General features: G+C 40.6%; 2 protein-coding genes across 7 annotated transcripts; both read right to left on the reverse strand.

Annotated features, from left to right (window-relative positions):
• Positions 1–20: 20 nt before the first annotated feature.
• Positions 21–29,445, reverse strand: col16a1 (collagen, type XVI, alpha 1). The gene is made up of 39 exons (XM_041233891.1): positions 29,111–29,445; positions 26,596–26,715; positions 22,463–22,537; positions 21,926–22,043; positions 18,765–18,888; positions 18,053–18,328; positions 17,527–17,607; positions 17,112–17,249; positions 13,956–13,970; positions 12,061–12,096; positions 9,181–9,207; positions 9,014–9,076; positions 8,570–8,611; positions 8,110–8,154; positions 7,820–7,861; positions 7,660–7,722; positions 7,320–7,364; positions 6,883–6,978; positions 6,439–6,477; positions 6,299–6,343; positions 5,802–5,837; positions 5,247–5,369; positions 4,857–4,892; positions 4,678–4,713; positions 4,412–4,531; positions 4,226–4,270; positions 4,086–4,121; positions 3,797–3,850; positions 3,614–3,667; positions 3,158–3,289; positions 2,970–3,005; positions 2,682–2,789; positions 2,256–2,378; positions 1,834–1,887; positions 1,041–1,082; positions 914–949; positions 563–616; positions 247–315; positions 21–113 (listed from the first exon to the last, which is right to left on the reverse strand). The coding sequence occupies exons 2-39, from the start codon at positions 26,675–26,677 to the stop codon at positions 21–23; spliced, it is 2,739 nt and encodes a 912-aa protein (XP_041089825.1). The 5' UTR covers positions 26,678–26,715; positions 29,111–29,445.
• Positions 29,446–59,111: 29,666 nt separating this feature from the next.
• adgrb2 (adhesion G protein-coupled receptor B2) lies at positions 59,112–177,400 on the reverse strand. 6 transcript variants are annotated; one of them, XM_041233842.1, is made up of 33 exons: positions 176,971–177,400; positions 176,698–176,834; positions 145,488–146,250; positions 122,410–122,493; positions 121,440–121,604; positions 117,981–118,145; positions 112,462–112,626; positions 110,567–110,731; positions 109,815–109,916; positions 109,388–109,494; positions 108,602–108,796; positions 107,744–107,812; positions 106,328–106,436; positions 105,693–105,839; positions 103,872–103,947; positions 101,108–101,210; positions 98,604–98,647; positions 85,554–85,680; positions 80,167–80,270; positions 79,611–79,713; positions 77,930–78,080; positions 76,854–76,923; positions 76,374–76,440; positions 74,906–74,991; positions 72,275–72,373; positions 69,259–69,430; positions 68,974–69,069; positions 67,897–67,936; positions 66,623–67,269; positions 65,066–65,101; positions 64,134–64,238; positions 60,493–60,546; positions 59,112–59,375 (listed from the first exon to the last, which is right to left on the reverse strand). In XM_041233842.1, exons 3-33 carry the CDS (start codon positions 146,233–146,235, stop codon positions 59,205–59,207), a joined length of 4,572 nt encoding a protein of 1,523 aa, XP_041089776.1. In that variant the 5' UTR covers positions 146,236–146,250; positions 176,698–176,834; positions 176,971–177,400; the 3' UTR covers positions 59,112–59,204. The 6 variants fall into 6 exon arrangements, with proteins under 6 accessions (XP_041089776.1, XP_041089780.1, XP_041089778.1 ...); XM_041233845.1 differs by lacking the exon at positions 176,971–177,400 and adding an exon at positions 62,184–62,232 and having other exon boundaries at positions 59,288–59,375; positions 176,698–176,910; XM_041233846.1 differs by lacking the exons at positions 117,981–118,145; positions 176,971–177,400 and having other exon boundaries at positions 176,698–176,910.
• Positions 177,401–202,500: the final 25,100 nt, after the last annotated feature.

Below are 202,500 nucleotides of genomic sequence, written 5' to 3' on the forward strand. Positions count from 1 at the left end.
CCTAGGAAGCTGTATGAGGTTTAGCGCGTGGATAGCCAATAGAAAGAGAGAACACTTACAGGTGTGCCGTCGCCTCCTGGAACACCATGCTCTCCAGGGATCCCTGCTTTGCCCTGGAATCAAACACACACACACACACACACACACACACACACACACACACACACACACACAGCTCAGTCAGTTAGCTTGCATGGCTCTGGCAATGACAGAAGACATCTAACAGGAACCAGCGGTCAAACTTACCGGGGGACCAGCGACTCCAACTCCTGTAGGCCCCTGAGGGCCCGGTGGTCCTTGTGGCCCCTCAAACCCCTGCATTAAAAAAAAAAAATACAGCATGTTATATACAGTGTTACAATACTACTACTCAATGATAATCATAATAAATAAAGAAGAAACCACCCTCATCCAATCACAGCGCCGGCACTGCACTTAATCAGATCTTTCCATCTTGAACGCTTTACTATCCACCAAGGAAAGTGAACAGAGATCAAAACTCTTTGTGCTGCCCACCCAAAACTGTGTAAACAGACAACATTTACTATACAGCACTACTGACCTTCTCTCCCTTTGATCCCTGAGGCCCTGGCACGCCAGCTACACCCTGGAGCCCCTGCAACAATCAAGACTCTCATTTAGCTGACACTGCAAAGAACCCTGGGATGCAGGAAGGACACTGAAAACATGAAATTGAAATGGTGCACTAATATTGATTAGGAGTGACAGACGCCCGAGTTTCCTGTATGACAGCAAACCGTTACTCTTCATTATGCATTCTGTTGTATTAAAAGCAAATGAAGAACCCGTTGTATTTTTTGCCCCTGAAAAGGGGACATCGAGCTCTTAAACAAGCAGATAAAAAGACACACGTGGTTGTTTTGTTTGTAAAACACACAGGCAGAGCACTTACTGGTATTCCAGGAAGCCCTCTTTCTCCAGTGTCTCCCTGGAGAATGAAGAGAAGCTCTCTTGTTAGTGGAAAAGGATTCAGTAAAAGCACGCTGGTATCTGACTGGTCTGAGTGGACTGGCACTTACCGTTGGTCCAAGCAATCCAACTCCAGGAGACCCTGGCTTGCCCTGAAACAACAACATAAAGTGTTCAACTCATCCGTTGGTTCATGCAGTGTCGGGATCATGACTACTTGTCTGTGATTATTTGGCCGCTGTCCTGTGGATGGCATCGGCAACAGCCAGGCGAGTTTACGTGAGGTTTAAATAACATTGAGGGGAGTGATCGAAGGAGGGAGCATGCATCATAATCCCTCACCTGATTCAAACAGACGCATTCACCTGTGGATACGACTCTGCTACAGACACACGATTCTGAAGAGCATTCCCCTCATCTGCTACAGACACACGATTCTGAAGAGCATTCCCCTCATCTGCTACAGACACACGATTCTGAAGAGCATTCCCCTCATCTGCTACAGACACACGATTCTGAAGAGCATTCCCCTCATCTGCTACAGACACACGATTCTGAAGAGCATTCCCCTCATCTGCTACAGACACACGATTCTGAAGAGCATTCCCCTCATCTGCTACAGACACACGATTCTGAAGAGCATTCCCCTCATCTGCTACAGACACACGATTCTGAAGAGCATTCCCCTCATCTGCTACAGACACACGATTCTGAAGAGCATTCCCCTCATCTGCTACAGACACACGATTCTGAAGAGCATTCCCCTCATCTGCTACAGACACACGATTCTGAAGAGCATTCCCCTCATCTGCTACAGACACACGATTCTGAAGAGCATTCCCCTCATCTGCTACAGACACACGATTCTGAAGAGCATTTTAGCAGATTCAGAACGGAACTTACCTGACTGCCCTTTGGTCCGGCCGGGCCCTGAACGCCAGGAAGTCCTGGCTTGCCCTGAGGGTAAAAAAAAAAACAACAAACTGTTAAAGCAGAGATGAAAATACAGTACAGTAAGACTCCGATTGCAGAGCACTTTCAACCATTCCAGGTTTTAATATGAGCTTGATTAGCCAAAGAGTACAGCTATAATAAGACAAGCTCAGGTGTGTCTTATTAAACCCATAGTAAAACCAGGAATGGATCAAACTGCTATAGTAGGATTTCCCTCCCTGTTGAGTCATTTTTTTAAAAAAAGCGGATATAGAAAGGACAGCAGCACTTTCAGATTTAATCACGGAGATATCTCTTTGGAAATTGATGTGTGAATGCGTGTTTAAAAAGACCAGTTCAAGTGTGACCCCGAATAGAAGGAGGGGACTCACGTGTTTGCCAGGAATGCCCTCTCCTGGGGGTCCCGGCTCCCCTCTCTCTCCCTTCTTTCCCGGGATCCCGATCGTGTCCGTCAATCCTTCAGGAAGGGAAGGGCACATCTCACAGGCATCTCCCTGACAACAAGAACAATGAGCAATGTTAACATCCCCTGGTCAGAGTCACTCACAGCGTCCACCTGTCAACACCTCTTTCTACTCTCCAGCAGTACTGTTGAGCTCCTGAAACAGGTTCCCGTGATAAACAATCACGCAACGCTTGTGCACTTTGACTTGCTTCTACTATAAAATACAGACTGCCCAGCTCTCACCTCAAATCAAGAACCACATTGTGAAGCTCTTAATAAGCTGGATAGCCATGCTGTCTTAGACACACTAATAGCAGGGCAGCAACTAGCTGTTCAAAGCCCTCAAACTCACCTTCTCCCCCTTCGGCCCGAGGAAGCCCTGTGTCCCTGGCTCGCCAGACAGGCCTGGCATGCCTGTCTGTCCCGGCGTCCCTGGGTCTCCTTGGAAACCCTGCTCACCCTGAGGGGGGCACACAGGAGAGAACACTGAAGTAATATCCTTTCTGATAATGGGACAAGACTGGGGGTGGGGGAGTCTTTGAGACAAACAGCGACAAACAGGGAGAAGTTCATCAATGTTTACTTTTAAGTTGCAAGGCTTTTTAAAAAAAAATATACAAATATATTCAATTGGACTTACCTTGTCTCCCTTTAACCCAGGAGTACCAGGTTTACCCTGCAGAACAGAAAACAGAGCATTGTCTTTGGTTTGTCTGGAGATCGAGAAGTAAGCATGACAAATGCATCATTGGAAAACAGCCAAAAACTCCAAAACTGGTAAAAAATTTAAAAAGCAACTCATAATTTCCGCTGGCCCAGTGCACTCACCGGTTTGCCCGGCTCACCCACGCCTGGCACCCCCTGGTCCCCCCTCTCTCCTGGGAGTCCTGGCAGCTTGATTACCGTCTGAGCGCCGCCCACCTCCGCGGGAAGAGTGGGGCACAGACCACACCCCTCTCCCTGCCACAGACACAAAGAGGCGGTGAGGTAACCGCCAGCACACTGGAGACGGCACGAGCCGCAATGCCTGCTTGGCAGTTTGGAAGATGACAAGCCTACTAACCCTTTCATGCTCGACAATCTCACATGTCTTTATATGGGGACATACAGAAGACGCAGATGCACAACAGCCTCATATGATGCCATTATTCCCCCTTTATAAAGCAACAAACTTTTTGTCCAGGTATTTTCAATATTTCATGCATGAAAAGGGTTAGTAGATGTGTCTTATCTAACAGACACTGGATTAAAACACATAGAAATACATGAATCAATATAAATGACCTTTTCACCCTTTAATCCCGTCCAGCCTTGAAGTCCTTGGTCCCCAGTGTTGCCCTGAAACAAAGGCAGCACGTCTATGAATGTAACCCACATTATATCAACCCCAGGGATAGTGTTTGAGAAAATCATAACAGTAAAAAGCATATTGAGTAACGCAATGTGGCCAGTCATCGTTTTACTCACCTTTTCTCCTTTAAGACCCTCAAGGCCAGGTAACCCTCGCTGTCCGGACTTGCCCTGGAAATGAACCAGCAGAAGAACAATCTTAGTCTTTTTACAAGAAGGTAATCAATTATGTGTGTTCTAACTGTTTTAAAAACATTCACAATGGTACTCGTTAACGACGAATCATTCTGCGTTTTCTTTCTTTATTGCAATTTCATATTGTTCGCAAAGCGTTGAAAAAACAAACCAAGAGAGTCCACAGGGATCGATGCTTACAGTGGAATATTAAAGCTCTAGTTCCACTCACCTCTTTCCCGTCTCTTCCCTTCTCCCCTGCGCTTCCCTAAAAGAAAAGAAAACAGGAATCGCTTTAGTCGTCACGGGTTGAATCCAAACCGTCACTCTGCCCCTAAATAAATATAAAGTAGATATGTCTTTTATTATCACCTTCTCCCCTCTCTGTCCTGACAGACCGATAGCTCCTGGTTCGCCCTGGAGAAAAAAACCCAAAAGAATCAAGAAAAAACCCAGAAACACCAAATCAATACAAACTAAATGGGTTTGTCGCTCCAATTCCACAATATCAGTTGCAGTAACTACTTCTAACCACTAGAAGGAACCCTAGACACTCACCGGCAGTCCTCTCTCTCCCTGCCCCGCCTCTCCCTTCTCTCCTTTGGGTCCTGGTTTCCCTAACGACAGCAGATTGGCAGGTAGCACGTCGATGGTGGGACACACCTCGCAGGCATCTCCCTACAGAAGCCAAAACAAATAACAAAAAACTTTACTTGACATTTAAAACCGAATCAGGAAAGGCACATCACAGCTTAAAGAATCAGCTTGAAAATACAACACAGGGACCCATCTTAGAAGTTTCATCTAAGAAACATTGTTTTTACCTTTTCGCCTTTAAGACCTGCTGTTCCTGAATCCCCCTAGAAAGAGAAGAAACAATCAGCTTTAGTGCTGGAGCTGAAGACCCCCCCCCCCCCCCCCCATTTCAGTATGGTTCTGGTTTCATTTTCCAGCTTCGTGCACACACACACCTATACTAGGAATTAAACATATGCAGATGTACCTTATCACCCTTTCCTCCACTAAGGCCAGCCGGTCCCTAAAAGACAAAAGAAACGTACATATACATAATATATATTTTTATTTATTTATTTATATTTCATTTTGATAAATTAAAATTGACCATTTACCAAAAACAGAAGTTAATTTTGACTTTTCAAACCCCTGTCTACCCTAAGAGAATGTTTCTAAACAATTCATAAAAAAAAACCCAGAAGTTCTTTCAATTTTAATGAAGTGGAACCCTGGTCAACAGGTTTAGAGACCAACACAATATCCGTGTGCTGTGCCGAAGAGCCAGGCTCCATTAGCGAAGCAGGCAGACACACACTGCTCTTACCCAGCCCAGTCAGTGCAGAGAGTTCACTACCAGAACATTGCTGTGAAAGCTCACCGGTAAACCAGGCTCTCCTCTCCCTGGAGCTCCAGGTTCCCCTTTGGACCCACTCTTCCCCTGCAGAGTGATCATGTCCTGGAACCCTTTGGGAATGCTGGGGCACACCTCACACGGCTCCCCCTGGTGGAATGGAGAAGTAAGATCCGTCAGGAGAGGGAGAGAAGATCTATGGCAACCAGGGATGTAATAAGGGGTTGATCGCATCATACAAATACTTGTGTTTATACTTGTTTAAACTTGAATAAATAAAACAATTAGATGAATATGACTAACAATAAGAAGTATGTTTATTTGTGTGACTATAGTAATATAAAATAAATAGCTACCATTGCATAGCGGTTTGGGTCATTCTAGGTTTCTTGCAAGTTTAAAAACACTCTTGTTATCTGTACACTAAGGCTAAACAGCGGGGCGGATCACACAGCTATGTGGGGTCTTATCCATCCATTTGAGAGCTTTTTTACATTACACCGGAAGTTACTAACGAAAAGACCAATCATAATATCACTGCATGGTGTTAGAATCATCTGAACCACACTTTCAACAGCTCACCTTGACTCCTTTCGAACCCCCTGGACCACGAGGTCCCTGCATTAAAAAAAATACAACAGCAGATAGATACAGTGATGAGATCGGACACAGCCCACTGGAAATGCAAAGTGCAACATGAAACAGCCCCATCCAAACACTGCCATCCTCAATCCGTCTCAAAGACAGCTGGAACCAGTTTTCAGTTCAGCTCTTTTGACTGAATTCAATAATGTACGGTATAATGTGACATATACACACAGACCAGGCAAGTAGAGTACACAAACCAGGACCAGAGGACACAGTTGGAAATTAAGTGGAGATGGACAGAGAGGAGGAGACACTTCTTCACACAGAGAGAGGTGGAGGGGATGGAATGGGCTACCCAACTTGGCAAAAGTTCCGAGATCAATCGGCTACTAGGAACCGAACGAGATTCGATGGGCCGAGTGGCCTGCTCTCTGACATTCTAAGCGATATGATGAGAGATAATAATGTCTGTTTGTATGTGCCCTACTCACAGGATCTCCATGGTTACCATCCCGGCCTGGTACTCCAGGATCACCCTGCAATGAGACTCCAGGTCAGCTTCCAGACAGGATAACAGAGAGGGAGAGACACCATCTTACAAAATAACTAACGATCTTGAAATATAACTCACCTTGTTTCCTTTCAGCCCTGGCAGACCCCCTGGACTCCCCTAAATAAACAGATCAATAAATAAAAATAAATTCACTGCTTAACTGATAGATTATATTTTTCCAGGTCTAAGTAATTGGGATCCCGTGATTTTTAACACACAATAAAAGTTAGCCTAGTGTGGCGTTTAACAAGAGCTAATTTTAAACAGTGCTTTGAATGACCTGAAATGTCTTTAAAGCTACTTGAATTAACATTTGTTGTTTTAAGTAACCGACATTAAATTAATATATATAAAAAAAAACCTTGCTTTTATAATATAAAAAAAGAACATTTCTGCCGTCATTAAACAAGACACTGTCGTCTTCTTTCTTCCTAGCATTCAACTGGAAGGATAGCTTACGAGGAATGCAGAACTCTATACAGGGGGGCTGGAAGTACATTTCACCCAGTAAGCACTACTCACCGGAGGTCCAGGCTCTCCCACTCCTGGGGGTCCTGGGGGCCCAGGGGGCCCCGACTCTCCTGCTAACCCCTCTGGTCCAACCAGCCCCGGCTGACCCTGCAGAATCAAGAGCAGTGTTCAGAGGGGCCCAGCAGGGCCGTGCTATGTGCTTGTATGCTGTCAGCTTGCACGGGGTGTATCGCCACCTAGTGAGATTTTCCCTCAATTGCAAAGTTTGTTTGTGGTACACAAGAAACTGAGCAGCTGTTCAAATGGTTTCTTCTTAAAACACATTTGAGAGCGACTCGAGTATCATGAGAAGGAAACTGACCGTTTGGATGATCAGATCCTGTCAGTAAACTTTAAAGAAACTTTTTTATGTGTGTGGGGCACCTTGTATCTAAAAGGATTACATTTTAAGGCTCTGTAGCCATGTAGAGTAGTCACAGTGGTCTTACCTTCTGACCTTTGGGGCCGACAACACAGATCTCTCCTGGACGACCCTACTCAGAGAAAAGACAGCACTGTTAAATCTAGCCAATAAAATTGGCTAGATATTTGCAGAGATAGGAAAAAAAAAAAAAAAAAAAAAAAAAAAGGGGAACCAACACATCACCTCTATCGGAAGCACAGGCACATCAATACATTGTAAAGTGATACATACCTGCAGTGCCATCTTAACACATTCACAGTATGTGTGCTTTGTACGGCTGGACAGTTCTCAATTTTTGTTTCAATTCATTTTTTTAGCCAGGCTTACTAACCAGCTTACTTCTGAAAAGACTCCTAGACACTTACGTCGTTCCCCGATGGTCCTGCTGGTCCCTCTTTACCAGGGTCCCCCTTGTCCCCTTTATCACCCTGAATATGAGAGAGAGCAAGAGAGAGCCAGGGTTAAATATCATGCTGCTACATTGTTACATGGTGCACAGAACTACCCCTTTAATTTTGTAATTACCGTTGATCCCTTTGATCTAGCAGACCCCAGTCCCATTGGGCCCTGCAATTACCAAAACAGTATCACTGCATTGCACTTGAAAGGAGGTGTCTGCAGGTTTTACAATCCGCATCGATTTAACAATGGGTCAGTAACGGTGTCGTCACACCCAACGCTACTTTCAAGGGCATCCATTATTATTAGTAGTATTTTTTCTTTTTTAAAACAGAAACTTATTTTATATTCGAGAGGTGTTGACCCTTCTGAAAGCGCCCCCTGCAGAAAAACCCAACGATGAATGTTGAACATACCACTTCCCCCTTGGCTCCTTTTTCACCCTTCGGTCCTGCAGAACACTGAAACAGAGGCACAGTTACTGTATCACATTTCACTAGCTTACACTGCATCTGTATTATTTACTGCTTCCAAAGCAAACCAGGCAGCTTAGCATGCAAAGACTCCTGTTTTAATTAAACCTCCGGGAAATGGGCGGCCGAGGTACCTCAACGTAGGAAATGGCGATTTATTTGCAACAATAAAACGTTCTGTTACAGGGAGGTATCGGTGTGTGCGCGATCAGTCTCGCCCTTTGAAATCATCATCAACCTGAACGCTTCCATCTCCAGTGAGAAGAGAAAGCGTTTCCACTAAAATGTCATGTGATTTTACTGCAATCAAGGGACAGGATCATACAGCTCCACCAACACACACTATCAGAAGAGAACTGACCACAGCACAAACTGCTTTCTTCATGGTAATTGTATTACTTACAGAGCCCGTGCTCCTATCAGAGGTGCCTACACAGTCAGAGCCCTAATGAAACAAACACAAGAAAATACGATGAGACATTCAGATAGAAACAAGCTATATTAATCTCAATGCTCATGAGATATGTTTGAGCTTACTGATGTAGCTTCCATGTTTTTATAGATATGTATGCAAAGGGACAATATTAGAATCATACATAATTCAATGGCCCTGCCAAGCTCAATGCAAATGACCCTATACAGAAGATGCACTTTGGCACTTCAGCTAAATGTGCCGACACTAAATAATGAATTGAAAGAGACGAGAAGGATGTCTAAAGCCATCAATATAAACAGACTGATGGATTTTTAGGACCCGTATTCTACTGCAAGAGGGGTTCAGTCAGTATTCACAATCAGCCACAGTGCAGGAATGTGTCTGAAGACTTTTTATTTTCATTGTCCATACCTGGTCTCCTTTCTCCCCTTTCAGTCCATGCATCCCAGGTACCCCACGATCCCCCTTCTCAGCCTGGAACAAGACACACACCTGTGTTACTACAGCCTGCCCCAGTCTCAATCACTGAAACACTGGACAGTGCCTGTAAAAACTGTGCCTGCGGATAATGGGCTCACCTTCACAATGTGCTGGGCATTTTCATCCTGAAATAGAGCAAAACAACATCTTACATTCAGTACAGCCAAGTAGATAGATACGTACACACACTGCAAGTGAAATCATTTCAAACTGGTACCAAATGCAACTGAAAAAAATGAATGCTGACCATTCCACACTGTCTTTAACAGTTAAAGCAAGGACTATTGAACGACGATAGAAGGATAAGGAAGGATTTCATGCAGAATGCTAAAAGGGGTTCTGCGTGAGATACGTGAATCACACAAGGAATTTGCAAGAAAGGTTTGTGCCCGAGATTCTTCCTTAACTTTACGCATTTCTTGCTTTAAATTGCATGTCATGAGCCTGCATGTCTTGCTTACAGTACATGCATATCTTCAATTACTTCTTTTTTTGATTCTCTCATTTAAATTTGCTCTTATTTATCACTGACTTTATTGCATTTCATAACTGCTCTTATCTGTAATGTGATATTTTGTAACAACTGTAAGTCACCCTGGCGTCTGCTAAGAAATAAATGAATAAATAATAATAATAATAATAATAATAATCTTCAGTATTGCAAGAGGACTAGTTAGAACACTGCCAATGCTAAAGGGAGTTAAATACGATTAAAAAAGCCTTGGTTTGCCTTGGTCTTTTAATTAGCACTATAAAACTGTGAAAGGTTACACAAAACATTAAGCAGGAAATTTAAAGTCTGTTTTGGCAAAGCATTTTGTGTTGTTCTTTTATCTATTTGCTTACTTTGTTTAGTAGAGAAGCAGATAATTAACTCCGCTGGGATGCCCAGAACTTTTAAAAACAGTTTAATTAATTAACAGATATTTAGTTAAAAGCTTCTCTCCTCTCTCCTCCTCTTGCTACATTTCTATACATTTGCTCAGCCCTGACATTTATTGTGACACTATAATTGCTAGTTGGTCTGCTTTAATGATCCAGCCAAATTATATCTGACTGTGCCCCCAAACATCTCCTACTGGATAGGACTCCACTGCTGCAGCTATCCAGATTCTTTATCTAACTTGAAAGCACTACATCTTCAGCCTTGCATGCGGGCTCTTTAATTAGGAAAGCAATGCTCATGAGTCTATCTTTTACCATACAATGCGTGTTCAGTAACCTAGTGCTTTAACTGCCTGTACACACCACTAAAGTTTAGGTGCGTTTGACTGTATCAATGTTTTGTTTTTTTCCAGCCAAGTATAACAACACTATTTCGGCATTCCGTTAACAGCCAATCCTGGCTTTTAAAAATGTCATTTTTATTATATTTGCAATCGTTCTCAGTGGTGTTGATGCACAGTCCTGGAGTTTTACAGTTTTTACTCGTATAACCTTGGAAAGTGCTTTCAACTTGACTTCTAAATTATTTTGCATGTCTTCAATCTGCTAACTCTTTCCATGGCAACCCGTAGCCTTTAGTTTGATCTCTCCAATCAAACACAAAGCCCCCCTGCATTTAAGCAATCTAAAATTTACCACCCACTCTGCCTTGAACTTGCAGGGTCAGATATAGGAATAACTTAACAGAATCTAAAAATCAAAACCTTCAAAATATATATGATCTAAAGAAATCACCTGCGATGTGAACAATGCCGTTCTGTTACATTTCATCACAGTGATAAAAACGATGTATGATAATGTGTAGGGTTACCATATGAGTCCGTGCACACTAGGACAGTTTGGGGTACTTATTTACCTGTCTCAGGTACCTTACACAGCAGGACTACACTTACCAGAATGCATTGGGATGCGAGTTGAAAAGCCTGAACTGTCCTGGACCGTACACAGAGTCCTATAGTAACCCTAACAATGTGCAATTATTCCATTACTTGGCAAGAACGGCACCCCTCTGTGGTAAAGCAGGAAACTGGAGCACTGGTCACCTCTTCTGCCCTGAGTATCCAGTTCTGAGCACTGTTTCTCAATCAAGTTCAATTGCCCATCAACAACCCGATTAGCAGCATCTCAAATATTACTGCCCAACAGAGCAAGAACAACCACCACATTGCACAGCCAGACCCACAAAGAATAAATGCATTAGTAATGTCAAGTGTCAAATGACTATCAAATGGTCTAGTAATTTGGTTTGAAATTACTATTTCCTATCCTTAGCTTCCACGACCTCACTGGACTTTTTTTTTTTTTTTTTTTTTAATCTAATCTACAATTCTCTGGCATGTCTGTGAAGGTAGTGCAGTACAAACATGTTCTAATGCATGACAAGAGCCTTTTATTTCAGGGAAGCTGAAAAGAAATGCATGTGTTGTGCAGAATTCTGACTGGGCAGGAACTCTCTCTGTGCAGCAGTGAAAGTGTTGGAATTTAATAGGTGCAGACCAACATTGGTCTTTGAGAGAGAGGGGGCAATTATTCACGTGGCACCAGTGTATCGCTCTGACTAAACACACATTTGAGTAAAAATTGGATACAGAAATGGAAACACAGGATAAAAAAAGCTTTATTAGGAGTGTATAATTTAACAGCACTCTATTCACGCCTCAAGCTTATCTGAGGTCCGATGTCGCTGCTAACCGTTATCAGCGTGAAAGATGAGCCCGCAGGTCAGGCATTCTGCCAGCATCAGCTCACAGGCTGATTAGTGCGAGTGCAGCGAGGTGGGCAGGGTCCTTAACCTGGGGGTCAGTCATTGCGGTGTCAAAGAGACAGCCCCCCACTGTAAATCACACAGGTGGGAGGGCAAGCACTGAACATCAAGGCAGGAAGAGAGAGTCGGAATACACCATTTAAAAAAAAAAGGGGGGGGACCACATCATAAGGCGACAATAATAAACGGTACCAAAACTTCAACCAAAACCAGACCCAATTAAACTTGAAGTAACAGAGACAGACAGACAGACAGTTCTCATACTCACATTTTGTGCTTTTATTTCTTGAGCACAGCCGGCACACTGCAAACAAACAATAACGTTTCACTTCACTCAATGTGGTGCACAATACTGTTACACAATTTATCAAGCATTTCTCTAAAAGTTCTCATCTGGTGCACAGATTCAGATGTTCTGTTTAACTCATTCATTTAGGCAACCTCGTATGGGGATGGATATAAAAACTCTCTTCTAGCCTTTATATGGGGACAGAAGAAAGATGCAAATGCATGACAGCCTCGTATGAGTCGAATGCCCCCCCTCCCCACATAACAATGGAAAAATAAAATTAAAGGAAAAATATATTTTTTGTCCAAAGCTACTTCATTTTATTTTTTTTTCTATTTTCAATATTTAAATGAACAAAAAGGTTATAAAAAAAAAAAAACGCCATTTAGGTCACAATCCAAATTGCACCCCCACAGCCTAATCTAAACGTTTACACAGCTCCTCTCCAAAACTGGCGAGCTCAGCCCAGTGCAGACAGCTTCAAACTTCTTGCACAACACCTAACACCTCACCTTCCCTTCCCGGTACGAGGTTTCCGTTACTAACGTTGGACAGCTTTGAGGTGGGCAGCATAGGTCAACCAGGTATCATTTGTATATGGCAGGCAGCTGCAGCTACAATATAATTGTACCACATCCCGACTGGAGAGGCTCAACATGTAAAGACACGTCCCCTCAGTAACACGCAAACACTGAGGAATACCAGAGACACGGCATATGCAGACACGCCACACAGTTAAGAAAATACCTGCATCGTGAAACAGAAACACACCAACCTCTTTCAAAAGAATCGAGCTTTCACATGCCAGCGCCAGCCAACTTTAGCCAAACAGCAGTTAACAGAAGACTTAATGGAAAACTAGTCGTGTATTTTCAACCATTTCAACTGTTCTTTAGTCAAAGAACTGGCAGGCTTGCTGCTTGGGACCAGTTTCAAATAGAATTTTCCTTAAAGAAGCCTATAATTAGAAATATCTGAGTAATACCATTCCCCCGCTCCCAAGAATATCAGCTGTGTTTCATTGCATATCATTTCTTTCAATTGAAAGCTTGCAAAAGACAGTTTTCAAAGGCTTTGTGCTTTAGAAACACACAAGCTCCAGATTTCACTTCCATTCTCTCCGATTGCCCAGCAGTTGAGGGATATATTTTATGCTCGATTATAAATTTTGCCCTTCAAGACCATGGAACGTTTTCTTTTTTTTTGGTGATAAGGTCTAATTTAGTTATTCTTAGATTTTGAAAAGGCATTCAAAAGGATCTTTCAATAATGATTAGATATTTTGCCCGGCTCCAGCTAAGTCATTCATACTTGGCTGAGGGAGAGTTCAGTCTCCATGCATCAATCCTGCCCTGGAGGGTCCACATTTCAACCATTTTGGACTTTGCCATTCCAGTTACAAAGATTCTGTTTCAGTGCTGAACGCCTCTCTCTGTCTCTCTCTCTCGCTCTCTCTATCTGTGTGTGTCTCTCTCTCTCTCACTCTCTCCGTGTCTCTGTCTTTCTCTCTCTCTGTGTCTCCGTGTCTCTATCTCTGTCTCTGTTTCTCTCTCTCTCTGCGCTTCCTTGGCCCTCTCCCAACCAGATGAAAGTACTGTCTCCATAGCAACGTGCTCCATTAAAACACTAGATAGATACTGTATCAGAGGTTCATTTCAGCTAAGCTCCTTAATAATCTCCACTGATAAGTCAGAAATACATCTATGTAATTTCACATGGGAAATAAGTATGCCAGCTTCAGAGAGATGGAGATTTCAAGCTTCAGGGTGGCTGTGTACTTAACTTTCACAGCAGGTCCAAATCTCTTTTCGAGCAGTGTAGAAAATGCTAATGCAGAAACACTTTGAAAAGACTGAACAAGGTTTGTCACTTACCTTATCTGGCAGGCCCTGTGTCCCCGGACGCCCCAAAAAACAAACACAAAAAAACACAGAAGTGGTTATTTCAATTGATTTAAAACCATGTGTTAAAAGTGACCAGTAGTGGGCAACAGAGGAATCAAAATCTGAGAAGCTATCAGCTGTGGGATTTACTAAAAGTATTATAGTATTATAGAAGGAATATATTGTGACAACGTGACATGTGATGATGCTGGATCTTTTATTATGATCTGGCCTACATTTCAGATATTTATAGCAGGCAACTGGAACTGAAGAGCAGCTCCTGAACACAGATGAAAACTACTCTGATTAAGCATTGAGTAGGGGCATGGTAGAAATCCCAACTTGGAAACAATCAAAATCTACAAAACATGCCTCTGCTGTGTTTGAAAGGCACACAGCTCTGCTCAGACTGTAGCTGAGATCAGTCTCTCAGAACAGCCAGGTGTGCTGACATCACAAAGGCAGGCGGGATCAGTCTCTCATAACAGCCAGGTGTGCTGACATCACAAACACAGGCGTGGTCGGGGGAGGCAGGAAGGCTCCACCTTATCTCCATCCTCTCCTTGCACACCAGCCTCCCCCCATCACTGTGCTTCCTCCAGGGAACAGCCACAGCGACACGCATGAACACATGGCGTGCTTTCACACTGCCAGCGAGAAACAGTGAACTGTATGCAAACACTACCCTGATTTCATTAAACAATTCTTCATTCCAAAAGCATATCTCAATACATCAATTAAACACAACAAAAGCAGTTTTAAAAATCACCAGGATTGCAATATTTACATAAGTGTAATATGCATAAATAATAAATCTATATGCATTATGAAGTGTTCATACAGTACATCAATTTGATTGGCTTTTAAATCTATATGCGTTATGAAGTGTTCATTCAGTACATCAATTTGATTGGCTTTTAAATCTATATGCGTTATGAAGTGTTCATACAGTACATCAATTTGATTGGCTTTTAAATCTATATGCGTTATGAAGTGTTCATACAGTACATCAATTTGATTGGCTTTTAAATCTATATGCGTTATGAAGTGTTCATACAGTACATCAATTTGATTGGCTTTTAAATCTATATGCGTTATGAAGTGTTCATACAGTACATCAATTTGATTGGCTTTTATGTGTTTAAATCTGTATTTGTCGGCAGTTGTTTGGGGGTATTATCTTGTCAGATCTCAAACGCTCAGCAGGTTCTGATCAGTATTTGCATTGGAGACCTTGAATGAGCAGTAGCCGAGCTGCAGTGTTTGAACAGTCTCATTAGGGGGTGCTGTTTCTCTTTTAGGCTGTAATTCACTAGAGCAACTGTACCCAAGAACTTGACAGTGATGGTAAAACTATAAAAGGAACTAATTATTATAGAATAAAACATTTTATTTGACAAAATCCGTTCTTTTAACTACAGAGGAATTAAAAGAAATTGTGTTCCGTGCTTACTAACTAGCCCACCAACGCTAATATGCTTTCAGAAGATTTTATAATGTATTTATTTTTTAAAGAAAGCATACCAGTATCTTTAACCAAAAAAGGGGGGATGAATTATAATAATAATAATAATAATAAATAATAATAATAATAATAATAATAAACACACACACACGGTAAGCAGATCAGTCATTTGAAGCAAAGCTATTTTTAACATTTACTGCTGACATGTACTAATGCCTCCTTGGGTTTATCTTAATTATCAGATTTTGGCAGGGATCCAAAACTTGCTCTGCATCATCTATGAGAACATGAAGACTGAATCTGGCATTCGCTTTGAATTTTAACGAGGTGGAACGCTACATGAAAAACCTTGCTCTTCAAAATGCTATGGAAACTTTGCCCCTGTATATTCAGGGCTGGATGACAAATTACATAAAGGGTAGTTTAAAGAAGGACAATGCATGTCACGGCAGCTTATTTTATTTTAGATTAAATCCCTCTCAAAAGGCAAGATGTCTTTCTAAAGCAAGTATGAGCAATTACTGTTGGCAGCTGTATCCAGCTTGCCAGAATGGCCAGTTCTGCATGCACAAGTCCATGTGCTTGCTTCAGCTGCAATGAATAACCCCCTACAGCTGCAAGCATGTTTCCATAGGACTGGAGGAAGCTGGGTTCTGTGCAGACTGACCGAAAAAGGGTCTGTTGTTTTTCATAAAGAATACTTTATGAAAGAATGCACTAAACATGCACAAAGGAAATAGATATATAAACATTCATTAAAATGTTTCACTTTTTTTTTATGGAAGAAAATTTGTTTGTAGGTTATGTACCTTGAACCCGTGTATTGTCCATTTAAAAAAAAAAAAAAAAAAAAAAAAAAGTAATAATCCCTTTTTTAGTTCCTTGTCTGCAGATTTGAGAGGCTTGACAAAAAAGATACTGAAGGGCATCTCTTCATGTACTCCAGTACTATCATTCAAGGTCTCTCAAGTTGTTTGTTTCTCATGTCATCAAAATTAAGGTAGAGTTTTATCCTTTGAAAAACTAGGAGTTAAAAGACGAACCGCAAAATAATAATTATAATTTATATAAGGAATGCTGCTACTACTATTGGTACTACTACTAATAGCCCAGCTGAGCATGAAATGAAACAGCAGGAGTCTGCGACCCCACTGCCAAGTCTCTCTCTCTCGCTCTCGCTCTCCCTCTCAGTATTTTCATCAGCATGGTCCCTGGCAGTCAGCCAGTCACCCAGGTCACGGTGGCAGTGCTAATGAAGCTGTAGTTCCCTTACTGGCTAAAGCTGATATTTTGTGACGCTTCTCATCTGCTGAATCACTCACACACTCGGCAGCACACACTGCAGCCTCTTTACTGGACTGTTAGATTCTCAATCTGCAAGTCTCGCTCATGCATTCGCGCATGAAATAAAAAACAAAAATCGCTCACACGGTTGTCTGAATGGGTCGCTGCTCCCTTCAAGCAGTAATTCTTTTTTTTTTTCTTACCCAGTAAGGAAAGAATTGAGAATCGACTTTGATCATGTACAACCCAGTCTGTCTGTCTGCCTGTCTTTCACATGTTCACTAATTCGTGTTCCCTGAACATTAGAATATTAGCTAGGTTAAAAGGTCAAGTCTGCTGTTGTGTATAGCATTGAATTGACCTCCTGATCATCCCAATAATACCCCCTTCTCCCTCACCTGGCTCCTGATTTCGCTCTCCTCCAGACAGAAGCAGCGGGTGTACACTTTGCCCTCTGGCTGGGGGACGATCTCGATCAGGTTAGATTTGGGGCTCACCTCAGCTTCCCGACGGCTTTTTGAGACATTAGGGGGGCACTGCCGGAGAAGAGAACACATTAGCAGATCATCACTGTGCTCAAACTAGGTATATAAACTGAACTGTACTGCGATTGCTATACACGCTGCAAAAAGTTCAATCCAGCGAGACATGCCGTACAGCAAGGTTGGCATTGCATTTTTCAACAGTCACAAGCAGTCGACCACACCTCAGCTGAACTACATACCCCTGAAGCCTCAGGCTCCGAGCTCTGGGATGGGAGTCTGATCTGCCTCTGATCTGTTTTGCTCTCTGCAATGAGAGCAGTGTGCTTACCGTTGCCCCGGGGATCTCACAGCACGCCTCCTGAATGGCCAGGGCAGGGTCACAGTAGATGGTGATCTGCTGAATATCAAACTGAGCAGGGGGAGAAGACATGAGAGAGCGATTAACAAACAACCCTTGACAATCGCTGCAGCACTCCAGTGAGAAACAAAGAGGAGTTACAAACAAAACACATCCGAAGTGATTATTCACTGACTAATAAAGTACTCTAATAACCTTGGACAACTTTAATCTAAGGTAGTCCAAGATTAGCATTAAAATCGGGCTCTGTGGAATCTAATGTACACTGCCTGAGTAAACAGATTTTGCATGCAGGGAGATATTAATATTAATTAATGAAGTTTAAAATGCTATAATTAGCAAATAAAACTTGCATAGGGGCTGATTTGAGCAACTGACTGTATACCCTGTTGGATAGGTCAGCTATGATCAAAACATCCCTTATCAGATACTAAGAAAATGTTAAAATAAATGTAGTACAAAGCCGTGATTAAAAAAAACCTGGCGCTGCACCTACTTCCACGGGTGTGCCATCCTCCGCGCGTAGCCCAATCAGGGTGTGTCCCTCAGGCTCCACCCCCTGCCTCTCGCCCAATGGCTTGGTCTCGATGGAGCTGCAGTCCACGTGCACTGCTGCCATGCCCTTGTGCACGCTCAGCGCGATCTTGTGCCACTTGAGGTCAAAGAGGGAGGCCACGCCATCGCCACTGAACAGACAACTCACATATTCCTCGTGCGCGCCGCGGGCTCGCAGCTCCACACTACGCTCAGGACCATTGATACCAAGCGAGATCTGGAGAGAGAGAGAGAGACTGTAAAACTTGCACAACATAGTACTGTTCCTTTTTGACAATTTGAGAATTTTCTTCAATACAATGAACAACCCTTATTTGTACAACTTGTGACCCACTCTGTATGCACTATATATAGTGGTACATTAGATTCGCTCATTGCTCTCAGTTTTCTTATACTACTGTAGTGGTCTGCAGTTCTGAGCTCTCTCTCTCCTAGACCTGATTTGCACTGGCCTTATTGCATTTTTAATTACTACAAGACAAACCCTGTAAGATCTCCTGCTCTCATCCAGTTGTTACGGAAGATTTCAGAAACCCGGATTAGCACTAATCATGGACTATCTATCTTTAGCTTGGGTACAGCAGTCAAAGAGTAGTGCTAATCAGGGTCTATGAAAGCAAACGCGTGCGTGCAAACGGGAAGAAGAAGAATACCTGCGGGTATCCCTGCGCATCGGAGATCTGGAAGACGTACAGGTTCTCCTTCACTGTCGTCTTCTTCAGCAGCAGCGTGGTGACCAGGGTGAACTCAGCAGGCAGGCCGCGGGGGAACACCTGGCTGAGAGAGGCACGGAGAGAGAAACCGGTGAAGGGTCTCACCGAGATACAGGCTGGGCATGCCAGCCTTGTAAATGGCTCCCATAGTAAAAGCATAGCAAAGTGTAATAAAGCATAGGGCAAGCATGGCAAAGAGAGATATGCATGGTAAAGAAGTATAGCCAAGCATATCATTAATAAACATGGCAAGCCAGGATAAACTATGATAAATGCATAGTATAACCATGGGACAACTGCAACAATACCATGCAAAAATAGCATGCAACAATACCATGCAAAAATAGCATGCAACAATACCATGCAAAAATAGCATGCAACAATACCATGCAAAAATAGCATGCAACACTACCATGCAACAATACCATGGTGAGCACTTCTAAGAGCAGCACCTTTTAGACAAGGTAAATGGTTTGTAAAATCTAAAAACATCAATGCAAAATTACTGCAGCTTCCAAGAATTTTATTTTTGTTTGTCTTTTAAAAGGCTGAACCTTTTATGGCCTTAATTATCAGTAAAAGGAACTAATAAATTCAATGACAGACGAAGATGTCCATCGGTACACTAGTCATTGAATCTGTGTCGTTTATTTTAGCAAATGTTACGCATTCGGCATTATTGAGTGCTTAATAGTTATGGATGACAGCAATAAATTAGACAGAGCTAACAGCCTTAGGCTCAGAACCCAACAGGCTCCAGTGTTTGGATAAAGGGTTACTCATAATGAGGACGTACAGGACTCTGTCTCTACATGTCTTTTAACAAAAGTGAGTTTTCAGATTCAACAGCAAAATGACTTGAAAGATGCCCAGTAGGAAGTTCTTTGCCACAGTGCAACTCAGTTTAAATTGGTCTTGTTTTACAGAACACCTTTTTGAATTCTTTCCATTGCAAGCTCCAACAAGCTCCTGTTTAACTTCAGGTAGAAAGCTGACTAAGATTTGAATGTGATAACCCAGTTCTCCTAGGCTGTCATGTTTAATTTTCTCCCTCTGATTCACTGTAATAAATCTGCAAGACGTGTTACAACACAATGAAGGACGGTGCCAGCGCAGCCCCGTTCTACAGGGGCAGGAACCTGGGTTAGGATAGTGGTCTCAGCCAAGATTGTTGCAGATTTACTAACCCAGGTTCTTAATAAACAGATAAACCCTTCAAGATAAAATGAATGTTTGTTCCAATCAGAACCACCCCCTCCCCCACTCTCAGCCCCTCAGGTGGGATTGACCCAGATGCAAAGGTTCAGTGAGCACCTGGCTTCACTTCCTGGCATTTCTCTGAATGGCTCAGACACATATCCCACAGTAGAGGTCAATAGGGCAGCCCTTTATTATCCAGAGATCTACTGGAAGAACAGAAGCATAGTGTTCTAGAACTCTCCAGCTGAGAGACAAAGGGTTCAAATCCCGGAGGCTAAGTGAGGCGGGGCTCATGCTCCACCCAAGGAAAATAACTTGTGTAGAAAAGTTACATTTCTGGAGAGAGGAATCTCTTAAAAACAAAATAGCAAATACAGTATGCTAGTGTTAAACTGAATTGACCTGTAACCCACACCCTGCTGTCCCAATGAAATGCATGCTGACAACAGCTTCAGAAACTTCCATATCGTTACTCTGTGAAAAGTATATCTATAAAAAAGTATGCTTTGTTTTATTTTGCTTTTGTTTCCTTTCAGTGTACTCGGAGATGCTGCCATTTTGCCTTGGTTGTTCATTTCGTTTATGCCTAGCTTTGCATTCTCAATTCACAGCTCTTCCGTAACCCCATCTAAACCCTGTCCTCAAGACTTGACCCAGGAAGTGGTTTAGTGCCTGTTACTGTGGTCGTTTCTCAGCTAGAAGACCCGCCTTCCAGGGCCTAAACGAATGCAGCCTGTCACGTCACGGTTTTGCCACAGGAAATGGCTTTCCTACTTCATTTGGCAGGTAAAGGTGGCCAGTGGAAACAAACATTTTCGTTTGCTTGGTTGATTTTGGAACGGCCTTTCCTACTCACTTACAGAAGTAGAAAAAAAACACTCTACTAAAAAAAAAAAAAGGACTGCTGGGGAAAAAAAAAGGGATTTGCATTTGTGAAATCTACAGCCCTGAGCTTCCAAACAGTCTCCTGCAATGCCACGGCTCGGCGGCTCAAACATCCCAGCGGTTTTGGTACAGTCTAGGAATCTCCAGGCAGGCTCAAAGCCAGGTAAAGGCAGATTTAGAGAACAATTACTACCCTGATGCAGAACCCAGAACCACTCAGAATGACTGCAAACACCAGCAAATTGTAAAGGAGAAAAAAACTAAAGTTTTCAACCTCTTTGATTTTTATAACTCAATCATTCAATCAATATATCAATACTTTAATTCAGAAGCAGTGACTGGGATGTACAGCTAGCAGGCAAGCACCCAGCCACCAAGTACAGCTAGCAGGCAAGTCCAAGCCAAGCAGCTAGCACACACAGTGGTCGTCGTGTGTGTCACAGTCTTCACAGGCTGTCACCAGGAAGTCGTGTCACCCACACACAGTCAGTTGGTCCATATTAGCACAGTGAGGAATGCAGTCACACACACGCTGGCATGGTCCTTCAGCACAGGTGGGAATCGCTCTTCTTAAACTGTGCTTTACAGGGCATTATAACACGCTATTGTTGTCAAGTAGTTGTGCTGTAGAAAACTAAACGTGTTTAAGCCATTGTAAGAGTTTCTCTGATTTGAAGATTAGGTGAGTATTGTATTTGAAATCCTTGAAAGTGGCTGGCTGTTTAATTGAATGCTGATTTGTTGGGAAATCTTACGGCTATTAAAATAAAACTGTCAGTATTGCATTTGGCTAGCTGCTACCCAGTAGAGAACCATGTAAAATGTCTTATATATTAAATACTGTCATTAAAAAAAAAAAAAAACACATTTAATGTAAAACAATTTCAATAGCTTTTTTCCTGGCAAATCTCTTCAAATAATCGAACAAAGCAGCGTTTCATGTTTAACGTCTGCGGAGCGCAGTGCTTTCACCTCTCTCCCCCCCGAACCCTGACGCCCCTCCCACGCAGACTCACGCAGTGGGCTTGATGAGCGGCAGTCTCCCAAGCCGTAAGATCAGCGGCCCTCCAGGGTTGCGGATCTTCTTTATATCTGGGGTCTTCAACAGAGAAAATCTTCTGACGATGTTAAATCCTGCAGGAGGGAGCGAAAAACAAAACAAACAAACAATGAAATCCTTTTATTTACAAAATACTGCGGAATACTAAAAAGAACATTGAATATGGGGACAGGGCACTAGTAAGTTAGCTGGAAAAACAAAATTAGAGCACCAGTAACCCTAACCACCATGATCCACCTTGAATGCACATTTGAAAGTGATCTACAGACTCCTGGACAGATTCCTCCATAGACCACAAGAATACGCAGCAAGCTGCTCTAATGACGGTCTGTAATTGGTTCTTTAGATCTATGTAATACTCTGTAGTATGATGTATGGAGATACAGCTGCTTCCTCTCTTTCCCTGTCACTGGTGACATGTTTTCCTAGTGGGAGATGATATATCTGCTACAGAGGCATTTAAACTTTCCAGTCAAATGCAGAAGTCTTTTACCTGTGGTATTTATATGCGGTTCACTGGTTCGTGAGAACTTCCATCCTTCTACTTGCAAGCTGGGACACTGAACACCTGCAAAGGAACAGAAGAGACTGTCTATACAGCTGGACCAAGAGAGATTTCAAAACGTTGGTCTCCAACCTGCTACCGTACTATAGATTAACTTGCTTGCATTTATTTTTAAGTTATAAAAAAAAAAAAGAGTATACTTACACTATTCTTTCAGAAATGGGAACTAGATATTACGTGGCAATGGGTACACTTCAGGGAAATCGTGAAATCCATGAAAAAAAAAATACAGCCCTAACCGTAAAACATCTGTTTGCTAATACCAATCTGTCAAAAACATTTTATTTTAACCTAGGTTCTTTTTTGTTCTGCTGTAAAGCTGTGTGTGTGTGTGTGTGTGTGTGTGTGTGTGTGTGTGTATATCTCATCTCGGTTGTGCTGCACCATTATTATGAGTAACGGGTGGAAAGTAGTAGCATTGCTGTGCAGTTTTGTGAACAGTAATGGTTAAACAGGAAAACGTATCCACTTTAGAGACAGAAAACAAATTGTCTATAAAAAGAAAGCAAGAAAAATCACATAGCTCAGGCATGCAACAGATTGCTGCCTTGCTGTTTTTATCTCTCGCAGCTGGCAAGGCAGGCAGTCTCTTTTAGTAGTGTTGATAGCCGTGTTTTTCTGAAGACAGCGAGTGAAAACCGAAAGCTCTTTGCTGTTCCTATAAACAGACCAGAACATGCTGAACTTTTAGTTCTTCTAAAAAGTAATCTTTACGTCCACAGGAGCCAGAACATTTAGCTGTTTTGCTTCTCGTTTGTGAAGCTCTATTCCAGTTGACACTGAAACATTGCATTCTTTTAAAGTCTAAATTGAAAACACACTTTTTTTTTAAAACGCTTTTTTATATGAATCGGTTGTAGCTGGAGTGTACTGTACGTTAAGAGCTCTCTCGTTTTGTTTTTAACTTTGTACAGCGCTCTGGGATGCCATGGCATGAAGGGGGCTATATAAAAATGCATTTGCATTGTATTGTACTGTATACGGTGTGCCATCAGAAAGGTGCTTTCGCCCTTCACTTTCCTCTTTTGGTTTCTTTCTTGCACAGCACCACTTCCTAAAGGTACTGTAACTGTACTGTAAACACAATGCTTGTTTTTATTTTCACCAATAAAAAAAAAGAATGCCACTGCGCCAAGTCATCACTGGCACAGTGGCAAATTAGTCGCTGCAGCAATTACCAGATTCATTAAGCACAGCGGTTGAAAGAGGATACACCGTTAATTACTGTAAAAGTGAAAGCTGTTGTAGTAAGGTCCGCTTTATTAAATTATTAATTTCCTTTCTGAAATGGACGGCACCTTTGCAGCTAGATATAAAAGAGATTACCACTTCCTATCCGGCAGAGTTCTGGTGCACAGAGACAGTAATATTCTAGTTTCTACGGCTGGCAAATGGAATGTCATTTTTATGGTAGCTTCCTGGAGCAAAGGGCACCGGTGCCAAACCTCTTAATTTGATTTAACGAGATTTAAAGAGTATTGCTTGAATTCTGCAGCACTGGCTAGATGCTTGACCATGAAATACAGCTGAACTAGTTAATCATTGCTAACGGCATTTGTGAAAGAGGATACAAAACAGGGCAGTTTGCGATGTTCCTTGTATGACTCAGTCTCTTAAAAAGTACCCTTAAAGTGGAGATAAACAAAGCCACAAATCCAGGAAGCAGCCTGTGCTACAAATCACTGTTGTTATTCTGCAAGGCTTAAAAAGAAACCAGAATTAGGCCAAGATGTTTTATATCCCCAAGCTTCGCCTTATAGGTGTGTGTTCATGCTTTCCACAAACGGGTGACGAGGCTGTTATCGGACATCAGTCCCCATTTGTTTGTCAAATCGTTTGCAGACTTGGCCCCCCCACTTTTAGTGGTACTCCAGATTCCAGTTGACAAGCATCATCCCAACCAAACCAGTTGAAATTAATGATGTTAAATGGCCCGCATCCCAGGACTCTGGATGTTTGCCTCATCAACCTTGGCAGCAGGACTAAGTGTTTTTTTGTTTTATTTTCAGCAAGATTTTTCCAATTCTTTTTCCCCTTCAAATAACTCCTGAAACACAGAGGGGGAGGATTTTTTGTTCTTTTCGTTTTCATCCATATTCCTAATTGGTGATTCCATAATCCCATTTACATGGTCTCATTAGTCTAGATACATGTATGACAGTCTAGTCTTATGCAAGTTTCCACAACCTCCTATCTTTTCAGTACAAAATGATGACTCAAGCCAATATTATACCTGTAGTTTTCAGTTATGTTAAGAACTGTTGTGCCTGGCTCCCCATCACAGTTTTATTTCATCTGCTCCCTCCCTTTCTGAGGCTCTGTTTACCTAACCTCAGGGTGAACCTTGTAATCTATATACAGCTACTGGGAAGCAATGCCGAGCGGAGAACCGAATCAAGATCTGCATCTAGTTATAGTATTCAAGTGCAGGTATGAACAGGAGAGAACACCCACCACCAACAACACGAGGGATAGGAACACAAACAGGTCACAGGCGAACAAAACCACTCGCCCTGAGCCCAGTCCTTCTGTTCAGAACCACCTTGTTGAGACCTGCTAAAATGTTCAGGTGCCTGCAGCAAGCGTCCCAAAACCCTCCAACACCACGACCTACCAAGACTCAACAGCAAGGTCAGCCACCTGCATGCTGAGAGCCCCGTCTTATGATCATGTAAAGAGTCTAATGATCAACCAGCTACAGAATACTTGCAAACCCAACGTGAAGAACACCCAAACTACCCCAGACCTACCCTGCCAGGAACCCTTTTACTCTGAAATCTCTTCAAGCATCCAGACTCCGATGAGACACTGCTGCTATTGCTGCACTGTTCTGCCAGCTCGTTTCTCTTGCTTTTCCCACCCCGGTTTGGGTCCATGAGACAGTGAGATTGTATCACCTGGGTGTTTCAAAGCTCTTCCAATTGGGCAATGACATTTACTGTCCAGAAAGAGGAGCGCATTCTTTCTGCTCAGTAGGCAATCTGACCAGTTATCGTACAGGACGCTTTTTTGGAATCAGAAACAAATGACTTCATATCTGTATACAGTTTCCTGGCACAGGGTTTAATGGGTATGTACAATCCTTTCAATTGTGTCAGGATACAGTAACATTTATTACAGATCAGCTGGATGCCCATTTATCATGTTGGTATTGTATTTGCTGGAAATAAAGAAATCCCTCCTAGAAAGTATTCTGATCACTGAACTCCCATATGTAGTGTTATTATGATTTAATTCAGTAGGCAACGTTTTGCTCAGTCTGGCTGCAGACCAAACTCTGGGTAAGAAATCCTACCAATGTGCCAGGTCGTATTACCTCACTTCCTGTCATGGAAACCTCAGAGCACAGCCTCAGTCCTTCCCTGCAGATGCAACAGACCTCAAACACCCACTGCTGTCAAAAGAACAAACCATTGCCTATTGCTTAACCTCGGCACCTGGTACAATTCATTAAAAACCAAAACTACTAATTATAAGGAAATGCATTTTACACTTCTATTAACTTTTTGGATGGAGGTAAAGGAACGATGACAATGATCTATTAATATTTATCTTTATGTTTCTTTCTGCTTTTCCTTGCTTTAAATTGTACAGAATTCTCAGATCCTAAAATGACCAAAATTCACAGGGCTGAGCATGCAAGCTATACCACAGTAATAATTGCCCTTACTGAAGTCAAAATTCTTCATAATAAAAAATAATTCATTTTTGTAAGGGATTCAAAATGCATGTCAGCAAAATATGCAAACGAGCTCGGATAAATGCATTAATCCAAAAGCATGCTTGCAGAAAATAATCCAGAAGGAATCTACTTTGAATCCAAACGTATTTTGCTCAATAAAGGCTCCCCGCAAAGTAATTCATTTTTGGATTCTAAAACAATACAGAAATGACAAAGAACTCAAAGACGCTGCAGAGCTAAAATGAATGCAACATAAATGCAGGATTCATAATGAATGCAAGTCTGTGAAAAGTATGCAAGTGTCTCCAGAATGTGACATTTTGCTCATTTACTGCAGTCATAGTAGATGATGGATCCACACCGAGATGGATTAATATACCTGTTCTGGTTGCCAGCAAACCTCCCTTGCAGGTGTGTATAGTGCCAGCTATCCATAGTACTGACAGCCAGGAAATCCACATGGTCTAGCGCATCTGTCCTCTCAGAGACAAACCTCCACCTGGAAAAGCAACAGGAAATGAAATATTTAGACTAAAACGCAATAAACCTGGTCAAAGAAAAGGAGCTGCCAAGAAGATGGGCCTTTTCAGCAGACATTGGGTTGTGGTTCAGGGTAAAATCACAGGCCTGTAATCAAGTATGTGAGGTTGTTAAAGGGGTTTTATATTGCTTATTGACCGCAGTATGTACAAACTGGCTACCTGGGTATTGATCTGCTGTGAACAAAAGACAGACAGACAGACAGACAGACAGACAGACAGACAGATAGATAGATAGATAGACAGATAGATAGATAGATAAACTGACAAAATATTAAAAATAGAAAGAGCAAAACCATTCTTAATAATAAGAATGATCTTTTTAAATCAAGGCGCTAATGTTCCTATTTCAAATAAAACTGCTGTAAAAACCACATAACAAGACCGCACATGACCTATTATAAAAGCAGAACAGACGTTTAGAGACAAATTACGATGAGAGAGAGAGAGAGAGAGAGAGAGAGAGAGAGAGAGAGAGAGAGAGAGAGAGAGAGAGAGAGAGAGAGTTCTTTAGGTAGCCGTTCAGTTTTCCCATCGCCTCTGAATTTGGATACACCACAGCAAGCTGACACCAGGAAGCCATGACCATGCCACACACGCGCTGCCTACCAGACCACGTCCTGAACGCTGTCTCTGCACAACCATGCTGTGTGCTTAAGATCCCGGGGTCTGATACTAAATCCATTCAAACTGCCTCTCCTGCCTATTTTCTGCACTTTGGGTGTATTGCTTTCACCTTTCGCAGCTCTTCAGATGCTCAGAACTGCTGGGTGAGGAAGCTGATAGAAGGGCTGGTGGAGATGGTGTCAGTAGGTCTACAGAAAGAGCACAGGCTAGAATTAGAGATTCCTGCAAAGCTACCGTGTAGTTAATCTCATCGGTGTAGTGTACCACAATCATGCTCCATTTTACACTGAAATATCCAATCCCTGGTGTGAAAGTTTACTGCACACTTCTGGTTTAGTCTTCTGTGAGCGCATTTGAAATCAGACTTTGTTTTCCTATCTTATGTCACCCTGTTAACTAAAAGGGGGCGCTGCACCTTTAAGGGGACCAGTCTCTTAATACCTGGGCATATACAGTACTTGAGTTTTTTTTTTTCCTTCTAGAAACTGCTTGACATGGCGTGGCTATTATCCAGTTCAGTTTCCTTAAACCTGAATTGTTCTTTCCAAACCCACCCCCCACCCACACCGCCAACAGCTGTGCAAACGTGACCACGTACAAGGAGCTCTTAACACTGAAAGGATGTACAGATGTTTACTACAGCTTCGGACGTGTTGTTTTTAACTTCAAGGGAGTCTCTCCATTGAGTGGATCGCAGAACTGTATGCAAAAAAACCTAACATGCACGCCATACCTTAAATAACCACAAGAGGGCGATGAAGTAAACTAAAAGAAACGTCTAAGTGTAGGGGGTGAACTCAGAACACGCACACGTTTCTAACTAAAATGCGTTCCTCTGGAATACACACACACAATTCCTAGTTAAGGGTAATAATTAAATACCCTTCTAGAGTTGGTAATATGCGCCTGCAATGTAAGCTAATAAGTGTTACCAAACAGCAGTTCTTTTTTTTTTTTGTCTGTCCTTTGTATTAGTTTGTAGGTTAATAAACATTACAGAGTTTATAATTATAATATGTTAAACAGTGCTGCTGTATCATTGGCATCTATTTATGCACTATAGGGTTTTAATATCAATGTATTCAACAGTGCAAACAATTAAACACACAAAGTAAATATGCGTAATTCAACTAATTAACTGCATACAACGGGTTATCAAAAAAACTGCTGACATATTTCATATAATGTATTTTCAAATAGCCTATTATTTATATATAATATATATATATATAATATATATATATATATATATATATATATATATATATATATATTAAATTCAGCAATATGCTAAAATGCACACACATCTACTGCTCGCTGTTCTGACTGCAGCTGTTCAAATAGTTAAACGCATCCACATATTAAAAAGAAAAGAGAAGAAAAAATATATATAACAAAAAAAACCCCATCTTTATAACGGTTCAGCCTGGCATCCCTTTATGACTGAATTATTTTAGCGTTAGGAAATGCATCGGTTACCACCTTAATTAGTTAGGGTTTGTTAAACTGAGGAATGTGTTTACCGCTTACTAGATAGACGTTAATTAGCTAACTGTTCACCTCAAAACAGTTTACAACACGGGCATGTGTCTTTCTTTTATTAGTATTATTGTTTTTAAATCAAACTTTAATTGCTTGGAGGTACAGTGTTAGTTTGAGGATTGTGAACATAGTTAGGGTTCTCATTCAACTGAAAAAACACTTTTTTTAAAGAGATAAAATACATACCGATAAGCAATTAACAGATCAATCCAAATGCAAGTACGTCCACATTGATGCCAAGTTAGTAAACAAACTGCACGGAGTTAAATTCGCTGCTTGTGGAAGTTCCTCCAGTGGAATAGAGATCGGTGCTGAGCCGCTGCCTTGCCCAACTTTGTTCCAGCCCTGTTTTTCTAAACTTTTTTTCCCCGTCTCTTTGCAGCGCAGATTTCCTTAAAGGCGTAGTGACATCACCTGCCTCGGGGTTGGAAAACGCATTGCGGCGCTTTCTAAACAAAACTTCAAAGCGCTGTATGTTTAGGACTTGTGTTTCACTGCTTCAGGGTGCCACTCACAGACATGTCAGGTGCGCTTCTCTTACAGAATCTCAAGCCTCTGGTATTGTTTAGGCACGCTTTTTTGCTGGTGGTTGAAGTCCATAAAAAAGTTGGTTCAACTATGCAGTTGCCTTTGTATAGTAAGCGGTATATAAAAGGACATAATGCAAATGAATACTCTAAAATCGTATGATAGTGACCACACTTTGCACAGTTGTTATACTAAAGAAAATCAGTGTATTTGTTACATTTTATTTTTTGACATTCAATGATGTTTTGCTTATATTAAGCATTATAAATCCCCAAATCTGATCTGAAAACATCTGCTTATTGCAGTAATTGTTCAGAGCAGTGTGGATACACTAGATCAGGTTTCAAGGCAGATGTAGCTGCACATCAGCTTCAGGTAACGGGAAGTGAATCCCAAGACTTCACAGTGGCTGTGTGGATTGGATGAGTTCCCTTCCACTACAGCTAAGAAAGTGAATTGAATTGGACCCCCAGCCATTTCCCTTTCTTCATCTTCAAATCAACAGTGCCTCTTTCGTTAGATGGATATTGGACGAACATTGGAGCCCTCTTCACAAAATTGTTTGAAAGGACATTATGTTAAACAGTGCTTGAAAAAAATAATCTTCTAACATGTTTGAATACTAAAAATGGGCTTCTGATTCTTCAGCTGGATACCACAGTGCCCTGTTTACAAAATGAAGGATTGTTGTAAAGGGCTGTTTCTTTTTTATAGCCTGTTTTGATTAATTATACCAAGTTTTAGTTCATGAAACCCTTTACAGCTACTTCAGATCGGCTCTGTTAGGAATTTTTTTTCTTCTTACTGTTCAGTCTCAGGCAACTATCTTAGCTGTGTAAATTAAATACGTTTAACAGTTCCAAGAAGTATTTATTTATTTTTTTTAATTCCTGATCTACTTTTTCTTTCCAGGCTTGCAGCACAAGGCAGCATCACCCCACTCTTATCAGTCCGAAACACCTGATGATCTTGCGCTGTGCAGCAGCAGCAGCTATACACTGCGCAAGTGCACTCCAACAGCAAATCGAAGAGGGATTGAAAAAAAAGAAAGAAAAAATGAAATCAGACAGGCCTCCAGGACGAAGTCTGAGGATCTGAAGCAGCTTTTCTGTTGGGAGTTCTGCCAGACTTGGCTTTGAAGGCGTTTTACTCGTTCGGTTTGGCAGAAAAGACATTTACAATGCATTAAGGCTGTGGAGTGGAAAGTCAAACGCTCAGATTGGCTGTGCATTATTTTCCATTAGTTGAAATGTATGTATGAATGATAAACAGGGCTTACTCATGTAATCTATATGCTGAGCGAGCGTGATGCACATACTGTGTGAGAGGAATCCACACAGAACTGAAAGCCTGAATTACATTCGGATTTAATTTCAGGAGATCAAAACAAACATTCTACTACATATTTAGTAGAACGGGATGTAATGAACAGACCTTTAAATGCAATGAACAATGGCATACATAGAAATGATACTTGATGGATATTTTAGGCTGATCGGAGACCCCTACACTAACCCTAGGGGCAGCTGTAGAGGCGAGGAAGGGAGAGGCGGAGGGATGTTGATGCTTGCAGAAACAATGTTAGCTGGCTGAGAATTTATACCCCAAGGGAAATGATGTAGCTCCGAGAAAGTAACGTTGCACCTGGGTTGCCTCTCCCCCTGATCCCTGCTTAGCCGTATTTTATCAGGGTCACAGCATACTTACTAATGAACCCTATCCATCTGTATTTTATAGTACTGGTATAAACACTTAGAAACTGCTATCAGATAAACTAGACCTTACCTATTTGTATTGATGTATGATCATAGGATAAAATGTACTTCCCAAATCACACTATTATTCTAATAAACTACCAGAATTACTCTCTGGTTATTACAGTTTAACTGTACAGAAAAAAATATAATTGTCTATATGTACATAACCCTTATAAAATGTTCCCACAGTGAAAGCATAGCAAAGCATAGGTGACCAGCATTGTAAAGATTAACGAGATATGTTAAGCATATTGATAAACATTGCAGACCAGGGTAAACTATGGAACATGCATAATATTACCAGGGGAGAAGCATGGGGGGGGGGGACTGCAAAAACATCATGCAAAAATACCGTGATACACCTTTATAAGGGAATGGATATTGAGAAAGTTCTTCAGTGCTCCTAGAGTACTGGTGACTTAAGCAGAGGGAACACAAAGCTGTATTTTCAGGAACAGTAGCTTGAAACCTGGTTCCAGGAGAACGGGAGGCCTAGCTTGAGGCAACGTTGCTGTATCAAACCCCAAGCCTCCCCTGGTGTGCCGTGCAGTGGGCTGAAACCTAGTCTCCAGAAACCAGGTTCCAAGCCACAGAGTGGTTTCCCGTTCCCTCAGCTGTAGACAGCTTTGCTGCAGCAGGAAAGACCTTTCCAAATGGGACTCTTGCTTCCTGGGGCTTCTTGTTCTAGTCTAAGATTGTTGGAAGACTCTTCCCCAGCCAGCAGATTTGCTTTATCAAGACTAGGAGTGTGTGTGGTGCAGCAAGCACACAAGTCACACAGGAGGATTTCTTTACCCCCACGGCTTGAAAACAACAGGATCTGAATGGCTTGGGGTTTAGCCCTGCGAGTAAAACACAGGCTGTGCCAGAAGAAAATACTGACTCCACGACACAAAGACACAATAATACAATGGAAAGCGCTAGAAATACAGTCGGTAAATCGGCAAATATACCAAAACCATAAATTCCCAATTAGATTTTCCAGAAAAAAACCCAGAGGCTTTGCAGAATGAAGGTTGTTTACAAAGTTTGCACCAAAAAAAAAAAGCATATTTTGATCGTTGTGTTAATCAAAGAAATATGCTTACAGATCCCCAGTGAAATGAGATTATTAAAGTGACTACAGTTAATAATTACCACAATGTGACACACTGGCATTAATATTCAGTCTCTGGCTGGCTGAGATGTGACTCACAGCAGTTGTTATGGATTGGAAAGAGCAACACAAACATCTGTTACAGTCTGAACAAACATATCCAAACACCTTCACATTCAAATACACAATTACCTTCCAGCATTGGTGAATCAGTGACCATCACAAATGATGCCAGGGAGTTTGTTTGTTTGATGGATATAACAAATGGGCAGTCAACAAAGCCCGCTGCTTCTTTCCTAACGTTAAGCATGTGGCACAGAATTATGCAACTGAGTACAGTGCTGTACGAATGAAAGAGGATCGCGGGACACAGTGCGTTACTCATGGATTCCAGCAGTACTAGTTCACCGGCATGCAGGCTGTTTCATTGGACTTGTGCTGATTCGGCAGTAATCCTCATTCAGGAGGCGGTCCTCACCCCTGTGGCTGCAGTTTCCATTGCTGTGTGGAGACACTGGCTCAGAGATGCTGAATCACTCACTGAGGAGAAACTGGAGTACAAACACCAGCCTGGTGCCAGGGGACTGAGGCTGTAAACGGAGACCGCAGAATCAAAAAGATCGCTGAAATACTGAGTAATTATTTAAGTGGCTGATACAGTGGAGACGTGCTCTTTGTTACACAGAGAGCAGTGAGGGGATGGAATGGGTTACCTAGCCGTGTTGTTGATGCCGAATCACTGGGATCCTTTAAGACCCAACTTGACAAAATTTTAAGATCAATCCGCAACTAGGAACCAGGCGAGCATATGTGGGCTGCATTGTTACAGCTCTAACTATAACCATTGCTTGCTATGCTAGCACACTGACTGATGCCTTTATCAGTTTAACAGGGAAGGCAATAGCCACACATTTTGTCAACTTAATTCTGCTATAATTTTACATAGGAACGATTAGCCGCCTCTAAAGATAGAGTCGAGAAAACCATACTGACAGGTATTGCATTATTAAAGGACAGGGCTAATATTACACTGTCTATCAGCAGGTACTCCACACCAACTAATGACTGGGTTTGGGCTACAGGGAATGAAATCAAATGGAAATAAATGCTGGTTATAGGAGCAAGACAACACCCCAGAACAATTCTACCTCCATCTGCACTCATTGCAGCTCTTATACAAATGCATATATCAGAGATCTCTATCCATGCTTCTGAACAGATTTGCATTGAAACACCAAACATGCTAAAACTACACACTGTGCCTTCCATGAACGGGATGACATCTACACACAGGATAAGACGCTTTGGAATTTTAACCAATCCTTAACAGCGATTGGTTGATTCCTCATATGTAATTTATAGAGTTTCTGGACCGATTCAGAAAATTCAGTTTTTATGAGTAAAATAGAATTTGATATTCATTAACCTTTCAGGACTACTGTCTGCTAACTACATTTTTGGGAAAGTTTAAATGAAAACCGTATCTTTGCATATGGAGTTAACTGAAGAAGTGCCAAATTGAGCCGACAGTGTGTGTGGGTTCTTTCCAAAGCGATTGCTCTTGGCTGTGGTATCCTAGCCAGTTTGGAATTGATAACAGATGTTTCTGCCATATACAATACAGCCACAGAGCATTTCTGTTTCCACTGCACAAGGGACAAGAGATGACTGCCAGCTGACTCCAGTCTCAGATTTCTACTTCCAGCTTGTCCTTTTTTTTTTTTTCCCCCAGAAACTTTTAAAACCCATGCACTGTAAAAAGGTTAAATGAAAACGGACTTCAAAGTGATTCCCCAGTTTGTTGATGTAGGCTTCCTGTCAACGAGTGCCTCGGCTTTCAAAGCAGTAAAAGCCGTCAGTTTCCAGTGGAATGCTATTTCTTACCTTTCTCATATCCTTCTTGTCTGTGTTTTATAATTCTCCAGTCGCTGTTTCTGCTTCCTCATTTGACTGGCTTACTAACTGGCTTTTACGAACAGAGGGGACTGCTTCTGAAAAGACTCCCAAAAGCAGATTTCTTTTTTATAAACTTAGAAAGAAACAGGCTATAAACCAGTCTTTAAATAAGGCAGACAAGGGTCCCCATCCCTTTCACAAACACAGGGTCTTTTTGGGAAAGAGAAAGCATTTGCTTTTAAAAATAGATTACAGAATTTCAAAGAGGGACGCCAGGAGAGAAGAAAAGAAAAATGCTAAATACTGTACAACTAATATGGCTTCTGGTAGACTTTTGCGATATTGTTTTATACACGCATACTCTGAAGGAGGAGAGCTCACTGAAGCTTCAGTGTTCTAGCGTGTATACACAGAGTACAGCAGATATAAAATAAAATACAGCTGCACACATACTGCTTTTCAAATGGTCTCTATTAGCTTTTGCGAGATTTACGAATTTAAAAAAAAACTTGGGAACCCTACTTTAAAAGAGGCCTCCTTGCTCCAGTACATTCCTGAAGCTGATGAATACAAAAACAGAGATAAGACACATAAACACATCTGTTAATGAATTCAGTGTGGGTGAAATAGCCCAAGAACCTGCTTTAAAGAACATGCTCTGTGCAGATGACGAGATGACTGTCTGTTGGGTTATACACATCCACACACCCATGCTGAAGGAGATGCTGTCTTATATGGGTGTGCGTAGGCAGCTCATTGAATTAGCCTGGGGACCAGGACGGATAAAATTAGTGTCTTTGAAAAATACAGCTGTGGCCAAAAGTTTTGCATCATCCTATAGAATGAATTAATTTAATTTCATAAAGTCAAATGAAACCTGATGAATAATGTTAGGCTAACATATTGAATTACATACCACTGTGTAGTTTCCAATATCCCTAACGAAAAACTGACTGACAGAACATTTAAAAAATGTGACATTTTCTAAATTTAACATGAAATACTCTACTTCTATTATTGATAGTATACTTCTGGTAGGCTTTTGTGATGTCATTTTGTAGTTTCTTTGATTACATGATGTTAAATAAAAGAACACAATTATGTTTGTGTAGTTTTTTTTTTTTTTTTTTTTAAATGATAGTCTGAAATCAGAAAATTCTAGGTGATGCAAAACTTTTGTCCATAGCTGCACAATAACACAGAGGTGAATCAATCTATTATTTTGTATTAAGTTGAGATAACATCCAGTAACACAGCTCACACAAGGCAAGCGATTATTGTCCTGGGAGTGGAAACAAACTACAGAAAAAGGAACAGCAAAATAGACATGCGATTACCCTCAGGTGATCCAGTACAGCTCCTTGCTGAAATGACAAACAAGCTGTAATCAGGCTAATAGAGCAATATACGGGCTCCAGTATTGATTTGCTAAATGATGGTGAATTTAAATACAGCCACGGTTTACATTTCTGTAATGGTGCCTTCCCTGGCAATTCATACAAACACATTATATATTGTCACATGTATTGTTAGAAATGGCTCGATGCTGGTCCTCATAACTTTAAAATACAACAAGTATCCTGCTTCATCTATCTTCCATGTAATAATAGAACCGCCACACCGCTGCACAATGAACCAGAGGCAGTCACATTAAAAACTGTCCCTGGGCTAATTAGATTTATCAAGAGAAAGTCTTTCTCAGTGTCAATTCAACCAGCCCATTAAAGTTATTTTGTGTTATTGCTGTAACACCAGTGTTGTAAAATAAGACGTTAAACATTACTGAATCTTTACACACACACACACATTCAGAGAGAGAGAGAGAGAGAGAGAGAGAGAGAGAGAGAGAGAGAGAGAGAGAGAGAGAGAGAGATGGATGGAGCAGATAACTCCCTGCTGCCTAAATCATTTTGTTTGTGGAGAATCAATTTTTGCTGCACAGGGTACTCCAGCAGGTAAAGATGTTAGTCTCATCGGCTCACATGTGTACAGTCAGGAACTCATAGATGTTGCCAAATTAGCAAAGTGACTTTAATGGATTGTCAATAAAAAAACTAAAAAAGTCAATTAATAAATCAAATTAAAATGAAAAGCTGGTAAGGCATCATATAGCTGGATTGGATGTGTTCGCGTAGGTCACTGTAAACAACAGAAGCAAAACAGTATACAGTAGCCATAGAAATGGCTCTGCAATCTGTATACCTGCTTTTAAACTGAAAGAAAAAGGGAAAGTGGCAAACTTGGGAAGTCGCCGCCTGGACATTTTGGGCAGTTGACCAGCAGGGGTCACTGAAGTGCGATTAGGTGTGCCACCCCCAGACTATCCACTTCTGCAAAGGGGGTGGAAAATATGGCACTGCAGTCATGTCGTACCCTTTCTGCTGAGAAATAGATGCCATCTGTTGCTGTGCATCTTTCACAAGCACTAAATAAAAACTATCTAATTAAATAACTGCAGGATTTAAAGGCACCAAACAAGCAAAGGAAAGTGCAGCACTGAATTCAGAGACAGGCCAGCAGACAAAGTATAGTGCCTTGGAGACTGCAGTGGCATTTCCACTAGACGAAAGAGTCGAGGAGCAGAGATAACTCAACACAGCTGTTATGCAGTGTCTTTAATTAAAAGAGTTTTATTGCATAAAAGCCGAGCAGCGCTGCAAACAAACAGCAAGCACACGCTGTTATCTGAAACTGATTTATTTTTCTCAAGGAGAAATAATTGCTATTACACATTCCGAAGACATTCTTGTGGGAAAGCTGCTCAGCAGACCCCCATTGGAAATCAGAGCGGCTATAACAGTGTATTCATTTTCCACGCAGACACAGACTGAACGCAGTAATCAACCTGCACAAATGTGCCGTTCACATCAAGAAAAGGGGAAAGAGAGCCCTGTGTGCTGACAGCTGGGTGCTCAGCGTGTAGAAATGACCCACTGATCCTGGTGAGAACAGCCTTCCTAACCCACAAAATAGCTGCCAAGCTGTCCGAAGCTATCATTTTGTGCTCTGTTAATCTACATTAAAAAAAGTTGCATTTTCTTTACCATCATTATTTTAAAAGATCAGAATTTGCTTGCTATAGAAGTGTACCATGGCATATTTGCGCAATATTTTTGCATTTTCCCTTGCATTTACATGACACTGTAACTCTGATTTACCATGAGAAGCACAATGCTGCTGCTCTACCTTGCTTTCAGTTTGTCTTTACTGTTCTTTATTGCAGGTTACTAGAGTTGTACTATGGTATGCTGCACTAAACTTTAAGGGAGCCTGGGAAGCTGTCTGGCGCACCAAGGCCAATGCACTGTGCCCTGAGGGTCCTCAGGCAGGATTGTATAGTTGCTCTCTAAAACGGCAGTGCTTTTCCTAGGCAAGCCTCCAGGCACCCACGTGACTGCATCTCCTATGAAAATGACCCTACCGAAGGAGAATCAATCACGCAGCAGGCTCATTAAGCTGGCAGAGAGGAATCCCAGCTGCTGTTCTTACCTTATTGTCTCATTTCTTGAAAATCAGTCAGACAATGCATCACTATGGGCTTCTGTTTCCTCCTGTAGGTACCAGGTATCTTATTCATAATTGATTTAGGTTAAGCTGATTTTTCCATCCACAACACTATAAATTCACTTCCTGTGTTACAGGTAATGCAACCCCACCTGACTGCTTAACTGTACCATGCTGCCCATAAACAGCTAAGAGGTGTCACGGGGGAGTTGCTGCAGTCAGGTGACAAACGTGAAAATGGTGGTCTAACAATGTGGCACTCCAAATATATATATAAGAGAAAACAAGAACAAGGAATGCAAATACTGCATATGTTTGGGAAAAGCAGGGATATCTGTATATGTGAAATAAATTGAACAAATATATCAGTTTGTGAGAATTCAGGAAAATTCAGGAATTCAGAAGTCAGGAAAATGTTTACAGCTTGAACTGCAATCCCATGGTATTGCATCTACACTAGATGGCGATCTTTGCACATCGATGGCGTAGTTCTAGAGCTGCATGTATCTTTGGGATGTTCATTGTGCTTCCTGGCTCCTCCACCTATATAAAATGTCTCTATTGTTAAGCACAGGACTCATTCTCAGGAAACATTCTCAGTGCCCTAACCTTTAAAACACATTAACAGCTGATCTTTAAACCCAATTAGCTGAAGGGATGCCAAGAAGTGATTGATTAAACAAACCAGTACAACCCTTTCATAAGTCATTTTAGAGACACATTTTGGACTCCTCTTCAGACAAACTTCTCCAAAATGTCTTTTCAGCATTTTTCAGATGTCATGGCGTTTCAGAGCTGAATAAAAGATGAGGGGAATTAATGAGGCCCCTTCGCATGTGCTCGAGTCATCTCTAATGACAAGACATTAGGTGGGAGCCAGCTCAGGGGAAATTGGACAGCTTTACCTTGCACAAAAAAACACCAGGGTTCTGGAGATTTAAAGTGACAATGACTGTCCATGCGTTATACAGGAGGACTGTTTTTCTGCTTGGTTTGATGAACCTATAATATGGGAGTAGAGTATTTTACAGCACTGGGGAAAACATGTTGACCCCCAGGGCTGTCAAATGCTCTAATACTGTTTATTTCATACTTTCATGATATATATATATATATATATATATATATATATATATATATATATATATATATATATATATATATATATATATATATATTTTTTTTTTTTTAAAGGAAAGTCTTGATAAATGTGATCACTTTAACAGCTGGAATAATGAACCTGCCAAAAAACTAATTTATTGCGAGCACTGATTTGAAGAAGAAACTTTCTCATAAAGACATACAAAAGCGCTGTCAGTGCGTAGACAGACAGATGATGCTGGTAAAAGTGTTTTTGTGCACTGGCCAATCTCAACACAGCGCAGTGACTGTGCACTTCCTCATCTCACTGTGGTCAGGCCAGCCCAGAGCGGTGATGTCATCTGAATAGTGTAGCATTAATGAAGAGACGGGACATGAGATTACTGGGCAGAGAGAATGCTTTATATTAACTGGACCTGTACCTAACACAATGTCCAGCATCCAAGTCGAAACTACAGCGAGCTGGTCAGTGAAGCCTTTACACCAGTTAAGTCTGTAAAGATCACTAGGATTTTTGGTGGAGGCGTCCATATGTCTGAAAGTCACACTTATATTTCTACCTGCGTCTTGAGAACACATACTGCAAACCAGTTAGTTTAATATGCTTTACCATAACATTAACAAGTCATCATTTTCATACTGAATGACACCTGTGACATAAATGCCATTTATCACATTTTCTTTATTCATTGCCACTTCTATTTCTATACTCTCCTGTCATCTTTGTCATGTAGGTAACTCTAATCTTTAATTACAGTATGCATGTTTGTTTCTGATATACTTGTTTGAATTAGAAACTAATGCATGACGCATTCATGACATTTTTTGTAAAGGCTGTACAATCCCTATGCAACTGTGTGAATAATCCTTGGGAATCCAGTACATAATCAATGCTACATTCACATAAAAGGGAATGCAAGTTCACAAGGTTACGATACACTGAAAATATGCTTTGCAAGCAGCAGACAGGTATGTCTCATACACTGTGCTTGTATTATAAACACATTGCATGAGTGCAAAAGAATGACATCATTCCTTCCACGAATCCACATAATAGTGGCGGACAGACAGACCAATCAGAACAATGTGAGCGAGGCAGGAAGTAAGCTAGACTTTGGGAAGTACAGGACCGCCTTCTGTTGGAGAGGGTGGTCTGGGGGAGGTCCCCCAGATATCCTTGCATTCTCCCCAGAGGTCCAGCTGTCTAATCGTTGCCAGAAGGAGCAGCCTGTTGTGCAGACGTAGAACCTACAGGACTCCTGGGACAGTATGGAGGGCAGGCACAGCCCGGAGGGAGACTTTAACACTGAAGGACAGGCGAGAGTTCACAACGAGCCTCACGGACTGGCTCTGTCAGGGTCCTGGTGTAGAGGCTGTTAACATTCTAAGACAATGCACTGTCAGCTTTGGAAGAGTGACTCTGGCTGCAGAACAAAAAAAGGCATTTATACGCAAGAAAAGGCCTTTATAAGCACTCTCGAGTTGATTGTAGATTGTTCTCTTTTTAAGCAATGTGCAGAGCATAGAGTCCAACAAATCACACTATATAAACCTGTATTGTTCCCTGGTGTCTGTTTTCTGCATCCTTTTATAGGTTTCTGTTTTTCACTGCACTCGCTGCCGGCTATATATAGCGGGGATATATATTTTATATTAGCAGTACTAGCACAGTTGCTCAGCTGTTGCTTTTCAAACAAAAGCCTTCCAGGTTACTGTGCTGAATCTGTAGCAAATGTTAGACTGGCCATAACGATTTCACTGCAGATGGAAGTTGTTAAGAAGACATGTCTGGAGTGGCTCAGTTTGCAAAGTGTACACTGGCTCCCCCTGCTGGCTGCATAGCAGTAAAACAGAGCAGGAATGCCTGCAGTAACCCAGGAAGGATAGGACTCTTTCATAGAATGGGAGAATACACAGATTGTTGTTAAAAAAAAAAAAAAAACCTGATTGGCGCCCTGTGCACCAGAAGTGTAAGAACAGGCGTTATTGTTTTTACTGCCTAATATTACATTCTATCTAAAGGGGGGCTTCCATCAAAATACCATAAAGAAGCAGCATCCAGGTCCACACAGCTTGCTCGCTGCCTGTACCAAGTGCTGGGTTATTATTGTGCATGCTGACTGGCACAGTCCTCTGCAGCCACTGTCTTCCCCTATCTGTCACCTGACGCTTCTGACCTTGAGCAGATCATACACAGCTGCATTTGTTAAAGGCCACGGGGTCTTTGCAACAGACCTTTAAAGGACAGCACTTCTAACACAGTGGCCCCATGGTGAGGCATTGATTAAGTTCTGCCTTGGAGAGGAGAGACAGAGATTGGCCAGCTCCACTCCATTCACTACCCAGCCCCAGCTTCCATTCTGAGATATATGGAGATCAGAAAAAAAAAAAACATCCCATCCCAGCGAAGAACAGAACAAGGAGATCGGGAAGCTACTGTACTTTTCTTTAATCTTACCCACTGTATGCTAATAAGACAAACTGTAGGTGTAAAACCCAAGAGATCAGGCTCACAGCTGCTCATAAATTGCTTCGATCCCCCGCCAAGAAGCAAATTGCAGGTGACAAACGAAATAATGGCACAGGCTGTCTTCGAGGAGCCCGAGGCAGCTGCTACGCAATTAGCATACGGCTACTTCCATTTCCTTTTGTCTCCACTTCGACAGAAACACATCTGAGATATTGACAACGATGCCACCTGCCCAACAAAGAAAGTACATCAAAAAAGAGAAAAGCTTAATTACAAAATAGTAAATACTACAACATTGTAATACTAACAACAACAACAACAACAACAACAACAACAACAACAACAACAACAACAACAAATAATAATAATAATAATAATAATAATAATAATAAATCTATTAGACAGCAGTCAGCAATACTCAAATGAACTGACTATTAGCAGTCCAGGGTAGGTCTAATTTTAGCTGCTCTTTTGTTCTACCAGAATTGGAAAGTAAAGCAGTCATGTATATGTTTCATGTTTTAAGCTTGGAAATATAACTTGAGCTGTGAAACAGCACAAGCCTCATGTTGCAGAGGGGTGTTATTGTACTCGATAATGAGCACCTCACAAGATGTTGCTTCACTATTTCACTTAGTTTTTTTCTTCTTTTCAATTGCACTTGAAGAACTAAGGGCTGTCAGCGTGCTGCACACAATGCTACTCATTTGTACTGTTAAGAGACGTCACACAGACAGTCAAGCACGGTTCAGCTGACCCACACCGGGAGTCTGAGAGCGTTGGTCTCAGCAGAGCTGCCGTCGAAACTCAAGCCGTGACAGGAGGTCACCTCAGAGAAGAACTAGCTTTGACACCTGCTTTGGAAACACGCTGTCCCCGGGCCTAGCCCAGACGATGTACAGACGTTAGATTCTGTGTCATCAGGCAGAGCCGGTCATAATACTGCGGAGCAGTGCCAAGGAAGGTTAAAAAAATAAACATCTATAAGAGTGGAAAACAACAGTAATGTGGCAAGAGGTATCTCGCTGATGGGTGGAGGTCACAGCAGTGAGGTGACAATCTCTTACATAGGAGGTAATCCCCTCCATTTGTTTCACCATGTGGATCAGGGTTACACAGCAGATCTTTTTTTTCAAATCCTGTTGACCCGTTTGAATGTTGTAATTAGCTGAATGAAAAGGGACCCATGGTGCCGTGAGGTCCATTTGCAACAGATAGTTGGGAATCTGATTCCTGATTTTGTATTACTTGTTTTAAAAATAATTTTAGGGCCGTGCCTCACGTTAACAAATTGAAAGTTCAGTGAAAGGTGAAGCAGATAATTAGAAACAAAAAGCAGGGCATTTGTTACGTTGTTACTTTTTCATAGCAATGTATTGCTTACGAGTGTGGATGGCAGGCATCCCTATTGTATTGTTCCAGATGTTTTTTTAATTACATACAGTATGAAAGCCTGCGGCTTTAGTGAGCTTGGATAAAGGTTCTTCTGACACTTCTGCAATAAGAATATAGTGTATTCTTAAAGTGGGTGTTTACTGTGGTACTGGCTATTGGATAATAAATAAATAAACATGCATAATTCACACTGAAGAAAGCTTTGTAAATCACTATGCTTGTATGTACTGCAGTCCCTCTCTCTCTCTCTCTCTCTTCATAAGGTAGTTATGAAAAGGTTGGCTCAGTTAGTAATGGGATGTGACTTCTTGCAAGAGAAATGTTTGCGTTGGTGGAATGTGTGTGACCAGTGGGTTAATGAGCAGGTTTTTTTTTTTTTTTTTTTTTTTAAATGTCAGGGAATCAAATTATATTATCAGTTACACTGCATCCAATTATCTTGTAAAATTCACTTTCATTTAGGAGCTCCCATGGAATACTGATATATTCCCGGCTCCAAATGCCATGTCACAGCTTCTAACCTGCACTCCATAAAATAAGCTGTAGAGACAAAACCAAGGAGAGCAAACAAACAAGCAACAAGTTATTTATTCAAGCGTCTAAACCTTCTATGAACCCCACGGAAATATTATCAACTTTCAGAAGCACAAAGGCTGTTAACAAAACTTTATGTTACTGCTTGGATAGTAAACTACAGATTATATTGTTGCAGTCCAAAAATAGCACGCAATGTTTAAGAATCACATACACAACAATGAAACAGATTATAAACCCAAATGCTTTAGACGCACAAAAAAGGTTTTGCCAAAATGCACACACAGTGAAGAGTATTTTTATGTTAAAATGTGTCCCTGTTCTGTTGCATAAGATGTTTTACACTTACAAAGCTTGTATAGAAGAAATACAGACACGCTCTACTTGCATCAAATGTGCAACATTTACAGAAGCAAATGACTGACCATGTGAAATACCCATACCAAAATAAAGGATCAATCAATTCATTCATAAATTCACTGAGGGTGTGCAGAATTGTATTTATTTTGACAACTTTTTTTTATTTTGAGATTTTTCTGTTTGGATATTGCATTCCATTTCAGAAGGCACCTCCTCATATATTAAAGACAATCCTCTCTGTAAATACCCACTATACGCAAACTGTGATATACAGCAAGGCCCTCTTCACATCGTTTAAAACATCAGCTCATGAAGCTGCCCTAGCCTGCTCCCTAGGTATTCATTTCAACTCACCTAAACTGTTGTTTAAATTAATCAAAGGCAGACTTTAAAGACTTCCTGAGCTGTGGTGAACGGGCCCATAGATCTGTTTGCCAGTTACAAAAACCAATGGAGCTTTGCAGAATGAGTGAGTGTACAGCCTGGAGGCCGTTGCTCAATATCCATTCATTGCTGGAGCTCTTTGACCCCAGCGGTCTGTCAGACAGCTTGACGGCAATCTGCAATCAGTTCCAATTGCTCTGTGAGACCTGTGGACCCGGCAGGGAAACTGATAATTGAATCCGATTTCGCAGAGCTTCATGCATGACCCTGTTTGCTAAGCCTTTATGATTGCAAAAGCAACGGAAGCCTGTCCACAGTACCTTATGAATTAGTTAACCATCTATTTATCACAAAGCCCACTACATTAGAATGAAATCTAGAACTTTCCAAGCAGTCTGCTGATCCTTTTGTCCGAAACACTGGGTGCAACGAATCCTCAGAAGAGGTTGAGAGACAACAAGGTTTTGAGAGAGCACTGGTAGCTCAGTCGGGAGATTCAATGCTGAATCCTTCATGGTGCATCGACCATTCTTATGACTGTAGTCACAGTGCAGGACCGCGAAGGTACAAACCATGCTCTTAGACATTTCAGTGTTAACATCCTCCATTCCTGATGCGTTTGTAACCTTGGGACTTTAGGGGATCAACTGAGAGTGAGAGAGGAGAGAGGGAGGGAGAGAAGGAGATATGAAGCGAGGTGAGAGAGAGAGGAGAGAGATGAAGCAAGTTGAGAGAGAAGGACAGATGAAGAGAGAAGGTGAGAGAGAGAGGAGCGATAAAAAGACGTCTTTGGGTTTTTTTTCAAATTATTAATGATAATTTTATCAGCTTTCACGTCGTGTGCTATATTATAGCGATTATCACATTTCCAAGCTGCATGCTTTCTTACCAGAGGCATTTAGAACCAATTACTATCAGCTGCTAAAGAAGGAATGCTAATGAGCTGCAAAGTATTTTGTGTTATTTAATGTGACATTTTCTTCTTCTTCTTCTTCTTGAAATACTCTAGATTCCACTTCGGGCTAAGTTAAATCATTTTAATACTTTGATTGGTTTTAAATGCTTTAATACATCAGAAGACCCTTGATTTCACCCCGGAATCAGATGTGAGAGACATCAAAATTAGCATTTTACAGCTTGGGCAATATGGTCGGTGTGTAACATACATGCTAAAACTCAAAGGTCAGGGGGTCATGGTGTCCAGATGACAAGCAAGATCCGTTCAGAGCACATTTAGCAGAGGCTTGCTTGCTCCCTGGCACCTGAAAATCAACATAAAATCATCTTTGTTTTTTTGGAATTGGGACCCAAAGTGGAGGCTTCTAGTGCTTGGTTCCTACACCCCCCCAAAAAAAGTGTCTGATCCCAAATTAAATGAAATATCCAAAATGTAGCTCATCACATCATACATGTCAATAGCGAACCTTTAAGAGAAACACCTATCCCCTAATTGTAAATGGGCTATTTTTACCCAAATACTGATGAAGAGGTTAGGTTGGTTCTCCTTAAACATGTGTGTAAGTGACACACTCTATACATCATTCACATCACTAGAAAAACTGCTTATTCCACCCTTTGATGAGTTGAGAAAATAAACCAAGTGTCACACTGGGGAGGCTGTTGTTCAGGACTAAGATTAACTTGAAATCTTTTTATATAAGGATGCCCCTGGGGGGGTGTTCCGGAGGAGATGTTTTGCAGTACTTGTTTGTTAAAAGCGTAGATTTAAATGCAATGCACACTCGATACAGGATGTTATTCAATGGGGGGGGTCTATAAATAATTCCATCCTTGTGCTTGATTCATGGTTCAGGGAGCAGTGAAGCAGAGATGAAGTAGGGCTGTGTGGCACTTTGGAGCTGAACATTTCCCTGACATCCCTGCTCAAAATAAAGCGGCGCTGAACAAGTAGCCCCGCAAGTTCTCTTCACACACTGACTGGGAGCGTTTCTGTGGGAGGATGCAGTCTGACAAGGACCCGAGGTCTGGTACGGCTCATCGTATTTATTATCAGAGACCACCGTCTGGAAGCCCTTTGAGACAGTGCAGCAAGATAGACTAGTCAATCTGTAAAGAGGTTTCAGTTAAATCCAATAATTTAATAAACAAGGGTGTGCTGATACACAGACTCCTAATTGCCTTTAAGAAGTATTTAAAATTGGCAGGTATTAAATAAAATATTACCGTGTTGATTTCAAAACAAGAAAAGCTGTGCTTTCTCGCCTTTGCAACAGAGTACCACTCAACAGAAATTAACTTCCACATGGAGTGTTTTTATTATTTATTTATTTTACATTTAGTAGTTTCCAATCAATTTTACCTAGTTTTTCTCCCAATTTGAAATGTCCAATTGTATTTAGGCTCAGCTCGCCGCTACCAACCCTGCGCTGACTTGGGAGTGGCAAAGACGAACACACGCTGGACTCTGAATCATGTGCCGTCAGCTGACTGCTTCTTTTCACTCTGCAGGCTCGCCATCCAGCCAACCCAGAGCTACAGCTTCGGAGGACAATGCTGCTCTGGGAAGCTTACAGGCAAGCCCGCAGGCTCCCGGCCATTCTACAGCAGCCCCGAGCAGGCCGACCTAAGCCCTCACCCCCAGGGTGGCGCTCGGCCAATTGTGCGCCGCCCCCTGGGAGCTCCCATCCACGGTCAGCAGTGGAATAGCCTGGACTCGAACCAGCGATGTCCAGGCTATAGTGCGCATCCTGCACTCCACGCGGAGTGCCTTTACTGGAAGCGCCACTCAGGAGCCCCCTCGCATGGAGTGTTTTAAAAGTGAATTTTCCTCTCACCTGGAATGTTGACATTCTTACTGCCAAACAGGCTGTAAACTGACAATGAAAATGATAGGACGGCTGTCCTTGTTTTGAAATCAACACATTAAATTAATGGAATTATTTACTAAATATCTTACCCATCGCGCTCTTTCAAGGTTCAGATTAGGGTTATGTGTAGATGCTCTTTGAAATGTGGCTGGTCCTGTAGCATTTGGCTCTGACTGAATCAGCGACGTGCAATTGAGAACCCCTGGACAGCAAAAGTTCCTCAAATGGAGTAATATAATCAGAGAGCTAAAACTGTAGCTACCAAGTAAAACAAACCAGGTGTGTTCGTTCAAAAGAGCCTTTCTGCAGGCTTATGTCCTTCAGCTTATACTCAAATAGCTCGTCAAAGATAATCAAACCCACTGGCCCTCTAGCTTTGGAAGCTGGGGAGAGACCGAGATGGAGAATCATGTTTAGGAGGGTCGTGAAGCCAGGGTACACAAACAGCTGGCTCCCCTCCAACCCTGTGCCAACATGAATTATTCATGCCAGCTTCCTTCTTTAACACTCCTCCGGCTACAACAAGAGAGTAGGAGTAGGAGTCAATGAAATTAGGGCTCGTTTTATTAATTGCATGGAATTAGAGACAGAGAAGGTGGTTTTGTTTCATTACGGTTCTGTTTCCCTGATCTCTACTCAAGGTAACGAACAGGTTGGTTCTAAATGTGCAGCATGAGACCCTAAACAATACATGCACGTATTAACCATTTCATGCATGGCGACTTCATAAGGGGATGGATTTTAAAAAAAAAGTCTTTTTATGAGGACATATGGAAGACACAGATGCATGCTAGCCTCATATGAGGATGCTCCCAACCCCATATAAAACAATGAAAGACAAAATTCAATTAAAACCATCTTTATTATGTGTTCAAAACACATTTTTTTCAGCTATGAAAGTGTTTAACGGGTCACTGTCTCCTTGCTCTAGAATGACAGTAAGAGAGGAATAGCATTCTATTCTGCTACAGTGCTTCCCAAAAATTCTAGCACATTTTAAAAAGCACTTCTCTACACTCATGACCACAGAACAATCACAGTCCTAATGAATGGAGCACTAGACAGGACGAGGATGACAGAGTCGGTTCCCCTGGTTATGAACCCGGTACAGTCCTGGGTTCATCATGCTTGTTTCTACCTCTAGAACTTCTACTGCTTGTAAATTGTTATTCAGTTATGATGTCATTCCCAAAACCAGGGGACTAACCATAGACAGGCCATCATACACCAAGTGTACAATGACCTTTCCTCACTCTTCCGTGCTTTTCCCATTTAGCTGAAACTAGCTTGTGTGTGGTGTGGACAACATGATGGGTATTTGAAAGCAGAGTAGAGCAGATTCCAGCTTTCAGCATTCACCTCAAGCATCTTGTGTGTTTCCTACCATGTGCAAGCAGTGGGATTGCTTGAAAAAACTGTTCAGATAGAACAGGGATTCCTTGAATATCTATACAGGACTGTATTAGAAGGCCAAGGTAGTTTGCGCATGTTATGAGGAGGAAACACCCTTTGCGCTTGCGTTAGACGCTTGGCCCATTAGCACATTCGAGCCCTAAGCAAGTGTCTCTAAAAACTGTTTTTAATCGATAATTGCCACAAATCCATCCAAGCGCCTTTCAGAATGTTGTATTAATTATTCAATACCTTGTACAATATCCATTTAAAATTCGCTGGAGGATTTCTCCCTGAAGGAACATTTTATCAACATTCAATCATCTGAATCATTTATCTGCTGGCAGAAGGTTAAAATTAGACAGTTTATGGCGTGCAAGTGCCCTGACAAACCTGTCACTAGACTGGTACTTAGTCAGCAATTGCTAGATTTCCTTTCGACGTTATTTTACAACTGATAACATCCAAAAGGGTACAGAGGTGGCTGGGATCTTTTACAGCCCTTTATCGTATCTTCCTCCAGCAGAGAAAATCGTTTTTGTTGCCTGTCCCACATTTTGACTGGCAAATCGAACTTGATCTTTCATGAGGTGACTGCAATCCCGTCAGCTGAATGATGTGTTAACCTGTGAAAAGCCTCCCTGTCTGGTTTATCTGGAGACATGTTCTCTACAGAGAGCTGGACACCTGTTGCCGAGATGTCTTACAAGATGACTGCTTGTCGGAAAGCCTAAAGGATCGTCCGGGGTTTGACGGAGATGGAGACGTCAAACGGCAGCCCATGAAGCAGGGTAATCTTGCGTTTGCTGCAGACAGCCAAGCCGGCATCATAGTGTCTCAGTTCACATAGAGTCTCAGTTTACTTAGCTCTCGAGGCACAATAACACAATGGAAAGGCCACCCTGTTATTGTTAGCTGTCAGCTCAGATCTTGTTTGAACTGAAACGTTTTCTCACACGACAGCCGCAGAATACAGATTGCTGAGACACCAGCTCGGCCTGCTGCTCGTCTAATTGGGGTTGAAAGCGCTGTCCAGGACTGCAATCAGGAGCCTCTGTTTTGCTAGAAAAAGCAGAATTCTATCAGAACAGCTGCCAAAGCATTTGTCATTGGAACTCTCTCCACTCTTACTTCCCTTTATCAAATATCCTCAATTTAGCTGAAACTAGCTAATAATTGCTAATATTGGTTGTCTCTCCCATTCTTTCTGGTGTGGAATGTCTTTAAGCAAATAGGAATGGAATCATATCATTTTGATGTGGGGTACGTGTGTGATATTACCTGACAAATGGGACACCCTGTACTGTACACTAGGCGCATGTGTTATTTTAAGAGTTAGAATTACAGACGCATTGCAAATGTGAAAAAAGTATTTTACACCATGGGGGTGGGATATGGCAGTCAGGTTTAAAAATCATCCATAACTGCTCCATTAGGAACTGACTAAGAGGCTGCTCTTTCACCTTCGCCTGTCTGTGGTCCGCACGCTCGCTGCTCATACTGTTTGGGTGAGCTCGGGTCTGTATGAGAAGCTGGTCTCTAATGCAACTTCACTACCTCTTCTCCTCCGTCATTAGTTAGTGGGCACTTTGTGTTGCTATCTTTGTCCTCCTATCCCCTAGGGCTATTCTCTCTCTTGCTCTGTGTGTATCACCACTGCATTTGCAACCCAGAGCTGCGAATACACATGTCAGGTCTGATCGTGTTCACAAAACAGCGAGCGGCTGCATTGGAACATTTTCCACTGGGCAGAGAATAAGTACTTTATAGAGGATCCAGCTAGACACAACTCCAAGCAACCCTTTATCACATGGATTCAAATGCAGATGGAGGGTAGGTGTCTAGGTCATCGGATTAAATGCACTTGCTTGTAACTTCTGTACCCAAGTATGGTGTGCAAGGGCATCATTTTAAACTAGCAGCTACTGCTATTTCTGTTGCATAGCACCCTTTAAAAAAAAGTGTAGCAAACAAACTGGGAACTGATCACCAGTATTGCTTTAGACAGATGGCTGCTTGTCAGAATTCCGATCACTAGGAGTGCCGAACCGACAATAACCAAAGGGTGGTGATACGTACTGTAGCATGAATTCAATCAGGATACTGCAACCCACAAGTTTAAATCTGACTTGAGGAACTATTGAATTTGCTTAATAGCTTTTTAATTTCCCAATAAAATCAGTAAGACATTGATGTTTTTTCCTGGCTTACTGCACTGTACTTGCCTGCATTTAGCTTTTGATTGGACTTGGATGGATGTGCAGAAAGACTGCTGAGTTGCAGGGGTAGAACGTCATTAATTAACTGTAGTGAGATGATTACACACAGCACTTAAGATAAGCTGCATGCATTATTCTTCTCTTCTTTGCACTGCTGGAAACACAGGCAGGCGGTACACAATATACATCCCTTAAAAATAAAACTGATGAGAGGCTTAAAAAATGCATTCCAGTAATCCACAAAATGGCATTTACAGCAACTGTTCACAATGCACCCAACCTTCTTCATGACGTTGAACCAGCTGGACATGCAACTTGACCTGCAACTCATCTTGTGCAGTGCCTTCTAGTAGAGAATAAGCCTTCTCTATTGCCTGTGATGCAATAGCACTTACAGAACATTGGTTAAGCTATTGCATTATGAAATATGTAATTTGAGCTACTAATAATACGATTATGCGCACTTGCCTCAAGATTGTACACCATATTTGCCACTTCTTTTATAAATCACATCTCTTTGGCTTCTGTCAAAATGCAAACTGCGCAGACTGTGCACTGGGACTAAATCTTAATAAGGTTGCATAACCCCTGAAATCAAAGAACAAACTGTTCATTTCTTTTTCTCCCTCAGCATTTTCAGATGCTCCTTAAGCACCCTGATCAGCCCAGCGTGTCACAGCGGGCAGTGGAGTGGAATGCAGAGAGGGCCGTCGGAATCCCACTTGAGATTCCACTGTGGCAGTGCTGGCATTAAAGGCATTTGAAAAGGAATATATTTGCCTCCGAGGACTGAATGAATTGTTTTTATTAATTAAAGCGAATACAATGAAAATTTATGAGCCTTAACCAATGTATTCAGTGGCTTGGCTCACTCTTACAGAACGAATCAGCATTCTTTTTCTATCCAGTTTTATAATCTTTTGCAGCTTCACCCTCACAAATCTCATTTCACCCCTAAGGAAAGTAATCTTTGAAGAGCCCCAAGTATAAGAGGCAGTGCCAGCACCCAATGAACGGCATTGTGATTGTTCAGTAGGTGGTTAGACAATGAGGGCAGCTGTAATGTGTTAAGTGACCAGCAGGTGGCTCAAGCTAGAACACGTGTCTACAAGTTTTTTTTTTTAAACCACTGCCCTGAAATGAACAGATCTGATTTTTCACTGATCTCATTTTGCTGTATTTATTAACATGGCCAAGATTAATATATAGATCAAAAGGGATGGTATTTAGATCCTCCGTCGTTTAGATCAGCTGTTTTCAACCCCGGTCATCGGGACCCTCTGTGTCTTCTGGTTTTCATTCCAACTGAGCTCTCAATGACTTCACGAAACCCTTCACCGAACAAATCATTAGCTTAATTAAGCCTTTTTAATTGCTTTCAGCTCTTAAACAGTTGGAGATTTCAACTGAACTATAACTTGTTATAAATAACTTGAAATCTGCAACTTCACAAATGAGAACAATTAAAACAGCCTTTTTAAGCTACTTATTAGTTCAATGAAGGATTTTGTTAAGTGATTGAGAGCTCAGTTGGAATGAATAGTAGAAGACACAGGGGGTCCTCGATGACCGGGGTTGAAAACCACCACTTTAGATCACTGAAATTGATTTCCTGAATGCCTTGCTGCACAGATGCAAGACAGAATGTGAACAAAACATGTTTCTATAATTTTTTTTAAGAGTTCAAAATCCGTTCAACAAGTTCTTTAGACACATTTTTGCCTGCAGTCACTCCCTCTTAGAATATCGTACTGTACATGACTCCACTTGAGCACATTTCATGAATGAATGTGTGTCAGCGTGAATGAGCTTGACAGCCATTCACACCGCAGTTATCTCACTAGTAAAGTAAAATCAATTCATTATTTAGAATCATGTAAAGGTTCTCTCATTATAATTCCATCTACTCTATTTCCAGCTCCTCTTTTATTTTATACAATGTAAAATGATCTTTATTAGGAAGCAACACAATGTAAAGACCGAGTTCAATTAGGGCTTCTGAACAAACATCTTTTCATTGTGAAAACGCTGTACTCTACTATGGAGAGAAATGTGGGGACTCGCAACCTGAGAACAAAACTCAGTTTCGGCTCCATTTGCTGTACAAACCCAGTCCTGCAAGGTCTACCTAATAACATCAAGGGACTGCTTCATCTCTGCATCCCAAAGCCATGACAGATCTGTTGCTATGAGCCTGTAGTCCAAAAATCAGTTAAAACTCTCATCTTCTCTGTCTTTTACAAATGGAAAAATGCTTCTTGTTACTTTGTAGGGAGCTTCCAGCACAGACCCAGACGAGCTTGACTGCGTTTCTTGCTTTTTCTTTCTGCCAGATCAGTCTCCCTTAGACAGCGGCACGATGGTTTATTTGAATTGTGCAAAAAAAAAAAAAAAAAAAGGAAGAAAATAAAAAGCAAGGATGGAACCCGGTGTTCATTTTTCAGCTCCTGCTCGTCTTAAAAGCTGCAGGGTGAACATTGCATACAATTTAATGAGTGCTTATTAATTAAATATTAAAAAAACAAACAAATAAATAAATAATAAAATGATGAGCATGAAAGAGGATAGTCGGGAACGATGTAGGTGATCACAAAAGCGAAATGATTGACTACATTAGGTGTAATTCCCATTCTCCATGCTGAGTGGAGCTTTAAAACACTGGCAGTGATCGCTCAGGGCTTCAGACTCGTTCAAGTGGAACACAGTCCTCTTTGACAGTAGAATGTGGTGAATGTCATGCTTTTTTCCATTAAGACCCTTAGTCTTACCCTTAGTTCTTCTCTACAGGGTTACATCATGTATATCAGTGGTGTTTTCCTCCCATTTGTTTTATGGGAGTGGGGCTGTGATTATTCAATGTATCATTTAAATTTACTTTTAACATCTGCCGTGCATTAGAATTATTACCAGAAGCACAGGGCCCGAATGTACTGTATATCACCTAACAGCCTGTGCTTTACAATATATTTTATTGAAGATCTTGTATTTCAGATAATAATCTATGCAATGCATTGCCCAGTATAGCCAAGGGCATGTATATTAACAATCTAAACAGTGTTGGAGCTAAAGCCGTCATAGAACATATAAACTAGTTCAGACACATGCTTGTTCACGTCAGATTGTTATTGTACGCCGCCTGGCAACTTTATTAGGATCTGCAGCTAAGAATGTGCTGAGCCACATGCTATCTGGGTACAGAAAGCACAGGATAGCAATGCTCTTGACTCAGCTCTGGAGGTTCAGCTTCTTCACTCGGATGAATTAGGTGTTCTCAGCTTGACCATCATAAACACACAACAGTTTTGCTTTATTACAGTTTTTTTTCTACACTTCACTTGAATACGTTACCCTTTTGCCACGGTACAGTGCGTGTCTCTCTCTCTCTCTCTCTCTCTCTCTCTCTCTCTCTCTCTCTCTCTCTCTCTCTCTCTCTCTCTCTCTCTCTATATATATATATATATATATATATATATATATATATATATATATATATACACACATTGCAGTACAGTGTTTCACACCTGCTAACAGTGGTTATTTGTTTTCAAGATTTCATTACGCGGTCAGTGTGACGTTCACACAGGGCTACTATCAAAATTAAAGGCTTAAAGTCATCCCTCAGCATGAATCATTCCAGTTTATTAAATTAACTGATGCAGTTATGGATATCTCTGTCTCTGAAACCGGTAGGACACTTTCCATATTGGTCAGTAAAAGGGATCATAATCAACGTTGTTTTCTGTATTACATCTAGGTGAGTTACAGAAATCCGTGGCACAAACACGGCATTCACAAACCCCTAAACTAATCATCGCTTGGTCTTTTTTTAAGTAATTCAGGTTGTAAATACGTTGTTGACAGTAACACAAAAAGCAATGGCAGGTTGTACGCCAGGCATATCTACAGCATTGATAAACCACACATCTGCAGTTAAGTGTCTGTGTGCTTAGTCATTTGAAAAGAGCAAGCGAACAGAGGCAGTAGCTTTTAAATCCAAAGATAGCCTACATTTTCTCTAAGGCCGTTGCTGCACAGCGCTTCTGTTTTGGCCATCTGTGTGTCCCAGTCCCAGCCCATAAAAAATGAAGCAGCAAAATGTGCTTTCCACAAACACTTAAATAGTCAAAATTGAAAAACGGGGTCAAGTCTCCGAGGCATGAAAATGGAAACTGTTTCTATTAAAGATATTGCTTTTGTACTGAAAGCAGCTGTGAAAGCAGAAAGCAAGGTAGAGGTGAATCAAGTGCTGGGTTACTATGGGTTATGTGGAGTGGCAATCACCTGGGTGTGTTCTAGGGTAAAGTTATATTTTATTAAAGTGCGGACCACGCCGTATACATTGGTTTCAAACTATTCAAACTTTAATCAGGCACATCTCCGATAGTGAATCCCTGGAACTTAAAAAGCTAATTACATGTTTGTGGATTTACTGAAACAAAAACTTAAGAAAACATAACATTACATTTAAGTTACAAAAACATAGTTAAGACTTCTGAACCTGCTAGTGAGCAAACTTACTGTGCCAAGCTTTGAAAAGCAGCCCCGTGGTCTTGCTTCTTAACTTCCTGCTGCAGTGTTCACAATGCCATGCCTGAAACCTGATTATAATTAACTAGGCTCACTATTATTACATTGACACTAACTGTTTTGGTGCCGCAGAACTGTACTCTACACCAGAGAACTTTGGCACGCCCTCCAGGTCTCAATCTTATTAAGTTTCACCGAATGAACCTCCCATCTAGTCCTAAAGAACTTCTGCAATTCATTCCACCAGATAAACAAGTGAAGCACAGCTCTGGCCCTTCAGATCCATTCCAGTCTGAGGTTTGTTCCAGTCAGGTCTTAAATTAGCTAATTGACCCCCAACATGTTCCCATTAACAACTTCAGGGCCTGCTGGGAAAGAACACAGCTGTGATAAACCTAGAGAGGAACAGCGCACTAGTGCTCTACAGCTGGAGAAGGTAGTGATGACCCTCAGTCTAATTCAAAGCTGCTTACTCTTTCATGTGCACAGAGAAACCAGGAGCTGGATTTAATGCTCGCCCAGCTGTTCCTGCAGCAAAGGGGGTTTGGTCCTAGAGCTAGAAGAGGACAACAAAGCAAGGGCCTCCAGGCTGAGTGATGAAACCCCGGCCTTGCCATCAGAAGCTAAGTGTTAGTTTTCAGGGCGTGTGAATCTGAAGTTGTGGAAAACATAACAAGGCATTCTTTTCATCTGCCACTTTTTGTGCTCTGTTCCTATTTTTATTTTTTAATGCCTTTCAATTTTGCTTCTGCTTGAAATATTGAAAAACGGAAGTGGCTTCTCCGGGCACATAGTGCACTTTAGCCAAGACCATTTGGATTTTCCACACGGTTCCACCCCCCGTGGGTCGCTCAGAAGGGTATTAAAGATGAATGAAAACGACTGGTTTTGTTTGCTTTTGGTTACAAGGGTCACTACCTTTCCTAATGAGCTGACCTCAAGCTCCATTACACTCTGCCATTACTTTACAGAGCCGCATGTGCTTGGGTGCTCCAACATGCAGCTTTAATGGGGTCTCCTCAAGACTGTTTTCTCTGTTCGGTTTGAATACAGCAGGAGCCTTTTAGGTGACCCATATGCAACAGCTACAAGACATTTTGATGTACAGCGTGTATTTTTCCCTTTGTATTTAAAATGCTGTTTGCTTATTGGTGTATCGGTTATCAGAAGCCACCTAACATCACCAATTCCCCAAAGAAGCAACCACTATCCAGACCTTGAGTTATAATATGACTGCTGTCTGGCCAGTTTCATTAATAACCTCATTAAAGAACACAATCAAGAACGCAGAATATACAGAAGTAGGCAAAGTTTTATTTACAAGTGCACAACCATTTAAAATGTCAGTCATATTTTGTACAGTTCCAAAATGTCATAATAAAACAATTAAAAAAAAAAAAAAATCCATTTGAAATTAACAAATGTCTCCAATGATTAAACTTCAATGTAATCCAAACCCTTGGCGGCAGTCCTTAAACTGCAGAAGTTGCATACAGCAGGTTTACAAGCCTTTGACAATGCAGCCTCTTGATTTGTTTGTGACAAAGAGAAGTTATACCAGAAACAGTAGACTCGCTAGCAAACTTGGTGCCATATGGCTTGAGGCTCGATGCTGCCATCTGGTGAGAACCGAGGGAGGTTTATTTGACACCTTTTAATACAATGGGGAACCAATTGTGTTATAATTGATTAAAAAAAAACACAATAAAAATCCCAATTGTGTAGTAATAATAAACAACAGACACTGCCATTTGCCCCTCAATAACGTCTTCACTGCTGGGCTAGCCAGACTCGGGCAATGCTCCTCTAAATCAGGGAGCGAGTATAAATCAGGGAGCTCGTCGTCCCGTGATTGCAGGGTCTCTGCACAGGGTTTGAGGATCTAAATTCACGCTCTGCCAGGGGTCTCCGGCTGCTGACGCATCCTCGCGGCTCACTGCACAGCTGGTGTCAGAGCCTGCTCTCAGCGATCTGGAGCTGAAATATCTACAGGCTGGAACACAGAGCCATTCAGAAAGGTGATGTTTAAGATGGGCTTGATGGGTGTTCAGAAAGTGATTGAGTAATGGTGATGTGATTGATCCCAGGAAACACACATTACCTTGCTTCCAAATGTAAAGTCAGCCATACATGTTTCCCAGGGTGTACAATGTGATTATTTTTCTTGTACTGGTCCTATTTATTAACATATGTAATGTATTTTTAAAAAAAATTACAATTCTATATGAATTCAAGTAAGAAAAGTGACTTATTCTCAGATTTTCCATTTATTTACGCATTTTTTTCCCCCTCTCATGTCACGTCATGCCCTGCTTTCTGTCATGTCCCTAATTAAAGGACCCAGAGCAGTTTGAGTGCTGCTGTCATTTTGTCTGAATGATTACCGTCAATCTATCAAATCTCCTCCCTTCATGCTTAGTGAGCCAAGGATAGGGATGGCTTTGTTGATTCCACAACAAGGTCACCTCAAGGTCATGCTTGGTTATGGTCAAAAATGCTGAGAGGCGCAAAGAACCAGAAGGCATTACTCCAAATCATCACTAGACATTTAATTTAGGGGCTTGTACGCAGTCTAACATAGTTTCTTAGTAGATTTATTCTTTTTTTTACTGTTAGTGTTTTTTTTATCCATTCAAAATGTGTTGTTAACAGTTTGGAGAGTTTTCATTTCGTAAACAGGCGTTATCACATCAGTGTTGTGTACTGTGCTCAAGTCTACAGCAAGATTTTTATCATTTCTTATAGTGTTGGTGGAAAGTACAAACAACAGCAACAACAACAATAAATGATATGTGGGAAAATTCCTCAAGTCAATGTGAGCACAGTTTCTCTCATAATCTGCTTTGCTAAAGAGTCAAATGAAAATTGCAAAATAAAGTTGTTTTTTCTAGTTTCACATCATGGGCCTTGGAGTCATACAGCTCGAAGCAACACTGTGCAGATTTTCTTGGGGGATACTATAAGTAACACCCTGATTTCCAGTATTGAATATGACAGTATACCTGTCCTGTTGCTGTCTACAGTGGATAAAAGCCCCCTCTATTCCGTTTTATTCATCTAGAAGACAGCTTATCGTGGTTGCTCAAGGAAAGACAAGGCCACTCTTCCAGGAATAAACTGCAACTGTACCTTCTACCACAAAGTCAAAGCACTGCAAGAACAGCACTGGACAATACCTGCGTTTTCCAAACTTCCTTGAGCCTCCACAACACTCCTGAGTACTAGAGTGGTCTGGGTTCACAGTGAGGTGTTTGTGGCTCATATGAAGCTTCAAAACCTTCAGGACACACACAGACAGGTTAGACAGTAATGCTTACAGCACGTGGCACAGCTGATAAACCAGCTGCCTCTGTTCTGTGGACCAAGGGAACTGTGAGCTCCACTTACAAAGTCAGACTTACCTGGGCTTCATCCCTGTCCCAAACAGGGGTACTGCTCGGCAAGCAGAAAAATACGAGGGTCTGATTAGAACTGAGCCTCATAACGAAACACTGCTGCTGTGGTAAACAGGAAGGCCTGCCCAGAGCTGGGCTGATTAGGAGGTCCTGATTGGCTAGGGGGTGTGACCAGGGAGCCTACACCTGCTCAACTGATTGGCTAGGGGGCGTGCCCAGGGAGCCCCCACCTGCTGAACTGATTGGCTGAGGGGCGTGCCCAGGGAGCCCACACTTGCTGAACTGATTGACTTAGGAGCGTGCCCAGTCATCACTACACTGCACTTGAAATTAAGAAGTAGGTCATTTTTTAATAGAAGAAATTGGTTAAAAAGTGTGTCTTAAAGTCAAAGGAATACGGTAAACAGTTTCAAACTACTTCCACGCCCCTAGATTAAATGGCCGAGCTGTTAATGGTTTGATAAGTTTACTGTGTGTGTTTTTAACTGTCAGGAAAAAAAAAAAACAACTTAATGAAAGTGAAACAGCTGGCACAGTGCTTCAAAAAGCCGTGGATTGGTTTTGTTTATTAATTTTTTTTTTTTTTTCCAAAGAGAAAGCCTATACCATCCGATAGGAAAAGGAACACCGAAAGGAAATCTAAATGGCTTAACATGTGTCACAAACAATAAATGGTGCTGAAATATTCCTTATTTTTGTCAAACTGGCTGTAGAAATCCCTCCAAAAATGAAAATGAAGACATTTCCAGATTTTTTTTTTTGTAAAGTTTTTTTTCTTTGTTGTAAAGTGTCAGTGTGAAAATATATACTGTTATGCAGCCTCTTCTTTACTTGTGTGTGTGTGTGATTGTTCTTTCTTCCATTCATTCATTCTTTTGTTATTAAAAGTTGTTATCAAACTTCAGTTTGAAAGTCTCCCTCGGATGTATCTACAGTTTCTGAGCTGGGTGTCTCCCAGTCTTTGCAGTGCAGTTCCAGCTTGTCTTTCTGCTTTGTCTGCATGGTGTTTAGAGTCATTACTCTGAAGCTGTTCCAGGATTGCTGGTCTTCTGGAGTTGACTTATCCTGTTAAAAAAATATATAAAGCAATAAATAAATAAAAAGCGAAGACGTCTTGGTTTAAACTTTAATTTAGAAATCTGTTTTCTAAACAGAATTTTTATTTATACCAGCAGAAGTTATAGATTATGATTATATATATATATATATATATATATATTTTTTTATTTTTATATATATATAGGATATATATATATAACACCACTTTTTTTTTTTTTTCCTAGACTAAATCGTTACCCAAAAACACTACTGTTACTGCACACTTTTTATATGGCTTTAAAAATTATATTACAATACTTTGCAAGTTCTCTCAGTAACATTGTCTCATACTGCAAGTGCTGTATAATATAATACCCTGCGTCCTCTTCAGTGATCTATCCAAATGCATTTTCTGCTGTTTCCCTTCACTAAACCGCAGTTATGCTGTTATTAACGTCTAATATCAATAACGGGATAATACTGATCATATTTCAGAGTCATACGGAGTTAATAAAAAACAAAAGATAAAAAACATGCAGTAACAAGTGCTGCCGCCAGGGGGCAGCAAAGGGTGGCTAAGATTACAGCAACAAAGTTTGTTGTTGTTTGCAACTGAATCGGCAAGGATCTGAAAGTCATGAAAGGATAATGTCATGGCTGTAGAGGTGGCTCTGAATTATAGACGTTTCTTTCGGTTTGTAGGTAGGTGGAAGGTTTATTCTGTGAGCAGATCACCCCGGCTTAATAATACAAAAGCACAGCGCCTCAGTTAACATACTATGACTCAGCATATTTATATACATTGGAGTATGATATACACGGTGAAATGCTTTGAGTGGAACTTGCATTGATGCTGCTCCAGTTAGCTTTCAGCTGTTGCTAACTAACACATCACAGCTATCTGCAGAACTGAATCATCGTCTGCCTTGCTTTAATATACTGTAGCTATGCGTTCTGTAAACAAGCTCATTCGCCCCCCAGACTAAACAGAAGCAACAGTTAGTGAAATGTCACATGGCCTGCTGGGTGAGCAGGCGAACCAGCCCTGCGAAGACTCAGTGTGAGCCGCAGGGCCGCGGAGCGTTCTCACTGGGGTCTCCTGGTCACCACACTGCTGTCACGTCTCAAAGCGTTTTCTACTCACACTCGAAGAGTTCTTTTCACCTCCTGCTGACGAAATGCTCCACCGCTTTTCTCTCTGTTTCATGAAGAAGAGGAGCTGGCGTCAGTGACACACCACATGCACCAATACCCGGGGCAGGACCCAGAGACAGCAACAGACAAACCACAAGAGTAACCCCAGTCATTCATTCCCAGAATTATTAAATGGCAACCGGTGAGCACGAATATGAAGCGATCACAGTAACGTCGCTCATCGTAACTGAGACATGCGGGCCCATGTGGCAGGGTTTTTTCAATCAAACCTGATTTTTGAGTGCAACCGGACAATGATTCAAGACGCCACTTCAGGTACACATTTCCTTCCGTTAAAGAGCGAGTCCCTTCAGATGTCATTGGGTTCACTTGTTTGCCCCCCCCCCCCCCCCCGTCTTTATATGGTGTTTCCAATCACTGTCAGTTGTTCTGCTTCTAATGCGGCAGTATTGATTTTTTTTTTTCAAATCAGCTTTTCTCTGTATCAGTCTTTACCTGGCTGTGAGCTTGTCTGGAGGATCCTAACTGCCGAGACTGACAAGACCATGTTTTGTCACATGAATTGAATGGAATGAGGCAGTGTGGTCAATCCTGGCAAGTTTTCCAGACAAGCTGACAGACCGCTATAGGTAGGCATATAGAAAATCTATAATATGAACACTGAACCAATAGAAAAAGAGAAGAACCCACTGAACATCAAAGACATACATGTCTACAAATGACATTTGAAGCCATCGATCTCCTTGCTTCGAAGTTATCTTGATTGTTTGAAAGTGTGTGCACTTGAAATAGGTTACAATCTCCCATTGACAACTGTGATGACATATTACATTTGGTCATCATGTATTTCAGGAAGGAACAGAATGTGTTACTGCGGTGCTTTGTCGTGGTGCAATTATACAGGCATTACTGGTTCTAGCAGACTTCTGTACAGTTGCTACAGGGAAGTGGTTTAGCAAAGGATCATGCTTAGAGGCAAGGAGCTTTAAGTTCACCTTACTAATCAAATAATAACTTCAGAAGCCATTCCTTCCTTAAGTCCCACATTCTGGGCTTTGAAACAAACACACTTGCTTTTTAATAGCCTCCTTTTTGGATGCAATATGAGGGCATCATTTTATTTATTTATTTTTTGAAAGGTGCGATTAACCCCAGGAAGGACGTTTTGCAAAAAACCAAAGGAATTACGATCTTAGAAAAAGTTATCCTTATGTTGCTTACTTTTTTTTTTTAAAAGCCAATGCCTGTTTGCAGGATGTCTGTTGCTTAGAAACCCTAGAATGTAGGAGGAGGAATGGTTTCATTAGCTACATGAACTTTAAAATAATAAATGCAGCTCCAAGTCATTTTCACGCTCCTTGCCTGTCCTGCAACATCCACAGCCACTAGGGACTACAGCCTAAGACTTAAGCACACTACATGCCAACTGGCATTTTAGAAGCACTACCAGGATTTGCATATTTAATAATAATAATTTTGAAAAAAAAACATGCAAACTTTTCCTGTATGTTTTTTTTTTCCCCCTTAAATGCCTACTAATTCTACAGGGCTGGTTAGAAAAATAAAGGATTGTTTTTTTTTCTTTCTTGCTTTTTTTGTGTTTTTTATTAACATGAATATAATATTTATGTTTTATTAATCATATACTATTTCTCTTTATTTATTTATTAATTTTTTTACCTTGTTCAGGATTGCTCCCTTTGGGTCGGCTGACTGCCTGGCTATCAAACTATGACAGAAAACATGCATTTTTCAAGGCAGGCATTTAAAAGCACACAGCAGTTACTCATAAAACATTCACACACAAACAAGCAGCAACAAATACAAGGGTGTATCCGAAAGATCCGGAGCTCCTACTATTGGAACTGCCAGACCCTTCAATCAGGCTGACGCAGCCCCCTATTCAGAAAGGCTGAATTCCCCATCCTCCCCCTGTTTGATAACCAGCCCCAGAGAAAGAGATCCTCCTTTAAAGAACAAGCATTGAATCGCGGCTGCCTCTTTCTATGCAGCTCAAGATGCCGGTCCGTTTTGTAACAGTTACTAAATGAATCAGAGCCAGGTCTTGGGTCCATGCTGAAGCTGCTCTGATCGGGTTAACTGTTTAACGGTTTACCTGGATCTTTTACAGCAATGGAGTCATTAGAGACTTGCTACAGCTCCCGAAATGCATCGATAATGATCAGTGATCTCCATTGAGTAAACCTGCACTGTCAATGCAATGGGTCTAAACACAGCAGACATTTAAACCAGTACGGATCAGTATATTCTGATGATTCCTGCTATTTCACATTCAGTGTTGGAGATGCTCATGTTCATGCAGCCCTGCTTTGAAAATGGTAAGACTGTGGTTGGTAAAAGCATGTTTCAAAGCATTTTTATTCAGCATACAGCACTGCTTTAAAAGAGATCTGGTATTTGTGTAAGGTAATTTCTAAGCCTAGCAGCTATTAAGTGTTCCACGGGGATGCAGTGCTAATCTGTAGTGTGGTCCAGTCTTACAAAGAAGACAAGCTTTCAGCTAGCTGCACTCAACATGTACAAACATGGGTGATTCATTCCACCGTAAAAGGATAGCAATTTCAGCACCTTGGTTACACGTCTAAAAACCCGAAAGGCTTGTATCTTGTTTTCTGTAGTATGCTTACTTTGACTTTCATGATGCACGAAGGTCATTGCTGTTTTTTTATTTATTTTTTATTCAGTGCTTCTCTGCTCCTTTGTGGAGTAAGCTGCATAGCAAATACTCATTAAATGGGTGTGCTCTTGGAAACTAAATGGGATTGTTAGCTTGGGTGCTATTTTTTCATCTTGCTTTCCATAGCATGAAACAGAGGTGTTTTCTCTCTGTTGTAGTGAGGGGTTGTGGGGTCCAATGACCCAACGGTACCGTGTTACAATGGGAACCAAAGCAAGCCGTTACAAATGCTAGAATGGCTACAGAGTTGATGGATTCTTGAAAATATATATGTATATTTTTTTTACTGGAATGCAACCAAGCAACCAATGGTTTATTTAATTGCTCTATACCACTGCTGTGGTTACAATTTGATTTAAATTCAGGACTAATGACTCAACCAGACTGGAGGGCAATACGAATGTGGAGACGTGATTATTTGCATTCAATAAACACATCATCAATGACAAGCTAATTCAATCTAGAAATATACAGCTCTCTGTTTTTTCAATGCTTCCCTCCAGCTAAAACAAATGCCTCAATACGGGTTCCATTCATCAACCTGTAAGTCTTGCTTTATTTAAAGTCTGTATTCATACAATGTTTCTCAGTTTACAGGGAGTTTATTGGTGTTCCTTCTTCAAAAAGCTTCAACTGAAGTGAGTTTGTTTTTCAAAGATAAGAGATGTATTCCTGAAACTGGTATTTTTTTTTTTTTTAACAACAGAAAGGGTCAGTCAAGTGAATATAAAATTGTATTTTCTATTTTCAAACTGACTTTGAATTAAAGCTCTCTGTACAGGACCCTAACCTTAGAGAACATTTATGACAGTCTTCAATAAAAGAACGAGTTCAGGTTTTGAGAACAAGGCTTCTCAATACTTGTTGCAAGGCGACCAGCAGAACCCCATGAGGTCCATAGTGGCTCACAGAACAACCCGGTTTCAGCCTACCTTGAAAGTCGCTGTGGACGGTTCTCTGCACCGATCGATCGTGTGAAATTTCTGGTTGAGTTCGTGGTAGAGCTCGGAGTGCCGTTTCCGAGTGTGCATCACCTTCTGAGGAGAGAACATTTCGACAGCAGGCTGTAAGCAGGGATGTCAATCTAGCATGTGCGCGTGTCGTAGACTGGGAGGTTGTTGTGTTGAGCTGTAAATCCCTGGATTCAATCAGCCATCACAGAGCTACAGAGACGTGTTACTTTGACAGTTTTAATTTCCATAGCTTCTAAAATGAGTATTGTTATCAGTTCTTACGTAAATGAAAAGGCAGCAATCTTTAGCAATCATAGGCTTTCAGCTAATGTGAACGCCTCTGCATTTTGAAACAGAGCTAGATTGGAAGTGCATATATTATCCACACTACCTAAATTACAGCTCTCCTCATTAAGGCGGTGCTTTGTACCGCAGAACCGGTTATATAAAAGGCATGGCCCCCATTTGCCACATAATGCCATTCCACTAGCACTTTCATTCCCATTGTTGGGAGGAAAACAAACAGCCTGGTCTTGTGACAAGGGCTCTGGACTGTAGAGCTATAATGGGAGAGCACTTTTAATGTGCAATGATCAGCACATGCTGAAACCTCAGGATTTCCATTCACTTCAATCGCAATCAAGTTTTAAACATGTGCTGATCGTACACATGCAGGTAGAGTGATGATGTGTATGCATCTTCAAAGAGTAATTAAATTTAATTAAATTAAAGTCCTATTGCAAAGTGTTTTAGTTTTTTTTTTTTTTAGCTTTACTAGGTAGATATGTTGGATTCAATAATAATAAAATAAAATAGAATCAGATCTTCACGGGGCTCTGGAAAACTTATCTATCACCCAACAACAAAAACTTTCTATCACACTTCATGAATCACTTTCAGTTTTATCTTACCTCAAAATCCAAGTCAGAATACCGTACTCTTTTTCTCTGGAGGAAAAGAAGAGATTATCAAAAACAGTAATTCCCATGGATATTAAAACAAAAAAAAACAAACAAAAAAACCTCTCCAATACACCCTATAAACCATATCAGGCCTTGACTCCATGCTCCAATACCATCCAATTATACTGATAGTGTGATGCTGGCAACTCAATAGTTATCACACTTACCTTCAACGATCAAACACCTCAGGCTGTAATCTTGCTGAGAGATTGGATAGAAACACATTGATTCCACCAACACCCTGCTCCCTCTCCGTGATGCGAGAAGGTATCTAGCTTTGTGATTCATGTTGGAGACGTGAGAGCAAGGAGGGCATTACTTTGGAGTTCTGTTCAGACTTGCAGCCTTCCAATTAAAGCGAGGATAAAGTGGAAAACTTATTACCGTCATGTTATTTCCGTGGCCGCTTGGGTTTTTTGTACATGTTTGGCTGCAGACTACTTCTGCAAATCACACGGATCTGCCACCTGACTTGTGCTGCTGTAAGTAAGCCTTGATGTGAAGAACCAGACATGGATAACAGTTCTAGGACAACTGCCTTGAGTTATAGGGGGGTCACAGTCAAACAGCTCATTAGATACTCATCATACGTACAGTACCTCATAACTTCTGCACTCCACTGATCAAACTAGGAGATAATGGATCTAAAATCACGTAAAAGTGCAGCTGCCTTTCAAGGTAATTTGAGGTCCATTCCCCATGCACATACATTTGTTCTGTGACCACACTAAAGTGCTGAATCACTGACGGTAGAAACCAGTAACAACTTTGCCCGCAGCTGATCCACGGTATAAATTGACCTCAGTTCTGTAATATAAAACACTTCAATTCTTTATCCTGCCCTTGACAACACCACAGCGCCTCACAGCCTTTATTACCCCTTTCGATTTGGGAAACGTCCGAAAGCAGAGATTTCTTTAGCCTGTTTCTGTTGTTGTTCTAATCGAGCAGCAGTGAAGTAAACCACCCTTTAAAAACAAGCAATGCTCTTTCCAGCCTCACCTTGGCGAGTGATGTGTAGCCGGAGGAGGACCTACCTTGCAGGCCAGCAGCTCATACTGCGGTGTACAGGCTGAGCCCAACCCCAGATTCTTACAATGCTCCTCTTCCCCTCCCTGCCTTAAAGAATTACTTCCAAGCGGTTATCACATGCTGTCATTTAGTTTCCTGAATCCCTGCTTGAAATTCCTCATGCACACACGTTTGTTCTTTAACCACACTAACTGCTGTGTTTTGATGGGTTGTCTTATTTTTACCCCAGTTTTCAAACCTAAGAAAGTAAGGTGTCTTCCATCATCATATTCTGAGACTATTGCACATGGAAGAAGTCAATGGTGTGAGCCAGATCTGACGTCTTTCCCATCATAACTGAAACTAAAACTAATTATTTGCATAAGAAACAGTAATGTTGGAACAGCAAACCAAAGTTCTACACAGCATAACGAAAGAGTGACATGAAATAACTCGCTGCTTAGGAAGCGATTCTTTAAGCCTCTTACTACTTACTTCCAAGGAGCCCCCGGTCAGGCTGGAGCCTCCCTTGCCCCGGGGCATGGTCCTGCTCTTGTCCCCAAGCTCTGAGGCCAGGATCTGCCGTACTGAGGGGTGCTGTTTGAACTGCAGCCCGTGGGGGTGCTTGAGAGTGCCATAGGACTGGTTCAGGTTCATGCTGATGTGGTCCACCGAGACGAAATTGGGGTACATGTCCGTCTCGGCCGGCCGTTGGCCCAGGGCCAGCTGGGTGGGGTGCTCCATCTTGATGTTGAGCGGTTTGCCCTCATTCTTGGAGAAGGGCTTGAGGCTGACTGTCCGCCTGGGCAGGACCATGTAGTCCCCTTCCGAGCTGGCCTCCTGAGGCCTGGCCCAATTGAGCTCCAATGAACGCAGATGGTTGTCAGTACATGAGTACATGGGCCCACGCGGGTCCAGGTTCACATCTTTCTTGAGGGTCTGTTCGTTGAGCTCGTTCAAGCCAGTCACCTGCGGGACCTGGACCAGGATGTTAGGAGGGGGGATGTTACCCGGCAGGCTGGAGAAGTGGAGGCCTTCCGTGTTGGTGTGGAGTTTGGGGTCTTCGTCATCGTCCAACGAGATTCGGGACAGCGTGCCCGTGATTGTCGAAGGGTTGCACGTGTTCACTTCTTTAAAAATGACTAGAAAGAATAAAAGCCATCGTCAAAGAAAGAAAAAGAAAGAACTTGGCTGAGTGGATGTTGTGTTGACTTTTTTTTTTTCCCTTAAGCTGTGAAGCTCAGATATGGCTTAAAAACCCTGGTCTAGTATAACAATGAAATCTCATGTTAGTAAAATGGGATTTACACTAGGTAATAAATACGCTTGGGAAATGAATAATGCTTTTGTTGATTAACTCTCATCTTTTGGTCCATTACAAACCAAGATCTTGTTCCAGCCAGATCCTTAACTACTTGAGTGAACAACTACAGTTCAACCAACCAAAACCTGGGGTCAACAAAGCTCTGGATTACTCAATTGAATAATCAGGAACATACAGTCTTTGGATCAAGATTCAATACCTGTAACTATGCATGCTGTCCACAACAAGGGCCATTCCAGCCCAGACATTTGTTACAACCATACCCTTATTAATTGAACCAACTACATATCTATTCAGGATTCAATCCACTAGCTAGTCAATTGATAACCTCTACAACCTGATGTGGAATGGCCTTGAGGACCGGAGTTGCGAACCCCTAAACTATGTTGAGAATGCCAAGTATTCAAATGGTTTTCGTAATAGATTTGTGGCTTTGTCATCTTACCTGTTTGACAAGCCAGGTCCACATCCTTTTCAAAATCTGTCTATAAAAAGGCAGCAGAGAGAGTTAAAAACAAAACAAAAGAGAACAGAACAATAAAAGACTCACGCCAGTGGCCTGCACTCACAGACAGCGCTCCTTTAAAACCCAAGGCAAGCTACAGTGTGACAGTCCAATGCTAGAGAATCATATTAATACGCAAGGCTTGAATAGAAACGTATTCTATTATCCTCTGGCATTATGCACAAATCATTTTAGAGGGTTGCTCAAGTGTGACATCTTTCTTCTTTAAATTTAACGCAAGCTTGGTTTCTGTTCTGCTCTTATTAAACCTGTTTCTCTTTTCCATCCCATCATGTCATAACACCTCAGACACTAAACCACCAAGTGAGATACAATGCCTTGAGTGTGTGTGGGGTGACAATTAGGAAGCCAGTTAGAAATAAGCTGGAGCGGAATCAATGGATTAATATGGAACACTGCCTCCAAGTGGGCTCTGTGTCTTGTAGGAAGCATAGATCTATATACACAGGGGGCCTATCAGGGGGGTTGTGAAGTGAAAACACCCTACAGTAATCCTTAAATACCCCATAGAATAACAAACATAGCAGTGACTTAATAAATAATAATACTATTAATAATAATCCATGGTTAGACAGATTATATATATATATATATATATATATATATATATATATATATATATATATATATATATATATATATATATATATATAGATAGATAGATAGATAGATAGATAGATAGATAGATAGATAGATAGATAGATAGATAGATAGATAGATAGATAGATAGATAGAAATTAACTCATACATTTTAGAAAAACAGTAATAACCCAAGGATAACAATACACGTTACAGTCGTGAATCCAAAACGCACCACAGCGCCACAGCTGAAGCCTGTTTCTTTTGAGTATACCTATTTATTTTTCTACAAATGGCAGTCCGTGGTTAGAGAACCCCTTTCCCAAAGCTGCAGCTCCCCCTGTGTGTGGGAGCCTCTCCCCAGGAGCTGTAGGTCTGGCCCTGCTTGTGAGGGTGCGTGGTAGGGAGGGGACTCACCATGATCTGGGCCTGGCCGTTCTTGCAGGAATCGGGAGAGTTCTCGCTCTCCTCACTCTTACAGACCCCCATGCGGCTCTTCACAGCATCCTGCACCTACCAAGTTTGCAACAATTTTTTTAGCCAAGCATTTACCAAGTTTGCAACAACTTTTTTTTTTTGTAAAGCGAAAAATCAAACTGCTAATGTTACAGAACTTGCAAGAAACTAAGACCATGGAAGAAGCTTTACAACAAACGTTCTTCCAGTTATTGGAATAAGGCAGTATAAAGAGCGCGCGTTTACCTCTCTGCGCAGGGCACAGTGCACAAGGATAATGACAAAGCCCTGCACCGAATCAAAGACAGCGAATAGAACCTGGAACAGGGTGGAACGCCGGTCTGTCATGGCGAGCACGGCTGACATCCAGGTGAGAGCCAGCAGGGGGAGCACTACACAAGAGCTCCAGAGAGACGCCCTGGGGAGAGGGGAGTGGGCAAAGAGGTACATCAGACACATTTACACACAGGCAACAAGAGGCTACTGCACTAGTGAGCCAACTGGGATTTTTACTTTAAAAAGTAAAGACAATCTTGTAATTGCACAAGAGGTTGAGTAAATGACACACAAGAAAGTTAAATACATGAAGACTGACAGGGACGGACACTGCGATCAGTGAGGGGGAGGGGTGGTTTTACAGAGCTGGAAAACACTGCTATTAGACTGGAGTCTTTAAGCATGTCTAAAAAGTTCAAATGAAGATACCAGGACTTGAAGCTCTGGATAATAAACCTTTACGGACACTAGTTCTTTAACTTAATTCTTACCTTCAAATCATTAACAGACACAGCATTTCTAGTCAGTTTCTATTTCTAGAATATCGAAATCGATAAGCTGCACTTTTTACCAGTTTGCCATATTGAAAAACATATAGTAGTGGCCAATACTACAGAATACTTTATGAAATACAATAGTATACTATAGTAAACTAGCTGTACTTTGTTTTTTGTTTTTTTAAGTGGTGAATTTAAAAACATGTACACTGAGATTTAATTGTAAATCCAATGTGTGATGTAACTGTAGGCACTGATTCCAATCAATTTCACTTTATCATTTTTTTTTAAATCATTAAAAAAGTGTTTTTATTTCAAACGGACACAGTGAGACGACCGAGTTTAAGACTGTTCTACAGCAATCTGAAATACCAACTACTTCCAGCTCTGTAAAGACAGCTCGTGCTCTTCGGGTTACACTCTTTCTATTTGTTGCGATTTTTTTTTTTTCCGGAATAAGCATGCAATTTTGGATAATGTGAATGGGATCCTGATCACTGGACTGTTCCCTTAACATGTGGCTTTCCTACAAACGGCTGCGGATGTAGTGCTAATGGTTTCATTGTATTCTTATATTGTTTTGCACTAGAATATTTAATATTGAGGTGTTCTATATATAGATATATATATATATATATAGATATATATATATATATATATATATATATATATATATATATATATATATAGATATTCTTGCTAATTGGTTATAAGTATATGCCTGCTTCACTGTGCTTTCGCATGGGGTGTAATAACTATTAACCTATCAAGCAAGTAACCACAAAAGGGTCGCCCAGGCTAGACAATCCATTCCACTCAAGGGACAGTGCACATGCACAGTGGTCTAAACTGCAACCTTTGCTCATGATACTAATGCAGCTGGGACTAAACAGTGGCTTCATCACTCTGGTGCATCCCGCGATTTCCTCTCGCAGTGGTGAGGGAGGGTGGAGCGCAGGATGCAGGATTTCACTTGACTTTGCTAAATTAAGCACAGCCATTATCAAGCTAAACATAGCGTCTTGAAGGAAAGCCTGCATTAAAAACCGCAGAGAGGTTCTCCACGGGGGTTCACACTAAGCTTCATCACCATTAAAACAATTACTTTGAAGACAGTTATCCGTGGATGTATTTTGTTTCAACGTGCAAAAGAACCAAAGGAACACCAAGTGGTTCTTTTCTCTTTAAAGAAAAACCTTGCTTTTCTTTCCACAGTGCTGGCCAGCTGAAAGCAATCTGCGAGGCACCATGAGTCCCAATTAATTAAGGGACTGTTAAACATTCTTCATTGAGATTCAGATTTTCTCATTTGTTTAACGCAGCAATACACGTGTGATGCAATAATCTCTAAAATAATAATATTAATAATAATAATAATAATAATAATAATAATATATAATATATATATATATATATATATATATATATATATATATATATATATATATATATATATATATTTTTTTTTTATTTGTTAATAATATATGAGCCATGGCAAACTAGAAAACAAAAAATACGTTATGAGGTCAGTTGATCTCTAGAGTAAAAGAGTTGTGCTAGTCCTATTAAAGCTTTTTATTCTAAATCAATATTAGCACATTTTCCCATAAAGGGATCCTAAAGCTATATGGATGCACCAACAGTACATACATAACAAAAATTATATTAAGATGCATCTGTTATAAATAGCCACCACTGTTTATTCTTTTGGTGGACAGTTAATTCAGTTTTTCTTTAAGTACAATGTGTGAATCCTGCTCACAACACTTTTAACAGTGATTTGCCAGGAATGCCTGTTTGAAGCACTGTTTTTTTGTTTGTTGCTGAAACACACTCTCTTAGGTTAAACGGGTCTTTAACAAATGAAAACAAACTTTTAAAAGCGTTTCACAAACTGCAAATCTGATTTATTTCACCAAAATTGTCTTTAAAATGATCTGTTAAATTTAGAGTGACCGATTATTATTTTTATTTATTTTCCCCCAATTTGGAAAGTCCAATGATGTTTTGGTTTTTTTTCTCCCCACAGCAGCGGGTCCCCACACAGATGTTCCGAGGGCGTGTGAGCGTCCTCCGATCTCCCTAAAGCCAGAATCGCTTTTACACCGAGCAATCCAGAGCAGAGGCAGACAGGGCTACCGATCCCGGAGAACACAGACCAGCCCGGCCTCTTATCCACTTTGAATGCGCTCGGTGTCTGACCAGTAAGGTTCGCTGTTGCGCGATGAGGAGAAGCAGTCCCTGCCGCTTTCCCACCCCACTACCCGGAAGCGTCAGAGCCAATGTGACGCCCCCTTCAGGGTTCCCAGCAATGTTAATTTCCCCGCTGCTTTAACCAGGTTGAACAAACAGATCAAGAGTAAGTGGCGTGGGCGATGCGCAATCAGCTTTAGGCTCTTTGCAGAAAGAGAACGCAGAGTTGGCTCTTTGAAGAGGTGCTCATTCTTACGGTACTGGCACTGGTATTGAGTACATGGGATGGGACTAACATGGCGTTGCTGGCGGTGGTGGAGGAGAGAGCTGTACTCGAGATAACCCCACACTTGGAGCATTTGAGACGCAGTCGGCTACAGGGTTCGATCGCCTGACTTGAAAACGGAACAAAATAAAAAAGCCCAAAATAAATACAATTGAAAAAAAAAATTATACAAAAGAAAAAAGAAAGAAAAACATGAGGCAAAAAAAAGAAGGAAAGAAGAAGAGAGAAAATAAAAAAAAAGAAATAAAGAGAAACCCAGGCAGGCAAGAAAACAGAAAGCAGCAAGAAAGAGAGCAGGAGTACAGTCAAGAAAATGTAACGAGTGCTATGGCTACAGATTCTGCTAGAATGCTTTGTTCTCATCAGCATGCATTTACAGTAGGCGTGGCACGGGAGCTGCAAGGATTAAGATCTTAATGCAAGTTCTTGGGTGAGGGATAGTCATAGGCTGCACTGCAATGCGAAGTGGCAGGGTATTAAAACTCAGGATCAGGGGCAGTCCAGTATGGTATCATTCAGGGATAAGAGAGGTCACAGTAAACTTCAGACACCTCGCTGTCTAACAATCAAGCACACCCTAATTGAGAAACATTTCTGTCGCAACTTTTACCACAACAGCTCCCCCCCCCCCCCCCAACAAGCTTTAGACTTCATTTTGAAATATTAATATTAACATTTACAAAAGGGTTATAATTACTTGCATAAGATAACTTCTCAAAGCTATTTACTATTCACACCAGAAAATGCACAAACCAGGAATTAACAACTCAGACATTTAATTAAATGGGCTTGTGAATAACCTGAAGCTAGTTTTTTTTTTTTCTAATTAATTTTAGAATTGCAATTGGCTTTTCTCTTCCTAAAGAAAATGTGCTAGTGAGAATTTGGAGCAAACGACTTTGAGAATCTAGCCTAATCTTTATTTGATTTGGGTCACGGGAGACGGAACTTATTGTTGGCTATCAGGGTCTTTGAGCCCACAGTTCCAAACCAAATACCAGAGATCTGTATTATTAATGAAATCCAGTTCCCCTGCACCATATACTGTGCCAACGAATAGCAGTCAGTTGTTTTGATGTTGATATTACTGTTTTTTTTTTATACCACCCTTAGGCGTTCTGAAACTGTCAGGCAGAAGCATCACCAATCCGCTGTTGTGAGAACCGCAGTTATCCAAAATTACAGCGCACTCAGTTCAGGGAATTACAGGTTGCATTGACATTTAATGGCTTACTGGGCTGTCTATCACCGGATCCCCTGGGTAAAGGCTTTGCTTTAATTGAAAACTTCCAGCAAATAAGACTGAACTTTGGAAAAATAATCAGGCATCTGATTCGAATGCTTTGAGGCTCGATGGAGAACCTAAATGGTTTGGAAGCGCAGACGGCCCTAGTAATTCAACAGATGTTTAACATCAGAAAGCCTGGAACCTGTTCAAGTCCTATTCAGAGAAAATCACAGAGAGACAACATTTTTAAAGAGCATGTTGTCAAACGTGTGCGTCATATATATATATATATATATATATATATATATATATATATATATCTATTATATATATATAAATAAAGTCACGTACTCTAACAATATATCAATCCTTACCAAATAAAGTCAAATGCAGCAGTGGCAATACAATGCCAATGCAATGCCTTGTACAACGGTAGCACAAAGGTAAGGTTTTATACTCTCGTGCAATATTTGCTAATGGCAGAGCGCATCAAGTTTAATACACTGGTGTTCTAAACAACAATGCGCCAAATAACACTGATCATTTCCACTTAACCCTGAGGCACACACTTTCCGAGCTCTTGAGAGCTAATGTTTGCGTATCGCAGTTAACGCAACACACAGAGTCAGCTCTTCATTATGATTTACAATCCCGCTGTCAGCCACGCCCGCCTTGATTATTATAATCAGCTGATTGCTCCATTTCAGACAGCTCTAGCTAATTTTATATCATAAAATTGCTGGATTTGTACAGCAAAATGTGAGATTAACCATTGCAGCTCCCGAACACACTGGTTACATTAGTCGTATTCAAAAACGAAACTTATAAGGTATTAACACATGGATTCTGCACAGGAGGGGTTTGAAATATCCAGGATCTGAAATCGTCATTTTCATTTTAGCAAACAAATCTTAGTAACCCTCATCAGATAGAAGAGAATCTTGTCCTGTCCACTTCAGAAAAAAGCGAGACTGCAGCTGTTTTAAAAAGGTTGAGGTTGAAAAAGCATTGAATCAAAAATTTAAAAAAAAACGCAGTAAAATGATATGGATGTATCTATAGATATGCAAAACTGACCAAAAGCACATGACCGTTACCAAGAATTATCAAAATAAAAAATAATAATCTCTTTTGTTAATTCAAGCTGTCATTAGGCAACTATTAATAACATCCACATTTCTTACCGCAAGTGCCAATTTCGAATTCCTTTCCTTAATTAAAAAGGGCCGTTTCAAAAGCTGCGGATGAATTACTGGTAATTGTTTTCTTTTGTACAAAAAAACAAACAAACCCACATGTTTGAGAGGGACACTGGATATTGGAAGCCCTCATTCACAATCTCGATTAGCTACAGTGCATCTACACAGTGCTGTTCAGACTATGAACCTGCTTTAATTCATGTTCTGGACCTACCCAGCACGCTGCTTTTTGGACTTATCTGAAATTCCATCCCTAGACATCAGCTTATTGAACACCACGATCCCAATCAGCATGTTAACCTAACAAAGGAACAAAGAGAACACAGTTTTTGAAAAATGCAATAGCCTAGTTTATCAGAGCATCAGAGTTTTTCTGAATAGCTCGTAGTGAACCTGTCCTGTTGTGTGCAGTGCCCAGTTCAGCCTACTTGTCAAGGAAGATGTGCTCTTCTGCCCTCAATCTGCTCTATGTTATGTCATGTTATGTCCTTTCTTGATTGGTAAAGTCATTTAAACAATTTCATAGTTTATTTCACAGTATATCATCTAACGCCCTCCCTACCTGGTCCCAATAAGTTAATAATAATAATAGAGGTTTTACTGTTGGGGTGTCCAATCACGGTCCATACTGTTCCACTCCAGGTTTAACAGGTACAAATATATAATTAACTACTTCAGGGTTTGGATGGAGGTTTAAATGGGTCAATTAAACATACAGGGCTAGAACAAAGACCAGGACTGGAAGGACCAACTTTGGCTGCCACTGTTTTACTGCAAATGTCAACCATTTAAAAATATTCTGCATATTCCTGCATTGCAAATTTGCAAAAATAAAATGCAGGTTATTCTGATGACCGGGGCAAGAGGTGATTCTTGGAAGTGATGTGGCCTAGGCTGTTGCCAACAGGAGCCTCCCTCAGACGAGATGTGATCCATCTCTGACAGCTGCCAGTCAAAGACCAGCCCGTTATTTAAGTAAACTTGGAAAGTCGCTGAGGAGAAAGCGAGAGGCTGTTGAAGCGCTGCTGGGATGCTTCCAATTCAATTACGCTGACAGGAGCACCTCCTCCACAGCCCCCTTGGGACCCATGCAATTGACTACGCTGTCTCGGGGTGACAACAGGAGTGTTGACAGAAAAAAAACGAAGAGTAATTGAAACACTATTAAAGCAAACACTGAATTAAAAAAAATAATCATTACATTGGAATGGCATCTTTACATGTGGTTGCACTGGGAGCTCATGCATTCGGGTATGCCTTGCTCTTTAGTCACTGCGCATGTTGATCTGGCTGTTTAAAGAAGGGTTGTTTGCAGGCTGCAGAGTTTGCTGGTTTGGGAGAAGGTGTGTCTACCATATTCACTTGTAAGCCTCTTACATTTGAGTTTTGTAGAATTTGTAAAAGATATATGAATAATTTATTAGAAGACACCTCTAGCAAATTTTAATGAAATGAGGCAGATTTAAGGCAAATTACTGTTACATTGTTATGCTAAATATTCCGAAACTGCACATTTGAGACCTATTGAGATAACGAAAGTGCACGGCAGGGCAAGATTAATAGGAATATTTTGTTAGCAGAAACCACTTTTAGTGAGTGTGAGAACCTCCCGCTGCTCCCTCAGCCAAGGAGAACAGTGGATATGGACCCCCATGGAAGACTCAGACCAGCTTTAAACCTACCAGAACAATGACTGCTGCAGGGCCAACAAACGCATAGAGCAAACCACCCTCCAGGGAGAGCCAGCAGCTGGAAAACAGCAGGAGAAACACAGCAAGGTCAGACTGCTTTTAATGATGCCATTCCCAAGAGCAGTTGTTCAAGCTGTAAGACAGTCATGCCAAGCTCTGATTTGAAAAGTGGCCGTGACTGGCTGTGCACGGGCAGGTTCTGACCTCACTGCAGCCGTGGCTTTATATACAGAGTTTCTGTTTACTAACACAAGGTTGCCATAGATGCAGAAATTATGCTCACGTCAGGAGTCTTTTCAGAAGACATTAGATTAGTTAGCCTGGTGAATATCTAAGCAGAAACAGCAATGGGGAACATGTACAAGGCAAACATGTTATAAAATATCCCTTTCATACTGGATTCGATGGCTCTTCGGTTACATAACTCATAGAGTCTCTTCATAATGTGCAACATGAACAAATGGGGCTTACTAGTTAGCTGTGCCGTATCCCCTGGCTCGGGTAAACCCCACAGACACAGCGACAATCAACGCAGGCAATCCTAAAGGACAGCGACGACAAAACAAGAGTCCTCTTATTACAGGCTAGATTCTACTGGATTTCATGGCAATTTAAGGCAATTTTTAAGCTGTTTCCCTGTATCGATTTGTTGGCTGTAAAAGAAAAAAAAAGTGTCAATATATCAAGGTATCGATTTTCTGGTCACACTTTCAATTAAGGATTTATACAAAACTGTATACACATGTGTTATAGAAGGGTTAGAAGATTATTAACAAGTAATAACAGTGTACTGCAATGATTTTAAACCACTGCGTCCTGTAATAATGTAATTATAATGTTCCTAATAGAAGCCTTAGTTACATGTTCTTATAATACTGTAGCTGTATTAGTATTTACAGTGTTACCACTTCTCTCAGGTTTCAATAGCCAACTTTCTGGTAATGCATGCCTTTACTTCTCAGTAGTTTCACATCCAAGTTCTAATTTACATTTCCTTCTGCATCAGAGAACTTCCTAATGCGTTCGCGCTGTCAGGTAAAGTTACTTCATTATATATTGATTGGCAGCATCAATTACATTTCATTTCAACAGCCAGATTTATACTCTGCTATAACTAATGAGGTTCCTCTGCAATGTTCGAGTAATTAACATTGTGCAGATCAAGCTCACAAATTAAATATCGCTAGGAAGCCAGCGTATCTTTTGCAAGATATGGAAGTCATGAGCTTTCAAAGAAAACATGCATACAAGAAAATAGTCCCACTATTGTTCAGATTCTTCACGTATGCTCAATGCTGTTTTTTTTGTAAGAGAACCATACCCAGTGATACCTGTTTGATTCCAATAATCTTGGCATATACAGTAAAAAAACATTTGGAAATTTCCATGCAGTGGCAGATTCAGATCCTCTGCTGTTGAGGTCAGTTGAGCAGACCCCAATAAGTCAAGATACCAGTTGACTCTGCACACTGTACAGTGGGTCCTTCACAAGCACCACAGTAAATAAATACATGAAAAACAAAAGCCAGGACGTGTCTTCCCCTCACCCCAGCCCAGGCAGAGGAAGCGCTTGCGGATGAGGCTTGTCCGGATCTTTCCAATCACGGCCAGGTAGGACTGCCACGCCTCCGTCAGCACCCAGCAGAACGAGGACAAGAAGAAGAAATGGAGGAAGGCGGCGGTCATCGTGCACAGCCCCTGCGGACAACACAAGCCAGGCAGACAGCTTGCGGTTTTACTCTCAGGACAAGTTCAAACCCAAAAGCTGCTCTTTTTACAACAGGTGAGCCAATGCCAAGTGGTGCAGTATTGAAAAGCTTTACCCACGGACCTCCACATGCCTGGGTACGGGACACAACATTCTGTGGCTGAATAAGAAAAAAGTGTACTGTTGGCAATTCTACAGCACCAACTTTACCCTTATAAACCTTTTGCATAATATTTATGCAGTTTTACCATGATTTCCCCATGGTTATAATCTGCATTTAACATAGTGTACCCTGGTTTGCCTTGTTTATTTATCAGCTTTACCATACCTTGCTGTTCTTTACAATGCTTACCTTTGCTTTACCATGCTTTCACAATGCTGTATTACACTTTGCTATGCTTTTACTTTGGTAAACGTTTGGGGGTTTTGGTCTGGATGCAAAGAAAAAAAAGCAACATAACAACAAACATCTCAGTGTCTTTAGTCAGACTCGACTCTGAAAGCCTTTTAATGCGTGACAGACAGAGCACTAAAGCATGAATAACTGAAAGATGTCCTTGCCCCCCTATTTTAAACAGCGATCTGGGGCTTTCTGATAGATGACCACCTCCAACTAACTGCTACAGAATTCAACTTAGGGTTTAGCCAGAAAGGGGTTTTAAGCTGGCTCCTCAAAGCATCTGGAAAAGCGAAAGCTGCCAAATGGATGTAATGTGCTGTACTGTGCACTTAACAGCCTGATGAAAATATGTTCCACTCCATCAACCAACATCTATCTGATCTGACGTTCACCTGGGATCATCTGAGGTGACATTTCTCCGGTACAGTGCTGGTCCCAGTGGCGCCTAGTGTTGGAGTAACATCTGCATGGTAAAGTGCTCTTAGGACAAGACGCTGTACAGGCAAACTAAGTTACTCGTGACAGACAGCGGTCAAGGCAGGTTGGTAAGCAGGTAGGGGTTAACACTCCATGAAAATATAAGTCTACGCGTGCACAAACGCGTAACGCAATGGACGCTGCGTCACGTGCATTATTGACTTTTAAAATGAAATGCCTTGGCTGGTAAAGAACTAGCCTTTCCCCTCTGGAGACCTGGGTTTCAAATCATGCGTTACACGATGAAAGAAGTTGGTGGTCTCAGGGCTATCACATGTGCCTTGCCCTGTGAAATTGTTCTTCTGAAATTGCTTAACAGTCTAGGAGATTCTTTTATTTCATTTTGATAGAAGTGGATTAAAAAAACCAGAGGGCTTGGAGGTGCAATGACTTTTCAGATCTGGAGACCTGGGCTAATAACTGAAGGTCATGAGTAAAGTGCAATAATTATTCTGCATCACAAAGCCATCACGCACTTTAGAACAGCTTAATGCAACTGGCAAGGCAGAGGGGGAGGGAAGGATGTTTAAGACATACCTGAGCAATGCCTGGCTGTAACCCGTGCTTCCAGTCACTCCCCACAATGACTACATCCACAAACACCGGCTCTCAACCACAACTAAGCAAAGGGGTTCCAACTCACCCTACTGAGAGTCTGCGACTGGCCCACGAGAATGAGGACATTTGACGCCAAGATGGACAGGCAGAAATTGAGCAAGATGATGGACCGCTCTGACTTTATATACCTGTATCAAAGACAACAGACCACAGACACTTTGGCACAATATGACTACCAGCAGGAGAAGTACTTCAGAAGATAAAGGGACGTGCTTTCCTATTGTGGCATGGGAGAATGCAATGCATACTCTACCATGCAATGCTATGATGTTACTGCCCGTTTTAATGCCAGGTCTCTGACCTCAGTAGGGCAGCCCACCCCTAATGGTCTAATAAGAAGGTTCTTGATTCAGGGAGCCCTTTTTAAACTTGGTTTCAAGCCAAGAACTGAGGACAAGGCAAATCGCAAACAAGAAAGGTAAGCTGGAGTAAAAGTAAACGCATCATAAGGTCTGCCTCTCACCCCAGCAGTGAAAGACCACTTTCATACATTAAACATATGTGTTGCATTAGAACATTTCAGTATATTCTGGGGGGATCCCCCAGCCACCTGTTTGAACTGGTCTAACAGTTTGACTCACCTCCAAAAAGCTACATAAACAGCCAACAAAATGAGCAGGGCCACGCATGAGATTGCACACCCAATCATTAGCGGGACTGAGGGCACTCCAGAAGGACCCATAGCCTGCAATGAAAGCCAACATCAGCACTGACCCTTTGCTGCACATCCCAAGTCAGATCACCTTTGTGTAAATCAATTCTAATTCGATTTCCAATTCCTTTTTAAAATCAATTCCCTATTCCAATTCCATCCAAGGAAATTTTAGAGACATAATAATTGCGATGGTTCATCTGCTCTGATTTGAAGCCAATTTAACGATTAATTTGTTGCCACTGTGAGAAGCTCAGTTTAACAGAATACTGCTAATTGCAATTTTGATCAATAATCTACTGGAATTGATTAAAAGGGAATTGGAAATTGATTTTAAAAAGGAATTGGAAATAGAATTGCAACTGAAAAACAGGAATTGACCCCGACCCCGTGTACACCATGTAACAAAGGCTGTGATATACACCCAATACGAGACGATCCACAACACAGATAACAAGCCTGCATATCTCAAAGATACTCAGCACCACAGCATGGAATACCCACATGCAATAACAGTGGAATCCCATTGTAATTTGCACACAGTATTTTACCACAATGCATTTTTTTAAAAGCTGTTACAATTTTTTTTATATAAAATGCATATAATATAATATAAAAACAGAGGCCCCATTTTGTAAAGTAAAAGAAACATCATACTAGCAGAGAATTGCATTTAACAAATTTCTAAAACCTACCTTACAGCAGAATATCTTGAAGCTTATGAACACAGACACCGATCACTCGTTTTCAGCTTTTAATGCTCATACTTATAAAATAATTTGGAGCAGAACAAAAAAAAGCCTTCTCCCACAGACCTAAAGGCCCATCTACATAACCTGGCACGCTATGTAAACCTAGCAGCCAATTGCATTTGACAGCCAGTAATAAAGTATCACTTTACTCCGCTTCTTCCCCATCAAAGGTTGTTATCCAAACCAGAGACGACCGTGACCACAGTAAGGATCCCAACATGAAATACGACTCCCTTTAAACATGGCTGGGGCCTCTCAGCGCAATTCTGTGCAATGAATGAACAAGCCGACTGGCAGAATTCAATCAAACTGTACAGGGAGGCGAATCAGATCCTCTCGTCTCAAGAGGGATTAGGAGGAGAATCTGGGGATTCCACTGCCTTGGTTCATTTATACATCTGTCACAGGTCCCACGTTAGGTTCCCATTTTAATAAACGCTCATGCTGTCATTCTATGAGGGATCAGAGCTCTCTCTCTAGTAAATATACCTGCACTTTCTATTCAATAAGTCATTCACCTTCAGCTACTGAAAAACGCATTGCTTTGTTCCATCTCCCTAGTACCTCTACGGAAGGTGATGTCTGCTTTACAAGGAGAGTGGTCACATTGATGAATGAACAAAATGGAACATTAATTCCTTGCAAGCATGCTGTTTGGTAACCTGTTCCTCCAAAAATGGTGTATGTTTGATCCCTAACAGCCTTGCTGCATTTGGTCTGATGGCATGTTTCAGTATTTTTCAGTACAAGTGTATTCCATGGTTACCTCAGCACCACACTTCTATTCCTACCTGAGCTGTGCCTGGCTTCACAGTTTATGATATTGTGAAACTGCAAGGCAGCATCGCAGTTTCAGTCTCTGATTGTCCCAGTAATGCTGTTCATTCTAATTCACTGTTTACAAGGAAAGCAAAGACTTGTATACTGCCTGAGCTCTTAAGAGTCAAGAAGCAAGCTGGAGCAGAATATTAATGATCATGACCAGCTATGGGACAAACACAGTGACAGGAAGAGAACATAGATTCACGCACACGGAGATGAGCAAACAAATCCAACTGTGAACTCGATTCTCTGTCTGTCTGTCTGTCTCTGTCACACTCTACAGTGAACAAGACTAATCAAATTGCATTGATCTATAATCTGATAAACTCTCAATTTCTTACAAATCCTTTTAGCCTTTCAGGTACCTTGCGATGCATACATGGATATGAAGGGTCAGCTGTATGTATCTGCACTGGTTTTCCATGTTGTAAAATACATTATATGTTAAAAGACATAAAACACATTACCTTTTTCTTAGCAGTGTATTAACCACAAAGAAGCCCTAGAAGACCATACCATAGCATCCAGTACTTCCATTTGGCTGCATTCAAGTGTTTGTATTTGTAGGCTAGCTCTAAGGTGACTGGACCTGACTAAATGACTTCTTGCACCCTTGCTAAAAACATCATATGCTGAGCTGTGCTGTACTTGCCAACGAACAAAAAGTAGGTTGAATCCAGAGCTAAAGATAGAACTATGAGCTGCAACAAAGGTCCCGCTTCACTGTGATTTCCAGGGGCGTTGCAGACAGTTACTTACATATACTGATTCACACAACTATACATGAAACCCGTCATTATACGAACAACCTATGTTCAACATGTCAAGTCCAGCTCTTCTAAAACTCCCCTCGCTGTCACTATCCATGGGTGTGCTGAGTGTGGATGTCAACCTTTGACTACCAATATAGTGGAACGTCAGTGGCAATACAAATGCACGAAATTAATCTACATATAAATACATTTTTTTTTGTAAAATACTAGGTTGTTAAGGATTTTCATTGTTGCTTACTTTTTAAACTTATACAGCTGTCGTGCTATGGTGCAATGGCAGCATAAAGGAGTCTCCAGTGGTGTCATGGCAGAATGGTACAACTGTGCTAACATTATATATGAGTTAGAGTACAGGGAATGCACAGCTGTGTAATAGCATGGTAGTAACTGGGTAACTGCCAATGTGTTCAGCTCTTGCAGAAATCAGCAGTCTCTGCTTGGAGGTGTGCTGGCTTGGATATTTGGAGGTGTACTCGCTGCAGAGCGATGGGCAGGTAAGCTCAGGGCATAAATAAGCCTTCCTCTGCATGCCAGGATGACGTGAATAAAGTAATCAGCAGGTGTTTAAAATCAAACCTGTGATGAGCATGGCAGGTTCTGGTAAGGATCAACCCCAACCTTACCATGCAAGATCTAAAGTGCCCAAATTGTTTTGGTAACACGCAATCTGGCACTATCTATACTCAAGACGGTCAAGGTTTGGCACTCAGTCTAGAAAGAGCAGAAATAAAAAATGTCAGCAAGCATAGTGTAAGTCCAGCTGCTGTACCAAAGATACTGGTGCTGTATCTGCCCTTTTCCATAGCACTGAAGCACTCAGCCCTCTGCCAACTGTACTTGCACAAGATACAACTAGCCTCTAGTGCTGTAATTGACAATTTGAAAAGGGATTATTAAGGGTTCACTGTAAATGTGTCATGAAAGCATACGGCTGAGACTAACTCTGCAGAACGCATGCTTCGCACACATTGATTGAAACTATGTGTGTGTGCTTTGCTTGGAGTGGCAGCTATGGCCTGGCCGAGCTCGTGACTGAAGTCCATCTGTTTTTCGATCCACTAAAGCTCATTCCTCAGGGCAATTTCCCATCTCCCAGCCTACCGCTCGCCCTCTCTGCATATCAATCACTGTGATGGAGTTCAGGGGGGCTTCCAAAAAACTGGGCCAAAAGCAGTGTGTGTGTGTGTGTGGGGGGGGGGGGGGGGGCAGGGCAGAGACTCGACTGTGAAAAAAACACACAAATACAAACCCAAGCTCTGCTCCCCTTTAGCACGCCAGCACCATTGAAGAGTCATCTACAGTAATGCAGTCTCTGCACCCACTGGTATACAGAGAGGGTATTGGGGACTAAAAAAGGTAGGATATACCTTGTAACTACAGGATGCAGGTGGTGTTCTCGGAGACTACAGTCTCCCTCGCTAGTATAAAGTCCTCACTTTTAAAGTCTCCGATTCTATCAACTCTGAAGACTCAGAGTATCTCCTTGCAGGCTCAATGTGTCCTGCAGTGATTGCTTGTGTGACACATGTGTTACAGAGGATGTACTAAACAATATTAACACACTTTTAATAACACCAATGTGTTATACAGGTGTATCTAATGCATAGTAACACATCTTGCAATTAGAAAAGTTCCCCAGCAGTAATTATCAGCAATACATTTAAAATCACTTTTTATAGACAGATTACACTATGTAACACAATTTTTGTTCCTGGGTAATAAGTGTTATTTCCTAATTGCTTATGCCTCAAAAGTATAGAAAATTCTATTATTCCCCACAGACTTTGCTTTTGTGACCAGGACAGTGATATTTCAAAATATCACTATTTCCAATGGGAAAATGGGCAAATGTGTGTCTTTTCGTTCACATAAAGTCAGAAAAAAACAACATATGAATCCAAATTAACATGTATTTATACTAAAGTAATACAAAGATGACTACAAAAGATTTAGAAGTGAGTTTTTTCTGACTTTATGTGAACGAAAAGACACACATGCCCATTTTCCCATTGGAAATAGTGATATTTTTAAATATCACTGTCCTGGTCACAAAAGCAAAGTTTGTGGGGAATAATAGCCATTTTCTATACTTTTGAGGCATAAGCAATTAGGAAATAACACTTACTACCCAGGAACAAAAAAAAAAAAAAAAAAAATTGTTACACAGTGTTATAACCCAGGTGCAACCCAGATTAATGTTAAATTCTATGTGTTTAATTTATTGTGAATGTGTTAATTAATTAATGTCATGACTAAGCTTAACTAAAGCTAAGTACCACATCTTAATTTCATTGAAGATTTATTTTAATAAAATGCACTGCAATCTTTTTCTCTGGTTTTATCTTGCTTGAAGAGTTTTACATTATTATGCATGTTATCTACCTACCTATCCATCTACCTATCTATAAAGACAAGGCTATTTTCAATGTCAAACTCAACCAACATCACACTTTTACTCACAAACAGCAAGGATAAGAGAATCAATCAGTGGAAACCCATGCCATGAAAGTGTCAGGATTGATTTGTAAAATCTAGAAACAAAAGGTTAAAACATTGTGACCTGGAATCTTAAATTAAGTCCTGAAGTGAAGTACATGCTCAGACTTCACACATCCAAGAAACTTTTTGTTAATTATTTAAACAGACAGCACATTCGTTTTGTTCTCTTGCTTGATGTCCTTGACAGATAAAAAACGGCAAAGCTGCCACTAATGCTTTTTTCCCCAACACATTGCACTGCTCATCCGGCATGTAGGGAAAGGATGTACCCCCGGAGAGCCCTGAAGTGCCAGTCCTTCCCTGGCAAATTAAATGTTAATAAAACTATCGCCAAGAACAAAACAAGACTAAGCAATCTCAACAAGAACAGCAGCAGCAAATCACCCACTCTACCCACTCCACTGCGGACAGAGCACACGTTTAAACAGATCCTGCAGCCAAAAAAAAGGATTTTGAATACGCAAACTTACCAGATCTTTAGGTTGCTGAGCTAGCACTGCGAAGGTGGAGATCTGATCGCAAAGACATTTGGTGTGGATGGAAGGAGATTGGAGGGTTTGGCAGCCTTGTGTGTCCCAGTTTTCAGTGCCAGCCTCCCTGAGTAACAGGAAAACACACACGCACACACACACACACACACACACACACACACACACACACACACACACAGAAAGAGAGAAAGAGAGAGGGATATTCAAACTACCCGACGCACACAGACACACAGATTATATACAGTGGCGGTTAGATCTTGTTTCACTTGTTAACCCCCCCAAGGACTGCAGCGGTTTTGTGCTGTGCCTACCAAACAGACACTGAGCACTGCTGTCACAACAATGGCAACACTGTTACCTTTCAAAACAATATAACACATTGTTGAATCAGAATACGCAGTTGAAACATACGGTCAAATAATTCTATAAAGACCTTCATTGGTTTTAGTCTTATTAGAGGGGTAATTCAACAGTGGCTTGAAACATGAAGAACATAAGAAAAGTTTGGGAACCAAAAAAAGTCATTCAGCCCATCAAGGCTTGTCCCTTGTTAGCACACTATTCTCCCCTACTGGGTGGATTGACTTGGGACTGCTGCTATTATTATTATTATTATTATTATTATTATTATTATTATTATAATTAAACTATTGATTGCTGAACCCAAAGATGAAGTATCTGTGTAGCTTTAGGTTTTACACAACAGTTTTCCTTCTAGTCTCTAACTCAGGAAACAGTGGGTGTTTAAATAAAGACTGGCACACCCCCCACCCACCCCCAGTGAATTAGGGTTATGATTTAAGTATATGGTTTAGACCCTTATCCAGTGTTAATTCAGCCGGACGGTACAGTAAGTTTAAATGAGAGATGCTGGGTGATGCCGAAAGGTTATTTGGAGGGAGGAAGACGCAGGCTAGGAAGAAAAATCACTTTGGGGACCGAGGACAGCTTCTCAATCCCATAGCTCTCCTCCCACTAGAGCGAGGATGCATGCACCGTCAGCAAAAACAACCCCGAAAAACACTGCTACACTGCCTGCTACACTGCTCAACCCTGAGAGGAGAGAGGGAAGGGGAAGAGAAGCAGACGGGGATAGGGGGAGACAAAGAGGGAGAGAGAGGGGGAAGTGAAACAGAGAGACAGAAACTCTAAAGTAAGCAATATTAATAACATGACATCCTACAGCAGACAGATTGAATAGGGTTGTGGTGTATCAGTAAGATGTTCTTCTTCCACCCACATGTTTTATTAACAGTCAGGGGTTAACCCACAACTTCAAAACAGAACCACATAGCACTCCTTTAAAAACTAAAAGACAAAATCTGTTTACCTAACATAGTTATGTGTGTTATTATTATTATTATTATTATTATTATTATTATTATTATTATTATTATTATTATTATTATTATTATTATTATTATAGGCAATAATAAGGAGGTGGAATAACTAATACATTACACAGTGGAGACAGAATTGTAGGTAATTTAACAGTGGCTTGAAACATCTGGGACTGCTGCTGCTGCTGCTGCTATTATTATTATTATTATTATTATTATTATTATTATTATTATTATTATTATTATTATAAACAAAGTGGACCACAAAATACAGAAAGACAGACAATGAAAGAAAGAAAGAATTTAAATATTTGCACAATGTATCCCGACAGACATTCAATGCAAGTCAAAAAGCTTCGAACAGCAGACCAAAGAATTCATCGAGATACAGAGTCACGTTCACTCAGAGAGCTCTGTTAGAAATGTCACCTTGAGCACGTGGACGGCATGTTTCTATCTTCATTACTGAAATCCCTCAGATTTTAACAGAGCAAGAAAAAAAAGCAGGTTTGCTATTTTTCTTAAAGTGTAAGAAGCTTGAAATGTCATTTGAATTAATTCTACTTTTGCATTCTAAGAGGATCTGAGTTCTTAAATATCCACTTATCTACTCTGCACACATATTCAATACGGGAGCATCAGAACACACAACTGATTATAATTTCATTTGTAGCTACTTCTTAAAAAAAAAAAAAAAAAAAAAAAATTCAAAGGAAACGCTACTGGTAATATTTATTGAAAAGTATAAAATCGGAAATGAAACTGAAGATTAGATTTGAATTTCAAACTCTTAAACGCAAGTTCAAGAAAACCTACATCAAGTCAATTTGATTTTTGTCAAAGATTGATCAATGGTACCATAAGCTTCAGGAATCTATACTAATTAAATCTGTATCTCTGAGTTCCACAACGCCAAGCTAAACCCTGCCTGGGGTTAAGATAGTTTTACTGGTACAAAAAAGTAGGTCAATTTTTTTCCCCCTCTATTATAATCCCAGTGTACTAGTACCATAAAGAAAGCATTGCGGAACAGAGACAGAAGGAATAACACAATCTGAAATACAATGATCAAATACACAGTAAAGCATAGCAATGTGCTGCAAAGTATGGTGAAATCACAGAAAGGAACATAAATGTGTCCTAAAACATTTTAAACTATGGGCGATACATTCATTTCATCCAGAACACGATAAAGCACTCAATGGTGTTATAGGAAATACAAAAAAATAAAATAAAAATGCATACATTTAAACGACCCCCAGGTAAAAATCTATAATTCTATGAGAACCCTTTCTACTAGAAAATGGAAACACCTGCCACAGAATTTCTTTTAACATAATCAATGCACTGCAAGAAGACGACAAAGCTACAAAACAGATCCAGCATTCATTATTAAACCTCTTGCACATAAGAGTATTGTTTACTGTATAATGGTTTCGACCAGTCTTTTTATTCTCTGGGGTGTTCTTTGCCTTAATTTTTCAAGCGCCACTAATATTTTATTATTTTATTAGACGGAAGATGCTACAGAAAACACACGATACGACAAACCCCAGTGCAGAGATTATAGCTAAACCTTAATACATAATTAAAATAAAATAAAATGCATGACACGCTTTATGGCTAATGCTGAGTCAATATAATGTATTATTTATCACACCAGTACAGTAGAACTACATTGCTTCCAAAGGCATTCATTCCACAGGGATCACAAGGGATCATTCTGAAAGACAGATTTTTTTTATAAGCCTCTCTGGAGTCGCTATTACAGTCCAAGGGAAGCTGTTCTTTAAGGAAGGTTTTAATAAAGCAGTGTGCCTCACATGGTTCATTAAGAGAATAAATAGCTCCCACTGGACAGATTGTTGTGTACTTGGAACAACCGGGCCATGCTGAGCTGAGCTTGACATGTAGCAAGGAATGCAAGTCTCAATATGCAGGTTTTAATGTGCTTGTATGCAAGTCTCAATATGCAGGTTTTAATGTGCTTGTATGCAAGTCTCAATATGCAGGTTTTAATGTGCTTGTATGCAAGTTTTTAATATGCAGGTTTTAATGTGCTTGTATGCAAGTTTTTAATATGCAGGTTTTAATGTGCTTGTATGCAAGTTTTTAATATGCAGGTTTTAATGTGCTTGTATGCAAGTTTTTAATATGCAGGTTTTAATGTGCTTGTATGCAAGTCTCAATATGCAGGTTTTAATGTGCTTGTATGCAAGTCTCAATATGCAGGTTTTAATGTGCTTGTATGCAAGTCTCAATATGCAGGTTTTAATGTGCTTGTATGCAAGTTTTTAATATGCAGGTTTTAATGTACACGTATGCAAGTTTTTAATATGCATGGATCCTGTCACAGGCGATACACTTTTCTTGTTAAGCTTTATAAATAGTTGCTTCAAATAATAAGCAGCACAATCCTCTGATTATTATCCTGCTCCGAGCATCCGAATTGTACCGAATTGGCTTTTGAAATGACCAGCCCAAGATAACCAAACAAACCACGTGTGTGCATTATATTTAACTTGATCTCTCTTTACTGTGTATTTAAAGGGCAGTCAGCTAAGCACATGGAACTCTGAACTTGGGATGGAGCACCAGGGCAGAACCACATGGATATATTATTTAACACAGATACCAATCAGTGGCAAATATAAACCCCTAATTTTGCGCGATGCTCTGAACATGTAATTACACTCAGTGTGTGAGCAGCAAAGCTTGTGTGCTGCCGACGGTTTTGCTTCTGTGTGCCAACTATGACACACTATCATAAGTCATCAGATTGGAGAAGTGATTTATTGGACTGGGTACCGTGGATAGGGAAATGGCTCATATCATTAACCTTTGTACATTAAAACCCACCTGATTCAAAAGTGGTAAAGGTGGACGGTGATCTTGCTGGTGAGTCACTCTTCTGTGATGCATTTAATAAGGGTCTCAAATGCTTAACAATTTGCAATGCTTTAACGTCATGCAGGAGTATGTATCATGGGTGCACAACATACATGCAATATGCTTTTACTAGCTCCACTATGGTAAAACCATTATATTATAAAGGGTAAAATTGAATGTGTACAACCATAACTACCAACTTTACTGCATAATACATCCTCTCTAATAAAATAATTATTACTGGAAAAACTATTTTTAAAAGAATAATCTTTTCACCCTGTATACGAGAGAGAGAGAGAGAGAGAGAGAGAGAGAGAGAGAGAGAGAGAGAGAGAGAGAGAGAGAGAGAGAGAGAGAGAGAGAGATAATGCTAGCCTAAGTCCTCGAGATAATATCATAGCAGAAAGCTGTAGGGATGGACTGTGCATAATGCCATTTCAACTCATTTTAGATGTAAGATGCTTAAGGCTTAATGTCTCCATTCATTAAAGCATGGGGGGGGGCTGCAATGACTGCCAAGGGGGACAAACAGAAAAACAAGACGGGTAGCAATAGACTGCGCAGGGACCTGAGTCAATGAAGGGAAATGGGCTGTGTGAGGGTTCAGAGTTACAACACACTACTGGAATTCCAGCTACAGCCCGTACAGAAAAGAAAGACTCATTCAGATCCCATTCAAACCCCAGGGTAGTAACCTCAAGGTATTAACCCCAGCTAGCAGAACCATTTGCAGACCCATATCTTTACCAGCAATGGCAATCACATGGATCTGGAGCTGGCATGATGGTCCAGTGGTTAAAGAAAAGATCCCAGGAGGTTTAAATAAGCGTGCTTTTATATAAAAAGCCCCTAGATGACTAGATTACTCCTGCTCTGAATAGGCAACCTAATACTGCTAACGAGCACCGGATAGCTTTGACAACTTGATAGGACATAATTACTGCATTGGTGGCCTCAGTGAGCGTGCCCTGTACTTAGCGGCTTAAACAATAATCTCTGACTGGTGGTGCGTCATGCTGCCACTGTTCTGTATCTATAATACTCTACAAGGGAAGCAATTAGAGAATCAAAGTAAGCTATGACTGTCTCCCAGCTAAAATGACAGCAGCGGAGAGCAGATCTCCAGGCATATGGTAGGAGAACATGGGACCTGCAATCACATGGTAGGCTGGCCGGTGGTTCAGTTTTACTCTACAGAGACACCCAGTCAGTGCTTTTGAATGTGAAGGAGCTATACTAATGGCGTTTAATGCAAGCAGGAACTATTCAAAAACACTTTTTAAAATTTACAATAAATAAATGAAAGCAAAAAACAGCATGGAAATGACATTTGAAGCTTTTAAAGTGTTTTTTGTGACGCTCCACAAACTGAAACACATACAGTGCTATTTCGTTTATTTCTTTAGCTTTTTCATTATTACCGGGATGTGCCTTACTTGATCCAGTGGCCAAGCCTCATGAAATAAACGAAGGCGTTAAACAGTAGACTGCAGTATGAAGCTTACAGTACCTACATGTGTGCAGTAATCTACTATGCTGTGCAGAGCTATATTCTGTAAACTCTTTAGTATCCCTCCCTTCTCTCTCTCTCTCTCTGCAGATCCATTGCGCTGGCAATGCAGGGCAGCAGGTCAGGCAGCTGCAGAAGCCAGGGGGGCACTTTGAAATCTGAAGGGCAGCACTGAGAAAATCTGCCCACTGCATCTGGGTTAGTGTCACAGACTGCAAGGACCGAAGCTCAGGGCCGTTCAGCGGCACAGCGAAGCAGGCAGGTCACAGCAACTCCAGGAGGAGGATGTGGTACAGCATGCAGCAGCTAACCATTCACCAGAAACGACTGTGATCATTATCAGCTACCTGCTTCCCTTAATTCACGGTGATTTGGAGATTTAAACCAAATGTATTGAGGCTGAGCTGATCTCACTATAAGATGTGAGCTGCTGCCATAATGTTTTGGGACTTTGAGTACACCTATTGAGGTCTTTAAAAATGTTTTTGATGGCTTCTGAATGTTGCTTTATTATGTACAGTATCTGGAAATATATCAATATCTGTCTGATACCTGCCGTGAAACACATTTCCTAGGAAAAGGAATATCTGTTCATGGTGATAACAGATACAACTGTTAGGTGAATGGGCTATGCAATTAACTTGTATCTACTCTGCTGTGCACTGTACAGTATGGTGCTATCAACGCCATGCATTGATCATCGTCAAAAGGTACAGTACTGGGACCTAACTGACAGGAACCCCCCTGAAACAGCTCCATTGCAGACTGGAAGCCATAAATCTTACCGAGTCTGGGATGGAAAAGTTTCCTTTCCCAAGACCTCACAACAATGAAGTTGTTGCTTTAAAATTTGAAAATAAGAGTGCATGGAAATTCACGCCGTTCGCCATCTAATAAATCATTCTCAGAAAGCTGTCAGGGCTTCAGATAATGGGTTTTATATAAATATATAAATAAACACCAACATTCTGGAGAAACAGGCAAGGCAGACTTGAACGTTTAATAGATGTGTATTTCAATAGAGAGAAATCGAAATCAGACAGTGAGTTTGGAGTATGGAACAGAAAAACCTTACGGACAGATTTACTACTTTAATAAATGTGTTTCACTCCATATCTATCTCTTCTGCGCTAAGAGAAAGAAAGATGGAGAGAGAGAGAGAGGGAGGGGGGAGAGGGTCGGTGTGTGGTGCAGGACTGTTATCATGCAGAACAGGTGGTAAAGCTTTGCCATACCCCCAAGTTTGTAAGAAATCGTCATGCGCGGGTATGAGAAGCATAAGGCAGATACCGTGAGGCTCCTTGTGATCTAAATTAGAGGACTAGCAGGAATTGCATCACGGTTTGTAGTCCAACCTGTCTGCTGGATGTATCCCATTGTCTGGTCATACTGGGTATTGCTCGGTACTGGTTCTCTTCTGCCAGTATAAGGCACATGTTCAAACTGAATCGATCCTCTGAGAAGCAATTTCTCTTTTCCAAAAGCATATTCCCATTTTTCAAATCAACCACACCAAGGTTTTTATTATTATTAGAATCTCACTTTCATTAACCTCTATAAAATAATAGCCTTGCACATATGCACAGATACCCTTCTCCATTAGTAGATTTTAACACATCTGAAAAATTAAACAAAGTTAACCTTTCAGTGATCTAAAACAGTCATCTGAACTACAAAACAGAACCACTGGACCCACCCGGCATCTGAGGCATCAAAGCAAGCCCCTGTCTTCTGTGTGTACGTTACAGGAACACGGCTGTTTTAACATGCTGTTCTGGCGCAATTAACCCAAAACTCTGGCCTGGCTATACTAACCCTCGCATTCAATTTTAATGATAGCTGTGCTACCCTTTTAGCATTTTTTATAAAATATCAAAATACCAAAAATATATCAAAGTGGTGTGCTATTTTTAATGCAAACGTTGCATAAAACATCAATGGTCTTCATCACGACTGTTGTTCAGTTTTGTACATTTTAAGAGTCACTGTAACGATACAATGCACTTCTGGGGTAAATTAATTCTACCCAATGGCACAGTTACACACGTATACCATCCAATGAGAGAGAAGGCAATCCCCCCTACTGATTTCTTACAGCAGTAACACTCCAAGCTCTGACTGCAAATAACACTGCTTGGCTGCAAGATAATTCGGCATGCCTATGGACTTATATACAGCTACGATATTTAATTAAAAGCATGGCTTCCACAGCTGGTGCTGGCACAATAGATAATTCAATTGTGAGGTCATGAATTTTATCACTGGCTGGCTGCCCAGAGAGCTGTGAATTTGTCAGTGCCCTGCTCCCACTCCTGAAAACCCTGGACTTTACTGTCTAACAAATCAGCATTCGATTCCTCCCCTGTTGGGCGGCAGGTTCCTGGCAGAGCACCAACTCTCAAAAGTTTTTTGAAGCTGAAGGAGAAGCTCCTCTATCCTTTCCCCAACTGGACTGATAAGGGTTGTCACTGCCGACAAAAAGTTTTGCTTCCAACAACCCACTGTAACTTTTTTTTTTTTTTAACAATTACCTCATTCCAATGAGTATTAAAATGAAAGTATCCTTTATAAAAATGACTTTAAACATTGATTGAAAACAGGTCTGAAATAAGCAAAGGCACTGATTCAAAAGGCAAATCTCAGTGTTTACAAGCTGAATCACATATCCCATTAAAGATGTATAAAATGTATGAATCCCTTCAGTGGAACGAATTAAATGAACACTTAAGCCTGAATAAGTATTAATCTTTACACAGACACAAGTTATACTCAAACAGTAGTGTTATTTAACAGGATGTGTTAGTCTTGACCCATAATCAAAAGCCTGAACGGTTTTCAACAGACATACTCTAATTCATTCTCAAAAGCCGTTTCCTAATGTAATACATTCAGATCATTGGTGATATTAAACTGGTGGCCAGGTTAATCCTTCTCACTCTGAGATATAAGTGAACAGTATGGGACTGCCTGATAATGCATACTCCAGATATGATCTCTTTAGAGGACAGAGATATTAGTGAACAGTATGGGACTGCCTGATAATGCATACTCCAGATATGATCTCTTTAGAGGACAGAGATATTAGTGAACAGTATGGGACTGCCTGATAATGCATACTCCAGATATGATCTCTTTAGAGGACAGAGATATTAGTGAACAGTATGGGACTGCCTGATAATGCATACTCCAGATATGATCTCTTTAGAGAACAGAGATATTAGTGAACAGTATGGGACTGCCTGATAATGCATACTCCAGATATGATCTCTTTAGAGGACAGAGATATTAGTGAACAGTATGGGACTGCCTGATAATGCATACTCTGCAGATATGATCTCTTTAGAGGACAGAGATATTAGTGAACAGTATGGGACTGCCTGATAATGCATACTCCAGATATGATCTCTTTAGAGGACAGAGATATTAGTGAACAGTATGGGACTGCCTGATAATGCATACTCCAGATATGATCTCTTTAGAGGACAGAGATATTAGTGAACAGTATGGGACTGCCTGATAATGCATACTCCAGATATGATCTCTTTAGAGGACAGAGATATTAGTGAACAGTATGGGACTGCCTGATAATGCATACTGCTCTTTAGAGGACAATTACTTGAACTGTGGGTATTCCACTACAGAATCACGTTTAGGATAAGGAAGTGTTTCCTAGCCAGAAATAAAGACATTCAAACAAAGGGCTTGAGAGTAGTCCAGAGATGATTCTTATTGGTTTAAAGTACTATAAAACCATAAATATTTGCAATATTTTTTGCGTATGAATAAAAAACCCACTAACCTTTTTGGCACAAATATCAAATTCCACTAAATATACACACTAAAAATAAAACTTCCACTGCAAACAGGATCTTACAGAATCACGTTTAGGATAAGGAAGTGTTTCCTAGCCAGAAATAAAGACATTCAAACAAAGGGCTTGAGAGTAGTCCAGAGATGATTCTTATTGGTTTAAAGTACTATAAAACCATATATATTTGCATATATGAATATAAAACCCATATATAAATATAAATATATATATATAAACAGGATCTTTTTTATATATATATATATATATATATATATATATATATATATATAATCTGTGCACTAGTGCACACAGAGAGAAAACAAATGGAAACTTGCCAGGCTGAAATTTGTGCAGATGTCAAGTAAATCATGCGCACATGAAAACAGAAACCAATTTGTTAGCTGACTGTAAAAAAATATGAATACTTCCTTTCAGCGAGATAATCAGCACTACAGATATAACACGCAATCTACGCATCTTCCCACTAGCTGCACATTTACAAAGCATCTGCCCCAAGCAGGGAGGCAGGCATATTCAACAAGCGTCTAGCAACATGCACACTGAAATCTCAGTCTGGCAAAGACTGCTGCTATAACACTGACTATGATGTACACTAACAGTACCCTCATTTTGTCATCAAAAGCATCTGTAAACAGTATGCTTTGTTCTACAACCTCAGACTCTCATTATATTTAGAAGAGGAGTAATATGCACTTTGGAGAGAGAGAGAAAAAAACTTTTAAAACCAGCCCCTAAGTTAAGGTATGTAAGTTTGTTTTTTTTTTTGGATAAAGTATATTATGCCTACCCATTAATAAATCATTAACCCTAAACCTAAATAACATTTACTCCTATTAGTTAGTACTGAAAGAAAACCATCATTTTATAAGGAAGGATACATGTGGAAGTATGCATTTAAAATGGGGAGCCCTTGTACAGTATATACCCATTCAAACCAACAGGGGGCAATCAATTGTAATTTAATTTGGTCACTTTTTTTAGCACAAGGATCAAGGACTGAGACCAGCAACTTTTGTATTTCTGAAACTGCTAATGTGTTACTCTGTACAATTCAGCACCACTTGGGAGCGGAGAGCTCCCACTGCACTGGCAAGGGCTGGGGAAAATAATGACTGCTAATGTGCCATTCTGTACAATTCAGCACCACTGGGGATAGGACAGCTCCTACTGCACTGGCAAGGGCTGGGGAAAATAATGACTGCTAATGTGCCATTCTGTACAATTCAGCACCACTTGGGAGCGGAGAGCTCCTACTGCACTGGCAAGGGCTGGGGAAAATAATGACTGCTAATGTGCCATTCTGTACCGTTCAGCACCACTGGGGATAGGACAGCTCCTACTGCACTGGCAAGGGCTGGGGAAAATAATGTTCTTGACAACTTTCAAAACAGAAAAATCATTGAAAAAAAATTGGAATACATTACAGTGGGTCTGAATTATTCATATTCACAAACACATGTTTGCCAGTCAAACTTTATTGATTTTGGACTTTCCATCTGAATGATCAGTGTTTCCAGATTAGCAATTCTGATCTGCACTTATAAACCAAAACAAGAAGAAAATGGACATACCACTAAATATAGGTATAATGCTATTCCACTCACCTTGTGCTCTAACTTTGTTTTGTTGTCTGCATCAATTTAACGAATTCCACCTGTCCTCTAATCCCTGATCTTGTACTCTATTTTATTTTAGGATGATCGACATTTTATTCACTTCTTGATTTCCAAGTGGGTTATCCATTTCACTAACTGGCTAATATAGTTTGGACTTGTCTTTTCTTTTTGAATAGTGTTGTGTGGAGCAGTCTGTATCCTAGGTCCATAAAGTGTATTCTACCTGTATAGGTGCAGTTGTTTGTTTTTCTACTGGGGTTAATAGACAGAAATAACCCACAACTCAAACACTCTATCAAAATGATAAGGTGAAACCTCCGAGTAGAATGCTAGTGCCTTCATCAGTGTGCTGATTATAACTGTATGTGGAGGTATTACAATATTAATTAGCAGGGTCACTATTAACTATATTATAGTATGAGAACCTCCCAGTTTGATGAGCAGCAGATAGAGTTGAAGATACAGGCAAAGTATATGTAAAAAATGAAGGCGTGTTTGTTCTATGCATGGATATGCAACACACAAATATACTCACATACTGTTCAACAGAAACTCATTCAGCTGGAGATTTGCCTCCCATTGATGCACTTTACCCAGCTTTTTCTGATCACTGACCCGGTAATGCACACACATTTCAAATCCAGGCAAACACCTGATTCCACTTTCTTCTGAAGCAAGCACAAGGAGGGCGCAGTAATGGAGTGCAGCAGGAACGATGCACGGATGTCAAGCCTCGGGCTGACCTTGTGACTTGATCAGCCATTGTAGTCTTTGCTTGGAAGCTAACACAATACAAAATCTGTGCAGAAACCGGGCTTGGGGAAACTCCATTCTAATCTAGGTGAAAGAAAACAAGCCCTTCGGAATCAATACTTCCATTTCTATTTTAGAGGTGCTGGTGTGGAGTCAAGGAGGAATGAGGAGGGGGGCTGTGGAGGTCAGTGGCTTCAATACGTTATCAATCTCCCTGCAGCATGGACACAGGCTGGAAACTAAGGAGAGGATTCGATTCAACTGGGTGAGCACACTATAATTCTATGGGTCAGATTTAGCAAGGTCTTTAAATTGAGTTCAATTTACACCATTTGCTTGTGAAGGGAAAACAAAACTACTAAAGCCACAAAATCAACCTTGGCCGAACAATGAATAGCTAGAACACTGTATGGGCGGTTCAATGAAGAGCAGCTAGATTAATCCCAGGGCTGAAAGGTTTGAGTTATGAGGCTGGGTAAAGGGGGACTTACCAAAATGTTTTACAATCCTAACATCTAAAGCAAACACCCACACTATTATAAATGATGGACTCCATAAAGCAGGAGGCACACCTTCACACACAGAGTGGTGGGTGTATAGGATGGCAGGAGGCACACCTTCACACACACAGAGTGGTGGGTGTACAGGATGGCAGGAGGCACACCTTCACACACAGAGTGGTGGGTGTATAGGATGGCAGGAGGCACACCTTCACACACAGAGCAGTGGGTGTATGGGGTGAGCTGCCCAGTGATGGTATTCACTGGGATCCTTCAAAAGTCTGGATGCTGTTTTGGGCACAATCACTAGGAACTGGACAAGCACTGATGTGCCGAATGGCCTCCTCTTGTAAAATTCCCTTACGTTTTTCTTTTTTTTTTTTTTTTTTTTAATGTTTTTCTACCTAAATACCCATCTATTTAATGCTGCTACATTTAAAAAAAAAGCAGACAGAGAAAGCGTTATATAAAGTGTACCAAGCCAATATGCACATTCTAATAGTTTTCCAGCCACGCGTTTTCCAGCACATTAGAAGGCCGTACAGCCCGACATCCTGTAGAACTACAAGCAGGTTCGGAGAAGACTTACGTTTTGGAGTAGTCCCAGATGACGCAGCGAGGGTCCGAGGTGCCCTGTGGGAACAGGAGAAAGTGTTTATCAGTAACTATCAAGAGAGTTTGGTGGCCGAATTCTAAACTGCACTGGCCAACAGAAGATCAAGTAAAGCAGAAAAAGAATGCGAGTCATCCAATCCACAACAGTAGTGAAATGGGTTGAATAATGAACCGCAGCAGCACCCTCGTAAGGTTTATTATTACTGTTGATGGTCAACAGGGCGGTTTCTCAAAATCACTGTGGTGAACACATATACACCAGGGACAGGGGACACCTGAACATGGCAGTGTATTGATTATTTAAGATAATGAAAAATATGAGGAATTCAAGATCTAGCAGCCACTGTACACATTAAAAAAAAAATCCCTACGGAGCCACCACGATTAGTAACGAGAAGAAAAAGAGGAAAACAATACAGCCAAAACCCATTTTGATGATAGAAAGTTTGCAAACAGACACTTAATCTGTGCTTTACGGTTCACTGTGCAGCATATTATCATTAGTCACCCTTGCCAAGTGGAAGGACACTGCAGCAAGAGATTCTGCAGTCTTTACAGTCTCTCTGTGAGCTGTCAGCCTCCTCACTGCATTATTCAAATAGAAGCCAGCCTGGCAAGGGGAGAAAACACAGAGGTGCCAATTGTCCCTCTTTGGAATTCATTCCTTTTGACCTGCTGTGCGATCCCTCATCTGCTCACACGGCTTAACAGGAGAGAGAGGACTGACCCGGGCTTGTATCGTTTGCAATTGGGATGCAGTGCTACAGCAGGAAGCTCTTTCCATCTCTGCATGCCCAGAAGACAGGCAGGTCTAACACTAGCAAAGGTACTGACACACTTCAACATCATTCGTCTCTGTTACATATACTGTCCCTACCCCTGTAACCCGCGTTCTCTGAAGGCTGTAGAGGTATAATCACATTGTCTAAGGTTAAAAAGGTAAATGGGTACCCTTTAAATTCAGGATACCACAGAACTGGCCAGGCTTAGGTGCGTCTGTGGTTGTAAATAAACCCTTTCGATTGGTGGGGTATCCACAGGGTGCTGTGTGCGAACTAAATTGGTTTGGAGGAAGACAAAAGGAGTTGCCACGGGGACCAGAGTTATCCTGGTGAGCTCCTAACCCCAGCTGGAGAGGAAGTGAAAGCAGCCAGATATGCAGCAGCCCATAGAAATCCCAGGAAGCAATGCTGTAGAGCTTAGGCTATGCCAGTTGGCAGGGAAACAAGAGATCTAACACAGCTTCAAACTTCTGCTCTTGGTGGCATGTTTCATTGCGTGGTGGCACTTTGGTGGCACTAGAGGGTGCTGTCCCTCACATGTATAAAGGCATTTTGGTTGATATGGCCTCATTACATATTTCTATAGCATGTAACTAGAACTGAAGAGCAGCTCCCAAGCTCAAGTGACAGTGCCTTAACCTACCTGAGTAACGGCACTAAGGGTTACTCTGAATGATAGCCAACAAAGGGAAATAACCAAGAAAACAGCATTTAAAGCTACTGTCACTGTCTATGCTAGCTAGCTTGCTAGTGCTAGCTATGCCAGATAGCTAGTGGTTTTGGGTTTGCTTGTTTGTTTTTTTTTAAATACTGGGATGTTTATTCAGACCCTGCCCCTGAAGGCTATTTCAGCCCTGTGCACAGTGCAGCCTGGGCCTGCTGTCTGTGTGGAGAACTCTAACTTTGCTCAGCCTCTCCGGAGCTGTCAAAAGGGCTCTCCCTCAACCACGGGGTTAGTGAGGTCACTGGGAGTCACTGTATGCACCTGGCAGTGTTTCTGGAAGGTAGCAGTGTGCACACCGCCAGGTCAGGCCATGCTGGGATACATTAGCTGAGCTGCACCATTACAAGAATCAGTCAGAACCACGCACACACACACACACACACACTGTATGTAGGAATTTATGAATCAGTTTACTTGAGGGCTGATTACATCCTATTAAAGTTTAACTGGGAAATGCAGCTGGGAAGGTTCATTTGAAGAACATGGATTGGTGGATTGGCTAAATATGTGACACTCACACTTTCAGACATCTTAGAAAAATACAACCCCCCCCACCCCCCGTAGGGACAGGAGTTTGGGTTGCAATGCTTGAGTTTAGCTTTGATAAGGACTGAAGCGTACAGCATGACTCCGAGTGGAGTTCTTACACTTAGGCCCTCGTGTTTCTGCAGTGCAGCCTCAGTTTCCATGGCTACAAGCTACCTTTCTGGTCCTAATTAACACCTCTATGCAGTTTCCACTTGTCTTGCTTTGAACAGGGGCAGATGCTACATTCTAAAGTGATTTATGGAACAGAACAGAAAGCTGATGTGTAATAGGCGAGCATGACAGCGCCCTGCTAACCTGTACCACCGGAAGAAAGTGAGTGCACAGTGTGAGCAGAGTGGAGTCAAAGGGAAAATAGTGGGAGACATGAACATGCTTTGATTGAACCACTGGTTTGAACACCTCGATCCCTCAATGAAGACTTACATTTAAAACTGGCGAGAGCTCCACGACCACCAGCGGCTCCTGTGGTTTGGGAAGCGGCCTGACCGTCACCGTGAGAACCTTGGAACTGACGACCAAGGGGCTCCTGAAAAAGAAACTGTAACAATGTAATCCAATGACATATACGAATGCCTCAATGTCACCATAGATGGATTAAGCTCCCCCACCTAAATGCCATAATTTGTTAGTCTGTCAGAGTCAACAGTGACTGAATGACCGGCATCTCTAACCCCCTACCCCCAAGCCTGAGTAAGTCACAAGCAGACAGAGGCTGCGGTACTGAATGCCCTTGCTATGAATGGAGCTGCACCCCCCTTGTGGGGCTCCGAGGTGCCGCTAGCAATCTGATTAACAGTCAGTCTGGGTGAATCCATCCCGCAGAGCTGATGACACTGCTGTCAGAGCCTACCGAACAGGAGCTATCAATACAGCGTCCCATCCACTCCTTTCACTTCGGATGAACCGCGCCATTAATCTTGCGTTTTGATTTGATTTTTAAGTAGGGCACAAACTTCATCTTCTCATTTTTTTTTTTTCTTCTTCTGGAAATTTATACTGGGCTTTGGAGATGAAAGATGACAGAATGACAGTGCAAACACAAGCTGAAATAATTTATTTATAGAGAGAGCAGGTACATCTGAAGAGCCTGCAGTTCTCCACGTATTTCACTGTCCACACTCCCACTGGTCTGATAATACAGAGGAATTCTACCCATGGGTGGTGGGATGGTGTTGGTGATATCTGGGTATGCTCTACCCCTGTACACGAAGATACCTGGATATAGGTTTAAATTAGGCTTAAAGCTTTAAAGGTGGGAGTGTGTGTGTCTATATATATATATTGTTCTCTAAAGCAGAGAGCCAAATCGGAAGAGCTCTCGCCATCAGTACCAGCACTCCATTAAAACCATTTGACTGTTCTCCTGTCTTGCACATGCATGTTTTGTTTCCTGAAAACTACATGGCCCATGGAGTTAATCATTGTTTTTTTTTTTATAACATTTTAGAAGGACAGCAAGCCACCAGTCTGCCTCTGATTAACACGGCCTCTCCTCTTCCACACACCCGTCGTTGCTCTGGGTAGCAGTCTAATACACTGCAGCCAACAGGGAAGAGCAGGGGGGGTCCGTGAAAACTGAACAACAACTCAGCCCTGCGGTGGAGTGGCTGACTGTTCAAAGCAGTGACAGCGGGTGCCATGACTAAACACGGCACACTGCACAGTGGCTGAACTCGGCAATACACAGCAACTGGAGCAGAACAGAAACAAGGAGACATTCAACCAGGCTTTTCTTTTACTCTTTCCAACATACTCCACGTTTTCGATTTTTTTTCTGCTCTATTATTTTTTTCCCCCTCTGGATTTGAAGGTATTCCAATCTTCGAATTTTTTAACCCTTCAATGAGTGTCCAAAGGCGTTTTTTTAAGATGCTGTGTCGTACAGCAATAATTACTAACATGGTTGGTTCATTGTACTGTATAACCAACGTTAAGAGATCTAGCTCTTTTTGTATCCTATCCTGTGTGGGGTTTTTTTTTCTTTTTTTTCTTTATCTGATCTCATTTTAGAATCTATCTTAATTAAAATCCAACAACTGAAATGTGCGGGGGCAGACTGCAACGTTCCAAATGATACTTTCTTTTCCATACACTTCTACTGCTGTTATATAAACAGAATACCTTATGAATGTTCATACACTAATATTTCTTTCTTAATTTCGAATGGTGATGTTGAAACTAAATGACCCCCTCCTGGGGTAATACTTGTACGCCAGTCTTGTGAGTCTGTCTTAGTTGAACAGCATTGTGATGAAGACAGCGAGAGTCCCCAATAGGTAAAGCTATAAAACTGTGGATCAACTCCCAAACTTCTGTTCCAAGCAGAACTGTGACTGCCTCACTGCTTGCACTAGCTAGACTGAACAGGAGGTAAAACAAATAAACAATGCTGTTGCACTGTTGTTACTTTATTTTTATGATCCCACACATGTGCCTCTTATTAAGTAGCACAGGCTGCACCTTTAGAGAAACACTACTGTACATTTCAGTCTTTTTAAGGGTCTCGTTTGCCAGCTGACTGATTAAAAGATACGACTCATTTAGAAGTATTTAAATCTCACAGCATTGATCACATAACATTAAGGGCTCTGAGAATGATACCTGAATTCATTAAAAAAGACATTTCTTTTGGCTCTCCGTCCTCCACACAGCTGGATACCTGCTTCCCCAGAAGCAGAAGCCTCAGCATCCTAATGGGCCAGAAATGACTGAGTCGTCTCTAATGCTCTACTCAGGCTCCCAGGAAGATGATCGCATGTGATTTTATTCAAGTACCTTTTAAGGCTCATCTGTGCTCTTGTTTTCAATGAAAGCATAAAATGTTAAAGAAAAATGTTAAAAGATTCAGTTACACTTTAGTTGAGGGATCCTTTGCAAGTGATTATTCAAGTTTACGTATGCTATTAACAGTAACAGATGATGCCTCGCTATAATCTATAACTGAAATTCTGTTGTGCTACAGCTTATAATGTTACAAAAGATTATATTACATGATTCATATATAATCACTTATAACGGGTCCCTAAACTAAAGTGCTGGCAGAGCTGCGCTGTATCATTAGTGGTTCATTCTGTTCCCTCCTGCCCCCTGTAGCTCCAATCTCGGTGCCCGTATCCCCCTCCCTTGGTGAAACCACAGTAAAATGTCTCAGGCTGACACAAGGCAGACTCTCCCCGCTGTTGCTTACTTGGGCGCCGGCAGGATCAGCCCCAGTGTTCGATACAGGATGGCTCCTATTACGAAGTACGAGGCGTCATCCGATTCTAAAAGGAGCAACCAAAAAAAAGATGTGCGTTACTGCCCTCTGCACACTGGACTGACCCCTTTAATCAAATTCACTTGGTAAGCTGCTTTTTTTCACTCGTGGAAAAACAGGCAGATAGACAGGCAGACAGATGGTGTGAAGAGAAGTAGGCAGATGGAGACAGACAGACAGACCACAAGGGCATACTGTGTGCAGCAGACAGATGACCAGACAGGCTATCAGACATACAGACAGATTATATATATATAATTTGAACTACTTTCTGAATATAGTTCTAAAAAGCAGCCTGTGACTCTTGGAATAAGAAAATGAAACAAACACACAAGCACTCAAAATAAAATAATAAAAAGCACATGAATTTTTAACCGCCTGGGCGAGAGAGGGCACTTTTCATTTCAAAGAGCGAAGAAGGCTTGCTTTGCTCTGCTTGCTGAGGAGCAGCGGCTGTCGGTCTCTTTGAGGTCTGTGCGGCAGGCTGTTTGCTGAGCAGACAGGATTCACAGGCAATGCTTTGAGTTTTTTCTAAATCTCAGAGACGACAGGGCATTGGGGAATGTTTGCTGAGAATTTCTTTTCATCGGTCGTCAATATTTAAGCTTGCAGGCTACAGACTGGGAGAGGCTCGCTGGTAAATATTTGCCACCGGAGCCATCTCGCTGTCGCCATGGCGCCCTTTGGGTTAGATTATTATGGGGTGGTGCACTGGATCCATAGCTAGTGTACCCTTTTTATGATCATCAAACATTACAAAGGAAAGAAATGAAAACAGCTGACTCTCGAGATCGAATTCATCTCTCAACGCAAGGCACAGAATCAGGACCCCTTGTGTAGGACAAATGGGCCTGCAAACACCACTGAATGAATGGGTGTGTGCACACAGTCAGAGCTGAACACAAACCACTTGGATTACAGAGCCTGCTTTCACTCCCCTTGTCCACAGAGCTCTGCTGTCAGTGCCTCTGTCAAACATGTCTGTATAACCAAACTGGAAAAAAAAAATCAATGCTGCTTCCAGACTCCTGAAAACACAAAACCTCAGTTTGACTTCAAATTGTAATTAAGCTCTGCAGAAGACGAGAGCACATTTCTTTCTCTCCTAGTTTTTTTCTCTTTGTTTTTTGGAAATGGAGTGGGGCTGACAAGCAGAGGGCTGTGCGTTCAAATTGGATTGATTCCCATTCTGATGTCGCCAGGTTCTTTTTTTTTATTCTAATGCTGTTCGATCCCAACAGAAACCAGACCTGAAGACTGCCACGTGAAACAGATTGCAAGATCTCTCTATTCTCGTCCCCTCCACTCCTGTTCAAATGTAAAGGGATTGCAAAAGCTTGCACACAAAAAACACAGAAATAATCCTAACAGTTATAATACAGCTAAACAAGGTCAGAGCATCTCTTTTGATTCAATCAATGCAATTTTTGTAGGTGCCGTTACCCAAAGTCATTCTGAATTTATTTCTTATTTTTCTAAATATTAAAAAAAATTCAAAATGAATGCCAGGCAGTTAATTTTTGATATCCCAAGGCCATGCCATGTAAGTTCAACTGCAGAATAAAATTAAGCTTGAATGATTTGAGAAATGAATACATTTGCTTCAAGAATCAACCTTGAAATGACAAATGATTCACAAAAACAAATGTATAAAAGAATGTGTTCCGAATGCAATACACAGAATTGCATACACAGGTGGAGCTGTTCAGGAAGCATGGCACAGAAAAGGGTTGCGACAGCTGCCCTGCCCACCTGATGATGCCAGGGTGAAGACCTCCTTGGGGATGAAGAGCTTGTCTTCCGAGCTCCTAGCCCAGTCCTTCATCCCTCTTCTGCCCTTCGTTGGGAAGTGGATGTCGCTGGAGACGGCCGTCACTGGCTCGCGCTGGATGCTGATCACTGTGGGCAGAGAGCCGCTCTGAGTCCTCGCATTAAACTGCACAGCAAAACTACACACACCACCTTGAGAAAGCATGGGTCCAATACTTGAATACACGTTCCCTTGGTTAACTGGCCAGATATATTTCAATAGGTGGTGCGTGGAACTAAGCGATGACACACTGCTGTGCAATGTAGCAAGGTATCAGTCTATCTGTATTAAATGAGGCTGCCTAATGTAACTGAAGAAAGTGAATACATTCGTCTGACCTCAGAACCATTCACATTTGTACCCCCAGAATAGGACCTCTTCTTTCCCATCTAAGATCACCCAATTAGCCCCCAAAGCCAGGGACTGAAATAAGTTTAGCTGCAGTTTGATCCAATCTGGGTTTAACATTGTTACCTGTAGACTGTGGCTAATCAAGCTCATAGTAAAACCTGGAATGGCTCAACCTGCCCTGCAATGTGATTTTTAATAAAAGTATGTGTGTGCGTCTCGGACTCACCAAGGTTGTCGGCGACAATGAGAGAGCTCTGGAATGCTTTGAGAGCATCCCCGATCAGGTGGATGAAATCCTCCACGACCCGCATCAGATGCACTGAGCCCGGGGAAACCTGCACACAGAGCACAGCACGACAATGCTGAGCACAGCCAGCAGAGGCACTGCAGCACCAACCCACTGGAATCACACGCAATACAATCCAACACAACGGGAGACTAAATGCAAAACAACGGCAGTGACCACTACTACCCCATTCTAGACGGTTCGTCTAACTCTCCTTATATCCCTAGACGTGGACAAATTCAAAAACTTGTCCTAAGAAATTATCATCACAACTGAATAAGCTGCACTGTAGATATGTTAAAAAATAATAATAATAAAAAATAATACGCTGTGACAAATGTACTTTCGGCAGCTCTGCGGTATTCCCTGCATCACCAGCAGATGATCTGAAGGAAAGCAGCTTTCTGAAAGTAATTCCATCTGCCTGACAGCTGATTACTGGCCACCGTCTCTATCTCTCTCTCTCTCCTACCCACTCGCCCCCGGCAGTCGGTGTGGTGTTGCGTGCTGTCTGCTCGTAACGAAGCGGCTAAACCTAGCGCTGTGGCTGGTGATTGATCATCCCCACTGTGATCAATACGTCTCAGGCCCTTTTTGTTATTAAAAAAAAAAAAAAGTTGCAATCATAAAGGCTTTAACAGAGTGATTATGGCCAGGGACAGCACTTGAGCGTGCCAGAAAGCAGAACGAGTCTCTTTAACACAGACTCCGGCTACCAACAGATGATTGCCTCGCTTCCTTGCTCTGGTCCTGAATGCAGCTTTTTTGCAGTGGAAAAATAAAGTAAAAAAAACAGCTTGTATTTTAATAAGCAGAAAACAATCCACACAATAAGACTATCAGAACAAGGGGACTGTAATGCTTAACTTGTAACTGGGACACCTGTAGTAAGCACTGTTTCAACCGATGTCAGGTGTTTAAATTGTTAGCTAAAAAGTGTTTGAATTCTTCTAGAGCAGGGGTGCCCAATCTCAGTCCTGGAGGGCCATTCCACTCCAGGTTTAAGAGGTAACATGATCGAATTAGCTACTTCAGGGTCTGGATGGAGGTTCGATTGCTTCAATTAAACAATTCAGAACAGGGTTGGAGTGGGAGGGCCAGCACTGGCCAACCCTGCTCTAGAGGGACACGTGACCTTTATTCTGTAATGCTTAGTTACTTCTTGGAATCTCCAGCAAAGGCAGTTCTTTACAATGATTAACGGAACAGACATCGCTTTTGATCCCTGTGTAGCTTGGATATGTAGATACACGTCAACCAAGCACCCACTGTGCTGCCTTAGTCAGATCTTCAGCTTTGACCGGAACTCAATTCTAACCGGAACTGACCAATCTTAGTTTTTCGACAGCAACGTACCTGCTGTGCATCGTCCCATTTCTCCCTGTTTACCACATCCAACATGAGGCTGACTACCTGGAAGAATCTCTATAGAGGAGAGAGGAGAGAGGAGAGCGGAAGGGTCAGACAGTCTCCCTGGACTAAAGAATGTTAGCATAGATTTGGTCGTTTGGGCTTAGCCTTTACTTTATTAATAACAACGTAATGACCACATTTATAACACATCCATGCACATTTTAATAAGCGTTAAACTTTAGATCACCCTTAGAAATGCATCCCAGTGGTTTTACTAGATGCATATCATTGAATGCGTCCCTTGTTGTGAAAAATGAATGACATAAAATATTATACTCCTGGTCTGGGGATTGAAGTCAGTTTACATTCACCATGATTCCAACCACAAATACAGTACATTATGGTTAAACTGCAATCTAAAATCCCTGCTGTACAGAGAACGACCCCAATGCATTTAAATAAAACTGGCACGCAAGGTTGATTTCCACTATGTGCTGGGAATGGCTGGAGCACTTGGAGGAATTCTTATTTCTGTGTACAGGAAATTGAGGCTGAAAAACATTGCTCGCCCTTCGCCCTGTACCACGCTGAGCATCATTTTAGCGGTGTGTGATTCACTGTGTGATCTCACCCATCCTGATTCTTAGATTATTTATTATTGCTAACATCAGTGCCATGCTCAGTAAAGCTGAACCATTAGGATCCTTTAAAAGCCAATTAGACAAGGCTGTGAGATCAATCAGCCTCTAGGAATAGCCTCTTCTCATTCTGAACTTTTCGGAACCATCATCATCATGATGTCCCTAGTTTTTAGGGGAGGGGGGTCCATGTGCCTGCTGCACAGGGAGTCTTTCTCCTCACCTGTATGTCGTCTGCTGCTGGGATGTAGGTTGCTCTCTTGAAGGTGTCGGTCACATTTCGGAGAATCTCCACTGAGAACAAGAGGTCTCCGCTGTAATAGCTCTTCCGGGACATTAACTCGAGGAGACTCCTCACGATCTGAGACATACCTTCCCCAGCCAGGGTCCTCTGACCCTTCGCAAGATGCTCTCGAAGCTGCAGAGAGTGAGGGGGGGAGGGGGGCGACAGGGAAACAAACCTGGGTTACAGGCGGACAATTTGCTTTCGAGTCTGACGGGGTCAACAGAATTTTGGTTTTGGAATAAAAATGCCCGATATTAACTTTCGCTTCTTCACTGCTCTTGTGCAATTTCTATATTTAGTTTGGGGACTTATTCAGTGAGAGATTACGAACAGATTAAACAGTGCTTTGACAATTGAGAATAAAACCCTGCGTGACCACCAGTCATTGATATACCAAGAGTGGCATGGAAAGGACCACAGCCAGCAATGGCACCATGGGCTACTCCATATCCTATTACAACAGACTATTGAAATCCTGTCGGTACATCAAATGCGATTACACTGCATGGTTGAACTAACAAATACGCTTCTACAGAATTCATAGTGAATTCATCTTACATGAAGAACACGTCCACTCAAGATTCAGGACACAACCCTCAACTCTTAATGCGTTCCTCATGAGCAGGCACTTTATTAAATAATGTGACAGAAAATAAAGGTCTGACTCTAATCCCTTGGATAGACCCCATTAGAGCAGATACTGAGAGTTGAATTTGCACCTACTGATAGATGTAAGTATCTGTACTCGTGTGAGATGCATCTGGCGAAGCTCGGAGGGCCCCAGTAAGCAACTCCATTAGTGTCCAGCAAACAACGACGACTGGCAGATCCTGTGGACACAAAGCAGGGGAGGAGCATCAGGGACATGTGCATACAGCAAAGGCAGTGAGCCAGACTCTCTCAGGTAACATAAAATAAGGGCTAGGGCTCGCGCTGAAGAATAAACTTCTTTATGGAGTATACATGAGAACTCAGCACCTACACTGTCTTCCTGCCTCTGGACCTCAGCACCCACACTGTCTTCCTGCCTCTGGACCTCAGCACCCACACTGTCTTCCTGCCTCTGGACCTCAGCACCCACACTGTCTTCCTGTCTCAGGACCTCAGCACCCACACTGTCTTCCTGTCTTATTAACAGCAGAGCAGTTACCTGTTGCGTTTGACGGACACTTGTTGTAAATAATCTCCCCAGCTGCTGCTCTCTTCCAGGTCATGGACACGATGTATTCATCCTGGCACATCTCATGGGGAGCTGGGGACACACAACAAGCCCCCTGGTAAAACCACAGACACAGGAAACCAACCGCAAGCACCGCACTCACAACGCGACTCACTCCAGCGGTGACCTGCTGAACCAGAGCTGTACAAAATCACTGCTCTTTACTTACAGCTCGGCATGGAATTAGTGTATGGCATATAATACACGGGTCAGCTCTGCATTCAGGAATTGCAATGGTATCTAGTCATCGTCAAACACAATACAACATTTTTACTTTGCAGAAGGAATGTCAGCAATGCCACCGATCCTGTATTAGTAACAGCGTCAATCATTCAATCAATCAATCAGTCATTCAATAAGCCCACGAATAATTAAAACAATTTTATGAGTTGAATTAAAATGATCTACATAAAACACACAAACTAAGTCCTTGACTAATTAATTAATTGATTGATTAATTCATGAGTTTACTTAAATCTGATTTAGGTCACTAAATTTAAATTTTAAAATTTAATTTTAGACTTGTTTGTGCACTTTAAAAATACATAAATAAATAAATATTAATGCAGGGATTTGTTGACCTAAATCTACTGAAAACAAAAAACAAACATGCATAGCCTACTACTTTCTTTGCTCATCTAGTTGTTTGTATGCCACCCCTGTTTACAGATGGACAGACTGACCTGGACACTTCTTGTCATTGCAGGTGCGTAGCTCCTCCCCTGACCCCTCACAGGGGTAGCCCTGCTCCCCCGTCCCCTGGCACATCCGGAACCGCTGCTGCCAGCCTGTGTCGCAGGTCTTCGAGCACAGGCTCCAGTGATTCCAGTTACCCCACTTCCCATCCGCTACAGGGGCAGAGAGAAAGTGAGAGAAAAGAGTGCTCAGTGCTGACACTGCACCCGCAGTGCCACTGTCCACAATACAACCGCGTCCAGTGCACAGGCACTGTCAGATTCATACTGCGGACTCCCTTGGTTATTGTGTGCAGTTAATTGCCCATCCACAGAGACACAAGAGGTCCTTATTCACAAAACTTTAATTCATTATAATAAAATAATCTTTATTTTTATATGGCACCTTTCATAGTGGACCACCATCACACAGCGCTTTACAAGATATGAGACTAGGGTGGGTGAGCTATGCACAGCTGCACAGTCACTTACAACAATGTCTCACCTGAAAGCCTGAGCACAAGGGGGTTCAGTGACTTGCTCAGAGACACAGTGAGTCAGTGGCTGAGCTGGGATTTGAACCGGGGACCTCCTAGATACAAGCCTGTTTCTTTAACCACTGGACCACACAGCCAACTATAATAATTGGGTTATTTACAAAATGTCTTAAATAATCCAGAAACTGACATGCTCACACCCTACTTTCCCTCAACCTGCCGTGAGGTGTTTTTTTTCAGAAGCATTGCTGTGCTGCGATAGTTAGTAAGCATGAGAAGATATTGATCTTTGTCGAATTAGCAATAATCATACAGAACACACACACACACACACTCATATATTAAGCAGGTTAAATATTAGGGAATTGTAGACAGCATCCCTTTGATGTCAAATGTTTGTATCTATCCTAACAAGTCTTTTTTGAGGTTTCTTTAAAAACAGTACAAAACAATCTAATGCATTCTAAACTGTATTCAATGCATCAAATTCGACTTTAAAAAAAATAACTCACTAAATGAAGCCTTGTGAATAGAGGACCCCATGCATGAACAATATCAATCACTGTCCAATCTCTACAGGAAAGCTGGGCTGCAGGGGACTGTTCCTGTATAGCTCAGGGAGACATTCACGACACCACTCCATGAAATCACGCTGTCAGCCTGGGTTGTGATAGGATTGATGAATAGCACGTCTATGCCAGCATTTGTGTATGCGTTTTTACATTTAACAGCGCTGCTGCAAATCATTATGTCACAGGCTATAATTGCCAGCGTGCAGCCTGGTTGTTATATATCTTCTCATTGCCAATTATATCATGTGTGAGGCACTTTAACTGGGAAACAAAGACGCGACTGGATAAACAAGCATGTGGGCCAAAGCCATTGGTGAAACCTAACTATACAATGAAAAATTAAACTCTGAATGTTTCTAGCCATTGTCAAATCTTTCCCAACTGCTTCTTAAAAAAGGAAAAGGTAAATGTTTGCAAGTACGAAATAACAGCTATGAAGGAAAAAAAGCCTTGGTACCACAAGATATATTATAATTTTTTTTACATAGCACATTTCATAGTGGTCCACCATCACAAAGCGCTTTACAGATGTAGGCTGGAAACTGTGTATTATATGCAGAGTCACTTGCAATAGGACATTTATTTCATATCCGCAGGATGGAGCACAAGGAGGTGAAGTGACTTGCTCAGGGTCACACACAGCAAGTCAGCCAGTAGCAGAGGTGGGATTTGAACCAGTGACCTTCTGCTTACAAGCCCTGGGCTTTAACCACCAGACCACACTGCCACAATCACTCCATATAACCCTAATAACACTAGAGTAAGAGCGTCATGCAAGGGAGCTGCTTTGCACTCCTCCCCTGCCCTCGTGAAACAAAGCAAGCCTGGTACTTACCTGGGCAGGCTGTGAGAACGCAGTTCCGGATGTCCGCATGGGGACCTTTGCACTCGGTCCAGCCGTGAACTGAGACACTGCACCGCCGCGTGCGCTGCTGAGTGCCATTGGAACACGTGACTGAACACCTGGTCCAGGGAGTCCACTCCAACCACTGCCCCTCCACTGCCAACACAAAACACACACACAGACGCCCCGCTGTTAGTGCCGGCAGCGCCCCTGTCAGGGAGCCAAGCACAGGCCTGAGGGCACCTCCTGGGTGATACATACAGGGTCGTCAGGCAAGATTTGTTTGTGACTTTAGAGGCCTGTTTTTGTTATATAAATCTGGAGCTTGTCTCTGAACGCAAGCACAGGTTTCTTAAAGCAGACTGAACTGTCTGGTTTTGGAACAAAGAGATGCTGTGGAGAAGGCAACAGGTGTAGGCTGTATGCTTTTCATTTTTAAGAAGCTTCACACCAGACACAAGACCGTTCTGTGTGAGTTTGAGGTTGGTTTTACGTTGTCACCCAAAATCAACAAAAACATTGAACAATGTTATTACCATAGATGGAAGGCCCCAATAGTGTATTATTGGAATGAATAAACTTGAAAACAAGGCAAAGATCAGCATTTATTTAGTTATGCTTTTATACTGGGGGGGGGGGGGGTAGCTTAAACATGTTCTTGCACTGATGCTAGCTTAAACATGCGAGGCTACGAAGGAGATCAAAAGCCAAATCTATGCTGAAATAGTGCCCTGAACAGTTCTTGCACAGCAGCGACACAACAAATCAAAACAGGAATTGTAAGCTGCATCGCAGCTCTGAAAATGTCATTTCTACCTATTAGGATACAAATGGAGACAGCACATCCCATTAGGTAGAATCACAGTGTAACCGCACGGATTCCAACAGCTCATTAGTATGTACTGGCACAGAAGGAGGCCGTCGCTACAGATATACAGCAGTGCAGTGGAGGAGTGAGCTGAGCGAATGGCAATTTTTTGATTTAGTAAATTAGGAGTTTAAGTCCCGTCGCGGATCATTTGCATGGGAGATTTACTGTGGCAGTCCCCAGAAATTAAGAGCTATGGGTCCATGGTTTTCAAGTCAGCCTAAATAAAAATAGAAGGGGCAGAACCACAGCTTTTCCACTCACTCAGCTGGCAAATAATGTACCAGTCTGAGCAGTCACTAAGACAGAGCCCCATAAAAAGAAGATAACGCTGACCCCAGGCACATTTTTTCCATGCGCATGCTGAAAGGATGGTTTACCTATTCATGGCCACCAAGAATAAGTAAGCAAGTGGTATTCGTGAGAAAAATAAGACAAGAAAACCCAACCCCCATTCATTGTGCATTTATTCACCAGCCCAATACCAGCTGGGGAGCAGTACAGTACAGGTGTACCCATGTTCTTTAGATCTATCTAAGCAGGTCCGTGTGCCTACAGCTGAAACAAGCTTTCTGGGAATATAAACTGGACATCGATCAAAACGGTACAGGAGAATCATCCGACTGCTGCTCCACTCTAAAGCAAATCTTTTCTTAGGATCGGAGAGGCTTCATTCTGTTGGTAACGAGAGATGCCAGCCATTCAAGGTTCCGAGGTTTGGGGTTAAAAAGGGGTACCACGTTGCTGAAACTCTCTCACCAATTCTCTGTCAGTATCACAAGCCTTACACACTGACGCCTACGTGCTCTGTGTAAGATTCGGACTGTGGGAAAGTTGGAAGAGATTTTAATCTCACTAGGGTCTGCACCTCATGCTCATAACCCCAACTCCACTGCTAACAAGACAATATTTTACATCAGAAATACTTAATTCACACTTCTTAATAGACTCTACAAACAAGGCATTATAGAGCAAGTACTAAAATGAACTATGAGCGTTTGGAAATCCTGTATACATTCTTTAAAGGGTTTTTTTTTTTTTGGGGTGGGATGAAATGTTACAGTGGTGCTTAAAACTTTACCATGGGGGGCTTTGGTCCCCTAAAACCAATATAAAGTGCTCTGGGTTGAAACGGACAGCTGAAACACAAAATGATGAACACATAAGAAATGGGAATGCTTTTTTTCCACGTCACCAAAACACTATAAAACACGTAATTCCTAGAAACTGTCACACTAATAAATGTAACACTGAAACAAACCGCCGCAATGTAAAATGTTTTTTTTTTTCACAAAGCAAATAGTTTCTCCAACACAAGCTCCTTGTATAAACGAATATCTCTGACAGATATTCCATTCCACTCCACTGCGTGCTGTAAGAATTCTCCAGGGCGACCTATAAGCCCTGCTTAAAGATGTTATTAGCAAGGTTCAGGTGTCAGGATCGCGTGGATTATGTGCAAAGCAGGAAGATTACAGATTAACGGCAAAAGCTTGTCTTCATTTTCCATTGTTAGCTACAAAACCGGAAAAAATTGTGTTTAATTACAGTAGATACTGTGAGCTATTCAGTCACTCTCTATTTTAAGGGGCAGCTCATTTTTGAACTCCTTCATTGACACATGAATAAATGTGTTCACGTTTTGTTACTAGTATAAATTGAAGCTGTTTCCTTCTCTTATACTGATTTGGGACACACTTCACAATACAGGTGCAGGTCCATACAAAGTAGCTGCAATGCACGCTGTTGTTACTTTTTCTTACAAATTATATGATGGGAAAACAACTGTTAAGTGCATGTATTAATAAATGGATCTACTGTGTAATTCAGTGTAGTGCTAGCAGATTATTTCTGCAGGTTATAGTATACTTAGTTTACCTTGGTTTTCCATGTTTATTAATATGCTTTACCATACGTTGTTATTCTTTACAATGCTTACCCATGCTGCAGCATGCTTCCCCTTTTACTATGGTAAAGTTTTAGAAGGGTCATGTCTGCATTGTACCAGAAGTCATTTATTCAATAACACTCAAAATGGAATAGAAAATACAAAACAACATCACACTAACACTTTGATAGCAAGACATCACAATTGTGAAACGATCATCTCCATAAGACCTACAATCGCAACAGATGATGTACACAGGCTGACGACTGAACGAGAGACATAAATCAACGGGCACAAATAGGAACGAAACACACTCACACATTCACAAACACAAACACTCATTTGAGAGCTTCTAAGTACTTCTGTTGTTCATTAGAGCATAATACAAAACACCTCGTCTGTGGAGATGCTTGCTTTACATTTATAAAGTACATGTGGATACACAGCAGCATGCTGAATCATCTCCATCACATCTTATAATTGAAGGCATCAGTGCAAGAACATGTACCATTTGTCTTTCAAATAGGACACAACTCATCTGTTTATCAACCCCCTCCAAAAAGCAGTTATGATACCTAGCAAAAACATGTTTACTTCAAACATGCTTTTCTCAGTTACAAAAAAAAATGTGACTCTTCAGGCACTTGCACTGATAGCTTTAATTATATGACTCACAACTTGTCTCTGTGTGCTAGATGCCTCTATTGTGTTCAGTATGGTTCATTGAGCATTTTTTGTTACAAGAGACCACTGGATGTGACACTTGAGATTTTGGAACTGGGACGACCTTATCTGTGTTTGCCCAGCTGCTAGATAAGGGCAGGTTTTCCACTGAATAAAGGAAAATGTATAAGCTTTAGTTTAATGATCCATTAATAAGCAACTTTAAATTTGCTATTAAAGGTGCTGATGGCTATAGCTGTTTAACATCATTATTTATGCACTCTGCATAGCCACAGTAATTTAAGCAGTAAAGGCTTTCAGAATTACAGGCACACAGAAAACATGATGGGTGGGGAAATGCAAAATGAAATATAATCAAGGAAAGCCACAAGTAGCTTGGCGGTCCTGTCTTTCGTTATTGACTGGCTAAGGTTGCACGTCATACACAAAGCAGTCATGCATGAGCTCCGCATGGTATTGCACAAGTGCTAATCCTGCAGGTAGCACAACTGCAACTCAAACAAGTGCAAAACTGTCCATTGATTTTTTGCATTGCTAAACAGAGGGCTTGATTTTCAAAGATTCGTACACATGCAACTCCCCACCTCACTCACAAAGTCCAACCAGTTTGAAATCAAGACAGACAGACACACAGACAGACAGTCTATTTCAATGACAGAATCATCAACAGATATTAATACTGGTACCATAAAAAGTTTTTTGCTATCGTCGATGTATTTTTATTATTTATCATGTATTTTTATATACTTGTGTTAATCAGCCTGATTGAAATAGAATTAATGTGAAGTATCATTAAAATAGATCCACAGATAGACAGATAGACAGTAAACCAAAATACATGAAGAAAGATATACAGACAGACAGACAGACAGGCACGCTAGGGAAATTAGCAGACAGGCAGACATACTGATGAGTGAGTAGTTAGGCAGGCAGGCAGACAGACAGACAGACAGGCAAGGAGGCAGGCAGGCAGTTAACAGAAAGTTTAAAGCTGTTTACACTATTTGCACGGTATTTTAAAATCCTCCGATCCCTGTCCTCCAGACAAGATTTAACTACGCTATTGATTACCAGAGGCACTCTGAATCTGCACGCTCCTGCAAGTTCTGGTTTAGAGTAACGTACCACGAACAGTATAGAACCAATGCACACAAGAAAAGTAAGTGTAGCTAAAATCATTTTCCCTTACGGTCTGATTAGCACCATCTGGTGGTCAAATGTTGTAACTGTAGTCTGTCCAAGTGCGGAAGAGCAGTGAACTTGAGCAGGCAGAAGAGAGGCAATGGTTAAAAATGCCTTCGGAATGATTTGTTAATTACTGTTTTGTGAACTGAAACCAATAAATTAAGGTAATTGTTTTAATTCCCATATCAGAATATTAATTAATAATAAATATTATTCATCAATATTTAAAATGTGTGTATTTAATTTATGCTGGGAGAACTGCAAAATAAAAGAAAAACATACCAATAATTAATACATGAATATAGTTACTTTGGTCATATTTAAGCGATCCATTATAATTGGTTATATATGAATAATTTAATAATACATATAAACGACAGTCTTACACTATCTTCCGGAAAAACTGCATAGTGTTTTTATAGCTAAACAAAATCTACAATAGCTTAATTAAAAACATGTTTCTAGATTAAATATCACCATGTTTAACACATCCCTAAAACAAGTGGCAATGAATATTTTTGTGCAGGTAAAACAGGTTTATTTTACCTATTGTAGAAGGCTGTATACTGTCCTATTTTCCTTGTTCTTTTTTTCATCCTATGTGTATGTGTGTTGTGTTTCTGGTTTATAGCTTAGCTATTTACTGTATTGTACTTAATTTACAACATCCATTTTCTTTGTCAAGCAGTATTACCGCAAATAAAACAAAACAAACAAAAAAAAACAACCAAAATGAAAACGTATGACTTCCAAAGAAAACAAATGAACGAACGAAAGAACGAACGAACAAAGGAACTACTGGGACAGGACAAACAGAGACAGAGAGAGGGAGGTAAGGGGTTAGAGGTCAGGGGTCAGGGGTCAGAGAGGCGTGGGTGTACTAACCGGGGCACACAGCGATATTGCAGAGTTTATTTTGCACCTCGGCCCCCTCGCAGGCCTTTCCTCCGTGCTGCGGAGCGCTGCAGGTCCGCGTTCTCATTCTGGACCCTCTCCCGCACGTTACCGAGCACAAACTCCACGGAGACCACTCCTCCCACAGCCCGTGCACTGCAACAAACACCAATAAACACCAGGGGGCGGTCACCAGCACGCACTCACACCCCCCTCCCGTGCACGCGCCCGTACAGGTGCGGCGAGGGTGTATCAGGGGTCAATAGCTACCTGCAATCAGATTCCTTTTGAGTAAATTATTACAGTGTTTGTTTGTTTTTTCTTTTACCTTACTAACATTAAAATTAACATACTGGCCAGTAGAAGTGTTGTGCTCTGTTAAGATACTGCGTATAATTATTGTTATTTGCAAAAGTAATATTAAAGGTAACAACTTTAATATGTTACTTCTATAAGGAATGAAATCAGTAATATTTGACAGATCACTTTCTGGAGCCAGTTATCAGTGCCTGCAATAACTTTTACCAACATTCTAACCTTTCTTTTTTTTAATTTATAGCTTAAAAAAGTACAGTTTATAAAACATGCCAATACTGATTACAACCCACATGCAATACATGTTTCCAACACCACAGGAGTGCCAAGGGTCTGGTAGAAAAGTCAGAGGGATAACCCGAGTTTGAGCAATAAGCATCAGTATTCATTTCAAGGTTGTACTGCTTTTTTATTATCGGGGGCTTTGCATGTTCATAAAGCATTCTGTTGTGAGATTCCCAGACTCGTAAAGCCCGATTTTCAAAACCTATGTTGTGGATTTCAGCTGCTGCATGTGTGTTTTTTTTTTTTTTTTTTTGGGGGGGGGGGGGGTGTGTGTGCACTTTTTCTAAATGTTTTGTATTAATTTAAAGGGCTAGCAGCTAAATCGTCTATAGCAGATTACTTCTTGTAGACAAAGAGGTGGTCCTTTTTATTATTTGTGTACTTCTTTTACTTGACACTATAACGTTTTTACTGGTCACTTTATTCGAGTTTAGTTAACTAATATACATTTACACTAAGCCTTATCAGCCCCATTGAAGATTGAGGAAAATACGCTCAACACAAGTTGCATGCTTTGAAAAGCAGGACTTTAAAGGGTAAATAAGGACCTTTTTTATTTTGTTGAGTTGCAAGTTCCCATGTGTTGCTATTACTGTTTACGGAAGGTGTGTATTTTGTTTTTTTTGCAGGAGTGAAATATCAGTAAATAGAGGAAGAGAAGCACAGAGAGAGGGGAGGAAAGATGGAGAAAGAAGGAAAGAAGGGAGGGGTAAAGTTTTAAAACAAAATAAATAAAATAATAACAGTTTGAATAAAAAAAATAATAATGCCAATAACAATAATGAAATAAAAAAAATTAAAAAAAAAACACGTTGGTTTTAGACCTGGATCTTGCTCAAAAAGAGCCACTCATTTGTGAATATATGCATTAGCGCAACTCACTGAACGCTAGAGAGGGGTAGGTGGATTAAAAGAAAATACAATAAACTTCAGCAAACGTACCTTACAGAAATCAAATAAGCTTGTTCAAAACTGTCACACAAGTGTCTCACACTGTAAAAAATAAGCCAATTCCACGACACTGTGTATGTATAAAGTCAGCCCTTAAACCACTTGCCTAATTAATACAGTCAGAACCATCTCACGTCTAATACTTGAGCTTGTTATCTGCGCTTTCTGTGGCGTTGCACAGAATCAAAAGGTGACTGCGAGTGCAGATGTTTCCAGGGTGTTTGCAATGATTGGTTTGTCTCTGTTAGTCAGTGCTCTTCTGACACAGCTTCTTTCATCTGTCCTGGCGCAGACAGTCTCATCACTACCCCTTTTCATACATGTTGCTTACATGCAGTACGGAAGCACCCCAGTCTCTTAAACGACAATCACAAACTCTGCATACAAAAATAGAAGCTAAATAATACAGCATGGAATTCAAGCTGACATCAGTGCTTCTTCGGAATTTTATTAGATAATAGACAATTTGGGACAAGGTCATTCAAGATTATTTTTCAAGGACACCGTTTCTTTAAGCAATATACCAATTTTAACAGTAAAAAACTAACAAGGAACTAACAGCAATAAACTAGCTGCTGCTTTACCTGTAACTAGGTTGATTCTTGCTAGTATTTTATCATCGAAATGGTTTAATTCCTTTACGAAAACCCCCCAGAACACAGCATCTCCATGAATATACCCTGACAAAATACTGATACATTTAGGGACTAATGAATCCACTGCTCATATGCTTAACCCATTGGTCAATATTATAAATGGGTAAAGGTTTCAGCTATGCACAGCTTCCCAGAATAGTGTGAAAATATCGTCCTGGCATTTATTTTACTTGGAAAGTGCTACATGCTTATTGGGAGATGGGGAAGCAATGGGATAGAGAACTGATAGGTCTGCAAGAAATAAGGAACGACCACAACTGTTAGAGACTCAATCTCTGAATTGCTAATCAAGTTTAAGCAATCAGCCAACTCTTTACAAAGCAAACTTAGCATAATCACGTTTGCGAATCAATGCTTGGGAAAGCAATTTGAGATGTAAAGAATAGAATGTGGAGAATGGCTCAGAGCATCACACTAAACATTTAGTTCATAAACGCAGTTTAAGGAATATTGTACACCCAACTGTACATAATAAGGCTGTAATGCAACTGAAAATCTACTATTTTATTTAATTTCCTCTTGATAAATCGCAGTTCCATTCATAATGAACTGGAGTCCGAGGACACTCAAAGATTTATTTTTTGTATAAACAAGCACCCAAACTAAACATTTGAAATGAATACACTGTGTGCTTGTACACAGAAATAAAATACATTTGTGAATAATTTAAAATAGCGTTTCTCCGGTGCATAAAAATAGATTCTATGAATACAATACTGAAAAAAAATAGCAATATTAATGATTCATATTATAAGGATTTGCAGGTTAGTTTTGAATTATAAATAACTTTGCTTTGCATCTCGCTCCTAGGTGTATTGTTAATGTTGAAATAATGAAGCTTTGTAAAATGCCACTGCCGTTTTTAAAATCCCCTTGATGTTGACCAATGCAAGTCTTTACAGTGTTGTTGTTGTTGTTGTTTTTTATAATATATATTTTGTCGTCACCAATGTTTTTTACCCTGGTTTTCGCCCCAATTTGGAATGCCCAATTATTATTTTTATCCTGGTTCACTGCTGCAACCACAATTACAATGTAATTACTATACATGTGTAATTACAGTGTAATAAAAGAGACCTAAACAGCTTTTTCCCTGTTCAATGAATCGATTCAATCACTCCGGAACATGCCCATGCACTAGAGCACAAAAACATCGAAGTACACTGAATGGAACAAGGCAATAGTAAAGGCGCTCTATTATGTGACTGACCCGTCCCCACAGCAATCGTGGTCCAGTCCTTACCTGGGCAGGTGGCCGTGTTGTTGCAGAGCCTTGTCTCTCTCAGGGGTCCGCTGCACAGAGTCCCGTACGGAGAGGAGACGCAGGAGCGTGTCCGGACCTGCCAGCCCTGTCCGCAGGTCAGGGAGCACACACTCCACTGGGACCACTCTTCCGCGGCGGGGTCTCCTGTCACACAAGAACACAGAACAGGAAGAACATTCGAATTACCCATGCATTGTACTGTTACTTGAAGTCTTTCAAACGGTTTGAAAAGCTCAGGAAGAAGCATGTTTAAAGGACAGGCTCTTGCTCTAACTTGGTAGCACTGAACTTTAGTTTGTTCTGTACCTACTGTTTAGGTGAAGATTGTTCAAGAGAACACAGGCTTACTGAAGGCTTCAGTTGTAGCTGTAAAATTGAGCTGTAGAGAGGTCAAGAGACACCAGACAGTTAATGATCAAAATAAAAATCAGGGCAAGGTTCGGCAAATGTTTTCACACCGGAGACTGACAAAACGATCATATATCCAGTGTCTGTGGCCTGGTGATAAATCACAGACGAGATGCAGATTTCATCATAACATGCAAGTCAATAAAGTTGATCATCTGACGGACTGACGTATTGATTTATTAACTTCAGCTGAAACTGTTTCATGTCATTCAGCTAAGTTAGCAGCGACCTGGAACCCAGCCCTGGGTTTCATTGTATTATTTAATACTAGGGGGTAAGAAGAATGAATTATAAAATAGTTTCTTCTGAACAAGTAAGCAATCAATGATGCAGAGACAGGCTAATGCCCTATTTACTCAGTTTCGATGCTTGTTGATTGCACACCATGTAGGTAGTGTGGATATTAATAATGTTACAGTCCTCTGAGTTTCAGTGCTCAAATCTGGTCATTTGAATGAAATAAGGGGGTGGGGTTCTCCAAGCCAGGATTGAGAGGTCGGCCACTGCAAATATCATTCACTGCTCTGACATTTCTACTCACCTGTCTGTGCCTGGAAGGTGCCTGGTTGATCAGCTGATCTGGGTCGTTGGGTCTTCACCTTCTGTTCCTCGTCTACCTCGTGATCTGTCAACAGGAAAGGGGAACCAATGAAGAGCAGGCACTTTCCAGAATCTAACCCTCCATTTACGTCTCCTGAACATTTCCCCTCTCTAAACTGGCTCCGGGGGGGGGGGGGGGGGGGTCCTTAATAAAACTGTTTCCTGAAAACCCTAAAATACCATGCGCTGCAAAAAGGGAGGGGTACAGAACAACCAGGTTACAATACAGAACTGAAGCTTTCTTCTTATCTTCTGGGTAATTTTGGGGCCATAAAGCCCTGAGCTGAAATCCTGAGATTTCCTGTTCAAGATTGCAGTAGTTGACCCCTTAATGTGGTGGCAGCAGTGGGATGCCTAACCTGATTGTGGAGAGGATGTCAGCAGAATAAATGTAGGATATTACTTTCCCTCTTGAGAACACTGTATAAGTTATGTGATGGGGAGCTGGAAAGGGGAGGCAAATATGTCAATGCGCGAGTCCTGGTTCAGTGTAATAAAGGGAAAAGGGACATTGTGAATCACTTTGCAGATCTGAAACACAGGCATGGGGAATGCAGGTCTCAGGGGTATGATTAGGAATGTTCCCCTGGGTCTGCAGTACTGCCTTTATGATAACTGAACTGCATATCAAAATGATTGCACAAATCCAGACTGTCATATCACTCAATAAGAATGAAAAGAAGCCTGCAATTTCCTTTTTTTTATTCCCTGCCGCGCTATTATCCTGTTCATTTCACCAGCGTTAAGAATCTGAAGGTACTGCACAACACAGATGTATGCTTGGCTTTACAATGCCCACAGGGCCACAGCACGAACGGAAATAACAACTAAATGTGCTGATCTAAAAACTGTGAGTGTAGTTTTATTGCATCGGTCTTAAATGTGGCCATTATTTAAATTTAGCCATACAGAAATTAAAATCTCACAGAAAAGAGGAGTGTTGCGTTTCGGTGATTATTATTATTACAGAAATGTATCATATGACTTCATATTACCCTGGGGTAGCTTACTGGTTTGTCATTTTTTTACCAGTGCCTCGTATGGAGTCTAGTTTTCCAGCAGTTATTCAATAATCAGCTATCAGTATTCTATATGGAATATGCAGCTCGTCTGAAGAATATAGGTCCTGTACAAAAAATAAATAAAGCCTTTGCAATCTACAGAACATATTATATAACTGATCTCTGGTAATGGATTCATTGGTGAAATGTTTAGGTTAAGCATGTACAAAACTGTCAGAAAGTAATAGTAAAGCAAAGGTCAACTTAAAGGAGCGACCTGAGTATGACTGCCTGAGGGACTATGAAGCTGCCGCTTCAATGTAATAAAACACATTGATTATTTTGCCTCTTGATACAAGGAAACAAAGTTTAGGTACACTACCTTACTAAAAGGCCCAGTTTTTCTTTCCAAACAGCTTTGTCAAATGAAATCGCTCGGCTGTGTAACATCTCCAAGCATGGGCGACACTGCCTCTGGAATCAACAGCGAAGATGGATTCATTCGCACAGCCAGGATACAAACCTGCGCTCCCCTGACTGTATGACTCACTCGGCACACCACTCGGCAGTGACCCCTCTTGCTCCTATTTAAAGCTGAAATAACTCAGGGTAATTTTGTTGGTGGTTCTTGCTCTTGAATTTGCGATCAAAGTTCAAAAGTGCACGTGAATATGCACCCAGGTAACGATAATTGACTTATCAACTGCCATGAAAATAACTAAATTATAAAGACATCAAGCTTTCCGTCTTCTGCTCTGAAGATACTAATGTGCATTCTTGGCGCACATTCCCTCTAGTTCTCTAATAACGCAGGTAGGGGAGCTCTCCCATAGCCAGACTGTGCAATCTCTGCAATGTGAACTCCAATTTGCAGTAAATTATCTCCAAGTGCATTCGCTTCGGGGATTGGCAATGAGGCAGAAGCAGTGGAGCGGAGGGGTCTGTGCGTGAGAATCCATTACAGGGGTCTCTCTCGGACAGAAAACAGGTATTTCGAAGCACTTCTTCATTGTTTTGTACGTGTCTTGGGCATACAGTAGATACTTCACTCAAGTGAAGCTGCGGCATGTTTTTAAAAAAGTTTTCCTGCAATTATAGATATTAAACAGGTTGCATCCTGTAAGAGTTCTATAAGTATATAAAAGAGTACACATATATTTTGATGCAGTAGGATGGGTCCTAATCAGACAGCTTTGAATACATAGCCCCCCGATTGTAAAAGGAATACAGAACTAGCAGCCTATCCCCAGTCCCTGTGGCTGTTATCCACATCAAGCTGGCTCTTGCATGTTCTGCGGGAATGACATGGAATTGAGGAAACTGGCAAGCAGCTGCATAAACCAAGGCCGATGGAGGCCTCTGCAGTGTCCCAGTTGGCATCTTACCAGCTTTAATTCAATGCAGACGCAGAGGCTGCATAAACTAAGAAGAAACTGCCAGGGATCAATGGGCTTGCAAAGACTAACATATCTGGAAGGACACATTCAAACTCAGCACAGAAAGCATAGTGTTGTTCTATAGGCAGTACAATTGCAGTAGAATGCTGGCATTATATCCCATTGTTCTCAAATCACTCTAAAGCACAGCTTTCTGATTCCACCGTGGCTTCCACCGAACATTTCTGGACTGTAAAAAAATATTATAAATATAATGTGTGTCTCTCTCTGTGTGTATATATGCAATTTCAGGCCTGCTGTTATAGAATGCTGCCTTAACTGGCAGATCAATCCATGTAATTTGAATCGTCCTCAGGAGAAACAGCTTTGCCCAAACAAACTTACAAAACACATAATAACAAGGTGCGGCAACAGAACTATCATCGCATCTACTTCTTCTGAAGTGTCCTTCCTACTGCATCTATCAGGCACAGTGTGGTTTGCTTTGGGGTCCCAATTTCACTTTGGAAAGGACCACTCCTTTTCCACAGAGGAGACTGTGAGTGATTAACGAGTCTGACACCTCGCCTGGTGACGGGCAGATAAACACAGCGCTCTGCAGCCTAACCTTCAAGACAATTAAGAGACAATCTAGTTGGTTATTGACAGAAACAGCATAAAAGAGATGACAAAATCCATTCATTAAATATGGGTAATAACAGCCTCTAATGATTCCAGAACAATCTGTTTAACAGCTAAGAAAAAGCACAACAAAGAGAACCCTGGCCGGAGGGTCTCGCAAGCCCAGGGAAAACGACATCCCCTTCTGTGTGAACAGCAAACACTTGCAGTGTTGACTTTTCAGCAAGAGCAGAAGTTTTCTTTCTTCATTGTTTTAAATACTTTTTAATTAGCATTCAGACAAAGTTGAGAAACACCAAAACAACCCCTTAAGGTTCTACATCCATGATCAGAAGCCCTGAGGGTTACCAGCTTGATTTGGCTTTCTGTAGCTCGAGGCCAAAATATTTACAAGTGGCAGGGAACTGAGATCCAAGCACTGGCACTGACAGGTTTGTATACTGATGAGAAAACGTTCTGTAGGTCTGGCTCGCTGTGGCCCCCAGCCAATCCCGGGACCCTAGAGAAAACTGTTTGCTTGGATTCTGACAGTATTGCAACACAACTACGGGTGATTTATAATCAGCACACAATACAAATACAGAACATATTATAACTACAAAGCACAGGGTCAGAATATATTCTATACCCTGCAAAACAAATACCTGACATGGTACTGCTACAATCCATGAAGCAAGTTATTATTTGAAAAGAAATCTCCATCAATATAGCAATTGAAATGACTGTAAAACAAACGGACGGACAACATTCTGCAACATTCGGACTTGCTCTAGAATTTCCCGAGACATGTTTTACCCACTCATATTGAAAGTACCTGATACTGATGCAATTAGCGTCCGTCAATACGCCTGTTCCCTGCTAATTAGTTAGGTAAATTACAAAAAGCACCTGTAGAAACAGAATTATTCGTCTGTACAATGACTTGGTGTCAATTAGTGAAACATGTTACAAATGGCATAAACAACTGATCAAAACGCACAGTGCTTGTGTGAAACAGCATCTGACCTCAGCATTGGAGTTTACCCTTGAACAATTCATTACAGTGTTTCCTGAACCTACTGTAGTTCACCAAAATGTGTAAAAACTACTACCAGCAATTAGTTTAAACAGCACGAATAATTTGTGTAAAAACACATGCAAAATATATACAGATAGAAGCAACAATGTACTTATCTGAACAAGGCTCTCTGATCAGGTCAGTCTTGAGATCTGCGAGTGTAGTCTTTTTGTTCCCTCAGGGGTGGAGTCATTACTGCGTCACTGGCTCAGAGAGCAGCTTTGGAATATCATATTCAAGATTCGGGTCTTTAGGAGGTAAACACCCATACGGTAATGTTTATATATCGTGCTTGAAAGTGAACTGTGGGATATCTCCAGTTTATACCACAAGCGTGGGCATATTCAGCATGGGATACATTTTTGTTATTCTTAAGTAACAAGCTTATTGGGACTAGTGTCAAATGTGTCTTTGCTTCCATACCAGCCCAGTGGCGTGCCGCTGAAATTCAAAACAGAGCTGCATATCAAACAATACTGACACCGATACATGTTTTACAACAACTTGGAAACGTCTGAAACAATTTCAGATTTCTATTGCTGTTTTGATTTTGACTCCGATTTCCTTGAGATCAAGCGTAGTCAAGAGATGCCAGCTTTCGATCTGCCTGCGTCTGGCTAATCTCAAAAGACGGTTGCGAAGAGGCCATAAACAGGGTTTGAAATGAATCTGCGTCGAAGCAGAGCATCCTCCTGTGGTGAATAAAAACCTATACCAGGAACGATCACTCAGTATCCTCCATTCATATACATGATATATTTCTATACCGTAACATGCAGACAAAGGCACACTGGAGTGTTATTTAGTAACTGAGTGCTTCCCCTTCTGGTGTGAGCATGTGTCTCCCAGGAATCTCTGGAAAATCAGATCTGACACCTCCTCACAGGATTTGCATTTGCTGTCTAAATAATCTGAATCAACACATAAGTAAATAATGACTTGGCTGTGAAAACACTGACTGCACCCAGAGATTCTCGTAATTCATCCTGAGATGGGTTAGTAAACATGCAGAATCAGTTTTGATGCCATTATAACTGCTCAGAGTCCACAGCAGTCAATCACATCATGTATTCTTTAATAGAACACATTTAGACATCGATCAGGGTACGATCAGGAGATCTGCAGGTGCAATCCTTCGCAGAAACAGCATGTAGTGCCTGCTGGTAAACACCAAATAATAAGCACACTGTTAATGCTAGTGCATCTATCACAGTATATAAAATAGGGTCTAGTAGTGCTGGACCCCTTTAAAAGTTACCCGTAAAATTCAACTAATTATTTTGAGCCCTCTGAGAATTGAGATTCTTAATTAAAAAGCCACCCACGTAATAAATAATGTGATAATTCTAACTGCAGGGACAGTCTAAGCTGAGGTTAAATGATCCAGTACAGTCACAGAACTCCCTTTAGCAATGAGGAAGGGTCTTTACTTTTCAAATACATATCCCAGCTGGCCGCCTCACTTACAAAAGGGTCACGCAGGTTTGAAATGTGAACTTTATTTACTAGTGATGATCACTGTATTGATTCTAACAATTCTCTAACAACATAGAGCATGTGCATCTTTCTCAATTATTCCTTATCAAATGCTTTCCTGGCATCTCCTAATCACTGCGTAATAAAAGGCTTTCATCCAGCGAGAACGACTGAATCCTACGGTTGCAGGCTTGATTCCTGTTTCAATTAATCGGTTTGGATCACTGACTGGAGCTTCGCTTTCCCAGCTGTCGGGAATGCGTTACATTTCAATCAGCCAGGTGATTTCACGGCTGTGGCTGTAATTAGACTGCGCCGCAGGGACCGCTTGGCAGGATCCCTGGGGACGGATGTGCAGGTTTCAGTGTTATTCTCCTCAGGAGTCTCGGGCTGACGTGAGGCCCCAGCTCATTACCCAACTGAAAATCCTTTAATATTCTCAGAGACCCTTTTATAATATGCAGTAGAGCCTGATAATGACGTGATACCACCATCTGGAACTTCTTTGATCAGCTATACTGTTTTCAAAGGATACAAGCTGATTTTCACCCACTCAAGGTCAAAGAGGACTGGTGGTAGCAGCTTGGACCTCTTATATATATGTATGTGTGTGTGTGTGTGTGTGTGTGTGTGTGTGTAATAAAGCACTGTATTGCATGATAAAGATCTCATTATCATGCAGATGAATGGTAAACTAGTTAAAGCATTGTACAGCATGGTAATGTGACAGAGACTCATTGACCTTTGAACTGTAAGCTTTCAGCATTCCAATTCCGTTGCTTTTTCTGGTTCAATAGACTTCCAAGATTCACACGGTATTAAAATGTATTACAATGTGTCTATTGTATGTTTTGCATCATTGCATTTAGTGATTACTTTAACCCAGGAAAGCTCACAGTAAACTGATAGATTAGGGTGGTACTGTTAGCATGCTGCTTAGAAATCAGGTTCATTTTTCACCTGCTGTTTCGGAGGGCAGTACTCAAAGGACAGGAAAACCCTCAGCCAATCGCGTCTAAAACTCGCTAATGCGTTTTTGATTAATAAACGTGTGCTGATGACAGGCTGGTTCACCAGATTAATGACTCCGTTCAGACTCTCAATCCTGGCTGCAGGAAAGCTGTGCCAGGCTGGATATATATATTATTATATGTTTAAAGGAGATGGGTTTGGCTGCTGCCCATTCTTAAAGTTTCCCATACATGTACCACACTACACATTGCTAGGCTTTTACTGTGGTATTCTGATATAGACCTGTTTCAACGTCCAGGAGTTATGAACAGAACTATTAACTACATGACCAGCTCTTCTTATGTGGCATGTCATAGCGTCCTCTTTACTTCAGTATTTAGCTGCAGTGTGCCACGGTTTTCAATGTCAGAATAAATTTGTTGCAATCAGGTTGTGAATGTCTTATTTTAAATGGTTCCTTTTGTGTGCCTGTGAGGGAACAACAATCTAATGGGCACTGAATCAGAATATAGAAGTTGTGCAAGTAAAGAAGAACCAGCTATTAAATTAACAGCATGTCATTATGCATGTGTGCAGACACTAATGAAAGCGCTCAGCAGCAAACGACTGAGGGACTAGTACTGAGTGTTGAGAACACAAACCGTTCAATAACACTTTCTATTACAAATACATACATACAAAAAGACAAGGTGCGTATTGCAGTACAGTATAGGCTATCACACTTCCAAAGCTCTGTCTGAACATAACAGATGTGTAGTCTGGGGGCTTGATTTTGTGAGCTAATGTATTTATCGATTACCTTTGGAAAAACAAACAAATGATTGTGGCATTCCCCTCTGGCTCCTAGCATCTCTCCCTGCTGCTTCTTATTAAAATGGATAATGTTCAGCCTCAATTTACAATGTACCAATTTTCTTTGTCTGCTGGCTGAAAATTATTTTGGTACAGGCTGGCTCAATGTTGCTCCTTGTTCTGATCAATGGAATCTGTAACCTGGAGCCCCAGGACCAGCTCAGGAGCCCCCTGGGCTGCCCTCGGGAGCTTGTGTGATTACAGAGGATCTGTGAGTTAAGACAGCGTGGACACAGCGAACGAGAGCTGCAGGGGGACCAGAATGCCTTGCAGTTCTGCCCTGAAACTGCACATGTACAGTCGCAGACAAAAGTATTTGGGCAGTTAAAAAAAAAATTAAAAAATGAGAAAAACTACAGAGAAAGCGATTTCTTATCATTTCTAATTGTTCTATTGCAAGATATGGATTCAAGTAGAGCTTATAATAAAACATGCATAAAATGAAAAATAACATGCAAAAACTAATTGCATACTTTGACAAAAGCATTTGGGAAATCACATTTCGTATAAAACCAATTTGTTGTTAATTATTGACAATTATCATTGTTGAAAACCAACACCTAATGATAATTATAGACTCCCATCGAGATGTAGCGGAATGACTTGAAGGCTGCTGATGCAAAAAGTAAACCAAAGTCAACTGCAGAACTGAAAACTATATGCCTTGAAGAATGGGCATAAATATCTCCGGAAGATGCCAGGAACTGGTTTCAAAATACAAAAAAAAAAAAAGACTGCAATCTGTAAAGGCAGCAAAGGGTGGGCACTCAAAATACTAATGCAAGGGTGCCCAAATACTTTTATCAAAGTATTTCCAATAATACCGCCAGTTAAACGAATCAGTGAGCAAATAAATTAGCTTGTTAAGAGTTAAACCATGCTTTTATCGATGACTTTAAAACACTCAGTTTAAAATATAACAGAATTCGATTTGGGATTTGAGTTGTGAATACAGAGTTGTGTGTATTCGTGGGATGCCAGTCCTTCAAAGAAGATAATACCACTGGCAGCCATCCTCAGGTGAAGCTCCCTACCTCTCCCCTTCCCTTCCTGCCTCAGTCTTGTGCACTGCAGTGCTATTGATTGTGAGTAGCACTGTGGAACCTCTTTAAATAGACTTCACTCGTGGGAGTGCTGTCTGCTCTCTGCCAGCTGACAATCAGAATTCACAAAGAGCTGCTAAAACAACTCCAACAGAGACGCCAGCTAACAAACCCTTATCAAATGATCTTCGATGGCAATGCAGAAACACAGTGGCACTACGATGACAACACAAAAGACCTAAAGAGCAACGGTAGCACGAGGGTAGCTACAGTATAATGATCTGAGGCTGCTACTGGTAGAATGACACCTCAGTGGGATCATTTCCAATACACACTGGTTTAATCAGACTTCTAGACAGACTGACGTTTGTATACTATAAACAAACAAACAAATAACATATCGATCGAAGTAACCCCCCCCCCCCCCCCCCCCCCCCCCCTCCCAGTGACTGTCCCAGACAGAAAACACTGGGAAATAAATACAATGCAGCGTAGCTGCAATTGAGATCTGCCCTTGAACTGGTTCAAAAAGCACTTTACGATGCGAACAACAAGGCTCGCACTGTGAGAGATCACTCAGCCATGACAGTCCAGCGATGACTGCCGGGACTCCATCAAATCTCATCCCAATTTATTTCATACAAGAATTACTCCAATAACTTTTTCTCCACAGTGAAGAAATTCTGAAGATTTATGTTTGGTGTGCATCAAAGTATTTCATGGCTTTAATACTTTGGAGTCCTGTGGTACAGGGAATGCCCTCAGTGCCAGGTTAGGAAAGCTTTCTGTCACTCTTGCCTTCTCAGAGTGGGTATTCTCAGCATGGAGGGAGTGTACCGGAGGCTCTCAGTGTGGTGCAGGACATATCTGGGATGCAGACAAAAAGCATGCATGAAAAACATGTTTTAAGTCCCCAGTGGCTGTACCAAGAAAAGCAACACTCTTATCTAACAAATATATATTGACAAAGCATTACTATTGTTTATAATTGAGCACGCATCCTCTCATCCATCTATAATTTATTAATATAGCATTTAGAAATTGCAGGCGTGATGGAGATGTGGATTCTGACAGTATGACCATACATGCAATGGCACTGAATGTCTTATCTTATCCAATCTGTACTGATACAAAACAACATCTATATACCCTTATAACAGTTTACTATAGTTCAAAAAAGAGTTAAATGCAATTACAAGCATTATGTGTATGACCATGGGAAAAGCATGGGAAAACAGCAACATTACAATGCAAATTTAACATGATAATCTTTGATAAGGGTCAGGCCAGCCACTTTCATTCATTCATTCATGCATGCACCATTTAAGAGGTATTATTATAAATGTTCAGCTTGTAGAAATTAGTTTACTAATTGTGATCAGAAGGGTATACTGGAGACCAGTCTCACTGACAAGTTTATTCCTGAGCTCGCAAATAAAGACAAAGAGGAAGAAAAAGACTTCTATGAGTTGGAAGCTGTCTCAAATCATTATGTGCAAACCTGACAGAAGGTATTTTGTGATCTGGGAAATTTTATGTAATTGTAGGGCTCTTTTGTTACTGAAATTGCTGTTCACTCACAGGAGCTGATCTCAAGCACGCTCGCCGCAGGTTGCTTTTAAATGTGCCGCCCCCACAGCCCACACATTTAAAAATGAAAATCCTTTTTGTTACCTGCACTTATTCAAATGTGCCGTAAATCCTTGCAATCCTGCGGCAATGTGTCAGACAGACAAAGAGAACCAGGCCAGAAGACAGTCTAACCACAGTGCCTTCACCGTCACCGTATTCCTAGATATCAACCTTAACCGTTACATTAACCCCATGCTGTCACCCCATGCTGTAACCCATTTTAAATGTCTGACTCCTGGACACATAGTTGCAGTGTTCTGGGTGCTATCACTTCCCTACTGAGTTATTTTTTCTCTGAATCTGCTTTTGCCTGCCTTTGAGCTTTCCTGGGGTATCCCAAGTGCTGAGAGTAACAGCCTTCCTCATGCAATTCTTTTTTTTTTTAATGCTGGTAGACCCACCTGTTTGTTCTCTCTCCCTCTCCCTCTCTCTCAAATTCAAATTTGCTTTATTATCATCACAATAGAAAGAATTGTGTTGCTAAAGCACATACATGGCATAGCCAACTTAAATATATAAAGACAAAGAAAACATATCTTTTAATACTAAACAGTATCCCCGCTCCCTCTATATTAAACAGAACCACCTCACTCTATATTAAACAGAACCACCTCACTCTATATTAAACAGAACCCCTCTCCCTCCCTCTATATTAAACAGAACCCCTCTCCCTCCCTCTATATTAAACAGAATCCCTCCCTCCCTCCCTCTATATTAAACAGAATCCCCCCTCCCTCCCTCTATATTAAACAGAATCCCCCCCTCCCTCCCTCTATATTAAACAGAATCCCCTCTATATTAAACAGAACCCTCCCTCTATATTAAACAGAACCCCCTCCCTCCCTCTATATTAAACAGAACCCCCTCCCTCTATATTAAACAGAACTCTCCCTCTATATTAAACAGAACCCCTCTCCCTCCCTCTATATTAAACAGAACCACCTCCCTCTATATTAAACAGAACCCCTCTCCCTCCCTCTATATTAAACAGAACCCCTCCCTCTATATTAAACAGAACCCCTCTCCCTCCCTCTATATATTAAACAGAACCCCTCTCCCTCCCTCTATATTAAACAGAATCCCCCTCCCTCCCTCTATATTAAACAGAACCCTTCCCTCCCTCTATATTAAACAGAACCCCTCCCTCCCTCTATATTAAACAGAACCCTTCCCTCCCTCTATATTAAACAGAATCCCCCTCCCTCCCTCTATATTAAACAGAACCCCCTCCCTCCCTCTATATTAAACAGAACCCCTTCCCTCCCTCTATATTAAACAGAACCCCTTCTCCCTCTATATTAAACAGAACCCTTCCCTCCCTCTATATTAAACAGAACCCCTCCCTCTATATTAAACAGAACCCCTTCCCTCCCTCTATATTAAACAGAACCCCTCTCCCTCCCTCTATATTAAACAGAACCCCTCTCCCTCCCTCTATATTAAACAGAACCCCTCTCCCTCTATATTAAACAGAACCCCCCTCCCTCCCTCTATATTAAACAGAACCCCTCTCCCTCCCTCTATATTAAACAGAACCCCTCTCCCTCCCTCTATATTAAACAGAACCCTGCTCCCTCTATATTAAACAGAATCTCTCTCTCTTAATACAGAGAGAGTACGTGGAGTTAAAAGGTTACATTTTTCCTGATTTGATTATATCTGCAAATCAGTTAAAATCAGCAGGTGTTTGATTAAATACAGACCGCTTCGCAGAAGCTCCCAGGGGGAGCATGTGAAATGTGGTCTCATGGGGATATCAATAGCTTCTTTTTGTTGTTAAACAAGAGAATCATCTGTTATTTCACTCTCCTGCTGCTTTGAAGTCCAGTCCTGTGTTATGACCCTGCCTGCAGTAAGCTGTACCTGCCCATCATGCTAGAGCTAGGCAGGAGCCTGTTCTGCTGGCCTGTACTGACTGGAAATCACACATTCCAGATGGGGTCCCCCGTCACTGCCAATACACTTCAACATTCATTTTCAGGTAAGTGCCACAAACTGCATTAGCGCGACAGGTAGCACAGAGCGCTGCTGTCAGCCGCACATTGGCACAGCACAGAAACAAATGGAAATAAAGCTGCTCTCCAATGGAGATATTGTTCTGCTTAATTATGAATATCCTCAATTATAAATAATTTAGTAATACTAAAAAATACATTTTGTAGTTAAGAGAATAGACAACCGTTTTTAGTGTCGTTTATCTGTCTGTTTTTGAGGTGGCAGAACCCGTCCCTCCCCCCTTACCCCCTCCCATACTGCGTCCTGTAAAAAGAGCACAGTACTAACAGCACCAATGGCTGCTAGCGCCAAGCTCCCCAGGGATCCTGAATGAATCAGATTTAATCACCCAGCAGGGGGGAAGGAAAACGAGGTGTATCCATTAATCTCTGGACCGCAAACTAGGACACACTGTTCCTCTGCACGATCAACAATGCTTTTGGCTGTGGTGTTTAATACACTTTAATGACAACATAGAGAGCCTGATTTTCAGCAAAACAGTATAATGATTTTACAGATCCTGTACGTTAGCAAATGATAGGCAATAGCGTGCAGCCTGTTACAACAGAAACCCAACCAATACCGTCACTGAATCCAGCCTCCACACTCTGAGGGTTATCTTCAAAGCAGATCCGCTGGAGGTTAGCGCTATACACCATTATTTTGACCGTCTTTTTCCCCCACTTCTGTTTTCCAGAGACCAAAGCGGTGGTTAATTTAAGCTTTCCTCCTGCTTCAGAAAGGTCAATACCTCTATCTATCTCTAAGAGTGACAGCACTTTAAGTCATAGGCTCAAAATTCAGGCTGTCTCCTTCTGAACAAACAATGCGTCTGGGAAAGCTTAATTAATATCACTTTTTTGTTTTTTATTCAACGATAGGAAGACGTAAACCTGTCTGTAGCCTATCTCTGCTTGTGACCGCACTATTCAGTAAGTGCTGTTAACACTGACTTTCACAAACACAGGTGTACATAAAGCAGTCATTTCTGATTTAAATATTGCACAGTTAACATCTTGTAAGCCCACGTTAGACAAATATTGCAATTCTACAGTAGCTATATCCCTCTACTTCCACCATGTTTGGACACCCCAGCATGTATATTCCCCATAACTGTACACACACACACACACACACACACACACACACACACACACACACACACACACACACACACACACACACACACACACACACACACACATATATGGCTATTTGTCGTGGATTGCTATATCAATAGCTATGTGTAATGATACATATTACAATGTACTGTAATTTATACTTCCCCCAGGCATTGGGAATGCTTTTTGTTATAATTATTAAAAGGATAATTAAGATGTGAATTAATGAACTGTGATGATATGAGATATCATATATTCCTTGTGTGTTTTACATATATGCAATGTCTATAGTTTTTCCACTTAAAGGTGAATGCACAGGCACACTGCTATTGAAGTAACCTGTGCTTTTTAATACACTAGCATTCAGGGAACTGTGCTGCGCTTTGCCTTCTGTTTCGTACTGCAAGCGGGCACTTCCTGACATTGAGAACATGCTTTGAATTATGATAAATGGTGCTGTCAATCAGGCAGAACTTTGGGTAGCAAACAGATTGAGGAAAATCCACTTAATGTCAGAATAAATGAACATAAATGAGCTGTTAAAAATGCATCACCTGGGTGCGCGGCAGGCAGATGTGTCTTCAGTGAAGGACATTGCCTGATCTGTTGAGTCTCGGAAGTGATGTGTGAAGCAGAATGAAAAAAAATGATAGATCACGAGAGACAGCATATAAAATAAGACTCAAATAGGCTGCAATGCAATAAACACGAATGAAGCCCCTGCTATCAGGGACGTTTAAGTAAAATGTAAAAATAATGAAGAATTTCATCATTTAAAAAACAAAACAAATGCTACAACAATATTTAATATTGATAACAGTTTATATTAAGTGTCAGTTAAATGTAATTCCTTTGTATGATAAAGTTTGAAATAAGTACATTCATGATACACTCAGACGCTTAAGAATGAATCATGCAGCATTAATAAGTCTAAAACGAATACTATACGACTACTACAAATCAATATCAAAGTTTTCAACAGTAAATTTGCACGGTAAAGCATATAAGACCAGTTAGAATTTACACCAATTTCCTTGTAATCATTTTAACAAAAAGCCTTCCCGTAGCCCAGGGGGTATGAACTATAAATAACAGATAGAAAAATAAAGGCAGAAATAATTGAACTCTGCATAGCAATACAAGCCTTACATACAGCTATTGATATACTCTTTACAAGACAAACAGTGACTTTCATCACTTCCCTGCCTCTCTGTTCTTCTTGTTTGTTTGTTTTACTGTGGGTCCCAAGCTCACAATAACAGTGTTATCCCTGCAGTTCTTGTCTCCTAGGCAGCCGGATGCATTCCTCCATTGCACAGTGTTGGCCTTTTCACTCTAGAATGCATCTTGCACACAAAGCCATTGATAGGTCCCTATAGTTTCCTACAGGGCCAATGTTACACTTTACAAAGCCGCTCAGCCTGCTTTTCAATGGCTGTTGTAACTGCTATCCCTGTTGTTTCTGCAGCTTGTACAGCTAAATCTATTCATGACCTTTTATTCCCTTCAGTACATCTCCTGAGAGGTGAATGACTGCCCTGACTGGAGCCTCGACCATGTGTAAGCTTTTGTATCTTAAGTCTTGGATATAAGTTAGTGGTAATAACAATACTTGTACAGGGTGAATTGCAATGAATTCCAGTGCATTGTGTTCATTTATGGTGCCTGCAATATGAAAAGGACATGGAGAAAATCCAGCAAAGATCAACCTAGGCATAAGTGTGAGTTTGGAGGATCAGTAGAGGGAACTGAATATTGGGGAAGACTTGACTGAAGTTTTTAAAATCTTAAAAAGGAGCTGACAAAGTCCTAGCCCACACTTTAAGCACATCACATCGGCCAGGACCAGAGGGCAGACAGAAATTAGGTGGAGACTCTTCTTTACACACAGAGTGGTTAGGGTACAGGTATGAGCATCAATCTGCTGTACTCTATACACAACTATTCCCCTTCTAGTGTCTTTAATGTCTGTAGTTATTAAGATACTGTATACTGTGTGAATGTTGTTTGGACTGTTAAGCTGTAAACAAATGACCTGCTTTTCCCTATGACCTTAGCAATAGCACAGCCTAGTTAATGAAAATGTCCACATCAGCACGAAACAGAGACATATTAAGGCAACACTGCAGACTTAAAGCTCAATGTCCTGCATAATGACCCAATAAACAAAGCTGTTCCCAGCTTCGGGGGGACCGTGTTAAAACAGAAATGCACATTCAGGCTGAGACGCTGAAGGATAGCTGTCAAAGCTGCCTAGTGAAGTCCTCCTCAGCCCAGTCTATGAATGCTCGAAAAAAAAAACAAACAAACACTGAAGTGGAACACTGTAAAAAAAGAAAACCTTGTAAAATGAAAGAACCACATAAAACCATTACTATTTAGCAGGGTAAGAAAGGGCCAGAGAGGGGGGCTGCTGTACATGGAATACTAATCCTGGTTGTCAGGAGCAATCACATGCAGCAGAATGTTTACTTGATCTCTTTGTCTAGAGCCTGGCGATTTTTTTATTTATTTATGTATTTCAGCTGCTGTTGTTGAAGCTGCAATTACACACTAGTCTTATTTGCATTTGGCAACGCAGGCTAAGCTTATTGACAGGCAAACGTGTGTGTGTGTGTGTGTGTGTGTGTGTGTGTGTGTGTGTGTGTGTGTGTGTGTGTGTTCGTTTAAAATACAAATGCATAAGCTGTAAGACATGCCGGGGTGTGAGCTGTTGTGTAGGAAAACAATATCTTAGCTAAAGAGATCCAATCAATGCACCACTGTCTAATAAAAGCCATGCTTGAGATCTTATTAAAAAGTGCTGTATTCATTAAGTGTTGCGTTCATTCCCTGTGCCAAGCTGCAGTAGCTGAACTGTTACTATGGTGGTAGCTGTGGGATATTTAATCTGACCTGATGAGTACATTTGGGAATGTCATTTCCCTTCTGTCCAAGTTATGGAAGACAGTCAACTTTCTAATGAACATTCTCAAGTTTCTCTGGTCTAATATTACTCTCCACAACACCAGAACACAGATGGTGGACGTGTTAAAAAGTTGTTATAAAAACTGCAAGGCTGGAAATGTTAAAATGTAGCACCTCTTTCTGTTCAAACCAAGGAAATGTGTTTGTTTTTTTAAAAGCCATGCTTTAATATAATATTTGTTTTCTGACTGATGTGAAATCAAAGCCCCAGCGTGGTACACTCAGAGCCTCGCAGGTTCATTTCTTTTCTGGAAACACATGCTGTAATATAATGCATATAGTTTTTAAAAGTGAAGTGGAATGAGAAGTAAAACCAGAGAGTGTGTAATTAAGAGAGCCAGCTCTGCTGGTTTCTCGGTATTGGGAACGAAGATTGATTTTTGTTGTTATTGTTCAGCAGCAATCACAGCTCTGTCAGTCTCTGCCCCACAGAGACAGATGCACTGCCAGGCTCCACCGAACGAACCAAGCCAAAAAAAAAAAAGAATTGCAAAGTGCACCCACCTAATCTTCCTAGCGGGAGTTTGCCATGTGTTTGTTTGCAGAAATTATGCTTTTGGACTATTTTCAATTAAAATGTGCAACATCCTGCTTTCATTGGTTGTTAAATGTTATCGGTATATTTGGGCAATCTACTATACAGTGTGGAAGAAAGTTGTACACATTCGCCTCAATCTGAGTGTAAAATTGAGCGTGAAATACTGTAACATTTTTTGTCCAGAATCATCAATTTCCAATTACAATGTTCTGTGCCTCTGCATCTGTAATCCTTACAATATTCCAATCCCTTTATAAATATTGTAGTTAAAGCAAACCACTAATTCAATGGTTTTGAAGCTTGATTGCTTGCAATGATTATTGTTATTTGTTTATTTAGCAGACACCTTTAAGTTGTGTGAACCATGCATCAGCTGCAGAGTCACTTACAACAACATCTCACCTGAAAGACAGAGCACAAGGAGGTTAAGTGACTTGCTCAGAGTCACACAGTGAGTCAGTGGCTGAGCTGGGATTTGAACCCGGGACCTCCTGGTTACAAGCCCTTTTCTTTAACCACTGGACCACACAGCATCCTGATATGCCAGTATAATGACTCAGACAGACAAACGATACAGAAAATGCCATCAGCATCTACACTTGAAGGTTTGTTAACTCAATTACATTTTTTAACTGTAAGTGTCACATACATAACTCCTAAGGGGGATAATTAAGGAAAATACATTATGCAAAAGTTTGTTATTTGTCTGAATGGCATCTATGTATTACATACTCACCCACACTGTGGAATGGCTCAGGTTAAAATGAAAGCATTCTGCAGGGCTCAGATCATTAGCTCACTGATTTTTTATTGATGTTTAACCCTCTTTTTATTTACGGTTCATGGACTCCAGTTGTGATTTATATCCGTTCCAGGCAAACCTCATTAAGCCCTTGCCTCTTTATTCCTCAACCCCTCGCCAGACCCAATTCCAAACAAGCACAAACCATAATACTTGTGGCTGTTTAGCCGACTGTACCTTGAGTTATTGAAACTTAAATTCTTGCATGCTTTTTCCAGGTTTGGAGAGAACGTTTTCTTTTTTTCCCTTGCCTGTTCTACTGCAGCTAAGTACACAATGGGCTGTATTTTTACCTTCTTCCTTTTCTTTCTTTGGCTCAGTTTTCCACCCCACAGATGAGCCATTAATCTTTCAGAGAGACTAGTTAGCTATAAATAAGGCGGCAGAGTTAGTGCGGTTCTTTGTAAGGCTGATTCATTATAAATCTCTAGCAGGCTTGAGAAAAATCCACCTGACAATCATCATACGGATGGCATTCCAGTTATAACTGGAATAAAAACGTATTTGACATGCCCGGCTTTACTTTCCAGAAGACGCTACTCATTGCAAGATTCTACTTCTCATTCTGTTTATCTCCTGTGTTTTGATTTGTGGAGTGTTCCAGTAAACCCGTTAGCTACTTATACGTACAATTAAGAGTGTCATCCCATAAACAAGGACACAAATAAACATTTTTATTTCAGCACTAAAATAGAAACAGCGAGCTCTGAGTAAAATGGATATCAAAAGCCTGTTTCAGTCGTGAGCAGTTAAAATCCTTTCAGAGAAATCCATTTGAATCATCATTCCCCTTGAGGTAGGAGACAGATTCAACTCCAATTGACCCTCTGCAACACAGTGACCCTGCGTTGTTGGGTTTCCTAACTGATAATAGAGACCCAGCTTTGACAGGCAAGCAGCATTGACTTTCCATAATGCTGATTAGTCTCTAGATGATGGAGATCCACAGTGACCTGGCACACCACTGCAGGACCAGGTTTTACATCGTGCGATTTGCCTAATTAATTTCAGCATTAATCCATGCAAACAAGCAATGCTACGCTTTGGAAGAGGATTTCTCTGCAACATGAGCTCAGCTGAAGGAGCGGTGGCTTGATTGGTAGGGGTTGAAACCCTGTTTAAGGACAGCTGGGGGTAATTCATATTATAAACACTGGGGTGAGCAAAACAGTTTTCTTAAAGAGTGGCGTGTGTAAATACCACCGGAAATTAATTATTAATTAAATCATTAGAAACTGTGTTCATATTTTTACATGCTGAAACAAGCTAACGTGTACTGCTTGATGTTTGAATATGTGTCCCACAAATAAAAAATAGCTAAACTTTCTTATTTCCACTGACAGGTTGGATCTGGTCATTCAAAGCGTCAGTTTCCTCGTGACACTTTCTCATGATTCATTCACAAATGTATTTTAATAAGAAGACGTTTGAATAACGGCTCAATTCCTTGTGTGCCTTAAGGGCTTAACCTTGGGGTATTAAGATCTTCCTCTGTTTAGATCAAATAAGTATACCTAAACCCGTTTTTTTTTTCAGAGCAATAAACATTTATTCATTGCTCCGTTCGGCACACTGAGGTCTCTCCTGGGTGTGTTTCAGACCTCCCATGTGCCTGAATTTAGGAAAGATTACTGCATCAACTTGCTTTTGTTTTATTTGATTGGCATTTCTGTGCATCCCACCGTTAATTAGCTTTAAAACCCAAAGGATTTCCCTGGAATTTTTCTGATTCCATGCTATTATTTTTTAACCTTGTAATGCCTGCTTCACACAATTATGCAAATCGATACCATTACTATTGTTTGAACTTGCATTGCAGCACAATAGAAGCCAATCGTGTCTTATGCATGATGACAGTTTTGCTGTGGAGTGTGTCTGCTCCTGATTACCTTGTTTTAAGATTCACAATCAGCAATAATTAGACTGCATTCAATCACATTACAATAAACCCTGCAATTAAACAAAACAAAAAGAAGCAATGGTGACTACAAAGCAAATCCAACAAAACAAAATTGAATATATTCCAAGTTTTTGTCTCAGAAAGCCAAAGTTATTAAATATAATCCTGTAAGGAGTGCTGTGTATTTGTCTTGGTGCATTAGGAGCACTTCTCATCAAATGAAATGTAAACTCTGATCAAAATTGGTGCGCAATTCGAACCTTTATGGAGGCTTTGTCGAGCAATGTTGTTAAATGTGTGCAAGGGAAAGAGATGAAGACGCATGATACATGACTAAAAACTCAATTTTCTTATGCCTTTGAAATTATTCCCTTTAATGTTTTGCAGGGCCACGGAAAGCTCTGCTGATTCCAGGTCTCAGCTCCTCTGGTAATGAGGACCGTGCATTAACCATCATGACCCCCCCGACTGAAATCCGCACAACAGCCATCCCTGAAAACATTTACAGCAAATCAAGCCAGCGCTGCTCCTAATCCTTCCTGAAACATGAATACACTTAATAAAAACAAATGACTAATCATAAACATCACAGAAGGCCACAGCCAATCTGCATGCAAGAAGTCATTACCCTAAGGAAGATGACTAGGCTTCGGAATCTTTAAAACTCTCACTGAGGCAGAAGATAAAAGCAGGTTTAATATAAATATATATATATATATATATATATATATATATATATATATATATATATATATATATATATATATATATATATATATATATATATATATATATATACACTTCCTTTCATACAGCTATTCTCTAACTTTCAGCTCAGACCCAATTATCTAGCAGGTAATGCCCATTGCCTCTGGGATTCAAAGCTAAAATCAAACCCCATTTCTAACCCTGTACGTGTTAACAATACTTTGTAAGAAATGACCCATGGTATGGAAATGCAATGGCAGAAGAATAAAATTTGAAATGAGTTATCCCTGTGTTTCAGAATAGCTGCTGGGTATCGATTAGCGTGGGGCAATTTATTTACATTCATGCAACACATTTCCAATGAAAAGGAGTTTATTAACACACAAATTAAAAGGTTTGCACAATACCTTTTCTTGTTTGTTGCTGGAAATTTGAAGCATTTACTGGCTGGATTCACAAACTCCTTGCACATCTTGGGCTGCCTTACTTAAACATGTTAGGTAGTGCAAGACCTGTGCTCTCTGTGACACCATACAGCTCTTACAAAAAGCAAGCTGATTGCTAAAGCGATAACCCACGTGATTTGTGAATCAGGCTAACCAAGCCAACTACCACGTCGCTATATCTTTATCAGTGTCTGTGGTGTAATTGCAGTAACGAAAACAAATTAATGAAACAAATTAAATCATTTAATGGTGGATGAATTAAGTAATGGTTGTGACATGAAACCAGGCTGTACATCTGCAATTAGGTTACAGCCGACCTTAATAAAGCAAACAGGCTTAACCAGTTCCTGGCCACTGTCATACAGGAATCACGAGAAGCTTACAGACAAACAGCAGACTGCTTTGAGCATGACCCCAGTACCAAAAGACTACCTAGTGAAACGTGGGAAAATAAAATACTATTTGATCTATGAAGATTATATGATTCCTTTACAATATGCCAATACCGATGCACCCCGCCCCCCCCATGCTGTCACTATGCTTTATTAACTACGGTAAGCAGCAGTGAACTTTCATAAAGGGAAGATAAGGAATATGAGTCAACAGCAAACAATGACCATCTTGGTCTAAAGGTAGAGCCCTACCAGTACTGTGTTTGTTGTGGCACTGACGACTGTAGTGTTTACTGTGTGCCTATGGGTGCCTTGTTTAAAAGGGTACCACAATCGCTTCCTTTCTAAATACCCTGGCTGCAGGTAAATAAGATACAGCCAAGAGGAGGAGGTACATCAATCAGCTCTGTTGGCGCCGGTGGCCGTGGCTAATTTCCCGCACCAAATTAAACAATAAAAAGGGCCAGTGCGGCTGTTGATTTCTTGCACTGAGGGTCTGTTCCAATCAGCTGCAGTCAATTCTGCTTGACTGGACGCATATTACGTCTTGGTCTTATTCATTAAAAGCGAGTTCCTGAAGGGTTCAGGCATTCAGGTCTCATTTTTCTATCTCTTATTGAGAACGCCAGGGAGCGAAGCCCATGCTTTTGTCCCCGACGATAGGATCAAGCGGCAGGATTTTCTCACATTCCCAGAGTCTCTGGCCTCTCTCTCTCTCTCACTCCAATTGTTGTCTGGGAGATATTTTAAACTGTAGGATCATCGACAAAAGCCTGCCAGGATCTGCAATCTGCAAACAACTGCCTTTCTTCTGAGATCGATAAATTCTCCATTTAGTGGAAAATTAATAGCCAAGGCAAAGAGTACTTTGAGTTAAAACATCCTACTGACAACTCCCCCCGCTCAAAGAAAAAAAAAAAAAAAAACTGTACGTTTCCTTTAATGGACATTGAAAATATTGCTTGTATTCATAGCTGAATTTGATTACAAAGGTAACCTTGAATGACTGGCATCAGGTTTACATTTCTCATTTACATTGCAGGCTCTCAGAAATGGGGAGAATACAAACTGTACGCACTGTACCTGGCATTTCAGCTGATTAAGGGCTTTTCAAGTTCTGAAGCATCCTGAGTAAATTCGTTGTACTTATTGATTTTATACTATGCACATTCCTACTTCATTTCTTTTCTTTCACCATCATGGATTCTGATCCATATTTATAAATATCTATAGATGCACTAGATATGTTTTTTTTTTTTTAGTGAAAAAGCAGCAAAGACACAGTTCAACCATGTAGGTTGGGACATGAGAAGAACAAAGAAGCAATCTAAATCTGATAGTTCAATTTGCACAGCCTGACTGCAAGAGAAATGAAAGCTGTCTATCTTCCTACTCATCTGTCTATCTACGAATCTAATCTGCTGATAATTTGCAGCTCAAGTGTGACAGGAGAAAAAAAAAAAGAAAGTTATCCATCTATCTACATCCTGCTATCCACTCAACCAAAACAAAATGGTGGTGAACCCATTTGACCCTAGTTAACAGCTGACATGAGTAATAGCTCATCACGATTCTCTAACACACGCGTTCCGAAAAATACCAGGCTTAGGAGAATTGCACAGAGCCGAGTGGTTCTGCAGGGTTCAGATAAGGTACACAACTCCCTCTCTCTCTTCCAGAAAGTTCTGAAACATTAATAAATTGATCTAACCTCCCAACTTCCTTTAGAACCAAACACAACCCCCACCTCTTCCTATCCATCTTTCCTGAGCGCTACCCAATAGGCTGCTTCCCCAAACAACTGATAAACAAACCCCTTCTGTTTTCTCTAGCCTGAATACACCCAGAACACAATGAGGAGGGAATTAACTGCAGGCAATACAAGCAGAACAGAGTTCCCGAATGTTAGGTTTGCGATTTTGTTCCTACATAGATTGATCAATTTAATAAAATCAAAAGCAGGCCTTGCAGGTCCCGCTGCTGAACCGCGGATGGGACTGAAGTAAAAAGAGTGTGCTTCATGTAAGATTTATGAAACTGTCTTGTTCTTTAACAGAACACCAAAAAAAACCAGAATTCAGAAAGAAATTTTGCCTTACCTTGCCTGGCGTCTCTGGGGGCCACATCGTAAGCATTCGTAGAATGGAATTCGGTGACGCAGCAATCACTGCTGGGTGGGGGGAGTATCACGTTGGAGACTGACTCGTTTTGCCTGGCCGCCGACAGAGGTGGGGGTGGGGGGAGGACCTCTGGGCAGATACATCCCGTCTGGGTAATTCCACACTGTTCACTCTTTCTGTTGGAGCGAAGGCACTCCTCAAACCAGCGGCACAGGATCCCGCATGTGAACTGGCTGGAGTTCTCATTGTTGATAAGCAGAATTTCCACAAGGTGGAACTCCAGAGTCTCCTCCGCTAGGAACGGCACATCCTCTGCTTCTCCGGTCAAGCAGAGCTGCACAAAGTTCTTGTCGAACTGGAGGAAGGTGACAGGAGCCCTGGATTCGCACAGCTGCACTCCTTCGTAGTCGATGTAGTCCAGCTGCGTGCAGGTGTGGTTGGAGAGGTAGTGGTCCAGGGGCAAAACCATAGGGGAGAGGTGGAGGCAGGCGTGCTCCTCCCAGTTGAATCTGAAGTACAGCGAGTACTTGGTGGGGTCTGGGTTCTCCAAGGTCCAGGAACAGCCCGTCACGATCTTGGGGAAGATGTCCTTGAGCGAGAAGGAGCCGTACAGCACCCCCGCGACCACTGTGGAGCACGCGTTGTCCTGACTCAGAAGCTGCAAGCCCACAGCCAGCACAAGAAGGGATGACAGCACAGACAGAAAGAGGTGACGAGCAGTGATCATCCTATGTCATTTGTCCTGCAATAAATAACAGAACAAAAAAGTTACATACGTGTGTTCATTTATTAATCATTTTTCAATTGTGTGACCCTGTAGTAGTAGTCCATCGGTGACAATCAAAGGTTCAAATGTACCCATTTATAAGGTTCAAATGAATGAAGAAGCCATCGCTGGTACTGTAATAAATGATCAGCACTAGCCATAAACCAGAAAGCAGAACATTTTAAAAGGTTGAGGCAGTCTAACTTTAGTGGTTGTAATAGCAGGATCTTAAAGCTATGTACTGTGCTGTGGGATATTATGACCTTTCCATACAACTAAACTAAGGACAGACTGCTTTGGTAAGCACTGTACAGACCAGAGAGGAATGGTAAAGCACAGGTAAGCACTGTAAAAAATAGAGAGGAATGGTAAAGCACAGGTAAGCACTGTAGAAAATAGAGAGGAATGGTAAAGCACAGGTAAGCACTGTATATTATGGCAAATGCCTGGTAGAATCATGGGAAATGCAGGGTAAAAGTGCTAAATTACTGTGCTTATGTACCGTGGTAAAGGGATTGTATCACGTCCAAAACACTACACACTGTAAAACGCAATGCATTTGCGGTTTGTTGTTGCTGACACCACAGAGTTTTGAAGGTCAGTCCATTTGGTAGAAGGACAGTTGCGAGGCAGACCTGTATTTCAAACCCCAGCACTGTTTATTTGCCGAGTTCCCTGGGGGAATGCGTGGAGAAGCCATTGCAGAAGCAGCTCTAAAGGATTGTGTTCCAGGGGTTTTAGAGAGCATTGTAAACACATTAGCATCACACTTGCAGCACACAGTTACTTTCTCCAGGCCTCTCAGGCACAGTCCAAAGTGACACAGTAAAGTTCTGCTTTGCTGGTATGTAAAAGGTAACAACAATCTTCCAGTTTTTTTTAGTTTTTTTTTTTATAAGGATTTTTTATGTTTTAGGAACATGTATGCCAACATCATAGATTTCTGGTTGTGGAGTTTCATTGCAATTGGATTCCAATTCTGTCAACGCCATTGCAATCCCATGCCATGAATTTGAGATTATGAAGTCCATGTACATGCTAATTTAAATGACACAGTGGTGTGTATTACACAAAACAACAGATTTTTATGGTTTGAACTTCATCATTAAAATCTATACCATCCAATTCTGAGTTTACCAGAAAGCACAATTAGAATTACAGGGTGTCCCATCAGCCAAAGCTTGTTATTATTGATTACAAATTCAGATCATTTTGTTGTGTGGTGCAGATAGTCAACAGCGATCAGCAAGCACGCACAGAGTTACAATCAGAGCATACCACACAATGCATTCCTGCATGATTGCCCGTATCTTGTGTGGCTCTTGTAAAGAGGGCATGGCAAGCAGTTATCTTGTTAGAGAATGCAAAGACACTGCCCTCCTGATTGGAGACAGCAGATAACAATGGGTCTGGGCAAGGCGGATCATTATTTTTGCAAATCGAAGAAAAGCAAGGTATACAGGAAATAACAAGTTCCACCTTTTAAGCATCTGTTTGCTCCTGGTACAAACAGCAAGCCCTGAGTCCGTTGACCATGCCCGTGGGCTGCAGAGTGCAGATCCTGATGCACAAGCAGGCCCTTCAGTTCACACTGACAGCCAGTCAGTCATTGACTGGCAATGCTTGTCCCACCCAGTCAGCTGTAACTACGGTGAACCCCTAGTGAATACTATCCCATTTAAATTGTTGTGCTTTGTTTTTTTTCTAAACTAGGGAACGTCTCATTTATTTGCACTGTTAATCTTGTTTTGAATGAAGCCTGGCATATTTTTTTAATACAACAGAGTTTCAATTCCCACAGTACTGCTCCACACTCTGGACAATGTACTGTGTTGCAATGGTTTTGGAGAGGCAATGTGGATATCTAGACAGAGATCACATTTAAATAAATTAATACATAAACAGACATATCCTACAACGGGGGGAAAAAAAATGTTTTTGCTACTCTTTGAGCACAGTCGCACTACACTGATAATGCAGTCCACCTGGGCTAAATAGGCTGACCTTCCCAGGTTTGTTGCTGAGAAGCAAACTCATCTATCACTCAGAGGGAATGCTCGGAGCTCTGCTGGCAGACTGGATGTTGTTTGTGTGTTTGACTACCTAATTGCCCGTATCTACAGCTGCCAAACTTCTCCAGCCCAATTTGCAGAGACTCTGGAGCAGGCAAAACAATCTCAATTAATGTATTGGAATAAATATTAAGAGGTGCTCTAAAGTAGCGACCCTCCCTTCAGTTTAAAAAAAAACACAACTGAAGCAAGAAATGAAAGAAAACAGTCTGTAATATATAAACAATTTGGTGAGAACTTTTGGACACTACTATAGATACTCCAATTGCTTCACTACACTGTATGCTTGTGGCACTTTTTCACCTGCTTATTACATTACACCAACAGGCTGATTACCCACTGGGATATAATCAGGCACAAGGCACTGAATAATATACAGGGAATGGCCACTTTGAAATGAAGGTGACATGCTGTAAGATGCAGTTACAGTATTTTAAGTTTTCTTTTTTTCTGATAGTGAGAGACAATGGCACTGGATACAGCCAGTCACCATAATTGGGGCCCTTTCTTTAGCAAAGACTATTCATCAGTGAATATTTTGTGAGATAGAGTTCCCTAATGAACACTGGGAGCAAGTTTGAGAGTTAGAGTTAGGATTAGAGTTAGTGTGTCTGTTTCCACACCAGATCTCCCTCAGAGGTGAAGGGCTGGTTACTGAGCACACAGCATAATCTGAATGCAGCATGTTGTTATGGCAATAGCCCAGAGGATATCAGGTATATCCAAGTAGCAGAATGCATACTATCAAGCTGGCAAATGTCACAAGCTGCTTATATGGCTGAGGCATCGTTACGAACCTGGAAAGACCTTCTATTGAAGCGCTGCAGGCCCTGACAAAACTATTGTTAGCGTGGCAACAAAGGTCCTTGTAGCCCTTTAGCACATGCTGAATATTTATTAAGGCAACTTGTTTTAGACACTTTACAGGGATATGTAAAAAATGTAGTTCAATTTAATAATTAAAGAAACTTCCATGTCCAGTGTTTTTTCCAAAAGTGTTTTTGACACTGTCTAAAACACAGTGCCAGATGGCAAGACTGAGTGTTTAAAATTCTGGATAATTGAAACATCCTGCCTGCTCGTCAATCTCTGTGGTGACTTAATTCCACCTACAAGGAAATTAAAATCTTCATACAAACCTTATTCAGACTGTTCCACCCCTCAGTTAAAATGGCTCTCAACTGTGTTATTAGAGAGAGAAAAACACTAGAGAAAATCCATCCTTAATGAATCTCTTTTGGCAGATCATTATATATAGGGCAGTTATACATACCTATGCAACAACTGACTCCTACAGCTAAAACAACATTTGGGGAACGTAATCAAACTGAACTGTCAACAGGACCTGCATTTTGACAAAGTATACATTTTGTTGTTAAAAGAATTTGCTTCAGCAATAGAACCCTAATTAGAGGCAGTCAAGGTCCAAGAATCAGGGTTCTGTCGCCATTAGGAACTGGAAAACAGTACCTTTATAGCTTTAACAACCATTACAAAATCTTCAACATGCAGGCTTATTTACCTTTCCAATGCATTGCTTTCCTTTAAGCTTGACATTCCATGTGATTGTTCTGCAGTCATCTATTGGGTGGTAGTGCCTGCAGAGGAGCTTCCTGATTGGTGGATGAAAGTTCTACTGATTAACAATGCGCAGGAGACTAACCTATTAAATAATCTACTGCAGTAAACAGGCTCAAAGGGATTCTATTTTCTTGCAAAATTAGACATGCTTGTGGGACACCACGCCTCTGAAAACACAGTAGTTTGTAACCTGGCATCTTAAATGTTCTTCTTTCTGCAGATTGCTCAGTAAGCTGAGCCTGAACCTTTCATCTTAAGAACAAAAGAGAAGGAGGAATGCAAAAGAAGTTCTGCTAGAAATTAAATCAAGTGAGATTTAAAGAGACGTTTTTATGAAATGTTTAAATGAGATCTACGTTCCGGGCACAGCCAGAACCAGAACCCCTCATTGAAATAACCCATCCGATTACACTTCACTTATCCCCGCGGGCTGTTTTACTGCTTTATTATTTTAAATGTATTTTTATCACAGTGAAACAGCACTCATCCTAAAGAGAACACCGGGGGTGATTTCCCTCCCTCCCAGTTTTCAAGCACAGCATCGCAGTGTACTGTCAGCTATCACATGAAACAGACCAAACTAGCATGCACGCAGTTTCAAAGCTGGCAGACGTTTGATTACCAGGTTTGTTACAATCAATAAGATGGGAATGTGGCATACCTTTTTTTGACAAGGAGTATGAATTGCTTTGAAGAGACAGTTCATGTATAATTTTTGTTCCATTTGGTTGTAGCTGGGTTGTATTGTACGCATGGACCCCTTGTTTCGTTTGTTAATTTGTACAGCACTCTGGGCTGCCATGGCATGAAGGGCACTATATTAAAAGTACATTTGTGTTGCTGCTGCCCACAGATGGCAAGTAGGTTCGGCCAGCAGAATTGAAAGGTCATTTCGTGACATGACTTGAATGGAATGAAGACGTCCGTTCAGTCCGAGAGTTAGAATTCTCCAGAGAAGCTCACAGACAGGTGATTACTAAAATGACAAGAACCCAGTAAGGGAGCGAAGGAACGCAGAACCACTGCGAATGACTGCAATCACCACAAATGTAAAGCAATTGAAATTACATAAGAAGCTACTTCCTCTTTAATGATTTCCACCCTCAGAAATCTGCATGAAAGCCTGCTCCCCAGAAGGGACAAATAAATAAATAAAAAGTGAGATTGAACTGCAAGTCATCCAGAGAGAATTCCACATCGACAGAAATGCAACAGGGAACGTAGCCACATGCAAATGAAAAGATCAGTGCTGATCCACAAAACAAGCATTGCTGTCTTGTACTGTTTTATATTAAACTACGATTCATAAGTGCGCTGCGCTGCAACGTAGACTTTATTGATTTTCCAGAACTTCCCTAATAAATGTTTACCAAATGTTTATAGCAAAGTGTAATAAAGCACGTTGAAACCATCAGTAGCGGTTTTAGGCACATGCAACCCATGCAATTGCATGGGGCCACATGGCTCAGTTACTATAAAAAAAAAAAAAGCTTTTATTCACCTTGTCTGCACCAGAATGAATGACTTATAAGCCTTTTTACTGTTCTTTTTATCCATGTGCCACAAGCCAGGAACAGCAATTTAAAAAAATGGTTTAAAGCTGTGTGCAAGCTTGTGTCAGTATACGCCTCGTGATCGCATAACCCAAGGTTGAAGCTAAAAAACGGTACGACGTTTAAAAATTAACTCATTTCGACAAACCAAAGTATCATCCTTGCTTCTTGCGATGCTCCACTACATCTACAAGGGGAATGTGCTGGACCTGCACCCGAACCTCAGTATGGCCTTGCGTCTGCTTTTGACTGCGTCTGTCACTGTAGCGTCAGGGGAGTGAAGCTTTTCTTGCCTGAACATGAAACCAATCAAAAAACTACTTTCTACAACATCTCAGGAAAGTTTGACTGGACAAGGGCAGGCATCGATCGTGCACCAGATTTCCAGAAAACTGGATTATTCAGGTATAATTGCAGACTTCGCCACTGCGAAAGCGTGAAAGGTTAAATTCTATCAGTCAGAGTGTGTTTTTTTGTGATTGCTGTAGTAACATGCAATACATAATAGTGTTGTTGTTGCCCTGTTTGAAAGTCATGGCATCGTAGCTGGAAAGCATGATGAAGCATAGGTGAACATTGTAAAGCACAGAGAGGTATGGTAAAGCATATTAATAAACATGGCAAACCAATAGTTAAAGTACGGTAAATGCACAGTATGACCACGGGGGGAAAAAAACAGGAAAAATATAGTGAAAAAAATATTGTGCTAAACATTTATTAAGGTTTAACCAAGAATAGTTTTGGCAAATGTGAATCTGGTTGAATTTTTGTATTGGTCTATCAGGTCGTGTGCTCTGTTGTTTGCAGTGGCCTGTTACATCTCTTACAGTGCTGAAGCAAAGCTTTGATCTGCTGCCAAGTAACCTTTTTATATTCAGCAATATCCAGTTCTTACAGTAAAGTAAGAAGTTCAGATCTATTGAGATAACATTGCAGTTCACTCCTTGGGAGCTTTCGAAGCAAAACAAAGCAAGTGTTCATGACTGCAGGGCACTCAGCTAGATTTAAAGGGCTTTAGAGGACTAATCCTAAGAGAAAAAACTAACTGTGGGATATTTGTAAGGTGCTATATTTTTATGCTGCACTGTAAACTGCCTAAATTCAGGTCAGGAGAAACATGCATTTAATAGTCTTCAACCCAACCCTTATAAAATAATAAAATTGCAATCCACACAGACTTTAAGTATTAATGAAAACCACTGCTAACTCATTACCTCTCAGATTCTAAAAACAAATTCCCTATCCCTAAGGTCTCCACTCGTTTTGAAATGTGCAAGCTCAGATTGACAGATGCCTGAAGGACTCTAATTCTATTCTGGCACACTATCAGCAGCTGCGATGGAGCTGTGTCTCCTGATAACTCTGAATTCAAACGAAAACAAATAAAAACACTGTTGTACATTTATTATCAACTCCAAGTCAATCATATTTCTGAAATGGAGGTCAAATTGTTCAAAGGCACTTTAAAAAATAAAGCAATGTTTAGCATATTAGAATTATTTTATTTGTTTATGTTAGTTAATGAAATAGTTTAATAAACAAAGTGCCCCTTTAAAATCATAAAGACGGCAGTGCTGTAATTTCATTGAATCCCAGGTTACTGTAGATCTCCACTGTAGATTTTAATAAGTAATAAATACAGATTATGAAAACCATGTCATCCTTGGGATGCTTTAATTGGAGAGTGCCATCAGTCTGATCTCAACCCTCATTCAACACAAACGTCAAGCGAGATGAACTTGCAATGTCAGCTTAAAGCCCCAGATCTCAACGTCACAGGTTTCCTGAAACCAGAAGAGATGTAGAGAAGCAGTTAATTAAACCTTTAAGTCTTTCTAAATTCTCTGTTTGAGAGCATGCTGTGATCACACTCCTCTGCTGGCTTTATGAAGGACAAGCAGACTTCCTATTCTGCATGCTTAGTATTTACACAGGTATGTGTTTATTTTTTCAAGCTGTAATCTGGATTTGTTTTACTTTTATTATTGCATTTTGAAAAATAAATGATTGCATAATACTCTGGAGTAAAAAGCCGTGCAAATCGAATCTGTGTTCCGATGGCTGTTCTTTAGGGCTAGTAGCGCAAACCATTTGAAATCGACGATTACAGAGGCTGAAGGTGTTAACAGCGTTTTCCCTTCCCGATGGACAGCACAGGGGGAATATTTTTAGCCAGCATGTGCAAATTTAGAACTTGGTAGCTAAAGTTTTACTGGCTACAACACTTAGATCCATGATTAATGCTGAAGAGATGTGTTCTTTCAAAGCGGCATTATTTTGCATGACTCACCCTGGCTGTCCTCCTTTCGACATCACATATATAATCCCATTCCCCGCTCCCACAAGAGAGCCCATTCCATTGTAATGGCAGAGATCAACAACAATATTACAGTAAATATCAACAGACAAAAGACATTCAGCTTAGAGACCTTTCCTTTTCATATTTGAAATATTGCCTCTTTTTCCTGACAGCATTTGAGATTGTAGCATAATTCAAAGCTCATTTGTAAAACATTACTCCCTGATCCCCTATACGTTTCAGCAGCGTGCAATTCAATACGAGCGAGAGATCAAACTAATACCACTCAGTCACTGCCACCAAGCTCCCTAATCACAGAAAAGAAAGACTGCTTTCTATGTTTCTGTAATTCCTTCTTAGTACTGAGCTTGCTTGTGTTTTTCAAGTATCTTTTGCCTAATGTCATTAGGGACCTTCTTGCAAACAAGAGATATGCATTTCATAGGTCTAACCAGAAAACAAGATTTTCAAATAAATGTTTAAAGTCATCTGCTCTGAATTCTGCATGCCACACAGCAGTGTTTCAATATTTCTGAAATCAAGAGAAACAAGCTTTGTAGAATGCTTCCCGATGGCTTTTGTTGGCCCTCGGTGTGAAATCATAAAAACAAAAACAAAAAAGAAAGGAAAGAATTTTTTTCTTTTTTAAAAGCACAGAGGGGATTTCAAGTTTTCTTTAAAGCCATACTCTTTCAAATACAGTCAGGTGCCTTACAGGATGGATTTGTGAACCGAAGCCTTTTTGAACAATCCTGACAGACAGGGCATAATGATTCCTAAGAATAATTTGCACACCCTGGGTTTAAAGGCACATTTTCTATTCTGGCTTTGATAAACATATTTGCAGGACTTAAAAAAATAAAATAAAATAAAATCAGCACAGCTTAGACGGCACAGATCTGGCCTCCCTTTATCCTATCGTTCTGCACAATCTGGCAGACTGCTGCAGAGGGGCCCTGGAGTCTATGGCAGGGAGGTCCAGGACTAGATTAAATAAAGGGAAACTCAAGTTCTCCAAAGAGCCTGCTGGCTCTGTGCCTATCTGTAGCTTGGTCCACAGTCCCTCACCTTTCACTCAGTGCTAAATTAACAAACCCCACAATTAAAGGAAAGCCACTACAGATACAGTTCTCAGTGCTGTCACTGTGCGCAGAATCAAGGAGGGTCCTCTAGGAGAAGGAACAGTGTGGACCTTTCGGCTATCCTGCCTCTGCAGGAACCAGACTGCAAGGCTATTGATCATGTACAGAATCGTCTTGTCAACTATGCAAAGGCAATCATCCAAAACTGAACTGAACTTTCTTCCTGACAAATTGACGGGACCGCTGCAGTATTAGCACACTACCCCTAGGATGATCTTAGAAGAGGGTTTTGTAGGACGAGGAAGATTTAGAAGAGTGTTTTGTCGGGAGATCTTAAAGTATCAAAATTCAAAAAAGGAATTGACAAGAGACATGGAGGGGATTACCTTAAAAGTAAGCTAGTCTTTATATGGAGTGCAATCTCTTACCCATGTGTTTGATCAGTCAGTCAAGAGATTTTTTCAGAGATCAACGCACATCTGCTCAATCTAACTAACTATCTTCTGATCAAACAATACGTCCCACCACAGACAGGACTGTTTCTGGTAAGGAGATTATTTTACTACTGATTTTTTTCTTCTGCTTCTTAGACTCTCAGGGTCTATTCCCCCCACACTCAAAGTGAGAAACCTTGCTTGCACTTTTTGATTTCCGGAGCTTGAAGTGCAGCCCAGTGCCAGGATATGCAAGCTCACTGCAGCAGTAAAGGGGTAAATAACAGCTCCTCTTTCTGCTGTTTTGCATGTTTATATCTGCTCTTCTGTATTTTTACATGTGGATCTACCTGGCCAACAGTATGATTACAAGCAGTTTTTTTTTTTTAAAGAAAATCATTTTTATATCCCTGTCCTGCAACCCCATGTACAAAGAAGCATTCACAATTTTCCTAGTTTTTGTTCACCTAGGGTTTCAGTTTGAGGTGACTATCAACGCAGATCAGGATCGGTCAGTTTGTACAGGTTGGTATCCACCCTCTACAAAACAATTACTGTGTTTACAGAGGTTGTAAAATGAGCCATCTATTGTGTGTTTGGCCATCACAGGTAGCCAGTAAGGATGCAGGACTATGATTTTTTTAATTTATTTATACAAAAGGCTCAATAACCATCACGATCTGTACTGAATGTACACTAAACAAACTGCAGGTACACTGCAAAGCTGGGATGATACTGAATACAGTGGGGACCGGGTTGGGTTTTTAAAGAAATTGAAAGCCTAGAGTCCTCATTCATTATGCATTATAACACTTCTGTAGATAAAAGGACTGTGGACTGACAGTTAAGCTTGACAGATCTCTCACGGCAATGCAAAGGTGCCTATCCTTGAAAAGAACGTGCATAAAGAAAGTGAAGAGGGAGAGAAGAATCTTTAAAAATGTGTGTCTTCATTGGCTGATGAATGGAATCTTTTTTTTTTTTTTTATAAATTGTATTTTATAATTGTATGTAATTGCATTTAATTTGATTATAATTTGTTTTTTGTTTCTTTTTTTACATTTTTTTGTGTCCTAGTCAGCTCTCTTGGGCTTCCTTTTAAATGGAAATCAGCACCTCTCTCTTTTTTCCAACAGATCATCAAGCAGAAGCACTTGGATCGGCTCTGCTGAGTACAAATCTGGTGAAGAAAGCCTTGTGGACCTCTGGTGAATGATTTTATTTATTTTTTGTACTGAAAATGTGAAGACAATTCCAATTTGACTTCATCTAAGCAAGTTTTTGTTTGGTACATGATTCTTCCCAATTAGAAATTTTTATCTATTCTTCTTCTTCTTCTTCTTCTTCTTCTTCTTCTTCTTCTTCTTGGGCTACCATCAAAGAGCTTGGATCCAAACCCAGTTTGAAAGTCCCTGAGCCAATTCTCATCTAACCCTGAATACCATCCATCACACTGGGCGTTGAGAGGATACTGGTCAAGCTGTTTCACAGCTCAAAAATGTGAAATGTGTTTCTTTTTTTTTTTTTTTTTACTGGCTGGCTTTGGAAAACTATTTCAGATGTAGCTACATCAACATTTAGAACAATAACAAAAATAAAGAACAATCTGTTAAACTGTAATAAAAAAAAAAAAATAAATAAAAAACAGCTGCCCAAGCTTCCCTGAAAGATGCAGCAAGCTTTCCTCGCTAGGAGAGCAGCAATAAGATCAATATCCATCAGGCAGGCCGGTTCTCCCAGCAAGTGTTTGATAAGTTGACGGAGGGATGCAGACTTGGTTGCACATGTAGGTCACGGTGACCTAGCCTTCTCTGTACAGCAGCAATACCAAGTAACCAAGGACTTCAAACGCACTTTGAGATTGGTTGCTATGGGGTTGGGGAGGTTGCCTGAGGGGAGAACTTGCTTGCATTTCAAAGGCCGTTTTCATAACTTTCATTGGCTTTAGTATGAATTTCACACACATACAATAGATGGAACAGTTTTTACTGGCGAGGCGAGTTTTGAAGCATTCCCTGCCCATTATTTGCACGGTAATTTCCCATGCGTTTCCCATGCTTGCATACTATATTATAATTTTTTTTTTTTTTTAAAACATGCTTCACCATTTACTATGTTTTACCGCAGTACATACACGTCAGTGCTCGAGGAAGGCTGTTTCTAAGCAGTGGTCACACCCACTGCACTGTGCAGGGAAGGCTCTTTCTTCAGCACAGAGAGAGAAAGGCTCTGTTACACACTCTGCAGTCTTTCCAAAGTCGAGCATGTTCTTCTGTTTAATTTGGTTCTCTTCACATTGAGACACTAAGAAATGCCAGCCAAGCATTTCCTAAATGTGGAACAGCAAAAATGCAAGTACGATAGTCTTTAACATAACAGAGGTTCCCCTTCAGGACCAATGCAAAACCTGAAAATAACACAAGATTCAGTACGGGTGCACCACAATACACTCAATTCACTGCCAATCTTTACCAAAGGCATTGAGCTGAACCAGTGATATATGGCGTGCCAGGCTCCCCAAGCAGAGTCGTGCCTCTAGCATTCTTGCAAGGGCTTCAGTATAGTTCTCAATTACTGTGAGTGCATGTGATTAATGGTTGCATCCAACTACTAACCCACAGCTGAATGATCTTTATATCCTATCACCGCTGGGTGCCTGAAATAACATGCCTTAACCTGGACTAGCTGAGTTATAACTTAGTGTCTGTTTGTGTTGCAGGTTGTTTGTTGTGCAAAACGACATGTTTTATCAATTACTTTGGTGAAGTGGATTAACAGGCCTACCAAAAAATGTACAGCAAAAGAACAAACCCACATGCTGTACTGCATGCAGGAAATGCCATGCGATTGTTGAACTCAAATGAATTTTTAAACAGAAATTAAGTTCTAGTTTCAAAAGGTTTGTGAATGCCGGTTCAAATCCAGTATTTCACACAGGTAATGTCTGGAGGGTACTAAAAGCGATATTTGACCACCGTCAAATATCCAGCATGGAAAGGCTTGTGTATTATCTAGCTCCATGAACAGATTTATTTTCCTCGCTCTTCAGCTATTCTTCATTCTATAATTTATGTTTCTCCCCTCTGTTTGTTATCAGATTAAATCTGCACTGCATCTGTGAAGCAGTGGACGGTAAACACTGAACAGTATTCTGCTATAATAAGCAATGGAAAAAAAGATGCCACGCCAGAGCGTACCAAAACCCAATTAATAGAACTGTTCATGTCTGAGTCGAGTGTGTTCATGTGTTCTAATTTCACACAGCTATTTAGAACTGCAATCTTTTAAAATGCCAATCTTATACTATTGTATTGCTTAGATATTTTATAGCCTGCCATATGAGATGCATGACCAATATGTCAACACGTGCACGCATGCATGCATGAGCATAAGCTACTTATGACTTGAAATTGGTTTACATACTAACTGAAGTTTTTATTTTTTTTCTGGAAGAGACTAAATCTTTCACTTTTTATCCACATGCATTTGCTCTGGTCCTCTCCATTGTGTTGCCATCTGCTTACAGTTCTGCTAGACTTTCTTCAGGGTAATGTGATCAGCGGTATTATAATGGTATTTAAAAAAAAAAAAATAATAATAATGTTTAGGCTTTACAGCCGTCTGAGTGTTGTTCAAGGAAGCCTGTCTATGAGCTGATGTTTTACACACACAGACTCACAGCACACAGCCTCTTATTGCCAGACAATAATGAAGCATTTTATGAAAGCCCTTTGCAGGAGTTCAATAGAATCCTGCTGATGTTAGCATTGCGCAACTGGAATCTTCATATCCTTTCCACTGAATCACATTCTATCTGAACAGACCCCAAGCAGAGCGCCTCAGCAATTCAATTTGCCTCCTGCAGCTTTACCGTTTAAAAAAGGCTTTACGTTGCTTTGGGTTTTAAGATTTATTTTACTCAAATGCAAGGTGACCTCATAGGAGGACAGCAGATAGTGCATCTTTCAGCCAGTATAGATTATTTGCCCATGCATGCCTATCTTTTTCATGTAATTTGGAGTTCACTGCAATGGTCTTGCATTGGCATCCTCATGTGAGGTCACCATGCAGGAAAGGAAACAGTGTCCTGCACAATGATCTTATAGGAAGGATTGGTTTTTCTTAGTGTAAACAGTAAAAAAAGAGTTGTAGAACACAAGATAGTTTCCCCTGTGGTTAATGGAAGTTGATGCATAAAAGGGTTAGGCTTGTCCCTCTGGGGAATCGACATGGAACACACCGAACATGCCCAGTGCACACCTGTGTTGAAATCTTTGAAATCTATAAAGAGTATCTGGTGTTCTATAGTAGTCATAGTGGCTGATTTAATAAACGTATCCCTTGCTGGGGTATGACTCAGCTGGATTTTAACAGAGCGTTTACAGCATCAGGGAATCGACCTGGACTGCATAAACCACTTATCTGTGGTTATCCCGGGATTGCCCCTAGACTGCAATCCAAGAGGATGCACGATTGCAGTAAAACGCTCTAAATCAATCCACCTGTTTCTTATCCCGGAAGGGACTGATCAAACAGAAGCGCATACTTGCCTTCTGGGTAACAAACATGTATCAACTGACCATTTCAGTGTGAGGTCCTCAGGTGTTAGTGAGGGGACAATCATATTTGAACTCCCCTGGTGTAAGACTTGAATTGTACTTGCCCTGGATTTTACAGTCACCATTCAGATTAAATCTGGGTTTTTTTCATTAACAAGGAATACGGCTCCGGCAAGCAGAAACAACCCAATACTCAAATGTGTTCCTTAGATGTCCAAATCATGTAGCTGAATAAAAAGAGGGAGCATTAGCCCAAGGGTACATCAGGAGCACTGTCTGTGTGTGTGTGTGTGTGTGTGTGTGTGTGTGTGTGTGTGTGTGTGTGTGTGCTGTGTGCGTGTGTGTGTGTCTGTGTCTATCACAAAATTACTACATTATTTTTTTTTATACATGTTTTCAATTTCTTGTTTTAAGAAGTTTTTTTTTTTTTTTCTGCTTCACTATTTTAAAATTAGATCTGTATTGACAAACAGCATGCTCCTTTGCTGGAACTAATTTCTACACTGAAAAGTATTCTGCTTTAACAAGTTTTTATCACAGATTTATTGCAGATGGATATTGCTGGTAGAAAATGAATACACTATTCAGCGGATCAGTGTGTGTGTGACAACAGACAGGGTGCAAAGCTGACAGCGCTTCAAGGCATAAAGCTGTCGACGCATGTTAAGGTTACACTCTCTTGCATACAAGAGTTTTAAATTATCATAATGCTTTGTTAAATAATTAAACTGTGCTATGAATGCTTTCCTCTTATCACTGTGCTGTTACTTCAGAGCAAACTCGGTGCATGCACACAGAAAGCACACATAATCGCATATAATACACCTTGTATTTGTATAAAAATTAAGAGTTTATCGGATTATAGCCAAATGCAAACAAAGCAAGGTTGGGTTGAAGGTTAGGAGTGCATGATACAACTTTGGTGAAGAATGGTGCAAAATCAAGACAGATCTCGTGTTTGCCATGTAGAGTGTGAAAGACAGACAGACAGTCAGACAGGCAGACGGACAGGCACGCATGGATGGATAGATACGATCAACCACAATGGTCCCCACTTACTTTCAAGAGGACCCTAACTACCATACAATGTAAATACATTGGCAAATACAGACTCAAAACAGGCACACACAAAAAAAAAAAAAAAAAAAAAACAAGTCTTGCATCTCTCCACGATGGTGCACTGAGACTAGGCAAACTTCAATAGAACTTGTTGTTGTATTTTTCGTTGGCTGTACAGGGATGTTACTGTATTATTTTGCAAGTGATGTCCTGGTTTCCAGAAAGAGCGTCTGCTCATGTAATATCTTGCCTGGAGGCTGCCTCCAATCCCATCTGCCCTTGGAGTGCAGTTACACCTGCCAGCCCTTCAGGAATGAAAAATATCCCGGAGAACTCAACAGTAAATCCCTCTCAGCCAATCCGAACGTCCAATTCATCAACATCCTCTGGCAGTCTTCACGAAGAAACAACATTGCCGGACTTTTCAAAGAAGGACTGGCTGTGCAATCAAGCCAAAGTGAAGAAACGCAAACATCCCTGGCCAAACTGAAGCAAGATACAAAAGCTGCTTTCTGCTGAGTTTATGTTGGTCACAGTCACAATGACTGAAGCGATGCTTTAATTTTCCTGCGGACCCTCACCACACAACCCCGACTTTGGGAGGGGGATCAGAGGGTGGTGTGACCCCCACGCTGTTCATCTGCACTTGTGTCTGAAATTTACTGTTGATCATTAGCACAAACACGCACAACATGCAGCAGATAAATAAGATTCTTTTTTTTTTTTTTAGCCAAGGGCAATTTATCTCCCTTCCTGGGAATTACAGTGGCTAATCAATGTGCTGCTTCGTAATATCCTTTTAATAAAATAGTCCATTTATTTAGTATTTGAGAGCACGCAGAAAACAAACATTTAGCCTGGGTTTGTCTGTGTTTTACTTTGCAGTCCCTGATCAGATTACTCTTCTTTTTCTTTTTTAAATAATAAGAAATAAGCTTTGCTGAAGGCTAGTGGTACTTGCTCGCAGTAGTGGGATTCAGTATGAAGTGGCTGAGATCATACTGTCTCAGTATCTCTTTCGGTTAGCACGGCTAAATAAAGTCTAGTGTTGAAATAAGTATAATGCTTTGTTCAGGAACTGTATTGCCTATCCCCCAATCTCCAATAACAGAAACTAAATATTGTGATTATAGAGGAGATTACCTTGTGATCATAACACTGGCTCTTATAAAAGTTTAAAAAGCATCTAGAAATGTAGCACAGCATAGTGAAAGTACGGTGAGCCACAGAACATCTAACACTCCAAATGTCACCGATGTTATCAATCATCTGCAAGTTATTTTCATAAAAAACAAAAAAATCCAAAAACCGCACATGCTCTGCAAATGAGGGCACATAAATAGACCACTCCAGTCATTCCATCCTTCCGTGGTACAACCAGTGCTTGTCGGACTGTCTGTTCAAAATCAACAGCGTGTGTTTTAAGACAAGACAATTATCTATTCATGGACACCAAGATATTTAGTAAGCAAGCAACACAAATGAGAAGAGACTTGTAATTGCTGCAGGCTTGCAGAGAGAGAGAGAGAGAGAGAAAATCCTTAGCTTGGTCCAAATGACAGCACCTTTTCACAGCACAACACGCATCATGCAGGGGCTTTTGGCAGATACAGTACGTTTTGGGTTGTCCAAGGGCTCGACTCAAACAGTCAACCTAGCGAATGGCATGTTGCTCTCAGAGGGTCGTCCCGAATAAATATTTTAATTGAATGCATCAATAAAACAGAGACCATCTGGCTAAATGTGTGCTTCCTACTGATCCATCAACAACCCGATAAAGACAGATGCATTCCCAATGCATTTAACCAGCACACTGTCAGTGTGTGATCCAATGGACTTCGCTGTCTAACAAGGCATGTCAAATGTATAGACACATGCGTAAGGGCACAGATATAACATTGCACATGTCAGGGTCAAGGAAAAATAGGTTACAATGCCAGATGCATCACTTTAAATATTTAAGGGTAGTTTCACAGATCTTGATTAGCAATGTAAAGAAAAATGCTTTTGGGGTGGGGGGGTCTGTGAAGATTATAGTGGGGTCTGTGGACCCTGTACCCCCCTCTCTATAGAAAGCTTAGCTCTCTGAACTATCGCCTCTATCTTTGTTTCAGAAAGCATGGTGCTCAATAAAAGACCAATGTCCTCTATCTGCATAATAAACAGCGGCACCAAAATGAAGAAAGATAAGTGGCATTCCTGTAAATGTTGACGAAGAGATTGTGACTGTTCAAGAAAATTGGAAGCAAGCCACCCAATGCATAACGAATCATCACAGCGCTGAACCTACATTTCTATGACATGTTAAACTGCCTGCCATTTCCAGCTGGAAAAGGAATCAAAATAATAATAATAATAATAATAATAATAATAATAATAATCAAAAGGAGTCTTCACTTACTTGCACAATTTACTTAAAGCAAAATTTTCCCTTGACAGTAAATATACTGTGGTCCAATTCATTTACCAAAAAGCTGGTCAGACACACAATGGTAATATAAGGATTGCTACGTGCACCAGAGAGCTGTTAGAATTAGTTTTTTTGCTGGATCAAAATGAGCGCAGTAAATCATGCCTAAATACATCACAACATCAATAATTAATTTCCTGCTGGATTTCCATATCGTGTAAATCTAGACAGTTCTACTTTTATAATACATCATATCTGCTCTTTCTTGCCCCAGCTGATCATGCTTCCACTGAAGTACTGCTTTTGTTTTCTTTTATACAGGAACAGGAATGCTGTTTAAGCATTACAGGTCTGTTCTTTGGCTTCAAACTAGAAACCAGTTTTGTGCCATCTGATTGGGACAATAACCACGCTTAGCTTATTTGATGGGCAGTAAATACAGAACGCGCTTATCTTGCAAATTCACCTTGTGCCATCCAGTGTGAGACAGGGGGCAGTGCATTTGGCAATAACTGCTGTCAAAGGGGTAAATCCAGGTGAATCACAGAGCTATGAAAAAGCTATTGGAAAATGACAACGGCGCTCTCCAATTTTCTCCGACAATTTTGTGTTGAAGGTTCTGACTGGTGCTTTCAATTCCAGGCAGTTAAATGGAGCTCTTATCTGGCCTGGAAACCCTGCTAATGCATGTCTGAATGTCCTTGCACAGACAGACAGTCAGCATGTCAGCTAATGTATTTTTTATTACAAGCTACATTTCTTTGACCTTGTCTTCAGCTGTGAGGTCAAGGATGCACACTTTTTCCCTTCGCTTTTTATGCATCTGGCGGCTTGCTGCAATGACTTCTCTTGAAAGAGTGTCTGGAACAACAATCCCCCTTAGACATGTTTCAGAGTTGTGACATGATTCTCCGGATGTATTAACCCTTTGCGGTCTATTTACTCAGCGCCTGTCAGGCACGTCTGGTCCAATTTATTTTCACACAAGCTGTTTATTTTACACGCTATGTTTAACAGTAATTGTATTCACAGTAAAACAGGTTTAAAAAGCGCTGCATATCAACAGGACTCTCAGTACTCCAGCTCTGCCCCATTCCTTGTTCACTGTATTTGTCACATATCTCTTCATAGTAAAGCATATTGATAAATCGTGTCCTGATCATTCGTTTTATTACCAAACTCCTCAACAGTGCTGTCAAAGTCATTATTTTATTACTATCTCAAAGTTTGGCACGTGTCTGTGATATTGTTTTTGCACTGGATGTGGAAGCAGCTATCTTGTTTGTCTATGTTACGGCTGTGATGAAGGGATTATGCATATTGCTCAGATCCACCTCCGTTTTTGTCTTTTTTTCTGGCTTCTCTCGGCTTCTATCGGCCATTGAAAGGTTTTCTCGACTTGGGACATGTGTTTGACGTCTTGACATCGGACCGGAAAGGAACAATTTCAATTGTAGGACCGCAAAGGGTTAAAAGCTGCTAGCTCCCTCAGTTTTACTATTATTAATAAAACATATTGCAACGAGATAAACAAGCACCGATATTATTCATTCATCTATTGTGTTACCGTTGGCATTTAAGATAAAAGAATATATCCCTCAAGTGCATGCCCTTGTGCAGCCATCTCTACCTGGTACAGAGCTGTGGCATTGCCATTGAAGAATATTTTGTTAGAGGAGACCTGTGGTAGTACCTGAATAAACACTAAGCTATTTTTCTGCATGTTACAGGCCAGCTAATGGAATAACATCCCTTCAAAGACTCAATCCATTCCTCAACAAATAGCTGTAGGCATCCTCAAAAAGACTCTACCGTTGTGTCTTGGCAATATTGCCTGCAGTATGTACAATTGATTTTTTTTCCTCTGGTCTAATCTTTGCACTTAAATCCCTTTATATCTGCTCAGCTTTGGTCTGTTTCAAATAACTAAGAGTTTGGCTTAAAACACCATATCGAAAATCAATGTAAAAAGCAGAACACTTTAAAATGCCAAGCCAAAGTTTCAATGTCACGCGGACATCTTCTTCAGTAGCTGTTAAAACAGCTCCTTTACTTGGGATCACCTGACAGGTTAAAGGTAGACTTTGGCACCCATAAAATAATGGGAATAATAATCTAGTGTGCCACTTACTGTATATCTGTAACAGACCAGAAACTGGGCAGGGACTTGTGAAAGTCTTGTCCCGGAAAACAACCCAATTACAATGAACAAACAACACTATAAAAACATGTGCGGATCAGACTTAATCAGCAGCACACAGAGATCAAGAACAGAACACACAAGACACGTCTATTTGTTAAGGTGGAGTGAAGGAGAAGCATTGGCAGGAGGTTCCAGTACATTCCCCAATGCGATCTTTAAAACCAGAGATGGCAAGATTATGAAATTCGATCTTCATACTATGATGGAAGCAATTCCACGTCTTCGGGAGATGAGATGCGTGTTCAAACCCTTGGAATAGCCAAAACAAATGTCAGTCTCTATACCATTAAATAGACAGTCAAAATGAACCTGACCACACATTTTACACCTTGAGTTATCCAGCTGCCAGCCAACATTTTGTTCAGCAAGCTGGTTGAGATCTGTATTCCTGTTAAGAAGACGTATTTTGTTAATCCACTCAAATTAGCTGTTAATGAATAATGTTATGCATGAAATAAAATTACCAGTAATTAAATTTTTCAAAGCAAGATTTTTCCCAAGTACTATTTCATTACATCAGCTAGCTGGCTAGCTCTGGGAAACCAAGAAAATTAGATAGTTACCTAATTAATTCTTGTAACATGTTAATTAGCACCCAGTTAATATAAGACCATTAATTTCCCAAATCCCTGTGCCCACCCTCCCTTATCTAATAAAGAAGTCATGTGTTGCAAAGTGAAAGCAAGGAACAGGCAAGAAAGACAGAGTATGGGAACTAATCATCTACACCCATGAAACACTCAATCGTGGTCAAAGAAACGATAAATCCAATGACAGACATTTCAACTAAAAGACATTCTCAATGTTGAAGTGAGTCTCGGTTCCCATTCTTATATCATCAGGCAATATAGGTATTCCTAAAATGACCAAATGAGAAGGTCCTCTTAATCATCCCATGAAGAGATGCTGATTTTGCCTGTATCACACATTAACCTTGCACAGTTGTGAATAGCTTAATTGCAGCAGGTTATGTAGACAAGGAATAAAAGTCAAATGCTAACATTTTTACAGGCAAGAAAAAGGTAGAAAGTGAGAGAGAAAAAAAAATAAGAAAAGGTCATGAGAAGAATAGGAAAGGTTTGTTAAATGAACAGTAAAAGCCTAGGAGAAGCATAAGAAATTGCAAAACAACTCGACTAACTTGAGATGATAAATACAGTCTAACTAGAAGCTACTGTACTGCACTTCAGAACTGGGTCACCAATCTCTTTGTCTGGGGTTAATCATTAACTTGTTAATACACAGGTTAGGGGACCACATTGAGGGAAACCAGAGAACTCCTAACCTTCTCCACAGGTGCAGAAATGGAGCTGGCATTCACAGCAGAACGAAAAAACAACGGTGCATTCAAGCAGACCCTGAATTGTCAAACAGCATAATTACAGAGGTCCTTTAAAACGTAATGCAAGTTATAAATATGTATGGCACACAGCTCGGCTGCTCCCAGCCCACAAGGAGATATATAATAAATTAAAACAATGCATATTCCGTGATTCTTTCCTTTTTTTGTTCCCGTCTGCCCTGGAGGGAAAAAAGCAGTTTGACACGGTGCACGGTAATTTAGCAGCGAGCAACGCGCCGCAGACAAGCCCGACACCGACACTGTTAAAAGCATCTTGACTGAATATTACAGCTGCCTGCCAGGGCTGAAATGCAAATAATCCAGTCATTAATTCAGCTTGTTGAACCTCTGTCTCTGTAATATTTATGTTGCATTGTTTGTGCCCTTTTAGAACAAGATGCATCAGTCTTCCTGGTCAGATAGCGAAGGGAACATTACACACTGCAGTCACTGTACAGACCCTTCACTGAAGTTTTTCAGGTGGTTTTGTTTGGTTTTGTTTTCACACACACACACTGTAATAACACCATAATTACACATTTGCTCGTTACAATGCAACGACATCTTACATTACAAAATGTTGTCAGTCACTGCCGTTGTTTGTAATTACACTGCATTCACAAATGAGGCTGCGTATTCACAAAGTAATGACTATGTTACCGTACGTGCACGTGCAGTGTACTTACAGATAGGGGCACTTACTATAAGGAGCTATCGCTTTTTCCTTGTTGTAAACCTAACACTAAGACTATACATTTAAACAACCTCTCAGATACTTTCTGGCCTTCCAGAGTTTAAAAGAAAGATTGCGTTCGCATTGCTATCTAGCCTGTGACCCATGGAATCTCTTATAACATTATAACCACTTGACTCAGTGAACCACATTACTTAAAACATGTGACTCTCAATAAATCACAACGAGATTACATACATTAGGCTGTTCTAGCATTTGTATTTGAACAACACTTTGATCACCAGCACCCCTCCTTCCTGTTCAAGGACGCATTACGAGAGCTTCTTGCTTTCAAACACAACAGTAACAACTGCCAGCCTCACCACATACTGTAGAATTGCCCATGACGTCATTGTATTTAATATCACAGTCAGTGTGGTCTTACACAGACAACCAGGACACATGTAGCGCAAACTGCACTAGAGCTGCAGCTTGGTAGAAGATCAGGACCATCCGCAGCGCTCTGTTTTACGGCACAGTAATTGTTCAGTAATATAATGCATCTTCTGTGGTACATAGATTAATTGTTCTTCTACAGCTGTGTGCAGATGGGGCTTCCATTAAAAGTTATACAAATCTCTGTGGATCATTCTGTGTAAATGTTTTAATCAGCAGATTATTACTTTGTGCAAATACTTAAAATCACACCGACACAAACAAACAAATAATTTAATTTACAAGTGAATTATCCCCATCTCATCCCCCACCTGATTAAGTAACAAGGATTCAATCAGACTTCGCCGAGACAGCGTTGTGGCTGTGATTTCATTATGCAGTTTTCAAGGCTCAGTCTGAGGAACAAGCATGAAGAGCTGCAACAGATCTCTATCAAACATCCTGGTAGGGGATCACGTAATTGGCTATCAGCAACATTCTAAATTACCTGCATAGAAAATGAAACCTGTTCTTTGCAATTAAGTGTGTCTCTGTATAATTCCTTTGAGGATATGCTGTAGATGGTAAGTGGCACATCTGGAAAAAAAATCCAGATTTAAGACAATTAAACTTGTTATGTTCTGTACTGCCTACTATTTAAAAAGCAATTGCACGCGCACGTTACTGTTTTTTGATAAATCCTTTAGTTCTAGTTGTCTGCCATAGATATATGTGACTATGCCTCAGTGTTTTTATATAGTAAGGACCAGTGCCATCTAGTGACTTTGAGCCAATTTTCCTTTTGCTTTGCTTTGCTTTGCTCACGACACTTGTCTGATCTAGTCTGCATTACACATGTCTATGCCAGACAAGTAGAACTAATGAACAGCTGCTGAACTCCAGTGACACCACTGTCACACAATATTTAAGTAATTGCAGGAACTGCCACTCGAACGGACTGCAAACACAATAACAGGGTTAAGGGCAATGTCATTTCATGTTACTTAATCTTGAATTAAGACTTAAACAGGTTATCTCTAATGCCGCTCGGCACAGCCACACAAAAAGGTTCCTGTTATAATTATTGACTGCCCTGATGTTAGCCTAACGCATCCACACATTAGCAAACACACCTCCCTGTTGAGTGACTTAATAAGTTTGCATGAGCGAGGCTATAAACAAACACTTCAAATATAAACGATAGACGCGCCTCATGCTGCAGGGACTCTTCAAGGGCTTGATCTCAATCTCACTCTTTATCTGTGTTGCAAACTGTTGTTGGGATGAAGTAGAACTTCATATACCAGTACAGCTGTAGAAACACGGGATGATCTGGAATGGGAATAGCATTGCTTTAAATTGGCCTTGTGTTGGTTGCATTAAGAAAACTAGGTGAATCTGAAATTGTGTGTTTTTCACGACACCCTAGAATGGAAATAGAAGGGCAGAACGTAAAACAGAAGAGTTGGTGTCTGTCCCCTTACAGCATGTGCACAGTACTTATAATCCCTGTAATTACTGCAGCTTAAATAACAGACATTTAAAAGCCTCTTCCGCTCTCCTTCTCTGGAGCAGAAAACAGAAGAATGTCAGAGGTGACAAACCTCATCAGCTCAGTCTAATGGCACTAATTAAAAACCAGCGGAATTAAAGAAGCTGGAAAAAGAAGAAAAGCTCGAGGGAGTCCACCCTCTGTTCTAAAACCTTCCCCGCTCTGACAAACCAAACAGTCGTTCATAATATGATGCTGTTAGTTGCTGCTGCTGGTTTGTTAGTTAATTTGCCAATTTAAGAAATGCACTGCTGTCATTCAGACTGTCCCAAAGCAACGGGTTTAGGTGTGGGAGGAACAAAGCATTCTCTTTAAGTTGCACTTTATAATCTCTTAACTCTCCTTGTACAGCTCCAGTTCCAGCTCTCGGTTTTTTTTTGGAAATTAATCAATGCATTGATTTATTGATCAGCAAGGCTTTTATTTTGCAAGCCTCGGTTAATCATGCTTATGATCTATCAATTGCCCTGTGCTCTATTTGGAGTCTGCGATAATTAAGTACCAATGGCAGCTCTAGGGTACCCAATATGCTCAGTTCTGCGAAGCTAGAATTGATTTGAAGTGATATTCTGGTGTTATAATGCCACCCCAAAAGAGATGTTTCAAAAGGGTGTCATCAGTGAAGAGGTGCACAGAGTATAAGGGAGCAGTGAGCCATGCTCTCTAGTGCCAGGAGGTAAAAGATGAATCCATTTTCACTCCTTATTGCTGAACGGTAAAAAAAGAGTGCCTGGATGACCTAGCCTTCTCTGTATGTAGTAAATCTACGAGCGTCGGGGCTGTGAGCGGTCAATTACCTAAACTACGCCTTGCAGCCTTGCAGCGCTGGCCTTGTAAGCCAAGCATGGAGTTGCATAAGCTTCTAGCTGCTAACAATTACAACGCCAATAACACTGGCTTTGCATTGGTAATTAATATAAGACAATAAGGACTTTACCAAAGACCCATCAATGGTCATGTCGATCCCAGCATTATGTTGATCCCAAAACTTTGTCAAGTCAGTTTAAAAGGACCCCTATGACTTAGTATCAACCACATGCCAGTGTCTCCTGCACTTTACCCAGCGTCCTCTGATCCTGCTTTTAGTTCTGCACTTAAAGAATTGACGTGTTAACTTTGCCAACTCTTTCAAAGATTTTAAAGTCTTCAATCAAGCCTCCCCGCCTCCCTAATTCTTCTTTGTTCTAGGCTAAATAGATTGTGTTCCCTCTGCCTTCATAGCTCACCCTTTTCATGACACAGACGAAATGTTATCTATATGTGTGCAAATGTTGCGAGACCCCAGGGGAATCAGACAAGTGGCTCTCCGCAGCACAAACTTGGCTTTACAGTTACTGCCACCTAGACCACCAGCCCACTGCACCTGCTGGGCCATGAGATTTGATCCATCTCTGGCCTAACACAGTGACGAGGGGAGTGCTTTTGGACACTGCTGGGAAAGTCAGTTTTTTTTTTTTTTTTTTTTTAATCAACAACTCGGCTCTCTAGCTGCTAGTTTGGATGTCGTGTCTGTGGTTGATAAACACGTGAAGGAACAGATTCAGAGAACCACAGAGTCAAAATGAGCTTTGCTGGGATAGAACTGTATTGCACCTGAGCTCCTGTTAGCAGACTCCTATCTATCTCTGGTAAAAGTTCATTACTGCAATATTTCAATTCGCCATGCTTTCCCCATGCTTTGCTTGATTGAGTTCTTGTTTTGGTTTTGAAATACCTGTGATTTCACAAGCATGTGTTGGGTTTGAGGGCATTGCACTTAGCTGAGCTGAACTGATGCACCACACTAAATTGCATATTCAAATTGTATTGGTCTACTGATTGATTGCAAATCACTTCAAATATTCTGCTTCTGCAGGTTCTTGCACCAAGAAGGCAAGGGAATCGGTGAAAGATGATGATGTGAAGCCAGAAATCCTGGTCTTTAAATATGCTTGCAGCTATGCAAACATATATTACACACAGACCTGAGCAGTCCACAAAAACCAGTACTACAAATTATTACCGAGGATCAGCATGAATCCATTTCAGAGCAATAGAACCTTCTCTGTACTCAGCTGATATGGTATTCTGTTACTTTAACGGATGCCTTTAAGCAATGCAAAAGCATGGCCCTGTGGTACATATTCATCAGTTGATTTATCTGTGTGCTTTTACTGTAGGGATACACATACTGGCCAAAGCTGGATGCACAGCATATGATACGGGCAATGTATTAAAACAGCACACCCACACACAAAGCTAGGCTTGCTTTCATAAATCATAGCTTTTCTCCATATTACAGCTGTTAAACCCACACTGTAGCTTACTTAACTGTTGACCTGCATTAAATAACCTGCCTGCACACGTGTGAACATTTCAGGTTATCAAGGTGAACGAGGTGTATGTTTTCACCTGCAGTGTGGCAAAAGGACTGACCCTTGCTTATATATACAGTACATATATATATGGGTCATTTTTTCATTTTATTAACATTTCTGAATTCTCACTTCTCCATTCTCAAAAAAAAATCTATCTTAAAAGGTAGATTTCTCTACAGAAAGTTTTGATAGAGTTACCCCTTTGCAATAAACAATCTGAAATCTGAATCAGTGTGGATGTGGTGGCGGTCTAGGACGGCCTTTATTGTCAAACTCCCATCCGACCCGTTGCATTTCTGGACTCCAGGTTCCTGATTATGTGATTAACCCGGATGAACCGACTGAAGGATCTGGACTGGAACAGCTGCAGTTGCCTACCCCTGGCTTACACCATGTCTTTTTCCAAATGCATTCAAATGCTACAATCTTTACTCCAAATCGTCATGTAAACCAATTACAACTGGAAAATGAATAATGAACAACCCATTGCAAGACACGGGATTCTGCCGAGTCAACGCCCCGGTTTGAATGATCAACCAGTTTCAATAGCCACGTGCCAATAATGGGAAATACTGCGGCTCCCGTGAAGAGTCCAGTAGCTGCTCTGTGCATTAATCATTCAGACAATTGCTTGCATCATCAATGATGAAGGTTCAGATGACGAAGATGCAGTGGGGTGGTTTCGGATCAGTCTGATTTCCTGTTACGCTACAATCCATATTTTAGATTCATTTTTCTTTTTTAGTCACTGCAATAGCTTGTAAGTCAGCCATGTTTTTTTTTTTTTTTTAAGATGTTCACGCGATAGTGCTACCTTGGATGCAATGTTAATTTATTATTTCGTGTTGCATTTTCACACGGGACACTCCAGTTTCTTACACAGATTATGTAAAGCCATTTATTTTAGTGGACTGAAAATGTCACGTGTTGAGATATATATATATATATATATATATATATATATATATATATATATATATATATATATATATATATATATATATATATATTTATGTAGCGACTTTTATTCGAGCATTTTTTACTTACAAATATGGGTTTTCATCATGTGCTTGTGCACTGCACATTGCAGCTTTAAAGTTTAATATTAGTTTTGCGATAATATTTGAAATGACAAAACAGTGGTCATACTTTGAATTGCACTCCACCAGTCAATAAATATGTTTACTGCGATTCTTGATACTTTAGCAGGACTATTTACCTAATGGTAACAATACCTGTAATTTCACCCCTGCCTGAGTCAATCGACCCCTCCCGACACACCCAGCGGACGACACTTTTGCAATCTGCCCTTCAGTTCCGCCTTCCAGTTTTCTCTCTTTGTCACGCAAGGTGGATTTTCCAATTGAAAGAGATGCCAATGAATTAAGCAGCTCCTTCTGTCATTTTGCTAGACAGTCTTCTAATCTTCCCATCAATTTTAATCAAAACGCATATTATTCTCTAATCCCACTGTGGCTTATTTGTCTCCACCAAATGACTTTCTCTGTTTAATTAGCCAACAAAGACAGACTCACTAATCTTATATATGTAACATTCCATATAAAACTTTACCATTTTAAATCTGCAGGGCCATTTTGCTGCAAGCATTTACCACATTGTACCATGCTTTACTTAGCGTTATCAAACTACACTTTACTACACTTTTACCATGGAATTCAGTACTTTATTGCAGGCACTTTATAGTACCATGGCGCACTGTATGGGACTGTCACTGTAGGGCAGGGTTTACCAGAATTTCAATAGTTAAATGCCAGCTTTGACAATGTTGTTCAATATCTTGCCAGTGGTAAGTGTACATCAAGGGAAGCATCCAGAGTTTCAAAATGAGTAACTCAGAATGCAAGTTTAAGAGAGCTCCAGTGTGCCTTTTAAATTCTCTCTTTGCCAGTTCCCGGTACTCTGTCTTTGTGAATATGGCTTTATGCAGCCGCTCTCTATAGCGCTTTTACAGTCTCCTTAAATCTGCTTCTGCAAAAATGCATTACCATCACAGGAGGTGAGGGGGTCAAGTGTGTGGATTGGTGGTGAAGAGATCAAGACAAAATCAATAAAAATAACCTGACAATGGCTATTTTTCTTCAGGCAGTTCAGATATTTTTTTTAAAGCTATACTATTACTTACAAACACAGCCTACAGCTGACTGACGGAGTCAACTCTGAGATGACAGCAAGCACTGAAACGAGCCCTGGGATGGGAATTCTTGCACTTGTTATCCCAGTTTTGGCTGAACTGCCTGGCTTGGTTGATGTCAAAGCACTTTTTTTGTAAAGCTTTTTGATGACATTAGCGCAAGTTGATACCATCATGAGTTCCCAGATTCTTGCAAGAAAACAACTACATTTAAGCTTTTTTTTTTTAAACCAAACTTCTCGAAGCTGGAGCCTTTACAGCACCAGGGAATGGTAGATCCAATTGCAACCACAAGTACTTGCAAGAGATGCATCAGTTACTCAAATCACTGGTTGTCATGGATTTTATTTCGTGATTTCGTTTTTTATTTCCTTGACTGATTAATTGCCCCTGTGCCCTAATTTGGAGTGTCATGTCTCAGGTATACAACTACACACGTGTGTTTTTAGAAGGATCTATATTTCTTGAAGAATCTCTCTCTCTTTGCTTGTTACTTGTTAATGCTATGCCATGCTTACTGTCGAAGACGACCTGTCTGACAGTCTACTAGGAATAGTAATAGGAATAATATTATAATAATAATTCTAAAGAAGTCAAGAGAGCTGAGGCCAGCTTCTCAAATAACTTAAAGGTAGCATTCCCCTAAATGTAGTTTATTTTAACAGAAGAAACCCGACTGGAAAAAATAAAAAGTATAATCCTTTAGTCTAGCTTGAGCACATTTCCGCATGCCCGTGCTGCTCCGTCTTGAAATATTCTTCTAGGTAACAGGTAGAAAGCAGACAGATATGATCATTCAGCCTGCCAGAAGTGCTTAAGCAGCTACTCTGTCCACACCAGTATCGTAAATAATCCAGAACAAACATGCATTCAATCAATCCATTGAACAAGTCTGTGAGAATGTAAAACAGACTGGGAAATGCAATGCATTCTCTTTCAGTTAATGCACTGCTCTCAACTGGCTTTCACTCTGCTTCTGAAACAAGCCCACTGGAAGCTGCATACTGCAAGAGCACTGCAACCGGTGACCCAGGCTGTCTGCACGAATTAAACACAGTCAAACCTGTAGGACTGGGGTCACCTGAGCCAAGTGATCCCCTGCTAGTAAACCCCTGAACAGAACCGGAATGAAAGAGGCACTATGGGCAAACTCACTCATTCCACACACACACACCTATCCCTAGGTCTACATGAACATGAATGAAAGAGGCACTATGGACAAACTCACTCATTCCACACACACCCCTATCCCTAGGTCTACATGAACATGAATGAAAGAGGCACTATGGACAAACTCACTCATTCCACACACACACACACTACATGAACATGAATGAAAGAGGCACTATGGACAAACTCACTCATTCCACACACACCCCTATCCCTAGGTCTACATGAACATGAATGAAAGAGGCACTATGGACAAACTCACTCATTCCACACACACACACACTATCCCTAGGTCTACATGAACATGAATGAAAGAGGCACTATGGACAAACTCACTCATTCCACACACACACACACACCTATCCCTAGGTCTATATGCAGCTATACAGTTATGCATACTCAGAATACAGATACATACTTCTTGAAGGTTAAACATTAAACACAGTGTGTGTGTGTGTGTGTGTGGTGTACACTATTTTCTTTCTAATATGTGCACTGATGTTTCCCTATAGTAGGGGGGATCTTGTAAACGGCACTGGTGTGTGTGCGCACTGTAGTACACTGCCTGTGTAATCAAAGAAGAAGACTGCACTTAGTCTCAGGTATTAAACTTCAATTATTTGTAACCATTCTACTATCTCCAAATTACTATAGTGGGCGCCAGAGAACAGTCTTTTTAAAAAAAAAAAAAAAATTTAGCAAGTGACACCCAAAACGCATACTGCATTCTGTCATGTTTGACAGCGATCTATCGTACCTGCACTCATTAGCTATTTGACCGTGCACATTCTGCAGTGTGTGTGTGTGTGTGTGTGTGTGTGTGTGTGTCGCCGATGTTTTACTGTACATCGTTTCTCTACCACGCTGCAAACTTAAATCAGTTACTAAATACATCAAGTAAGCTTCCCTCAATGCAATGTGACTCGCAAGAGGACATATCTACACCGCAAATGCACGCGTACATGCTTCTGCACTACGATCTGGTGATTTATTATTATTGTTATTATTATTATTATTATTATTATTATTATTATTATTATTATGAACTAAGTAAGCATGGCAGGTGCACGGTTAATCATTGAAAGGCACAGATTCATATGAAAACGTAATTAACATTACGAAGCCCGTAGATTTAAGAACAGCATATTGACAAAAAATAATCATACACCGCATAGCTCGCCAAAACTTGACACGAGTGCAGATGTAACACCTTTAAATTACGAGTTAGTAGCCAAGGAGAACCCGCGCAGTAACCTCATGCATGAATACACACGGCGTTTACACGCATCGTTTTAACCAGCAAAGCAGGTTTTAACACTGTGCCCGTGTGCGCACTATTCCAATCGGACCGCCAGATTGCGCGTGTACGCCAACTACAGAGCACTGTCATTTCGACATGCTGTATGGCTATTTCATTAATTAAGCTGCAAAAACCGTACAAGCTGACCGTTCCCATTAAAAGCCTTTCCCCGCAACCAGATTCAACCTACCTGATCGCTGTTAGCAACAGTTATTAGATATTTTACTGTCCGATTCGCAGATCCAAATGAAGTTTTCCATCTTTTGGGTGTCTCAGTACGAGCGGGGGGTATTATTAAATATTTAGCTGACTCTTGCAACAATCTTCCTTTTGGGGGAAAAAAACAAAACCAAAATATGAACCGCTCTTCTCCAAAATCAAACAAAAAAGAAACAAAAACAAGAAAAAGCCAAACACAAAACAAACACACAAATAAAAAATAAATAAATCCAGTTTTACGCACAAACTGGTGAACTGGTAGTACTAGCTGTAGTCGTCATAGTTGAGAAGCTATTAATCCAAGAAACGTCTTCATAGCTCCAGCTCCTGTCGAACTGTATTCCAAATCTGTTGGAAGCGCATCTTCAGTTTGAACCACGGGCAGCCGTGATGTGGGTCGGGTTTTATTTGAATTCCTTGACTCTCTGAGTCTGCACCTAGCTTCTCCCGTCCTCAAGCTGACTGCACTTGCTGCATACAGGGGTTTGAACTCTCTCTCTCTCTCTCTCTCTCTCTCTCTGTCCAGGGTTTGCATTCAGATAGCCATAAACACAAGACACCGCGCCGCAGCACAGCACACGCGAACAGCAGCCGCCTGCCACTTCAGCCAGCGTAGAAAAGAGAGGCGCGCTCCCGTATCGGCACCCAGACCGAGCCTGCTTTACCTGACGTCAGCGCGCTGGGCTGCCACAAGAATCTCCTTCCCGCGCGCGCGTTCGCGACCTCTCGGTTACGCGCCCCGCCTGTGCTAAATACAGTATGCTATTGATCTATTATTATTATTAAACAGTATAAGCAAGAGAAAATCAGGGCAAAAAAATTCACAGACACATTCAAATAAAGGCAGCTTATAATGAACGCACCCATACAGTAAAAGCGTTTTGCAGAAACGCTCCTACCTGCTTTTATTGTAGTTGGTTCATTATACATTTTGTCACAGCATTTTTGTTGCACGGTAGTTTCGCATGGTTTGCAATGCTCCCCTGTGCTTTACCATGCTTCCACTGCGGTGTATTACACATTGCTGTGTTTTTACTTCGGTGAACTACTGAATCTTTAAACACAGGGTCAGTTTAACCCAACAGTGGATGCGTTCCCTATGCTGTGGGTTCACATACAGAACAACTGCTTACTGTGGTTTGTAATGCCAGCTGTGGCTGTTGAAGCCTGTTTTTAGGATTTTTTTCATTGTGACTGACTTGTTAGCCTTGACACCTCTGACAAGCAATAATAAAACGAAACAGGAATGTACAGTGTTATTATTTGTTTATGTTTATTTCCCCAAGGCTGTGTACATAACATATTTTTATAAAACTAGCCTCGTTTCTAGTAAGCTCAGCTGCATCCTGATCTATGATGAAAAGCTATTATGAGTTTTGTAAAGAACACTATCAGGGTTATAGTGGCAAAGAAAAAAAGGCTTTCAAAGAAAAGAATGGTACTTGATGGATTTGTAAATGAGAGACGGAGAAAGAGAAAACAAAAACAGGAAGAGAGATATCAAAGGAACACGTAACACGGCTCATTTTAATAGGCAGCCTGTGATGCGGGAAACAAAAGGTAATGCTCAACCCAAAAGCATAACAAATGTTTGTTTGTTCGTTTGTTTGTTTTCTGCTGTTTAACAGTTATTTTTTTAGTAAAAGTAAGGTGTCAAATATGTTAATAGATTGTACACTTCATTGGATCATAATATGTTATATAAAATGTATGAGAATAGCAAATCATTTTTGAAGGAACATAACAGTTGGGTTCAATATTTACTGTGTGGTCTGTAGACCCTCGCAACCCCCTTTCTAAAAACGCCCCCGGTTCAAACATGCTAGATTTAGTATTCGCGTGTGCGCGTTTCTCTTATCACAGTCTCCAACCTCTCTGTTCGCGAGGTCCTCTTTTCACATGACCAGTCAATATTTCTTGGTGCATCACTCAGAGTTTACCGTGACCTGGTGAGGTGCCCCTGACGTTTTCTTCTGTGTCTCTCACAGATATGCAATGCAATTTCCATCTGACAAAAAATGACGTGATAAGACATCTGCAGATGGCTGTATGTCTATTAGATATTATAAATATTAATAATAAAGGTAGTAGTGGTAGTGGTGCGTGTGTGTGTGTGTGTGTCTATACGCACACACACACACACACACACACACACACACACACACACACACACACACACACACACACACACACACACACACACAGTTGTGTCTGTCTTAAACCCCTAATATGGATAGTATAATATTGTGGGGATCGATCAGCCATATATGGTTGGATAGCCCTGATATAAAGCATACCTTAAAGCCTGTCACTGGTAACTATTCAAAGAACCTGCTGAATTTTTAAATGCAGATTGCTTTTTATAATGCGGCTCATTTCTTCCCCCTCCTTTGTTCAGATGAAAAAGCAATACTGTCAGAGAATTTCTCCAGTCTCAACGGAGTACCCCACTGCAGAACGCTTTGCTTTTAACCTGACCCTGCCTCAAATCATGATGACAACGTGAAGAAATCATCCTTTTTCATTCCAAAGAAAGGACACGGGTTTAAACAGTCCTGGTTTTAACAGTGCCTTTTAGTGCACTGAGTGGTTATATAAAGGTTTTAAAACCTCATTCCTTACCTGCACTCACAGTAGGATCATTGCTGCCCTCGTGTCGTAGGCTGAGATCTTGCTAGCAGGCCCTTACTGCCCCATGGAAGTGCAGCGATGTTTCGTCATAATTGTCAGTTCAATAGAATCTTTCCGATCAGATTCACAAAGGGCAATCCAGAGAAATCTTGTAGATTTTAGATAGTTCAATTCATGCCAACAGGTTAAAAAAAAAAAACACCATTACTTATCAGTACGGTAGAGCGCTACAGGAAAAATAAATAATAATTATAGCAGTTCAGCACTTACCTTTCCTTCTTTGCACAGATGAATCCTTGACATTCCCGAAAACACCTTCTGATGCTTTTGGAGGGGGTTTGTTCTCGTGAATAGTGCAAATGTCAGACAGTGTGCCCAATTGATGCCAACTTTTTTTAACTCAGCCTTGCAAGGATGCACAAGAATAAGCTGCTCTGAGCCCACTGCTTCAGCAAGGCATTGCTCAACCTAACAAATCTGCTAATTATAATCACTTCGCTGGTGGAGAAATAAGATCAGTGTCAAACAGGATACGGGAGGCATAGTATTTATTTGGATTCAGTAAACACAGCATCAGTTGATTGATTTGTTGTTTTTGTTATACATAACCATAAGGGATGACAACTCAAATTACAATTTCAGAAAAGAGCAACAGTCAACGTTGTTTGTTAGTTTGGTCCCTTGAAGATTCAAAGTGGGTTTACATTTTTAATTGAAAAATATAAAGTTTGAGGACATGTTTAATTTCATTCTGAAGAGTGGATTTTCTGAGAGGTAACTAATTCAATATTTGTTTACAATACAACAGGCATTCCTGCTTGATAATCAAGACCCACATGACCTAACAGAGGACAAAGTTAATTGTCAAGCAGGAAGCAAAGGGTAAAAGCTATAATGAAACCCAAAAATTGATTTGTGTTTATTTTCATTGTGCCCTATTACTGTACCAAGTGTTGGCTGTAAAGTCTTGTCTTGGCATAACTAACAAAGCCACAATTCGTAGTAATACATTTTAATCAGAAACTGAATGTTTCCATATATATATATATATATATATATATATATATATATATATATATATATATATATATATATATATATATTATTTTTTTTTTTTCTAAATATGTCAATGTGATGTTTTTATAGTCTTTATTTCTCAGTAGATCAACTGCTTGGTACCACTTAATAGATACGATTCTTGTAGCAGAGGTCAAGTAATGACCTGAGGTCAACTGATGAATGCTAAGATAATGACATAACCAGAAACAGCAGGGAAGAATGCGTCTCAATCTGGCTTTTAACTCTGAAGTCCGAGGTGACGAGAATGCTTGCATTTTAATGTATAAATAGCAGTCAGATACCAAGTACAGGGTTTGCTTTCTCCAGCATTAAGTCCAAGTTTTAAATGTCCACCTTCAACCTGTTTAAAGAAAGACTGCCTGGGTCTGCAAAGCAGAAATATATTAGTGTGCGGGCTTCCCAAGTTTAATGGCATACAAATAAAAGAATTAGCTGAGTTCATACTGAAACTTGTATAAATTATGGATGTGTTGACCCTTGCTTGCAACAGCACAAACCATTCTTTAAACTGGTTTTTGGTTTGCTCATCGCTATAACTGGCCTGACACTTTATTAGGAATGTCTTTCGTCTTGTAAGGTCTCAGTGCTGTCACTGTGGACAACTGCCCAGCACACGTTGCCTACATACTCTATCATCACACTTAGCGTACTGTCCAAACGCAACACCAGGGAAGCTATAGGGCGCAGAATGAATTGCTGCAGTTTTACACCACTGGAAAAAAGCTAAAGCCACTTACAAAAATACAGACAACAAAAGAAGAAAATGAATATCCCAATAAGCCTCCAGCTCAAAGCTGTCTTACTCACTCCCCCTCCTCCCCATGTCAGGTATTGTAAATTAAACTGCCCTATAAAGATTCATTTCAGTTTCCATCTGAACCACATATAGTATTTTTTCAATTATATTCCAACACAGCTACTTTTGGAGGCCCTTGTGTTATTATTTCTTTCTTCTGTTTTTGTCCTCAGCGGATAAGAAGCTAAACTGGAGCTGGCATCCTCGCAGTCACAGATATCGATCCAGGCTTTAAAAGCAAACATTAATAAAACGAAAGGGTGGAACGTCTAATGATAAAGCACTGAGCCGCGGATATTCCACTGCGAGAGCGGCGATGACAAATTGAGAGCGGACTGTAAGGGAGATGACACTGAGAACGCTGGTGTTACATCACAGGGTGACGGGAGCAGCCGAGGAGACTCATTTAGGGACTGGTGTCTAAAGCGTGGAGCCATAACTTATTCAAAGTAGCTCTCCCTTGAAATTAAGCAGATTATGTTTTTGGGTGAGTTTACACTATACTAATTAAATAGTGCCTGCGTGTTATGAATTACGGTTGGAGTTCATAGAGTTTAATACAATGTATCATGAATAGATATCACTTCACACTGTATCCTGATTTTGTACATAAAGTGTAGGTTTATTTGGTACATATGTTGGTAATTGGTTCTCTGTTCCTGGATAACTCCCTATTAGCAGCCTTTGCCTATGTGAATTATTCATAACTCATTCCCTTATTGCTGACAGATGCCTAAAGGCTATTCATCAGTGGTTACAGACTCTCCCATGTGTTACCATTTGAGTGAGGGTGTAGACCTCTTGTTTGCAATGGAAAGATTTAGTATTTAATATAACAATTAAGATTGCTCTATAAGATGTGTGGCACAGTATATATACTCCCACCTTCCCAACGTTTCAGCATGTTTAAGATACCTTTGTTAAGGGAAAGTGTGTTGGAAAACAAACAGGGCAGCTATGTATAGGCTTTTGACGTTAGGGTAACTACACACTCATTTCTATTCCAATCTATGTGCTTGTGATGTAATTTATTACATAGTTAATGAGGTAACGATCTACTATTCATTTTAGGGTATTAAGTCTTTATATCCATTTATTTAGCTTTATTCTTCTTTATTGTAGATTATCTAATTTTTTATTTCTTATACAACTACAAATTGTAGGTTATATTGAGCAAAATGCCTCTCGTGTTCCCTTTGAGAGATACAGGGGTTCAGATCATTCATTAAAGTATTTCAAGGTCACACAGGTTGACCTCTCTTGTCCACTGGAGTTGTTCAGGGTTGCCCCGGCTCCTGTGAAATATTCTTTCCCAGTGAACAGTGAAGCCAAAGGTTTTGAATCATTGCCAGAAACTGAGAAAAGCTTTAAAAACAACTCTGATAGATCTTTATTTAGTATTGTAAAAAAATCAGTGCTGCTGCAACAAATGAGAAGCACAGTCTGGTGAACACTTTAATTTACAATTATTGTCATTCACTTCTGTGTATATATATATATATATATAGAGAGAGAGAGAGAGAGAGAGAGAGAGAGAGAGAGAGAGAGAGGAGATAGATATATATATATATATATATATATATATATATATATATATATATATATATATATATATATATATATATATATATATATATATATATATATATATATATACATATATATATATATATATATATATACACTTATTTATAATCAATCTACCAAGGTAATTTAGCAGCTGTGTGTGATTTATGGCATTTTGTTTTTCAAATCAGTGAAAAATGTGACTTTAATTTGACTTGTATGTTCTATTTTTCATACTATTTTTATCTTTGTTATTTATTTTTTTTAATCCAGGTAAATGTTTATAGTATCAAATGAACTGAAAAGCTTCATGTGTTTGACTCGGACGAGTCGCCAGCGAAATCAAATCAAACAGTCAGTTTATCAAATTACCGGCTTTGCTCTTGTCCTTGGCGTCATAGATTCACACTCTATCAAAGCTCCTTCAGAGAATGAATTTGCCTTCATAAATACTAAGCATTTCTTCATCAATGGACACACGAGTCATTTGCAATGCTAAGCGTTGCTTTGCAATCTTGTGAGAGCACTGAATGCTCCTATCAAGACTGTTCCAATCCTAGCCATTTACAAAACAGAATAACATAGTGCTTGTGGGGAGGACTAATTAGGAATGTATTAGATGCATGAAATATTGTTTTTTACTTCGTTTTGTTTTGAGAAACAGGAATATTTGCATTGTTTTGTCCAGGGAGGATAGCTTGTAAATGGAACAGCAAGCAACATTTCTATGCTACCCCATCAAGGATGACTTGTTGATGTTTTTCGTCAGCCTTCTGATGTGTCACCTTCTCCACCAGGATTTGATCATACTCTTACTCAATTCCCAATCAATATAAAACAGCTAGTAAGTGTAAACCTATACAAGCTGTAGAGATGCAACATGCAATTTACAAAGTCAACCCGGGGACACAGGCAAATTGCAGATAGCAGGCAGTACAATCAGTAAGAGGGTAAGTCATTCATAATGCAGTTCAACTCAGTAGCTGTGGTCAAGGTGTATCAGTTTTAGAGAGAAAAGAAAAGACACACAGTAGAAGTTTGTATTGAATACAAGATTATATATAGAGAGAGAGAATAATAGATGGGGTCAATGAGTCACAGAATAATAATTCCAGCGACTATGGCCATCACAGCCTATAACACTGCAACTTGAGAGCCAAGGGGCTGAAGCAGAGGTGACATGAGAGATTTTCTTTATTTTCTTTTGTTCCACTAATTGAACCTGAACCTTTACTTTCATCCCACTGGGATCTGGGTTTGTTCAGCAGGGGAATCGTGAGGTCCGAAGAATTAAAATATGCACACACACACACATATCTATCTATCTATCTATCTATCTATCTATCTATCTATCTATCTATCTATCTATCTATCTATCTATCTATCTATATATATACATATTTATATATATATGGTAGCACTTTAGTGTCTCTACTTACTGTGCAGTTACATAGTAATTACTGAGCAAATACATGTGTACTTACACATAATTTCAATGATATTATGCGTAGTTACACTGTACTTTGTGTATACATCTTTGTGCACTATATAACCCTAACCCTTTTCTGATACATTGTAACTATGCATAATAACATTCGCAAAATCGTTTCCAGTAATCGTGGAAACAGCAAATGATTTGCAGAATGACTGGGGGCGGCATTTTCATTGGTCTGTGAGGGAGAAAAGCTTTTGTTTGTTACACAGGTGCTTCCTTGCTTCCCCACCTGTCTCTGGTTTCTTCAGATTTCTCAATTTGGCAAGGCTTTTGGAACTAAACTACAGAGCAAGCATTGTAATTATCTGAACATTTGTTTTCAGGAGGGACCTGAAAACAAATATTCCCTCTTGCCAAAAGTTAGATATAAACGCTGTGTGGAAACAACACTTTGGTGACCAAGCTAGTTATTTTGAGTAATGAATACTGTTTGGACAGCACATAAACACACTACAACTGCAGTATATCAATACAAAAGATCTTTTTTTTTTTTTTTTTTTAATATAGTTGTTTCCATGGAAACAAATAAACTGCTAAACTTCCTCTAATGTTTTATTTATTTTTTATTTTTATAAATTTAGTAGCCGGCAATTGTTTTTCATAATTTTCTCCCAATTCGGAATAGCCAATTATTTTTAGGCTCAGCTCACTGCTGCCACCACGGGGGTCGCTGGTGCGCGGTGAGCCGAGGACACCCTGGCCAATCTAAGACGGTCGGCATTGGACTATCCTGGACTCGAACCGGCGATATCCAGGCTATAGGGCGCTCGGGAGCCCAAATGGGTTTCAATCAGCAGATGAGACGCGGTGGTCACGCCGTCACTTATGATATAGAAAGTTATGGTAGAAGTGGCAGTTTTAAACTCTTTGGTGACAATGGACTATTTCCAAGAGACGATTTCGGACTCACTGTAATGGAAACGCTTGACATCAGCTCCCTTAGCTCTCTCAGCAGATGCCATAAAAGTGTACTTGTTTGTATTTTACAAGCCATTAGCAGAGATGAATTAGCAGGCCCAGGACAGATCGTTAGCGAGTGATGGTTGTTCAATGAATCATTGAGGTGTAAAGCAAATAATATAACAGCTTACACTGTATTTTAATGTCCATTTTGTGTGTACTAACAGTTAACAACTAGCTCACTAACACGTCAACAAATGTTGTAAATGTTTTGTTAACGGTTAGTAAATACTGTAGATAGTGGACCATTTATAAACTAATAACAAACAATTTAACATGATAAAATCTGGATTGTTTAGGTTTCAGGGTGTTACACCCAACACATATCCTGACCATTAAACACCATGAACTTGTTAGCCAGCTTGTAATTAACAGTTAATAAACAGAACAAAAAGTACCTGATAGAATAAGCATTACGAGATAACAATTAAATAAGGCTATGACCAAAGCACAGGAAAAAAAAAAATCTGATAGAATAAAGCAGGGTTTGCCAATTACGGTCCTGGAGGGCCACTCTACTCCAGTTCTTTGTTCCAACCCTGGTTTAAAATTATTTAATTGAACAAATTAAACCTCCATCCAGACCCTGAGGTATTTAATTATCTAATTTTCACCTGTTAAACCTGGAGTGAATGGCCCTCAGGGACTATGATTGGTCACCCTGGGAATAAAGCATGGTGAAATAATGGTTTATTAGATAACTCTCTGACCAAAGCACATGAAAAAAGAAGGAAAAACAGAAAAAGCCAGTAAGGTTTTCTGGCCCCATTATGAAGGCAACATCTATAAAGTCATAGAGACCCCTCAACTATGACAATGCTGCATGTATTCCCTTTACTGCCACTAATACAAACAGCCTCTGTGGGGAATCTGGAGGGCTTTAAAGAAACAGACACCCCAGAGTCATGCAGAGGCAAAGGCACAAAGACAATCTTCACATCTGACAGCGAATCATTCACAGAGACTCTCTCTGAAAATTGGCTTATTAATCAAGGAGAAATACATTGTGAAACTGATAACTTGAAGCTGACACGCCCGCCGCTCTTTTCAATCAGACGGTGTAATCAGCAGAATGATCGCCAGTCAATCATCAGACCAGGACCAGGGGTGGGAAGCTATGAAGTACAGCTCCTCTTCTGAAACGCAGCTCGATATAGTGCAGATCCTGATTAGAATCCCCATTCTGTTATGGAGAACTGGCCATCGTCCTGCCCACTCACACAATGTGCTAATAACGCCAGCAGAGCGCCATCGCTGATAAAGACAGAAAGATATCTGACAGAGCAGCTGGATTGCTTGCTGTAGCCCAGTACAGAGGGAACTTATCTCTTAACCCCTGAGGCGCTTGGACTGAATGCCACTCTTGGGATTCTTCAGAAACTCAGTGTTGTTTTAATGTATTTTTATTTGCATATTCACAGTATTGTCATTTAATATAACTCAGAGTATTATTATGATGTATTGTGTATTATGATTGTTTGTTTTGTTTATTCACTATTGAAGTATTATTCAATGCTGCTAATCATGACCTGTTCATATATCAGCCTTTCTGTGTAGAACTGTTGAGAAACACTGTCCGTTAGAACTGGCTTACTTTTTAAATAGGATGGCACTGTGACAGCAATAAAAACTGTTTCATTTTGAACACACCTTTGGGTGTGATAAACTCCTTGCTGCCTATGTGGTGAGTATCCATCTGCTCTTCCAAATAAAATAACCTTTGTGCGTGGAACTACTTTATTCTGGTTTGCCTCTATAGCTGGGGATAATTAATTAGACATTCTAGGGGATCTCTCACCTCTATTTAAAAACTTAAAAGGGTGGCGTCGTCGGGATTACAATTATTACCTGCCGTTAACTGTAATGATGAAAAATAAAGGTCAATTAATACAATGTACAGTATGTATTTCCTTGTGGTAGCAGGGCAAGCTCCACTCTCACGCCAGCCCCCTGTTACACTTCCTCCCTGTACAGCGGTACTGAGAGCCTTACTTTACTAATTGAATTGAGCTTTGTTGTTTATACACTGGATGCTTGTGAGTACTCATGACTGTGATACACTGATGGCCCATTGCGACGGCTATTTCCATCCTGATGTTATACAAGCAACACCCACCAGGGGAGCTCTTCCTCTCTCTCTCTCTCTCTCTGTCCCCTGCCCTCTTGGGTTTTAGATTGTTCCATGCCTGTCTATCTGCATTCTAGACTGTTGAACCGAACTGGATTTGTTATTCTGCCCGCCTGCTTATTTTTCTGTGTTTGCTCAAAAGAGACTTCGAAGCTAAAATCCCCAGACACCATCTTCTCAAAGGAGATAGGTCTGTACTTGAGTGGGTGTTGCAGTGCATGAAGTGCTGTTGGAGGGTCAGTAGGGGGCGATCTCTACTCTCCCACCAGTACAACCAGCGCCCCACTATGGCAGTAAGAGTCATCGGGCTGGATTCTCACTATATAGATATGTGTATATATATATATATATATATATATATATATATATATATATATATATATATATATATTTTTTTTTTTTTTTTTTTAAGAAAGGAAATGCGCAATAAAATGAGCAAAATAACTTAAAACATTTATTTTAGGGACTTTAGTAGTTTCTTCATATTTGTTTCAGAGTTGTTGTTTTTATTTAACTATTTTGATCCTTTCACAGTGCTTAGAACAACTCCTCAATAGAGTTTGCACTGTGGCCTGGATACAATGCTCAGCACACTAACCCTCTAAACACATTCAGCCCTGTATTAAGGAGAATGAAGACCACTTTTAGACAATCCCTTTACCACAGGTTTGACCCATGTCTCTCACACTAAATCTGCTTTAACTGTAGCTCCCTATGTCTTAGCTGTTCAGCCAGCCCTCAGTCCAGAGGGAGTGCTTCTATAAAGCATGTGTGCTGCTTTTGAATCTGAATGTCGGGTTCTTGTATGCGATGCTGCCTGTCTGCTTCACTCTGTGCTCAATAGATTTGCTTCATGTTACCATCAATATTTAAACAGAAGCAAATGTTTTATTTGACCCACTGTAATGGGACAATCCAGCCTGGTAAATGGACTATTAATAATTAGTGTGGCTTTTGTGTGCTGAAACAAAGCTCTCAGGTGCAGAAACAAAATTCAAGCAACGATCTGACTTGCCAGCACTGCACCTGCTAAACTGAGTTTGCTAAAGTGGATTCATACCACTGTAATAAACCGAAAGCAGCGCAGCTACAGTGAAGTGAAGGCAACTGTATTTTCAAGCGCATCTGGAATGTGTTACCATTCTACCAACTACAGCCTTATCCCTTTGCAGCTGTCTGCGTGCTACCATCGACCCTTAGTACAGTGCCAGTGCCAGTGCCATGCTGCATTGGCAATGGCAATGGTTTTGCTTTGTCAGACAGATAGGGGGCATTTGGGTACCAGGACAAGAACACGTTTGTTGCCAGTCCGTTTAGGATTAGCTGCTCCTAGCCCCTGGGTGTGGGAGTAAGAACGTGAACGAGCCTGAACTTGACATGCCAGCGCAGTTCTTCTGTTTTAATAAACAATTACCAGGAGTCTGTAGCAACGCTTCAGTGCAGGTGGAACAATAATCTATTTGAATGGTAATCAGCTTCACCCACTTAACATCTATTACAAGTGTCCTTCTGCAGGGGTGATAGCAGGGTGAGGTTCAGTGGATTTATTAAAAGCCTGTTTTAATAGTTTCCAGCACCAAAGTTTTAATGCTAAATAAACTGGGCAGCTCAGGTATCATACCTCTATCTTAACCATGTTCAGATAAACAGATAGATAGATAGATAGATAGATAGATAGATAGATAGATAGATAGATAGATAGATAGATAGATAGATAGATAGATAGATAGATAGATTTTATGATATGTGCAAAGGACTGATGTGTGGCGACTGTATGAAATCTATCAGCTATGAATAGGACGCTGATGAAATGAATGCTGTAGGTCACAGTTCCTGGAAAGTCGTTTCAGACGAGCCAGTGAGATTCATATGCACTGGTGCTGCTGGGTTAATTGGGACTCACTCAGCATCTTAAGTAACTCTCGGCAATTGTCAGTAATTTGTTGCTATCAATGAGATGCCGTTTCAGATTGAGAAGCTGTGTCTCAGAAACCACTGCTGTGAGTCAACATTAAGTAATTAAGTCAATTTAAGGCAAACAGGTGCTGAAATAAATATGTCAGCAAGAAAAAAAAAAAGTCAATGACATGCTAATGGATAATTTAAAAAGAAAATAAGGACACACAGCAATCTTTGTTTTTGCCCTGTCTATGTGCATAATACACAGATTATACCATAATAAGTTTCCTATCTGTGCCACTCTTGCATATATTCAAAGTCTTGTATCGCACACTATTGAGTTCACAGGACCAGTTTAAAGGGGGTATAGATCTGTAGGTTATTAGTCCATTTTCTTCCCCATTTTCGCTGGTTCACCTTTTCTCTTGCTGAAAAAGTACAAAATGATATTGAGCACAACAAAAAGAGGTTTTCAAGGTTTTCAGTTAGATATAAAAATGGATATCATTGTTTTCTCTTTAATGTTGTTCTCTCTCCAGCGCCAGTAAACAGATGAAAGTGTGTCATGCTTTCAAACTCCTAGCAAGAGGAATTCAAACTTTCCAAAAATCCAAACTGGTCTAGTACCATTTTATGAAATTGCTGCTTCTTTAAACAGCCTCAAAGGAGTTACTTACTCTTTTTTCAAGTAGCTCTATATTTTCATTAACACGTTAATCTTTCTGATTCTACAGGGTGTGTTAAACGTGACACATCTCTCCTGCAACGTGACACAGAGCCTAATGAAATCTCTCTTACAGGTGGACTGGGTGACATCCGTGACCGTCAGCATAATTACTTCTTTAATAATAAATGCCAAAGCTTATACTTTCATATTCAGTTTGGGAAGGAGGAGGGAAATCATTCTCTGTAGCAGCAAGAGGACCATCATAACATGAACCATGACCTGGGATGTCACCAGTGACAATTTAAAATGCAAGTGGGGTGAGACAAAATATACAGTAGAGGGTGATTATGAAGTCAGTTGACTGTGGTGTATGAGGTGTTGGAGGATGTAATGTGGGGAATATGTTCATGTATAGTTCAGTATCATGAATATGAACTGTTGTTGTGAATGTGCAAAACGTATGAAATCTTGTGTCTTCATTGGAGCTGTTCAGCCCCACTCACAGGTTTTGGAAACCTATGCAAAAAATCCCATTTATGACATACGATTATCATTCTCTCAGTGCAACCAATTCGTTGGTATCATTTTTCTTTCATCCATGTATTCATACATTCATTGGTTCAATCATAGCTCTTCTAGAGCAGCTACTTCAATTAGGAGATTCAAAATAAATCACGAGGACACAAGCACGGAAGCAGACTCATTCCTTAAACAATATTGTTACTCCCACAACACCTCTCTGGAGAACACCTTCTCATCACAGTCCAGGTGCTTGGTAATAACTTTCCTGCCGACTCCCTGTAATTCATCTCCGCACGGCACACACCTGGGCATTCTCTTCCAACAGGGATCCTTGTATTAGAGCTCTGCCTAATGTGCGCAGCAAACTCAGCTCATGTTCTAATGTTCCTCATTTACAGTACGACAAAGTGCATCATCTTTAACAGGTTAGTGCCACTGAGAGTTAAAGCTATTTTTCACAGCAGATCTCCTGAAGGTCTCTCTCAGTTGCAACCCTTATGGAAAGAAAACATATTTTCAATGAAGAATCTATTTTCAAGTTATATATATATATATATATATATATATATATATATATATATATATATATATATATATATATATATATATATATATATATATATATATATATATATATATATATATATAAGGTATGAATTGCATAGACCATATATTAAAAACATATTGAAAATATATTTTCTTTCCATATGGGAATAGAGCTAAAATGAATTTCAAATGCTAAGGACGTTTATAGGGACCGTATTTATTGCCCCAGTGTTTAACCTAACAAGCCAAACATCATGTTCCTATGGTCTGCAGCCATAAACAGACCTGCTTCCCTACATTGACCATTAAAAATATTGCATACTTTTTACTGCAAATTGATTTCTGTAACATACAGAGCTCTGGCTTATTCACGTTTCACCTGTCTGCTGTTTTAATGACTACACTCATAAAACTGCACCACAGACTGTGTTTGGCATGCCCGCTGTGATCATTAAAAAAAAAAAATACTAATATTATCTATGCTGCATATTCATAGTCATATATTCTACCTTAAGAACATAAGAACATAAGAAAGTTTACAAACAAGAGGAGGCCATTCGGCCCATCTTGCTCGTTTGGTTGTTAGTAGCTTATTGATCCCAAAATCTCATCAAGCAGCTTCTTGAAGGATCCCAGGGTGTCAGCTTCAACAACATTACCTTGTAGTGACTCACATCTTCAAACCCTGATTAATTCTGCAGACAAGAGAAAGACAGAGCTTCCCAAAGCATTCCGCTGTTGCTTTCTCCTCTGCTTTGTCACTATATTAGGGCCTATGGTTCTTCATGTGGTGGCTGACCTCTGACCTTGCATTCCTACATACCGTACAAATCCACTATAACCAGCAAGGAGGCTTCAGCTGTACATACATTATTTTAATCCATGCATGAGACGCATATTCCAGAATATGGGGCGCTGGTACCAGCAGAGCTCAATTTGCCTCAGTTATGCCATGATGACTCGTTGTAGCCCCTGATGCTTGACTAATGCAGATGGAAGTGCTGATGGGCAGCTGCCAGTGGGGTTTATTTCAAGTTCCCTTGAACGTGCATGAACAATGACAAAGAAACCTACAGCTAGAGGGTAATGCAGGTTCATTTTAATACAGCACTTTAAGCATGTAATCATATACACTTTAAATCAAACCAAAGGATACAAGGAGCTCGCTGGCACAGCTGTTTATTCAACTTATGCTTTGACTCACTGATGAAGGCACTAGGCTTTTACCTGGTAACAGACCTTATAATCATCTTTGTGTGCAAAAACATAAACACATACAAAACTTCAAGAATAAATACACAGGGTCCAATTACTACAATGCATAGACATGGTCATCATGTATATTAAAGAGAGTGCATTAGCCTCTCCATTGAAAGTCTAATGCTCACCTCTGAGAGAAAGCTCTTGCACCATCTGGGCTAGCCCTGTAAGTCATCCATTCCAAGCTCAGTAGGGTGACAATGTGTGGCAGGCATGAATACTAAAGACTGCTAATTATCTTCCTAATGAATGCAGAGGCTTTCTATCTGATTGCATTCCAACCTACCGCCTTTTAAGTTCTCTGCTGGATGAAAAAAAGCTGTTCTTCAGCCATTATTACTGGAGTACAGCCCAGCTCCAAGACATGCCTTCAGATAAGGCCATGTTCCAACAAAGAGGTCACACTATATAGTTTAAGGATCCGTTTATAAAACATCCATGAATGTTTGATTACAGCTTGGCAAACATTGCTTGAACCAAGAGATGCACAGAACGCCTTGCAGAATGTCATGGCATCAAGTAATGATACACTTTCTCATAAATGCCTTTGTTGCATGTTCTGTTAGACTGAAGAAATTAAAGCTGGAGAGTTAGTCTACTTGACTAAGTTTCTGCTGCATAGTATTTTTAAGTTATGGATTGTTCATATAACCCTTGATTGGTATTTAATGCATTTATAACATCCTTTATAACATGTTAATAGATACATTGCTTACTGTTCATAACAGACCCTTAAGCTAAATTGCTACCAAAATAGAATGATAGAAAACAATTAATTAATAGATGTGTTAAGAAAAGGATTTTATAAATAAGGGCAGGCAATTAAGAGAGGCTGTGTGTGCGTATGTGTGTGCTTTAGTGTAGTTTGAGGAGTGAGAGTGCACATTTTCTTTGTTTTTCTGCCCTTTGTATTTAAATTTTTTCTCTTTGCTTTTTGTCACACCCTTGTTTAAAGGGAGTGATACAAAATCAAATAAATGTAAAATAAATTGTTAAAATTACTATGTATTTACATAGCAGTTACTCAATAAATACATGTGTACTTACACATAATTAAAATAAAGTGTCTCTAATTACTGTGTATTTACATAGCAGTTACTCAGTAAATACATGTGTACTTACACATAATTACAATGCTTTCATGTATAGTTACAATGTATTTAATGTGTAATTTTTTCAGCATGCTAGAACCCTAATACTAACCCTAACTCAGGCTCTAACTCTATTTTGATGCAGTTGTGTGCTTACATAGATCATGCAAAAACATTTACACACTAAGTACATTATAACTATGCATAACAACATTGTAAGTATGTTTAAGTACACATGCATTTACTATGTAACTACACAGTAATACGATACATTTAATGTAAAGTGTTACCTATTTAATTAACTTACACATTTAAGGACTTAGTTTATAAATAATACAGTGCATTGTTTAAAGGTTATTATATAAACAACCTCAAGCAGAGATCCATGATACATCATGTGATTCGCCTAATCGAAATCATCACATGACTCCCCTGGAGGAAGTTGCCATGACATCAGTGTGGCAGTTCCAGTGTGCTGTGCAACAGGACTGCTATGCAGTGACAGGTCTGCAAAGGGCTCCTCTTGAGTTTTGTCCAGGGTAATATGCTGGCAATATATATCATCACCACAATGTTTGTTTTATAAGAAAGAACTTGAAATATTTTGATGAGGTAAACAAGTTACAGAGACTACCTGATTCAAAGCTCTGAATGCTTCACAGTTGCATTGAGGGACTCAAAAGTTTTTGAAATGGTTTTTCAACATTTCAGAAGAATGGGTTGGCTTGCACATGTATATAATCTTCCGTTTTGGGTCTGATAAATACGCTCAAAGAAATGACACTGAATAAAGGAAACCTGCAGTAACCAGTTTATACATTTATGAAAACAAATGCTTGTTTCATTGAGAGATGCTCCGTTATTCCATGTGCCTTTTCAATTTCTCATCACTAAAAAGGCAATGCATATCCCAGTGTGGTCATGGTAAAGCAATAAAGGCAGCCTCTCAGCCAGTAATCCTGTTATCAGAATGCACAGCTCCAGAGATGAGGCACACAGCAGGAAATGCCCGACCACCAACCTCGTGAACTCATTCACAGCCTCATCCAGTACAAAAAGAAATCAATTTGTCTTAGAAATCATTGTGTTCTCCGTAAAGCATTCAAATGTGTTGTTTTATTATTATTATTGCGATGACTGAAGTCCTGTCAATGAATATAGATTGACTCTCTGCTCAAATTCCGTCCACTCGGAGATGTATGAAAGCTCAACGTGAGCAGCCAGTGAAGATGATAATCCCAGCAGCTGATTCAAGAAGCTTCTTTCACTTCAAAGCAACGTCAGAAAACAAATGAAAAAGGAATCCCATTTAATATATTACCTGCCAAGGAGGCCCTCCCATCCATCTGCAACGACAAGGAGAAGGGCTGTAAGACTTCCAGAACCGATTTCAATAATACCATTGGACGGTTCTGTCCATCCAAATAGTACAAGAGACTACAAGAAATAATACAAGTCACAGTAGGATGGCTGGCTCTGCAATTGATGGTGGCATTGAGCTCCCAAAGAGAAGACAGTTTTTAAATCTCATACTGCAAGATGCAAGACAATACATAATATTGGGATGTTAGTAAATGGATGTAGAATTGGTTAAATACATTCAGATGCAGTTGAACAAAAGTGTGATACATACAAGTGATTATTGACTTTTGTATAATGTCCGGTTGCAGATTGGATTGTGGACTGAAAAAATACTAGACATCTTCTTCCATGTCTTCAAACATTGCATTTTCTTTTAGTATTTCTAAATTCAGTTGAGTGTTCGGTAGTTATGGATAGGGTTGTAGACTGCAGGTGGAACTGGCTGCTGCCCTAGTTTGATACTGGAAAGGGACAAGGTGGAGTTTTGCGAGCTTGTTTCATGGTGCCAATGGAAATGTAGTACAACATGTTTTTGGTTTGTTTTTGTGTAAGCAAACCTTTTATATTTATTGATATAGACATACACCAGAACTGACAATGGATAATCAAGAGACTTGCATTTCAAGCATACCACAGCAGATTCAAGTAGGATGTTTGTTAATTGATTATAAGGATGCTGATCCATTAATTGCTTTCAACAGTGAGGCAACAAGGGACTAATGCGTCCTGCTCATTACCGTATGCCCTGTCACAATAAATATGAATCTTCACTTCAAATTAACTTCTACACACGTGTGTTATTATGATGCTCCGTCTGGTCAGTTTACCTTTAATCTTGGTTGGCATATGTCCTGTAAAATTATATTCTTAGACTCCCTAGAAGCAGAGCTGAAGAAGGATTTTCTTCTGTATTCCTTACATGCATTATTACACATGATTAGTAGACTTCGAACTTTAACTCTTCGCTTAACCCCCCCCCAAAACAAACAGTAAATGTACAGTAACCTGCAACTTCTTTCTTAACTCTAGAAGTCCCTGCCTCCCTGATTGTGCTTTCTTAATATCTCTGTCACGGTACTTTGAGCTCTTTCTTGATATTGCTAACAGCCGATAAGCAGCTCGGTTTGAATATTGCTTCAGCTATTTTAAACAAACAGCCAGTAAACATTGCATTTTGTTTAATTCAAATGCATTTAAAAGCACAACAACACGCTGCCAACATCTGCAAGCGTACATTCCATCACGCTTTCTTTCTGTTTCCATGATGGAAGCTGCATTTGCTGGCAATGACGTTACTCTCGTAGCCTTCTTTTAATTGATGAGGGCGGTTATGTGACGGTCGGATATGTGACGTTCCACTGTACTTTAATCATGGTGACTGTGAGTTATTTCTATATTTTGATCATAGTCATATACCAAGTAGACAGTTACTGTACTGCTTGTACCCTCTAATATATGGTACACCACTGATATAAGAAGATTGTTTTTTATAAGACTTTAGTGTTCTGCAGTGCTAAGTCTTTATTAAATGGAAGTGTTTTTTGCAGAAATGGAATTGCCATCTTCATGAGACGTTCTTCCCACCAACACCTCATTGCCGGTAGCGATCGAAGGATATCTTTAGAATCCCATTTGTCAGGGGCTAAACTCGTAGGTAGAAGGCTAGCTCCCTCAGTGGCATATACAATTGCTTTGGGCTTTTGCATCTAGCAGAGGTCACTCACCTGGCATTGCTTTTTCCCAAATGGGAGCTGGATTGTAGGAAGTGGCTGCACTTTGGGTCCTATTATCATCCACGATCTTATACAGGAAGCTAAATGAGAAATACAGTAAAGATTGGATACAGGCTTTACCAGAACCAGAGTGTAATGCTGACGGTGGAGGGTATCAGTGTTTATTTATTTATTTTTCTGTATCGGTGAGTTTCACACACCCTGATTAACTGTAATCTTGGATTACTTTACCTAAATTAGCATTTAGTAGTCCATAGTGCAAATCAGGGTCTGTGAAACCAGCCATATGACTTACTGTTAAATTTAATAGTAGAATTAAATGTATCATTAATACGTTCACATTACACATTATACAAAACACAAGCACCCATTGAGTGTACCCTAAAATCACGCTTACTTCAAATTCATTTGACATGAAGTGTGTTAGTTCATGCATGCATACAGTGTAGCCTTCTTTCCCTGCTGGATTGCAATAGGCTGCTAGAAACCGCATAGTTAAATTGTTAGTTATGTGATTATAAAACTCCTATTTGTTCAGAGGATATCTACAGTATGATAATCACCAAACTGAAAGTGATTATAATCTGCATGGATTATAGTTTATTTCTGCTGTCAATAGCGTACCCCCCCCCCCCTCAAAATGGGCCCACCTGAGTCTGGCACTACTTTTTTGTATTGAGTAAATGTCTATTTGTCTTCAGGCCAAAAGCACTTATCTTGTTCTGTTTTATTGAGTGAAATAATGAGCTGTTGTCTCTCTCCTCCAGACGGGCACGATGAGAAGAACAGACAATAAGCAAGCGGATGAGTCCTCGAGTAACGGTAATGCACAGCCATTGTTCAGGATCCTTTATCAATGTTAATTTATCTAGATAGCAATCGCCTATCATCTTCCCCAAGGTGCTTTGTGTTGGAAACGAATTTGGTTCCTCTGATTTGCAATTCAGATCGGGGAGACTGTAGAAATTGGGTTAAAGGAGCTGGAGAATGAATTCTGCCTCCTTAGGGAGTGATGGCACTATTTACAGACAGTTTGTCTTCATTTTCTAAACTGTCCCTCCTCTATCACTGTGCTCCTTATGTTTCTGAATAGCTTCTACAATGAGAATATAAAGTACTCATACCAGCCTGGCCAGGCTCCACAGCACACCTAGAAGAACGTTAACAAGGGTGTTTACCTTAAAAGATTAGTAACCAAGACTTTACAATTCATTTCTTAGTTCTTATAAGCATGTGCAGCTTTAACACTTGTCTTTTTTGTGTCTGAAATATTTTCCCCCTCCCTTTAATCTAAGGATGTTCAGGTTTTCAGAACAGTACAGTGCTTTAGATCAAATACATCAAACTGTTTATTCTTGGTGCCTGTGCTGTAGATCACCGGAGTAAGTTTGAGGTGCAGCACATGCAGCAGTTTGAAACATCTGCAAATCCTAGATTAAAGTAAAAAAAACTCATGCGATAGACTTCATTAAAACAGACTAGACAACACTACAACACAATACTTACACTACATTCTTTAGCCTTTGGCCTCACATTTCGTGGTTCCCCCTTTCCATAAATCAGTTTGGTGATACATGGAGAGGCTGACCACAGGGAAGCCATTGGCAAGGGGCAGGAAAGCTGCCCTCCACTGATAGACGTGGAGGCTGGGAGGCGAACACTGGCACTAGGCAGGGGCGTAATAGATTGAGGCTAGATATAAATCATTTTTTTAACGATCATTGGACATATTAGTTATCGAAAGACAAATAAGATACTAGCTATTCGATTGACCACTTGATCTGGTATTGGAAGCACCTAAAATATGCTTGATGTTTAAGAGATTTGCTCAAAGGTTAAGGTTCCCTGTCAGAACCATCGCTTTGCTTAATGGAACAAAGATTGTCAATGCAAGGGGTTCCAGCGATTATTTCTTGAAGTCTTGATTAACACTCCTTTGAAACTGCATCTCATCCTCTGCTCTAAGTATTAGTCCATCCTGAGGCTTCTCAGTTCCTTCTACGTGTCAACAACATGTTCTGAACAGCTGGCATGTGAAAATCCTCTGATATTCTTTTCTTCTTTTATTATTATTTCTACTTTGCACCTGAGGGTGTTGTACACAAAGTCGTATCTAGCCAACACATTGTAATTTTCCATAATCTCAGAAAAAAAAAACAAAAAAACCACAGAAACATAATGCCATGGAGATCGCCCCTGCTGTGTTGATTCTTGTCTTTTTAATTGGAAACATGAAAGATCTAATCAGATCATGGTCAACTGAAACTGAAAATAACAGCAGGTGAACGCAATGTATTGTAGAGAAGATAACATTTCTTAGGGGTTAATATATTTAGCTAGGTCCGGTCATGAAGCTAGAAAAAGCTAGAAAAAAATACATCATTTGCGTTGATGTATCTGCTCAAAATAATGGACAACTTGTCCCGTCTGATCCTGTTTAAATTCAAGCACGAAAGTAAACTTTTTTCCCTAGGAATTTCTTTAATTGTGTTTGAGGATCTGGTATAAACGGTGACTAATGCCATCATAAATGTTTTAAAAAGGACGTCACAATTGATATTAGAGAGTTATTTATAATTATAATAACAGGTTATAATAAACTGTTATAACACATGCAACTGAAGCATGTATAAATATGTTACAATGGTATCACAACATTACACATTCATATTGTGTCATCAAATTGTACTGTAATACACTGTTATTCTTTGGAAATAATTGTCAACATCTTTAATAACACATTAATAGATGTTTTATATGGCCAAACATACTATAAAAGGAGCAACTCCATGGCTAGGTATTACTCCCTGGAGATATGCAGAGCAGCCCTGCCCCAAGGTATTATCCCGACCCTGGTTGATTCTGCGCTAAAGGAGAGTATCTCTTGGAAATATTAAGTGTATATCTCTATATACAGTGTGTGTCCCCTTTCTAATCCTGTGCAGGCTGCTACAGAAACCACAACAATATGCAAAGTCTCTCAGTTTAATCTGTTAGGCTAATGTATGAATAATAACTAATATTCACCACTATTCATGCATAACTAATGAAACATATTTAAAATGTCACCTTAGGAGACCCTCCAGATCACATCGTAGGTCACCAACAGTGATGAGATTCGACTGAGACCTGGAATTTGTCACAGATTAGCTCTTTGTACCACAGAACACCTGTCAATGTCAGTCTTCTGTGCTGTACTTTACAGTGCAATGAACATTGTGTTTATTAAAGTTGCCAAGGAGTTTTGGATGTTGTAGTAGTTCTTGGGAGGAAGACGTTTTTAGTAATTTTTAACAGCAAAGCAACTTCTGTCTCTAGGCATACTCTCAGATACCCAGTTACACAATATTGCAGAAAAACACAAATAGATACAACAGAAATATCAACAAAACCTGTATGTATTGATTTGACTTGTGCCTATGGGAAAATAAATGGACATCATTTTATCTAACATCATGTAATCAAAGAAAATACAAAATGATATCACAGATGTGTACTGGAAGCCATAATAGTAGGAAAATATTTTATGTTAGATTTCGAAATGTCACCGTTTTTCTCTTAGTACCTGGAACACTACAAAGCGGTGTGTAATTCAATATGTTAACATAACATTATTCAGCAGGTTTCATTCGGCTTTATGAAATTAATTAATTCTATAGGGTGATGCAAAACTTTTGGCCAGAGCGGTAGACAATCCAGACTGAGTAGCAGGAAGTTGCACCAATGCACACAGCTGACCTGGAACAAACAGTGAACAGGATTCGGGTTTGGTCACACCACTCCTTGTGAAGCTACGCTAGGGAATTGAAGTGCAAGTAAAATGGATCAAGCAAGTAAAACCATACATGCATGCTAAATTTGTTGGAACAAAAGTGGAAATATTGTACGAATAACAAAGTCAGCACTTTTTTTTCTTAGTACATGGCCCCACAGGAAAAACTAATATGTCTCTCATCTAAGATGAAAGAGCAACCTATTTCTCTCTGTTGCTGTGCTCTGTCAGTTATGCATTCCCCATTCCTGCTTCCCCATTTCTCTTTCTTCACCCCACCACTTCCCTGTAGTGTTTATTTGACTAATCTGAAGCTGATAGGCCACAGGCAATCGCTCAGAGGATGAAGGCTTCATTTTCCATGACTCGTATATCAATCCGGCAGATGCTTTGTCTTTCAAACAGATACAAAAGAGCCACTGCAAGCAATAGCATATTTATTTTTGTAATAACTTCCCTGATCCCAGCAAACAGTATGTTGTGCAGATAAAACAAGAGTAAAATATACATTTTATTCTGTCTTGTTTTATCATTCTCCCCTTCTTTACTTAAGTATGCATGTTTCAAACTTTATATCTGGAGCGATCTCTACCCCCTCTTCTATTAAGATCTACTGAGCCCTCAAGATGAATAGATTCATCTCCATCTGTGGCTGTACCTACCAATACATCACCTGCTGGTGCTGTCCCAATTTGCATCTTCAGGCTTGCAAACGACAAGTGGTAAGGATATGGTAGAGGGTAGAACTTTGTTTCAGCAGGAATTTGTGAATAGGTTAGTGGGGAAATCTTTAGAAGTCTTCATTGAAAACAGCTGCCTTAAGGGGATACCATGTGAGTGCCTCAGGTAAAACTCATAGGAATTGAAGGCATTAGCCAAAATGAGCTTCTACTTCCCTTCTTAAGTTGTAACTAAGAGTGTCTGGACATGACATATGTGAGGTATATAAAACAAAGGTCAGGGCCACGATACAATAATACAGAATTTATCTATGTGTTTTTATGTACGTTGAAGGTATCTAAATCGATGCACAATTAAATAAATTGGTATGTTCCAGGCTTGATGTAACTTTCGTCATTGTCTTACTGTACAGCAAGTCGCCTAAGTCCTTACAACTTGGATGCTGAGTTCCACTGTGCCAGTAAGGTATTAATAGATTTACACTTTGCAAAGCATTCTCACACCCAAAAAATGAATACAAATAAATACGTCTAAAGTGGTCCAATAGTTCCTGAAATGCACATATGACTGATTGATGGTGTTTCTTTCCAATTACTAATAAAGTTATTTTATAGCGGTGCGTACTGTACATCCTTTCTCCCAGAATCTAACCCTGGCACACAGCCTCTCCATCCGCTTTGCCCTTTGTGGGAATGTAAATCAAACCTGGTCATCAATGACTCCAAAAAAAACCAACAAATGGCAGTTCTGGCAGCCAATGCTAGTCTATAGCATTATTTGTAGCTTACCTGGAGTTCAGTTCAATTGTTTTTATTTTGAGTGTTCCCTCCCCAAATTATGCAATGCAGTCTAAAAATCCTGCAGTTTTAAGGATGCAAACACTAGAGGTCTGTGACAGGGACCATGCATCATCACAGAGTTTATTTCGTGTTAGAATATTTTTGTAAATATCATCTGATGTATTTTGAAATTTGGCATAGCTGGAAAGTAGCAAGGCGCTAATTGACTTACTGATTGCCAATTAGGTCTGGCCACATGGTACACAAGAGGAGCTGGAAGCCAGCTGGTTTGTTCTGCTGCTCGGATTAGTAGGTTTTGTTAAAACCTAGAGGCTGCAGACCCTTTACCTGTGACGGCATGTCACGCCTTTACAGGGACAAAAAGAAAAAGAAATATCGTGATGCGACCTGGAGCCTGTTTCATTTTGCATGCTTTGGTCATGTTTATACATCAGTTCGATCACGGACGCCTCGATTTCAAATTAAAATCTGTAAATGTACTGTATTTGCTAGTAGCCTATATCATTGCTGTTTAATGCATTTCTGCAATGCCTACCTCCAATTGCAGCCTGTCCTTGTATCTGCTGCTGCCTGACCCAGGACTGTATTGTACAGGGGACCCTTGCTATTAATATAATTTTTTTTCCCAGGATAAATACATTTAACATAAACTTGATCTTGAACTTCAATTCCATTCAACTAGTGTTTTTTTTGTTTGTTTTTTTTTAACTGGAATGAGAACCATCGGAGACCAAGGTCTTCCAAGTAGAACAGCAGCACACAATTGCCCACAGTCACCTACTCCA

This window comes from Polyodon spathula, chromosome 32 (assembly GCF_017654505.1).
Source record: "Polyodon spathula isolate WHYD16114869_AA chromosome 32, ASM1765450v1, whole genome shotgun sequence".
In the NCBI taxonomy this organism is placed as follows: Eukaryota; Metazoa; Chordata; class Actinopteri; order Acipenseriformes; family Polyodontidae; genus Polyodon; species Polyodon spathula.

Bases quoted from the DNA above. Each gene is read 5' to 3' on its own strand.
- col16a1 (XM_041233891.1), bottom strand. From the start codon at position 26,677: ATGTGGATTTCCTGGCTGTCAGTACTATGGATAGCTGGCACTATACAC. The intron at 18,329-18,764 runs GTATTCTTCTTC...CTCTCTCTCCAG, and splicing joins ATGCGCAGGGATACCCGCAG to ATCTCGCTTGGTATCAATGG. The intron at 950-1,040 runs GTAAGTGCCAGT...TTCATTCTCCAG, and splicing joins TTGGATTGCTTGGACCAACG to GGAGACACTGGAGAAAGAGG.
- adgrb2 (XM_041233842.1), bottom strand. From the start codon at position 146,235: ATGATCACTGCTCGTCACCTCTTTCTGTCTGTGCTGTCATCCCTTCTT. The intron at 121,605-122,409 runs GTGAGTAGAAAT...CTTGTGTGACAG, and splicing joins CACCTTCCAGGCACAGACAG to GAGACCCCGCCGCGGAAGAG. The intron at 108,797-109,387 runs GTAGGTGCAAAT...CACTCTCTGCAG, and splicing joins ACAGATACTTACATCTATCA to CTTCGAGAGCATCTTGCGAA.